The following is a 259,196-nucleotide window of genomic DNA, read 5'->3' on the forward strand; positions in this document are numbered from 1 at the left end:
ACCTAAGAAGGCCGCACACTGTGGGCATCCAACTACTGTAGATGGCGTTCTGGAAAAAGCAGAACGATGGGGACGGTGAGAGACCAGTGGCTACCAGGAGTCGGGGGCGGGGGAAGGAAGGAAGGATCCGTGGGGCGCTGGGGACCGGTAGGGCAGAGGAACCACGCTGTAGGGTACCGTGATGGTGGATATGTGTCGTTACATGTGTGTCAAAACCCAGAGAATGTACGAAGAGTGAACCCTAATGTACGCTGTGGACTTTAATGACTCATGATGTATAACATTTGCTCCTCAAGTGCGACGAATGTCCACACTGACGCATGATGATAGTAACAGGGGTAAACGATGGAGTAGGGGGTGAGGGAGCGTTTGGGAACCCTCCATACTTGCCGCTCATTTGTCCGGAAGCCCAAAGCTGCTCTAAAAAATTGTCACTTTAACACCCACCACAGCAAACCAGTGGGGAGGCAGACATTTTCTCTCTCGGTTTGGGGTGCATAAAACCATCCCTGAGCGGTCTCTATGTCATTTCTTCCTGCCTGATGTGGGTCGCTGCCGTTCTGCCCGACAGCTGGGCAGGACCCCAACTGGCAGGAAAGGAGACTGTGGGATGCGGGGAGGGGCCAGGCTCCCGGGGAGCTGGGGGGTCCCAGCAGGCTCCACACCACCTTCCGGTGTGATCCGACGTGGGTCAGCCGCGGGGTTTATAGCGCAGGGTCACTATCGAACAGAGACTGTGATGGAAGAATGCGGAGAGAACAGGGATGCAAATACTTCGTGCTCCGGTACACTGATTAGGAAATGGCCAAATTGCTAATCCTGGGGGAATGTGAAATATGGCACCAATTCGAAAGAACCAGGGTCTGCGCTCATCTCTGCATCTCCCACTTTCTGGGTAAGTGTGAATTTAATGACACAGAGGATTATAGCCGGATGTGCGACTAATGAGGGAAACGGCCCTTCTGTTGGAAGTCACCTCTGGCCACAACAGGACGTTCCACTCTAGCGTGACAACTCGACCCCATGAAGGAATTCACGTTTTCTGTTGATACAGCAGCTGGAGGCGTCTAGAAATCCCAAGGTTAGGAATGGGGGCGGGGGGGGGGGGGGCTGTGGACAGGGCACCAAGTCCCTGACAACGCAACCATGTGCACCCACACAAAGAGACACAGAACGTGAAGCCGGTGGGTACAAAGCTGGGCTGTCTTTGAGAGTGACCGTCGATTTCGCCTCTCCACACGTCTGGTCGCAAATCCTGCTCCGAAATCATCTCAGGGAAGACAGCAGGCGATGAGTTTGGGAGCAGCGTGGGGCACGGGCAGTCGGACGTGGGACCGTCACCGGCGCTCTGAAGGCTAGGTGCTCTCTGTCGAGCGTTTTCAGACGTGTGCCCACAAGACTATGTGCCGCGAGCTGGTGGCCGTTCGTTCACAGGGGGTGCGAGGTTTTCTTTCCCGCTGGGCTCCCGGGCACCACCTTCTTTGCGGTTGTGGAGTTTGGCTGAATTCTGCTTTTCGTGACGGCCGGCTTCTTCTGTTTCTGGCTGTTGTTTTGAAGTGATGTCAGGCCCAGCATTTTACAATACTTGTTACACTGGTGTAGGGCTTTAAACTGATCGATGAAGGTCATGGAACAGTTGCCTTTAAATCCTTTGTACCTGTGGGTTTGGGTAGAAGGACACATACTTGTTAAAACACGGGACACTTTCACCAGCCTTCGAAGGGGAAACTAATGGGAGACGGAAAACACATTGATTCCGACCCCGGGCAAGGATGGCCAAATGTTCTGCCACAACTATTGACAGGAGAAACAAATCTGTGGGATTAAGTAAAGGCCGAGGCCCACAGGCATGCACATTCCAGACCAAAGGCCTGTGATCGTACAAGTGTTCTGGATGCTTACGGTTCCAATGAAACAGCATACTATTTGCCTTTTTCTTTTAGTCATAGTAACTAGTGCTGGACCATCTTGATAAAAACTAGATCTCTTGGTAGTCTGAAAGCCACCCTATCCCGCCCAGAGGTTCTGAATAAAAAAAAAATTCTATAACGTTGGGGCTGGAAGACATTATTTAGTTTAGAATTTTCTCTTGCTTAAATATTTTTATTTATTTTTGAGAGAGAGAGCGAGAGAGAGAGAGAACCTGAAGCAGGCTCTGCACTGACAGCAGAAAGCCTGATGTGGGGCTTGAACTCATGGGCCGAGTTACTGTCATGACCAATATCATCACAGGCCGTCCCGTGGCAGGGATGTGGAAGCCGACATTGAAGGATGAGGCAGGTAAACAGGGGAGCGGGGGTGAGCCTGGCACACAGAACGTTTGGCATGATTTGTGAGGCCCCCGAACAGAAGGAAACCATGGGCTCCTCGTTCAAAAATGATGGAGGCATCGAGACCACGATGGTGGAGCCCGTGTTCGACAAAGCCCAGGGCCCTTTTCACGGCGGGCCCTGCTGGCTGGGGGACAGTTCTGGCCACGGCTGATGAATAGGACAAACACGAAACCCGGCCTCTTTCATTTGCTGGTAGAAACCACGAAGGTCAAGGAAACCTGGAATGAATGGGGACCGAGACTGTGTGCTTTTTCCCCGTGAAATCCACGCCGGGTTGGAAGCTCTTAGGGGAGTGGAAGGTTCCTTTCATCTCTGGAACCAGAGCAGCTCTGTCTTGACCAGTTTGTTATAAACGCAGCCTGCTCCCTCCTTCTCCTCCTCCTCCTCCTCCCTGTGAGGGAACGCTCTGCCCCCCCTCACCCCTGCAGGAACCTGCAGTCCATTTTTGCTTGTGAGAAATGCCTTGGTTTCTAAAAGCCAAGTTCCCTCCTGGAAGAAAAAGTCCGCTCAAGACAGGGGCTGAATCCAGCAGGGTAGGAAAATTCTCCACTGTTAACCTCATCATCTTTACATCTCTATCTTCCATAGGACATGGTGTGACAGGCGGAAATGTCAGCCCCACTTCGTTTCTCTGGCGCCTGAGCGCCCCTGGCAGGCCGCGAGGCCGCGTGGGCCTGTGCTCATCAGACGTGATGGAAAGCCAAACCCATCCTCCTGCTGGAGGGAGGCCTCCTGCCTCAGACAAACCAGGAAGGTCATGGGCAGGGGCAGCCTCCCTGTTGAAGCACATCCCTGGAAACACATCACAGCCACCCGTCTCAGGCCACCCGGAGGCTTTTAAACACTCAGACAACATCTAGTCTCTGCAGGGAAAAATCACTAACTCACCCTGGGACCTCCCAGAAAATTCGATTGTCGCTTCTTAAGCGTCGTCTGGCGGCCAAGTGTGTAATGCTGGGTACGAAGCAAGCCCTTTTATAATGGTTCCCATGCTCTGGAATGGGAAAGACTGAGTGTGGACGAAGAAGCAGGACTTCAGGCAGCCCAGCAGGGTCTGTCCTCTCCAGTAGCCCCTGAGGGCCCAGACCTCTTCCCGGAAATCTGGCACCTTCCTTTCCTCTATGTCCCTCTTTCTTTCTTTCTTTCTTTTTTTATAAATTTTTTTTTAACGTTTATTTATTTTTGAGACAGAGAGAGACAGAGCATGAATGGGGAAGGGTCAGAGAAAGAGGGAGACACAGAATCTGAAACAGGCTCCAGGCTCTGAGCTGTTAGCACAGAGCCCGACGCGGGGCTCGAACCCACGGACCGCGAGATCATGACCTGAGCCGAAGTCGGCCGCTTAAACGACTGAGCCACCCAGGCGCCCCTGTCCCTCTTTCTTTAGAGTCTTCACGGAAAGCCAGAGTAGGGCAGCAGGGACCGCTGGATGTCACAAGAGCCGCCGTGGGCAATGGTGAGGCTTTACAGGGAAGGTTGCTCTGCTCAGTCGAGGAACCCCGGTCTTTCTCCGCCCCCGGCTCCCCAAAAGCCCTAGCTCAAGTGCATTCTCGTGGAGTCCTCCCTGCTCCCGCCCTCACCGCGAGGAGAAACACCTCCAACCACTTCCCTCCATCTTTAGGAGAACGACATCCACTTCTCAGAATTCAGGGTGTGCCTCACCTCTCCGCACAGAGGTGATCTCTCCCAGAATACTACCTGATTCCCGACATACCTGTCCAGGGGAGGCTTTTCAATAAAGGCCAAGGAAACAGGTGGATAGAAGCCCCGTCCCCAGAGCTACCTCACCTTGGCCCAAGGGGGCCTCCAGATCACATTTCGGGACTTCCCTTTCTCTCTTGGTCCAATTTTGGACAATCAACTTGGCACGTCACACAATAATGAACTCCCATCCCTCGCCTATCACAGCTGTAGACCTTTTCTGGCTACCTAGCATCCACAGAATTAAAAATCTTTCCCCTTTCTCAACCTGGTGATGGTCTCAGTCAGGGATGCTGGGCTTCGGCCATGACTTCTGGTTCTCTCAAACTCACAGCCATCGCTGACGCCTTAAAAGGAAACAAGGCCACATCCTTTGTGTTCCGAGATCAATTAAGCCGGAGCGTTTCAAAGGACACCAAGCTCTCTTTCCGACACCAAGCAATGGGGTGTCCAGGTTCTCCTGCTTGTGGTCCGCCTTCCATGACACACGAGCCACGAGGAATAGAGGGGACCGTGAATATGAAATACCCTGGCCTCTCTCCAGCATTATCCCCACTGCACTCACCGCCGTTGATCTTGTTAGACAGATGCACAAGGCTGGACAGTGTCTCCCCCAAATGGCACGTCCTTCCTAGAACCTCAGAATATGGCGCTTGGGTGGCTCAGTCGATTAAGCATCTGGCTTCAGCTCAGGTCGTGATCTCACAGTTTGTGAGTTCGAGCCCCTGAGTCGGGCTCTCTGCTGTCTGCACAGAGCCCACTTCAGATCCTCTGTCTCCCTCTCTCTCTGCCCCCTCCCCCACCTCAAAAATAAATAAGCCCTAAAAAAAAAAATAGGGTTAGTATAGATGTCATTAAGATGAGGTCACACGGGAGTAGGGTGGGCCCTTAACCCAGTATCATGGGCGTCTATGTAAGAAGGGGAGAGCAGATACAGACGCGCAGGGAGAAGACCGTGCGATGACAGAGGCAGAGACTGGAGAGGCACGTCCACAAGGCTGGGAATGCGAAGGGTTGACCGCCACCTCAGGAAGCCAGGAGAGAGGCGTGGGGTGCATCCTCCCTCACAACCTCCAGAAGGAACCCACTCTTCTGACACTGGGATTGGACTCCTGGCGACCAGAACGCGAGAGAATAAATATCTGTTGTTCTGAGCCACCCAGCTTCTGGTCATTTGTTACGGTGGCCCTGGGAATCCAATGCAACGGGATAAAGCACCTCATAGAACTTCACACGCTTCCATTGTTAGAAAGCTTAGCTCTGTGCAGTTTTACTCACTGGGTCTTTTTATCCGTAACCTCAAGTTAGTGTAATTTTCCAGCCCATCACTTTAAGTTAATCTGCCCGTCCTCCCTCACTGCCTCCAGAAGAAGAACCGTAAATTCCTTCCACTGAACAGCACTCAGTGGGGCCTTTTCTTAAATAACTTCCCCTCGGATGGGGGTGGTGCATATAAATTACCCAGGAATGTTGTTAAAATGCCGGTGTGGGGGACACCTGGGTGGCTCAGTGGGTTGAGCATCCGAGTTCGGCCCGGGTCATGATCTCACAGCTGGCGAGTTCCAGCCCCGCGTCGGGCTCTGGGCCGACAGCTCAGAACCTGGAGCCTGCTTCGGATTCTGTGTCTCCCTCTCTCTCTCTGCCCCTCCCTGGCTGGTACTGTCTCTCTCTCTCTCTCTCAAAAATAAATAAACATCAAAAAAAAATTTTTTTTTAAATGCCAGTTTGGGCTCAGAAGGTCTGGGATGGGTCTGAGCTCCTGCACTTCTAATGAATTCTGAGGGGCTGCTGATGCCACTGGTCCAGGAATCCCAAGGAGTAAGGAGACAAACTAAAGCATGAAGACCTCAAGTCCACCACCCCTTTGGACCTTGGAGACACCTTTTAATTAATTAATTAATTTTTTAAGAGTTTTTTTTTTTATTTTTTATTTTAGAGCGACGTGTGGGAGGGGAAGAGGGGCAAAGGGAGAGACAGAGATTCTTAAGCAGGCTCCACACTCAGGGCAGAGCTGGACGCAGGGCTCGATCCCATGACCCTAGGATCGTGACATGAACTGAAACCAAGAGTCGGACACTCAACTGACTGAGCCACCCAGGAGCCCCGGTGCCTTCATAGTTAAGTCGGGACACAGGTGTATCGTTTGTCCTTGAAACTTGGGTCATACAACATCCCAGAGCCTGCTTCTGGAGGGGCTAGGAAGCTCTCTATTTCTACAATCCTGCCCTGACTCGGCACGGATTTATTCAGTCCTCACTATGTGTTGCCAGCCAGGCTAGTCTGATTGCTTGCTGAGAAACTATTCCTGTCTTCTCTCATCTTGACAAGGGGCTCATGCAAAAATTGTCAACTGACGGCAGGGTCGGCTTCTCTTTCAGCTTATCACAGCTCCCCCGTGCCTCCTATTGCCTCCAAACACACCTGGAGAGGGGGAGCGGGTGGAGCCAAGTGGCAGAAACTTCCAGATCTGGCTGTGTTGAACAAATTAAGGTGGTTTTTTTTTTGGTCTGGCTTAAGAAGGGATCCGTTAAAGAAAACTCGGTGGGACAAGGAAGAGCAATAGAATTGAATTGCCATTCGTTGGTAAGCTTTGTAGAAGCAAGGCAGAGACTCTTTACAACAGAAGTTTTAGTGTGATATCCTTTCTGAAGAAAATTTTAATTTATAGGGAATGACTACAAGGACACAGAATTCAGGCTGAAGACGGGGGTGAGGAATTGAAATAAACCTCTTGTTTCAGGGTGTGTGTGTGTGTGTGTGTGTGTGTATACAGCAAAGCCTGGGCTGGATTTATGAACAGGTGGAACAGATTGCCATCTACATGTAAAAGGAGGGGCCCTGGGAAGCCCCCCACTCTGGAACCATCTAATATTCCTGCACTCCCATCAACACCCTCCATTTCTTTATTTGTTCTTTCGTTTTTTCATTCAGGGGGATTAAAAAGGATTCAGCTTTTCCAGAAGCTGGCCCTCTTGTAGGGAAGACAGACCCATAAACAAATAATTACACTATGCCGTGATAAACAGCTCCAGGGACCTGAGAGATGGGGGTTTTCCCACTGCGTGGTGGGTCCTAAGAAGGATTCACACAGGAAGGACGGCTTGGGGTTTATCTGGCAGAGGGGAGAGCACGGGCATAGGTGCTAAGGCAGAGGATGTCCTCAGCAAGGCAGGTGTTCTGAGGAGAGCTGAGGCCAGAGGACGTTTCTGGAAGGCTCCGTGAGCCATGCTATGTGATTTTTCCCGTGGGTCGGCATTTCCTAAAATATGGAGCAGTAAGTCCCACAAGATGCTTTGAAATAGAAAATAATCCTGTGGCATAAGCGCTGTGATTAATATTACATAATCTTTCTCCCTGCCCCCGCGGGCCTTCCAATCACACGTTGGCTCTTTAAACACCCCTATGAAGCCTCACACCAAAGAAACCTCCTACACTTATTCAACCCAGGGTTTCCCGAGATTATTTAACAGCACATAGATCCCTTTGAAAGTGCTTCTGTCAGAGTCACTGAGCTCTTTGGGGGGTGGGGACGCTGTAATGTAACCAAATCTGTGTTTTCTATACAAATTGCATTCTGAGGTTGCCTTGTACAAGCTGACCTTCCTCCCTTGCTCTTTGCACCCCACCCCCACAAACACCACGGAAACCCTGGTCCGGCCACCACTGCTACGGCTCTAGCCTCCCTGTGGCTGTCCTTGCGCCCCGCCCGTGTCGGGCAGTTTCCCACGCCGCCCCCAGGGTAAGTCAGAGCCGCGGTCACAGGGCTGCTCAAGCGGTCCCACATCCCCGAGAACCCACCCCAGCTCCTCCCCTTGGCTCCCAGCCCCCACTGCTCCCCCCTGCCCACTCTCTGCCCTCACGCCTCCTCTCCGGCCCCTCCCTCAGCCCCCAGTTACAGCAGGGGGCTGCTACCATGGAAACAGGCCCTGGCACTTCTCTGACTTCTGCCCAGGCTGGAAAAAAAAAGGGGAAACGTAAAGACAGGAGGACAAATGCAGCCCACGAGTCTGGTTCTCTGCTTCTGCTGGCAGGGGCATTCCAGAAGCCCTGCACGCTTGCACGGCTCCTGCTGTCTTGCTTCTGAAGGCATGCCCAAACCAGGAGGGGCTCTGGGCTGTGATCCCCGAGGAAGAGGGAGCAGGGCCAGGGCCCTGGGGAGGCGAGGGAGAACTGAGCCTCCGTGATGGTCCGTGCTCCATTCTGGAGACCATAAGTCTCGTCCCCGTGGGTGTGGAGGAAGCATGGAGTCCTCTCCTTAATATCTGAGACACACTGAAGTCGGGACACAGAGGCCAAGGAGGGGACACTGGAGGCAAGACAGCCATGAAATAGGCAGTCCAAGAGTCAGCCACCGTCCTCAGCCCCAGAGCTGGGATTCCCAACGCCCGCCCCCCATTTTAGCTGCGGAGGGGGGAGCCTCTTTAGGGCACGGGGCTGGGCAGTCAAGGCCAAAGGGGATCAGGGTTTCACCATCAGATGCCTGGGGCAGGAGGAGGGGGGAGTGCCGGCCACACTGAGTGTGCTCAGGACCGGCTAGCGCTGACTGAGGGACCTTCTTTATGGGACAAGCCCCAAAATCCTATCAGTCCACAGTGAGCCCCTCGTTCTTTACTTCTCTCTGGGCTACACACACAGACACACACACACACACACACACACCACTCCTTTTTCCAGCTACCTTCTAGAAGCCTTCCTGTCTTCTCTTCTATTAACACACTTGAGTCCGTGGCATCTCTGCACACCCCCCTCTTCGGTTCGGGCAACCTAGCTCCGCTGTGCTCTGCTCGGACCTTCCTGAGAGCGCTGGTGGCTCCTTTCCGGACAGTTCTGGGCTTCCTCCAGCCCTCTGGTGTCAGGCGCTCGTGAACCCTCTCGGCCCTCACTGCGTCCTCATCTTCCATTTCCCTCCTACCGTCTCCCAGGTTTGTCCTGCAGCCGCCGATCTCACATCCAGCAATCTCTCCAGATGGTCTTTTGGTTCAGACGTGCCTCTGAGGCTGGATGACAAAGGACGAGGAGCCTGGCTGTGGGTCCTCGGGTCCTGGGGGTGACTGGGCGGGGCGAGGGGGTGGGTAGTGCCGAGGCATGGGAAGAACCCCCCAACTCCAACCGTACTGTCATCTGAAAGACTTTGGGGCAAAGACCAGGAAGCTGCCACGCTATTCCCACTCCGTGGAACGGGTATGTCCTTGCTGACTCCTGGGTCCAGGAGACTCTGAACTCACACCGAGAACATTGCTAGTAGCAATGCCTTGCCAAAATCGTGGCAGGGAGGGGAAGGTAAATGTTCCCTTCGTGGGCCCCCAGACCTCCTTGATGGCCAAGACTGGCCAAACAAACCAGCCACTGGCCAACCGGCTCCACCGCGAGATGGCTTGATCAGATTGAGATGGGATGCAGACTGCCTTCCAGGGTAGATGACAAGGAGGGCAACGGGGGAAAGCGGACATTTAGGGGGCAAAGCGCCTTTCTCAGGTCCCTCAGACCTGAAAGGCTGTCCTCTGAAGCCCGCCTTGGCCAGTCAGCTAGAACGTGTGGGTTCTACAGCCACAGCCCTGCTGTGAGAAGCACTCACATGATGTCGGGAAATTCTGTTCCCAAGTCCCTTGGTTTCCTCCCTTCCTGGCAGAGTCACGCGCCCGCCTGGAGAGTTAGCTAGCCCGCCTGGAGTCACCACACACACACACACACACACACACACCGTGCACATGTGTGCACACAAGCCTGCCGTAGAGCTGTGTATCTTCAATACAAATCCTATTGAATACAAATCCCAAATTTGCACTGCCCCTTTCTCTCCAGGTACAGTGGGGTCCCAGACTTGTGACGACCGCCCATGGGCACACGAGGCTCACGGTGGGCAGTGAGGGCAGAGCCTTTTTTTTTTTTTTCTGGAACTCAGCCCAACTGAAGGTGGCAGTCCTTTTTTGTCTCTCCTCTTTTTCATGGCTTGTAGGATGAGAGCTGGACACAATGACATCAGTAGAACCTGCTTTCTCCAGGCAACTGTCCTTACCATGCTCCTTACCATGTCGTTTAGGTCCTTACTGGCCTTCCGCAGGGAGCAAGCCATTTGCCATTCTGTCCAGGGTCTCCGGAATTCGGTTTCCATGTCAGGGACACCAGACATCGCCACACATTTCAGGATAGCTAACTGGTGGTCCCCCTGGGGAGTGTCCTTTGTCCTTTGTGGCTACTCATATCAAACCGATTTTGGTTCAATGCTTACCAACTGGGAAGAAATCTGCTCAGGGTACTCTTTGTTTTACTTCAATCTGGCAACATAAAAATGAGTTTGGGGTTTTTTTTTTGAGCCTTCTATAACGGGTTGAAAAACATATTGGCTCTGGCGCCCTCTGGTGGCTAATCCCAATCACGCCATCTCCCCAGAAATTCATCAGCTGCTGGCTGGGGAGGGGGGTGTGTTCGCAGGACAGACTGTGTGACACGTGCAGGTCTGTTCCCCTGCGAGCGTTGGTTGGCACTGGTTTTGCTTTGGTTCCACTTCTAATTTCTCCAGTTACAGAATTAGGCATTGTCCTAATTTTCCCCTTCAAAGAACTCTACATGGCGAAGCAATTTCAAATCGGAAAAATGTTCAACTCTCCCGTCAGTATCCGGGGTCTGCCTAGAAAATGGCTTATTAGGCTGTGACCGTGCTGTTTGCCATGCTGTGTAACTTGAGGTTCTCGCACTCGCCACTGCTGAAAGATGACAGGCACTGAGGTACAGGTGATGCGTTTTCACACATGTTCCCGTCGCTGGCTCCCAGGAGAGATAGGACATACTTCTGCTTTAGGGGCCATACTACCAGGCAAAGCTGAATTAAAACAAGTAAGTCACGGGGCACCTGGGTAGCTCAGTCGGTCGAGCATCTGACTTTGGCTCAGGTCACGATCTTGCAGTTTTTGAGTTCGAGCCCCGCCTCAGGCTCTGTGCTGACGGCTCAGAGCCTAGAACCTGCCTCAGATTCTGTGCCTCCCTCGCTCTCTGCCCTTGCCTCACTCGTGCATACGGTGGAGACTGAGACATAAGGGACTATTTTCTTTAAATGCCACAATGGCTTCTCTTCCCGCAAAAGACCCTGACCACTGCTGGCCAGAAAAAGGCCCTAAATTTGGGAGATCTTCTTCTGTTCTAAACAATACAGTGTATTATTTATTATTTAAAAATAAAATTTTTTAAGTTTGTTTTTAGTAATCTCTACTCCCAGCCTGGGGCTCGAACTCACGACCCTGAGATCAAGACTCACAGGCTCTTCCAACTGGGCCAGCCAGGTGCCCCTGTGCATTATTATTAATTAGTTGTAAAGTAAGTCAGATTGGCCTCTGCAGTCCTCCCACCCATGCCTTGTGCTCTTCCTCACGTGATTAAAGACCGTGTATAAGGCCGCCTACAAGGAACACCGCTTCTTAAGACCGTGCCCATTCCCCAGGCTCTTCTCTTTCCAGCATGGACGAACTAAGCCCGTGGGGGCGCTTGCTGTGAATCAAGAAAAGCATGTCATCGGCCACCGTTCGTCCCTCCTGCTCTCTGGAGGCCCGCTGGCCTCTGCAATGCTCCCCAACTTTCTCCTCCCTGCTTGCTACTGTTTCCCACCTGGAGCCTTCTCAGCCTGTCTTCGAGCTGCCTCAGAATCAGAACCCTTTCCAAGTCTCCCCGCTTTGGGCTCCATTTGGCAGCCCGGGCTTCCACCGGCTTCCACTGGAGCGTTTCTTCAATTGAATCTCGGCTCCAAATGTTGAGGGTCTGCCCCTCTTCCTTGGGGCGCCTTACTTCACACAGTGCTATGCTCCTCACTTGGGAAGTAAGGAGGCGGGATGTGGCTGTCGGTTCTCAATCCAGAGCACAGGGGTTCCGAGGGGCCTCCAAAGAGAACTCCCAACCACTCCTTACACTCTGAGGGTCCCCCTTTGATCAGTTTTTTAAACCGGCTTCTAAGAAACGTTTCTTGTGGGGGGTGGAAATTGCAAACTTAGGAAAAGTTTACAGAAAAGTTTCAGAAAAACAACGGACAAGATGATCTAATATCCCTTCTAAAGCTCTCAGAATTCCCTTCTCTCGCACCTCCTCCTCTGTGACCACTCCTTGGGAGGGAAGGCCGTAAGTGATACTTTATAGACATTTTGCGCTGGGCTCCAGCCATCAGCTCCGGTAATGGGTCTTGGGCAGCTGTCCCGGGCCAGATAAGTCACATTAGAGAACAAAACCAAGGGATTGGATTTCTTTTTAAATTAGGAGAAAAACGTGCAATGAGTTCCCGGAGACTGTTAAGACGCTTTTAAAAGATGTCTTAATCACGCTCTTAAGCTTGTCTTAGTTTTTGAAACTTCTGCTTTGTTTTGGTACAAAGTTGTTCTAAAGAATGGTATGATGTCAGTGTCAGGTCAGCATTGGTGTTAGTGTCAGGCTGAGGCAAGAGGGGGAAAGGACACCAATGTTTATCACCAATGTTTATTGCCTGCATACGAGCTTCAGGGCCTGGATGTCGATTAACGGCGGCGGGGGGGCGGGGGGGCGGGGAGGAGGGGGAATCCTCAAGACACCCTGTGTCCCCATCCTGTAGATCAGTGCTTCCAGAATTTAAAGTCACGTGACCACATAGCTGGTAAGATGAGAACTCAGCATTCAAACCAGGTGAGCATGATGCTGAGTTTACAGTGTCCCCCAGAGAACATGGGGTCTGCCCTACTTAGGAAGTGCTTCTGAGGTCCAGAGAAATCCCTTTACAAATAGCATGCTATAATTTCTTTTCTTTTTAAAAAATTTTTTTTTATATTTTATTTATTTTTGAGAGACAGAGAGATAGCGTGAGTGGGGGAGGGGCAAAGAGACAGGGAGACACAGAATCCAAGGCTCCAGGCTCTGAGCTGTCAGCACAGAGCCCGACGTGGGGCTCAATCCCACAAACCGCGAGATCATGACCTGAGCCGAAACCAGACGCCCAACCCACTGAGCCACCCAGGCACCCGTAATTTATTTTCTAAATGGGGAAATTTGTCCAGGAGAAAATGACTAACTAGATGGATGCTAGGATAGCCAGCATAAAAACTGCACTGTCCCAGGCAAACCAGGATGTAGGTCCCCCATCCCAAGGGCCAGACAAATGCCTATAATACAAGAAGCAATGGGAGAGTCAGAAGCAAATGGCATGAGCAAGATTTGAACCCAAGTCTCTCTCTAAAACCCCTGTTCCCACCACCTCTTCTACTGAGGTCTCATACCTGCCCTATATTAGCACCGGGGCAGGGGCTAGACAACTAGGGCAGCCCCCTCCCCGACCCCAAGCCTACTGAAGCTTTTCAAACCAGCCAATTCCCAGCTTGCCTTCCCTGCCTCGCCCTTTCCTTCCCCGGAAAACCAGCTAAAAGCCGTGGCTCATGTTTTCCCCACACTCCTCCTGCCTCCTGGCTGACCGTGGTGCCTCCCTGTGGGGACCCCAGGGCCTGGCCCTCTTGGGGACCGTGGGCAACAAACCTTTTCAGTGGCCATCGTTTTCTTTTTCAATCTAGAAAAGGACTGGCGTCACCATACCTGAACAGTAACAAAACCCAAGGCATGCGTCCCTTCTAAAGCCACTTGCCGTCTATTCCCTCCTCGAAACAGACAGTCTCCGCGCATGGGAACAGCAGGGGTGGGCCAAAACCGTGGTAGCTCCAACCCAGAACTTTATTTTCACCAAGAACCACAAAGAGCCTGCTTTCTCCTCAATGGCGGTCGCGCAAAGCAGAGAGAAGGCACAGTGGTTCAAGAGATGACCCGGGAAAATGCTGCAGAGCCGACCAGGCATATCCCACACCGGACAGAGCAACACCCCACACTAAACTGGGAAAACAAAGCCATCACCACAACCAAAGTAACTCATCACTGCTCTCCCCCAGCCATGTGCTCCTGAAACCACCACCAGGAAAGCGTGGGAGTTGCCTGAAGGGCTTTTGTGGATAAGAGAGAACGGAAATACATTAAAAATGTGCCAATCGAATTCACTGCGTTCAAGTACAAAAAAAAAAAAAATTTAAGAGGCTTCTAATAGTGAAGCTATCAAAGGTAGAAAAATGGAATATTCATAATTGAAAGAAATCCCAATAATGCTGGCATGGTCCCCCCCACCCCCCCCCACCCCTGCCGGGGCGGTCCTGTTAGTAATTAATCTTGAAGTGCGTTTCCAGAGTTCTTGTTTGTTTCAAAGTTAGGAAACAAATGTGTTTCCCTGCGAGAACAAAGTCCATAAATATTTTATGTAAGTGACAGAAGTGAATTGAATTCACCCCGAGAACATCTATCATCCACAGTTAGGACAAGAAACCTACCTGCCCACATAGCTTCCCAGTATGTGTGCCCGGCAGGTGTTTGGAACCCCGGGGTGGAAGGGAACGTGCTTGGTTTTTTTTCCACTCACCCTTTTGCCAGTGTTGCTATGCCAACGTCAGTTAACTTCATTCCCACACCTGTAGGAAGAGAGAGCGGAGATGGGATTTGTGTTTCACGGGGGTCCTCAGAAAGGACCGGCCACCTCTTCCGGGGCTAGGGGTAGTGACAGCCTCACGGTCAAGTTCTTTCCTACGTAACACACTTTTCCTCCTCATTTCCATCAGCAGAGGCCACTTTCTGCCGAGGCTGACAGCCTTTCAGACATACGTCGGGCTTTGTGGGATGACAAGGGAGGACAGCAGGCCTGTGACGGCAGCTGAGGGGAGTTGTGTCTCGTGGAAACCAATGGTGGGTCTGCTGCCCCAGGCCACCTGAGCCCTTTGTGGCTGGGGGAGTGATGTCCTCTGTCCACCCGGCCCGCGCCCTCTGCTGGAGAAGGGAGGCCGGTAGCGCTCTGAGGGACTCTCGGGCTTGTCACTTGTCCTAGGAGCTCTCTGCCCAGAAATGCTCAGGTCGGGGCTGCGGTCCGCTCCACTTCTAAATCGAAAGTGGAAGCCCGTGCGCAATGGCAGGTGGCGTGGGCGTGGGCCGGGCGGGGGGGGGGGGGGGGGGTGAGGTCGGCAGTGAGAAAGTTCAAGGTGGCATCTGTTCAGTTCAAAGCCCAGCTCCAGATATGGGATTTCCCATCTCCATGAAGATGGTCTCCCCGTTGAGGACAGAAGATTTTCTGGGTTGGCTTTAGGCCTGGGGGAAACACTCCCGAGCTACGTGGAGGCTTTTAACCACTGGTCTGGAGATGCTGACGCGTGTCACCCGTGGCCCAACCCTTTGACGCTTCTCCTAACCTCTCTCCATTCACCCGTTGGCAGGGCCGGCTACCAAAGCCAAACAACCAGAACAGCAGCCTGAGCCTTCCGCTCTGGTTCAGCAAAGAGCCACACTATCCCTGCTGGAATCCAAGCACACGGAAGTGGAGAAGAGGCACGCTCTGGGACAAATCTCCCCAGACAAGAGGCAGTGGGGTGAGCACGCCCGGCTCACTCTATGTCCTCAACCTCTCCCAGATCTGGAGGAAGACGCCCCTTTCCGGTGCCCGGAGTGTGGGTGGCCTCTGGCCTTTCCCGACTCTCCCTGCCACACCAGGAACCAATTCAGCCACTGTCTCTCTAGGCTGATGGCTACGGGCACTTGGTCCGATTTAGCGGACCTCTTCCTCACTCACGCAATCTAGTCACAGGCCTTCTATGGCAGGGCCTGGGGTCCACGGTGCCACCAACCAGTCTGTCTGGCTTGCCTCCTCCTCTCTTGCCCCTAACTCTTATCCTATCCAGGCCTGTGAGTGCTGTATCCCCCACGGCCAGCAGATGCCCTGCCCACTGAGAGGCCCGGCCACACGGAAACCAGTCTGGGCTGTGGCCAAAGGAACAGGCAACCATCTTCTCCGAAGCCAACCCTGAGGTTAGACGTGATGGCAACCTAGCTCCGTGGGTCTCGACTCCCCAAAGCGCCCTTTTCTGGGGCCCGGGAAAGGAAACCTGATGGGTTAATGCTCTGACGCAGTAGCATGTGCCCGGAGCGTGGCAGAAATCCAGGCCATGCTGCTATTCAGGCCGGTTAGGCAGACAGACGCAACGCGCTTTTCTGCAGCGCACCTGTGAGCTGAATCAGACATGGCACTTTGGGAGAGCCAGCAGGCAAGTTCAAAGACTCTTCCGCAGCCAGCGACTACTTCACCTCATTCTTTCAAAGCTGTGAGCAGCTAGAACGTATGCAGAAATGCTGCACATCGCCTTTATTACAGGGACTGTGCTTTTTAATAAATAAATAAATAAATAAATAAATAAATAAAGACACCAAATTGTAAAAACCCTCTTTGGATATCTTGTTTTTGGGGAAAGCCGTATTTAAAAATCACAGCTCCGCGCTGCACGGAGGGCCAATTTTAAGAAGTTATTTGGCACAAGGGTCCTTGAACTTGGGCATTGCCTTTCCTGCCTCTCACGATCACCAGCGGTCACTTACAGTTTAGAAAACCAGAATGTAATTTTGAAAAGGAAACCTCACTCTCTCTCGGTTTAATGATGTGCTAACCCATGTGTCTCCAGGAAAATAATTTGAAGTCCCGTTGGGGATAACAGTCATCTGCAGGTTGTTTCCGGTGGAAGGAAGGAAGTAGGCGGCATCAGAAATTTGTTCTCCAGAACGTGAGTCCTTGGGTCTTTTGGGCGACAGCTTCCTAGGAACCTTAGTGGTTGGTCCCAGCAGCAGGCAGATCCCAAGACCAAATCACAGGCGGGGCTTTGACTCCCAAGCTGGCAGGACCCACGGCGATCCTGTCAACAAGCAAGCCCAACCAGGCAGGGGATAGCTTTTAAGAGTCCAAGAAGGTGGGGTGCCTGGGTGGCTCAGTCGGTTAAGCATCTGACTTCGGCTCAGGTCACGATCTCGCGGTCCATGAGTTCGAGCCCCGTGTCGGGGCTCTGTGCTGACAGCTTGGAGCCTGGAGCCTGGAGCCTGTCTCAGATTCTGTGTCTCCCTCTCTGACCCTCCCCCGTTCATGCTCTGTCTCTCTCTGTCTCAAAAATAAATAAACGTTAAAAAAAAATTAAAAAAAAAAAAAAGAGTCCAAGAAGGTAATAGCTGAGTTCGGGTTTGCTTGGGGTTTTGTTTAGTTTTTCCATCCTAATTCCAGTGTCTCAGTAAAATTATAAAATGCACAGGTTATTTAGAAAATGGATGTGCTACCTTGTGCACAGCAATGATGACTAGAGAGAGATTTTCCTCAGAAGCAGAGAGTAAATAAACATTGTTATGATACACTGTGCCAACACATTAAACCGCACATGTCACTTACAGAGAGACGTAACGTTTCACTACACTTGTTTACAAGTGCCTGGAAGTGAAACTAGCTGTGCATGAAGCTCCAGGGTGTTGCTTTTCGCCAGAAGAACGATATTTATCGCGAAATTAACTCTGAAGGAGAAAAGATGGAGGGGCCATCAAGAATTGCACAGCCAGTGTCTAATGAGAATAGATAGCTGTGTATTAAGACCGTGTGTGTGTGTGTGTGTGTGTGTGTGTGTGTGTGTGTGTGTGCATGTGGCAGTGAAGTCTCTTCAGAAAGTGAGCAGACATGACTGCCTTCAATATGCAGACTGGCCCCATCTGCGAGACTGTAGCATTGCATTTCCCAGCTGGTCTTCAAGAAGTTCCTCGCTGGAAGCTTTAACATCAGGAGACGCTTGCAAATCTCTTGCAAATTGGTAGATTTGTGGTTTAGTGGAAAGAGCTTGGGTTTTGGAGTCAGAAATCACAGGGGTGGAGTCGTGGACCCCTCTGCTTATTAGCGGAGTGACAGCAGGCAATTAAAGCACCGTCTCTGAGCCTCTGTTTTCTCATCTGCAAAATGGGATCATAATGTGCTTTGCAGGGTCATTATGAAGATGGCACAAAAGTCGTCGGAAAAAAGGAAGACTTACAAAAACTGGTGACCTCCAAGCACGGTGCATAGCCTAGTTAATTCTATTGGGCCAGTGCGAGTCCCCTGGTTTTGACACTGAACGAGAGTCACGTAAGACGTTAACAGTAGGTGAAGCTGGGTGAAGGGCACACGGGGAACTCTCCGAACATTTTTGCAACTTCTTGTGTCTCTGGTTATTTCAAAACAAAAAGTTAAAATAAATGGGGAGCACTTATGGTGCGGCAGTGCTGTGCCAAAAGTTTACTATTCTATTTAATGCTCACAACCACCCCACGTGTAAAGCATTGAGGCACAGAGGTAAGTAATCTGCCCAAGGCTAAGAGCTAGTGAGCTGGGGGCGGGCGGGGGGCGGAGGGGACAGAACCCAGACGCACTCTCGCTCTTTAGCACCAGGATCTAGGTAGAGCTTGAGATCCTCGTGTGTGACCACGTCTGACCTACAGCGGGCATGCAATTATAGTTCAGATTTTTCTTCACGGCATGATTATTTGGAAAGGAAGAGGAAGAGGAAACCCCCTGTGGTAGAAGCCGTTCCTGCCCCACCCAGTGCCCTCACCCTGTTTCCGTGCACACTGGCTCCACCTCCACGGGCCACCAGCATTTCTTTGCCTGAGAACTTTCTCTGATCACGGGAGCCTGCTTCGCTCAGCCTGGCTTGTCCCCGTGCAGGTGGCAAGTGCAGAGGAATTAACACCCCCGCCAGGACTACCCTTCCACTGGTAGCTACAGGCAGTGGGTGTGCAAATACCCCCACTCCCTCGCTCCTTGGGTGCGACAGTTTCGAGAAGCGTGCTCTGCACAGGCTCCCAGCGTCTCCCCAGCAGGCATGAGCTTCAGCAACCCACAGAGGGAACTGGTCGTATTCTAAGGGACCTTACTGGCCGCCTTCCCGCGGCCTGTCACATTTCTGCACTCTCCTAGGTGTTTCCTGAGATCCTGTCCCAGATATTAGTATCTGGACATTTGTGGCAGTGAAGGATTCACCTTACCCAAATAAAGGTCCAATCCTTGCCCGACTCCTGAGAGGTAACCTCTAAAAACATGGCACCTCTCTTGGGGGACCCCAAACCGCAACTTGGCTCAGGGCCGTCTCTGTGGGTAACCTGATTATGATAACGCCACTGCATGCGACAAATGCACTCCCATCAGCTTGTATACAAATTCAAGGTGCCGTAAATGAGCTAGGGGAGCTTGAAATCTAAACCGAACTGTGAAAGACCCTCTCACCTACTACCCATGAATTATCAGGCACCTTGCTGGCTTAATCGGTTGGTGTCCAACTCTTGACTTCGGCTCAGGTCATGATCTCACAGTTCATGAGTTCGAGCCCCACAGGGGGCTCTGCGCTGACAGTGCGAAACCTGCTTGGGATTCTGTTTCCCTTCCTCTCTGCCCTCCCCCACTTGCTCTCTCTCTGTCTCAAAATTTAAAAAAAAAATTTTTTTTAAGTTTTTAATTTAAAAAAATTAAAAAACAATTTAATGTGTCTTTTGGAACAGCCAGATTTTCATAAATACTTCTGAATTGCACCTGTTGAGGACATAACAATAAAGCCAATCTTTAGTTGCCTGTGGTAATAGGAAAGCATTATTGGCATGAATTAAAATGTACTTTTTTACTCCATTTGGCTGGTCATTTCAGATTCCTTTGTCAGACCTTGTGTGTGTGTGTGTGTGTGTGTTTTAATGTCTATTTATTTTTGAGAGACAGAGCACAAGTGGGGAGAAGGGCAGAGAGAGGGAGACACAGGATCCAAAGCAGGTTCCAGGCTCTGAGCTGTCAGCATAGAGCCCGATGTGGGGCTTGAACTCACGGACCACGAGATCACGACCTGAGCTGAAGTCGGATGCTGAACCAACTGAGCCACCTAGGCACCCCTGTCAGACCTTGTTTCTGAGGAGATACTAGTAACACCCTCTGCTGGTAAAGACTCTTAAAGACATGCAGCAGACCTCCCCGCCTCCCCCTGGCCACATCCCCAGGAACATTCCAGGTCCACAGCATCCCTGGAGCCCGGGGCAGGCTGCTTTCCTCACCCTGCATGTCCGTGACCAGGAGGCAGCCGCTCGTTCTCTGGTACACCCAGTGCTGGAAGGTGCAACACTTCTGACCAGCCTCCGATTCTCTTCTCAAGAAGTTTATTTCCTTCCCGTCCCGGATGGAATACTTCACAAATTCTCCAATCAGCTCCTCCTCCACTGTGGCATAAGGGATGTTGTTCTCCGGTCGGTGGATAAGAAAAATAGGGATTATCCTGGAAGAAAAGACAGCATGGGCACACGTCACATTCGCAGGTGGTAACAAAGACCAGGGGGGTGTTCTGTCTTCACTTGGATTAGCAGGGAACCAATCCCTGGGTCCCCTTAGATGTAGGCTAACCCCTCACCGCAATGATTGTTCAACAGGTGAAAAGATGTATTTCTGGTTTTCATTTGTTCCTAGAGTTGGTCAGAAACTCCTCCTGGGGGGTGGAGTTTAGTCGCCCACGTACAAACGAATGTTTTCATTACAGTCATATCTCAGTGGCCCGCCAGCCATGTGTCCACCCATCATATCCTTTTCTTCCCTTCCTCCCTTCCATTCAGTCAGCAAATACTTATTCAGTGGTTTCCAGGTCAGTCTTCCAGATGCCGTTCCAGAAAACAGTGAAGAACACAGGGGCTCTGCTTTCAAGGATCTTACATTTAATTTTTTTTTTTAACGTTTATTTATTATTGAGAGACAGAGAGACACAGAGCATGAGCAGGGGAGGGGCCGACAGGTGGAGAGACACAATCTGAAGCAGGCTCCAGGCTCCGAGGCATCAGCACAGAGCCCGACGCGGGGCTTGAACTCACAAACCTCGAGATCGCGACCTGAGCCGAAGTCCGACGCTCAACTGACTGAGCCACCCAGGCACCCCGCAAGGATCTTACATTTATTTTTTATTTATTTATTTTTTTAAATTTTTTTTCAACATTTTTTATTTATTTTTGGGACAGAGAGAGACAGAGCATGAACGGGGGAGGGGCAGAGAGAGAGGGAGACACAGAATCGGAAACAGGCTCCAGGCTCCGAGCCATCAGCCCAGAGCCTGACGCGGGGCTCGAACTCACGGACCGCGAGATCGTGACCTGGCTGAAGTCGGACGCTTAACCGACTGCGCCACCCAGGCGCCCCGGATCTTACATTTAAAAGAAAGAGGCGGGCAACAAATACGTACGTGTGCTACGTGAGAAAACAAAGCAGTGAAAAAGCGCTAGGGAGCTCAGGGGTCAGGGAAGGGCTGCTATTTGACTGAGGGAGATCAGAGAGGCCTTGCTAAGGAAGAACGTTTGAGCAGAGACCTGTAGGAAGGGAGCTAGGGAGCCATGAGGGCATCTATGGGAAGAGCATTCTAAGCAGAAGGAACAATAAAGGGAAAAGGCTGGGGCAGGAGCATTCTGGGTGTGTTCTAAGAACAGCAAGGGCCCAGTGTGTGGCTGCAGTAGACTCAGCAAAGGGGAGATAGGAGTGGCTGCGTGAGGCCAGGGAGGGCATAGGAAGCCAGACCTTGTGGGGTCTGGAAGGCCATTTGAAAAACTCTCCCCTTTACATCCCTTTGGATGAGGAGCTACCGGACGGTTTTGGACAAAGGACTGCCGTTATCACACGTCTGTGTTGCGGACGACCCTGTGGAGACGGGACTGTGCAGGAGTAAGGACAGGAGCAGGGAGGCCGGTGAGGAGGCCGCCCGGTCGTGAAGGCAGCTCCAGTGGAGAAGTGATCAGATCCTGAATGTGGCTGTCAGCACAATCGGTTCGCGGTCACCCCACCCTCCCGCCACCACCATGACTATGTCAAACCTGCTCTTCTCGCCTCCGACTGCCCGCACCTCCTCCCCGACCTCACTTTCAGCTGATGACCTCGCTTCCTGTTTTACTGTGAAGGCTGCAACAGTAAGAAGAGAGCTTCTAAGAGCTGCGCGGTCCCGCCTCCTCGGTCTGTGCCCGTATATTCCCCTCCCCTCCCCCACTGTGGACGAAGCCTCCTGGCTCCCTCCCCCCCCACCCCAAAACCACTTCTTCCGCTGGTGCCCTGGATCTGCCCGACCCCTCTGGTGCCCCAGGATGTGGCTCTAGCAAGCATTCCCCACATTCCTGCATCCCATTTTCCTCTGGGAAACCGACTCACTGCCAGTGGCATAGCCACATGCTGAAATAGCTCCGGGCAGCCCGTGGGGCCCGTAACCCACTCAACTTCTGACTCAGTTTACATCAAAACCCAGGTCAGTTGCAGACTCACCGTCTGCCATCCCTCCCCTCCCTTTGTCTCTTGAACCCACTCAGAGATGCTCTCCCACTAAGGAAGCTTCGGTCAAGGGCACCAGCAGCCTGTGTTGCAGACTCTGTGTTGCAGAGTCTAACGGTCTCTTCTCGGCCCTCGTCTTACTTGCCTTCAGGAGCTCCTGACACGGCTGATCTCTCGGAGTCCCCTTCCCACTGCTTCCAGAAACTCCCTTCCTCTTCGTTTTCTTCCTGCTTCATTGCTTCCTCTTTCCCTGGCTCCTTCACTGGCTTCTCACTTCTCCCCAACCTCTGACACGCCCCGGGACGGCTCTCCTGTCTCTGCCCACACCGGCTAGTGACCTCCTGGCTTGAAATGCGGTCTGTATGTCAACAGTTTCCACCCTGAAATCTCCATCCAGACCTCTCCCCTCTCCCCCACTCACATTCCGGCCTCCTCCTCTCTGTCTCCGATCGATGTCTCCTAGGGATCTCAAATCTAACACAGCCCAAACTGAACCGCTCACGTGTCCCCCAACTCCTAGCTCGGTGGCTGGCGACTTACCCTCCCTTTCCGTTCATCCGACAGCGTCTACTGAACAGCTTGTGCCAGAATCTCAAAAACCTCACCAGGAGAGCGAACATGAAAGAGACACGGTCCCTGCTTTGCAGGGACAACCGCTGGGAAGGGTGCACAGTGGAGAAGCTTCCAGCTCCCTACTCTTAACTAAGGAAGATAGGCAGCAGGCTCTCCAGGAGCAGTGCAGCGGCACGCGAGTGGTAAAGACCGAGTAGAAATAAGCTGGTAGGAGGCGAAGCGGGGGAGCAAAGCGGGGGAGCATCGCCCCTAGCTTCGTGTCCCTCCTGCTCACTCACGCACGCACACAAGCCAACCTGAGCCGCTCCTCCTGGTCCCCGCTTCCCCCCACCGTACCTGAACTGAAGCTTCCTGACGCTTCTCCCTGAGTTCCACCCCAGGGACGCACTGCCGGCCCCTGCCACCCCCCAAACACAGCTACTCTGCACCGAGCAGGATGTGAAGTCACAGCTGGCCATTCCCATTCATCACTGAGCAAGGAAGAAATCGCATCAGAGCTTGTGGAAGGATGTGCCTGAATCTGCCTCGGCTGCTACTCACTGCGGAGAGGCACAGGGTCCGCAAACCATTGCCTGCGGGCCAAATCCGGTCCGATGCCTGTTTACAGCCCACAAGCCAGGAATGGTTTTCACACACGAATATTTGGAACTGATGTGATCAGAGGGGAACACTAACTCTGAACCCCAAGGGTAAGCAAAGTTGCTTTAAAAAGTTAGCAAAATGGGGCGCCTGGGTGGCTCAGTCAGTTGAGCGACCAACTTTGGCTCAGGTCATGAGCTCGCAGTTCATGGGTTCGAGCCCCATGTCAGGCTCTGTGCTGACAGCTCAGAGCCTGGAGCCTGTTTCAGATTCTGTCTCCCTCTCTCTCTGCCCCTCCCCTGCTCACATTCTGTCTCTCAAAATAAATAAACATTAAAAAATTAAAAAAAAAAGAATTCCATTCTTCTCATTAGTAAACTTATATACTAAAGAATTGAATTCAATTATTATTATATTTTGAAACTTATCAACCAAGATTTGTAGACACTGGTTTTCTTTCTTGTTATGCAAGTATCAACATAATAGCTTCTTTTTTTAAATTTTTTTAAAGTTTATTTACTTTTGGGAAAGAGAGACAGAGTGCGAATGGGAGGGGCGCAGACAGAGAGGGAGACACAGAATCCGAAGCAGCTCCAGGCTCTGAGTGGTCAGCACAGAGCCCGACGTGGGGCTTGAACTCACGAACTGCGAGATCATGACCTGAGCCGAAGTCAGACGCTTAACTGACTGAGCCACCCAGGCGCCCCATAATGGCTTCTATTTTGCCTACTGGCCCACAAAGCCTAAAAGAGTAATGATCTGGCCCTTTACAGAGAACATCTGCCAACACCAGGTCTCAAGTTTTGTCTTCTACTGGCCACTATCACCTTGACTCTTCATTTCCTCTCTCTGCCCCAAGGCTACAAACATGGTCACACCTCCTCATTTTAAAAACTACGATCCAATTTGACAATAAATTTCATATACTGAAAAAAAAAAACAATTTGACAATAAATTTCAGATATTGGAAAACAAAAACAAAAAAACTACGATCGTCGATCATCGCCTTCCATTGATGGGTCTCTGCCCTCACATTTCATTCCCCTTCCCTGGCTTCCTTCGCTTCTGTCACCATTTGGACGAGTGAACTCCATTTGTAGCCCTGGCCCTAATTCCAATGTACTCTTTGACCCAGTACCCCTCATTTTACAAAAATCCTGCTTGCTAAGGTCACTCATTCTGATGGCTTTTAGTTTTCTCAGTTAAAAAGCTTGGATTTATACTCAACCTCCTCTCTCTTCTTATTCCCTATATCAAGTTTGTTAATTGCACCTACTTACTGAATGAATATCCCAAGAGCCCTTTCTCTCCTCTCAAACTCCCCATAGCCAGCGGTCACGTTCTACCTCCACTGCCCCTTCCCTGGGCTGTAGCAACACCTCTCCGACTGGTCTCACCACATCCAGCCTCTGGACCTCCTCTTTCATGGACCTCTTCTTCTGGGGGCCAGCCCTGATGCCCCCACCATTGTTCTGTCCCCCATTTTCACCGCCACCCCCAGGTGGAAGCATCTTGGTGGTCCCTGCACACAGAAGCATCTTGAAGCTGAGAAGCATCTGAAATCTCCCACCTCGACACGTACACAATCACACTCAGGTGCTATCTCCTCTAAAATCTGCTTGCGTTCATCTTTTCTAACATGGTCTCAAGTGTAGAGGCCTTGAAGAAGGCAGTGTGTGTGTGTGTGTGTGTGTGTGTGTGTTTCCTGGTGTCGAATCCTCTGATCTTGATTCAATGAACATGGAATTGGGAGCAGAGGCCTCTGTGAGGACCCTTATCCTTCCGTATGTTTGTTATTATTCAGGCACCCACAAAATTCTTCCACTGTATGGAAGGGAAAGGTGTTTACGTATCAAAATGTCCTAATCTATCTTTAGGCCGGTGGCACATTTGTGGGGGCGCTGATGATGCTAATTAGCCCCTGCGTCCCTCACACGCACAGGCCCTTTCCAAGTCCCTTCGCCAATCTTTGTTATTCATAAGTTTGTGCTGTTTTCTTGAGAAAGCCCCCAAACCGTAGGGTCCAGCCACACAAAACCAGAGGGCTCTGTGCATTGTGGACAGCTCACCCGGTTGACCCTCTTCCTCCTGGAGAATGCTTCTAGGGTTAAGGACTATATAAAGGGGGCCGGAGAAGACAGAGAATGCACAAGTTCCTGTAACACAAAACTATAACTCACTCCAGATTGCTGCCTGAGTGGATTGAACAGAAAAGCAATTGTGTACTTTCTCTGCAGCATGTTCATTTTTCTTGAAGTTGCTGAGAAATGTTTGTGTTCTAAGTAAGTATGCTAAGCATCTCTTGGCAAAGAGCAGAAAGCATTAGACTTTATATATAATATGCCCAACACCCCACCTCAGGGAGAGTATTTTCCCCCATTGTGAGTCCACAGGGTCAATGTAAGCAACGATTCCTTCCTTCTTTCCTCTCCCAGTTTCTACTGATACATAAATGACTGTTGTGTCTGAAATTTCCAACATGTCCTGGCTCTTTCTCTTCCCACTTAAACATGATCTCGACCAGATAAACCCACTAGTAACCAGAAGCTCCAGACACCCAAAAATCTGCATGACTCAGTCAATATTTAGCCAATGAGTGGATAAAAGTAATCACTGTAATCTGTCTCTGTAGGGTTCCAGGAAATGGGTACTGTGTTCCTACGCTCCTGATACCCAATTCATTCTTCGTAGACATGACACCATATTTTATTTTCATCATAGGGTAATTGTTTTGTGATATTCTTGTGTTCTCTTTTCTTTGCTTATTGTTTGCCATGAAGTAGATACTCTTTACTTTTTATTTAACGTGCTACATTTATCAAATTCATTTTCTATTTTCTATCGAATTATTTTCTATTTACTGTGATACATTTATCAAATCCATCCATCCATCCATCCATCCATCCATTGATTTACAGAATATTTATCAAGTATCTCTCTATAAGCCTCTGGCAACCTAGAGAGGAACAGGATAGCAGCCCAGTGTGGCCTCATGGCTTCCAGACAGAGAGACCAGGCAAAATGCTTGTCCCACTGGTCCTTCTCACCCTCTCATCCCTCCAAGTCCCCAAGAAACCAGGATGGTAATACAAGAGACAGTAAACACACTCACTCTGGCACTTCTCCAAAGCCTTCCAGAGGCTGTGCTTCGGCAGCATAGATCTTGGCATAGTATCTGGCAGTATTTTGGACATAGCATTCCTACATCACCCAAACACAAGGGAAAGACAAGTGAGTAGAAGAAATTCAGAGTTGCCGGTGAAGCTAATCAGACTTCCCAGTAAGTCAAGCCAATGGATTCCCCAACCCACCCCCTGGTTGCAGGCACAGAAGCAACAATTATTGCAGACTCGAGTCGTCCACTTGCAGAGAACTCTGAGACTCGAAGGAACTATCCAGGTAAAGCTCAAGTGGTCTCTAGGACCAGGCGTCCTGAACTATCAAATTTCTAGAACGCACATGGCTGAAATTCATCCTGGGCTAAGGGGACTGGCCCCATGGCAGGATGTCGGGCACAGCTCGGAGTGTGCTGAGCTCTCCCATCTGAAGCTCTTCTTCAAAGGTGTAATTAGACTTGTGGGTAGCCAACACCTTGGGAACACTGTTGGCTTAGGAAAGGGCAAACTGGATTCTGCTTTCTACTCAGTGGGGTCTTTCAAGAGGGAGTGTGGACGCTGGGGGCTTTCCCTGACTGGCCCAGATGGTACTTGAGATGGAAAAAATATGTAGTGAAAGAAAAGAAAAAAGAAGGGTTGACTTGGAGGAGGAAGGAATACGATTGGCAAAACTCTGTACTCAAAAGAGGGGCTGCCTTCATGAGCCCCAAGTCCCACCGGACCTCACCACACCTAAGACAATCCTGGAGGGCTAGTGCTTGACGGCCCCTGAGAGATTCACTGAAGTATAACCTATTCATTTTATAGGTAATAATTTTAGAAGGGTGCCTAGCTTGCAAAAGAGCTAGACCCAGCTGTCCTGAAAGCTTGGCCACTGCTCTGGGTCAGGCTCTCGATACTCTTGGTGTCAAGAGTGAAATACTCAGACCAAAGTGGGAGGCAGGGAGGGAAGCCCATGTTCTCTTCTTGTCTCAAGGTTCTGTGACTCAATAACACAGGGAGATGGGAGCTTAGCTAGAGCCTTGGATCAGTCTCCCTTCATAGCTTATAGGCTAACATTGACCCAAACTCAGGAAGGCAAGAAACAGGACACATGCTTCCCCCTCTGAATATAGCCAACCCCCTTCCATAAAGTAAACAAGAATCTAGAAACTATGCCCTTGGGGATGCTTGGGAATCCTGGCATCCCTGTAGCTTGGACCCCCCGCCTTCCACATCATCCTGTGTCTGAGTGGACTCAAGGACCTCATGGGGCTTCCTAGAAACAGAAATGATCCCAGCCCAGGTCAGAGCCGGTGAGGGGCCTCCAGACACAGGGTGAGTCCCATCTGGCTGGCATGAGGGCAAGAAATTACCCCGAGAACTCAGACATGGTTCCCAGCATTCGGGCTTGATCCAGGGGCTCCCTTACAGCCATACCCCAAAGGGAGAGAAACACCCTCTTGGAGACACTCCCAACAATTCTGAGTCTGACTTTCATCTCAGGCTCTCGTGGGTCCCCCCCCTCACACCCCCACGTGACTCTGTAGGGCAGGTGGACCCACCTGGGCAGCGAGTTTGTAGTTCCTCTGGATGAGCTCATCGTTGTTTCTGGTCCCGTAGGCAACAGCGTTGTGCACCTTGAGCACGCAGGCGTGGCCGGGCTGGAAGACGGGCATGAGGCCCTGCATCACTTTGCTGCGGAAGGCTTTCCGGTGGACCCCTTCTCCAAAGTGCAGCTCCTCCGTGGCGATCTGACCTCGCAGGTGGTCCCCAAAGTAGCTGTCCCTGAGGAAGTCTTCTCTGAAGATGAGTTGGCTGAATTCAATCTCTTCACATCCTAAAACACACCTCACCTTTAGTTGGGCAGAATATCCCAGCCCCCATCCTGCTTCTTGGCTCATGGTTGTTCCCACACAGGGACGAGGACAAGGCTGGCCTGTAGAACCTGGAGGGGAGACCACACGGAACTCCCAACAGAGAGAGGCACAGCTCAAAGATGAGAAGGGGGGTGGGGGGGACGAGTCCTCCAGGAGGCAGGAAGATCGGTATGAAGCTCCAGTGGACCTCACTGGAGAGGGGAGAAAACTGGTGAGGGCCAAACTGGGGAGACCAGGAAAAGAAGTTTAGACAGATCTGGAAAATACAGACAGGACCACGAAAGGTAACTAAAGGCAAGCTGAAGTGTGGAGCGGGGAGGAGGAACCAACGATAAGACGTGACAGATCAGTTTCTCAGCCCTTTTTCTCATGACTGCCCCCTGAAAGGAGTCTTTTCAGACTTTTTTTTAATTGATCCCCCTCCCCATAAATTTCAATCCCACAGAGGTCCTGTATATCCGTTTATGTGTGTATATCTGTGCTTCACCCACAATCAGAGTAAGTTTTTTTGCCTCCTCAAGAACCAATTTTTGTCTTCTCGGGGGCAATACCGTTTCCCCATGTTGAGAATGTCTGTGGTAGCTGTAAGAAATAGGTAGGCAAGGACAAAACCGTTAACAAGAAGCTCCTCTGAGGAGACACTGAAAAAAAAAAAAGCCTAATTATTTTGGATTTATGTGTAAAAAGAAAAGTAGAATTAATTTTTTCTAGCACCGGGTTTTCTCATAGTGGATTCTCCACGTTTCAGGTGACCACGGATGCAATCGGAAGGTTCCCTTCTAACCTAGAGATGAACAGGTCAGCCTTCTGGTGGGCTGAGAGAAGAGAAGAAGACAGCTTTCAACGAAATCAGTTTGGTTGGAGTTCTTTAGCGCCCTTTAATCCTCGAAGTCGATGAAGACTCACATCTTTCTGAATGTTTAAAAGAAGAAAGAAACCACAGGTCGTGTGAAAATCCCACTTCACGTTTCTATTTAGACTCTTTAGAGAAACATTTTTCTCTGCTTTTAAAAATATTTTCAGGGGCGCCTGGGTGGCGCAGTCGGTTAAGCGTCCGACTTCAGCCAGGTCACGATCTCGCGGTCCGTGAGTTCGAGCCCCGCGTCAGGCTCTGGGCTGATGGCTCGGAGCCTGGAGCCTGTTTCCGATTCTGTGTCTCCCTCTCTCTCTGCCCCTCCCCCGTTCATGCTCTGTCTCTCTCTGTCCCAAAAATAAAAAAAAAAAAAAAAAAAAAAAAAAAATATTTTCAGGTCACGTGTTTGAAGAGCAGCCAGTGACTGAAGCAAGCTACTACAGGTATATACAGAGATGAAAATTATTGTCCAAGAGTATCGATGAACAACTAGGCCTCGTTATTGGCAGAAAGAAAGAAAGGGAGGGGGACTCAAACAGTAAAAGTGCTGGGGGTGCCTGGGTGGCTCAGTGGATTGAATGTCAGACTCCTGATTTCAGCTCAGGTCATGATCCCAGGGTCACGGCATTGAGCCCTGTGTTGGGCTCTGTGCTGAGTGTAGAGCCTGCTTAGGATTCTCTCTCTTTCTCTCTCTCTCTGTCATCTCTGAAAGAAAGAAAAGAAAAGAAAAAGTGCTGAAGATGCCTGTGGAAAGAGCGTGTGTAGGAAGATCCTCCAGGATTTCACGATGGTGAGCAGGAGCCTCAGGCCAAGTAACCTGTCCCAGGTTTCTAGAAAGATCTATGGTGGAGAAGCAGGGGAACAGGCAGGCAATTGGGACACTGTCCCAGACAAATTAAAAAAAAAAATGTCTCTGATGTTTATTTATTTCTGAGAGAGAGAGACAGAGACAGAGACAGAGCATGAGCGGAGGAGGGGCAGAGAGAGAGGGCGAGACACAGAATCCGAAGCGGGCTCCAGGCTCTGAGCTGTCAGCACAGAGCCCAATGTGGGGCTCGAACTCACGAACCGGGAGATCATGACCTGAGCCAAAGTCAGACACTTAACTGACGGAGCCCCCCAGGTGCCCCCCAGGCAAATTTTAAGAGATTATTTATCATAGATTTCATCTTTAGTGACAGAACTAGAAAGAAAATTAATTTACAGAGAAGAGTATAGGTTTCTTTTTAAGTTAAATTCAAAAACTGGATCACTTAGAAAAAGGGATGCTTTTTATATAACCCAAATCTTAATTCTAGTTACACAAATGATTTCATTTTAACAATTTGGCCCCTAATACCACTTAAAGAATATAGGAAGTGTTTTATGTATACAGCCCAATAAATATGAATTATATTTATCCGTTCTATTCTCCTTCAAAATCCCCAAATTCCTAAAACTCAATTATTATTAACAACAACAACTGCACTGAGTACTTAAAAAAATGCATCAGATTTAATACAAAAGTTGTTTCCGACTGTGTGCTTAGAAAGAAGAAGGTAATTTTTTTTCCATAGTACTGTATTGGGTATAATTAACAATCTTGTCTATAATTTCCAACAGAAAGTCTACTTAACAAAGATAAAACAGTGAAAGGAAAAAAATAAATCTTAGGACTTTCCTTTGAAAGCCCCATGTGCGATCATTAAATTGTGCTAGCTTGTGTTTTATTTGAACCATCATTCATTTTTGGGCTTTCCCACGAGCTGGGTTTTATTAGTTTTTAATTAGAGCCCAGCCTGTAAAATGTTATTTGTTCCTCCTCTGGAGAATTCAACTAATAAAATGTTTATCACCAAATAAGAAAGGTGATAAAGAAGTTATTTGAGGCTTCTTCATCCGAAAGATCAAGGGGACCGGGACCAGTGCCAAAATGCCAAAGGAAAGCACCAAAACTCATCTTTCATTTCCAGGAAGATGCGAAGGAATGGGGTTCTCCTAGGACACCTGACTGTCTTTGGAATCTGCTTAGTGAGTCAAACTGAGAAGTAAACCGAAGCAACAAACCAGGCTGTGTCAGTGCCAGACGCTGAAAACCCGCTGCAGAGGGGCTGGACGCAAGCCTGAGGCTTAAAGGAAGGAGTCTGACCCCAAGGCCCCCACCGACACATCCTCGACAACTGCGCGCCCCAGTCTGATCTTTCATAAATACTACACCTCTGCACGTTGGTAGCCTCACGCACTTATTCCAGGCCTCGCCACCAGCTTGAGATAGCTCATGAATTGTCATTCATTTCCCAGTCATTCCTGCGCTCTCCCCTACTTGGTTGGAAGAGTCGATGGGGATATTGTTTCAACCCTTGATTCCAGGAGCGAGCTCTCGCTTTGTGGAGTGGCCCATGTCCTTGGACATCCAACTCGGGTCAGCTTACCTTTAATATCCTGCTGATTCGCAAGTTGTTTCAGAACTAGAAGAAGACAAAGAAGAGAGGGTCTTCAGTGCAAGTGGGCATTCTGGACGGGGGCTGGGGAGGTGGGGGGGTGTCTCGTGGTTTATCGCCTGAAATGGAGAGGCTGAGGCTTACCTTCAGCGGTAAGGTTAAACTCAGCGGTCGCTTTGCCGTAACTGTTCTTGATGCAGCAACGGTAGATGCCCTGGTCCTTCTGACCGGCTTGGACGATGGCCAAGGACACAGCCGAGGTGTCGTCTGCCCTGCAATAGGGGACGTGAATGTTGGAACGCTTCATCGTTCTGAAGCTGCATTTTTCTAACACACTTAAGGAGAAAGGAACAGGTGCTTCCCTGCCCTAACATTTGGGGCTAGTGGGCTGGCTAAAGAACAAGGTCTCGATAAGCTGTTTGCATAATTCATTTTTATCTGTGGGAGATGACTGGTGCAATTTTGCTTTAACATCCTCTCTCCAAATAGGCAATAGGAATCAAAACCATTTGGGAGCCTTGGCTGTAATCTGCAGAGCCAAGAACCGGAAATGTGAATTCTGGGGGCCGTCATTAACGTTTCTGCTCAGAATTCACCTCAGTTACGTTACTGACCCAGGAGACCTGAAGGCTCTAAACCAAATCTAAACACAGACACAATATAGGACAAGCGAAAGGGGGTCTTTGCTGTAAATAAGGACCCATGGCTGAGGGTGTTTTTGAATAGGGTACTCTTCTAGTGAATACTGCCCATCCATCCACCCGCCCCAAATTATTAAGTTCCAGGCACTGTGCCACGAACAGAAAAACCAGTGGTGGTGGTGGTGAGGAAAGAGAAGGAGGAGGAGGGGGGAGGAGGAGAAGAAGAAAAGGCAAATGGGTGCTCCCAGCTCAGTGCTGCCCAGACAAAATGAAGCCAACGTTGGTCAAGTGTAAAGGCCAGGCCACATGTCACCAGTAAATGGCAGGCCTACTAATGTACGCTCCCTACAGGGAGGCTAGGTTTTCTAAAGACATCTCAAATGGAAAATGGACCCAAAAGATTCAAATGCCAAGTCTGAGCTCAGAGCAAGATGGCCAAAAACCCTACTGGTTAATTACCCTTGGCTGACAGCTACAGAAAGTGCTTTAAATGAATGATTAGTGCTTCTTTTTATAAAGCTCTAGGGAGTGGTCTTGGTTGTTTTTGTTTTTGTTTTTGTTTTTTTAAGCCAAGCCACTTATTCTCCATTATCATCCTTCCTAAGCCATACATAAGACAGGCAGGGTAATGGCAACGTTTTAGGCTGCGTGGCCTCATTCCATCTGTCACAATCCAGTTAGGTTTTCTGGAGGGATGTTATAGAAATTACAGCTCGAATCCGGCATCACTATGGCATTTGGAGCATAATTTCCAGACGTATGCTCCAAGCAAACGTATTTGATTTAGTTATACAAAAAAACTCGATTTTCCTTCCTTTTTCAGGCTCCTTGCAACGAGATTAAGGGGACAGGACACCTCCCGTGACTCAGGGAGCTGAACGGGGACTTCCCTCAGCAGAAAGAAGCAGCTGGGGCTTGAGTTATGCCCACTGAGCCAGGTGATCTGTTTTAGAATAAGCCACACTCCCTCAGGTGTGTTGGGTGAAGCCCATGGCCCACGGCTCACGTGAACAAGCATTTATTGCCAGCCAGGCGCTTAGGGAGCCATTCGTCAGCTTTGTTCCACACGGGTACTCTCGGCAATGGTTCCCACTCTCTCTCTCTCTCTCTCTCTCCCCCCTCCCCTCCTCTCCTCTCCTCTTCTAACCTAGGGCCCCAGAAATACACGGCTTTTCCCATCTCAGAAATGGTTACTTATCACCTTCAATACCTGCTACTTTCTATTACTTCATGGATTGTTTTTTTTCCCCTTGGATACTCCTTCTTAGCTTTGAAATTTGGCAGGCTAGTAGGAATTTGTGAAAGAGAAAAAACACAGATTCACAAACAGAAGAGAGCTCTATCATCTTGGGACTGTGGAACCTCAGACTAGAAGATGATTTGGCATGTTCCCCTGATTTAAAGTTATTTTTTTATGTTTTATTTTATATTTGAGCACGAGAGAGCATGAGCAGGGGAGGGGCAGAGAGACAGAAACAGAAGCTAAAGCAGGCTCCAGGCTCCCAGCTGTCAGCACAGAGCCCGATACGGGGCTCAAACTCACGAGCGGTCAGATCATGACCTGAGCCGAAGTCAGAAACCGAAATGACTGAGCCACCCAGGCGCCCCATCATGTTCCCCTGATTTTAAAAGCATCGTGACACATTTCATGATTTTTTGAGGCCACAAGACTCGGGGGTGGCAGAGCCTAAGAACCCTTCCCTGCTTTCCCTGTCTAGACCTCTGTCTTCGTTCCTTACTTGTCTTGGATACTTAAGTGAGTGGGGTTTCAGCTTCAATTTTCCTTTTTACTTCCTATCACTATTTTCTTTTAGAACTACGTTGTGAAACCAGCAACAACCATGAAAAGTAACCAGGCAAATATCGCACCTTCTCTGCACTTGGGCTACTGACTTTGAATCCTTTGTCCACCAGACCGTAGAATCTTCATGAATTTCTGCAAACTGGCAGCTTAATTTTACATTCCCAGAGTGGTCAGGGAACATCTCGGCTTGGATCTTTTTTAGTAATATGGGAGCTGGAAACGAGAGAGTTTCAGGTCAGTGTTCTTACAATAGTGGCAGAGAGTTTCACAGTGGCCAGAAGACTTTCCCATTTTATTGCATTTAATTTTCACAGCAATCCCAAGAATGGGGATAATTATCCCCCTCAATTTATGGACGAGGAAACCAAGTGTCTGAGGGAAGATGTGACTTGCCTAAACATTCAGAAAATGAGCAAATCAATCTAATAGAAAAATCTCATTTTGCATTACTTAAGACTCCCAAAGTGGGGCACCTGAGTGGCTCAGTCATTTAAGCGTCTGACTTTGGCTCAGGTCATGATCTCAACTTGTGAGTTCGAGCCCCGCGTCGGGCTCTGTGCTGACAGCTCGGAGCCTGGAGCCTGCTTCGGATTCTGTGTCTCCCTCTCTCTCTGCCCTTTCCCTGCTCACGCGTGCACTCTCTCTCTCTCTCTCTCTCTCAAAAATAATAAACATTAACAAAAATTAAAGTCCCAAAGTGAGATCTAGAATGCACGAAATGAAGTAGAATGTGAGAGGCTTTTTTTTTTTTTTTTTTTTTTTTAAAGAAGAGGCTTGGGGATTGTGGATACCTAGTCTATAAACCCTGAGCCAAATAGAGCCGTATTTAAATGATCGCCAGGTAATCCAGGTCAAAATCAGAGCTGGGGCTTAGGGAGCAGGACAAAATCCGGGTTATCCAAGTAATTGCGGTTACGCCCCCAGATATAAAAGGCAAAGCAACAATAAGATATTTAGTGAATAATTCTCCCCCATCTTTCCCCTTGATCAGCTATCTTTGCTGAAGATATCCGAGCAGATTGCAGTGATGTCTGATAGCGATTTCATCAGCAAAAGAGACAGACGTGTCTCCTTGAATGAAACACGATCAATCAGGAAACAATTCCCTGGTGTGTGGGGCACGGGGTGGGGGGAGGCTGGGCTGAGCTCCTTGAATATCACCTTTTAAAATCAGGGATCAGGGCACTGCAGGCCGGCTGAGTGTGTCATTCCTCGGGACAGCCACGGGGCAGCAGCACAGACAGCAGAACGAGACGAGACGGCTGGCCCCGCCAGGTGGGCAGAATGACTTGGCTGGGTTCCTGGCAATGAGGTGTCCGTCCTCGTGCAGGCCAAGCTCCACAGCACCGCAGCCGTGGTGACTCAAAACACTGTGTGATCCCCGGCCAAGCCCACGGTCCCCAGTGCCAATGCTTTGTTTCCCCGCTACCTCAGATCCCACTGCTGGGCAGCAGTCGATGGGTTAAATGTGCCTTCTCCTCTCTCTTTGATGCCAACGTATTTAAAAGCTTGTTTTCTTCCCAGGAAGTACTAATGAGCCACTCAGGGGACAGATCCCTCCACTATAGAGTAACTGAAGACACTAACAATATCATGGCAGAGAGAGAAGATACACCAAGTTTAGTGAAGGCAAAACCCATTTCGGATTATTCGGTCCTACGCGGCTGGCTGCGTTAGGTACTGAGGCCCACAGTCTCAAACTCTCGCTCCAGAGTCTTGCCCAAGCCCGCCTCCTCGTCTGGAACTTAAGTCCTCAAGGAGCCTTCCAGCACAATGTGGTGGCAGTCTTCATGGATGGTTTTGTGGAGACCCCAATGTCCCTAAAGCTGCCAACTCTGTCCATTGCCCACTAGAAGTTCTGAACCCAGAAACCTGGGAGGATAGAGGGAAGGGCCAAAAATGGGAAGCAAAGCAAAATGAGGGTCTCTGAGCAAGAGGCCTCAGGGCTTTAGGAAGGACCCCTGTTTGTATCGGATGGAACGGGGAATATGGATAAAGGACAGCCTTCAGTGTGGCTAGGTTCCTCTTCTGTGCACGTTCGGGTCAAGGGTTGATGGGAAAGGATAGAGCAGCCCCCTCCCACCAGGTGAGTACACAGCTGTGAATGTCCCCAAGAAAGGTTACTCAGTTTTATTTCTTTGAGTCCTCTGAGTCACGTGCTTCTGTCCACCACACACACACACACACACACACACACACACACACACACACACACAGACTCCTTCCCCAAGGGGTCTCTGGTGTGACAGTGCTCCCCTCCCAGAATGCAGTGCTCAGGGAAGCCACGCAGTCTCTGAGAGCAAACTCTGCCAGCTTCTGCTTTTCCGGATAGTCTGTGTTCCCATAGTAACTCGGATAACCGCGGACAAGGATTCCAAATAGACATTTCCCTTAGGGTTGAAACCACTTCAGAGATCTTTTAAAATACTGCTCTGTTGTCTTTAAAGCAGTTTCAAAAATTTTTTTTTTCACTTTTGTTTATTTTTGAGAGAGAGAAAGAGAGAGAGAGAGTGTGTGTGAGCGGGGTGGGGGGGGGCAGAGAGAGAGAGAGAGAGAGAGACAGAATCTGAAGCAGGCTCCAGGCTCTGGGTTGTCAGCACACAGCCTGACGCGGGGCTCGAACTCACAGACTGCGAGATCATGACCTGAGCTGAAGTCAGAGGCTTAACCGACTGGGCCACCCAGGCGCCCCTAAATAGGTTTTAAAACCTATATACTAGAAAACTGGTTGGGTGCCCCCCAAAACTCTTCAGAAGGTAGTTTTGTATTTCCTCCTGGCTGCAGGGGGCGCTGAGGGCCTAGGTGATGTGTGCTGGGAATAATGAGCGCCCGTGTGGAGGTCTGAACACTCAGGAAGGAGAAAAGCCCTGCCCCCCCCCTTTGGGGTATAAGGGGGCCCCAGCGTCGGGCTCTGCCACACGCAGCTCCACGACCTCACTGCGGGGTCTTCTCTTTTGACTCTTCCCACCCGTGGGAAGGGAAAAAAGAGCTCTGAAATGAAAGAGGCTAAAATTTGGGTTAAGGGATGGAGCTTGGGGTCATGTGACGCCCCCCTCCTCCCCCCCCGCAGCACAAAAGTGACCGAAATTGCCAGGGCCCTGAGCCTCACGTGGCCTGAAACCTGGAACGGAGGTTTCAGAGGGCGCTTCCGACTCAGATGAAGAGGAGGGTGAGCTGGAAAGAAACGTTACGCTCAAATTCGGAAGGAAACCCGGGATTCAAGTAAGCTGCTGTTAATGACAATCACCAATTAAAAAAGAGGCTCCCAAATTATCCCTGAATGTTTACTTCCGTAAATCCTGCTTGCTGTGTGTGGTCTGTTGAATTATACTAATTAGTGACACTGATGAACGCTTCTGTTTATCTTTTAAAATATTTTTTAAAGGGTAATGAGACAGAAAGTCATCTTAATCCTACTCCCTCGATTTCAACTTACCCACAGGCAGCCTATTCAGTGATTCTCTCTCCGGATCACCTGGGAACTTGTTAGACACGCACTTTCTCGAACCCACACCTTGAACCGGAAACTCTGGAGGGGAAAGCCCAACGATCTGCATTTCAACGAGCCTTGCAGGGGATGTGAGGCCAGTGGAGCTTGAGAACCACGAGCATACAGGCCAGGCCACCATTTGGTCACTGCCAAGCCACCAATGCCTATCCAGTGGACCCTCACCTTAAATGCAGAGGACTCAGAAGGACACCAGACATTTGGTTCACAAACCCAAACGTTACCAACGACAGAAAGCAACAGCACCTCACCTTTCCCTTCTCTTTTGCAAGGTGGCTTTTTTGCGTCTTTTTCCTCCTCTGTGCATGATGCCGGTGTTTCGAGTTTAGGAATCTTTTTAAGAAAGCTTGAGCTCTTTAGGACATTTTCCTTCTCTTCCAATCTCAGCCTCAGGGCGGCCACCCTGGACAGAATTTTCTTCTTTACCCCCTCAGCTAAATGTCCACCCCCTGAGGTTTCTGGCTTCTTGACCTCCTCTGAGCCACTCCCTGCTGGTGGGGCTTTTGGGAATCTGAGGGTCTGGGCTGCCGTGTGACCGAGATTCTCTTCCCTGGTTCTTCTCCCATAGCCCAGGTTGGAGCCCTGTTGACATGGGTGCTGTGATATCTCAGGAGCTTTCTCTGAGGCACATTCACCTGAACCAGATGCCGAGGTCACTGCTGGAGAGCCAGAGGTACTCACATGCTTGGTTTCCCCAGTGCGGGGCTCCTCTCTTTGAGGTTCCCGAATTGTGTGGCTTACTGAAAAGTCTGCAGTGTTTCCTTTGGGAGATGAAGCACAGGGCAACCGAGCGAGACCACTAGAAGAGGGTGAAGGTTTCCCACACTCACTCTCAACAGCTTCCCTTTCCTTCGAGTCAGAACGTGCATATTGGCGGTTTCTGGGCTCAACTAAATCATTCTCGGGGACGTCGTGAACTTGACCTGTGGAGTTGTGACTATCCACGCCAACAGATGCATGAGTCATCACTGCAAGACAGTTAGAAGGAGGTGAAGTGGAGAAAACAGGTTCTGCTTTGTTGTTTTTACTTTGTTCAGCCTCCCCTAAGCTTCTCTTACTGCCTTCTTGTATTTGACTTATTCCACATCCACTTGGAATGGTTTCCCCACCTTCGTCAGGACATGGGACTTGCAAGATGGCGGGTTGGACTTCCAGTCTCTGGCCCATGTTCCCATCGTTCAGTTTGCTCTCCTCTCTGATGATAGCCGGTGTGGATTCAGAAGGCCCTGGTGTCCCAGCCCTGGTGCACACCACCACACCTGCTTCATCCGTGGGGTCTACAGAGGATTCTACGATTTTAGGGCAGGTCAGAAACTGTTTAAAGAAGGCAGCATGATCCTTGATTTGGTTTTCCTCTCGGTTTTGACTCACTTTACTCACGTTTTCCTTCTCTCCGGTTTTGGAAGTCTCTGATGACAAATCTGTGACGGGTAATTCCTTTTCGTCTACAGGATCCACAGATGACTCCAGGAGTCTGGGCTGGCTCAAATACTGGGAAGAAAGGCTACTCCAATATGCACGGCTGGCGCGTTTTTCACTGACATGGGTTTCTCTGTTATTAGCAAGGGCCGGGCCAGACTCAGCCTGAGGACTGTGAGCCTTGAGAACATCAGATAGAGCCCAGACCCTGTCAGGAATTACGGGACCAGCTTCTAACTCCTTGCAATCAGAACCCGTCTGTGGTCTTGGGAGCCAGTCTTCTGCAATGGGAGCCTCCAGAGTTATAATCTTCAGCTTTCTGCCCGCTCTCCAAAGTCCTGGCCCACTCTCTCTGGAGCCTTCCAGGAAGATATCAGAGAGAGGCGGAGTGTGGCTCAGAGCCTGACCATCATCTTCCACGGTGGCGTGGGCCACCTTGCACACAGTAGGCCCCAGGTCTGAGCTCTGCCCGCTGTCCTCCCTGGAGTTTGCCGACAAGTGGTCCAAGGGCACTGGGTGTATTGCCCCTTGTGCAACAGTTGTCATGGGCCACCTTTCTTGGAAACCACCCTCGGAAGCAAAACTCTGTGGGGGTAAGCTCTCGTGCTGGATCCTCTGTGTTCTTTCACTTTCTTTTTCTTGGAAATCCTCTTCGAGGCTCCTATTGTCTGCCCTGTCCACAGTCAGGCTCTTCTTATCTCCAGACTGGTTATCAGTCTGGAGAGGGCGGCTGCTACAGAAGCCCTCTACTTCTGGGAGCCGAGGAACGTGGATGGGGACTCCTGGTCCACGGGGAGCCATGCCAAAGGGCTCCTTTAGAGATTCGGTTTTGGAATCATTTAAAATATGACCCAACTGAGCATGGGAAGTGAGGTGGAGAATATTTTCATCTGGTGCCTGAGGTGAGCTCCCCTTGGGTCCATCTGCAAGACTGTTCTTGGCAATGGAAACAGGGAGGTATTTGGCTGGGTGAACTTTGGGGGCCATGGTAACTGGGGGCCATGTGTCCCCACTCTCCCTGGCCACCTGAAGACCCTTCAGATGAGCAGTGAAAGTCGTTGGCGTCTCACGAGGAAACATTACACCTGAGCCATTCCTGGCTGATGTGTCTGTGGTGTCTGGGCCACCGTTACTGGGGCCCTCGTTGCCGCCTTCTGCCAACTGCACAAAAGAGCTGTTCTCAGAACGTAGAGGCTGTTTTCCCTCAAGGCCTCCTGAGTTGCTGGGGCCGGGCCTCTCCTGGCCAGCCCGTACTGTGGAGACCGACGTGGAGGTGAAATTCTCCACCGCCGCTAAGTTTTTCCCTGTGCCCCCTTCACTGGCTTTTTGTGAAAGGTTCCAGGTGAAAACACTGGTAAAAAGAGGGGGCATGGCGGAGTCTCGCTCCTTGGCGCTCTTGCATGGCGGCTGTGGAGGCTCAGAACCTCGCGTCTGAAAAAGAACGCCCGGCGTCTTGTCATCAGGAGAACATAAATCAGATACTTCGCTTTGACTTTTTGCCAACTCTAAGTCCGCGGAGCAAATTTCGTGAGGCGAGTATTTATCAGGGGAGGCTCCGGCAGGAGAGTCCGTGGTCGGCCATGTTCTTTGGCCACGTGCTTCCAGAAGCTCTAACACACACGCTGCTTCTCTGGCCCTTGGCCCACCCCACGCAGTTTCCAGAGTGGTGATGGTATCTGTGGGTTCAGGGGAAGCAACGGAGAGAGGCTTGGGCTCCCCAGGGTCAGCGCTGCCCTCCTGGGGGAGAAGCGCTGACAGCTCCCGGGGGGACCTGTTTTCATTACTGGCGTCTGGGATGCTCAGCTCACGTCCGAGGTCTTCCCAGGAACTTCCAAGTGCGCGGTCTTTTCTGTCTTGGCTGTCTCCGTGCTGCGGGCATCGAGAGCAGCTTTCCAGCTCCAGGTATCGGGCCAATGATGCGTATTCTTCGTCCATCCCTCCTAAGTTGGGGAAGGAATTTGTTGTGGTCCCAGGAGGGGCAGACGGCTCCCCAGCAGGCTCTGAGAAGGCTGGCATCCGGCTGAGAGTGTCTCTCCCCCTGACCGGTTCCTGAATTTGCACCTAGGAAGATGAAAGAGATATTAATAGAATTGTTCCTAAGAGAGCCCGCAACTGGGCATAACTGCAACCCCAAGACTGTTAATCCTTGATGACTGTAATAACGCACAAGAAGAGTAGCAGGAATGATCGAAATCTAAACACTGGTCCCCTAACTCTCTCTAGCTATTAGAGACTTCCTGGAGACATGCAAATTTAAGCAACTGTACGTTCCAGGGGGCCCTTGGTCAAATTCCCCATTATAAGCAAAAAGCCTTCTGACAGTCCTCATTCAATGATTTCTTTTCTCTCTCGGGGGGTGGGGGGGGGAAGATGGGAATAAATTGCATGTAAACTAGTTTGATCAAGTCGGTCACCAGAACTTGTGGGCGTCTTTCCAGAAAGATACGTTTCACATGATCATAACAAATGAAATATGCAATGCTTGTAAAGTAGCAATGGACAACCTTTGTTCCCCAAATATGACAGCTTGCTGGTTAATAACATTACTAAAGAACGGAGAAAGTCCTGTCCTTTGAACCCGCCTTTCACGAATTAACGAGGTTATGACGGACCATCAACACTGTCAATTATATCTACCTCAAAAAGGTTATAAAATCCTGGAACACCTCTTCCACTTTGTTTTTTTTTTAATGTTTATTTATTTGTTTTGAGAGAGAGAGTACCCACATGAACGGGGAGGGGCAGAGAGAGAGGGAGAGGGAGAATCCCAAGTAGGCTCCACGCTGTTAGTGCGGAGCCCGACGCAGGGCTCAAACTCACAAACCATGAGATCATAACCTGAGCAGAAATCAAGGGTCGGACATTTAACCCACTAAGCCACCCAGGTGTCCCACCTCTTCCATATTAAAACAGATGCCCCGTGGCAGGCAAACCATGTCCAGGAGATGTAAAAAAATTCAGGACTGCTTAGGGTTGGGAGAAGAGAGAGAGAGAAAAAGGGAAGGGAGGGAGGAAGGAAGGAATCAAAGAAGGAAGGAATCTCACATGGTGAGGAGTAGACCCTGCCTGTTCTGTGACATTGGCTATTGTTTAAGGAAGCAACAAGATCTTGGACTAATTTCTTGCCTCTTAAAACTATTAGCTCATCCATTATTTCAATACGTATCAAAATTAGGTCCAGCAAACACAAAGGGAATTTCTGCTCAATTTCAGGAAGAATCTCCATCTTCCTGCCAACCCCTCAGGAGTCCTGCTTTGCAGCAGCCTCATTCAAGTGTGCAGAAACTGATAACTGGGCTTATAGAGGGGAACAGACAGCGTCTCCCAGCGTGTGACAAAGTAGACCTGGAATGTTCCTGTGCACAGTGTGGTTCTGCGTCCTGAGGCTCCTTCCCATAAACCACACGGGAGAATCTTGGTCTTACTGTCCCCCGGTCAATCCCTTCACTTACTGCCAGTGGGAAACAGGACAAGGGCATGACCACACCTCCCTCCAAGGCTGCCTGCTGCCACCAGGGAGCCACCTCTCACTCTCCTTAAAGCTAGCCTGACGTTCATTTATTTCTGATCTTATTGGCACACTAGTGCTAAAGGAACAAGAAGAAATGTAGTATAATTTCCTGTACTATAAACTCCATGAGGGCCGGGACCATTCATCTATCCAGCAAGTATTTATGGAATGCCTCCAATGTACTAGGGAGTATCCCAGGTGATGTGGATACAACTCAGGCAATATGCCCATCTGGAAAGAGCTCCCATCCTATGTTGTATTCAAGGTCTATTACAACAATTAGCACCCAGCAGGTGCACCATAAGCACTTGTTGAAAGAATGAGTAAACGAAAGAACCGTGCCCCAGTTCAGACAGCTCAACCTGACGTCAGCTACTAAGCCTCTAAATCTGAAGGGCTTTGGGCTTTCTGCTGCTCCTGACTTTCTATTTAAAAAAGAAAATAAAAGAGGAGAGGGGAGGGGAGGAGAGGGGAGGGGAGGAGAGGGGAGGGGAGGAGAGGGGAGGGGAGGGGAGGGGACGGGAGGAGAGGAGAGGAGAGGAGAGGAGAGGAGTGGAGAGGAGAAAAAAGAAAAGAGAAAAAAGGAAAGGAAAGGAAAGGAAAGGAAAGGAAAGGAAAGGAAAGGAAAGGAAAGGAAAAGAAAGAAAAGAAAAGAAAAGAAAAGAAAAGAAAAGAAAAGAAAAGAAAAGAAAAGAAAAGAAAAAAGAAAAGAAAAGACAAGACTGAGTCATAAGCAGGGGATCTACTGGTTCACATCCTGGTGTTTCCAAAAAGGAAAATGTATTTACTCTCTTTCTATATCCCCCATCACATTAAAATGGAAAAGGAAAACAAGATAACTTCTGGGAAATAAGCAAGGTTGTGGGTTTTTTTTTCTTTTTTTCTTTTAGTGCCAAGAAGTTTAACATGTGTATGGTTTCACCTCTATAGCACATATAGAGAATGTTCTTTTCATTTACTTTTTTGGTTCCGTTTTTTTTTCATAGTGAGCTGTGGAACAAATATACTGAAATATCAAACGTAGAAAATGTGGATAATTCCCCGGTCATGATTTGAGGAATGAGGGAAGACTGTCCACTTAAAAACACGGTGACCCTCTCTCGAGCCTTCTTCCTTGGCCTGAATTTCTACTACCTATGTCAGTCCTTTATTTTAAGATCTTGTCGTCACTACAGCATCATCAGTGCCAACAGACATTTATGGAGCGGCCGCCTGGTGTAGAATTCTCTGCCAGGCACTGGACAATTCTTCCCAAAGGGCTCCAGTTAAAAAGCCACTCTGTTACTTGCTGGGATGCTCCCCACCCATTATCACTTCCTACCAAACAACAGAGTTCCAGGCTGATGCCCAGCAGACACTGGCCTCTGGAAAGGGTGAGTCACAGGATGAGGAAGTCTTGATCAGGGTGAGTTTGGTCACTGGGATATATCAGCATAGCCACGGTATCATGCCTTGATTTCCAAAGCAGTCATGTGCCTGTTAAGGTGTACTCACTCCTCTCCTTTCTTGCTTTTAAAATAAAATCCCAGGGCACCTGGGTGGCTCAATCGGTTAAGCGTCCGACTCTCGATCTCCACTCAGGTCATGGTCTCGTGATTCATGAGTTCAAGCCCCGTGTCAGTCTCCTTGCTGGCAACACAGAGCCCGCTTGGGATTCTGTCGCTCCCTCTCTCTGCCCCTCCCCTGCTCTCTCTTGCTCTCTTAAGATAAATAAACTTAAAAAAAAAAACTAAACAAAAAATAAAATAAAATCCCACTTTATTTAAAATAGCCTAGCGAAGCCCCACACATGTAAATGTGATGAATCTTTAACCGTGTAAATCCATCCACTTGGCAAACGTTTACTGAGCATATACTACACCCCAAGGTCTATTCTAAGCACTGGGAAAGCAGCGGTGAACATGACAAAGACTGCCGGCCTTTGGAAAATTATGTTCAAGCAACAAACCATACCAACGGTGGGCTGCTGATGTGAAACTCCATAAATTTGATTGGGAACCATGGGATTTTTCTCCAAGTGGAGCCTGTTAACAGCCCAGTAGATACTTGTCAAGGCTAACAGACTGGGTTCGAAGGGCAGGCTCCTTGGGTGTCATTCAGAGGCTGACTCAGAGAGAGGGAAACCACAGACTCACAGCTTTCAAATGAGTCAGATCTTTCTTTTAGGAGGAGATCTCTTCATTAAGTCATTATGAAAGAACTCTAGCAAATGATTCTCCTGCTGCTCAGCTATTCTCATTATGGAGTGAATGCTGAGACTCAGGAGGTTCTGTCAGGTCAGAAAACTGTCCTTTTTGTAGTGAAAAGGAAGGGAGGGTTTGGGGCCCTCCGAGGAAACCCAGTGTGGCGGGTGAAGTGTGGACTCCTAGGCCTGGCCACCTGAGTTCAGCTTCATACAGTATTGGACCCATGACCCCAAGTAACCTCTTTTGGCCTCTCTGACCCTCTGTCCCCTCCTCCGAGGCTAACCACACGTATGTCGGCACCGTCCTGTGGGATCCCTGGCACCCCTTGACATTGGCTTGCCTGGCTCCCCGTGGGCAGAAAGCAGTGGCTAGGACAAAGAGAAAATTCAGCAACACTGATTAGCAGAGAGATGTGCTCTGGGCTTTGTGTAGGCTTTCTCATCTGATTGGTACAGTAAATCTGAGATCCTGATGCTATCGTCTCTTTTTCACTGATGAGATAAATGGCCTGGGTCCCATCAAGAGGCAGCAACCACGCAACAGGTTAAGGGGAGTTGAATGCAAAGAACTGTTAATTGCACAGAAGAAAAACCGTAAGATACAGGGAGACCCCTCCGTCCTCTAAGGTGAGGGAGGTTACCAAGGAAGGACGGCTTGCAAGGGCTCAAACCTAGCTGGAGAAGGTGTAAACAGGGTGCCCGTAACAGAGAGGTTTGCTGGGTTAACCAGGTCTGGAATCGCTGGGAGGGCAACAGCCAACCCTTCCGGACACCAGCGGGGAGAGAGGCAGTCAGCCCTCGGTGAGGCGGGAGTCTAGACGCTGGCAGGGGCAGAGCGTGGGGCCTTCAGAGTGGGTGGGCTACATGCGGCGGGGGTAGGGACAGGGAACGACAGCTCTGTGTATGTGGGGCCCCAGGTGGCTTGTGGAGGCCACACAAGGGGCTTGGGTTGGTACAGACAGGAGGCCTTCGGAGAGGGGGGCCGTGCAGAGCTCTGGTTTCTGGGTCGAGAGGGCTGCAGGAAAGTCATCACTAGGCCAAGGCTACAGGTTTGCAGGTGGGCTCTGTTCTGAGCCTCGTGGCTGAGGCCGACTGTATGGGGTGAACACACACACACACACACACACACACCCTGAAAATGTCACCCTCCTCCCGCAGTGTCCTTCCAGTGCCCTCTGCTGAGAAAGCTTCACGCTGGCCTTACTTGAACAGACAAATGGTTAATTGTGCTCTCAGAAGCACACACGGAAAGCTTCCTTAGGAGCGGAGAGGCAGTAAACTGGGAGCTGATACGTGAGGTCTTGATGTTTCAGGGGTTAGAAATCCCTCCAAGGTCCCACAGTCGATGGCAGAAGCCGGACTTAGAGCCAAGTCCGGCTGGCTTTCCAACTCAAGTTTTCCAACAAGAGACCTTAAGGCAAACGGCACCCAGAGGCTGGGAAGTCCCCTTCGTTTTAAAGCTGGAACTTCTGGGCTCCTGTGACACTTTGGGTACGAAGACTGCAACGGTCCTGATTCCATGCAACGTGATCACCTGTTTGTTTGCCGGCTTCCTCACAAGCTCTACGGGCACGGGCTCTGTTAATTCATTTCTGAATTTCCAGAACCCTGGCCCATACTAGGGGCTCCATGAATTTTGCTGAGCCAATAAACATATGAATGACTACAAGGAGAGGATGTTGCGAGCCGAATTTAGTAACACCGCCAAAGCTGTTTTTGAAAGCGGCGTTCAGCCTGAAAACCTAGCCTCTGCTTGCACAGCATTTTCCAACCCCCTCTCTGTCAACGGGGCCTCCTCGGACTCCACAAACACATTGTTTCATTCGCTGACCTTTCCAGAACTTTGGCCTCCCAAGCACGTCTGTCATGGAGCCGCCAGCGGGGTGTGTTGTCTTTTCGGCCACTCCGGGCTGTGCAGAGGTATATTCCCCTTTGTTAATGAGAGTGTCCCAAAGGCCAACAAAGCACACGACACGAATTGGAGTCGCTAACAATAGAAGGTGGTATGAGACAAGATCCCTCTTCTCGGATAGCTTCTAATCCAGCTGAAGAGACAAGAGGTACATGGAAAGGGTAAATAAGAATCCTTGACAAGTTGAGCGAAGGGCCAAATGGATGGGATTTAGCTATCACTGCTGCTCCAGGAGAGGAAGGGAGGTCACCACCTCTACCCCACGACTGCAATCCCTGCAGCACCCAGACCAGACGCTGCACTCTTTGTTACACGTATCAACTCTTAGATACTTCCTGGACGTGTTCCTGCGGCCTCAGGAATCTTCTCCACTGAGCAGAACGTGGCAGATGTGGCAGGCGCTGTGGTTAACTAACTCAACAGCATCCCCGACCCCCCTTTGCCCTTTCTACCTCCAACCAAAAGAGCCGGGAAACCACATACTCTCCCATAGCTGGATGCGTGGCTAGATGGGGCCAAGGGGTCGGTTCTTGCCCGTAAGACACGAGGGGAATTCTGCTAAGGGACTCCTCAGGAGGCGTTGCTTTCCTTATAGAAGGTACCGATATGGCAGGTGCCTTGCCTACGACCATCCTTCTTTCTGTGGTGAAGAGTGATGCCTGGTACTGAGCTACCACCACCTTCCAGCCAAGAGGCAACCATCGCAAAAATGACCCCCAACCACACTGCGGCTGGTGGGGCAGAATGAGAGAAAAGACCTGGGAGCTGGCAGGTCATTGCATTGAGTCACTGCAGCCACACTGAGAACTTCTACCCTGACTTCCGATGAAGCGCACAGCACAGATCCTTATGTCCGAGGCTGGAATAGCCAAGTGTCCTGCTAACTGCAGCTAAAAGCATTCCTAATGGATAGGAGAGGAAAATATATTGCTGGGGGATAAAGGAAAAGGCATGTGGGGTTTGCCCTGGAGACCTTCTAGAGGCATCGGGTGGCTCTGGTGACTCTGGGTAGAGATTAGCTTAACGGATAATGTCACAAAGGGCAAGGGGTGTGGCTCCTGGAAAGGGGACTCAAGGGGCTGGTCTAAATGCCAAGGGACCAAAAAGGCCTGAGGCAAGGTGAACTTGAAGTTGAGGGAGGGAGGGAGAATGGGGAAACGTGAGAAGACAGGATGATTATCTCTTCATCCAAGGAGAGGCCAAGGTTCTAAAGGCCAAATACAACCACCTGGGGACAGGAGGGTCAAGCCACTTAGTTCCTTGCTTCACCTGGGAACACTGTCATAGGCAGATGTGTGCTCTCATGGGATAATTTTCTTTCTCGAACTCCTGTTTCTTTCTACATGTCTCTGGATGTGCTTTCTTATCTGGACTAGATATAAATAGCACATGTTCTTCAGTGGCTGTCTACACATCATCAATTTCCCCCTGTGGTTCCAGGAACCTTTAAGTGGGACCTTCCCCACTCCTAACCATCCTGGGCTGCCATGGCCTCGCCCACGGCTCACCTTTCCCAAATATCTGCTGAGCCCTCACTACAGGCACAGCGCCACTCAGTCATTCGTCATTCGATAGAGCAAATCCATACCACCTGGGGCGGCAAAACTGAAATAGCCCAGTCCCCAGCCAGAGAAAGCTTCCAGGCAAACGAGAATATTTCAGGAACTTGATCTATTTTTAGGAGTTGCCCGGTTGCCCAGAAAGGAGCATCACTTAAAGGCTTTGAATGTCAAAAGAACACACAATAAACTGCAGGACGCTCATCTAAAAACCTCACTCCGACAACTGATGCTGAGCTCATTTGACCAACTTTTCTTCATTCCATTGCCTCCTAGGAGACCAGAAATCTCCAGGCCGCTGGCCTTACAATCCTGTCCTGATTTCTTGGAAGAGTGGCAGGGTATGTAAAATGTCAGTTTGATCTCTCATTGGGAGATTGGCTTATTGGCTGGGTTCCCGAGACAAACGTCCTTTCCTACGGCTCAGGGCTCTGTACATTCAGTGGAACCTTTGCCTGGGAATATGGCGGGAGCGGAAGACCATTAGCGTGGGAGCCAGGAGCTCCCCGTTTATTGTGCTGCTCAGGTGATGTGAGGCAGGTGCTACCACTATGACCAATCACTAAGCCCTGCGGAGCCCTTAACACGGGGCAGATCCCGTTCTTAAGTGCTGTATGTATGCTAATATAGTCAATGTTCGTAGAATGCCATAGAAACGTACGCCTTAGGGACTCTGGGTTGTGTAAGGTTAAGGGCAAATCTACCAGCTCTCCCAACACACAACAAGACCTGTATATAGTATTCAACTGCCAAGTGCCATGAGTCAGAAAAGCAGCCTTCATCCTTCCCTGTGTGTGTCTGGAACTTTGCTGTGCGATCTGCAGACCTAAGGAAGGCAGAGCTGGGAAGGCCGGTGATCTGTCTCGCATTCCATTTCTGAAGAGTCTCTCTGTTGTTTGCTGTCTTGAAGACACTGGCGCTGGATGAGGAGGTTAATGGAAAGTGGAACGGCATGGACGGAGGAGTGGGCCTCAGGAAACCCAGCTGCGGTCCTGGGTCCACTGAGCCGTGGCAAGCGGCTTTGGAGAAGTCACCAGGTCTTTCCGAGGCTGTTCCTTCCAGAGTAAAGTGAGAGGCTGGAGAGTATCTCTTGGTCCTGACGGCCTTGGTTGGCCCTGACGGCCTATCACCCTGCTGCCACGTAAACAGGACAAACATTGAAATGGGGCTTAAACCTCACCTTCCCCTTGGAACCGGATTTCCCTTGGGCTCAAAAGGCTTCCCGATCTAATCCTCTCTGTGAACTGTGACAGGTGTTAGAGAAGAAGGCACAGCCTATGGTACCGGATCCAGAAGGTACCAGTGGGGACCCCAGAGAGGGCCAGGGAGGAGCCTGTGCTGGTCACTGCAGGGCCCCATGTCCTGATTCTTGTCCTTCATAGCTTCCCCTCCCTCCTCAGTGCAGCCAGTGCCCCGTCTTCCTGGCAGGCTGTACTGAGCCAGCACAGGGGCCCTGAAGGCCACCTGCAGAGTTCTGGAGGCTCACAGATCTAGTCCAAGGCGATGAAAATCTTCACAGCCACAGAGCAGAAGGCCAGGAGCTGTCCGCCCCCAGCTCTGCTCATCCTTTTTGGGGTTGAGAAAAGTCATGGCTTCTTCCCCCCAAGTCTTGTTTTGCCTACACAATTTTGCCTGCAATTTCAGAGGTTTCCAGGCCGCCTTGAGCCCACCGATCTCCTCGTCAGGGCCCACGGGCCACGGACTGAATTCCTGCTGTAGGTGGTGAGCTAGGGGTGAGTTTACAGGGGTTGTTTACTTCCCACAGACTGAAACTTCTATGTAGATTTCAGATGGATAACAGCTGGGGGGGAATTAAGCCTTAGGTTCTAGGAGAGCATTTTCAAATCAATCTCTCTCTTTACAGTTTCTAGAATTTGTGAGCAAAACCAAAACCAACGTAGTTGCAGTTACTGTACTCCACCGACAATAATACACGGTACAAAGCCAGTTCTTGTAAACTTCAGAAACAGGAAATACTTGTCATGGTTACAACTCTACTACTCTGCCTATTCAGCATGGCTTCCCCGTGCACAGCAGTGATGGCACCTGGCACTTGGAAAATCTGAATATAAACATAAATAGAGGCAGGTCGCTTGTGCAGGATGGTCATTACCACAATGGGTAGAAAATGCAGACTCGGGGCTCGAAGAGTCCCTTCTCTGCCGTATGTCTTTCCTAGTAAGTAGCAGGATAGCTCTATGTCCAGGTTGGGCATCTGGTTAAGCAGAAAATGTCCCTCCAGAGAGTTCAGTTCTAGAAGGGTACAGATAACCAGCAGGCTATACAGCTACCTGATTAAATTCAGACACAGCTTTGTTCACAGGAGAAACAAAGCTTCCTAGGTAATCTTATTCGACTTGGAGTAGGGCACACAGCAGGTGCTCAAAAAATAGGTCACATGAGGGCCGGCTGGGAGGCTCAGTCAGTCGAGTGTCCAACTCTTGATTTGGGCTTGGGCCATGACCTCACGGTTCGTGAGATCGAGCCTCACGTCAGACTCTGTGCTGGCAGCGTGGAGCCTGCTTGGGATTCTCTCTCTCCCTCTCTCTCTGCCCCTCCCCCGTGTGTGCACATGCACTTTCTCTCTCAAAAATCAATCAATCAATCAGATGGAAACTCCAGAAAGGAATGCTGGAAAAAAAAATAGGTCAAATGAATGAAATCCATCCAATCTGTTCTTGGTCCAGTGTTGTTTTTTGTTGTCTGGGTTTTGTTTTTTTTTTTTTTTTTTTGCCAACACAGGCAGGAAGGTTTTGCCTCTTCAGAGTATGGTTCTCTTCTTATTCTCTGTTGAGATGTTGATCCACTACCTGAAAAGTGGGCGAAGGGTCCTGTGCCTTGGTTCATATGTATTTTCTGCTAAAATAGAAGTCTTCATCTCTAATAATTTGCTGCTTGGTTGGCCTTGGCCTTCTCTGGATCAAAACTGAAGCCATCTGGTCTTTCTTTCTTCTTTCCTTCCTTTCCTTTTCTTTCTTTCCTTCCTTCTTTCTTTCTTTCCTTCTTTCTTTCTTTCTTCCTTTCCTTCTTTCTTTCCTTCCTTCTTTTCTTTCTTTCTTTCTTTCCTTCCCTTCCTTCTTTCCTTCCTTCTTCTTTCTTTCTTTCCTTCTTTCCTTCCTTCTTCTCTTTCTTTCTCTTCCTTCCTTCCTTCCTTCCTTCCTTCCTTCCTTCCTTCCTTCCTTCCTTCCTTCCTTTCTTTCTTTCTTTCTTTCTTTCTTTCTTTCTTTCTTTCTTTCTTTCTTTCTTTCTTTCTTTCTTTCTTTCTTTCCTTTGGTTCCAGATGCAGACTATCCAGAAGACATCAGCATACTTTCACCCATGAGCACCAGGCACCGAAGGTAGCAAAGTCTGTGTAACCGTGGGCACAGAGTTGTCAAGTTATGATGTGCAGCTGAAGGGTTAAGGTTAAAGCACCCGCACTGTAAAGACGAAGGGAATCAAAGGCAGGCCGGAGAGCAACGATGAATATGGTGATTGGACTAGAAATTCATGGAGCCATCAAGATCAACTCTCCCCTTGTAGATGGGAGGAAAAAGAATGCATCAGAAAGAAGTTTCTGGGAAGCTCAAGTTGTTAGGGACATGCTGTGAGATCCAAGGAAGAAAGGCCATGTCTGGGATTCAATGCAGTGATTTGAGCTGGAAAAGCAGAAAATAGGCTGAGCTGATATTTGCATGGATGGCGGTTTGAAAATTCATGTATATTACTTCCCATATGCATGAGTAAATGCAAGCTCTGTAGTTTTTCCTCTGGCACTGATCTTGTCTTCCTCTTGAGCTCTCACTCACATGGAGGGGTTTGGAGGGCTGAGCGGAGAGCAGGTTTTCTCTCTGACGAGGCCTGCCTCGGATCTGATAACTCGAACGTTCCCTTAGGGAAAGCTCAGGCCCTCGGTTCTGCCTGGTTGTGACCCAGCCCCTTTGGCAGGTGGCATCTGAGTTGCCCACATTGGTAGATGGGTGGTGGGCTATTCCCCCCGTCCCAAAATGGAAGCAGGGGAAGATCTGCTCTCATAGTTTTCCTCAACTTGTGCAACGACCATCCTGATGCCAGGACACGTGGAGTCTGGGTGGACGTGCCCCTCCGGGCCCTGACTTTTCATCACAGCGTCTCCGAGGGCGCGTTCGAGGGCTGCATACCCTAGTCTGAACCCTCACAGGCTCCCACTGATTGTGCAGAGATAAGGCTCCCTCATCTATTAAGAAGAAAGGAATTTAGAAAACTCCTCTCTCAACAAAGGCAGACTAAACATTATGGTCCTGCCTAAAGAAAAAATAAGAACAGACACTTCTTTCTTCTGTTTGTGTTCCTCAGCACAACCCTTACGACCTCACGATCTTCACCTCACCCTTGAGGCAATTCTAAATTTCCTGAGCTACTCTGGAGGTAGGTCCTGGAGGCAGAACTGGAAAAACAACCAAAAACAATTTTTTTCTGGCAAATCCCTGTCCACACCATTGGCGACTGTTACGAGTTTCCTGGAGTTACGGAAACAAAGGATCACCGACCGGGTGGCTTAGAAAGACACGCATTATTCTCTCAGATCTGGAGGCCAGAAGCCTGAAATCAAGATGTCCCGGGGGGCATGGCTCTAGGGAAGAATCCTTCCTATCTTTTGACCTCATCTTAACTAATTATATCTACAAAACCCCTAGTTTCAAATAAGGTCACGTTCTGAGGTTCCAGGTGGACATAAATTTGGGGGGGGACAATTTTTGACACACCATGGCAACCCGTTCCATTCCTGGCCTGGCCTGTTGGCTTTCCCTGCCCACGGTCTCCTGTTTGCTCAGTGGTGAAGCTTTGTCCCTTGACTGGGGCGGGTGTGGATTTGAGACTAGGAAGGTTTGGAATGATGTTCTAGCAGCAGGATAATTAGAGGGAGGCTGGCCCTCTTCTGGAGTTTCTGCTGGCTTCGGCGGTAAGCAGTCTGTCAGGAGGGTGAATTCAGTACAACCGAGGGTCTATCCCTCGTCACTGCCCAGCTTCCGGACCCCACGATCAGTGCCAGCCACTTCAGAATGGCCTTAGAGTGACCAGTCCGGACATTCTCCGATCTGCTGCTGGAGAGGCAGTGATTGGGGAGTTCCTTATGTTTGTTGTCAGAATTAGCCCCTGAGCTAGAAATGTAAAAGACGAAGGAGCAAACAGTTCTCGCCATGGTTATTTTCCCATCCAGCACCATCAGTCTGATGGTAAATGTGATGTACTTGTTTTTCAACCATCAGTTTAAAAAAAAAAAAAAATGCCTGAAATCTCAAGGCAGCATCAAAATACCTGTGCTGACTCAGAAAGATAATTTTTCAAGCATCAGCAGAAAAGGGGAACTTACAGAATTTGCAATTTTACCTCCCACCCGCCCCCACCCCCTCCTAGGCTCTGCAAATGCGGTGGAGGCAGCAAATTGGAGGGGGTGGGGGAATGTGATCTTTCGTGTTTGTCTCGCCTCCCTAATGAGATGGTAATTCAGTTGAACAAATACTGTTGACAGGCACTGTGTTTGTTCTGGGCATTCACAGATGAATCAGACCCAGAGTCTGTCTCCACGTGGCTCACGGAGTCACAGCCCAGCTGAGCAAACACACAGCTGTGCTATAAGGTGAATGCTCGCAGAGGGATGGGACTAAAACGTTTTTAAACGTTTTAAAACGAAATTACTTCTCCTTTCGGGGAGAGGAGAGGAGAGACAAGCACATCAGGGAAAGATCCAGAACCCATTTATTTGCTGCCTCTGCATTTACAGGTATTAATTCTTCCATTCCTTTATTCAACAAACACTTATTGAAAGCTCTCTCTGAGCCGCGACTTGTCGTAGCTGCCGGGGAAAGAACATCACCAGCTGACGACTTTCTCGGAATTTACGGTCTGCGTAAGGAGGCAGACAAGGTCCAGGAGGTCAGCGAATGTTCTGTCGGGAGAGAAGGCCAAGGAAACAGCGTGAACAAAGGCACTGGGGCAGGCAAGTTCCCAGGTGTCCGGAATGACCAGGATGTGGGTAAGGGCAGAGTGAAGGGGGACAGTGGAAAGAGCCGACAGCCTGGTTCTGGAGAGTTCTTCACGTTATGCAAAAGCGTTCAGGTTTAGTCCTCTAGAATGAGCGTCCACCAAGGTTTGGCCGGGGCCGCGAAGGTGTTGTTTTCAACAAGGGAATGATATTCCCAGATTGAGGTTTCAGGAGGATTGTTGCAGGAGAAGAGAATCTTGTGTATATTCCCAGAGGTTGGGAAGGATATGGCTGGAGCCTGAAGAACCCTCACCATCTCATCAGTGATGCTGAAGGCCCAATTTGGAGAAAGACGTCTGACCCCCTTGCCCTGAGAACTGGTCTGAAACTGACCCCATGAACTCAAACCTAAAATGGAAGGAAGAAGCTACGTAGCGTCGTGGTTGGGGCTGAGGGCCCGGTGTCAGGGCAGACTCTGTTCAAAGCCAGGCTGTACCACCTCCTGACCCAGAGCCCCGACAGACACAGGATTTATCTTGTTGGGTTGTTGAGATAATTAAATAAGCTAACCCACTGAAGTCTCGGCACAGTGCCTGGCACGTACTTATACTCAGTAACATCAGCCACTATTAGCTGGTGGGCAGGTGAATGTGCTGGACGAGGGCAGACGGGCAGGGTGGGGCACACCTTCCAGGGAAAGCCTCTGTGGCCCAGAAATGTGGTCACTGGAAATCCCTGGGAACTTACTGGCAATGTAGATCCTAGGCCCCTCCCTAGACGCAGGGAATCAGAAGCAGTTTCCAACAACTTCGCCGGTGATCTGCACGCTACGAACAAGTGTGAGAAGCATTACCCTACACGAGCCCACGAAGCTCGAGGGAATGGGCCAGACACTCCCTGCCCCTGGGGAGATGCCGATGCTGAGTCTGGACCTTCAGACGTTAAGCCCGTAGACACCTTACGAGGGAAACTCACTTTCAAGGGAGAAGCAGTCCTCCCCGCTGCCCTACCCAGCTTCCTACTCCACATCTGATTTCCCAGGCCCAGTAACCTGTGACCTCAGAGACAACTGGAATGTGTCCCCTTTTGTCCTGACAGTAACCTGATAGATGGCTCGCAGGGGTGGGGTGGCATGTTAGTTTCAAAGTGACACAAGAGACGCAGTGGAGCCTGCCCAACAAGCAGGGCTGGCCGCTTGCCAACTGGGACACTAAGGCCCTGGCAGTCGGGGGCTACCTTAGAACTTGGCATTAAAAGTAAAGGCTACGTGGGGTTAGGGCTGGGAGGCTGGAGGGGCTCGTGGGGTGACAAGTGTTGCTGTTTGCCACTTGTTCCAAAAGGATAGACCATGGCTCGGAATATATGGGACACAGGAAGCAGCCCTTTCCTTTAAAAATACAACCACCTAGGGGCACCTGGGTGGCTCAGGTCATGATCTCACCGTTGGTGGGTCTGAGCCCCTCATTGGGCTCTATGCTGACAGCTCGGAGCCTTCAGCCTGCTTTGGATTCTGTGTCTCCCTCTCTCTCTCTGCCTCTCCCCTGCTCATGCTCTCTCTCTCTCTCCCTCAAAAATAAATAAACACTAAAAATTAAAAAAAAAAATAGAACCACATACCGTAATACTGGGTGGATGTCTCGCCACATTTGTCCAAACCCACAGAATGCACTACCCCAAGAGTGAACCCTAATGTAAACCACGGACTCTGGGTGATAATGATGTGTCAATGGAGGGTCATCGACCATAACACATATCCCATGCTGCTGGGGGATGATAGCAGGGGAGGCTGTGCACGTGTGGGGGCAGGAGGCATAAGGGACTCTCTCTATCTCCTGCTCAATTTTGCTAAAAACTACTCTAGGAAAGTCCATTTTTTAAAATAAAAAGAAAATTATAATTTATCATTGAATCAGCTGTAGGAAAGAAGGGAAAAAACAAGGTTGAGGCCTGGGGCAGTATGCTTCTTAAAAAAAATCACAGTTATAGGGGCGACTGGGTGGCTCAGTTGGTTAAACACCCAACTCTTGATTTTGGTTCAAGCCATAATCCCAGGGTCGTGAGATCAAGCTGGATGTCGGGCCTGCTTAAGATTCTTTACCTTCTCTCTCTGTCCCTCCCCTGCTCAAAAAACAAAACAAAACAAAACACACACACACACACACAATTATAATAGAAATAACTTAGAGCCTAGATGTCCAATCCAGAAGACCTTAGCTATTTGTGACTAATGAACATTTGAAGTGTTCCTAGCACAACTAAAGAACTAAATTTTAAATTCTATTTAATTTTAATTAATGTACCTATAAATTAAAAAACTGATGTGTGTGATACAGTTAGTAAAAATCGTAAGTAGGCTTGGAACAATTTGAGGATATGAATCTACTCTTTCAATTGTGAATTTCATGAAATCTACACACAGATCAAGTATTTCCAGTAAATAGCATCCAAATTGAGATACAACATAAGTGTAAAATTTTGAAAACTTAAATAGCGGAAAAAAGAATATAAAATATCTCATTCATTTTTATATGGATTCTTTTTTAGAGAAAGACAGAGTGCAAGCAGGGGACAGGGGCAGAGAGAAAGAGAGAAAGAGAAAAAGAGAGAGAGAATCTTTAAGCAGGCACCACACTCAGTGCAGAGCCCGAAACGGGGCTTGATCCCACGACCCTGGGATCATGACTTAAGCTGAAATCAAGAGTCGGGTGTTCAACCAACTGAGCCACCTAGACGTCCCTTATATGGATTATATATTGAAATAATATTTTGGTTAAATTTTTTAAAATGTTTATTCATTTCTGAGAGAGAGAGCATGAGCAGGGGAGGGACAGAGAGAGGGGGGACAGAGGACGCTGTAAACCTGGAGATGTTCTGGGCAGAGTCCTGAAAGGGCCCAGGAATTACTGCCTGGACTGGCTATGGAGCCCATGGCCTTGCCCTTACTGTCTGAGGCCTCCTGGGTTCCAACATGTTGTACTTTAAATCAAGCTGGCCGCGTTCCAGGTAAGTTGCCATTTTTCTTTATTGTTTTCTCTTCCACATCAGATTTTTTAAGCCAAAAACAATTGGGATTTGCACAATCTGTGTCATGAATGCGTTCCTTCTCTGATGTCTGAAATAAAAACCTGAAGAAGGATATCCGGACTTGCTTTGAGGTACTTTGTGTTTAAATTGCCCTTTCTGGCTCTAGCAGTTTCTTGTGGCTGCTGTAACAAATTACCACAAACTCACTCATTGAAAAGAACACAAAGTTAGGGGTGCCCGGGTTGTGTCTGACTTCAGGGCAGGTCATGATCTCATGGGTTGTGAGTTCAAGCCCTGCATCGGGCTCTGTGCTGACAGCTCAGAGCCTGAAGCCTGCTTTGGATTCTGTGTCTCCCTCTCTCTCTTTCTCTGCCCCACCCCCACCCACCCCTACTCAAAAATAAACAAACATAAAAAAAAAAAAGAATACAAATTTATTATCTTACAGTTCTGCAAGTCAAAAAGTCCAACATGGATCTCACTGGGCTGGAATCAAGGTATCAGCAAAAATGCATTCTTTCTAGAGGCTCCAGAAAAGAATCTCCTTGCCTTTTCCAGCTCCTGGAGGCTGGCTGCATTCCAACAACTCATGGCCTCTTCCTCCAAATAAATTCAAAGCCAGCAGCGTGGGATCTTCAAATCTTTCTCAGACTCTGACCCTCTTCTCACCTTCTCTCTTAGAAGGGCCTTGTGATTACATTTGGATGACCAGATAATCTAGGGTAATCTCCCCACATCGAAATGCTTACCTTACATCTATAAAGTCCCGTTCACTACATAAGGTAATATATTCACCAGCTCTGGGGACCAGGGCAGGGACCCAGTCTTTGCAGGCATTGTCCTGCCCACCACAGCGTAAAGGGCCTAGACAACCTGCTGGGGTGGCCCCTCAGCCAGCACTCAGCTGCCTTAGTTCCAGAAGAAGAAATTGGGCATATTTGCTTTTCCAGAATCGTGGAGTCTCCCAGTCTGAGTTTTGAGATGGTTAAATGCTGATTTTCCAGATATTAAAATTCTTATTGACACATGCCCCAGAATGGTCTGTGAGAGATTTATAGACTACTTGCTATGGGCTAAACTGTGCCCCCTGCCCCGCAATTCCTATGTTGAAGCCCTAAACTCTGCACCTCAGAATGACACTATATTTGGAGATGGGGCCTTTAAAGAGGTAATTAAAGTAAAATGAGGTCATTAGGGTGGGCCCTGATCCAATATGACTGGTGTCACTACAAGAAAGGGAGAATAGGACATAGACACCACACACGTGCAGCAAGAAGGCGGCCATCCACAAGCCATAGAGGGAGGCCTAAGAAGAAACCTACTTGACCAACTAACCCTTTGGCTTTGGACATCCAGCCTCCAGAACTGTGAGAAAACGAATTTCCATTGTTTAAGCCAGCCGGTCTATGGTCTTTCGTTATGGCACCCCTACTAAACTAAAACACTACTTTTCCATATTCGTACCGTTGTAGTGTTGGAAATGAATGATTACAATTCGAATCTTTTCCTATTACTTTGGTTTACAAATTTTCTGAAGTTCTTGGCACACCCGCTGAATTGAAATCCCCTTTTGCAAGTGGGCCCATCAGATCACATCGAGCCGGTGTTCGACTCAACAGTGATTGGGCATTTCCAACTATCGGGTACTGTGTCTGCTCAACAAAGCTCGCCCCTGACCCATAAGGAATCGATGTCTAGTGGAGCGAACAAATCAGTAGACTGTCCATCTAATCCAGCGTAATCGATAGTAGAGGCTCGCAAGTCCGTGACATGAAGAGCTGTAGTACTTTATCGAAGGGAGTGGATCAGGGCAGGATGGCGATGCGGGGACATGAGGATTCCGGAAGTGTTCCAAAATGAGTGACATCTGAACACCGGGCCTTAAGGAATCAGCCAGATGCCGTCAAGGTCAGGCCCTTAAAAGGACTTCCCCCTGTGTTCCAGGGGCGGAAGATTCTACGTTAACTGGAGGCATTAGGTAGGAAGATGTCCTAACTTGAGTCCCCTTGGAAAAACCGACCACGAGACAAGAATGTGGAAGCAGTTAGTTTATCAGGGAGGTGACCTCAGGAAGAGTGTGAGTCCGGGAAGGGAGGACAGCCAGCACATGACTACACATGTTGCAGCTGTGGACACACAGAGCCCCTCTACAGAACGGTGTGGCACATGCCTTAGAATCATCCTATGGGAACAGGAGGTTTTCCTACCTCCAGCTACCTTGTCGTGTGTGGCCAAACCCCGTCCCAGGCCATGAAGAAAGGAGGTGGGGAGCTGTGGGGTGCTGCAAACTGTCTTACCTGCAGCTGCGGGTAAGCCCAGGTGACTGAGGAGGGTTGGGGCCTGAGCATCATCTGCATCTGCCTCGGGGACCACCAGATAATTCCATAAACCATCTGGATGTTGGAGTCAATCAATGGGGTTCTTTAACCCCCGATGATTCTGACGCTCCTCTCCCTCAGCAGCATCAGCCTCGACTTGTTCTGTGCTGACCTGATTTCCTTAGGGAACGTGAATTCCAGGCTTGTCACTTAAAATAGATGTACCATGAGCATGTAAATTAACCGCTTTGAGTTCTGTGGGCCAGCTCACATTTGTATTCCACGGATTAATACCAAATGTAGGGCATTAACATAGTGCCTGGAACACGCAGACCCTGTGAACGGTTGCTATTTTCACCGATGACACCACTTGTTTCTCCGCACAATCTGTGCAAACTTTGGACCAGGTGATGAACTTGAGGTGATGATGTGAGAAAGGGCACCTCCACAAAGTTTCGTCCTCAGGCTCTTTACACAACTTCCTGGAATGCCTTGCTTATTGCTTCGCTGGGGTAAGTGAAAATTCCATTTCAGGAAAAAACGCCTTCCTAAAGTGTCACGTGAGTGTCACGCAACGAGCACCAAAATAGCAAAATCGTCCTTTATAAGAACTTACAGCCTCCCAGTGAATAGACTGAGCTCTGGTTTAAATTAGGTACAAATGGAAGCTATTGTAGACCATACGGATGCTTTTCTTTTTTTTTTTTTTTAACGCTTATTTATTTTTGAGACGGCGCAAGCGGGGGAGGGGCGGAGAGAGGGGGAGAGAGGATCCTAAGCAGGCTGTGCACCGACAGTAGCCCGATGCGGGGCTTGAACTCACCAACCATGAGATCATGACCGAGCCGAAGTCAGACGCTCAACGGACTGAGTCACCCAGGTGCCCCAAAGGGATGCTTTTTAGTAATTTACTGCATTAGTCCACCAAATGGCTCCCAGATCACTTGGGGCTCTGAATTCTGAGGCTGACCTTATGTCTCCGTCTGTTGGGACTGCTATCACAAAATACCACGGACTGGGTAGCTTAAGCAACAGAAACGTATTTCTCATAGTTCTGGAGAACCAATGCAATTCCAGGGGAGGACTCTTTTCCTGGCTTGCATACGGCTGCCTTCTTGCTGTGTCTTTACATGACACAGAGGGAGAGAGAGAAGAGAGAGAGAGAGAGAGGGAGAGAGAAGGAGAAAGACACACACACATACACACACATACACATAACTGGGGGCGGGAGGTAGAAAGAGGGAGGGAGGAAGCAGGGGGGGAAGAGACAGATGGGGAAGGAGGAGGAGACACACACGGTGAGGGGGAGGGGGAGGGAGAGAGAGCCAGCTGTGGTCTCTCTTCCTCTTCCGATGAGGACACTAATCCCATCATGGGGGCTCCAGCCTCATGATTTTGTCCAAACCTAATCACCTCCTAAAGGCTCACCTCTGAATACCAACACTCTGGGAGTTAGGGCTTTAACACTGGATGTGGGAGAGGGGACACAGCGTTCAGTCATGACCCCTTGCTTACCATCACAGAGCAGCTCTCCTTCTGGGGAAATCTGACATCTCACATAATACAGTCTCACAATATATGATTCCAGGAAAACGGTAAGAAAGGGGATTTTGCCCATATTTATTGGTTCTATTTTTTGTTAATGTTTATTTATTTATTTTGAGAGAGAGAGAGAGAGAGAGAGAGAGAGAATCCCAAGCAGGCTCAGCACTGTCAGCTTGGAGCCCAACACGGGGCTCAATCCCACGAACTGCGAGATCATGACCTGAGCCAAAATCAAGAGTCGCAGGCCCAACCGACTGAGCCACCCAGGCGCCCCAGTTCTATTTTTAACAATATTAACTCATGTGTAGGCCCCGTGGATGCTCATGGGACCTTTATTCAGCGTCTAACTTTTAGCTTCCACGTTCACTGATCAAAGAGAAAGGTTCTCCTGCTAGATTTGGGGCAGTCTCTAAAGGGATTTAGAAAAGTTGTATTATTATATACACTATTTTTCAAGAAAAATGGAACGGAGCTTACTTATACTGTAAAGTAGCTAAAAGGAGAGAACAGAGGCTATTTCCACTTAAAAGTCACCAGTTTTTGTCAGTTCCCTTAGGTAAGAGCTGAATGAGTGATTTTGAGACGAGCTCGTTTATGCTAGAACTGCAGTGAGATGTAAAGGTGTTGAACAAAAGATCGACGGGGTGGGGGGGGGGGCGCCTGGGTGGCTCAGTAGGTTAAGCAGCCGACTTCGGCTCAGGTCACGATCTCGCGGTCCATGAGTTCGAGCCCCACGTCGGGCTCTGTGCTGACCGCTCAGAGCCTGGAGCCTGTTTCGGATTCTGTGTCTCCCTCTCTCTCTGCCCCTCCCCTGTTCATGCTCTGTCTCTCTCTGTCTCAAAAATAAATAAATGTTAAAAAAAAAAATTTTTTTTTAAAAATCGACCAGGGGTTTAACTTAGGGTCCATGGGACCACAGGTGAAGAGCTGGATCTTTCTCTCATGAAGCCAAATTTTTCAAGGGAAGAGACTACGGGTATAATGCTTTGTCATTTGTTTATGAGCATTTTCTCATATGAAATGTTTCCGAAGTATGATTTTTTTTTTAATGTTTATTTATTTTTGAGAGACAGAGAACGAGTGGAGGAGGGGCAGAGAAAGAGGGAGACACAGAATCTGAGGCAGTCTCCAAGCTCTGAGGTGTCAGCACAGAGCCTGATGCGGGGCTGGAACTCATGAACCAGGAGATCTTGACCTGAGCCTACGTCAGACCCTTAACCGACTAAGCCACCCAGATGCCTATCAAGGTATGATTTTTAATGGCTGCGTTGTGTTCCAAAGGATTTTGTACTGCAGTATTTAACCAGCCTCCTGCCCCCACCCCCACCACTGTTAAAATATCTAGAGTGTTGCCACAGTTTCATGCTGCAGTGAACCTGTCCGGCTAGCTGTGTTTATAGCTCTGATCACTGGATTATGTTAATGACTGGGCCAAAGTTTGCATTTTAAAGGCATTAGTGGGGTGCCTGGGTAGCTCAGTCAGTTAAGTGTCAGACTCTTGATTTTGGCTCCGGTTATGATTCCAAGGTCATGGGATTGGACCCTGAGGCAGGGTCCATCCTGAGCGTAGAGCCTGCTTAAGATTCTCTCGGGGCGCCTGGGTGACTCAGTCAGTTGAGCTTCCGACTTCGGCTCAGGTCACGATCTCACCGTCTGTGAGTTCGAGCCCCACATCGGGCTCTGTGCTGACAGCTCAGAGCCTGGAGCCTACTTTGGATTCCGTGTCTCCCTCTCTCTCTGACCCTCCCCCGCTCGTGCTCTGTTTCTCTCTGTCTCAAAAATAAAATAAAACCTTAAAAAAAAATTTTAAAAAATAAATAAAGGTATCAGTAAATATGGCCAATTTGCCATCCAGAAAGGTGATACCAATTTTCACTACCACCAGCAGTATAGGAGAAAGTCTGTTTCCTCACAGTCTTATCAGCTGAAGGTATTATCACTTTAAAAACAGTCTGTCAAAACTGACAAAGGAAGGAGGGAAAGAAAGAAGGGGTGAAAGGAGGGAGAAAGTAATTTGATAAGTTTATGAAGCAATTGTACATTTTTCTTTATGGATTGACCATTCAATTCCTTGCCTATTTGGATTAAGCTGTTCATCCTTTCTTACTCGGTTTTCTTTGTCGATACCTCACCAGTACATACTTTTTCTAAGTTTTCATTTGTTTTTAAATTCTGTTTGTGGGGTTTTTAATATGCAAGATTCTTCTATCATCAGATTTATCAATTCTCCCCCTTAGGCTTAGAGAGCCGTTCCTCACCTTGAGATTCACGTTTTCTTCTACCCTATTTGATATTTATTTTGGTAGCTGATGTGGAATTAGGGATTCACAGGACTTTCGTGCCTGGGAAACTTACAGATCCCCATGTTCAACCCCTTCAGTTTAAGGAAAAACTACAGGAAGAGGCCCAGGGAGAAGGAGAAATGACTCAGGGACATACAGCTGGTTAATGACAGAACCAGGACCAAAATTACAGATTCCTTGACTTCAGTTTATTCTCCTTTTAAAAAATATTAGTTTTCTTTTTTTTTAAATTGTTTTCAATGTTTTTATTTATTTTTGAGGAATAGAGAGACAGAGCACAAGCAGGGGAGAGGCAGAGAGAGAGAGGGAGACACAGAATCCGAAGCAGGCTCCAGGCTCTGAGCTGTCAGCATGGAGCCCAAGTGGGGGCTCGAACCCATGAACAGTGAGATCACGACCTGAACCAAAGTCGGACACTTAACCGACTGAGCCACCCAGGGCACCCCCAAAATATTAGTTTTCAATAATGCAAGTACCAAGTGAATATAGTTTCCTTAAAAACTATAACATTACCAATCGCACGTCCGAATGCAAGTTTCCTATTTCCCTTCCTGGAGTGGTCACCGTTGTCATTTTGGCGTGGATCCTTCTACACTTAACAAAAATAATTTTATGTGGATCATTCTGTGATACACCTTCCTTACTCTACCTTACGTTTAGAGATGCCCATCATTTGAACAGACCACACTTTTATTCAGCCATTTCTGCATAAATGTTTCCTTAGACAAACAATTCTGCAGCACATTATGGTACATGTCTCTCTGGGGCCGTGAAACTATCACTTAGTGGGTAATGCCCTAATTTTAAAAGATATCACCAAGTTACACTCTTGCTGGCAACATACCCATTTCTCCATAATCTCAACACCTTGATATTATCTATCATCCTTTAAATGTTTTGCCTGATGGGTGAGAAACATTATATTTTTTAAATTGATATTTTCCTAATTACACAAGAGGTTAAATGTCTCACATGTTTACTGACCATTTTATTTCCTCTTCTATGAAATTCATATGCATTTACTTTTATCTTTCTTTAAAATTCAATTGTTAGGGATATTATTCTTACCCTAATATATATATATATATATGTTATATATATATTTTTTATATACTTATAAAATTTATATATATTATGTTAAATATAAATAAATATAAATATTACAAAAATAAATAAATATAAATATTAAATATATATATAAGTTATATATATTTTTTATATACTTTGGAAACTAATCTCTGTCTGTTATATATGTCCTACATATTTCTTCCAATATGTCACTTCCTTCAATTTTGTTTATGGCATTTTTTTGTTGTTATATGGAAATTAACTTGATGTAACAAAATGATCAATGTTTTTCTTTCTTTCTTCTCTTTATTTTTTCTCCCTCTCTCTCCCTTTCTTTCTCTCTCCCTTTCTTTCTCTCCCTCTCTCCCTTTCTTTCTTTTCTTCCTACCCTCCCTCCCTTCTTCCTTCCTTCCTTCCTTTCTTCTTTCCTTCCTGTCTTATTGTGTCCCAAGATCTTATGGTTTTCAAGTTCTTAAAAATGGTTTCCAATATATTTTCTAGAAACTTATTGTTTAGGTTTTTTTCTTAATATATTTAATAGAGAGATCCATCTGGAGTTCATTTGGGGTCCACTGGAATGAACTAGTCTTATTTTTTTTTTCTCCATATAAATGGCCAACTGTGTCAGCATCGAAGATTTTGTTTCTCTCCTAAAACTTGAGACGCTCTTTCCACCATAAGCCAAATTCCAGTATATTCTTGGGTCTGATTCTGCACTCACTACTCAGTTTGGTTTATCTATTGATCTATCTGGGGCCGCTCCCACCCAGGTTTGACAACCGCAGCTTCGTCATTTGTATTGATAGACAGAAGGTTAGTCCAATGTTTCTCCTGCCCCATCATCAGTGAAGCAAGTTCGTTTTCAGTCACAGCCCCAAATCACCAATAAGGCATGTCTCTGGCCCTCAGCTCCCACCCAAGGCGGTGGGAGGGCTCAAACCCACCCATGCAGCCAAGCGACCCTCCTGTCTCTGGCCTCCACTGCTTCCGCCCAAATTCCTGTCACCGAACTACTCCTTAAAATAAAACTCAGCTGCAGATGGCGCACCTGTTTTGGATTAGTTACAATAAATCAGGATCCGTATTTATTTCGGCTGGCGGACAGGTGAAGAATAAGCTGTTTACAGCTAGTCAGCTAGAAAGCAGACATCCAAATCGCGAGGTTCCCCCCCCCCCCGCCCAGGGCCAAGGGGTTACACTTGACAAGCCCCAAGCTTCCTGTTGCTTCCAAAATCCTGTGATTCTTTACGGGAACACCTCAAGCGGTAGTATTCACGCTAGATCTTGGTCTAATTACGCCCGTGGTTGGAGTTTTACTGCCCACGAGGGCCACCCAGAGCTCTTGTTACAGGGCAGATTCAACAAGCCGGGGGTAAAATGTAGAGATCTGTAATTGTTTTAATGTTTATTCATTTGTTTTGAGAGAGACAGAACGTGACGGGGGGAGGAGTAGAGAGAGAAAGAGAGAGGATCCCAAGCAGGCTCTGCACTAACAGCCCAGATGTGGGGCTTGAGATCCTGACCTGAGCTGAAACCAAGAGTCGGGCGGTTAACCCACTGAGTCCCCCAGGTGCCCCTAGAGATCTGTGTTCTTAAACATGCACCTTAGCGAATGATTCCAGTGCACATAACCCAGGTCCTCACTTTGCACTGCTCTGAGCCCCTGAGAAGGAGGCCTTCAGCCCCTGGGGGGGGGGGGGGGGGGTCCCTGTGCACAGGATCTACAATGAGTTATCTGAGATGGGTTAGTAGGGGAATGAGGTCAGTATAATGCAGATGCATTCATATGCGATTTTCTCCTAGGCCAGGGGGCCCTGAGTAGCTGCAGTAAAGTATAGAATCTTGAGCAGGAAAGGGAAGGGCCTTCAGCTCAATTTTTGCATTGGCAGCAGACTCTCTGAAGGCCTCTTTGCATAAAATAAAAAATGACATGTGTCCTGTAGTTCCTCTCTCCTGAGACATGCACTCTAGACCTGTGTGTCTGAGGGCAGCGTGCACCCCCAGGCCCAGCTCCCCCCACCCCCAGGCCCAGCTCCCCACCCTTCCCCCACCCCCCAGGCCCAGCTCCCCACCCCTCCCCCACCCCAGGCCCAGCTCCCCACCCCTCCCCCACCCCAGGCCCAGCTCCCCACCCCTCCCCCACCCCCCAGGCCCAGCTCCCCACCCCTCCCCCACCCCAGGCCCAGCTCCCCACCCCTCCCCCACCCCGAGGCCCAGCTCTACAGCAGCCATGCTGGCCAGAGACCCAATTCTGTCCCTGCTGCCTCAGCACCCTCTGACTTGCCTAACTAAAGGGCTGCCAGCATTTCCACTCAGTTATCTTGTGTATTTTTAATATGTACCATGGCAACCATTGGCTAACCTGAGCTGCCCCCCTGCGCAGTCCAAGTGAACTTCCTGGTTCAAAAAGCACCTTTTTTTTTTTTTTTTTTTTTTTTTTTTGCTTTTGGTTCTGGCTTTAAAATGACCCGTTTATGAGGAGACCTGTGAGGAATGCTGTTTTTCTCAGGAGCCCCGACAATTTAAAGGGTGTGATTTTGCAGAATATGGGGGGTTTCGGGAATACATATATTGCACCCAGAGCAGTGACATCTGAGACTGTGGAGAATACCCACGGCCTGTTTGAGACGCAGCACTCAATAACCTGGTGCTTTGTTCTTCAGCTAAGATTGGGGGAAGTCAGGGGCAAAGGGCTCCAGAAATCCCTGAGAGAGCACTTTCATGAGGTGTGCAACCTTTAGCTCCCTGTGGCTCTGCTCTGTGGGTCTTCAGCCTGGAACCTCCCGGGGGACCCTTCCACTAAGGCCTCCGAGTCTATAACCCTGAGCCCTACTACCCTAGACTCACTGAGCTCAGGACTTCTGGGGGTCAGGCTTAGGTATCTGTATTTCGAGCAAATAGCAGGGAAGGTCCAAAGCCCAGCCAAGACTCTCAAATGTGGCAGCACAGAAAATCACCTGGGAGCTTTTAAAACCCCCAATGCCCAAGCCACACCTAGACCAAATTACCTCCGAATCTCTGAGACCTGAACTCAGGAAACAGGATGTTTAGGTCCCAGGTGACGTCATGTGTAGCCAGTCAGCCAGACCACTGCTTGAGGGTCTTTTCTTTTCTTTAAGTTTATTTATTTATTTTGAGATAGAGAGCAGGAGCAGGGGAGGGGCATAGAGGGAGAGAAGAGGGAATCCCAAGCAGGCTCTGACGTGGGGCTTGAACTCAGGCACCGTGAGATCATGACCTGAGCAGAAATCAAAAATTGGACGCTTAACCAGCTGAGCCACCCAGGCACCCTGGGTTTTTTCTGAGAAAGAGCTCCTCTCTGTAGACCAGGGCTTCTGGAACTTCTGTGTGTATAGGAATCACCCAGGAATCCGGTTAAAATGCAGATCCTGATTTGGCAAGGCCGGGCAGGGTCTGAGATTCTGCACTTTGACAAACTGGTCTGCAGACTGCACTGTGAGCAACAAGGCTGTAATGAGTTTCCATTGATTATTTAACAATGACTGAGTACGGGCATTAGCTGACCTGCAGGTGCACGGCAGTGATGGTATTTGGCAGAAATGGCACAGTGGACTTTGTGGTGAAAAACAAAACAAATGTTCGGAGCTCCTGGGTGGCTCAGTCGGTTGAGCGTCCGACCTCGGCTCAGGTCATGATCTCCCGGTTGGTGGGTTGGAGCCCCGCGTCGGGCTCTGTACTGATGGCTCAGAGCCTGGAGCCTGCTTCGGATTCTGTGTCTCCCTCTCTCTCTGTCCCTCCTCTGCTCGTGCTCTCTCTCTGTCTCCCAAGAATAAATGAATGTTAAAAACAAAACAAAAAAATAAACGTTTGTGTTATTTGCTGGGTCAGCCATGGAGTCGTGCTGACGAGAGGCCTGCCACGTGCTAAGAGATGAGCAGTTATAAACTTCTGCCTTCCTGTCGTCCGCAGAGAGCTGGCTTTCTGGAGTCTGTTTTAACAGTTGTTATTGGGGGGGACGGGGGAATAAATGCATTTTATTATGCAGATGAATTTAAATTTCGGGTTGCTCTATCCCAGGTATGAAAACTACGTTACAAGGAGGTTGAGATTATCTGCTATTTTCCTATGCTAAAAAAAAAAAAAAAAAAAAATTATTGGAGGGCTATGTGTCCTGTCTATCACTGGATGGCCATGCACATTTCAAGCTGTCATATACTGTGTCATCCCTGCACCGCCTGCTTAGCTACTAGGCTGAACTCAGATGAGCATGAAGTTTCCTAACAGTTATCACACGAGCCCACACCAGTGATAAATTTCAATAGATTTTCATGAATACACTCACACGCAAGTAAAACTGAGAAAATCTGAATAAGATCACTAGATAGTATCAATATCAGTATCTTAGTTATGATATTATGCTACGGTTTTACAAAATGTTACCATCGGGGGGAACCCGGGCAAAGTGAAGTGCACAGCCTTCTCTCCATGTTGTTTCTTACAACCGTGTGTGCACCTACCATTATCTCAAGGAAGATTTCAGTTAAAAAAGGCATAGGGGCACCTGGCTTACCCTGGGCACTTGGGTAAACATCCGATGTCGGCACAGGTCACGATCTCACAGTTTGTGGGTCAGAGCCCTACATCGGGCTCTCTGCTGTCCGCACAGAGCCGGCTTCAGATCCTCTGTCTCCCTCTCTCTCTCTCTCTCTCTCTCTCTCTCTGCGCCCCCTCCCCCACTCACACACTTGCTCTCTCTCTCAAAAATAAGTAAATATTTTTTAAAAAGGTATAAAATCACTTCCAGCCAGCCCTTGATACGCTTTCAATATGGGGGGGAAAGGACAGAAGTATTAAGAAGGTAAATAAAAAGGGCACCTGACTGGTTCGGTCGGTAGAACATGTGACTCTTGATCTTGGGGTTGTGAGTTCAAGCCCCACATTGGATGCAGAGATTACTTAAAAACAAAATGTTTGTAAAAAAAGGCAAAATAATAAACAAAATAAAAACGATAATGCGCATTAAATGCTAACAGCATAATAGGTACTGCGATCCGCGTGTCATGCTCAAGACTTTAATCTTCGTAACACTCTACGAGGCACGATTATTATGATTGTTATTATTATTTCTGTTTTCTGTTTTAGATGAGGAAACTGGGTCTGGGAGAGCTTCGGGAGTTTTTCCCAAGGTCACAGGTCAGAAAGCAAGAGTACAGGATCCAAATGCAGAGTCCACTGCATGACACGGAGGATGAGAACAAGAACGGAAGGAGAAGTCACGGTTAGCGATGAGGACTGGGCTTTGGGGTGGGGGCAGGGAAGGCAACTTGAAGCACTTTGCAGGATGTTGGCCTCGCAAGATGAGAGGAACTGAGCTGGCAACAAGCCGAGCGAGGCTATTTCCAGGCAAGAAGACAGAAGAAAACACTGCATGTCTGGGAGAAGGCTTCATTTACCCGCTGAAGAAAGCGGTGTGTTTGTCCGCTTCGCCACTCAGAGGGGGATGGGAGCAATATGGCAGAGGGTCTTGAATGCTAGGGGGATGTGGTAAGGTCTTCCCGGATCTAATCAGCCATCTGTAAAAGCTAACAAGGCACTGATGAGGCCAAGGTTATATGTGAATCTCCAGCATTCACAAGGGAACCCAAGTGCAAGGTGTTTACGGTTTAGTACAAAGTAATCGATTCCCAGGGCCAAAAAAGCAATGGGAAGCAATGGGAAGTGATTTGGAGAATTGGTATGTGAAGGGAACCAAAGAATGAACACCAAAGGCCGCAAAGTGGTTGAGACCAACGATCTTTATGGAATCAATGGAATTAAATCTAGTTCCGTATGGCTGCTTGTTCTTTCAATTATTGAGTGCCTACTGTGTGGCCAACACCATTCCCAGGACTTGGGATAGATCAGTGAACAAAATACAGTGACCAAACTCCCTGCCATCAAGGAGCTCACCACCTTGTGTGCTTAGTAGTGATTCCCAATCAGGAAGATTCTTAACTCTCAAAACCTAAGATTCCACTTTCATACTGTACTCTTGAGATCCCATCACCCCAAAGAGAAATGCAAATCTCTCTAGCGTGAAGCTGGGCAGCGATGCAGAAAGACAGACACAGCACTTCTGACTCAAGAGCGAGGGCGATCTTACCGCCGGGTGGTTACAAGGAAACTTAAGATGGGCAGGTCGTCAAGACTTGCCTCCGAGCTGGATCATAAAACCAAAAGCAAAACCAAGGTGAAGGATTGGCCGTGTGACCCTTGAAGACGATTCAAGTTAGCCTGGGGTACCCTCTCTACTTTCCACTCCCCAACTGGGATTAACTTTGGAATCTTCCATAACTGTAGAGAAACTGGGGGCTCTCCAATCCTAGCCTGGGTAAACACTACTTCAAGACAAATCGGAATGGCCTTGCACTGTAAAAGCAGGAAAGGCAGATGGGAAATAAGTCCACTCGTTTAGGTAGGAGATATTCTACAATATAGCCTTGTTCTTAGAACACAGCAGAATGAGAGGTCTGGGATTTTCCTCAGAATTGCTAAAAGCAATCTACAGATGAAGAGAAACTGCTAAACGATAAGCTGATGGTCATTGTCTCTCCCCCCACAAAAAAAAAGAAAGAAAGGAAAAAAAAGACACCTCAAGGTAAGTGAATCAGGCAAGAGTCAAGAGTGGGCAGATTTATTAACATTACCCCCAACCAAGGATTTCTAACATTTCAAATTTCAAGTTCCCACAAGCTTCAGTTGTCTGAGAATAAATGTCTAAAATGTCTTTTTGTCTTAGTTATAGAAAGATTCACCAATTTTTTTTTGTGGTATTTTAACAAGTTTGATTTAGCTCCTAGTGACCTTCTCATGCTTTTGCATCACATTTACAGTGATATTTAGGCCTTTGGTGGAAATTTGGCTATATTGTATTTGCATGTAAGAAACATGGGCCTCTTCCACAGTGAGACTACTGACTTTTTGCATGGGTCAAAAAATGGGCACTCACTGTGCCATAGTCCCTGCAGCATTTCCCCACTTTTCTTTTTTTTTTTTTAATTTTTTTAATGTTTATTTAGTCTTTGAGAGCAATAGATGGAGCACGAATGGCAGAGGGGCAGAGGGAGAGGGAGACACAGAATCTGAAGCAGGCTCCAGGCTCTGAGCTGTCAGCACAGAGCCCGATGCGGGGCTCAAACTCACAGACCGGGAGATGGTGACCTGAGCCAAAGTCAGATGTTCACCCGACTGAGCCACCCAGGCGCCCCTCCCCACTTTTTGTTAAGGAAAAAAAAAATGCCACAGATACAGAGGTACTATTTCTTTCTCTCTCTCTTTTTTAAAAGATATTTATCTATGTATTTATGCACTTTAATGTTTATTTTTGAGAGAGAGCGAGCGAGAGAGACAGAGTGCGAGTGGGGGAGGGGCAGAGAGAGAGGGAGGCATGGAATCTGGAGCAGGCTCCAGGCTCTGAGCTGTCAGCACAGAGCCAGATGTGGGGCTCGAACCCACGACTGTGAGATCATGACCTGAGTCAAAGTCAGGCGCTTAACCAACTGAGCCACCCTGGTATCCTTATTTATTTATTTTTAAGGGGAGGGAAGGGGCGGGGGGGGGGGGGCGGGGAGAAAATCCCAAGCAAGCTCCACGCTGTCAGGGCAGAGCCCCATGCAGGACTCGATTCCTTGAACTGTGAGATCGTGACCTGAACGGAACACAAAGAGTCAGACACTTAACCGATGGAGCCCCCCCCCCCCCCCCGCCAGGCACCCCGGTCCTATTTCTAACTTGGGGCTGCACAGAACTACTCTTGAATACACAACTTCCACTCACGCTTCTGGCTGCCCTTGAGTGACAGGCCAGCTCTGCTGCTGGGCACAGCAAAGTGAGAACAGCCCTCCTACCTGCACGGGGCAAGCTTTCTAGAGAGTCACTTAGCCGTGCCACAAAACACAGGACGCACCTCAGACCTCGAGCCGAAAGCAGGAGCGGTTGAGTGCGTGTGAGTGCAGAAGCAAGGGTCCCACAAGAACTCCGATGGCCACAAGGATGTGCATGAGACCGTCGACTGTGGTCCCGGAGATGGCCCGTGTTATTTAGCTGCGTTGGGCTTGCCGTCCCCAAGACTCCGGTCTCAGATTGCAGTTAGGGGCACAAGCCGAAGATGACAAAGGGAGCTCCTTCCTTAGCCTCCTTGTTGGCAGGTGAGGAAGCTAGAACTTGCCTCCCCCAGTGGTGGGTCTAAAACTAACTTTGTCACTCTCCTCTTCCTCTCTACCTGCTCCTCGTTGGCCGCTTTACCCCCTCCCCCCCACCCCGAACTTTTAATAGTCAAGGTAATTTGCCCAATAAAATGCTCCATGTGGATGAACAGTTGTAAAAAGGTACTTATCTGAGCCAGGAAGAGCATCTGATGACTAGAAAAGGAAACGCTATGTTTATTGACATGAAAAAATTAATACTGCAACTTAACTTTGTATTAATATTTTGCTAACCCACGTCCATAAACTTATCCTGGGTATGCATCTGTGCTCATTGGCGTGCGATCACCCCAGCGGTATGCGAAACAACCACATAGAAGGGGCGCCTGGGTGGCTCAGTCGGTTAAGCCTCCGACTTCGGCTCAGGTCATGATCTCACGGTTTGTGGCTTCAACCCCCGCGTCGGGCTCTGTGCTAACATCTCAGAGCCTGGAGCCTGCTTGGGATTCTCTCTCTCTCTCTCTCTCTCTCTCTCTCTCTCTCTCTCTCTCTCTGCCTCTCCCCTGCTCATGCTCTTTCTCCGTCTCAAAAATAAACATTAAAAAAAGTTTTTTTTAACAACCAAATAGTATAAAGCTGGCTCTCCTGCAAAAAGTAAAGTATAAACATGACTTTTATGTGACAGAGTTTGGCCAGTGGGGCAGAATGATTTGCTCAGGAAAAAGCTACCTCAGATCTAGAGATTTTTTGATTGGCTATTTTAGGACGAGGTCTTTAGAAACCGATGTATTCCATGTTTACTATTTCACAGAGTTCAGTAACTGAATGCATTTGGGAATATTTCATTTTCTTTGGAGAATGCCTGATCTATAAAAACAATACTAGGTTCCTAAACTATGAAGTTGGGGGGAGGGAGAACATAGTAAAGTAGGATGGTAAAAATAACTGATTAATAACTTGTCTTAGGTAGTTATTTACGAAAATAAAATCTTGGCCATGGTACAGCATTAGTTCAAAGCCCATTTGGGACCCTTTAAAATTAAAAATACAATAAATTCATATATCATGCACAATGTCTTTTGTGCACTGATTATTGCCATGAATTTAATTCCATCTCTTTCAAATACACCCCCCCCCCCCCACCCAATCAGGAATAGAGTAAAACAAATTTACTTCCAGGCAGTATTTTCTTAGCCTGTTTTGTATTTGTGATCTCAGAAAAACAAAACAAACCTTGGTTCAAAAATCTACTTTGATTTTTCGGCCCAGAAAACCAATTTTGTCTGCTTTTCCCAGCACCACTAAGTGAATTCTACAAATCATTTAGACCACCGAAATCTCTCATTTTACTATGAATTCTGATTCCAGCTAGCACTTAACATTTTTAAAGTGCTCCTGAAAACTGACTCAAGCGAGTTTTTTTTTTTCCTTTTAAAGTCTACACCCAAAACATTTGCTTGCAAAACTTTCTGAATAGGGACATTGCCTGGTGAAACACATGCAGTAGACAAAATATCAAATTTCTTTTTCCAGCTGTCCAGAATCCCATTAGTGCCTCTTGCTTCTATCTGTCTTTTGCTATAATTAGGACGGCTTAGGGTTTATTTGGGCCTTTTTTCAAAACCAGATTTCCTTCTTACCAGCAGCAGCTGTCATTCACAAATACCCTAATGGTGCTGGGAGACTTCTTGTGATTTACATTGTGGTACGGCGATCATAATATGAAATGAAGAGAAACCCACACGCACACACACACACACACACACACACGCACACACGCACACGCATGCACACACAAATACCTTTCATCTAGTAATTTTTAAAAAGAGGAGTCTTACCTGAGGATGAGCACTGCCGTCTGGAACCCCGCTTGTCTCAGATAGGGTACTGACCAACACCCCTTCTCCCTCGAAGTTTGAGTTCCCTCCTTGGGGGGGTGGGCCCAGGGGAATTCGCAGGGTCTCTGTTTCTTGCTGTGCTTGGGCTGGAACGGCACATTCTCCTGCACGGAACTGGGAATTCCAATCAACAGCTTCTGCTTTGGCATGAGGACCGTCTCTTTTATCACTCTGGGCTAATGGGCGCTTAACAGGCTCTTTGGGATAGAGGAGATTAAGGGTGCCTTCTGTCGTGCTTTCTTTCAAGTTGGGGCTCAGCTTCTTGGGTTTTCCTTTGGTTTCTGGCCGCCTCACCCCGGCAGGTATCTCGGAGCCCCTCTTGCTCAATGAAACCTCGTCCCCTACTTTCTTCTCGGCTGCAATCTCCAACCACTGGTCCACCCCTGAGTTTTCTAACTCACCAGACAGACGCTTCATCGCCGTCTCTGTCACCGCTTTATCCATGTTTAGCAGATTGTCACTGGTGAATTCCTCTCCTGCTTGGTGGCTGTCTCTGGTTTCTCTTCGAATTCCTGGATAATCATTTTCAGCAGCCTCAGAAGCAGTGGGTAGTTTACATCTCGCCTGGTCTGTCACTGTAGACGTTACATCCCGGGGAGGCCCCAAGGTCAGAATCATCCCCGTTTGCAGGGATGAGGGACTGTGGGTGGAGGCTTGGCTGCTCCTCACCCCTACTTCTTGGGGTTGTGAGTGATTACCGCAGAAGCCACTGGTGGCATCCATAGGCCCCATGTCATCTGACACCCGAGGCCCACAACCCATTTCACTGAGGAAATGCTCACGCCCACCCGGGCAACACGAACCGAATTCCATCTCTTCGTCATTGCTTTCTAATAAAAAAACCTGCCCAGTCCCCTCCAGGTCCCTTTGCCAAACTGCATTAGAGTAATCCGTCATAACGTCGGAACATTCCAGATACTCTAGGTCATCATCCGAAAACTCCTCGGTGCAGGTTAGGGTTATCTCTGGGCAAAGTTCATAGTCACTGTCAGAGTCTTCGCTGGACACCTGTGGGCTGCCTTGCTGCTGGATCGTGGCCCTGTCACCTGGGCCATCGGATGTGGCCGCCACCGACAGCGGTAGGCTGAAGCTAATGTATTTCTGCACTCTGGCATTCGGATGACCGGACTTTAAGACGTCCTCACGAGGGCCATCACTGTTTAAGGCCCCATCCACTGGCCTTGATCCTTTGGAATGCACTGCCCTGTGGCAATACACATGTTGCTTATCGGGAATATTACTTGATTTAGAAGAAAGCCACCCATCCGCAACTTCCTCCGCGCTATCCGGATCACGAGCCTCTTCGGTTCGCCTTGCTCCTTTAACATCCAAGGGATTTTCAGAACCGGAGGCACCAGTGTCATTATTGGCCAATAACCGGAGCGAGCTTGAACAGCCGAATTTGGAGGACGGGGAGTCAGCTGACACGGGACTACCTGAGGGGACACTTTCTTCGCCCCTACGAGGATGTTCTTTCTCATCAAGCTGGTTTGCTTCTTCCTGCATGCTTGACTCTGCCACATGTTTCCAACCCGTGTCCCCGCCATCTTTGGGGTTAGGGGAGAGCTGTGGGTTCTCTGCCGAGCACTTGACTTCAATGGAAGCAGAACAGCAGATCATTCCAGAACAGTTTTTAGCAGAGATTTGATAAACAGCGGTGTCATCTGGGGTACAGCTAGGATGAAGAAAATACACTTGGTAAGCTGGCCGTGTTTGGACGGGCATGCCAACATTCCTCACATCATGGCACAGAAAATGACCATGGTTTTTTGCTGCACACCCAAGGAGATCTGTGATCTCCCTGGAAAGGGGCTTGTGGTCAGAGTCAGCCAGCTTCTGAGTCCCAGCTGCCCTGGAGCTGAGAATCCAGGAAGCCCGGCATTTTCCGTTAAGACCTTCCCCAGTCTTACCCCAACTTGAAAAATGATGAGAATTATTCAGACGAATGGGGAAACATCTCACACTCTAGTTTCTCCTTCTCTCCTCTTATTTTGAGTCCTTTTTACACTATAGGAATTTGAAAAGGCATTATTTTCTGGAGTGAGACATTGTACACAAGTAACTGAAGTATTCGACCTCAGGCAGTGGACAGCATAAGCAGTAACTTTTTAAGACCATGCTAAGAAGGCATGGTTTTTTTTTTTTTTAATTTTTTTTTTTTAATCCTTATTTATTTCTGAGAGGGAGAAACAGCATGTGAGCAGGGGAGGAGCAGAGAGAGAGGGAGACAGAGAATCCAAAGCAGGCTCCAGGCTCTGAGCTGTCAGCACAGAGCCCGACACGGGGCTCGAACTCACGAACCGCGAGATCATGACACGAGCCCAAGTCGGACACCCACCCGACTAAGCTACCCAGGCGCCCCTAAGAAGGCATTGTTCTTGCCAGGAGGCTATAAAGACGCCACACTGGGATTATGTGTAGGAAGAATGTGCCCTTTCCTCTTCATTTTACATGACTGTGGGGTCTAAACCATGACCCATGAACCCCCTGGCCAGAAACCCATGCCCACATGCCATCCTGACTTACACAGACCAAGCCAGGTGCTTGGCTTTGGCCCAGCAGGGACAAACTTGACTCCTGGATCATGTTGAGCCTGCTCTCCCTGCTCCAGGAGGGACGGTGCTCCTGTGTCCCCTCCCTTTACTGACTGGAGCTCCATGGAACCTTGAACCTAACAGACTTTGCTGACCTCTCCTGCTAGGGCCTTTCTCTGGGCTCTGCAGTCCCAGGAAAAGCCTGTTGCACTGGCTTTATAATTTGCACTCATAGATCTCACTTGATCTCAGTATAGCTGTAACATTGCTGGCCTCACTCTGCATTATCCGGCGCAGAAGTAAATGAGCATTTTCAGAAGGCGGGAGCTGTGGGTTGGCTCAGAATTAGAAGTGATGTTTAGATACTTATTGCCTGATCTGTGTGAAATACGCACACACATCTAACCCAGAAGGATCAGTGTTAGACACCGGATGGCACACCGTCTTCCTTATTCTCCTTCTTCTCGCCGAAGGCACCCCTCTGTCTCCCTGAGCTCATATGTGCTCATAAGCCCTCCACAGTCGCGTGTGCTCACATACGCCTCATTTTCAAAACACCATACGCTAATTCCAATTTTCTTAATATCTTGCCCTTTTTTGTAATCTGGTTCCCAAGTAGAAGCCACACAGGGGTGGCTGAGGGTCACCAAGCTGGACCCACAGCTGATATTCAGATTTGCCCTGGGCAACAACACCGGGAGACTGAAAGTGAGGGTCACTTTCTAGAGGCAACAACACCTGCTGTTCCTGTATACTTCACGAGGTCATTCTGAGGTTCAAATGAGAAAATCAATGTGAAGGGGCTTCGTAAAGCAGAAACTTTATGCTACATATATGCTAAGAATGTAGAAGCTCTGGGGCACCTGGGGGGGGGGGGCTCAGTCGGTTAAGTGTCCAACTCTTTTTTTTTAAATTTTTTGTTTATTTATTTTTGAGAGAGAGAGAGAGAGAGTGAGTGGGGAGGGCCAGAGAGGGAGGAAGACGCAGAATCCAAAGCAGGCTCCAGGCTCTGAGCTGTCAGCACAGAGCCCGACGCGGGGCTCGAACCCACGAACCACGAGATCATGAGCTGAGCCGAAGTCGGACGCTTAACCGACTGAGCCACCCAGGTGCCCCAAGTGTCCGACTCTTGATTGCGGCTCAGGTCATGATCTCACAGGTTCATGCGTTCCAGTTCCATGTGGATGGTGAGGAACCTGCTTGGGATTCTCTCTCGCCCTCTCTCTCTGGCCCTTTTCCTCCCCCTCTCTCTCAAAATAAATAAACTTTAAAAAAGAATATAAAAGTGCTAAAATGATAATCATGTGATGTGATAGAGGTATTAGCTAACTCGACTGTGGCAGTGATATTGCAATATAAATGCATCGAATCAATATGCAGTACACCTTAAAACATACACAACGCTGTATGTCAAATACACCTCAATTAAAAAAAAAGAAAAAGAAAAAGGATGTGAACGTGCTAAGACCAGATTACCTCTGGTCCTCAAGAACTGTGCAGAAGAATCACCAGGAACCTCTATTGAAAATTCTTGAATCAGAATCTGTGGGTAAAAGTCCTGAGGATCTGCTTTTAAAGATCCCAAATGCAGGGGCCTGGGTGGCTCAGTCAGTTGAGCGTCCGACTTCAGCTCAGGTCATGATCTCATGGCTTGTGAGTTTGAGCCCTACATCGGGCTCTGTGCTGACAGCTCAGAGCCTGGAGCCTGCCTTGGATTCTGTGTCTCCCTCTCTCTCTGCCCCGCCTGTGCTCTTTCTCTCTCTCTTTTAAAGTAAATAAGCATTAAAAAAATTTTTTTAAGGTCCCAAATACATTCTGCTACAAATTGTCCTTGGTCTGCCCTTGGAGACATCCTCATCACTTATGCTTGGGTCTCTTCATTTAAGCCAAATTAAGGCTGAACAAAGAGAAAGGGGCCTCTGCCTGAGCTCCACATGGCCTATACCACTGCCTACACGCCTCTTTTCCAGGAGTTCTGGAAGACCTGGCCTCAGCTAGGAACTTACAAGGAGCATCAAACAGTACCATGGGCTACTGGAAAATTCTAAGTAGTTGGGTTGATTTCCTGATTTATCCAGACCAGGATCTCTATGCCAGAGAAACCACCTGCCCTGAAAGTACCAGGACTTGTGTGGAAAAAACAGAAAGGCAGAGAAGAAAGTAAGATAGAGAGATCAAAGGACCAGGTAAGAAAGCAGTAAAGGAGGGAGCACCTGGGCGGCTCAGTCAGTGAAGCATCTGACTCTTGATTTCGGCTCAGGTCACGATCTCAGGGTTCGTGAGATCTAGCCCCGTGTTGGGTTCTATGTTGATCATGGAGCCTGCTTGGGATTCTCTCTCTCTCTCTCTCTCTCTCTCTCTCTCTCTCTCTCTTTCCCTGCCCCACCCCCACCAAAATAAATAAATAAACATTTAAAAAAAAAAAAACAAAACCTACTAGGGGAAACAATCGAATATCTGCGAGAACCTTGTCGGTCACTTCTGGGCTAAGTTGCTCCGTGGCGACTAGAAGAGAAAGAGAAGCTGCAAGGAGGGGACTTCGGTGACAGCAGCTGAAATGGTGTGAGTAGGACTGGGCTTTAGAATCTTTGCAAGATGCTGGCAGAGTGACCTGTGTGCCCCACAGTGATTTGACAGGAATGCAAAAACGTCCCGGAAGAAATTCCCTGAACAATTCATTGCGTTCCCTTCTTGACTGTCTTTCCTTTTGGCTTCCTTTTGGCCGAAGGAAGCAGCAACATTCCTGACTTGCTGTGAAAGTCTTGCCGGAATGACTCTACTTGCTGGAAATTACTCATTTCCATATTTAAAGAAAAAGAGGTACATGTGACCTTAAGTGGGTGGGGCTTCCTCTGGGCTTGAACCCCCTGGGTTGGTCTAGACCAGAGGTTCTTAAATATTATGACGGCAGGACCCCTTTCCACGCTCAAAAATAATTGAGGACTCCCAAGAATGTTTGTTTATGGAGTTATATATCACTATTTACCATATTAAAAGTAAAACTGAGAAAAGTTGAAAACATTTATTCATTTAAAAATAACAAAAATAGGGGTGCCTGGGTGGCTCAGTCAATTGGGCATCTGACTCTTGATTTCAGCTCAGGTCATGATCCCAGGGTCACAGGATCGAGCCCCTCATTAGGCTCTGTGCTGAGTGTGGAACCTGCTTGGGATTCTCTCTCTCTCTCTCTCTCTCTCTCTCTCTGCCTCTGCCCCTCTCCCCCACTTGTACCCTTTCTCTCTAAAATAAAAAGTTTTTTAAATACCAAAAACAAACTCATTACGTGAGCATAAATAACACATATTTTTCTAAAACAAAGTAACATTTCCTAAGAGTGGCATTGCTTTACATTTGTTCACACATCTAATATCTGGCTTAAAAACCAGCTGCTGCTTCCACGTTCGTTGTGATACGATACATTGTTTTGGTTGAAATACATGAAGAAAATCTGGCTTCACGCAGATATATACTTGGAAAAGAAAGGAGTATTTTAATAGTCTTTCCATATGATTGCCAATAATCTTCTTTGAAACTGTACAAAGAAGTGGTCGCAATGTGGAATCTGAAAGCCTATCAACTAGCTACATAAATCCAATCATCTGTATTTTCACATGCGCCTTTACCCACTAGAGAGCTCGAGAGGAGACGTGAGCAGACAGAATAGTCAATGAATTTGAAGGTGATTGAGATGATCCAGTCTTCAGAACAGAAAGAAAAAAGAATGGAGAAAAGTGGGCAGAATCTCAGAGACCTAGGGGACACCACCAAGCTCACAACATGCATGAAGGGAATCCCAGAAAGAGAGGAAAGAGGCAGAAAGCATATCTGAAGAAAGTGGAAGTCCTTAGTTCAGAGAAGGGACTGCAATGATCGCTTAAAAGCTTGGATTTTTTTTTTTTTTAATTGAGGTGTAATTGAAATATAACATTACATTGGCTTCAGATTGACATATAACATTGCATTAGCTTCAGATGTACGTTGGCTTCAGACATATAACATGACATTAGCTTCAGATGTATCAAATAATGATTTGATATTTGCATATGTTAAGAAACGACCACAGTAAGTCTAGTTAACATCAATCGCCACTCAGAGTTACAAATTTCTTTTTCTTGCGATGAGAACTTTTAAGATCTATTCTTAGCAACTTTCAAATATACAATACAGTATTATTAGCTCCAGTCACCATGCTGTATATTATGTTTCCAGGACTTACTTATTTTTTAACCAGAAGTTTGTGCCTTTTAAAAAGGTTTGGGTTCTCATCACAAGCAATAGATACTATTAGGTTTCCTTGAAGTGACAGGCCTACTTTGTTTCTTTTCTTTCCTTTTTTTAAACGATTTTTTTGTGTTTATTTATTTTTGAGAGAGAGAGACAGAAAGACAGAGCGTGAGCGGGGGAGGGTCAGGGAGAGAGGAATCCAAAGAAGGCTGCAGCGAGCCATCAGCACAGAGCCTGATGCGGGGCTCGAACTCACAGACTGCGAGATCATGACCTGAGCCAGTTGGACACTCTACCGACTGAGCCACCCAGGCATCCCTAATGTTTATTTATTTTTGAGAGAGAGAGAGAGAGAGAGAGAGAGAGAGACAGAATCCCAAGCAGGCTCTGCGTTGTCAGCAGAGAGCCTGATGCAGGGCTTGAACTCACAAACCATGAGATTATGACCTGAGCCTAGGTCAGACAATTAACCGACTGAGCCAGCCAGGTACCCTGATACTCTTTGAAATGCCTACATTTCAATCCCCACCGTGACTGCACCCTCGGGTGGTGGCTTTTCCCATGCATTACTTCACATATCTATCCATTCACTATCCCAGTGACACAAACAAAACAGAATGACTTACTCCATGTAGGCTGCAAAGTGGATTTTCCGGCTCAGGTTTCTTCTCTTCTTCCTTTTGTCTCCTGAAGGTCATTCCCCTGCTCCCCAGAAAACTCTCCCCGCAGAATTACAATTCCTGAAACTCAAACCACGCGATCTGACCAGACGCCCCGAAGACGGTTCGCGGGAGACGAGGCTCAAGCTTTTGGCTCGAGGTGAGATGTGGAATCTTCTCTGGATCTCAGGTACTGTTCTAGTTTACTATGTTCTCCACTTCCCAGTGGAGGAAAACAAGTTCTGGGAACAAAATGCCTGCAGTGTTTTCATCGGTGCAGCCAGGAATGCGGAGGTGGGGAGGCCTCCAAAGCCCCCGCCTTCTGTCCCCACCCTGTGGATTTTCTGAGCCTCTCCTGCCCATGCAGCAGGGAGGAGGGAGGGCGCTCTGCTCAGTAAATACTTACACGATGACATCTGTATCCTTGCCAGGTGAAGGTCAAAATATTTTCTTACACTAAGTGTCTGTATTGTATTGCTTCCCTAAGTGCTACTGTCGATTTTATTGATTGGATCATTCAGAATAACTAATGGAGTAAGAAGGGCTTGGGTTTTTTCATGCCCCAAACTTATGTTTGTTATAGAGATGGAAGAATTCTAACATTAGAAACACACAGACCTTCTTGATCACATCTTCTGCAAGCAGCTACGTGTATTTCCAAACTGATGAGGAGTTTCCGCACACATGTACCGATTTACTCATTTATCCAACAGATTTAATGAGCCACCAGTCCGAGGACTGAAAGGGGACTTGGAGCTGTGGCCCTCTGGGGCCTGCCTCCCTCCCTCCCCGCTATGCCCTTCTTTGCTCTGCCCTGTCTCTCTCGGAGCTGACCCTTGAGGCTGTGTCTCCTGGGCTCCCAGCACCGCTGGCTTCTTGCTACCCTGGAGCACAGGGAGGCAGGAGATTGGAGAGGGGGAAGGAGGGGAAAGCCAGCCTCAGGTGGCATTTCTAATAGGCTGCATATACCCCTTCTGCCCTGTGACCCAGAACTAGCAGTCCTGCGGCCTCCCTTCAACGGAGCAGCCTCGGAGACGGCGACTTCCTGCTGACGCGAATCTCTGGGTGACCCCTGTTTGGCTCAGTTACCTACATAACCCCGCATTTCATGCTTGAAAATAGCTTTTGTCTTCTTAGTTAGACCCTGAATGATACAGAGATGATCTAGTTTACTGGAACTGAGGCCCAGAGGAGATGTGACTGCCTTAAGTCACACAGTTAAAAAATGATCAGAAGTGTCTACTGTGTGTAAGGCACTGTGTTGGCCTCCTTGTAGAGGACGGACGTGGTCAATTCCTAGGCCCTTGCTAGGAGCTTCTCATCCAATAAGAGAAATGGCCTATCTATACCAACAGCTACAATGCAGGACAGTGGGTGCAAAAGCTGAAGCAGGCCCAGGAAATACGCAGTAGGACTTTGGCAGGAAAGTTGGTATATGCCTGGGGTTGGGGAGGGGGCTGATCATTCCAGGCAGGAGGGACAGCCACAAGGTGAGCCGCTGGGAGAGTTGTGGGCTCAAAGGTAGAGCCACTGCTTTATTTATCATTTAAACGGGACAGTTTAGAGAATGAAAAGGGACACTACTGATACACCGTGACCACAGGCAGAAACCAGGGCCATCCCAGGGAAACTGAGGCCGACTCAGGTAAATCGGGAGGTACGGTCACCCACCGGGAGTTGAGCAGGGGCCTGGATCATGGGACACTTTCCACCGCAGACTGAGGAGTTTGGACCTCAGGCCCCAAATGGGACTCCCTGGGAATCAGATCAAAGCAGCCATTTAGGGAGGAAGGGAAGCCATTCGGTAAGATGCTCCCCACAAGTGCACGGTGTACCAGAGTGAGAATGGAGGGACCCCGCTCTCCATACGTGATATGGCCTGTGGCCCCCGCTTGAGCAGGGACACCTCATTCTCCCATACGTCCTGTTGGACCTACAACAATATTAAGTCCCAGCCCAGTGTGTGGGACTTGAGAAAGGAGAGAGAAATTGATGGTACAGGACATATTTCCTTCCCCAGGGGACATGCCAATTTTGCAGAGAGAGAAGAAGACTTTCGGGTGTCAAACAGGGAGCGGTATGCAGTTTGCAAACTCTAGCGTCACCGAATCCCCAAAGGCACAATCGAGGCAGGGAGTGCTTCTGGTGCTAGGAGGGGAGAGGTCGGGGTGGCCCAGATCGTCAGACCTCATGCCAGGAGCGTGGAACTTGAGCACAGGGGGAAGGATTACATTTTGGCTGGTGGGAAAGGGGGGAGGGCATTCCTGGCAGACGTACCAGAACTGGACCGAGCAGGTCCTGCGTAAGGGACAGGAAAGAAAGGGCCCTGAAGGACAGGAGCAGTGGGCCGAGAGGCTCAGAGTTCCGCTCAGCAGCATGGCCCACGGGCAGACTGCAGGGGAAATCCTACTTTTCTCCTTCACCCAATTCTGGGCCGATGAGAGAGCAGATTGCAAGGCCAGTATGACACAGGGGTTAAGGGACAGACTTCGCAGCAAGACAGCCTGGGTCCACACGCGGCCCATTCACCGTGTGACGTTGTCAAGCTACCGAAGGACAATACCTGTACCTACACCAGAGGTTGACATGAGGACGACGGTAGATAATTACTAAAAGTGCTTAAAGCAGGGCCCGGCACGTAGTAAACACCGACCCGGTAGTCCTCAGCTCTGGCTGCACATTATAATCACTCGGGATGCATTTTAGAAACAGCAGGGCCAGAGAATTTTTAGGGCAGCGAAGTACTCTGTAGGATACTATAATGGCGAATGCATGTCATGACACATTCATCCAGAAGCATCGAATGCACAACACCAAGAGTGAATCCTAATATAAACCACGGACCCTGGCTGATAATGACGGCTCACGGAGGCTCACCGATAGTTAACAACCGTAACGCTCTGGCGGGGGGATGTTGACAGTAGGGGAGGCTGTGCGTTGGGGGGCAGATATGAAAACTGTACTTTCTTCTCACTTTTGCAATGGACTTAAAACTGCTCTAAAAATGAAGTATTTCAAAGGGGGAAAATACCAGGGTCAGGGCCCTACCAAAAAAAGCAATGAAGCAGCCTCTCGAGGGTGATGGGCTTTGCCATGCGTATTTTTTAAAGCTTCCCAGGTGATTCTAAGGGGGAGGCGGAGCCCAGAAGCACCTAAATGAATCTTAGCTCTCGTATGGTCATGAAGGAGGTAGGGGAATCGGTAAGTTGATGGAAGAGGAAGTATCTTTGCCTGGGTATGTATCAGGCGTGATTTCTTGGCTGTATTTTGGCACAGAAGTGCTAAGCTTTTGACAGGCTTTTGAATCTCTGGGAGCCATGCAGGCTGACCGGATATTCTTTAAACGTTTTTTTCATGTTTGTTTATTGTTGAGACAGAGAGAAACAGGGCATGAGTGGGGGAGGGGCAGAGAGAGAGGGAGACACAGAATCCAAAGCAGGCTCTAGGCTCCGAGCCATCAGCACAGAGCCCGATGCAGGGCTCAAACCCACAAACCGTGAGATCATGACCTGAACCAAATTCGGATGCTTAACTGACTGAGCCACCCAGGCGCCCCAAAATTACCTGACTTTTTAAAACATTTTTTAATGTTTATTTATTATTGAGAGACAGAGAGAGACAGAGCGTGAGCATGGGAGGGGCAGAGAGAGGGGGAGACACAGAACCCAAAGCAGGCTCCAGGCTCTGAGCTGTCAGCACAGAGCCCGACGCCGGGCTCAAACCCACAAACCACAAGATCGTGACCTGAGTCGCCTGACCAGATATTCTTTAAATAAGAAATGAGCAAATGGACTTCCGAAGGGAAAAAAGCCTACAGCATTATTACCATCAGGGTTAGTTAACAGCCAACCAAACCCTCTTGGCAAAAGAAAACTCAAGCATAGCCGGAAATAGTCCCTACCCACCACCCAGGCTAGCACAATGCCCAGAATGTGTCCAGAAATCTCAAGGTACATTGGGACAGTAGGAAAGCTCCTACATTCAGTTGTAAATCCGTCTATGACAGACAAGGCAGCTTGAGAGCAGGACCGAGGACAACATACCAGCAAACACTGGAGCACCCAGAGCTCTTTTATAAAAGCAAGTCAGCTTAGAATTTCTGAAAGACCAGCACTGCTAACTCATCAAACACCCGGCATGCCCCAGACCAAACTCTGGATTTTCCCACCCAAACCTGTTTCTTGTCTCAAAAATATTTCGTTCTACCCATCGCTCAGGGGGCACGCCTCAGACTCCATTTCTCACCCCCGCTTCTGCATCCAATCCAGTGGCAACTCCTGGCAAATGGGTCCAGAACCTGGCAGCTTCTTGCCACCTGCTCCAGGACCACCCTGGATTGGGCCACTTCATCTCTGGTCTGGATTATGGCATTGCTGCTGCTGGGGGGTCTTCCCCGCCCTGCCCGGCCTCCTCTGCGGCCACGGTGACCTGGCACGCTCCCATCTCCGGCTTCCTGCTGCCCCTGCTGGTCCCTCTGAGAACACTCTTCCCCAGCACAACCCCACCCCTCTCCCTCTCTTACCCTTCACACCTCTGCTCATAGCACCTCAGCAGAGCCACCTCCTGTCCTGAGACTCTTTCCCTCCCCTTTCCTCTTTGTCACCTGACACTACTGATTTTTCTGGCATCGTTAATGCGCGACTCTTCCTCTCTCCCTGTCCCATGAGACCAGGGTTCACTGTGCTCTCTACCGGGTCCCCAGGGTCTTGATCAGCCCTGGCATACAGTAGGCCCTCCATTAATCCTTATTTTTGAAGGCAGTCCTCACGATCACTTCTTTTTGAGTTATACTCCAGCAACATGTTAGTAGATTCTGTTTTAGAGGACAGCTGGGGTGCAGGGAAATGCAGGGAGAGAGGGAGACACAGAATCCGAAGCAGGCTCCAGGCTCTGAGCTGTCAGCCCCGAGCCCGATGCAGGGCTCGAACCCACAAGCAGCGAGATCGTGACCTGAGCCAAAGTCAGACGCTTCACGGACTGAACCACCCAGGCGCCCCTAGAATGTCTGGCTTCTAATCCTGGCTTTGTTCCTAACCAGTGGTTAAGAACCTGGATGAGTCCCGTGATCTCTCTGGGCCTTGGATGATCTATAAAGTAAAAACCAATTGGGTCTGACCAATTAAATCAGACCTTCTGAGGGGTAGGACCTGAGTATCAGCATTTTTTAAACGTAACAGAGAGCCAGGAGCGGGATGGTCTGCAGAGCCGGGCTCCCCGTGTGTTACTGGGTACGGGAATCGCCGGGGATCTTGTTAAAACGCAGAATCCGATGAGGGCCGGGACGCAGGCAGTCTACCAAGCTCCGGGGCTGTGGCGGCTGCGGCTGCCGCTGCTCTAAAATCAAGTTTGAAGGCAAGCTCTGCGAGTCACTTCCAGCCAGAGGACTCCAATATCTCTAGAGGGTGAAAGTCCCCTTATTAAATTCTCAGAAAAACATAGCAGCTGTCACTTGACTTGCTGCTCAATTTGAGCTGAGTTCCAACTAAACAAATGCCTGGCAAGCTGCCCCCGCAGGCAGGAATGTGGGTGTTAGAGCTGGTTTTGCATATATATATATATATATATATATATATATATATATATATATATATATATTTTTTTTTTTTTTTTTTTTTTTTTTTTTTAAACCAACTGCTGGACCCAGGCAGGAAGAATGCACGAAATCAGACCCGAGACATTCTCTCTCAAAAGCATCCTGGGAGACCTGCGGTCAGGGAAGAGGCCATCACCATGTGACTGTGTCTCTTTGTCTGCCATTCTGCCGGAGGCTTGGTGCTTGCTAGGTCCCGCTCTGTCATTTGGGCCATCTCACCACGCCTCTGCAGCTCTCCCATCGCCTGGGACCTGGGCATGAGCAGGTGGAGCCCCTGGCAGCTGGGAGGAAATTATTTTACAATTTTACTATTATTTCCTGGCTTCGCAATCCTCTTCAACAGCGTGGCCTCTAGAGTTAACAGCTGGCCGACCACCAAGAAGCCACAGTAATTCAAATCGCGTCCTCCCCGTTCACATGGCTGCCCATGGAATGGTTCTGCAAGGAAGGACACAGTTTCCTCGACCCTGGGAGGGTCCCTGGATGGGTCTGAAAATTAAACTGACAAGGACGGATTCACATCTGCCTTTCATTTTTGAGTTATACTCCAGCACACACGTTAGTAGATTCTGTTTTGGAGGACAGCTGTGGTACAGAGAAAGGCATACACTGAATTTTTACACGGACGGGGGAGCCTTCCCAAGAGAATGGAGACCCAAAGAAGTGACGCGAGCAGGAACCTTTTATACCTTTTAGACAAAGAACCAGTAAGTTTGTGAAGAATCGATAAGACAAAAGGGTTTGGGCTAGAGGTAGCAAATGGTGAAGAAGTAACTAGGAAGGTAAGAATGAGTTTGACAAGGTTTGTATGGATTTCTTGGCCCCCAATTCCCTGTCTCTACTGATAAAAATGTCTTCCCTCGCCCTGGCACCAGAAATATACCCTTCACACAGAAGTTTTATGACCTGTTACAGGGAAGAAAGGAGAGGAGGGTTGAGATGTGGGGCTCAGACCTTCAATAGAATAAAAATTCTGGTGGATCCTAACAATGAAACACTAAAAAAAAAAAACAAAAACTGGTCGGCAATAAAAGGAATGAACTATCGACACACCAGAGGACACAGATGCTTCTCAAGATAATTATGTGTAGTGAAAGAAGCCAGATACAAAAGAGTACGTGCTCTGTGATCTCATTTATATAAAACTCTAGAAACGATGAGCTAGTCTCCGGTGATAGAAGGCTGTTGGGTTGCCGTGTGAGGATGAGTGGGCAGAGAGAGGCAGGAAGGCTGGGCTGCAAAGGGGACACGGAGAAATTGTTTGAGGGTGATAGATACGTTCATCTTGATAATGGTGATGGCTTCACGGGTGTGTGTATGCATCAAAGCAAACCAAATTGGACACTTTACATGTAGAGTTCACTGTGTCAGTTACACCAACGCAAAGCTGTTAAATGTACATATATATGCACACACACAAACACACACACATTATGTGAAAAATAAAGCGAGATAAGAAAGGTAGGACATCCTGGGGGCAGACAGCGCTATTGGTGGCTGGGTCAGAGAAGGTCTTAGTGATCAGGGGAGTTGGAGCAGACATGAGAACTAACCATGGGGCCGTGTGGGAAGAGAACATTCCACGTAGAAGGAAGACAAAGTGCAAGGCCATGTGCGAGCAAGCTGCTAGACCTGACTCATGTCTCTGAGTTCGGAAATGGCTCAGAAATGAGTTAAGGCATCAAGATCTAGACAAAAGAATTGTCCCAAGGTTCACATACAGTTTTGCACCTGCCCTGACCACCCAGGTAGAGTCCATGCCTTTAGCCTGAGCCTGGCTTCTTCTTCTTCTTCGTTTTTTTTAATTTGAGAGAGAGAGAGAGAGAGAACGTGACTGTACAAGTAGGGAGAGGAGTAGAGGGAGGGAGGGAGAGAGAGAGAGAGAGAAAGGGAGAGAGAGAGTCTTAAGCAGAGTCCATGTTCAGCAGGGATCGCAACACGGGGCTCAAACCCACGATCCTGGGACCATGACCTGAGCCAAAATCAAGGGTCAGATGCTCAACCAACTGAGCCACCCAGGCCTCCCAAGCCTGGCTTCTTAACATCAGCTCAGGAATCTGCACAAAGATTCTCATTCAAGAACTCAGAGATCTGTTTGACCCCATCTTCTCTGAAATGGGCAGGCAGCCTGATTCTACTTTCAAATTCATGACCAAGAATGACTTGTGTCTGACAAAGTACGGACCTCAGAGTGGAAAGAATAAACACTTGATAAGCATCTGCTAAGTTCCAGGCACTGTTCTAAAAGCCTAATGTGTATTATCTCATTTAATCTTGACCCAACCCAGCAAGGTAGATACTATTAGTATTCCTATTTCACACGTCTAGCAACTGAGGCAGACAGAAGATAAGCAACATGCCCAATTAAGAGGCAGGGCCAAGACTTGACCCCAGGCAGTAACCCTTGAGCCATCCCTCATAAATACCCACACGTGGCCTCACAGAGTGTTGCAAATCCCTGACTCTTACTCAGTAGCCCCATATCTGCCTCCACTGGCCTGGTCTAGGCCTGTCCCCATACATGGCTACGATGACTTCCACATTTAGGGAAATCTATGGACTGAGCTGTGTCCCCCTAACATGTCTATGTCGAAGCCCTAACTCCCAATGTGATGGTATTTGCAGATGTGGCCTTTGGGACGCAATCAGGGTTAGATGAGGCCATGAGAATAGGACCCTCATGATGGGATTAGTGCCCTTATGAGAAGACACAGCAGAAAGCTTGCTCACCATATGTAGAGACACAGCAAAATGGCAGCTGTATGCCAGCCTGGAAGAGGGTTCTCATCAGAACCCCCCATGCTGGTATCTTTATCTCAGACTCCAGCCTCCGGAACTGCGAGAAATGAATTTCTGTTGGGTAAGCCCTGTAGCGTGTGGAATCTCTGAGCTGACTAACACAGGCAGGGTCAGGTGGACCAGGCCAGGTCCAACCCCCTCTCATGGGTCCAGCTCATTCTTGGGTTCATCTGGGGCTCAGGTGTGGCCTAGAGGAGGCACTCAGGTTGGCCTTCCCCACCCATATGAGGGGGACTCGGGCTGAGGTCTGGGCTGAGAGTTTGAGATGCTGGGACTGCACCAACCTTGCAGGACTCAGAAGAAGGGAGAGGGCAATCCAGGCAGTTCAGAAGCGATTAGAATCTGGAGGCAGGCAGAGAGGAGGTTCGGGGTCCAAGTAGCCCAGAGAACTAAGAGCCAGGTGAGGAGGATGGGTGGAGGCAGAGGCAAGAGAAGCCCCCAGTGTGATGGGGCAAAGGTGGAAGTAAGTTTCATGGAAGCCCTTGGCTAAGTGCACGAGAGGTGGAAAATAGGGCTGTGCTGGCCAAGACAAAGACACATGTTCCCAAACCAAACTTTGTTCTTAGTGCCTCCCCCACCCCCACTCCCAACCCCCTGCCCTGCGCCTCTCCCTTCAGAGGTGGAGCAAAGCCCATGCCAGGACTCACAGGGCCTGACTGGTTCCCCCTTTTCCCTCAAGGAGCTGTCTGCCCTTGCCAAGTACCTTCCTTACGATGTCCCCCTTTATTTTTTTTTTTTATTTTTTTAACGTTTTATTTATTTTTGAGATAGGGAGAGACAGAGCATGAACAGGGGAGGGTCAGAGAGAGGGAGACACAGAATCTGAAACAGGCTCCAGGCTCCGAGCTGTCAGCACAGAGCCCGACGCGGGGCTCGAACTCACGGACCGCGAGATCATGACCTGAGCCGAAGTCGGCCGCTTAACCCACTGAGCCACCCAGGCGCCCCACGATGTCCCCCTTTAAAGAGGGAGTCGGTCAAATGATTGCTAATACTAACGCCGTGATTTTTCCATCAGCGAGACTCCCCATCACGTCGATCATCAGAAGCGTTGGGTCACGACTCTATAATTACAAATTAAGACGGAACCCCAGTTGGCCCAAAACTCCCCTAGTGTTACTGGTCTGCTCTAAATCCTCAGAAGGTGTTGATGGAGTGGCATTTACAAAGATATTTAGCACATGTCCAATTTCCAGTGATGAGTGCACCTTTCACTGCCCTGATGTCTTGGGAGGGGCTCTTGGATCAATCTGTCACCTGCTCCCAAGCTAGCATTGATTTGCCCCGGGAGCCAGCACCGTGGGGGGAAGCAATGGCCCAAATCCAGCCCCCAGGAAAAGATGAGCGTCCCACAGTGTGGCTCCCATACCCATGCACACACTTACCTGACCAAAGTCAAAACCAGAATGTCAGGACAAGCTGTGGATTCTCAGCACGGAACTATCACCCTGGGGACTAAATGGGAGTTTCTCATCAGACCCTTAGGACTCATTCAAGAAATGCTCCAGGCGAGGTCTGAGGAATGAGTGGAATGCTGAATTCATTCAAGAAGAATGCCATCTATCTGGGCTCCGTGCTGGGAACACAGAGGCCTTCGCGGTGCCGAAAGTTCTCCCAGTCACCCTTAAGACTTACTACACCTACTTAAGCTCAAGGGAACACGAAGTTCACAAAATGCTTTCCTACCTTGGATAAAATGCCTTTTCTGTCTTAGCCAAGACATAACAAGATTCAGTCATCTTTATTTCTACCCCATGGTTCCTTGATGAAACACGTTAATTATATTTTATCCTCCGAGAGGGAAATAGCAGGGGGGGAATGTTGCCAAACTCCGCTATCCTTCTCACCTCACCTTATTTTTTTTTTAAATCAGTTCCAAAATTAAGTTCATTGTGGGGCTATGTTCAAATTGCATAAAATAACTATTATTTACAGAGTATTCTAAATTCTTTGCACATGTTGGTTTCCTCCCCATACCAATCCTATAAAGCAGGTTTATCATTATCCCCATTTTGCAGATGAGAAAACTGAGGCTCAGAGAGGCTAAGTAACTTGCCCCAGATGGTACAGTTTGTAAGATCTGGGATTTAAATCCAGACGACTTGGCTTCAGATCCTTGCTCTCCATGGTGCAAATAACCTCCTGTCCTTTATGAGCAAGGTTGATGGTGACAATTCTACTGTTAACAGGATATGTGCCTTGAAGCGTTTCTTTCGGGAATAGAGATATTCTTAACTGATTTTCCTATTCTTATTTGCCCAGACTCTTTCTCGACCAACAACGCATGTGTTTTAGATGTTTGGCAAGGAGCTTGGTTTTCCCTGGGTGATCGTGTATAGAAAGAGGGTTGATGACCTCCAGGAACCAAAGTCTTTGGCTCAGACAACAAGCACGTATTGACAACTCTTTGCTACACACCAGAGACGCTTCAGGAATATAACACAGTGTCCCAGCACTCCTGGGGGCTGTCCACCTAGACGTGAGGAATAACTAAAAAGGCTAAGACATCATTAAAGTCACAGATTCCACCATCTAAAAAAACCATCCAAACAGAGTTTCTCATAAACATGTATGAGAAAAACAGCTTCAACTTCCCCGTGTGGGTCGCTGCTCACCTGTTAAATGTCCACATCTTTCCTATCTTTGAAAATCCACCACTGATTCGAACACTTTTCAAAACCATTCATACAAAACGATCCCGGCTCTAAATACAGCTACCACAAGCTAGGGCAGAGTGATTCTTTCAGAGTAATTCTGGAACCATGCTGCTTTCAGGGAGCGGGCAGTAAAATGATATTAATTACTAACTAGTTAGCATTTGTTACAAGCCTAACGCGCACGTTGCTGACCATTCTGCGTGAAGAATCTCACCTAAACCGTCCCCCGAAATCATTTTATGAAGACACCACAGCACAGAGAAGTTCACGGACTCGCTCAAGGCCACACAGCTAATAAGTCGCAGGGCACGACAACAGCAGAAATGTGGGCCTGGAAGAAGAACCTGGAGAACTGTGTCGTCATTGACAAGCACATGAGGCTGTGGGGATCAGAAATAACAGAAATCCCAGTCCCTGCTGCCCCTACGAGCTGACCTGCTAACGAAGAAGGGAGGACAGAAGCGAGGCAGAAGGCACTAGCTTCACACAGCCAATATCGACCAGGCGGTGAGCAAAGAGTCCCGTCTTCATGGAGCTTTGTCCAGTCAGGACACAGACAGAAGCCAAATGAAAGCATAATGGACAGGGAAACAACATTGCGTTAGTGCTGACCGCGGCCTCAAAGAAGGCCTCTGGGAAAGTTCCTCTGGGGTGGAAACAGCAGGGAGAGAGTGACCTACTCCAGAAAAGAGCAGCTGTTTTCAGGAGTCAGGGCTTTGTCCCCGAAGCTCCCGGGCATCTGAGTGCTGTGCTGTCCCCTGCAGGGAAGGGGCCAGTGGGCCTGGAGAACCACAGTGGGAGAGGGGCCGAGTCCTTTGTGGTGGGGAGGGCAACGTTTAGCAACGTAGCAATGTCCAACGTTTAGCAGCATCCTTAACCTCTACTCAGTAGCACCCCTTCCAGCTGTGACAGTCAAAAATAGCTCCACACATTGCCAAATGTCCCCTGGGGGTAAAACACAAGTGACCCGGGAAACCTTCATATCGATTTTTCCATCAAAATCTCGAATAATCGATATCCAGTTTGAGGCATAATTGGAAAAATCTTCCTTGCCTCCTTGCCCCCTTGCCTCCCAGGCCGCCCAGGTGAACTCAGCTGGTATTTTGGGAGCCAGGGCTACATTATCACAGAAGTCAAGGTCGGCAAATGGCAGCACTTTTTTTTTTTTTAAGAATGCTCAGATAACTATGTATTCGCTTCCCAGAGCTGTCATAACATATTACCACGGAGAGGTAGCAAAAAAAAAAAAAAAAAAAAAAAAGAAAGAAAGAAAGAAAAAAGAAAAACAACAAAAATTTATTGTTTCACAGTTCTGGAGCCTGGAAGTCCAAAATCAAGGTGCGGGCAAGGCCATGCTCTCTCTGAAGGCTCTAAGGAAGATTCTCCTCGCCCCCTCCTAAGCTTCTGGTGGCCGTGGCAGTGGCGGTGGGCAGTCCTCACATTTCCTGGCTCGCGGCCGAATCACTGTGGTCTCTGCCTGTCTTCCCACAGCTATTTCCCCTCTGTCTGTGTCTGTTTTCTCCTTTTTATAAGAATACCAGTCATGGAATTAAACCCCACGTTAATCCATGGTGATCTCACCTTAATTCCAATGACTACAGCTAAAGACATCTTATTTCCAAATAAGGTCACATTCTGACGTTCCAGGTGAACATGAATTTGCGGGGGGGGGGGGGTGGGGACGAGGGGGGGACGCTATTGAACCCATACACATCATGAGCAGATTGGCTCATGGTGACTGTGCAGTTCTCCTGGCCATCGTCCCCACCACCAGGTCATCTGTAGGGGTGAGCTGAGGAGGGCAGCCCCCCCCCCATCCACGCTTTCCTGCCCAGTCCACCCACCCTCCCTCCTGCCTCTCTGGTAATCTGTGCTCTCTCAGCACAGCGGGACGTGATCATGACCATGGAGAGGCCTCCTTGCTGTGGAGAGGAGTGTCTCGCCCTAGGTGTGGGTTCCTGGACAGATTTTTATCTGTTGTTCACCTGTCTTTCTTTGAACCGTGCTCCTGAGAGACCACAATTCCTCTTTTGTATACGCGCTCCTTCCAACTTGCCTTCTCTGAGGTAGAAAACATCCATTTGCATTTCCTCCCCACCCCCACGTCTTTTGGAAAGACAAAAAAACCAAAAAACGTTTTCATGGTACAGTGCCAATCATGCTGTTATTGATGTCTCTGTGCCCTGGAGTGCTTTCCCCCGCTTTCCATTCCCCTGCCTGCCAAGCACACTTGACCTGTGGTACATAGAGGTCACAACGGCACTGATCAATCTCCTCCAAGCGTTCTCACTTGTCCAAAGTACACGGTGTTACAAGATTAGAGGGGTATGAGAGGAGAACACGGGAGGAACCAGAGGCACTCTTGCCCGGTTGAGGAAAGGGGGAAGATCAGGAGGCCGATTAATTAGCTCCTGGCCACAAAGCAGAAATGCAGATCGGGTTTACCATCCCAGAAAACAAACAAAAACAAAAACGTGGGAAACACAGGAACAAGAGCTTTTCAGTACCTAAGAGTGCAGATTTAATGACCCAAAGACTAAACTCAGGTAGGTGTTTAAAAAGTACTTTCCTTTGGGGAACTATGAGTTAATCTGGTGGCTTCTGGTGACCTCATAATGGCAAGCAAATTTGACACCGGTATTATAACTAACAAGCCACTTTAAATCTTTGAAGGGCATTTGCACAAAATAACATTCATTTTCCTAACCCGCATTTAACATACTGATAGAAGTCAAACTGCTTTGCAGGTGAATGTTTTAGGATGTAAGGAATTTTTCATCCTGGGCAATTACATTGGAATCATCTGGGGTCCAGACTGTGTTAGTCAAAGTTGAAGGCCAAGCATTAGGGGGTTTTAAAAATTCCCTAGGTCAGGTTAATGGGCAGCTATGGCCCCGAACTGCTGTAAAAAGTTAGAACGTTCAAAGCCCATTTACTACTAAACACAAAAATGCAACCACATCTGTTAGTGCATGGCCCCACTAAAATTCCTTATACCAGGACCGAATGCTTCTCCCAGTTGGTGGGTTACTTTTCCAAATGGCAGAATACGAGTTTGGAAAGAATACATTCCGTCATCTCAAGTCTTGATTTGTTCCAGCCCCGCTGGACTTCTGCGAAGAGAATGAGGACTCCCTGCCCCGTCCACGGCTCAAGTTCTCTTCCTAAATTTCTCTTCCCATTTTAACCAGCCCGCCTGCCCCGGGGTGTCATCTTGGCCTTCTCATCCCTCCATCCCTTAACTCCCTTACCCTACAAACACTGGTTTTCCCTACATTCCTGGTCCTGTAGAAATAGCAAATAACAAACCACAATTCTTAAATGGCATTCCATAAGTAAAAGAATACTCATTAAGCCTCTCTTCTGGCTAAAAAAGTGGGTATAATATTTTAGCTTAGTGCGAGACTAAAATTAATCAATCAAGAAATACGGCTTGAATGTTCAGGGGGACAAAGGCAAGAGTGGAAAACATACAAAGAAGTAGGTAGCATGTACATACTCAAGGATCTTACCATTTAGAGCAGGGATTGGCAAACTATGGCCCACAGACCAAATCTGGCCCCCTACTTGTTCCTGTAATTAAAGTTTTATTGGAACACAGCCATGCCCCTCCCCCCACCCCGCAAAAAAAACCCCATATTGTCTGTGGCTGCTTTTATACTATGATGGCAGAGCTGAGTATCTGTGAGAGAGACCATCTGGCCTTCAAAGCCTACAATATTTACTACCTGGCCCTTTATAGAAAAAGTTTGCCGGGCGCCTGGGTGGCTCAGTCAGTTAAGCATCCAACTTCAGCTTAGGTCATGATCTTGCAGTCTGTGAGTTCAAGCCCCGCATCGGGCTCTGTGCTGACAGCTCGGAGCCCGGAGCCTGTTTCGGATTCTGTGTCTCCCTCTCTCTGACCCTCCCCCGTTCATGCTCTGTCTCAAAAATAAATAAACGTTAAAAAAAAATTAAAAAAAAAAGAATTACATGGTAGATGAATAAACGAGCATCTTGAATACCAGTTTAGCTATTCTGTAAGACAGCTGAGTCAAGGATTTCCAACGTGATAAAGTGATCTCTGGGAATACTTTGAAACAAAAGAGTGGATACGAAGATAAGGAGGCGAGTGTTTATTGAATAACTACTACACAGCAAGAACTTGACGAGCATAAAATCATTTAATTGTCTCAGCACTCCTTTCATTTTGCAGATCAACAAATTTTAGTTTGGGAGAGGTTAAATAACTGGCTAAGGTCACACGGACGGAAAACAGTAGAGTCAGAATTCAAACCCAAGTCTATCAGCACATGCGCATGCCTCCCAGTCATGTTCATACCACACTCTGCAGACCTTGGACTCTTCACAGTCCCCATAAGGAACACTGTGACCAATTCAGCAACAACTGGGGACCAAGAGCAAAGACTCTCCACCCACCCTCAACCAAAGCAGTTCTCATTTTCTCTGCCTCACACATGGGGCTTCCCGATTTCATCCGAATAGTTCTTGGGGAAACAAAAAAGAATGGAAACCACTATGCTAGACCATACGACTTCCTACAATAAAGCCAGAAGGCATGGTTTTCAGCCTTCCGTCCATCACCAATGGGCTATGGGTTCATGGCCAGCCCCTCCTTCTTCCTTCCATTGCTACGCAAGAGAGACTGAATGACTGCCAAAACCATGTTGCGTTTCTTGACTTTCCAGAGGGAATAAGATTAAATGAAAAGCTCTTTCAGTGAATGAAAATGGCTGGACCACCTCGAATAAAGTTCTAGGTAAAGTTGTAATTCCATCAAAGAAGCCAATTAGAGGAGCTCAGCTGGACGCCTTGCCTGATGCCTGCTCGTGGCATCTAATGTTAGGATGCAAAAAAGCAAAGGGGAGCCAATCTTTTGACATTACCCGGTACAACCAGCACATGACCCAATGCAGGGACCTTTGTAAACAGTCCACAGAGGCACGTCTACTTACCGATAGAGATGTAACAGGTGAATATACTGATTCTGGAAGAATTCATAACTGGAAACAATGCCACACTCCTCTATGGCTCGGCCATTCTTATACCAAGTCACCTCTGGCTTGGGCTGACCTGATAATGACAACAGAAGAATATTCCTCTTGCAGTAAGCATTTTGAGAAAAGAAAATCATAAAGCAATGAACAGGAGTGAGTAATGAGCCACAGGGATGGACATGCTGAACTATGTCAGTTGGGGAACTGGAAAATCTCTCTCATTGATTCAAATGCATCGTCCGATAAGCACTATTGAGCAAGCTATGTACCTGAGATGATCCTGTGCAGGGGTGTGGATGAGGCCTACAAAATGAAATGCTGTCCCTAACCCTAAGGAGCTATTAAGAAAAATCATCTAGGGGCGCCTGGGTAGCTCAGTCGGTTAAGTGTCCAACTCTTCGATTTCAGTTCAGGTCATGATCTCCCGGTTTGTGAGTTCGAGCCCCGAGTCGGGCTCTGTGCTGGCAGCGTGCAACCTGCGTGGGATTCCCTCTCTCCCTCTCTATCTGCCCCTCCCCCATTGTCTCTCTCTCTCTCTCTCTCTCTCTCTCTCTCTCAAAATGAATAAACATTTTTTTAAAAAGAAAAACTATCTAAAACTTGGATATGAGGAAAAAATGTGGATAATATCTTCTTTCCGTGTCCTATGGGGACAAAGGTCCACCTAAGAATCACCTAGGGGAATATACATCGTTCAATTTGATGATTACTACTGATTAAAATTCCCAGTTTGGGGCACCTGGGTGGCTCAGTCGGTTAAGCATCTGACTCTCAGTTTCTGCTCAGGTCATGATCTCCCGGTTTTGTGGGTTCGAGCCCCGCGTCAGGCTCTGCACTGACAGGGCGCAGCCTGCTTGGGATTCTCTCTCTCTCCCTCTCTCTCTGCCCTTCCCCTGCTCACACCGTCTCTGCCTCCCTCAAAATAAATAAATAAACTTAAAAGATGGTTACACTCCCAGATTCAGTGAAGTTGCCTACAAACTTGTAGATTTTTATCCAACAGAGACGTAAATAATCCCTGCCTGGCAGAAAAGATAACCCCGTAAGTCTTGGTTTACCGCCCTACAGGACATTAACCGGTGTTTTACCTAGTCCAGCAATCTTATCCTAACATTCCCTTATTAAACTGCCTATAAATACCTAATTCCTCTAATGTTCCTACTTTCTGGTTCCCTCTTTACTCGAAGAATTGAATAAAACCGTTGAAATGTTCATGTCCTATTTGCACGGAAGTCACTGTACCTGTGGAGAATTATCCTTAAACGGCGCTCGGAGCTGAGCGTATGCCATGGCACAGAAGAGGGAAGAACAAAGTGAATTAGCACATTAGTGGATTAGTCCCCTCATGAGGCGTGTATGATTTCCGGGCCGCTCCTGTGCATACCTGACTGGTGTCGTCACAGAAACTGCCCTATGCTTTCTCCCTCAGGAGGGCTTCCTCCTGCCCTTGTGATCGGTAACCAGATCTGATGGACTAATCTGGTGAAACCCCCAGGAATTCCATTCACCCCTTGGGATTTTTTACCCCTGTGACCGCGAAGGAAGCTTTCCAGTGTGTCCCAATGAGCTTCCCCCCTAGCCTCCGTAACACTGAAAACGTACCCAAATGTGCCCTGTCTACAGGAGGAAAGCCCAGTATTGGGAAACAAAACACTGTTCTAGATCCGTCCTTCTTGTGTCTCTGTCTGACATACCACAGGATTTTTGGTGAGCAGCCCCAGACACCACGAAGAGAAGAACCCCACGTGTTTCTGGGCCCTGCACCATGGACCCGTCCTGACGGTGCTCAGAGCCCCTGCCTCCCTCCCTGTGTCTTGTCTGATGGGGCGTCTCCCAGCTAGGCTACCTCTGTGCCAGCGCCACGAATGTGGGTGATCCTCCTGGCCTCCCCCTTCAGGTAGCGCCCGCCTGACTACTTGGTCCCCGGAACTAGGAGCGGACAGACCTACGTGCAAGGATACACCCTTCTTCCCCAGTGGTTTGGCTGAGTCCCTTCCAGGCAAGTGACTAAAGCACCAAAAATGAGCTTCCCTGAGAAACCACCAAGGAGGTTGGGGATTACAATTCATTTCTGCCTGTTCTTAGCCTTTTGTCCCCCTCTCAGTCGGCGTTCTCAGGAATCCTCTCCTTCCTCCTTTTTTGTATATCCTGGACTCCTTTTTTTTTTTAAAGAAGGTACATAAAGTGTGCATGAGCTGGGCCCGGGACACTCATTCGAATCTCTTGGACTCCAATTTTTTTCATTCAGACCGATCAGGGCTGGTTGATGCCCCCAGTTTCTTAGCGGCTGACTGGTTTTTTCCTCTTGTGCAGTATAGATCTGAATAATCAGCCAGAAATGAGACTCACACAGGGAAGTGGTGTCTTGTACCTTTGTGGGTGGTTCTCTTTTCTCCCTCCACTTGCTGGAAACCTCGCCCAAAAATCCTACCCTTGTTTTTTTAAGCCTACCTACAGGTCACACATGGAGAGCCACCTCCAGAATGTCTCGCCATTGTGTGTGGGGACCGGTAGCCAAGTTTAGGGTACGTCCAAACGCTGGGGCTTCCTGAGGACACATGGGGGCCACGGCATGGAGGTTCAGTGGTGGACGTGCGTGCGTCCCTCTATTTGAATGGCTGTGGACAAATGCCAAGAAAGATGGGGGCTTGGCTCTGGCCTCGAAGAGGCTGAACTCACTCACAGGTGGACACCCCAGCACCCAGACCAGAGATGAGATTTTGTTATGACTTCAGCTAAGGAAGCACGGCCATTTCAGAAGCTGGCTCTTTTCCTCTCCCCATCTAGAAAAAGGGATCTCAGGGGAGAAGAGTTTTCTGTGCGCCCTCCGGAAAGACCACTGGTGCCTCTATGTTTCCGAAGGTAGAGACACAGTCCAAAAAAGGAAACAATCCACAAGGTACAAGGTACCACTTCCTGACCCAATTATTTTGCTTCTATTATTTTCGTTTAATAAGAAATCCTTCTTACCACCGGGGGCACCAATGTGGGGTCAGGTCTGGGTTGTTTATTCTCCAGGCCAGGGAGAATCCCAGCCCCCTGCTCCTCCTCCGTTGGGCACCCCCTGCCTTGGTTTTTACCTCTTCACTGCTGACCAGCATGCCCGACGAAGGCGGGCAGTGGGAGATGTATGTAGCTGGTTTGGGGGATATCAAGGAAAGAGTGATCAAGAAGGTTCCAATAAATCGACTGAAGGAAAGTTACTCACGACATTCCTATGTACACAGGAAATTAAGAATGGATTCTCTGAAAAAATAACCAGGGCGGGAGTCGCCTAACCCAGAACCACAATGCGAAGTGAAAAAGATCACTAGGCTATATCCAGGAAGTCACTCAAAGAAATCCTTCGGGGGGGGGGGGGGGGCAGGGAATCATAGAGGATTTAGTTGTTCAACTGGTTACTCAGAACAGACTTCCCAGGCCATTTTCACAAATGATTTTTAATAATGCCTCTGTGAGCCACAAACCCGGGCCCGCAGGGAGATCTCAGAGGAGAATGAGCCACTGGTGGTTACCAGATATCATGCAGCGAAGCACGGCGTCTGACTTCTCAGGAACTTTCTGGGAAAGCAACGTAGATAGAAAACAAAGGGTGTGCCTCTGGGGCCCTCCTGAGTCTGTCATCCTTAGGAGCCTCGTGAATCTGAAAAACACAAATCCCTGACATCAACATTTGTTCTGGGGCTCCTCTGACTGTCCTGGGAGTTTCGTTAGTGGCCCTTAGGGACAGAAGGAGCACGCCCTGGCTCGTCGGAGGCGGGGCACTGGCACTTGGGCTGGTGGGCAGATGGGAAGTCCTCGGGCGGGCTTTGTCACCTGCGGCGCTGCTGGCCCTTGGACCGGATGTCTGGTTGTGGGGTCCGCCCTGTGCATCGTAGCATCGGCACCCCTGGCTTCGACCCACCGGGTGCCACCAGCACCCCTCCCCCGAGTCACGACAATCCAGAGTGTCCGCAGACATTTCCAGCGTCCCTGGGGAGGGCAGCCCCAGCGGAGAACCACTAATCCTGGTGGATTGCAAGGCAGCGGGAGCCCACCCCGAGCGAGAGCTGCTTGAGCCCACAGCCAGTGTCACGTCTCTCTCATCTTTCTTTCTGTCCTCAAAGTCTCTTCATGGGACTCAAAAAGTGCGTAGGCACACTCGCCTCCGAAAAAGAGGCCTTAGTTAAATGCAAATGAATCTCCTGGGGGGAGGTCTTTTGAAATTGGGCAAGCAGTGCTCCTTGGAGCACCGGAGGAGCGCCCCCAGGAGGGCAGTGAGTGAGCTAGCATGTATGTATTCATTGATACAAGCAGGCATTTAACACTTGACTGGTCACCACGTATGCAATCTCATTTCACCTCTTCTAAATTGCCTGAGTGGTTATTAACACCTCCTGCATCTTAAGGATGAGAAAGCTGACGCTCAGAGAGATTCAACAACTTGCTCAGGATCACACAGCTCAAGTGGCTGCTGCCCTGGGGCGCCCTTCATGGCTGTGCAGGCTGATACCGTCCCCGGAGCTGTGCAGTGCACAACCCACACAGATGCACGGCAGCCTTAAGAACACAGGTCTGTCTGAACCCAGAGGGCCCTTTCCACTCTACCCTCCATGTACCGTGCTGGCACCACTCTGTCAAAAGCACTCTTTGGAGAGCCCCATGCTTGGAAATAGTAACATTTCGCTCTATCCAAACAGGAAGCTCCCACTTCCCCTTCGCTTGGTGAGCTGTTCTCACATGCCAGGAAGCTCAGGAGGAGGAAGGCTCCTACCACCATCCGATACATTTAGCACGGACAGGGAGGAGGCACTTAGACCTGCAAATGGTGATTCTGGGGATGCTGAGGGTCCTATAGCAGACGCGAGCTAAGCTCTTGGCGGAAAAGGCTGGATCTAAATGGCCACAACTGTCTCGTAGAAGGGGAAACCCTTCTCGATATGGGTGGAACAGCTTCTTAACCGTTTGGAACCAATTCTCCGATTTGGTAGGACCTGGTTCAAACTGAAAATGAGTTGCTTGTGCAAAAAGGATTCAGATATTCGAGATGGGAACAACAGAGCGCCACCCTGAGCGCTGGGAGCCTTCTGGGCATGGGGCCCCGTGTGGGGCACACATCGTGGAACCTCAAGGCCGGCCCTGCCTGGTAGACGCGGCCCTTGGAACATTCTGCCAGCCCTTCCTTCCCTTTGAGGCCTTTCCTGCAACCCCTGATGTTCCCACAGCATTTCCTTAATCTCAAGGTGTTCTGTCTAGAATAAGTGTAGTTCTTGGAAACAAAAAAGCATTCCCAAATTGCCCCTATGTGACGCACCCAAGCTTTCTGAATAGCAGGGTAGAAATAATTGATTTAGGAGAACACACCTCCTTCCTTTCCTCACGAGGAGTGCACAGGAAGCAACTCTCCTCTACCTGAGGGTCCGCTGATGCATGTAACGGGCAGAAAGAGCGGTAAAGCTGAAGAAGAAGTATCTTTGCATCAACAAGGAAGACAACCGCTTGGGTCTGCAACACAGCACAAGGGCTGGGAGAGAAGTCTGAAAAGCCGCGGGGTTATGCGGGGGAGATTGAGCCACAGAGACCGAGAAAGAGACGCTATGGTTGTTAATTGGATCCTCTCGACATTTTTGGTTTTTTCTTAGTCTTTATTTATTTTTGAGAGAGAGAGACAGAGCATGAGCAGGGGAGGAACAGAGAGAGAGGGAGACACAGAATCCAAAGCAGGCTCTGAGCTATCAGCACAGGGCCCCACGCGGGACTCGAACTCACAAATCACGAGTTCATGACCTGAGCTCAAGTCGGACGCTCAACCGACTGAGCCACCCAGGCTCCCCTAATCCTCTCGACATTCTTTAATAAAGACTTGAATCGCAGGGCACCTGGGTGGCTCAGTCGGTTGAGCGCCCGACTTCAGCTCAGGTGGTGATCTCACGGTTTGTGGGTTCAAGCCCCGCGTGGGGCTCCGTGCTGACAGCTCAGAGCCTGGAGCTGTTTTGGATTCTTTGTCTCCCTCTCTCTCTCTCTCTGCCCCTCTCCCACTTGTTCTCTCTCTCTCTCTCTCTCTCTCCCAAAACTAAATAAGCATTTAAAAAAAAAAGTCTTGGATTGCATTTCCAGCGCTTTTTGGTTATAGGACGTTTTAAACACAGTTGTGCAGTTTGGACCCCATCGGGTCCCTGGTTAACAGGTGTCCCATAAAACCATCCTAAGTCCCTCTTGGTCTAGATGGTAAGTTAGTCGCACAGAACAGAAAGAAACTTCATCTGCAAGATGGCAAATAGACACAGATTACATGATACGTACATTTAGACGTTACGTGATTGCTCCAACAGGTATAAAAAGGCCAGAGCTGACATGCGTTATTATTTACTTAGAAGTCACAGAAATGCCTAATGGAAAAACTGCTCTCAGCAAGGCTGAAAGAAATATCAAAAGCAAATAACTCCAGGGGACAACTTCCACGGCAGCCACCTTGCACAAGGATGGCAATGTTTACAGAAGACTTGGCGAGCGCCGCTGAATCCCCGTAGGAAGAGATGACTAAGCCAGACGAGGGCACGGTGCTCAGAAAACCAAGGAAATGAATGGCAACTTGCGGTCCTTTCACTGCTGAGGAAATGCTGCCCCTCCCCCCGCTCTGCAAACACACGGAAAGAAGCAGCGTTTCGGTCAAAGCCAGTGTATTTGCTCGTCCCTTTCAGACGTCTGAGCAGGTGATGGGAGCTAGAGCTGTGGATTTGACTTGAGATAAAAAGTTGATGCTTCTCAGGATTATTGAACAATTTTAGGGCTAAAACATAGGCATGGGCAAAAAGAACAGAATCTAAATCCAATTTAAATTTTTTATGGTTATTTCACAACTGGAAATGCAAGTTGTATTTGTGACCTCATCTACTGGTTGTTTTTTTTTTTTTTAAGTTTATGTATTTGTTTTGAGAGAGCGTGTCCGCGTTTGCACACATGTGTGAGCGGGAGAGAGGCAGAAAGAATCCCAAGCAGACTCCGCACTGTCAGCGCAGAGCCCAACGCAGGGCTCGATCTCACAAACGTGAGATCAGGACCTGAGATGAAATCAAGAGTTGGACGCTTAACCGACTAAGCCACCCAGGCCCCCACCCCCACCCCACTTATCATTTTTGAGTGGCAACACGGCATCCGGCGTTAAGGGCTCTAGAGTCAGGTACCTGGGTTTACATTCTGGCTGCACTCCTTACTAGCATCGTCAGCAAGTGTGTCCCAGCCTCTCTGTGCCTCAGTTTCCTCATCTGTAAAACGGAGGCAAAACAGTTTTGTATACTTCATAGGTTGTTATAAAGATGAAATGAGTTACTACTGCCTGTAAAGTACTTAGAACAGCACCTGGCACAAAATGTAGTGCTTGCTAATTTTTTCAAAAAAAAAAAAAAAAAAAAAATGTGGCCTCAGTGGAACCCACTAGCTCAACTGACCGGCAGCGAGGCTGATGGCTCTGCAACGCTTTGTTTTCAAACAGCTTTAATGAAGTGTAATTCACACGCCGTAGAATCCACCCACTCACGGCGTGCAGTCCAACGGCTTTCAGCGTGTTCAGAGTTGTGCGACCATCACCACAATCAATGTTAGAACATTCTCATTTCCCCAGAAAGAATCCCATTCTCCTTGGCTTTCAAGTCCTTATCTTCCCATCCCTCCCCACCCCCCCGCCCAAACACACACAGAGCCCCAAGCAACCACCACTAATCTACTTTCCGTCCCTGTGGATCTGCCTATCCTGGACATTTCCCAATAAACAGGATCAAATGCTATGTGGTCCCTTGTGGCTGGCTTCTTTCTCTTAGCACACGTTTCCAACACATCCGTGTTGTGGAGTGGGTCGGGATTCAGTCCTCCTTACGTCATTCTGCAGCCCTTCTTAGGAGCAGCTGTCGGGGCAGAAGGAGGACTCCCTGGGCTCTCCACATTCCCAGGACGCTTACTCAGACAATTGGGAGGGTAGCAAGAGAAGGGCTCTGGGGGCTGGAGAATTCTCCTGACCGGGAAGCATCACAGGACTGAGGATCAAATGCAGGCTTTGTCACTTGCCAGGGACGAATCTACATCTAGCTCTGCCACTTACCTGGTCAAAGTTCTTCATCTGTAAAAGCAGAGAACTACGTAAATGGCATAGGGAGAATGTGCTACATAACTCGTTTTCAAGGTGGTAATCAGTAGGCTTTAAGGAAAGACGTCACTTGGTTTCCTCAGTTTCCTTTTCTGCTGTGGGTTACCACAGTAATTTTTTTTTAAAGCGATATACCAGGGGCGCCTGGGTGGCTCAGTCGGTTGAGCCGCCGACTTCGGCTCAGGTCATGATCTCGCAGTCCGTGAGTTCAAGCCCCGCGTCGGGCTCTGTGCTGACAGCTCAGAGCCTGGAGCCTGTTTCAGATTCTGTGTCTCCCTCTCTCTGACCCTCCCCCATTCATGCTCTGTCTCTCTCTGTCTCAAAAGTAAATAAACGTTTAAAAAAAAAAAAAAAAGCGATATACCAATTAATGTCTAAAAATTTCTCCTGGTAGACCATTCACCTGTGAGAGCAATTTACATGGCCCCTCCCCTTCCCAGGGTCCTCTGCCACGGACAGAAAGGGAAGAAAGGACAAAACTGCTCCACAAGAATTGGGGTGACACCGGGGACCTTATGTGTCATCTGCGACGCCTCTCCAGGTGACTGCTTCCTGACGGTGAAGTCCCACAGGTGACAACACTGACAACCGTGCTATGTGACCCACAGAGACGGTTCAGCCGCCACGGTGTCCCAGCCAGGGCTGTGCTGACGACAAGGGAGAGGACAGTTAAGTCAGGCCGTGGTTCAGGTTTCATGGCTCCTCTGAAGGTTAGAACACTTGAGGACCGATTTCTCATTCTCAGCTAGACGTGGGCAACCAATATCGAATTACTGATATTAGTGGGGGGTGGGGGGGCTGCAGTGGCATTCACAGACACCTTGGGGAGGTAACATGTTAACTGGAAAGAACACAAGATGTGCATGACTTTATTTTGTTTTTCAGCTGTGGTCGCCTCCTTTTTTAAAAGAAATCGGTTTACCTTTAATTACACACATTCTAAATGCATTCGTCCCTATTTGCAAAAATACATATAAAAGCAAAGTCTCCCCACTTGCACTGGCCCTCATCTCAGTACTTTCTCAGGAGGAAGTGTTTGCTAGGCTTTCAGGCATCTTTCTGTCCAGGTCTGTGTGTAGTCATCTGAATGTATATATAGGGGTGTCAGGGTGGCTCAGTCGGTTGAGCGTCCAACTCTTGATCTTGACTCAGGTCACCATCTCACGGTTCATGGGGTTGAGCCCCACATCCGGCTTCGTGCTCATGGCACGGAGCCTGCTTGGGATTCTCTCTCTCCCTCTCTCTCTGCCCTCCCTCTCCCTCTCTCTCAAAATAAATACATAAACTTTAAATAGATCTTTATATCTCTATTATCTTTATATACAAATATATTTTAATAATATATATAACACTTACATATATAAATATATATAATTTCTATCCACGTACGTATATAGTCATCTAAATATATACACCATTTTGTTGCATGCGTGGCATTGAATTGGGTGTATTCCCAGGCAGCTGGCTTATCTTAGTGATAAGCTTTGGCAATCTTCCAATGTCAGTCCAATCCATAAAGGGCTGCATCATTTTTTAAAAACTGCTCAGTGACATCAGTATTGCACAGCGCGGCAATAAGTGTGCTTCATCTGTGTGTTCTTGTACTGATGACACATAGCTAGGCTAGAGTTTTTTAGACTTACAAGTGTGTCCCAAAGAATCTGCACCCTGCTAAATGCTTCCTTGGGCACCTCAGCGGTTGTCGAGACTATATACCAAGAAATGGAATTGCTGGATAAAAGAACATGCACATATTACGTTTTGATAGATACTCCAAAATGGGCAGGGCCCCTCACAGAACAGTAGAAGGATGTGGCGATGAAGGACCGGGTTCCCGGGTTCAAATCTGAGCCCTGCCGCTTACTAGCTTACTTCTGCTCTAAGTTCCTTCATCCGTAAAACTAGGATGAGAGCAGTCTCTACTTCATTTCGTTGGTAGGAAAATTAAGGGACTATGGATAAAGCTCCTCTAAATGGCATAGTAAGAACTCTACAAGTGTTAGCTGCTATCACTAACATCAGTAAAATTACCGAAATACCTTCCTCTCAAAGTAGAGAACCAGGCAAGAGGTTACGGGAGAGTGCTTTGAGTGTTTAAAGCCCTTGACTGACGCCAAGTTTTATTTTGGCTAATCTGCCCCGTACAGATAGCCGGTGGTGTGGCTGCTGTCCACAGAAAGGCTGTTGCCAAGGGGTCAGGGAGGCGCTCTCAGCCCACACGCAGATAATGGGTAACCGGTTCCTTGGGAGCCAGCAGGAAAGCCAGCTGTCACAGTGAGTTCTCACTGGGGACAGGAGGGATTAGTTCCGATCACCCAGCCTAATCCAATGGCAACTGGGTTCCCGCATTTGCCGTCTGAGTTACTACAGATCTGGGTGCCACGCCTACTGGCCCGTGGTAGTTAGGGCAGAGTACGCAGCCCAAAGATGGATTCTGGAAATTTGGGGGAGGTGGGTGGGGAGGGGGCAAGCCAGGCAGGGAGAAAGACAATGAATATGTTTTGGGTACTTTCTGTGTATCAGCCCCCAGGCTGGACACTTCAGAGACATTGTCACATTTAATCCTTACAGCAAAGCTACCAACGCTGGTGTTCTTTCCCATTTCACAGATAATGACCCGAAACTTAAGGTAACTTTAAAGCGTTGATGTAACATACTTAATTCCTCACTGCCTGCAAGTGACATGGCTGTTGGAACTCAAGCACCGTGTTCTTACTTGGGTGTGATTTTAGGGTTATATGTGAGAAACAGGGGCAAAAAATAAGCCCGTGAAAAGATGCTCAATATCCTTAGTCATTATGGAAATTCAGATTAAAACCATAATGAGATAGCCTTTCACAGCCACTGGAATGACTATAATAAAACAGGCAGCCAAGTGTGGGCCCGGATATGGAGAAAACCGTCAAGCATGGCTGGTGGGAATGTGAAACAGTACGGACACTTTGGAAGACAGTTTGGCAGTTTCTGGAAAAGTTAAACAGGAATTTACCAAGAGCCCCGGAAGGTCCATTCCCGGGTGTCTCCCCAAGAGAAACGAAAACACATATCTGCACAAAGACTTGCACACAAATGTTCTTAACAGGATTATTCATAATAACCTAAAGTTGGAAATAACCTAAATGTCCATTGGAAATAACCTAAATGTCCAACTAGTGCCTACATAGGCAATGTGGTATAGCCATACCGTAGAATACAGTGGAACAATACAAAGAAGCGTGGATCCGTGGTACGATATAGATGAACCTCAGAAACATTCCAGTGAAAGAAGACAGACACGTGAGACCACACATTGTATGGTTCCAGTTATACGAGATGTCCCAAAGAAGCTATAGAGACCAAAAGTAGGTGGTTGCTGGAGACGGAGGCAGTGGGGAAAATGTGAATCAACCATAAATGCGCACAAGGGATCTTTTTGGGGTGACGAAAACGTTCTAAAACTGATCTATGGCGATCGTTGTACAACTTGATACATTTATTAAAAAATCACTGAATCGAACACTCAGAAAAGGTGAATTATACAACATGCATTACGTGCCTCCATAAAGTTAATATTTAATTTTTTTTTCTTCAACATTTATTTATTATTGAGAGACAGAGAGACATAGAGCGTGAGCAGAGGAGGGACAGAGAGAGAGGGAGACACAGAATCTGAAGCAGGCTCCAGGCTCTGAGCTGTCAGTACAGAGCCCGACGCGGGGCTCGAACTCACAAACTGCGAGATCATGACCTGAGCTGAAGTCGGACGCCTAACCAACTGAGCCACCCAGGCGCCCCCATAAAGTTAATTTTTTAAAGAGAGGCATGGAGGAGACAAACATTTCATAAGCACATACTGTGTTCACTGCAGCATTCGTTGCTTGTGCCAGCAAGAGATTGGAAGTAACCAAAACGGCCATCAGTAAGAATATGGTTACAGTTTAGAATGGAATTTTCTCTTTTGAACAGCAGTGGGCATGAAAAATAAACAAGGCAGTTCTGTATGCATTGATACGAAATAATCTTCAAGATACGTTAAGTAAAATAAAATCTAGAAGAGGGCATAGAGTATGCTATCACTTGTATAAGCAAGAAGAATATTCTAATATGCTTATTTATACACATAATAATTCTAAAAACACACAGGAAACTGGTAACTTGGTTGCGGCCAGGAGACCCCAGTATCTAAGGAAGTGTGGGTGGGGGCTGTTAAGGACAGTGATTGTCTCTACATAGCCTTTTGGATATTTTAAATTTATATAAGTTACCTAATAAACAAACACAGCTTAACTTTTAAGCGAGTAACTCTTACTTGTTACAGAGTTACTTGTGAGTAACTCCGTGTGCCTGAGAGTGTGCCTGGCACCTATCTATTGTGAACGCAGGGCTGTGGCTGCTTCTGGCTCTGTTCTCAGGAGTTGCTTGAAGGTTTTTTGTTTGTTTGTTTTTTCCTGTTTTTGTTTTTTTAACGTAGAATAGAGTCTTTCCACTGGTAGTCCTCTCCTCCACTATTTAAAATCCGTGACAGTTTTGAGGCAGCTGGGTCGCCCAGTTGGTTAAGCATGGAACTCTTGACTTCTGCTCAGGTCATGATCTCACAGCTCATGAGCTCAAGCCCCATGTCAGGCTCTGCACTGTCAGCACTTGGGATTCTCTGTCTCCCTCTCTCAGCCCCTCCCCTGCTCTCTCTCTCTCTCTCAAAATAAATAAACATTTAGAAATAAATAAGTAAAATAAAATCTGTGACGGTTTCCAATTCTTTAAGGAAGGGTGGGGGGAAAAAAAAAGGGCTCAAGGTTAAATGAAACATGTGAGAGAGTTGAGTACCTCCCTGATTTTACAGTTGAAAAGTGCCCCTGAAACAGGCAGCTTAAGCGACTTTTCCAAGGTCACCCAGCTTGTTAGTGCCAGAGTCCATGGTTCTTGACTCTGATTTTCAGTTTACTATGTTGAAAGGATACATCCCTCTGCCAGGTTCATCCTTGTCCTCCCTCAAGGGAAAGACAGAGAAGAAAGCAAAGATCATGATGCTATCAACATACAGAGCACGATAGTGGAGTTAATGAGACTGACTGCCAGGGATTAGCCTTGGATTAACTGGTTAACATCACTTTGGTTTGAAGTTAAATGCGGTGGGCTGAAGGCTGTGTCCCATCCAGGCATGTGTCATCAGAGTTCTCACTGTGTGCTGAAGAAACTCTCTCTCTGGGCCCTCCTCCTCTTGTCCCCTGCTTTCTCCCAGGCCCTCCATGCCTCTCTTTGGAAAGAATGTCTATTTCAAATTGGACCAAGGGCTGTGGAATTTCAGGCAGATAGGGGAGCACTTGGGAAAAGTTTTCTTCCCTTCCGTGTCCTCCCTGCCTGGGACAGGGAAAGGGTGCTGGGCCGAGTGCCAGGGTCACCTCGGCCACCATCATCCACCAGCCTTCCCCCAGCCGGTCAGAAGGTCTTAGGAGAAAACTTTGTGGGTTCGCCTCCACTTGCCTTGATTTCTGAAGAATATTTTTTATCATCCATTATCTAATTGTGTTTAGTAAAGTGCGCCTTGGAGGGAAGGAGTACCGCCCCCAACTGGCCATTTGCCTTGTCCTCTTAGATGCATTCCCCCATGCCTCTTCCATCACTCAACCCTGGGGATGAGGTGCTCTCGCCCTTCCTGCTTTCCTGGGCTCTGACTGGTCCAAAGCCATCAAGCGCTCTTGCTCGTGATTGGTCTGTTAACCTAAGTCTAAGCCAATCAGCACGCAGCTCCCTCTAGAAAGTCGCTCAGGGCTGATCCAATCAGTGCAAAGCTTAGGTCCCTCGCTGTCCTGTAAACAGGAAAAAGAACACCGACGCCAGGGGAGGCTAAGTACCATTTGAGACTGTGGGGAAGGCAGCCTGAGGTTGAAACCAAAGCACAGAGAAGAGCAGAGCGTCCAGAAATGCAGAGAACCGGCACCAAGGTCCTGACCAGACTCTGGACTTTTCAGTTGTGTGAGCAGTAAGTCCCCGCCGTTGCTATTGTTTAAGTGAGTTTGAGCTGATTTTTGATTGCTCCTTCTAGAAAGCCTACCGAAGCATCCATACCTTCCCCTCCCTGGCCCATGGTGCCTGAAATCCCTACCACGGGCCCTCCATTCCAGATCTCTGTGTCATACAGGCAGAAGGGAAGGATTTAAGATTAGACGGCTTCACCAAAGAATGCTTCGCCAAGAAAGTTCCGGGGACGCCTAGCATAACCAAATGAATTTCTGAGCTCCGTTCCCTCCTGTCTCTTTCTGCCCTTCATGTTTTGTTTTGCTTTTTGTTGTTGTTTACACAGAAAGACCACCTTCCCTCTGGTTCATGTGCTCACCGCCCACCAGATTTCAAACCCCAGCTCAAGTGCTAGCTTGTCCTTGAAGACTGCCCTGAGAGCCTCCGCTGGAAAAAAAACCAGCACCCACCCAAATGATGGGCCACGCAGGTCCGTGTGTCCTGCCCACACTCAGTATCCCCCACAGACACACTGCACCCTGAGATGTCTGCCTGCAAGACAACTCATGGGTTTATCTTTTGTGTTCTCCCCAGCTCTAGCATGTTGTGGCTGGGCCTCCCACACCTCTTGAGAAGTAGGCAAGTTTAGCGATTGAAAAGAACGGTGCAAACAGGTTCTCCTTAGGAGTTACAGGCCAAGGAAATGCCTAAAACAACAGTGTATCAGCATCACCTGTCAGAATGCAAATTGTCAGAAATGCAAATTCTTGGCAACCTTCTGCACCAGAAACTCTGGGGGTGGGACCCAGTAGCCTGCGTTTTAACAAGCTCTCTCAATTCTGTTGCACTTTAAAGTTTGAGAAGCACTGGACTAGAGGAAAAATCTGAAACTACTGACTGAGGAGCGAAAGAGCCTGGTGATCCAAGAGCAGGACTGAAGTCCAAGTGAAGATGAAGGTGAATCGTGCATCCCAGATGTGCTGGGAGCGGCCATAGAAGCGATGGCCGTGGAAGGGGTAGAGTGCTATGGATTCAGCAACGAACTCTCCAGGGGCGCCTGGGTGGCGCAGTCGGTTAAGCGTCTGACTTCAGCCAGGTCACGATCTCGCGGTCCGTGAGTTCGAGCCCCGCGTCAGGCTCTGGGCTGATGGCTCGGAGCCTGGAGCCTGTTTCCGATTCTGTGTCTCCCTCTCTCTCTGCCCCTCCCCCATTCATGCTCTGTCTCTCTCTGTCCCAAAAATAAATAAAAAACGTTGGAAAAAAAAAAAAAACAAAAAAAACAAAAAACGAACTCTCCAGAACTGACATCTCCTTCAACCGGTGTCCGTCTGTTCAACCTGATGTCCCTAGTCTCCTGGTCCGTGCCAGCAGGGTGCATTTCGGCTGCAACCTCATTGAGGGCTCTAAACATTTTTAAATGCCCTCTTCTCTCACGGAAGTTGGGTATTTATTCTTTCCTGTTGCCAACCCTAACATGTCATGCTTACTTTCTCTCAAGTTTCTTTATATTTCTGAATTTCTAGATTTCCTTTTTGGCAGAATTTAACCCAGAATAACAGGGTTCCTTGTGAGCCTGTGAGTAACCCAAGCAAAGAATTTATCAAGCCTCTCTGATATGCCCGGGCAAAAGCTGTGGCGTAGCTCAGGAAAGACAGGTGCAATAATAAAGATGTTGATAAAATTCTTTGGAACTGTCCCACGAGGCCTGCTTCTGATTCTGGAATGCTCCGTCCCTCTGTGCTTGACTCACCCTCACTTCAGAACAAGGAAGCACCCTGGTCATTATGAACTTTCACCACTGACCACGAAATTCCAGCCATGGCTCCTGAGATGCCTACCCAGCTACTGTCTCTGCTCAGCCCCCCAAGGCTAGTCCGTTTCAGAATGTTCTCACATCCCCTCGCTCCACAATGGCTCTGTCCAAGCAGAAAGGGAATTGATGCAAGGCCCCACTAGAATCTTTGAGGAAAACTGGACTTGCGCCTTTATTTTCATAATTAGCACCGACACCACTTTGTGTGCCTCGATTTACCTCTACGTCCCATTCCTATGGGATATGAAAACTCACATTTAAATATGGTACTGGTATACACTGACAAGTATCAGATGACGTTAATAAATCTCTACCTCTCCTTTCAGATGCTAAATACATCATCAACTATTTTCAGACAAAAGTAGGGGTGCCTGGATGGCTCAGTCGTTTGAGTGTCTGACTTCGGCGCAGGTCATGATCTCGCGGTGTGTGAGTTCGAGCCCCGCGTCCGGCTCTGTGCTGACAGCTCAGAGCCTGGAGCCGGCTTCGGATTTTGGGTCTCCGTCTCTCTCTGCCCCTCCCCCGCTCATTCTCTCTCTCTCTCTCTCTCTCTCAAAAATAAACATTAAAAAATTTTCTAAAAATAATCATTGGACTGATGTCAAAAATATGTAGCTTCCACTACTTTAATAGTTTATATAATGAAAGCATTCAGAAGTTTTAGCGAGAGAGAGAGAGAGAGAGAGAGAGGGAGGGAGGGGGAGCTTTTTAATTAACCAAGGAGAAGAACTGGCCTTTGGGGAGAAGCGAGGATAGGACAGATACCGTAGGTGTATTTACATGTGATCCCCATCATTCCTGTCAAAGTGGATGTTGGTACCTTCGTCTTACAGATGAGAACCTTGGAGCTCAGACGGGCTGAAAAACTGTGCTAAAGTCAGGATTTGATTGGAAATCTGACTCCTCCGCCCAGATTAGCAGTTTGGCTGCGCCCTTCTAACGCAGGCTGATGTCCATGCTGTAGGTGTGCATGGGGTGCTAAAACATGAATTAGATTGGGGCGGGGGGAAGGGGGCAGCTTGCAGCTGACAAAAGCATGAATTCCACCCTACCTAAGAGTCTCCCCCAAATTGCGATTGAGTGTTTTGCAGAAACTTCAAGAGGCCAGTGTCAATTGGCAGCAGACTTGCTTCGGTTTGTTTGAAATCCTGACTTCCAAGATCTGAACGTGGTTATTGACCATCGGTGCTTGTTGATACAGGGTTTGTCAACCTGTCGATTCAGGAGGTCACTCACAACATCCTGGATTTGGGCTCCAAAGCCTCACGGCAGTGAAGCTCATGCAGTTTACCCTTAGCTGGGATGCTATTTAAAAAATAAACCTCTCTTACCATTCCTGGTTAGTTAAGCTTCAAAAATGAAGGATACCTTCACATCAGGAAAAGGTTGGGGCAGGGAAATAGCAGAGCAGAAGTAGCACTAAATGCTGTTCTTGCTTTTATCTATTTTTAAATGAGTGCCAGATGTCTGTAACTGACACCCTTAATCAGTGGTTTTAAAGTTTAGATGTGTTCACCAAAATGTAACGTAACAGTGGTTCCATTTTATTGATGGCTTTTTTTTTTTTGATTGACTTTTGCCTTACATTTTTAAGGAATCTATTTAACAAGTACAACATCATGCCGATAGTTAAAAATACGGTACTCTACACTTTAAAATTCATTGAGCACTGGGTGTTGTATGGAAACCAATCTGACGATAACTTATAGATATATGTGTATACACATATACATATGTATATACACATATATCTGTACATATATATGTATACACATATACATATGTATATACACATATATATGTACATATATATGTATACACATATACATATGTATATACACATATATATATGTACATATATATATATATATATATATATATAAAATAAAATTCATTGAGAGGGTAGATCTCATGTTAGGTGTTTTTACCACAATTTTGAAAAAGAAAAGGGAAAGGAAAGCAGATCTCTTGAATGATTCGGTGAATGTCTGCATCAGCCATTTTGAAATGCCTGATAGCTTTTCAGCCATTTGCCAGACGAGATACTGCTGTGTCTACCCAGAAGGTAGGGATTTTCAATCATTCATACCGTCCAAGCAAAACAAATAACTTCTGACTAAAATGCTCAAATATTTCAGGCCGAAGGATCTGGGGCCTGAGTCATCTGGGTAATTACCTCAGGTTTTCATGTTACTTTGCACAGCCTTGGCGGACCACTCCTTTGAATCATCCTGTGTGTCTGATTTTTCTAATTGTGGAGATAGCCAGGATGTGAAAGAATCTACTTCAGTTGCTATCGGGCCACAATAAACGGGCATAAAAAATAATCATTTCTACAAAAGGGTTTGAATGGATCTAAACTACGGACGATAATTTGGCCACTTTAAAACCCTGGCTAGCCAAATATGCCATACAGCCCCGACGTGTTTCCTCCTGTTGTATTTCGTAAGGAAAACACCTGCTTTGTTCCGTATTGCAGAAAATGCCAACGACTACTTATTTAAAGCACAGCCATTCTTCATGTAAAATCCAAAGTCCAGATACTTACTTTTCAATACTTTTTGTCCAAGAGACGTGATAGGAGGGCTGGCTCGGCTGTGGGCTCCCCAGGCTGTGTGGGAGGCATTGATTGGGTGTCCCTGCTCCTGGGACTGGGGAGATTCGGAGGAGTTACGGGGTTCAGGGTCTTTTCGATGTTCGGGTCAAAGCACAGTTGGGTCTGTTTCCAGGAAAGCTCCTATCTTCCTAAGAGGGAAAATTCCGTGCCCAGGGAAGTTCTGGAAGAAGACGTTTTTTTTTCCCCCTGCCCTTGAATGAACTAGGTCATTGCTGAAGCTGGAGAATATTTTTTAGCATCACTGTGATGAAACTTGAGGGCTGTTTCTGCAGGAGGTGTGACCCTTGTTGACGCCACCGGGGAGGCCCTGGCAAAGGGGCCTGGTGAAATGCAGCCCCAGTGAGCTGATGAAACCCAGACGAGCTGTCCCAGAGGCTCGGGACACCAAGCGGCGTTCTGCAAGATTGTGCAGGACCTCAGGGTTAGTGGCTTGCCTCTTAAAAAGGCAGGATCTTGCTGCCGGATAAAGTCTTTTGAGAGTAACACCGGCAGCTCTCATGGCAAGATTAGCAGGCATTTGAAGTACACATAGGAAACCCGTGGACGGACGGGGCGGAGGGGGTGGAGCCAAGGTGAAAAGAAGAGGCATTGTGTTGTTTGTTTAGAACGAGTACTGCAGTCGTCTGAAGTTCTCTGAAAAACGCAGAAGCCACAGGCAGGATCCACCCTCCTCCCCCTCCTCCCATAGCAGTCCTCCCCCGCCTCTCTCTCTCTCTCTCTCTCTCTCTCTCTCTGTCTCTCTCTCTCTCTCTCACACACACACACACACACACACACTCTCACTCTCTCTCTCTCTCTCTCTCTCTCTCCCTTCCTATTTTGATTATAGTAGTAAGAAGAGAATTAGAGGAACACCAGAAGAAAACCGTAGAAGAGATACCATAAATCCTTCCAAACTGTTGAGAATCATTCCTGTTACATACCAAAGTAGAATCTGTAGTGTGGCCATTCCTTTTCCTGAATTTTGTCCAAATCCAAGAGGGAAGATTTAAAAAAATCCAGAAGCATTATTCTGTCACTGCTTTGCCTCTCTGGGAAAGTATTTTCATGTGCCACACCTGGAAACTGACAGCTTGGAAAGAAACTTCTTAGGGACGCTCACTGAGGCGGCTAAAATTAGCAGCGCCGAGTGGGTGACCTTGAAAGGGACATACCTAGACATATTCCCTCTGTAGTGGGCAGTATAACCGTCAAAAGCAAACTGTGCATCATTCCACCTGGATGGAATGAAATGTTTCACAAGATTCATCATCTAAAATTATTAAACATCAAGAAGCATACGGTTGATGTGTTCTGTTTCTCAGTATTATCTTCATACGAGAAGAAAAATATTGAAAGCTGAGAGACTCTAAAATAATGACGTGCAACCAAATGCAGAAATTACCAACCCTTGGTGACTGTAGGTTTGGTTGGTTTTCTTTGAAGCTGGATTCGCTTCACAGAGGATCTTTCCAAATAAAGGGAGAGAACGTGAAGTTGAGAGAGCAGATAGAGGAAGGCGTGATGATCAAAAATAAATAAAAGTTCCCATACAGCAGCAGCATAGGATAAAGACGAAAGGGAACCAAATCCCAGTGCAGCAGACAGACACAGATGGTCATGAGCTTTTAAATGGAAAAGTTGACACTCATTATGAAATTTAATCTTGTTCCTGGCAAACAGTCTGAAAGGTGGACTCCTCAATGCCTACCATTCATCTCCTAGGAAAATAAACTCAAGGAACAGAGGATGAAAATATAAATAACATATTTTATATAATGTATAATAAATATATATATATTTTAATATATAATGGATTTGCCTATATGTGTCCTACTGTTCATCTTATTTGCCTGCAGCCACAGAATTTCTGTTTTAATCTTAGGTTCGGGGATCGAGAATGGAAGACAATCAGAAACAGACCTTGGGATTAAACTCAATTAGGCCAGGACACTGTTCTGAATTTTCGGTGATTATTCAAAGGAGAGGATGGAAGGTTTAAGGTGTTGAAGAGAAAAAGAAACAGGAGGGCATATATTTGGGCCCCTTCAATAGCATCAAAAAGTACATGACTTTGTGATTAAAAATGAAGACCTAAGAATATTTAGCGTTATTCCAGGTAAAGTAGCACGGCACATAAGAAAATATGTGTAAACCATCTCTTTTTCTGAAGCTATAGGAAGAAAAACAGAAACTTCCCTTCGTAAGGGGATTTTCCAACCAAAGAGCAGAGTTGAAAACGTATTTTTTATCAGATGTCTTTTAACTGCTTCTCCTAAAGGCCTTCAGGGCTTTGTTATTTTCCTGGCTTCTCAAACGAATGGATGCCTCACAATTCACCGGCCACTCTAGGCTTGCTGGGGACTGGGATCTAGTCAGTTCCCAAAGAATCTGCATATTTAAAGCCAATTCATTAGGTCCTCGAGCTACTCTACACTCCCATCAATCGGGCTTGGATTGGTACGTGAGGAGTTTATCTGTTCATTTTATCCCTCCTGGCACAGAAGGCCCTCAAATGTTCAAGTCTAATGGGAGGAGTGATGAATGCCCTTTCCGGGAGAGCACATTCTTGGCCGAGGCTTGGTACCCATCACATGTCAGGTCAGATCAGATTTTCTGCCAGGGTCCTCGGGCCAAGCTGGAGCTGAGGCAGCCACTCAGGCTTCAGGGCACAGTCAGCGTTTGGGGAGAGTGCCCCACTACTGAGAGCATCAGCTCGGGTTCCCTCTCTCTCAACAGTCCACCCCTGCCCTGGGCTCAGGGGTTCCCATACTTTGCACACTGGGTGCGGTATCTTGCTTGGGGGACACGACCCGAATCCAACCTTGCAGCCTTCATCCAGTTCCCCGAGCTGCCAGGCAGGTAGGCGAACTCAACAGGCGTTTTGATCCCTCGGTACAGTGGCAACAGCTATCAATGCAAATAGGACTGTGTTCTCTCACGGCGTTTTTCATCCCAGGTTAGCAGATTTCTATAAAATTCTTCATGAGATTTGAAGTTCAAAAATATGTACAAAATAATTTTTAAAATGCAGTTTTATCAGGGCACCTGGGTGGCTCAGTTGGTTCAGCCTCCGACTCTTGATTTCAGCTCAGGTCATGATCTCATGGTTGGTGAGTTTGAGCCCCACGTCTGACAGAGAAGAGCCTACTTAGGATTCTCTGTTCCTCCCTCTCTCTCTGTCCCTCCCCTGCACATGCTCTCTCTCTCTCTCTCTCTCAAAATGAATAAATAAACATTTAAATAAAATGCAATTTTATCAGAATTCATATATCCAAGAGGGTTTTTTCCAAACATATGAATGTTGTTTGCAAGTTCCAGTTCATTTTCCCCTGGCGTATCAAATTCTAAATGGGGATTAGGTTCACGGAACACCTTACAGAAGTATTTAATCCATCAAATTCCTAAAGTACCAGATTTCAGGGGTGCCTGGATGGCTCAGTCTGAGTGTCACTCACTCAGTTGAGTGTCCGACTCTTGATTTCACCTAAGGTCATGATCCCAGGGTCGTGGGATAGAACCCCGCGCCAGGCTCTGTGCTGAGTATGGAGCCGGCTTAAGATTCTCTCTCTCTCTCTCTCTCTCTCCCCCTCTGCCACTCTCCCCCAGTCCCTACTCTCTCTAAGTAAAATAACAACAACAACAACAACAACAACAACAACAAAATACCATATTTCAGCTTCCTAAAACCACAAGTATCAAAACTAGGTTAAAATTCAATTTAACTAAATATGAAAGTCTAAGTATCTGCAAAAAAATATATGTATGTATATATACACTATATATATAATATATATATAACATATATAATGTATATATAATATATATATTATATACATATATATCTCCAGACTTTGACTTCCAAGATAATTCTGGCACAGTTTATTTTAGTTTCATTTTTAAAATAGCTATTAAAAAAGCATTACAACTCTGAGAATAGGGGCAAAATTCTAATTTTCATAAATTTGTATGCTAAGCCCAAGGCCCAATTTCACAAATAATTACTTAGTAAAATTAATTAGTTGAACAGTGTATGGAAATTTAAATTTAAAAAATATTTGTGTGTGCTATTTGTACTAAGTATTTTACGCACGTTTCCTTTTTAAGGCTTTTTACCTCTAATCATAAGAGCAATACAAACTCATGACTGAAAATTACACACTCGTTACTGAAAATCTTTAATATCTTGATTTTGAAATCGCCCACTACCCAGAGAGAGCCACCATTCTGGCATATTTCCTTCTATCTGTTTTATTTTTCCTTTCTGCATACTTACACATTCAGAAAGCGACATTAGTGGGTGAAAAGTTATGAATATTGTAAGGTTTTGAAACATATCACCAAAAAAAAGTATTGCATTTTCCCTGGCCGGTATGAGTCCACCCACCTCCCTGAGGGAGAACTCGCGACACTAAGCACATCACTGAAAATGTCTGGCCAATCTAAGACGCGAAACTGATATTTTAATGTACATTTCCTTGATTGCTAATGAGGCTAGATATGATTTCATAAGTTCACTGGCCCTTTTTCTTTCATGAATTGTCTCTTCAATTGTTTTTGGTCAACGTTGCTATTTGAGTATTTTCCTCTGGCACACGTAAAAGCATTTCATATGTAATTTGCTGCAAACAGGCTCTGCCTTCCAATTTGTGATTTGCCCTTTTCTGTGGGAAGTTCTGACACACAGAAGTTATGAATGTTTACTTGCTAAAAACCATCTCCAGGCGAGGAGGAAAGGAGGAATTGTTGTTTAATGAGTTCTGAGTTTCAGTTTTGCAAGATGCAAAAGTTCTGGAGTTCTGTTTCACAACAACGTGAATATACTCAACACTACTGAACTGCATGCTTAGAAATGACAAGTTTTGTTATTTTTCAAGCCATAACAAAAAAGAAAACTATCTTTCTCCTATGGTTTCTTCCTTGGCTTGCAAAGCCTCCATACCTCCGTGCACTTACCCACTATCCCATGCTGCTATGAGTAAAGCTGGGTTTGAATCAAGCCCTTGTCCCTTTTTCATATCACTTCATCTGTCCTGGATCAGTTTGTGTCTTTTTCCTTAACCCAGATCTCTGAGATTCTCAGTTTCCTTGACGCTTTAGGAGCTTCCACCCTTTGGAACTAAGAGATTGATACAGAGACGATTTGGGTTTGAAGATTCTAGATCCACTCCCCATCCCCCACCCCCCGCCCCACCCCCCACTAAAAATAGAATGAAATGGGAGTTAAGACTTTTTTAAGTTTATTTATTTTGAGAGCGCGCCCACCCATGAGCAGGGGAGGAGCAGAGAGACAAGGTGAGAGAGAATCCCAGGCAGCCTCTATCTGTTAGCTCAGAGCCCAATCCAGGGCTTGATCTCACGAACCATGAGATCACGACCTGAGCCGAGAATGAGAGTTGGACGCTTAACTGACTGAGTCACCCAGGTGCCCCAGGAGTTTAGACTTTTAACTGTGACTGAATAAAGAGGCTAGAAAATCTTCTTTCCTGAAAGCAACTATAAATATGGATGAAGAAAGGAAGAAAGAAAGGAGGGAAGTAAGGGAGGGAGGGAGAAAGGAAGGGAAAGGAAAGGAAGAGAAGGGAAAGGAAGGGAAGGGAGGGGGATAATACAGACAAGCAGCCATTTTAGTACTCTAGATGTCAACCAAAGGCATGCAACAATTTAAAAAGCATTTATGATTGAAAAACTTCTGAATTTGGGGTGCTAACAATGAGTCTTTAAGGCATTCTTGCCTGAACTGGCTCCCATTCCCCCATCCAGCTCCAACGTCATGGAGGTTATGCTAAGGCAGGCTGTGAGCACTGGCATTGTCTCCGCCAGGGTCAAAGGGGACTCCCTGGACTTAGAGCAGTGGAAAACACCCGTGCCGAGCAGCATTAGCAATGCTCTTGGTAGAGGATGAGTGAAGAAGACCAACAGCTCTACCAGTTCGAGAATGGGATTGGGGTTAGGGCAAGCATCTGTCTGGTTGAGGTAGCAGGCATGTGCAATGGAGACCAGAGAGGACCCAACTACTCACTCACACATTCCCAGATTGCACAGAGGAGACACAGAAGGACCCAGCAGAAAGTAAGCATCAGGGTGGACTCAAACATGGCCAAAACTTGAATGTGTTCCCCTACCGACACACAGATACATTGATAGAGGATGGAAGTTTTATTGGCTCAAGGTGTTTGAGTACACGTCTGTCTAATCATTAGCCGACTTGAGGCTCTGCAGACACAGGAGTGACCCCTAGGAAGCCAAGCTTTACAAAAATTTAAAGAGGGGTGCCTGGAGAGCTCAGTTAGTCAAGCGTCCAACTTTGGCTCAGGTCATGGTCTCAAGGTTCATGGGTTCAAGCCCCACATTGGGCACATCGTCCGCACGTAGCCTGCTTCGGATTCTCTGTCCCCTTCTCTCTGCCCCTCCCCTGCTTGTGCTCTCTCAACATTTGTTTTTTTAATCTAAAGAAAAGTGAGTAGAAATATCTGTGTCCACATACTTTGGAGGAGACAGATTTCACAGATTTATCTCAGGCAGGTTACTAACCTAACAAACAAATAACCAAGCAGCAGCAACAACTTGTGTGGGGGAGAATGGTTAGAATTCAGTCACCACAATATATTACCTAAAGTTTCAAGTTTTTAACCAAAAAATATGAAACATGCAAAGAAATAGGACAGTGTATTCTTACACAAGGAAAAAAGCAGCCAGTAGAAACTCTCTGAGTGTCCCCAGTATTACCCTGATACCAAAAACAGACAAAGATATCACAAGAAAATAAAACCAAAGACCAACATCTTTCAAAAACATAAATGCAAAAACCCTTGACAAAATACTACCAACTGAAATGAGCAACATGTGAAAAGGATTATATACCATGACCAACAGGGATTTATCCTACTAATGCAAGGATGGTTTCACATCTGAAAGTGAGTCAATGTAAAACACTGTTAATAGTATAAAAGACCAAACCACATGATTATCTCAATAGAAGCAGGAAAAAAAATCTGATAAAATATAATATCCATTCGTGATAAAAACTCTCAGAAGTTAGGAATAAAGGGCATCTACAAAACAAAACAAATAACCCACAGTTTTACTTAATGGTGACAGAATTGCTATCATCATTATTATTATTATTTCCCTAATATCAGGCGGAAGCAAGGACATGACTCTTGCTATATCTATTCAACAATGTACAAGAGGTTCTAGGCAGGGCAATAAAGAAATAGCATTAAAGCATCCGTATTGGAAAAAAAGAAGTAAAACTACCTTCATTCATAGATGACAAGATCCTGTATGTAGTAAATCCCAAGGATTCAACAGACAAACCACTGCAACTAATAACATGGGTAGTGCCAGCTAATCTTTCACAAAGCAGGAAAGAATATCCAATGGAATCAAGACAGTCTCTTCAGCAAGTGGTGCTGGGAACACTGGACAGCGACATGCAGAAGAATGAACCTGGACCACTTGCTTACACCAGACACAAAAATAAACTCAAAGTGGGGGAAAGACCTCAATGTAAGACAGGAAGCCATCAACATCCTGAAGGAGAAAGCAGGCAAAAACCTCTTTGATCTTGCCCACAGCAATTTCTTACTCAACACGTCTCCAGAGGCAAGGGAAACAAAAGCAAAAATGAACTATTGGGACCTCATCAAAATAAAAAGCTTCTGCACAGCGAAGGAAACAATCAGCAAAACTAAAAGGCAACCAACAGAATGGGAGAAGAGATTTGCAAATGACATATCAGATAAAGGGTTAGTATCCAAAATCTATAAAGAGCTTATCAAACTCAACACCCAAAAAACAAACTATCCAGTGAATAAATGGGCAGAAGACATGAATAGACACTTCTCCAAAGAAGACTTCCAGATGGCCAACCGACACATGAAAAAATGCTCAACATCACTCATCATCAGGGAAACAGAAATCAACACCACAATGAGATACCACCTCACACCTGTCAGAATGGCTAACATTAACAACTCAGGCAACAACAGACGTTGGCGAGGATGCGGAGAAAGAGGATCTCTTTTGCATTGTTGGTGGGAAGGCAAGCTGGTGCAGCCACTCTGGAAAAGAGTATGGAGGTTCCTCAAAAAACTAAAAATAGAACTACCCGACGACCCAGCAATTGCACTACTAGGCATTTATCTACGGGATACAGGTGTGCTGTTTTGAAGGGACACATGCATCCCCATGTTTATAGCAGCACTATTGACAATAGCCAAAGTATGGAAAGAGCCCGAATGTCCATCGATGGGTGAATGGATAAAGAAGATGTGGTATATATATACAATGGAGTATTACTCGGCAATCAAAAAGAATGAAATCTTGCCATTTGCAACTACGTGGGTAGAACTGGAGGGGATTATGCTAAGTGAAATTAGTCAGAGAAAGACAAATATCATATGACTTCACTCATATGAGGACTTTAAGAGACAAAACAGATGAACATAAGGGAAGAGAAACAAAAAGAATATAAAAACAGGGAGGGGGACAAAACAGAAGAGACTCATAAATATGGAGAACAAACTGAGGGTTACTGGAGGGGTTGTGGGAGGGGGGATGGGCTAAATGGGGAAGGGGCACTAAGGAATCTGCTCCTGAAATCATTGTTGCACTCGATGCTAACTAATTTGGATGTAAATTTAAAAAAATAAAAAAGTAAAATAAAGGTGAAAAAATAAAAATAAAAAAATAAAACGGGTGGCAAAGTCACAAGATATAAATCAGTACACAAACATCGGTTGTATTTCTGTATACTAACGACAATTCAGAAATAAAATTAAGAAAACGATTCCATCCACAATAGTATCAATGAGAACAAGATACTTAGAAATAAAAAGATTTCTATACTGAAAACCGTAAAACACTTGAAAAATTAAAGACTAAATAAATGGAGAGATATTCCACATTTACGGATTGGAAGACTCAGTATTGTCAAAGTTGCAATTCTCCCCAAATTGATCTGTGTGTTCAACACAAGCCCTATTAAAATCCCAGAAGGATTTTTGTGGAAATTGACAAACTGATCCTAAAATTTATATGGACATTCAACGGAATTCGAACAGCCAAAATAATTTTCAAAAAGAGCAACGGTTGGAGAACTTCTACTCTCTGATTTTAGAACTTCCTAAGAAGCTACGATAATCAAAACAGTGTAATGCTGGCACACTGTCACATAGACGGATTATCAATGTAGATGTAGCAGAAATGAGAAGCCAGAAAGAAACCTTACATTTATGTCTACGGATTTTTGGCAAAGGTACCAAGACGGTTCAACAAAGGAAAGAATGGTGTTTTCGATAAATGGTGCTGGGACCATTGGGTATCCATATGCAAAAAATCTGAACTTTGAAACTTACGTCATACCATACACAAAAATTTAACTCAAAATGGATCACGGACCTAAATGTAAATAAGTGCTACGATCATAGACTTCTGGAAGAAAACACAGAGGAAAATTGTGACTTTGGGTTATGCAAAGAGTTCTTAGATCAGTTGTCCTTTCCATTAAGCATGATCCATAAAAGTAAAAATTAGCAAAGTGAATTCCATCAAAATTAAAAACTCTTTTGCTTTAAAAGACTTCATTACATATCACATACTAGGAGAAAGTATTTGCAAACCATATATCTCATAAGGGACTCATATCCAGGGGGGGTGGAGAGGAATATATATTTCTCTTAAAATTCAACAATAGAACAACAAATGACCCAATTAAATAGCAAAAGACTTGAATAGACATTTCACCAAAGAAAAAATACAAATGGCTCATAAGCACATGAAAGGATGTTCAACAGCATTAGTCATTAAGGAAATACAAATAAAGACCACAACAAGATACCATTATGCACCCAGGATGATGGCTATAATAAAAGGCACAGACGATACCAAGTGTCCATGAGGATGGGAAAAAACTGGAACCCTCGTTCAGTGTTGATGGGAATGTAAAATGGCACAGCCAGTTTAGGGTACACTTTGGTAATCTCTTAAAACATTAAGCATATCTTTACCATACAACCCAGTAATTTCACACCTGGGAATCTACCTGTAAGAAATAAAAACACACATGCCAACAAAATCCTGTATTCTAAAAACTAGAAACAATCCAAGTGGCCGTCAACCAGTGAATGGATACGACAAATTATGGTATATCCATTCATACAGTAGAATACTATTCAACAATAAAAAAGAAAGGACAACTGAGAGATGCTACAACTTAGGAGAAACTCACCATTATGCTAAGTAAAAGAAGCGAAACACAAAGGACTACATATTGAATTATTCCATTTATATGAAATGTAAAAAAAAAAAAAGCAAATCTATAGACACAGAAAATATATCAGTGGTTTTCTAAGTCTGGGGGTGGGAGGAGGCTTTAGCGCAAATTGACATGAGGGGACTTTTTGGAATACGGAAATCTCTAGCATGGGATTGTGGTAATGGTTGCACATGTATAAATATACTAAAAATTACTGAACTGTACATTAACAATGAAATAATTTTATTTTCTGTAAATTATACTTCAGTAAAGCTGCTTAAAAAATGGAACAAAACAGGGGCACTTGGGTGTCGCAGTCAGTTAAATGTCCGACTTTGGCTTAGGTCATGATCTCTTGGTTCCTGAGTTCAAGCCCCGTGTCAGGCTCTGTGCTGACAGCTCGGAGCCTGGAGTCTGCTTCGGATTCTGTGTCTCCCTCTCTCTGCTCCTCTTCCACTCGTTCTCTCTCTTTCTCTCAAAATAAATAAACTTTTCAAAATCTTTTAAAAATAGAATAAAACTGTTAATGGATCCCTTACTTATCCTTTTGAAACAATTTTTATTTGTACTTTATTATTTTTATTTTTTCTCCAGCTTTATTGTGGTATAATTTACATATAGCTTGCAAATATTTTCTTTTCTACATAGTACCAGCTGTCTTTTCTCTCTGTTGATTATCTCCCTGGTTGAACAGAAGCTTTTTATTTTGATGTAGTCTCACTAGTGTCTTTTTGCTTTGGTTGCCTGTGCTTTTGGTGTCACATCCACAAAATCATTGCCAAGGTCAATGTCAAGAAGTTTTTCCTCTATGTTTTCCTCTAGGAGTTCGGTTTCATATCTTACATTCAAATCTTTAATCCATTTTTTGCTACTTTTTGTGTATGGTGAAAGATAAGCAGCCAATTTCATTCATTTGCATGGAGAGATCGTTTTCCCAACACTGTCCTTTCTCCATTGTATGTTCTGGTCAAATATTAGTTGGCTATACATGCATGGGTTTCTTTCTGGGCTTTCTATTCTGTTCCATCGGTCTGTGTGTCTGTTTTCATGCCAATACCATACTGTTTTGATTACTATAGCTTTGTAATATAGTTTGAAATCAAGACATGTGATGCCTCCAGCTTTATTCTTCTTTCTCAAAATTGCTTTGGCTATGTAGGGTCTTTTGTGGTTCCATATGAGTTTTAGGATTATTTTATCTGTTTCTGTAAAAAAAAAAAAAAAAAAAAGTATCCTTGCGACTGTTATAAAGATTGCATTGAGGGGTGCCTGGCTGGCTCAGTCAGAAGGGCATATGACTCTGTGGGGCACCTGGGTGGCTCAGTCAGTTGAGTGTCCAACTCTTGATTTTAGCTCAGGTCATGATCCCAGCCAGGGTTGTGGGATCAAGCCTGGGATATATTCTCTCTCTCTCTCTGTCTCTCAACTAAAAAAAAGAAGAAGAAGAAGAGCATATGACTCTTGATCTCAGAGTCGTGAGTTTAAGCCCCACGTTGGATGCAGAGGTAACTTAAAAATAAAATCTTTATAAAAAAAGATTGCATTGAACCTATAGTTGCTTTGGGTAGTATGGACATTTTGACAATACTAATTCTTCTCATCTGTGAACACAAAGTGTCTTTCCATTTGTTTATGTCTGCTTTAATTGCTTCCTCGGCGTTTTATAGTTTTCAGTGCAGAAGTCTTTCACCTCCTTGATGAAATTTACTCATTAAGTGTTTTATTCTCTTCGGTGCTATTGTAAATGGAGTTGTTTCTTAATTTCCTTTTCAGATAGTTTGTTATTGGCATATAGAAATTCACTGATATTTGTCTGTTGATTTTGTATCCTGCAGCTTTACAGAATTCGTTTATTAGTTCTAACAGTTGTGGTGGTTTTTTTTTTTTCTTTTTTTTGAGGTATCTAGGGTTTTCTACATGTAAGATCACATTATCTGCAAACAGAGATAATTTTACTTCCTCTTTTCCAGTTTGGATGCCTTTTACCTGACCTTTATTCTTGAGTCATGTCAAAAAGCATAGGACCTACTGGATAAACCTGTGACTTTGAATGATTATTTCGGATCTCAATTCCTATGAGCCCAAGAAACAGATACCTCGTGAATAAATCCTCCTGAACATGATAGCCCTCGTGACAGATACCCAGAGAGCCAGAAGTCTAACACAAGAATTATCACCAGCCACCTCGTGTGACACTTGCTCCTTTGACAGTGTCGTTATGCTACCCTCTTATGTAACAAGGCAGCACATGAGCCTGCCCTCCTGCAACGTCAAGGTAGCCAGGGAAATGCTGTGCTCTAAGGAGCTCAGCAAAGCTCAGGAGAAAGAGCTCCTGTGCTAGGCAGGTAGCTTGAAGACCTCAACGCCCAAGATTCTGCATTAGTAACAATAATTTTAAAAGCACAGTAAAAGTCATGTGATCTTAAACCCGGGTTTTTGGCAAACTATTATGTTTCCTGTTCCTACCGATAGTTTTGTGGTCAGTGAAGGGACCAATCAATTCTACCGAATTGATAAATGAGCAGGAAAAGTGGAAGTTCCTTACCTGGAGCAAATTTCACAAAGGCGGTTCCCTCCAAATCGCGGCTTTCTGAAGCGTTGTCCTCTCTCCCTTTCTTGAACTCCGGAGTCCTGTCCAAGCTTCATGCACTGAGGTCCTGTCCTTTGTGTGAAAGATTCACGTGGCTCTGTTCGGGGCTCAGTTTTGCCAGACCAGCAAAGTCCTGCCTTTGCTGCCCCCATCAGAGGGATTGTGACCACAGCCCTGAAAACATGGCCCTTCTTTTCCGTTTCACAGATACTTTTCTCCTAAGTTGCCCAAACGTGTCTTCCCAAGGACAGAAAGAGAAGCTTATTCTGGGGTGAAAAACCGGCACCTCTGTCCTGCAAAATGTGACTGCGTGTGGCAGTAATGATGTACCCGCCGGTTACCATCTGGGTGTGTTACACAAGAACTTCTCCATATGCATTTATTTATGAGGGTTAGTTTGAGACCATTTTTTTCCCCTAACTCCCACCCCCACCCCTAAGTGATGGGACCATAGCAGTAGCCCACCAACCTCCTCTATCCAACTCTGCCGCTGTCGCCACCACAGACAGCCATCAGACCAGTCTTCTAGAAACGCTCTGGTTGTTTCTCATATTTTTCCCTTGCTGATTAATCTTCAATGATTCCCCATTGTTAATGGAGTGAAGCCAAATATCTCGACCCAACACTCCCAAGTCCTCCATTGTCCTGGGATGAGAGCTGACCCGGAAGTAAACTCTGAGGGAACTTCAGGTCATGCTTCTGGATGACTCTGCTCTTCTACAGGGAGGGTGCAGGCCTTGTCTTCAAACATTCACCCTTCCCTGGGTTCCTCAGCTTTCTTCTCCATGTCCGCCATACCCTCACCCCGGTCGATGGGTAACGATCAGAGCCTCATCAGTGACACAGACTGTCAGTGGCACATGTCACTGGCACCTCAGAGACTTCTCAAAGAGGATTTTATCTCACGCTAGCATTAAGCTGGACTATCGCGGACCGTAATACCTTGACCAGTGGGTAGAAATGCTTTCACTGAACTCTGCTGCCCCCGGTAGGTGCTCTGCCCCCACCAGGCCCTTCTCTTCATCCCCCCACCCCAGCCCTGAACGCCCCATGTAAATCTCACCTGTGGTATCTTTGCTGACCGGTCCGTCCACCTCCTTCATGGCTCAACCTAAGGGGCACCCTCCCACTGGCAGGCTCCTAATCCAACATTCCTGCACCTCCCTTCTCTGAGCTGATGTGTTGCAGCACTTTGAGTTCCTTGGATTCTTCAAAACCAGTGTGGTGATGGCGGGCGGGAAGACTGTGCGTGGACGTGCTCACCTCCTCCCTGGAGATTTTCTCTGGCCAAGAGGCGGAGGAGGAAGCAGCCTCTGACTACTTGCTCTGTGCAGTTTTCTCAATGACCTTGTGAAGTCCTGGAGGCCCGAGGCCGTGGTTTCCTGTCTTTGGGATTCCTGTCCAGGGTGGCAAGACATGCCTGTAATGGGCTGTGCCGTGGCTGTGCCTGATGCAGGTGCATCTGTCCAGACTTAGCTGAGACACGTCTGATACTTCTTTCCGGGTCCATTTCCATTTCCAGTCTAAAGAAGGTGGAGGATCCCGCTTTTCTAGAAGAGCAAAAGCAACTGCAAAGGCCTTCATGATGACCTAATCCAACTTCCTCATTTGACCCCAATTACAGATTCTGACATGGCAAGATTCAGACATAGTCAAAGACTGGGGAGGGGCGTGGAGTGGAGAATAACTCTGCTATCTTCTGACAACGGTGCCATTAAAAGAAATCAATTCCAGGGGCGCCTGGGTGGCTCAGTCAGTTAAGCGTCCAACTTCAGCTCAGGTCATGATCTCACAGTCCGTGGGTTCAAGCCCCACATCAGGCTCTGAGCTGTCAGCACAGCCTGCTTCAGATGCTGTGTCTCCCTCTCTCTCTGCCCCTCTCCCACTCGCACTCTGTCTCTCTCTCTCTCAAAAATAAATAAAAACATCAGAAAAAGTTTTTTAAACAAATCAGTTCCTGATGACGAGCAAATCATTTGTATCGCTGATGAAATAATCCTTACTTGTGCCACAATTCCGGACTGCCCATTGTTCGGCCAGGCCTTTCACGGCAAATAAAATGTCTCAAACCCTAAAAGCACTAGGGATTCCCTCATTTTAATGTTCCCCCAGACGGGAAAGCTGAAACACTACAACAAAACAAAACAGCTCTACATTTTTAGCATTAACGTAACAACTTACTCCTTTACTTCACTCAAGTTTTGAAAACAAGTATCAGTATCAACCCCTTAGTTTCCTCATGTGCTAACTCGCTCTCCAACCAGTCTGTAAGGTGTATGAGAAACACACGCTCACCCAACGTCTCCAGTAGTGAGCACCGCGCCCAGCTGGCAATGGCTCAAACCAATGTCTTTGAACGAACGGGCAAGTGGTAGATATTACCGTCTTCTCATGTGTGTTGCTCATGCTCTTTTCAAAGGACTAACTTACCCAAAGGCGTGTAAAATCCACTGCAGTTTACTCTGAGAAGGCGTAGCAGGTCCAACACCAGCCCCAGGAAAGTTTGAAAGTTTTGAGATGTCATTCCCTAGAGCTGTTCTTCCGATTCCATTTTCTCCCCCATTTGGGTATTCCCTCTGCCCTTACCACACAGTGTTGTGGGATTTTTCCCCATAATTTTCATACCAATATAGAAGTAGTGATGAGAACAAAACATACAGTGCAGGAGAGTTTCAGCTCATTCTATCCGGAGTTTACACTGACCTTTAAAGCAGTTGGTTTCGTTTTGTTTTTCTTTCTTTCTTTTTCTTTCTTTCTTTCTTTCTTTCTTTCTTTCTTTCTTTCTTTCTTTCTCTTTCTTTTTTTCTTTTTTCTTTTTCTTTTTTAAGATTCTTTATTTATTTTGAGAGAGAGAGAGGAGAGACAGAATCCCAAGCAGGCTCTGCACTAATAGCATAGAGCACGGCTTGGGGCTCGAACTGATGAACTGTGAGATCATGACCTGAGCCGAGATCAAGAATTGGATGCTTAACCAACTGAGCCATGCAGGTGCCCCTAAAGCAGTTAGTTTTGAATTTCACCATGCATCTGAATCTCCTGGGGCTCTGTTCAAATGCAGGATTTAGGGACCCATTCTCAGAGATTCGGACTAAGTGGGTCTGAGTTCAAGGCCATATAACTTCATTTTTAACGACAACCCCCTACCCTCACCCCATGCAAGTAGCCAGTGAACCACATGACAAAAATCACGAAGACACCGAAGGACAATCAGCGACCTGTTCACCATGTCATGTAATTAGATTTAGCCCCATATTTCTCTATTCTAGTTCAGACTGGAGTAGGAAAGTCTGTGATAAACATACTCATTATAGAGTTAGGTACTGCATGACTTAACTTTGGAGAATATTTGCATTTTAAAGAGAATGCAAAGAGGGGCAAGTGCTTACGTAAAAGACATCAAACTCCATTTTGAGACATCCCCTTTAATAAGAGGACATCCTCTTATTTTGTAAGAGGACATCCCCTTTAATATTCAAGGTGCTCTTGTACTTTGTAAGTAAGGGATTACTGGTTACTTGATTAGAGAGTCTCTATTTCCTTAGGTTTGTTTATTCAAAGCTATTTCAAGTGTGGGCTTCCCAATCTATTGTGATGGCTTAGGCCACTGGTAAGAATTACTTATGCACTAACTTGTGAAACTCCACCCACTTTCATGAGCATATCTGCCCTAAATGTGTGGCCCTGGACACATTTTATCTCTCTGAAACTCCTTGGGTAAATGAGAATAATTATAGCTCCTTTCTTGGGTTGATGTGGGGGTGAGTTACTCATGGACAAGGAAATATGGGTAATTTTTGGAGGGTAATTCGTGTAAAAATTAACGTTGGTCCCAGAAGAAATCTTGAGTATATCTCTCTCCAGCCTTAGAACTCAGCAAGCAATAGTTTTTGCTGTAGATAAATCTTTTCAACCATCCATACGTACATACATGTACTGTATCAGACATTGGCTGATGGTGGAGAATTTCTTCTATCTTGGCTAAGAAAGTGTCAGATGTTTTACTCTTCCACTGATGACTCCTTCCTGAAAGTCTTTTGTGTACCCTCCCCTGTCAGAAGAAATAACTTGTTCTAGAATGTTCTCATGGCATCCGTGTGAGTCTCATATTTTTCAGATAAATTTCTAGAAATGGAATAGTTAGATCAAACAGTAAGTGCGTTTTTCATTTCGATAGATACTGTTAAATTGTCCTTCAAATAATTATGCAAATTTATATTCTTCCCAGCAATATATGAGATACCAGATTTTTTTTTATTATATGAAATTTATTGTCAAATTAGTTTCCATTCAACACCCAGTGCTCATCCCAAAAGATGCCCTCTTCAATGCCCATCACCTACCCTCCCCTCCCTCCCACCCCCCATCAACCCTTAGTTTGTTCTCAGTTTTTAAGAGTCTCTTATGCTTTGGCTCTCTCTCCCACTGTAACCTCTTTTTTTTCCTTCCCCTCCCCCATGGGTTTCTGTTAAGTTTCTCAGGATCCACATAAGAGTGAAAACTTATGGGAGATACCAGATTTGAAACACAATATAGTAGCAGAATTTTTTATTTGCTAATCTAATAGTTGGATTAGTATTTATTATTTAAGTGCATTTCTGTCATTCAAAAAGAAGTGTCCCATTTGAATGATTTTTGTCTGTGAATTATCCATATTCTTTGCCCATCTTTCTGTTGATAATTCATCTTTTTAAATTATGAGTACTTTATATGTGAATAGTACCCCTTGTCCTAATATATTTACCAGTTTGTCACTTGCACCTTGCACCACGCTATTTCTCCACGAACAAAATCTTCATTGGTGTGTACATAAATTCACCAATCTTTTCTTTCAAATCTTCTGAGATTTTTCATATTCAGAAGGCCCTTTCTACTCTCAATGTAAAGACATTCTCCTGAATTCTTTTCCTATATTTTTATGGTTTCACTTTTTAAAATATTCTCAGGGCTCTGGAGTGGCTCAGTCGGTTGAGCATCATCTCTTGATTTCGGCTCAGGTCGGGCTCGCAGGGTTGGTGGGATCGGGTCGCCCGGGTCGCCGGGCTCTGTGCTACCAGCATGGAGCCTATTTGGAATTCTCTCTCTGCCCCTCCCCCGCTCACGCACATGCTCACACATACACACGTGCCCACACTCTCTCCTCAAAATAAAAATAAACTTTAAAACAATACATAAAAATAAAATAAAATAGTATCTAAAATTTTGATACAGTTGGGACTTCCTTTAGTGTGATGCATGACTTAAGGAAACAATTTTTTTTTCCCCATTTGTCTCAACACCCAACTAGTCAAAATCAAATTTCTCCCACTGATTCAAAATGCCATCTTCATTATAACTTAAGTTCTCATCTATTTTGGGTTTCTTTTACAGTCCTGTATTCTGTTCCATTGACCTGCTTACCCATGTGTGATGTGAAACCACGTGAGTACTTATGGCTTCTTAAATCTGTTTTGATATTTGAAAAGGGCTGGTCTCTTCTCATTACTCTTGTTTTTCAAAAACGTCCTGGTTGTTTCCTATTTACTTCTCCACATGAACTCTATAATCATCCTGTCTCGTCCCCTCTGCCAAAACCCTGTTGGTGATATGATCAGACCAGAACTTCAGAAAGATCATTCTGGCTACAGTGCAAAGAAGCGTGCACGGGGGACGACCAGCATGATGCTGTCGTAGGAGTTCACGAGAGAGATGAGGGTACCTTGGCCCGGGATGGTGGCAGCAGAGATAGAAACGGAAGAGGATCGAGTGCCATGGGGGAATAAAAAGTGGTTGGTGATGAATATGTTTAGGAAGAGGGGGGTGGTTTCCTAGCCTTGCCTGAAGCAACCCTGAGATTTAGTCCGGTTCTATATAGGCCCCAATCTGGATCAATCCAAGGATGCAGGGTTAGTTGGAGAGTTGTCCTGAAAATCAGGGTCCTCTCGGGAAAAGACACAGATAGAGCTCCTCATAAGGAAGTATCGTGGGTTCAGACAGGACACCCCAAAGTGAACTGCCTCCCCCTATCGTCAGGAATTAGGCACCAGGAATACCAGACCGGCTTCTAGAGCATCCCACAGGCTGTGGGGTGCACCCGAGTGGCATTAGTGTAATCTTAGACATTCTGTCATATCACGTTTGAGGCCTGCAGATCCAACTTGTGGTTAGTGAAGAAAAAAAAGATGATGGTTCAAAAGTTTTCCTTTCTTCAGCTCCTCAAAAAGTTAAACATAATTCCTCCTAGGTAAATACCCACAAGAGTTGGAAGTTGGGACTCAGTGAGATCCTTGTACAATAAGGTTCACAGCAGCACGGCTCCCAATATCCAAAAGGTGGAAACAGCCCAAGTATCCACCATCAGATGCATAAATAAAATGTGGCATATACATACAATGGAGTATCGTTCAGCTTTCAAAAAGTAGAACGTTCTGAAACATGCTACAACATGGATGAACCTAGAGAGTATCATGTCAAATTAAACAAGCCAGAAATAGACAGACAGATATTGTATGATTCAACTTACATCAGGAATCTAGAATAGGCAAATTCATAGAAACAGGAAGCTGCAAGGAGCTTACCAGGGATAGGGGGAAAGGGAGAAATGGAGAGTTACTCTGCAGCAGATACAGAGCTTCTGTTTGGGATGATGCGAAAGTTCTGGGACTAGATTGTGGCTACGGTCGCCCAAAACCGAGAACTTAATGCCACTGAATTGTACACTTACAAGTGGTCACAATGGTAAATTTTTGTATTATGTATATTTTACCAAATTTGAAAAGAATGTGTTTTTTTTAAAGCTTTCTTTTCTGATGAAAGAACGTGTCACCACCAAGGCACATTACACTCATATGATTATGGTTATATGTTGTTTTTTTTTTTAATTTTTTTTAATGTTTATTTATTTTTGAGACAGAGACAGAGCGTGAGCAGGGGAGGGGCAGAGAGAGAGGGAGACACAGAATCGGAAGCAGGCTCCAGGCTCTGAGCCGTCAGCACAGAGCCCGACGCGGGGCTCGAACCCACGAACCGTGAGATCATGACCTGAGCTGAAGTCGGATGCCCAACCGACGGAGCCACCCAGGCGCCCCTATGGTTATATATTGTATTAGCTGTCTGAGATCTAGGTACTATAGTGTAGGCCATACACCTTCTCACCCCAAACAATGCAAAATATTTTGGGAAACAAACTACATAGCCCACATCTCCGGAAATCCCCTCCCAAGCAGCTAACCACAAAGGGAGGAAACATAACAGGGTGAAACCAAAAGTTTGCAGTCAAAACTCAGAGTCCATGTTATTTCATTCGCTGCTAGATAGACGCGATGCAACTGGGCACTCAGGAATGATACGATTCGAGCCTTTAAGCTTTCTCTGCCTCGATCTCTCTTTACTCCATATTTTAGGGATACGCCTGTTCCCAAACATCTTGTGAAGCAAGTAGGTCTAAAGCATTCAATTAAACAGAAGATGTTTAAAACTCACTTGACCAATGACCTAAATATTAAGTCACCAGAGTTAGGAGGCCACTGCTGAATTCTGAAGACCACTGCGGATGAAGCTGAGTTACGGTCGGTCCAACCGATGTTACAAATGACCTCAGGCTCAAGGCTGTAGAGCTGCCAATACTATTTCCAGGCAAAAACAAAAAACAAAACAATTTCTTCCAGAGACACCCTTAATGGAATATGTCATAAAACGTCAGAACATCTAAATGGAATAATAAGCAACCCATAGAGTGAATAGTAACATGCTATCCAGAAAAAGAACATTGGTTAATATTGGTTAATATTGTACAAATAAGTGGATATGAGCTACTTACAGTGATAAAATCCTCTGGCAAAAAATTTCTAGAAGCAAAGTCCAACATTGTCAAAACTTAGAAGCAACCAAGCTGTCCTTCCATAGGTGGGTGGAAAAATAAACTGTGGTACATCCAGACAGTGGAATATTATTCAGCACTAAAAAGAAATCAGCTATCAAACCATGAAAAGGCATGGAAGGGCCTTAAAGGCATATTATCAAGTGAAAGAAGCCAACGTGAAAAGGCTACATACTGTATGATTCCAATGATATGACATTCTGGAAAAGGCAAAACCATGGAGATAATAAAAAAAAAAAAATCAGTAGTGGGGCACCTGGGTGACTCAGTCGGCTGAGCGTCTGACTTCGGCTCAGGTTGTGATCTCGTGGTCCGTGAGTTCGAGCCCTGCGTCGGGCTCTGTGCTGACAGCTCAGAGCCTGGAGCCTCCTTCAGATTCTGTGTCTCCCTCTCTCTCTGACCCTCCCCTGTTCATGCTCTGTCTCTCTCTGTCTCAAAAATAAATAAACGTTAAAAAAAATTTTTTTTAAAAATCAGTAGTTGCCAAAGATGAATAGGAACACGGATTTTTTAGGGCAGTGAAAATACTCTGCATTATAATGCTGGGTATATGTCATTATACATTTGTCTAAACCCATGGAATATACAACACCAAGAGTGAATTTTAAAGTAAACTATGGAATTTTTTTAATGTTTATTTATTTATTTTGAGAGAGAGAGCAAAGGAGGGAAAGAGAGAGAGTTAGAAAGAGAATCCCAAGCAGGCTCCTTGCTGCCAGCTCAGAGCCTGAGGCAGGGCTCGATCTCACCAACCATGAGATCATGACCTGATCTGAGCTGAAATCAAGAGTAGGATGCTCAACCGACTGAGCCACTCAAGCACCCCTAAACTATGGACTTTTGGTGCTTATGATACAACACAGTAGATTCATCAGTTCTAACAAATGCATCATTCTGGTGAGTGATGTTGATAATGGGGAAGCTATATCGGTGTGGGGACAAGGGGTATGCAGGAAATCTCTGTATCTGCCTCTGTTTTGTTGTAAACCTAAAACTGCTCTTTAACAAATGAAGTTAAGGGGCGCCTGGGTGGCTCAGTCGGTTACGCATCTGACTTCGGCCCAGGTCATGAACTCATGGTTCATGAGTTCGAGCCCCACATCAGGCCCTCTGCTGTCAGCTTGGAGCCTACTTTAGGTCTTCTGTTTCCCTCTCTCTGCCCTTCCCCCGCTTGTGCTCTCTATCTCTCTCTCAAATAAATAAACTAAAAAAAAAAAAAAAAAAAAAAAAAGGAATACGCCGCACCAAAATACGCCACTTGGGCATACTGATTATTTTAAGCTGAAGACATTTGAGACTCGGCAGATGTTCTAAGAACTTCCCCTATCAGACTAAAAGCAGGAACTTCTGGGAAGTAAGGATGCCATAAATTCCTCTTCGGGGCCCATCTACTCCCAGAAGGGAGAACATGAATTAAACTTACTCCAAATCCCTTCTCCAGGACAGTTCTATGACCCTGAAGATGGAAAGACCACTCATACCTATACAGACACACTTTATCACACACTTTCTTTTCCTCATCTTGTTTCCTAAAACCCGTCTGCCTTTCCTAAAGAAACCTATTTGCCAAGTTACAAATCTTTTCTAAGAGTGACTTACTTACCATTTTTGACGCTACCTTTTTCTCCCATTTTCATAATGTTTCTACTGTAAATTTCAAAAGGGATCTTAAGGGTGGGTGGCTTAGTCGGCTAAGCACCAGACTCGATCTAGGCTCAGGTCACGATCTCACGGTTTGTGAGATCGAGTCCCAAGACAGGTTCTGCACTGATAACTCAGAACCTGCTGGGGATACTCTGTCTCTCCCTCTCTCCCTGCCCCTTCCTCCCTCACATACTCTCCTCTCCCTCTCTCTCTCTCTTTCTCAGAATAAATACTTTAAAAAAAAAAAAAAGGATACTAAAAAAAAAAAAGAAAACCTATTTGTTTTTCCCATAAGAAGCCTTTTCTCCCCCCTCCCTTTCTTCTACTAAGTTCAGTATATGAATCCTTTAACCATTTAATAAACCAGCTCCTTTCTTTGATGGTTCTCCTGTGCATGCAAAATAAACCTTTTCTACTGTTCATTTGTCTTTTGTCGGTGTCGTTTGCTGGTCCCAAGTACTGAACCTAGGAGGGTAGAAGACAGTTTCCCCCCTCCCCTACTGCAAAAAAGGGAATTTGTTGGCTCAGCCGACTGAACTGCAGGAAAGGCAGATGTGAGCCGGGCTCAGGCACGACCACAGCCAGAGACTGGGGCACCAGTGATCCTTTCTTCTCAGTGTACCAGTCACTTTTTTCCACCACATTACTGCCTGCTTCCACACAGCTGTTGGGGACATGGCCACCAAACAGCTCAGATTTACACCTCACAGCATTGCCACATGACACAGCCTGGAACCCTCTTCATCTGGTCGAAGGTCAGAAACTCCAGCGACTGGCCAAGTTTGGGGAAGCTGCCTTTCCAGACAATCACTGAGTTAAAGAAACAGATTGGTAAGAGTCTGGGGGCTCCCACTGAACCACACATTGAGAAGCAGTATTTCTGAGACAGGAGTTCTAGTCTAGGCAGACGGAACAATGACCACCCGCTACACAGTCCTTCCAGACAGCATTGCGAAGACCTCAGAAACAGTGGCCTCACGTGGCTCCCTTGGCATAGGAATCCCCCATTTCTTGGGCATCTTGAATCCCTGGATTTCTCTGCTAACTGAGTTGGCAGGCGTGGGTGGGGAGCAGCAGAATCAAGCCATGAATCACAGCCAGTCCACATGGAGCCTTTTTTTTTTTTTAGCTTGTCAACAACGCTCAACTCCCAGAGGGTCGGACCCTTCCCGATTCTGTCTTGCTTTTACTCAGACAATTTCTGGAGCCACGTCGGCTGGTATTCTAGGCTCCCATCTTCTCTACTACGTATGTCCTAAGTTTCCGCCCCCCCCGCCTCCGTACTCCCTCGATTCCGTGTTATTTGTCTTAGAAACTCAGACCCCAAACTAAACTGTGCTGTGCTCCTCCTCTCTGGAGTGGCTCTTGGATTACCAAATTATCAAATTAACGGGAATGAGGACGGAGGGAAGATCAGTCCTCGTTTCCCCACACCGTGCCCACTGCCAGCTGCCTTCATCTCGTCTCTCGGCTGGCTCGCTTCCCCTTCTGCTGAGACCCATCCTGCACTGCTACCCATAAAAGAACGTAAGAGAAGTGTCTCTACATTGTGAAGACTGTGTGACACGCCCTTCAAAGCTTTAGGGAGATAAATTTAGACATAAAACAGGAAGTAATTCTCTGTGTGGCTGAGAGTGATCTAAGGGAAGTTATTGCCCCAAGATATTTTAAAGCCAAGGTGTGGGGGAGTAGTTCTTAAAGACTCAGGTGGATCGGAATCACCGGGGAGGCTGTTAAACTGCACATTGTTGGTCCCATCCCAGAGTTTCTAGTCTGTAGGTTTGGAGTGGGGCCTGAGAATTTGCATTTCTAAAAACCCGACGCTGTTGGTCCAAGGACCACAGACTGAGAACTACTACTACGTAGAGGTTCAAGAGGGGCAGAAAACCTCTCTAGGCCACAGGGCTCTCCTCTGAAACTGAAGGTGTTGGGCTAGGTCAGCCAAAGTTCTCTTTAGCGCTGACATTCCATGCGTACAGCGTTAAGCGGGAGACTACGTGTGTACTTGCGTGAAGCTATTCTCATTAGCACGAAATAACCGTTGATTGCCTATATTAAGATATCATAAAAATTTCCAGGAGAGGGGAGCCTGGGTGGCTCAGTCAGTTAAGCGGCCGACTCCTGGTTTCGGCTCAGGTGATGATCTTCCGATTTCGTGAGTTCGAGCCCCTCGTCTAGCGCTGTGCTGGCAGCGTGGAACCAGCTTGGGATTCCCTTTCTCTCCCTCTCTCTCTCTGCCCCTCCCCAAGCCGTGCTGTCTCTGTCTCTCTTAAATAAATAAATAAATAAATAAATAAATAAATAAATAAACTTTACAAAATTTCCAGGAGCTTAAGAGCTCTTCTCTATATACAGCAAAACCCCACGAAATAAAATTCATTACGGTCACTGACGAAAAATTTAAATTATAGAGTATTTGGGGCGCCTGGGTGGCGCAGTCGGTTAAGCGTCCGACTTCAGCCAGGTCACGATCTCGCGGTCCGTGAGTTCGAGCCCCGCGTCAGGCTCTGGGCTGATGGCTCGGAGCCTGGAGCCTGTTTCCGATTCTGTGTCTCCCTCTCTCTCTGCCCCTCCCCCGTTCATGCTCTGTCTCTCTCTGTCCCAAAAATAAATAAAAAACGTTGAAAAAAAAAAATTTAAATTATAGAGTATTTTAAATAAATGCCCTTATTCATATCCATAGTCCTAATTCACTGTGAATTATTCATAGGGTCAACTAGCCTCCTACAAAAATGTTTCAGAGAAAAGTTTTCACCGACAAGGCTTTACAGAACAAATGAATAATGAGCATACAAGGCTTAGCATGTAACTAATGTTTCAAAGGCCTTAAATATGATTCAAGCTATTGGTCAACTAAACAGGTACTTCTTCTCACCTTTCCTCTAACAAATAAATATTACTTGCATGTTAATTTAATACTATGTCCATTCAGCTGAAATAGCCATGCTTGTTCCCAAAATCTGATTTTAGCAAATAACGAATATGGTACAACTTGATCCGTCAGTCATTTAAACGTCGCCCCTCTGCCTCACACTAATGAATTGCATTTACATGTTAAGTGGCTTAACTTGATCCTGGAGCAGCTGCAGTTACCCTCCCTGGCTGGTCTTTGATCACATGTTCTCCTCCCTCTGGGACCTAGTGCCTTTCTACTCAAAACCTCACGACGGAAGGGGACTTAGGGTCTAGTCCCCTCCCCCAGTCCGACCCACCAAATATGTGTTCAGGATACTATCCCAAGGAATTCCCAAACTCAAAGCCATCAGGAACTTTGAATCCGTCACTCATCTTTGGGAAAGTCTGCTAAGGTCCTCCATCGGTCACCCCAGAAGACAGAACAGGTCACCTCTGGAGGCAAATGCAGTTAACCTCCTTTCTGCCTAAGTGGGTTCACATGCAGGGGTTAATGTCATTAACTAGGTAGGAGTGGTCGTGGCTGCCACATTTTTAGAAATGTATCAATTATACCATTAGTATCCAGGAAATAATCATGCCTCCATTGCTCAGATCCCTTTAACTCTCTGGGCCCACCATTCCTAATCCTAGTTTATTTCTCTTTCTTCCTGGCCCATCTCTAGGCCTTTGATAAGTCCCTGGAAAACTATTTAGCTATAATACGCTGACAATACAGAAATCCTAAGATCCAAAACCTTTCTTTGAGGACACCTGGGTGGCTCAGTCAGTTGAGCGTCCAACACTTGACTTCAGCTCAGGTCATGATCCCAGGGTCGTGGGAACAAGCCCTGCACTGGGCTCTGCACTGAGCCTGGAGCTTGCTTGGGATTCTCTTTCTCCTTTTCTCTCTCTGCCCCTCTCCCTCACTCATGCTCTCTCTCTCTCTCTCTCTCTCTCTCAGAAACAAAAACTTTGCCTTGCTACTTTCTCGTGTTTATATAATTTATCTCTTCAACAAGACCGTAAGTTCCTAGGAAACACAGATTCTGTTTTATATTTTGTTTCCCTTGACAGCTGTGTCTGAAGGGATAGCCAGGATCTGAAACTCCAGGTCCCCTTGCCAGTCAATGTCTGGTTGGTTCCCAAGGGCCACATAAATGGAAGAGGGGAATGTTACACATGGGACATTAAAGGCACTTACCACCACTGAGTGAGGGACGCCAAAATCCTTATGGCGGGATTCTATGTTGATGAAATGACACAGACTAATAGGGAACCACTACTTTGCTGTGAGGCCTAGAGCAGATTGGCCCCGTCTGCTCTCTCCATACTTCCTGTCTTTAGATGCCACCCTCATCGCACATTGCCTTTCAGCTTCATGACTAAATCCCCATCCCACCCCTGGTCTAGTTGGCCTTGGTTCCAAGGACCAAGGGTCGGAGTCAGGCATTCACAAACAAAATAACAGGATACAACAGGACCTAATAAGCAGAGTGAGCCAGCATTTGTATAGGACAGAAATACAAATAGTAAAGGAGAGAAAAGTGACAGAAGATTGGCTGAGGGTTAAGTCAGGATCACTCAGAGGACAGTGTGTGCCTACCATCTCGATGTTCTTTTAGGGTAAGCTGGCCAATTTTTCCTGCACCAGCAGTATGGTCCCTTGATTGAGGTACTCTCAACGGCCCTGGTTCTTTGGGACCCTGGCTGAGCAGGTCAGCTCTGAGCCCCTCCTGGGGAGGAAGGGGAACTCAAAGGGGGACTGGGGACAGGGCAGGGAGCACTGCCCAGAGTGGGAGCCAGACGCCTACAGGAAGAATAAAGAGCCTTTCTCTTGTAAGAGTGAGCCTACTGGATGGACCCCTTTTTCCTGGGCCCTCTACTGGTCTTTGCTTCTCCCGCTTTTAATATTCTGACTCTGTGGAAGTAGAGAGGAGGAATCCAAGTGGCCTTTGGCTCCTTGACTGTCATCAGAAGTCCATCCTGCACCATGCCCTTGATTGCATCACTGACATACAGAAATACTTGTTCTCTAAAGGTGGAACGAAAGGCAGAGATTGTGGGGTGTGCCCAGAGCAAAGATTCTCACCTTAGCGTGCATATTAGAATCAGAGGCAGAATTCAGAAAAAATCTCGGGGACCAGGCAGCATCCCCAAGCCAATTAAATAAGAATCCTGGGTGTTAAGACCCAGACATCAGAGTACTGTAAAACTCCCCAAATAGTTCTAATGTGTAGTCAAGGCTGAGCCTCACTGTCCTGGAGATTAAGCCTCCCTTCTTAAGCCTGACTGTACATTAAAATAACTTGAGGGATATGAAAACCTACTGCTGCCCCACCTGAGACCAATTAAAATTAGAGTCTCTGAGGACTATAGCCGGGTGTCAGCGTGTCTCTAAGGTTCCTCGGGTGACTCTTCTTGTGTGTACGTAGTAAACCATATACAACAGAAAATTTACTATTTTCGCCATTTTTAAGCATACAACTCAGCGGCATTAAGTCCTTTGACAATGTTGCGCAACTGTTGTCATTGTCTATTTCCGGAACCTTCTCATTACCCCAAACAAAAAAGCGTATCCATCAAACAATGACTCCCCATTCCCTTCTCCCCCGCAAGCCCTAGTGACCTCTATTCTACCCTCTGTCTCTGTGAATTTGTCTCTTTTAGGTACCTCGCATAATTAGAATCACGCAGTATTTATCCTTTTGTGACTGGTTTATTTCGCTTACGCGTCATGCTTTCTAACCTCATCCATGTTGTAACGTGTGTTAGAATTTCCTACCTTTTCAAGGCTGAATAATATTGTACTGCCTGTATATACCACATTTTGTTTATCAGTGCATTTGTTAATGGACATTGGGACTGTCCGCCTTTTGGCTACTGTGAATAATGAGCCTATGAATCTGTTTGAGTCCTGCTTTCCATTCTTTTGGCTAGAGACCCAGAAGTGGGTGTGCTGGATCATGAGGTAATGGTAGGTCTAACTTTTTTCCGATTTCATGTTGATACAATGGATGCACAGCACTGTATAAGTTTAGGGTGTACAGCATGATGCTCTGACATATATCAAATGATTATCACGAGAAGTTTAGTCAACATTCATCATCTCACACGGATGCAAAAGAAAAATACAAAACGCTTCCCAAATCTGCGGCAATCCTTGCTCAGGGGCCATGTTCATTTTCTCTGTATTGGCCCGATTTTAGTGTAGGTTTATGCTTTTTGATGAACTGCCATGCCCTCGTGTGATTCTTAAGTATAGCCAACGATGAGAAACACCAGTGTTCCTCCCACATCCTTAGGAGAGTGCGGATTGGCAGTTGGTAAATATTATCGAATGACTTCCTTCATAAATTGCATCGTAGCCCCAGGCAGTTGTTTTTGTCACAAAGTCAAAAGACTACTGGGTGGATTAATGGTACTCTTTTTGAAAACCCCAACCCCGACAGTCTCATGGCCGTGAGACCTAGCACCTCAGCTGCTGTTCCCACCTTCAGCTGAACTGCGTCCCCCGTAATTTGTTGGTAATGACCATTTGAATACAAGAGTTTCTGAATGATCTGCTTCGGAGGTCATGAATTAGAACTGCTTCGAGACTTTTCATATCACAATGCCATATCTATTATGACACGTGAAATTATTTCCATCATCATACCAGCGCTCAGATACGTTTTCTCGAATAGAAAGGAAAGGTGGTGATGTCAGCATGACATGTTGTATTCAGAAAGCACTGCTAAACTATCTGTTGATAGGTGAACTCATCGGGGTTCAAAAGCAGCGGGATGAATGAATGGGGGCACAGAGGATTTTTAGGGCAGTGAAAACACTCTGTATGACACCATAATGGCGGATACATGTTATTATACGTTTGTCTAAATCCACAGAATGTACCACACCAAGAGTGAACTCTGATCTAAACTGTGGACTAAGGGTGATTATGTGTCAGGGAAGGTCCATCAGTTGTAACAAATGTACCACTCTGCTGCAGGATGATGATAAGGGGGGAGGTTGTGCACGTGTGGGAGCAGAGCGTATATGGGAAATCTCTTTTTCTTCCCCTCAGTTTTGCTGTGAATCTAAAACTGCCCCCTCCCCCTCCCCCCAAAAACAAGCCTTAATTAAAACTACCCTTTAACGGTATTTGGCACAGAGCCTGGCACAAGGTAGGCATCCAGTAAATATCCGTTAATGATTGAACGAATGAATGGATGAATCAAACCATCAATCAATCGATTCAGACAAGTACATGTTGTCTTTACCATGGATGATTCATCATGATGGAAAGGTATGGAATACTATTACAACACCTAGGCACTATTTCAAAGTTGACATCAGAACGGGAAAATTCCCCTAACCCTTTGGGAGATGGCAACAAGAAGGGTCTGCGGTGGATGTAGAGAGCCTTATGTCTGACGGTGCACCGGGTGGGCTCAACACAGAGCTGAGTCAGAGGTCATGAGGGTTGCTGGTATGGAATAAGGGCGAAAGAGAAGGGATGCCATTTAAGTCACAAGACTCCTGTTTCCTTCCCCTCTGCTATATACCAATCCCAACACCTGCAGGGCTTCTCCTACCCTGGGCCCTTGAAAACCTGTCCAGATATGAAATAACGTGTTGTTCCGGCATTTTTTAAAGTACCATCTAGACTCAAATTGTGTAAAGGAAAGGAAATCTATGAGTCAGTTTCCAGATTTGTATTTGCAAGATTACATCAATGAATTTCCATAGAAAGAAACCACAAGTTTCTTGCAGATTGCCTGGATTCACAAAGATGTACGTCACTTTCAACAAATGAGGAAGAACTCCTAAGCAGATCCTCTGAAGATGTGCATGAACTTTTAAGGTGCGTTTAAAAGCCAGATCTCCACTCTCAATTTTTCTCTTACCTGTGTAAAATTGTGATGGCTGGTCTAGGAAAAGAAGCTGAATTGCTCTTTGTTAGTTTGTTCCCAAAATTACTGTGGCAATTTTGAGAGTACTAATACACCCTGCATCTACTTCTCCCAGACACTCCTTGTATGTATATACCAGCATCTCTAATTTAATTCTCGTAACATCATTTGAAGCAGGTGCTATTATCTGCCGCTCCTTACAGATGTAGAAATTGAAGCTGAAAGGTTAAGGAACTTGCCTAAAGTCACATCACCAAGTGGCAGCATCAAGATTCAAATTCGGGGTTAATTCTGGGGCGCCTGGGTGGCTCAGTCGGTTGAGCACCCGACTTCGGCTCAGGTCCATGAGTTCGAGCCCCGCGTCGGGCTCTGTGCTGACAGCTCAGAGCCTGGAGCCTGCTTCGGATTCTGTGTCTCCCTCTCTCTCTGACCCTCCCCCGTTCATGCTCTGTCTCTCTCTGTCTCAAAAACAAATAAACGTTAAAAAAAAATTTAAGGGGCGCCTGGGTGGCTCAGTCGGTTAAGCACCGACTTCGGCTCAGGTCATGATCTCACGGTTTGTGGGTTCGAGCCCCGCTTCGGGCTCTGTGCTGACAGCTCAGACCCTGGAGCCTGCTTTGGATTCTGTGTCTCCCTCTCTCTTCCCCTCCCCCACTTGCGCTCTGTCTCTGTCTCTCAAAAATAAATAAACGTGAAAAAATTTAAAAAAAATTTTTTTTAAATTCGGGGTTAATTCTAAAGGCTCTGTTTTTCCTATTAGACCACTATGCTCCTTAAGAGAACCACAGGGGGTGAAATTACATATAAAAATATTAATGTTTGATCGGGAGGAGAAAAAGACCAATCATAAAATGTAATGTCAGTTCAAAGTAGAGGCTGAAGGGTGGCGGCTGAAATGACTGCATAGGTTATAAAACTGCAAGGCAGGAGGCCCCCTGGCTGGCTCAGTCCATACAGCACACAATTCCTGATCTCAGGATCAAGAGTTCAAGCCCCACATTGGGGGGGGGGCCTACTTTAAGAAAATAAAGTTTCCGCGTGTAAAACAGGACCCAGTCTGGAGTGACATGAGGTAGGCAGTCCTCCTGGCGGGAGACGAGAAACTGAGGAAGAGACAGGAGGGATTGACACCAGTCAGTATCTAGCTGAGCTGTATTGGGTGAAGAAGCACCTGACCAAACTGGGAAGGAGTCTCACTGGGTAAATACGATACATGTGCATTTCACCCCTACGCACCTATGAGAAGCTGCATAAGCCACATCTTGCACACAGCAGACTTAGAAACAAGAAGTCTGTTGAGTCTCAACTAATAAAGACTAGACAGATAAAACCTCAAAGACTTGATTTCCCTAATTGGCACATGCAGCTAATAGACGCTCATAAGATATACGTTCAGTGTCTAAAAACAAAACAGGACAGCACTAGAAGTGATTGGGAGACTGACCAAGTCAAACTGAATGTGAAAGAAGCCTTTGCATTTGTAAGGATAATAGCTAGCATTTATGACCTACTCTGTGACAAGCCGAGTTAAGTGCTTTACATAGTAATCAACTCCTTGACTCTGGTAACAACTCCATAATATACCACGACATTTTCAGTCCCATTTTCACAGATGAGGCAGAGAATTATTAAGATGACGCAGAGAATTAAGTAACTTGTTCACGGTCATAAAAATTAGAATCGAGCAGATCTTTCTGGATCTAAAACTGTCGTGCACTTAGCCATTATACTGCATTCTGAACTCCGAATTCACACTGGATGAAAAAGTATAGTGACTGCTTGTGCTCAAATGTGCTGGAGACTGTATGGAACAACTACGTAGCCAGAAGAAAGGGAGAATTTGGGTGCCCAAATTGCTATAAAACATCCTGGTGTCCTGTGTGATGAAAACATTAATGGCACCAGAAATCGGGCCAGGAAACCTTGTGTACCTGTCGGGTTTCGTAAGTAGTTTGCTTGCTTTTGCCCCAAACTATCCCGTAGTTGTCTGTGGGTGGCAGTCTGACTCGGAGGAAACCAGGCAATTCGTGCTAAAAACATTCATCTCCAAGATCTGCAGCCCAGTTTACAAAAAAAAAGTCTGGGCACAGATTTCGAGCAAATTTCCTTTAGGTATCTGGACGTCTAGGAACCACTGCCCTTAGCCATGCCATACACATCAAAGCCTAAAACGGGGTCGCCAAGCGCGGGTGCCGGTAGCGCCGCCGGACACACGCAAGTCACCGAGTCAGCTGAGCGCGACCGGGGGTGGGGGGATGGGGGGCCGGCGATGGAGAGCCGCGTGCTTCCCTCTTCGGCGTGAGGCAATCCTCCTCCCACGGTCTCGGGAAGCCCCGACGTAGCAGGCTTCCTCGCCGGAGCGCAGCCGCCCGGGCGTAGCTCCTCCACCGCTTCCTCCCCCGGCTGCAACTACCCGACCCTCCCGGCTCAGGCCCGACTCCACCTCTCCGGCCTCGGTGCGCGCGCCGCCGCGAGCGGGCGGCGGCGGCGAGGGCAAAGGAGACGCGCGGGCGCGCGTACGCGCGCAGGAGGGCGGGCCCGCCCGAAGCCCCGCCCCCTCGGCACGGCCGGCGCGCCCCGCCGGCCCGGCTCCCCGAGGCAAACCTGTCTCGGCCGGGCGGGGAGCAGAGCTTCCTCCTCTGAGCGCGGTGCGTCGTCGCCCGATTTGTCCTTCCGCCCCTGCCTCCGCGGCGCCGGGGCCCGCGAGGGGGCGAGCGGAAGGTGCGCTGGAGCCGAGGCCCGCGATGCGGCCGGCGGGAGCCGCGGCCGTCGCGGGCTCGTCGGCGCGGGACGCGTCGCTGTGCGGGGAGCTGCTGCAGGCCCCGCCGCCCCCGGCCTCGCAGCCGCCTCCGGCCGCGCCCTCGGGCCCGCCGCTCCCCGCTGCGAGCGCGACCCTCAACCGTCTTCCGGAGCCGCTGCTGCGGAGGCTCAGCGGGAGCCTGGACCGAGCGCCCGAAGGCCGGGGCTGGAGGAGGCTGGCCGAGGTGGCGGGGAGTCGGGGGCGCCTCCGGCTCAGGTGAGGGACGAGGGCGCGGGGGGCGTGGGGACAGGGGCGGGGTCACGCGGGGCGGGCTGGGGCCGGGGGCGCGCGGGGGAGCGAGCGGGCACGCGAGTTGGAGGGGGTGGGGGCCGCCGCTCCGGGCGCTGGGGTGCGGCAGGGGTCGCCCGCGTGGAAGGGGCGCAGAGGGGAGATCTCTCGGTCGGGAAAGTCGTGGGAATGCCAGAGACTGGAGGTTGGACCCTCCTCCCCTTGAGCTGAAAGGGAGAAGTGGAGATCGACCCGGCGGGGGGGGGGGGGGGTTGGAGAGGAGGAAATCTGTCTGGAAACCACTAGGATAGGGCAGTCATTCCAGAGGACTTAACAGACAAAAGAACGGGATACGGGCACAGACCTGGAAGACCTAAGGAAGGTTAGGAAGGAGAAGTGCAGGTCAAGAGATAATGAGAGCCAGGCGCTCGGGTGCAGGATTTGGAAGTTTTTATAATAGGGAGAGAGTGATGGTGGGAAAGACTGAAACTAAACTCCCCACCTTCCTCCAAACCAACTTAACCGGGTTCTCTTCTTCACTTCGCCATGAACACTGAGCTAGAAGTAAAAACTATTTTCCTCTCACCCAGGCTTGAAACTGCGAACTCTTGGTCTCAGGACTTCTTTACACTCTCAAGAATGATTGAGGACCCCAGGGAGTTTTTAATGTGGGTTCTATCCGTTATATACATGTGCTGTGCACTGATATTTACCGTATCAAAAAGTAAAAGTAAGAAACGTTAAAAAAATATTTGAACTTATTTGAAAAGGATAGCCCATTCTACATGGTAGCAGAAATTACATGTTTCTGGGGGTGCCTGGGTGGCTCTTAATATCGGCTCAGGTCGTGATCTCACCTGGGATCGAGCCCCCCCCCCCCCACCCCCCCCCACCCCCCGTTGGGCACTGTGCTGATAGTGCAGAGCCTGCTTGGACTTCTCTCTCTCTCTCCCTCTCTCTCTGTCTCTCTCCAAAATTAATAAATAAGCATTTTTTTAAATTACATGTTTTTGTGAAAAAACAGAGTTTTCAAAACCAAAAAAAAAAAAAAAAAAGAAAAGTGGCATTGTTTTACATTTTGAAGATCTGTGCCTTAACTGCAGAGAACTGGCTTTTCTGTGCTTCTGCATTGGGTCTGTTGCACTGTCGCAGGTCACGTTACACCGGGTACTCCAATGTACGCTTTCTCAGAGAGTGAGCGAAAATGCTAAGTCTCATCTTAGTGTCGCTGTGAAAAACCGTTTTGATCGTGTGGACCCTGTGACTGCACTAGGAACTACACTAGGGATGCCCAGACCATACTTAGAACCGCCCCTCTCTACCATCGTTAGGATTTTGGTCTGCCTTTGAACCCCTTAGAAGTTTTGTTTTGTTTTTACCTTGTCGTATAACTGAACTTTGTCTGGTACGGTTATTTGCACCATTTCTTATGAACTCCTTGAGAACAGGAGGCATCACTTAAGATTCTGTGTGTTATGCATACAACCTGTCTTAGACACGACAAATGCTTTTGAATTGAGAGGGGAATCATTCATTCAGAATTATGCTTATCGAGTGCCTATTATTTGCTGGAAGTTCCAGAAGATAAAAAGATGGCAAATATTTAGTTCCTATTCACAAAGACTTCTATAGCAGTGGACTGTTACTCTGGGACATTCACAAATAACACGTTAAGTGCTGTGTTGGGTGTGGATAATAATAACTGGGCTTTTATCATTTATTGATCACTTAGTGTATACCAATGCACGAAGTATTTACATACATTATCTACTTTAACTCTCACAACGACCTTGAGTTTCAGAGTTTGGGGTTAAACCAGAGTCATGAGGGTTTAGGATTCTTTGGCCACAGAGTGGAGTAGTGATGTGAGGTTGGAATTAAGAAGTGGTAGACTTGTGGGGCGCCTGGTGGCTCAGTCAGTTAAGCGTCCGGCTTCAGGTCAGGTCACGATCTCGCAGTTCATGAGTTCGAGCCCCGCATCAGGCTCTGTGTTGAAAGTTCAGAGCCTGGAGCCTGCTTCGGGTTCTGTGTCTCCCTCTCTCTCTCTCTGCCCCTCCCCTGCTCATTCTCCCTCTCTCTCCCTCTCTCTCTGTCTCTCTCAAAAATAAACATTGAAAGTTAAAAAAAAAAAAAAGTGGTAAACTTGCAAAATTGAGACAGATGGCACAATTTTTTTCTGTTCTAGGGAAAAAGCAAACATGCTTCTTTTAGGGAGAGGGAACTATGCAAAGAAAATCCAAAATACTGTTATGCTAGGTCCATAGATTGCTGAATTTCTAGACTTAACAATGCAAAAAGTTGTCTTCCTTGGGGGTCAGATCATCAGATCTATGATTGGTTAGTTTGTGATTAGTACTCTCGTTAGGGAAGGCTCTGGGTTTTCCTGAGGACCTGGGAGTGAGGACTCCTAATTTGGCAGTGGAGGAAAGAAAAGGAAGGAAGAAGGCCCTGCCACCGCCGAGGAAGTGTGGATGCCCGACTTCAGGTGCCCAGTGTACCCCCCCCCCACCCTGAGCCCCAAGCCTTCAGTCAGGTTTTGCTGATGACTCCAGAGTGGTTTGCTTGACAAAGTAACAGGAAAGTTTGAGGCCACATCTCTGGTGAGGGTGGTGTAGACAGAAGGGCCGTAGCCTCACAAGATGTGACAAGCAACAAAGGGCGTGCGTTCGTGGAATCTGACGGTTCTGGGGTGCGAAGTCTGAAACGAAATTGGTGGGGTTTCACCAGCCTTCCTGGAGGGTGAAGATTAGCTCAGAGTAGGTGACTGGTGGTCGGAGGTGGGGGCGGCCCTGCAGGTTAGAAAACTGGGGAACACTGGGGGCCCCCGGGTGGCTCAGTTGGGTAAGCATCCGACTGCCGCTCAGGTCATGATCTCACAGCTCGTGAGCTCGAGCCCTGCCCCAGGCTGGCTGATGTCAGCGCAGGGCCCGCTTCAGATTCTCTGCCCCCCTCTCTCTCCGCCCCTTCCCTGCTCATGCTCTCTCTATCAAAAATAGATGAATATTAAAAAAAAAAGAAAGAAAGAAAACTGGGGAACATTGACGTCGTATACCTACTAAAATTTGAACCACATTGACATAACAGAAAGTTAGCACGGGGAGCTTCGGGGGCTGGAGAGGAGCAGAGGAGGGGGCCAGGTAAGCTGGTAATGTTCACTCTGTGGAAGACAAGTTATTTCAGAGTAATTTCATGCTGTTGATCGAAGAGCACCTAGATTGCACACAGTCCCCGAGGTATTTTCCTCCAGTGTTAGAGGGAGGAATTGAAGCGTGAGGGTGGGTGCAAGTGAATAACAGTTCCCGTGAGGGTGTGGGCCTTTCCCTGGAATCTTCAAAGGCCGCCTGTTGTTTGTTTTCACTCTTTTCTCACTCTATACGTGTCTCCTGAAACCAGCTGAGCATTTAATAAGTAAACCACAAGAGTCCGTTCTGAACTGTCCATCGGGGATCAGGATTCATTGTAAGTGTTTTCATTTGATTGTGGGTGACCCAGAATCAGTCTTGGCCTATAATTCAGGTCCCCACAACCGTGTGCGTATGGGAATCCCCTGAACACAAACCCGGCCCTAATGCCCTTCCCAACCCGCCTGGTACTGGACAGCCTTTGCTGTCGGCGGAGACAGGTGCGGGTTCTGAGTGTCCAGCCCAGGCTACATAAATTGTGTGGTGGCCCGGAACATCGAGGCGCCAGAGGTGACACAGCTCCCAGGAGGCTCCAACGCTGCGCGCGTGCTGTGCAGGAGGGAGCTTAGGACGGGGGCGGTGGGACGGGGACCAAGGAAAACCAACACAGAAGGTGCTCCTTAGCCCCAGACCTCTGTCCTCATTCCGTTCACGAGAGGCCTGAGAACACGTGTGAGAAGCCGAAAGCAGAGATCTCCTCCCGTTTCTGTCTCTTCGGCCTGTCTCTTCGGTGTCTGAAATTCGGAGTGCTTTAGGAGTCAGGCTTCGTGTCTCTTTACCTACACGTCTTCACCCAATCCCCTTCTTGGTTTGTCCTTAAGTCTCATGACGATACAGATTTAGGTGGATGACTCTTCGTTCGCATCTTCAGTCCATGTCTTTGCTTTGAACCCCCCGGATTCCTACGTGTACGTGCCTATTTTCCGCCTCCTCTTGAATGACTAACAGATATCTTATCTGAAACGTAACATGTCCAAAACTCAGCGTGTCTTCCCCAACAAAACTCTCTCTCGTGCAGGTTTCTTCATCTCAGTAAATGGCAGCCACAGCCCTCCCATTACTCAGGCCCCATACTTCACAGTTATTCTTTTTTTTTTTTTTAGATGTCTATTTTTAAGAGCGAGAGAGAGCATATGTAGGGGAGGGGCAGAGGGAGAGGGAGACACAGAATCTGAAGCAGGCTCCAGGCTCTGAGCTGTCAGCACAGAGTCCAATGCGGGGCTTGAACCCACAGACCGTGAGATCATGACCTGAGCCGAAGTCAGCTCAACCGACGGAGCCACCCAGGCGCCCCACGTCACGGTTATTCTTGACTCCACTTTCACACCACATCCATTTTGGCAGCAGCCCTCAGCCAGTGCACCTTGAGTGTGCATCTAGAATCCAGCCTCCGCGGCTCCGGCACTGGGCCAAGCCACCGTCATCTCTCCGCCGGTTCATTCCAATAGCTGCCTACCTTCCACTCTGCCCCCACCCCCGAGTGATTCTCAGCATAGCAGTAAGAATTATTCTTTTAAGACATTCGGTCGGGTCTTACCCTTCCTCTGCTCAAAACCCTTCCATTGCTTTTCTAGTTCGGTGTAAAAACACCATTTGTTTACCAGTTAGCTCTTAGACCTTGTTGTCTTCCTCCCTTTCTCCACTGTCGGTGCACCTGCTTTCTTGCTTTTTGCTTGAACGCAGTAGGATCTTTGCACTTGCTCTTTACTCAGCATGAGATGGTCTCCACGGGTGAAATGTGTGACTTGCTCTTTACGTCTTCACGTGTTTGCTTACGAGTTACCTCCTTCAGTGAGATCTTCTCTGATCACGTTATTTAAAATTACCCTGTGCATCTGCTTTGCTTTGTTTTTCTCCAGAGCACCTATGACCTTTGGATGGACACACACACACACACACACACACACACACACCCCTCCGTTTGTCTGCCTTTGCGGGTATACATGTATATCTCCTCCTGTAGAAAAACCCAAGACGTTAAGGGAATTTTGTCTTGTTTGCTACCATATCCTCAATACCTAGGAAAAATGGCTGGCCTATTTTAGGTGATTAATAAGTAGTTGTTGAATTAATGAATAAAGATTCCAAACAGTAAATGTTCCAAGAAGAGAAGCAAAAGAACATAAAAGCAATGCACGGTTCGTACCCTAAGGGATGTAAAATGTGTTTTGTTTGACTATATATTTTTTGAAGTGAAGGTAAATATAAATATTTTTAAAAGCAAAACCCTTGGGGCACCTGGGTGGCTCAGTCGGTTGGGCGTCCGACTTCAGCTCAGGTCATGATCTCACAGCTCGTGGGTTCGAGCCCCGCGTCGGGCTCTGTGCCAACAGCTCAGAGCCTGGAGCCTGCTTCAGATTCTGTGTCTCCCTCTCTCTCTGCCCCTCCCCTGCTCATGCTCTGTCTCTCTCTGTCTCAAAAATAAAAAAAAACAAACAAACAAAAAAGCAAAACCCATTTGTTTCAGTAATAGTCTTTTTTTTTTAAAATATTTATTTATTTTGCAAGGGAGAGTGAGAGCCCGCTGTCGATGCAGAGCCTAACATGGGGCTCGAACTCACGAACTGTGAAATGAACTGAGCCAAAATCAAGAGTCACCACGCTTAACTGACTGAACCACCCAGGCACCCCTAAAAACAGCCCATTTGTTTCAGTAATAGTCTTTTAACTTAAATGAGAAATTCCAAATTAGGGTTGGCAGAAACCACTACAAAGCACAGTCTTTACGGGAATGTAACTAAAAAAGGAAAGATGTAAAGGCTGGATGTGTATAAGCATCCTCTCTGCTGAAAGCCAGTGCCCATGCGGAAAATCAGTAAAAAAGGAAAGGAGATACAGAATCTTGTTTTTCTCCTGTGCCTCTTGTATTGGAAATTTTTGTCTACTTCAGTTTTACCTTTCTTCATTTGGAAGAAAGACGTCAAACTGTTTCTCATTTTTTTCTATATCAGCATAAATATTAAAGCATCACCTGGTTACATTTGGTGAGATATACCAGATTCTGATAACCTCTCTGAATCATAAAAAAAAAAAAATTATATTTAGCTTGCAGCATCCTTGTTTTTATAAATCTCATATTCTAATTATCTCAAAAAAAATTGGTGATCCTTAAGCTATCTCTAATACTGGTTCCTCGACTTGGACATTACAGGGACTAACAAAAGAAAATTTCCTAAAATGGAGGACCAGTGGGTATCTGCAGCTTTTGTTGTTTCTATTGTTATAGTCACCATTCTTCCATAAAAGAAAAGACACTTGAACACTGAAAAATAGGAAAGACCATCTTAAAGACAAAAAGACAGTCTTAGCGTCCTTTTTTTTTTATTTAAAAAAAATTTTTTTTAACGTTTATTTATTTTTGAGACAGAGAGAGACAGAGCATGAACGGGGGAGTGTCAGAGAGAGGGAGACACAGAATCGGAAGCAGGCTCCAGGCTCCGAGCTGTCAGCACAGAGCCCGACGCGGGGCTCGAACTCACGGACCGCGAGATCATGACCTGAGCCGAAGTCGGCCGCTTAACTGACTGAGCCACCCAGGCGGCCCTTAGCGTCCTTATTTTTATCATTTTACCATGGGCTTCAGATTGGGCTGCCACTGGTCTATGGTCCAGAATTTGGGAACAGTTAACCTATATTATGATGAGTCACATTTAACAAAAATCGAGTATTGAATGTATTCATTTAACTGAGACACTTGGAAAAGAATGGTGAGTATAGAGACAGGAGGCCTTGAAGGACATGATCAGGTTACCAAACTAGGAACTACTCAAAAAGATTTTTTTAAAATTTCTCTTCATGTTTATTTATTTTTGAGACAGAGAGAGACAGAGCATGAACGGGGGAGGGTCAGAGAGAGGGGGAGACACAGAATCCGAAGCAGGCTCCAGGCTCTGAGCTGTCGGCACAGAGCCTGACGTGGCCTCGAACTCACAAACCGTGAGATCATGACCTGAGCCGAAGTCGAACACTTAACTGACTGAGCCACCCAGGCACCCCTCGAAAACATTTTTAAGGAAAAGCTAAAACAGTTTCAGAAATTAGCATGATTAGGAAATTGATATTCTTTTAATATCCCCGTATTTTTATTGCATAAGAAAAGCTCACTTTTATTGTGTTATTTGCCACACACTAAGCGCTTGGGGCATGGATTATCTAACAATCCTATGAGGTGGATGATACTGCCAGTGAAATTATTTTGGTTGGATACATTTTTTTTTTCTAAATTTGTGAGATTACCAATTTCACTGCAGAATTATAAATCTTGAGTGACCATTACACAAATGCTCTGGTGACCTTTTAATAAAAGCGATCAAAATGAATATGGAATAAGGTTATTCCAAGTCATATGAAAACTTGCGGACCTGGCACCTGCCACAGCTTTAATACTGTTACCCCTTCCATCTCTCTAGCTTCCAGCCTTTTTAGTTACGATTCAAATTCACTCAGTAATCATTCAGTTATGAGCGACTAATACGGGCACGACAGGTTTTAGGTATCGAGGGGTTAAAAATATAGGGTTTCTGTTGTCAAGGAGTTCGGTGACCCAGTTAGATACAGAAGACATGGATATGAAAGAAAAGCTCGTGGGTTTAAGGCAAAATGGTGCCAACTGAGACGTAGAGAATCGGGGTCTGCAAACAATGACCTGAGAGCCAGATTTGCACCACTACCGGTTTATGAGCTAAGAATGGTTTTTATATTTGAAAAATTGCAAAGCAAAAGACAAGGAAGAAGAAGAACACGCAGTGGACCGTATGGCCCATAAAGCCTAAAATATTTACTCTCTGCCACGTGACACAAGTTTGCGAACCTTTGGTATACGAGAAGAGCACCCTCAGGAGACCGTGTCTAAAGTGTATTTGGAGGACTTGTGTGGTCTGGGCAACCTCACAGAGAAGCGAGAGGTATTGGACTTTCATTTAAACTGGTAGGGAAGAGAAAGGTCTCTCTGAAGGTGTGTGAAGTGCGAATTCTACAGACTATCATGGAGATTACCCAAAGGCTTTGGTTGGCCTTTGTTGTCGGTCACGTCTCTTTGGGAAGATTATTGGGGGGGTTTTGTTGTTTTGTTTGGTTTTACTTTATTGTTTTTCTTCTCTTGCATGTTTCATACTTGTGCTTTCCCTTCCTATGAAATGGTTGAAGTCCGTACTCCTTGTCCCATTATTTCTGGCCTTGTACAGTCTGGTCTTAAGCTTTCTAACCTTGTATACACCTACTGAATACAATGACATTGAAAAAGAAATGGCATGTGTACGTTAAATGGTGATACTAAAAAGAAATCGTTTTAACAAAAGGACGAGACCTAAAGATTCTTTAGAGTAGAGGTCAGCAAACTTTTTGTATAAGGAGCTAAATATAAATAGCACATGTGTTCAGCTTTGCAGACCAGCTACTCACGTCTGCTGTTGTAACAGGAAAGCAGCCATCCATGTTTGTAAAGGTATGTGTGAGGGAGCATAACTGTATTCCAACAAAACTGTTTACAAAATCAAGTGGCTGGGTGGGTTTGGCCCTTAGACCAGAGTTTGTCTTCCTCCTGCGATAGGGTATTTCTAGGTGCTTAGAAGTACTGTACTTTGAACGTCAGTAGCACTGATAGTCTTTTAAAAATTGTTGATAAAATGAGCACACATAGTGAAAATTCGACGATACAAAAGGTTCATAGTGAAAAGCGAATCGTCCAGCTTTGAGCTCTGCTGCACTGGCTCCCCTCTGTAGGACAATCCCAACTACGAGTTTCTTGCCCATCTTTTCAAAGTTAGCTCTACATATAAGAAAAACACGTATTAATAAAAAATGGTATCATGCAGAAAATACATTGTTCTGTATCTTTATTCGCATGATCACACACACAAGGACACTACTTTGCTAATATAAAATACCATATGTTAAGTTTTTTCCATTTTTCAAGATGTCTCAAAGATCTGTGCCTCTTTCTTGGGTCATATTACACTTTATAAAAAGTGCAAGAAAGAGTAGAGAAGTGTATCTGATCTTTTTATTCCCTGTTCCCAAATTAAAGTAAAAGTTTTGGTCAGTATCAAAGCTAATTTCTCTCACTTCCTGTTTAAAGAGTTCTCTCATCTTCTTTTTTTTTTTTTTAATCTTTTTTTTTTTTAATTTTTTTTGAATGTTTATTTATTTTTGAGAGAGAGAGAGACAGAGCATGAGCAGGGGAGGGGCAGAGAGAGAGGGAGACACAGAATCCGAAGTAGGCTCCAGGCTCCGAGCTGTCAGTACAGAGCCCGAAGCGGGGCTCGAACCCACAGATCGTGAGATCATGACCTGAGCCAAAGTCGGACGCTTAACTGACTGAGCTACCCAGGTGCCCCTGATCTTCTGATTTAGTAGTCATGGGAGCTGATCTGGAAAAGAGCATAAAGAGGAATCCCCTATGAAGGCAGAAGGAGGAGGAAAGGACAGTAGCATTCCTAATGTAAATAACTTTTCACTACTCAGCGACTCGCAGCTTATTCCCTATAACACCTGCAGTCATGCCAAACATATAGCAGGCATATCACGTTGGAGAAAGTTGTTGACTTGAATTAAATCTGTCGTTTGCAGCTGTCTGGACTTGGAGCAGTGTTCTCTTAAGGTCTTGGAGCCTGAAGGAAGCCCAAGCCTATGTTTACTGAAGCTAATGGGTGAGAAAGGTTGTACGGTCACAGAACTGAGTGACTTCCTGCAGGCTATGGAGCACACCGAAGTTCTTCTGCTTCTCAGCCCCCCAGGTAGGTTCTTCTCCTAGCGTATTCTCCAGGAGTTTGTGGAGGCAGACTGAGAGGAAAATATCTCATTTGACAATGAATTGTGTTAAATGGTTTTGGAAAATGTAAACGTTTGGAGCCTCATTTTCTCCCCCAGGTTGAGACTAAAGAACACACAAAAAGCAAATATAACACAGAAACACCGGTTTGATTGTGGTTCAAAAACATCAACTAGATAGAAGACATTTTGGGGACAAGTAAAACAATTTGGATTTAACATGCATGTTAGATATTAGGGAATCATCATGTGATAGTGGCGGTGTAGTTCTGTAGAAGAATGTCTTTATTCCAAGGAGATGCATGCTAACGTATTTAGAGGATGGGGTGCCTGGCTGGCTTAGTTGGTAGAGATGAGACTCTTGATCTCAGGGTTCAAGCCCCACGTTGGGTGTGGAGCCTACTTAAAAAAAATTGTGACGTATTTAGGGGTAAGATTTCTGTAATTTATGTTGAAATAGTGCAGCCAAGGGTAAGTCAGTAGAGGCTGTGACTCTTGATTTTGGAATCACAAGTTCAAGCCCCACATTGGAGGTAGAGATTATTTAAAAAAAAACAAAACAAAACAAGAAAGAGCTAGTGCAGCCAAAAAAATAAATAAATACGTATTTATTGATATGCGTGTATGTATATGAGGGAGATAAAGCAAATATGACAGATGTTTAGTGTTTAAGTATTTTGCTAACATGATGCGTTTGAATTGTTGATCGACTCATCCATGGTTTTTTTTTTCCTGAATATACCAATATTGAGTGAGACTGCTTCCTTCCAGGGTCAGGTGTGAGGAATAGGAAAAGCCCCCCCTCCCCTACAACTACACACGGAGTCGGTCCTGGGCAGGCAAGTCAGGCAGGAGAGACCACGTGATCTAAGTCACCTGATGGCAGCGGCACCGCAGACCTTCCTTCCCAGGGGTCCAGTTTGCCATTACGGTCCCACTAGAAGCAGAGAAGCCGGTAGAAGATTAGTAGGGCCATGGGTTAAGGACTTGTGCTCTCTGTTTACGTGGTCTTGACATGTGCAGTTTTTACTACGTAGCCAGGTTACTTGTGAAAATATTTTTAACTTAACACAATTCAGATCTTACTGTTTACTCAGTTCTGAGGTTCGGGAATTGGGGACACACGGCAGTGGTAGTTCTGTTTACCAGAAACCCCAACTCAGCTCGGCGTAATGAAGGGAATAAATTCTCACTGAAAAGTCTTGAAGCAGGTTGGGCTTCAAGAGAGGCCAGAGACAGTGTTTTCAAGGAATCGGTTTGTTTTCATCTTTGCCCTTCCTTTCTTGTTATTGGCTTCCTTCCAAGAGTGACTTTCTGCATAGTTGCAGGGTGCCTACTGATTGTTCCTTGCACTCATCTGTGTCCCGGCAGCAATCACAAGATTGATTCTAGTTAACTCCTTTTGATGACATGCCTGTTCCTCCCAGGAGGGACGGGGCGGAAATAACCCCTGCTAATGCAGCCCGCATCTCAGTGACATTGTCTGTCACCAGTGGGTGAACTTCTTCGTGAGGCGACATTTGTTAACTTTTATATCCCCTGTGCCTTGACTAGGACTCAGACGTTGTGACGATTGAAATCTGCCAGTCTGGGGCACTCAGTTAGCTTCTAAGTTCTCGTACTTGATACAATACCATAGCGGGGCCTCCGAAAACGCAAGAAACCTCTCCAGGAAGTAAATACAACTTTTAGATCTCGTTATCTTTTTCAATAATCACACTTAATTTCTCTGACTCTTGGTTGCCAAGTCTGTAAAATGAGAGTAAGTGTTCTCTCCCTGGCGGACCTGCAAGAGTGGTGTGGAATAATGTCACCTCGAGCTGCCTCCCCACCACCGCAGAGGCCTCCCATCTCGTGACTTCTGCTGGATCACTGGCCTGAGATCTCGGGTTTCCGAGTTTTTGAAGTTTCCATGCGTGAAGCTGGGCTTTACTGAACTTGAGTCACATATTTATTTATGTGTAACGATCTGCCCGAAATTTTTGACTATTTTAGATTTTGACTTTTGACAACCCAGCAGGGAATGCAGAGCCAACCTGACAAGCATCAGTTGTCTCCCCTGCTTTTGACAGGTCCGTTTCTGCTCTCTGTGTTTTTCTCCAAATGGTAGGATTAGCACATTACTGGGGGTGTTCCTCTGTGCAGATCATTCTGATATTTGGCCTACAAGCTTTTTGAGAGTTATCCCCTGGGACTTTCTTGCATTTGAGGGGAGAACAGGCAAAGGAAAGCAGTTTCTATGTTAACATTTTTATGTTAACACTTACGCACTGTTTCTGTGAAGTTTTATGTCATATTAGCCGTATAGTATCCTTTGGGAATCAGCTGTTACTTGAATATTAAGTATTGATTTAAGAGGACATATTTTAGGATCTGAATAATGCTCAGTAACTTCAGGAAGAAATAATTTATTGTTAGCTTTCTATGTACATTTTACGTGAATAATCTAAAACTATATTTGCAGGGGTGCCTGGGTAGCTCAGTCGGTTAAGCGTCCGACTTCGGCTCAGGTCATGATCTCACAGCTCGTGAGTTCGAGCCCCGTGTCGGGCTGTGCTGACAGCTCGGAGCCTGCAGCCTGCTTCAGATTCTGTGCCTCCCTGTCTCTCTGCCCCAACCCACTCGCATTCTGTCTCTGTCTCTCTCAAAAATAAATAAACATTAAAAAAATTTTTTTTAAATAAATAAGTAGAAAATAAAACTATATTTGCAGATACCAGAATAAAGAAATGTAAGAATTACAGAGAGGGGCGCCTGGGTGGTTCAGTTAGTTGAGCGTCCAGCTCTTGGTTTTAGCTCAGGTCATGATCTCACAGCTTATGAGATCGAGCTCCGCATCAGGCTCCACGCTGACAGCACGGAGCCTGCTTGGGATTCTCTCTCTCCCTCTCTCTCTCCCTCTTCTCCCCACCCCCAAATAAATAAATTTTTAAAAAAATTATAGAGACAGTTTTAGTGTTTTAATAAGGATATTGAAAATAAAAAATATTGTAATTAAGAAGGAAAGCTTTGATACAATCCACTTAATTGGGGATTTTACTCATTCGTTCAGTAAACAGTGTATCGTATAATACTGTGCACCAGTACCTTTACCATTCCAGGCGTTGTACTTGGTGCTGTGATTCACAGATAATTAAAACCAAAGTTCTTGCCTAGGAAAGGTTCATAGTCTAACAGGAAAAACAAAGCTGTCAATGATCACGTCCTCCACAGTTGTAAAAACAAGTGCGTATAGAGCAAGTCTTATCTGATCTTCAGTTTTTCCTTTTCAGTGTATTCCTGTATCTTGGTGAAAAAACAAAATAAATAGATCCTCGTATTTTCTCTCTTTTCTGTGGTAAGGTAGTTTCTTACTACCACAGAAAGTCCAATGACTTGTCTCCATAGAGAAGTCTGCTTTTGGTGAGTAGGGTGACTTCTGTCCAAGATGCTTTGAACCTCTGAACAGACCTTTCAGACCTAAATGCAGAAATAAGAGGAAACTTTAGGTTCCTTTGAGTCTTATTTTGCCACATTCCGTTCCAGTTTGTGAACCGACAGCCAGAGATAGCCATAGGAGAGGGCTGTAATAAGGAGTTTCTCTCTTTTTCTGAGAAGCTGGGTTTCTTTTACATATTTGTTTTGGTAGCCAAGAAGTAGCTGGGGCAGACGTCCCCCTGCCTCTAACTGGAACGATCCCTTGACTAGGAGCCAAGCTCAATGGCCCCTCACTGAGCATGGGGTAGAAGCCAAGGGTAACTCACCCCTAACTTCGTGCTCTCCATGGGCTCTGACACCTAGTACATTTTCTGAAGGAGCCCCATAGGATTGAGGTTTACCCTCTTCTGCTTTGTTTCTAATTGGGCTTTTTTTTTTTTTTTTTCTCTCTCTAACTGGGCTTTTTCACAGCACGTGGATTGGCTAGCTGCTCCCCACTCCCAGTTTACCTGGCCTGTCCCTTATGTTAGAAAAATTGCATACGGTTTTTATGTGTGGATGGTGCCCGTCCCCATTTCCCAGCACTCATTGCTTCCCTATTTTATTCCCTTGCTCATCTCACTGGGAACTGGAGGGGAGTGGGAGCGTTGAGTGGGTGCTGACATTGTTTGAACCATAGCTCCCATAATGGTTTTTTAGACCATTTTTTTAGACCTTTATTTTCTCATTAAAGGACCCAAAACCCTGACTCCAAGGGACCAGTATTGGCATCTGTATCCTTTGCAAATACTGAACCTAGATGTGCAGTTGAAGATGTGTGTGTCTTCTGTTGTAAGCGAAAACATGTTGAGTAGATTTATAGGCCCCATCAGTTATGCAGTTCTGTAGATCACAAAATGGCTGCCAAGGAAGTGATGCCCTGACCCAGAATTTGTTAAGCAGAGCCTCGACGATGGGGGATGGTTAGAGAGAACGAACGTTGTCTACATGGGTTTCATCAGATGAATCCCAGATTTCACTCTCTGTACGTATCGGACAGCTCTGGCTGAGATCTCTTCAGTGGCGTCTTTTCCATTTGGCCCACACCTTTTTTAGTTCACATCACTTCACTTTTTTTTTTTTTTAATGCCTTTTAGCACACTTAACTGTTACGTTTCTGATATCAAAATTTTATGTTTTATTATTCTTACTGTCTTTAAGACAGGAGCCAAGGTGGTTGACTGTTATTCACTCATTTGCAAAATACCTTTAGTTCAGAATCATCTTCTCTTTATAGTTCTGTGAAGGAACAGAACTGTGCTGTTACGAACATTTAAATTTTAAATGTGAGCACGTATTTATGTGGGAAGTAAGATTTCCAGTGCTTATCACTTAGCCCGAGTCACAGTTATTGACAAAAGTAGATTAAAGCCCAGGTCTGCTGACCTCAACCTGGACTCAGTGTCATTTCTCTCATGGCTAGGAAATTTCTGTGCTCTTTGAGAAGCTTGGTGATGAATTATTACCCCAGTTGCCACTTTGACCCATGGATGGCAATTTTCTGTCCTTGCCAAAGTAAAAAACACTGCTACTACATCTCATAAGGGACTTTCCGTGTTTCGGGAGTGACCGAAGTTTCTGAAAGGAAAATACCAAGAAGCAAAAAGAGGCGACAGCGGTATGGATGGGAATAAAGATAAGGGAGAAGGGTAGAAAGGTAGAAAGGCAGTGGTGAGGTCTGAAAGAATGTGTGTCTGTGCCGAGGTTTCCAGGGTCAATGGCCGATGTGGGAGAAGAAGGGGTATGATGAGGGGACGAGGTTTAGCCAGCGTAGGTGCAAATGTACCCTGACTTGTAAGGGGGACATATATGGACTTGCTGTGGTTGTGTTGGGGGGAGGTCAGTGGAGGAAGAGAAATGGGATTTATTCTGGGATAATACGAGGAGGCACTTTTCAATGATAGCTTAGAAATCCTTAGAATAACTTGGAGGAAGAGTTTTGGATAGAAGCTGATGGAAAGAAATTTTTGGTTCATGGTCTCTGAAAACAGACGGATTGTAGTGTATACAGTACTTGTAGAAGTTTCCGGAACAGCTGTTTGTAAATTGCATCAGTATTTAAATGCATCTCAAGAGACACTAGCCTAAAGGAAAGCTATTGTGAATCTTCCTGTCACCATAGGGAATCACCCTAATTGATGTTTTGCAATTCCAGCAGGGTTTTGAGTTTTCTTGGTCAGTATCACGAATCTGTGATCTACCCAGGTTTGTGTTGAATGCACGATCCCCGTGTTCCATCGTACCTGGTTCAGACTCTTCCCGGCTTACAGGAAATCAAGTAACCTCTTTGACTTCTTTGCAGATGTTATCTGAAAATAGACTTGTTTGCCAGGAAGCTGTGTATTCGCGCTTTCAAATAGAACTTTCATTTGTTTGCCGTGGTACACCCTGCGTAGCCCTATGCCATCTTCCCTCCTTACCTTTGTTCAGCACCTTCTGACTAGTGGGCGCTGCGCGAGGGTGGTTACAGGTTGACCATGGTTCCCTGCCGCACAACACTACGTGGGAGGAAGGAAATTTGTGTGGTTAAGGCATGGGAGGTATTGTGACTTCTTGTCTTTACTACTCACCAAGGGCAGTTTCCAGATCACGTGGTGCCTTTCAGTTCTCAGTCTTTGAAGCATGAAGTAATAAATACATGTCTTTATTTGCTTTGCTTGTTGAAGACTAGACTACTGAAATTGGTGGGACAGGACAGATGTATAAGCTGAGTTTGAGTGTACATTAAAAATCATTTAGTCTTATCTCCCACACGAAGGAAGGATACCCTTTTAGGACATCCTGACCCTGTGGGCCCTTTGTCCATTTAGAGTCATTCATTTCTTTGTAAGACACTATAGGGAGAAAGCCCTTTAATTTACATCACTCTTCTCTCTTTGTATAATAGGAGAGAATATTTGCCGTGGTAGATTTATGAGCACTGCCTGGCACTCTCACGAGGCAGACGATTAACACGGGAGGTGCGCTAAGGAGGGGCGCCTGGCTGGCTCAGCCGGTGCGGCATGCGACTCGATCCCAGGGTCGTGAGTTCAAGCCCCACTTTGGGTGTGGAGATGACCTAAAAATAAAATCTTAAAAAAAAACCAAAGTTGGGGGGATACCTGGGTGGCTCAGTCAGTTAAGCATCCGGCTCTTGATTTCAGCTCAGGCATGATCTCACGGTTCATGGGATTGGACCTGTGTTGGGCTCTGCGTGACAGCACAGGACCTGCTTGGGATTCTCTCTCCCCCTCGCTCTCTGCTCCTCCCCTGCTTTGGCACATGCTTGCTCTCTCTCTCTCTCTCTCTCTTTCTCAAAATAAACAAAATGTTAAAAGTGAAAAAGAACCACTGGAAAATAACTATGGATGTGTTAATTAAGTCAGTGTGGTAATCACTTCACAATGTGTATGTGTATTAAATTATCACATCGTACACCCTAAGCTTATACACATTTCATACGTCAGGTGTACCTTCATAAAGGCGAAAAAAAAAAAAAAAAAGAATCACCGGGTTAACAAAAGCATGGGGATTTTAAAGCCCAAGAAAACCTAGGTTGCATTCTGGTTCTGCCATTTTACAATGGAAAAACAATTAGTCTAAGAGGTTAAATACTATACTCAAGGTAATTTGGATGACTTTGCAAATAACTCCATTTTCTTCATTGTAACGTAGGTGTAATCAATATCTAACTCATATGGTTCCTGTGAGGGTTAGAGATCAAAACGCCTGGCACGTATAAAGCAGTCAGTAGTTTTTATTGTGACAGTGATACGTGTTCATTCAACAAATACGTGTTGAACACTCAACTGTTCTCACCATATGCCAGGCACTATTCCAGATGTTGGGTAAACTGGTGACGAAGACAAACGAGATCCTTATTGTCCTGAAGCTTCTGTTTCAGTAGGTGAGACAACGAAACAGGGATTTCAGTTGGTTCGTGCAGTGAAGCCCACGAAGTGGGGTGAGTATAATAGAGAAGGTGGGGGTGGGGGATAGCTAGTTTAGAGACATTTCCCAGCGAAGCCAGAGACCCAGCAGGTGATGAGAAAGAAAGCGCCTGCCGTGAAGCAACAGGGGGCTGGAGGGGAAATCCAGCAGAGGACTAGTAAGTGGAAAGGTAGAAAATAGCTGGCTTCTGAAAAGAGGGGCTGGTGTGGCTGGAACCAGGAGAGTAGGAGGGGACGAGGTTAGAGGCATCGGTTTATGTAGGACCTTGAGACCATGATGAGGGGTTTGAATTTTATTCTAAGTACAGTATGAGGTCAGTTGAGGGTTTTAATCAGAGGAATGATATGGATTGATTTATGTTTTAAAAAGGCATTTTGGGGGCGCCCGGGTGGCTTAGCTGCCTAAGCGTCCGACTCTTGATTTTGGCTCGGGTCATGGCCTCGTTGTTTGTGGGTTCAAACCCTGCACCGGGCTCTGCGCTGATGGCACAGAACCTGCTTGGGATTCTGTGTCTCCCTCTCTCTGCTCCTCCCCTGCTCGTGCTCTCTCTCTCTCTCTCTCTCTCTCTCAAAATAAATAAAAATAAAAAATTTAAAAAAATAAATAAAAAATAAAATTGGGGGCGCCTGGGTGGCTCAGTCAGTTAGACGTCCGACTTCAGCCCAGGTCACGATCTCACGGTCCGTGAGTTCGAGCCCCGCGTCGGGCTCTGGGCTGATGGCTCGGAGCCTGGAGCCTGTTTCCGATTCTGTGTCTCCCTCTCTCTCTGCCCCTCCCCCGTTCATGCTCTGTCTCTCTCTGTCTCAAAAATAAATAAACGTTAAAAAAAAAATTAAAAAAAAAGACATTTGGGCTGCTGGTTGGAAGCAAGGAAACCAGTCTACGGGCTCTAATAGGATTCCATCAGCATCTGATGGTGGCTTGGGTTACGATCATGGCGTTGAAGATGAGGAGACGTGGAAAAGCGCGACCGACAGGACTTGCAGAGAAATTACTTGCGAAGAATGAGGGGTTCGGGAGGACTGCTCTAAGTTTTCGCCCTGAGGAACCGGATGGAAGGGTCGGCTGGGATGGAAGACGGCAGGGCCTCATGCAGGAGTAGACCTTGTTCAAAAAGGATTTGGGACTCGTCAAGTTGGAGGTGGCTAGAAGACCCACATTTTAAAGCCCGTTTGGCCACAAGCCCTGTGTTTTTCCGATTTATATTTGTTCCCTTCTTTTGTTGTTACAACTTTTTTTTCTTTCTTATCACATATAAACCTTGAAAATCAGAATCTTTGTATCTTGAAGTTGTGACATAAGCCTTTCCTGGCTAAAGACTCGCATCGGGAGTGTTAAATGCAGTGCTGTGAGTTGGCCGCCGAAGTGAGTGCATTCATCCCATTTTCTGTCTTCAACATGTGTTTTCCAACCAACACATGAGACAGATTTCAGAAGAACTCTGTTCCTTCTTCCGTACGGTGCTAACATAAAGAATTAACGAATGGGAAAGTTCTCCCTTGGCAAAGGTTTCAAATTCTTTTTTGAGAGGATGTGCTCTCTTTACTAAAGATTTTCCAGGGTTTCTCCAGACCCTCAATTGTAATAATTGTGCGATCAATATTTATTTTGGATTTTGGTTTTATTTGGTATCTTTCTGGAATGCTTTTCACTTACCCATTTTACCTTATTTACTATTTTTGTTCTGGAAAGTTTAGTATCTTTGATGTATTAAGACTGCTTTTATTTGGACTCACTCCTCTTCAGTTGTAATCTTGTTTTGTTCCTTTGGATTGGTGGGTTACAGAGGAAAAACCTGTTATCAGATCATATGCAGGATAGATGAGGAAAGAAAATAAAACTAGGTACAGAGAATTACATTTTACAGGTTTTTTTTTTTTGATTTAAACCCAAATTAGTTAACATATTTACAAGTTTTAATGACCTTTCCTTCTTCCTTCCTAAAAGCCAGCTAACCCACTTTTCCGTATTATAACCTTGGCAAATGTAAAATTTCCTAGCTTTGGTTTCTTTTGTATTGGTCATGTGTTGCTGCATAACAAATTACCCCCAAGTCCCAAGCTTAATACAAGCAGCATTTATTACTTCACACAGTTTCTGAGAATAGGAACCTGGAAATGGCTTGGCTGGGTGGCCTTGGCTTCAGCTTCGGCCTCTGCCGAGGTGGGAGTCCAGCTGTTAGGCAGGGCTGCAGCCGTCTGGTTTGACTGGGGTTGGATAGTTCTCAGGTCGTTCACTTACAGGGCCTTCGGCAGGAGTCCCAGCTGTCTTTCCTTATCACTCGGGCCTCCCAACCGGGCTGCCTGAGCATCCCCATGTCAGGGCAGCTGGCTTTCCCAGAAAGAGTAACTGAGAGGGAGGCGGGATGGAGGGCATAACATTATTGACTTAGGATCGTCTTTAAAGCTTTCCAAGTGTCGATGCTGAAAGTCCTTTCTCAGATAAGAAATGCCCGTATCCCATATTTCAGATTTATATCCTGCTGTTCTGTTTCCGTGCCTTTGTGTGTGCAGAATAGTTTCACTTTAATGCCAAGTCATAACATTAAATTCAGATGTCTTTTGGAGACGTTCTCAATGGCCAACACTCGTCTTATCGTAACAGTGCCCCTAACTCAGTTGAAGTGCCAGCCGTATGAGCGTTTCTGACCAGGTGTTTGACAAGCCAGCACTGAGAACTGCATCATGAGTGCTGTCTAGCAGACATCTGTTTAGAAGGTGCATCCTGATTCCAGAGGTGTTAGAATGCAGAAAAAAGTTTTCTAAGAATTGAAGAAACAGGGCAAACAGTTTTCTCCTCCAGTCATGGGAAGTACAGTAGATCAAAGTCTTCTGGGGATGAGTTTCTTTCCTCTTGGTTTTACAAAGCCTGGAGCTCACAGATGCCTAGTCTGATGGGGAAGGACACACGGACGGGCAGTTTGCAACTGGAATGAATGTGCAAGTTATTTCCACGATACTTTTTTCTTTTAATTTGGTTTCAGAAACATAAACAAGGAAAACCTCTCTACCGTAACTTAGTTAACTTTTTTTTTCTTTCCGTCTTCCTTTCTTTCTTTTCTTTCTTCCTTTCTTTCTTTCTTCCTTCCTTCCTTTCTTTTTTTTTTTTTTTAAGGAATAAAGATCACCGTAAACCCAGAATCAAAGGCAGTCTTGGCTGACAGTTTGTGAAACTGTGTTGCCGGGCAACTGGACATCCCTTTGTACAATATCAGTGGTTCAAAATGAATAAAGAGGTAACTTTTTAAATGTACTTTACTTTCTCAGTCATAAGAGAGAATGACAGTAAATTAATTAGCATCATTATCCTCAGCGTATGTTTTAGAATTTTGATCTGATAGACAAGGCTGTGTTATTACTGAAGTAGCGAAAAATCATCATTTTGCTAAGACAGTCCCAAAAATTGTCATGTTAAAAAAAGGTGAGCAATAATAAAATCAATTCTTTAGTCACTAAAAATTGTGGAAATTAGGAATCAGAGCAACGTTAACAGACGGTAAATATTGCCAGTACATTCTAACATATCCATACAGAACTCCTTACAACGAATTGTATTCCAGCCAAAGTCTCGCTTTTTTTCTTTTTCTTTCTTTCTTTTTTTTTTTTTTTTTTTTGGAAAATAACTTTATTTTCTTTGAGGGTGTGGACAGATGTCTAGTCTCAGGACTTCGGGAATCGCTTCTTGCTGCCAGCAGCCTTCGCGACTTTGAGCACATTGAAGCACGGTCTTGCTCGAGGGCCGGCGCTGGCCCACTGTGACCGTGCTGCCCATCCGGATCCCCGAAGCAGGGGGACAGGTGCACGGGCGTGTTCTTGTGGCGTTTCTCGAAGCGCTCGTCCTTTCCCCTGCAGCGGAGGAGGTCTCGGTGGATGACAGCGGTCTTCGGCGTCTTCATCCCGGTCACCACACCAGGCAGAATCCACCCTCGGATGGAGACATCGGCACTCAAGGGGCATTTCTTGTCAATACAGGGGCCCTCAGTGGCCTCCTTGGGCATCTTGAAACCCAGGCCGATGTTTTTATAGTTTCGTGGGAGCTTCTCCTTGCCAGTGTCTCCCATCAAGACCCGCTTCTTCTTTTGAAAGATGGTTGGCTGCTTCGGGTGGGCACACTCAGCCTGAGGGTCCGCCATCTTCCCAGCTGCCCGAAGAAAGGCAGCCGAAATCTTTAATTAAGATCTTTCAAAGGTGACATGGAAGGTTAATGGAATATTATTTTAAACATTCCATGTAACCATTACATCAAAAGATATAGGCTATTGTGGTAGATTCTGAAGTAAAATTCAGGCTGGTGGAGGGGAGCGTTTATTCCTCTTGTGGAAATATTGTCTCCCTGCACCACCCAATAAGGAATTTAAAATCACGTATTGGAATCCTTTTTTTCTTAAAAGTTCTTTGAGCTCTCTGCCACTGGGCTTTTCCCACCAGTCTGTCCGGCCCGTGCTGTGTCTCACTTTAGTGGGCCTCTCTCCTCTCTTTCCACCTCCCCTCACTCCCTTTCCTCCTAGATTGTACCTTGAAACTCCATATTCTTTTCACCCTGCTAGTCAAATAACTAAGCTTTCTTCCGAATTCAGTGCGAAGTCTACATTTGCAAACCCGAAACTAAGTTAAAGAGCCATTCTGAGATTATCATCTTTCCTTTAATGGGATCATTCTGTGCCTTAGAAGAAATCTGTGGTTTTGTGCCATTTTTAATTTCCATCCCTTACGCACAAGTAAGGTTAGAGCAGCCAGACTGTAGTGAGAGATCGCGTGTAGCCTCTGCTGTTAGGCCTCTGTTGGAACCCTGACTAGTTATTAGTCATGTGAATTGCTGTCATCCGCGGTTACGAGGATTTAATGGACAGGATGTTTCGTACACTAGGCTTTCCAGAAATGGTAACTACAGTTATTTTTAACAGGGCACCTGGTTGGCTCAGTCAGTTGAGCATCCAGCTTCAACCCTGGTCACGATCTCGCTGTTTCTGGGTTTGAGCCCCAAGTCAGGCTCCGTGCTGACAGCTCAGAGCCTGGAGCCTGCTTCAGATTCTATGTCTCCCTCTCTCTCTGCCCCTCCCCTGCTCACGCTCTGTTTCTCTCTCCCTGAGAAATAAATATTTTTTAAAAATTTTTAATAAAAATAAAGTGATTTTTAACATTTTCTCAATTGCAAAGTTGCTTTTATTTTAATAAATGCCTTCTGAAAGAGAAACGACATAAAACTTACAACATTAAGAATATCATTTGTAGGGGCGCCTGGGTAGCTCAGTCGGTTAAGCGTCTGACTTCGGCTCGGGTCATGATCTCATGATTCGTGAGTTCGAACCCCTCATTGGGCTCTCTGCTGTCGGCGCAAAGCCTGCTTGGGATCCTCTCCCTCTCTCTCTCTCTCTGTCCCTTCCCTGTTCTCTGTAAAATAAATAAACATTAAAAAATATATATATATCATTTGTAAAATATGCCCTGGTTTGAGAAAGGTAAAAATGTAGGGGGTGGGGGCGCCTGGGTGGCTCGGTCGGTTAAGCGTCCGACTTCGGCTCAGGTCATGATCTCACGGTTTGTGAGTTCGAGCCCCGCGTCGGGCTCTGTGCTGACAGCTCAGAACCTGGAGCCTGTTTCGGATTCTGTGTCTCCCTCTCTCTCTGCTCCTCCCCTGTTCATGCTCTGTCTCTCTCTGTCTCAAAAATAAATAAACGTTAAAAAAAATTAAAAAAAAAAATGTAGGGGGTGGGGAGTACTTCTTAGATTTGAAGAGTTATAATAGATTCTAAAGCCCTCACAAGTCGAGTTGTATTGAACCATTCTTTTTTAAATATCTTTTTTTAAAAAACGTTTATTCATTTTTGAGAGACAGAGACAGACAGAGCATGAGCGGGAGAGGGGCACAGAGAAAGAGGGAGACACAGACTCTGAAGCAGGCTCCAGGCTCCGAGCTGTCAGCCCAGAGCCGGACAGACGCGGGGCCGAACCCAGGAACCGTGAGATCATGACCTGAGCCGAAGTCAGCCGCTTAACCAACCGAGCCTCCTGGGCACCCCTTGTTGAACCATTCTTATGTTCATGAGGCTATTTTAAGAGCTATTCCTTTTTATTTTTATTCTTTTGAGCTTTTTTATTCTGAGAGAGAAAGAGAGCATGCTCACACAAGCAGGGAGAGCGGGAGAGAGAGAATCCCAAGCAGGCTCCATCCACACTGTCAGTTTAGAAACCGATGCAGGGCTTGAACCCACAAACAGCGAGATCATGACCTGAGCCGAAATTAAGAGACACTTAACTGACCCAGCCACCCAGGAGCCCCTTACGAGCTGTTCATTTAACAGATACCTGATGAGCACCTGTTTCGTGCCAGGCCAGGATCTCAGGCCATGATGATGAAGCACTGACACGCAGGGTCCTGTCCCCCCCCCCGCCCCCCCAGTGGAGAGAGACAGTAAACAAATAAGAGAGTTCTTTGAGCTCAGAACCGTGAGGAAAATAAACAGGGTGATATAAAGTGAGATGCACTGAAAGTCTTAAGCAGGAGAAATAACATGATGGGATTTGCGTTTTTAAAACACAAGGCCCCTGCTTGGAGAGGAGCAAGAGGCCCAGTTAGCCGGCGCCCGAGCTGGCCTGGGCATGGTGGCAGCGTGGCTAGAGTGAGGCCGTGCAGCGGGAGCAAAGCGCCCAGGCCAGGTTACTTTAGAGGCAGAGTTTAACCAGCCCCGATGGAAGAAAAAGGAAGGGAGATCAAGGATCACCCCTGGATTGGTGACTGAAGCATCTGGGGACGTGTTCTCTACTGAGGTATTGAAGGTTGGAAGAGAACTAGACTTAGGGAGAAAAAGCAAGGGTGTGGTTTTAGATGTGTTAAGTTCGAAATGCCTGTTAGACATCTGCATGAATCAGCTGGGCAGTTTGGACATCTGGAGACACATTGGAAGTTTATGTTACGGAAGAGGACCCAGTAAAGGGACTAAGAAGAAATCTGCAAGAGGGAAGGGAGGACATCCAGCAGAGAGGGATACAAAGCCTCAAGGGGAAAGTATTGTAGGAAGAAAGGGGCAGTTTGCATTCTCGGTGCTGCTGAGAGGAGGGGATGTGGGTTAAGGGAGGTTTGTTGGGGGTGTTTTTATTTATTTAAGATACAAAGTACTAGAGTAGGTTTTTGAGAGTGATGCGATAAAAGAAACAGATGCTAAAGCAGGGAGAAAATCGCCAGGAGCAAGGGAAGAGGCTGGGATTGGCAGAAGAGGAAGAGGTTTTCCTCTACCCTCTTAGGTTCAGCCTCTGGGTGCCTGTGAATTAACTGATGAAGTACAGATTAACAAGAGAAAAAGGGTTTTTTTCCTATGGGAACTTACAAAGGAAGTAGCTCTGTGAATAAGCCAGCAGCTTACATGCTTACTTAACAGGGAAAAGGGAGGAGGGAGAAAGACGCGTATGGGAAGAATGAGTGGGTTTCTCTAGGAAATGCGAAGAGGTTTCTAGAAGAAGAAACAGATAAGAAAGTTTGTGATAATATTTCCTCATGCGGGTGCAAGTGGTCTTTCATCATCACGGCCATAAAACTCTTCCTGGAGAGGGGATTTATGGTAGGTTTACTCTTAGTCTCCCTCCCGGATAAAGTCACCCTGAAGGAGGAATTTCCGGTAGCCTCATTTCCCGGAAGTTTTTGCTTTTAGTCAGATAGGGGAGTCGCTGGGAAAGCCGCTTTCTGCAGTCTGTTCATCCCGGACGTCTTCAGCTTGAGCCAGTCTGCCTACCAAGCCTCGCCACGGTGCCAAGTGCAGCCCGCCATCCCAGCTGTCAAATCTTCAGCAAAATGCCCTGGGCCTGGTGCAGGTTCTGAGGGGGTGAGAGTTGAATTCAGTTGGTTGGGGTTTGGAGAGAGAGAGAGATGAACTTACTAAACTACGCTTGCAAGCAATCTAACGTAATGGAATGAGGTACACGACTCAGCTCCTTGGCAACGTGCCGGAGGTGGGTGGCCCTTACAGATTAATGAGTAGAGGGGAAAGAAACCCTAATGTGGTGACCAAAGGCCTGAGGGGAGAGCTTGGGAGACCCTTGGACGGCCATCCTTCTCATCACCGACATGCTTTCCGTAGCCCTTCTCTGCCCAGACCCTGAAAGAAGTGTAGTAGTTAAGGAGTCTGTCCTCTTACGGAATTTTGCAGATGAAAAAATAGGGTCTCAAGGTAAAAAAAAAAACAAAAACAAAAACTTGCTTATGTGTATTCGCAGCTAATTTGGCCATAACTGAAATTAATAGCCAGGCCTAACTTTCTGTGTTACTTATACATTTCCCATTGTAGATTCTTTGAATACTGATGATTTGAACAGTTTTAAATGAAAAAATAGACGATTTTCTGTTTGGGGAAGAACTATGGGAGAGAGCGTAACTCTCTGGTTAATGCACTTGTAAAAGAGTGTGGATTTCTAAGACTTTAATCTTAAATTACTCAACATGTTGCTTGGTTGTTGTTGTTTTTTTTTAAGTAAAAAATATTTCAGGACTTGAGAAAAGATACGCTTTTCAAAGCTCCAAGGAAATCAACACATTTTTTGCCCAGCACACTTTATAAGGCGTGTTTTCATGAGTCATTCATTTACATTCTCTTACTGATTCTTTCACAGATTCCGAACGGAAATGCATCCGAACTAATTTTTAACACCGTGCACGTAAAAGATGCAGGCTTTTACGTCTGTCGAGTTAATAACAATTTCACCTTTGAATTCAGCCAGTGGTCACAGCTGGATGTTTGTGATGTCACAGAAGTAACAGGAAACCTCCAGGGTAAGTGACAAATTAAATTGAATACTGGAATGGGAATCGCCTTACTTTATTTCAGATGTTTAATTTCATAGCATCAAAAACAGTACCGGAAGCTCGCATGTGTACTTATCACCAATAGAAGATCACCAGTTGCTAAGATTTTATCTCCTGTGCTTTGATTCCTTCTCAGTGAAGGTTGACATGTATACGCATATATACGTATATGTAGATGCCTTAAGGTGACCTGGAACCTCAGACTGGCCCTGGTGCTGACCTCTGGGAACTTCCTTCTTTTTCTTTCTCCACTGTATATTTTTCTCCCAAACACTCGTATTACTCTGAACATACTGTGTTGTGGAATAAAAGCTCTAGAGTCAATGTTGACATGAAAGGGCGCGTATCGTTCACTGCAGTGAAGTGTTTCAATCAGACTGTTTTTCTAGTCCTTGTCATCTATCTACTTAGTCCAGTAACTGGTATTGATTTAAAAACTCAGTCTGTTCTAAAGAGTCGCCCGTCAGATGTTATTTTTCTTATTCACACTCACAGTCAAGAGCCATATTCTTTGTCATTTTGCCAGACCAAAAGAATAGGTGGGAAACAGACTTTGTTACCAGTCTGTCTTCCATTCTTCTGTCTCAGTGTAGCTTTTCCTATACCTGAATAAACAATGTCTAAAAATAGTCATGATGAAGACAACTATTTTTGTCTTTCTTGAATATTTCTGTGCATGTAATGAACTTTAATATGTTTATAAGTGAAATCCTCTGCATGCAGAGGACATTTGAGTCTAGCATGAAGCATGTATGTATGATTTACATGGTGGGATTTTACATTCTTACGTAAGCATGAGACAAAGGCAGTGTGATGGAAAGCCAGACGCTGGCCATGCTGTCTGTTACACTGTGTGTGTTGTGTAGAACAAAAAGCATTGAACAGAGTAAAAGGTGATGTGTGTATATGAGAAAATTAATTATATGATATCATCCCAGTACATTCTTTTGTACATTTTAGTCCTGTTTACTTTCTCTTTGTTTATAAGAGGATGTGAACTGTAGAGTTTCCAGCCAGTTCCCCATATTAGAGAAGAACTAAAAAGAGAGTATAAAAGAAAATAAGAGAAAGAACACTGGTGAATTAAGGTGTCAAAAAAATAAAATAGCCTCGCTGGCCTTATTTGTGAAGCCTAATTGCTTTTAGCATATAGAGGTATTTTTTCCCATTTTCTTTGTATCAAATTTGTATTAAACCTAAATATCTTTCTCGATGGCGGTGTTTGTGACCGAGCCAGTAGACTCCCACGGTGTGCTTTTTTGGGTTCCGCCCCTCCCCCAGATTTTGTCAGAGTCTTCACCTTTTTTGAATTAAACTGTTTTAGAAAAATGAAAAAAAAATAAAGTTAAGTACATGAAATCCTATTCGTTCAGCAAAGACATCACCTGCCGTGTGTGAGACACCAACTTTCAGGACAGAGACTTGGGGCTGTGTTAACACTGGTAAGACCTCCTTCCTCGAGGACCTTAGAGCAACATGAGCATTCAATAAATAACGCTCTCTAGTGCCTACCTCAGGAAGAAATGCTAGTGATAGTCCATTCATATTTATTCCATGCTGATAACAAAACCCCTCCTTTTAATAAGCTAAACAGTAGAATGTAGCACTTCCTGTTTGAAATATGAATATCACTCAAGGTGTTAATAAGTCATTTGCCCCCACCAAAAAGATTCTGTGGCCAAACACATGTGAAAACCACTTGAACGATTTTCCCTTCTTGAATACACAAAGCATACTAATGACTAAAGCTCTGAGAAGTCCTGCAATAAAAAAATCTGTGTAACTGTATTTAACCCAGAATTTTCCAAACTTACTTGTCTACAGCATCCTGTTCTTTCTAGTTTTTTAAAAAGTTTTTATTTATTTTTGAGAGGGAGACCGAGAGAGAGCAGGGGAGGGGCAGAGAGAGAGAGGAACAGAGAGAGAATCCCAAGCAGGCTTCGCAGTGTCAGTACAGAGCCCGATGCGGGACTCAAACTCATAGACTGTGAGGTCATGACCTGAGCCGAAACCAAGAGTTGGGTGCTTAACCCGCTGAGCCACCCCAGCACCCCTCTACAGCATCCTTTTATCCACAGAACATCTCTTAGTATTTCTAGAAGTGCCACAGTTTTATGAAACAGAGTTTGGGGAGAGGCTAGTAAGGGTTACAAAAAAATTAACTTGAAAACACTTTTTTTTTTTCCAGTTAAAGGGAAAAAAGTATTGTTAACCTGGAGATTTTATTTATGTTCAGTGATATTTTTCTTTTAATTTCAGGGAGTTTGGATGGCATCTCTGAATCCAAGTTGCAAATCTGCGTTGAACCAAGGTCCCAAAAGCTGATGCCTGGCAGCACGTTGCTTTTACAGTGTGTGGCTGTTGGAAGCCCTATTCCTCACTACCAGTGGTTCAAAAATGAGTCACCATTAATACATGAGACAAAAAAACTATACATGGTAGGAAGTTGGTTATTTGTGTATTTTGTGTGTTGATATAGAAAATAAATAGTATAATTAAAAATTAAGACAGACATTAAAATTCATATCCTTTGCGGAGTTTTCACGTTTTCCTTGTTTTCTTTTCAAGTCCCTTGTTGTTCAATATTAACTGATTCTTCTATTTTTAAAAGTACGGGAACATAACACTAGCCCACATCTAAGGGCTTATACTAAAATGTCAGATAGTATTGTGCCTAACTCACCATTATTAGAGTCACTAATATTTGCCTGCTAATCTTTAACCTCATAAATGGAAATGATGTAAGACTATCTAAAGTCCTCTGAGATGTTACAGGTTTTTTTTCCTGACTTCAAAATAACTTTTTCTCCAAGCCGATTTAGATTAAAATTGAAAAGGAAATGTGTGTGTGTTCTGATATTGAAAATAGGTGCCTTATGTGGATCTGGAACACCAAGGGACCTACTGGTGTCACGTATATAACGATCGAGACAGTCAAGATAGCAAGAAGGTAGAAGTCATCATAGGTAAGCAGTCTTACTCAGTGTTCTCACGAATGGAGTACAAAACAAATTATTTAAAATGAAACATGTAAGCCCCGGAAATTCTACTTTCTACCTCATTCTATTTAATGGTGTGTTAAGTCTCAGGAGTTACGTTGTTTATACAGAAATGCGAGAGAATACTTACTTCACAATCATAAACGTTTGCGGGGAAAAAAGTATTCTTTAACAACTTTAGTTATCAAAATCTTGATTTAAGTGGGCAGAGAGTCTCAATAGCACGTCTTTTTAAAACGGAGCGCTACAGACCTAGAAAGGAAAGAATGATTACCAACCAACAATCCACATTATGAAGTTCGTAATTTGGGAGTTGTTCTGTTCAGGCTTACTGCATTTATAGTGAGGTCGTCCACAGTAGGCGATGTCGATGCACATGTTGGTTTCCCAACATATTTGTATGATATTTATTTCTCTGTTTACCTGATGGCTGCCCTTCCTGAGAGCATGAATTACACTGTATTCACATTTGTTTTCTCTGGAACAAGGAAGAACAGATGCAGTGGAGTGCACTGAAGGTAGCGTAATCCTTTGGTTTGAACCCGAATACCCTGCATGCTGGTTCCTCTGGGGAGCGGTGGAGTGCTCTGTCTAGCCTGCTGAGTGCAGCGATGGAAAAAATACTAGCTATAAGAAAGAGATTTCGCTGAACGATACTGTATCTCAGTGTTAAGGTTCGTAAATTGCCAGCGACACTGTCAAGTGGACACACGTAACTAATTTCCAGTTGACCTTCTACCGTAGCGTTACTGCACATCTTCTGAATAGGAAATACTTGCAGTCAATTTTTAATGTTAAGTTTTACCTATAGAGTCTGTTAAAGAGACGGATGGCTGTACTATCATGGATAACCATTTGGATGATCGCAGCCATCCTTTTAGCCACGGCCGCGTGCTGCTCTGATGCGGACGTGCTTTCCGCGAGAGTTTCCCGCGAGAGTCTCAGGACAGGCAGTTTCTTGTGGAGCACATGTTTTGTCCGGGATCTGATATTTGTTTCAATGTAAACAATTTTACGAATGAAGATCCATTTTTAAAGCTACAAGTCTATAGATGAATCCACTGTGTCCTCTTTGTCATAGTGTATAAAGAGAACCGGACGAGAATTCAACATAAGCTTTTAAGTTGTTTTAATTCTGTGAACCATTGCGTATAAGTTCTAATGAGTAAATTGGAATACTTAAGTTTCCTCCTTCCCTTAGTATATCACATTGTTTCACGAAATTCGATTTGTAGATAGCAAAGTATTTTTTCAATTCCTGCTTTACACTTTTACTTAACCTTGGGCTCCACGCGGGTAAAGTAAAAAAAAAAAAAAAAAAAATGATGTTAAATCTTCTGGTTCCTGGATTTTCCTGTCTTTCATTTCTCTGTGGTGTCACATTGAAGTGCCGTAATTACTGGTCTTGTCCTAAAGCATCCTTTTGACCAAGAACTCTCTAGCACAAAGGGATCCCAGTCCTGTTGTCCACAGGGGCCTTACATGAGAGAAGTTCTGTGAAGAAATCCTAACAAACTCGTCCTCCTCCTCTTACTCCTTTTTTGCCTGGTTGCATGATTTTCTCCACCTTCCTAACGTTGGATATCTCTGAGAACTAACATACACACTAGCACTGCTGTTTGGCTTTAGGGCAATGCATGGAAATCACCGTCCTGCTGGGGTGCTGCTATGGGGTGCCTGTATGATTCTCTGTGGTTTTCACAATGGCAAACATTATTAAATTATGATTTTCACACAAATCCTCTCAGCACGCTTGGAGATGAAGATCCAACTATGCAACTACTTCAGGAATTTCCAATGGAAAAATTAGACCCAACTTTTCTTTCTCAAAGAGCGTAAAAGTTGAGATGTTTTCTAATTGGCAGATTGACACATACCATTAACAGTGTCCCACTTCGTATCTTTTTTGTTTTTTTTAGCCTGCAGAATATGATGTTACCTATTTCATTTTATGTATTTTGTTAAAGATACTTCATCAGGACAAAAGTGGGGATTGAATAGGTGAAGCTTGGGATTTTTTTTTTTTTTTGTCAACATTTATTTTTGAGAGACAGAGAGAGACAGAGCATGAGTCCGGGGCAGAGAGAGAGGGAGACGCAGAATCCAAAGCAGGCTCCAGGCTCCGAGCTGTCAGCACAGAGCCCGACCCGGGGCTTGGACTCACAAAACATGAGATCATGATCTGAGCCAAAGTCGGACACTTAATCGACTGAGCCACCCAGGCGCCCCAAAGCTCAGGATTTTCTCTAGGGCCGTGAGACTATTGTGTATGCCCATCGTAACGGTGAATACTTGCATGCGAGTTTTTAAAACCGTTTAGTAGGAGGCCAGAGGAGGGGGAATCCCTGGATGGAATGCAGAATGTAACCAAAGAATCTAAATGTATTACAAACGTAAAGCGAAGAGGGGATGGAAGAACAAGATGCTGACCCAAGTAACTAGAAATGAATGACGTCTGTAAGAGAAGAAGCAAGAGAAATTGTAGAGAGCTCTGTACAATTGATGCAGTGATTATTGATGATACTCTTTAGTTGGTTTTACACCACAGAGAAGAATAAGTTCCTTCATGACATGAACAATGTAACATTTACAGTTTATTGTTCGTGTTAATTGGCATCTTCATAAGATTTACAAAGGAGAAACGGATGGCTGTAATGTCATGGGTATTTGCTTAGATGATTTTATCTGTCCTTTAGGCAGAGAGTGCAGGTCAATAATTCTGAAACTACTGTACCTCCAAAACACATTACATTGGTCTAACCATGAGAAAAGCATCAACTAATTCAAACTGAGACAGGTGCTACAAAGCACCTCACCAGTAATCTTCACAACTGTCAAGGCCGTCGAATCAAGGAAAGGCTCAGGAACTGCCACAACAAAGAACCCAGAGGGGCATCAGAAAATGTAATGTGGTGTCCTGAATGGGGTCCTGGAAAAAAAAAAGAGAGAGAGAGAGAGAGAGAGAGAGAGAGAGAGAGAATATTAGTGGTTCGTTAGTTGTGACAGATACACCTTACTAAACACAAGACGTTAAAATAGGGAAACTCGTGTTTACAGGAACTCTCTTTACTCTCTTCACATTCGTTCTGTAAACCTCAAACTGTTGGACAAGTCAGAGTTTTTTAAAAAAGAAAAAAATCATTTGAGATTGTTTCTTAGTTTCAGGAAGTTTACAGTTGAGGCCACAGACCTATCCCTTGACTCTTTTTTGTCCCAAAGGCCAGAATAGCTAAGCTAAAACTCTGAACCCATCATGAAGGAGTCTGTTCAGCTTTTTGCCATTCAGGGAGCACAGTCATGACTTTGAAGTCCTCGCTGACCCCAGCAGCCTTTCTCTGTGTTCACTGCTTGCGCGCCTCCTCTTGGAAGGTGTTTGGAAAGTTCTAAACTGAACATGCCTGAATAGCTTGAAGCCTACCTCTTTGATTGGTCTGACTGTTTGTGCCACGTGGGCAGTTTGGTTATTTAAAACTAATCTATTTTCTCTTACTTCATTTTAGATGAATTAAATAATCTCGGATGCCCTGGTGAGTAATATAAATGTAAAATGTTAACTTGAACGTAACAACTTAAAGGTACTGTAGATATTCTTTGGCCACAGTGGTACTACTAAACTTTTTTCTTTACTAAAGTAATACAGTGGAGGATTGAAATTGGTACTTCTATGAAGTATAATTTCATGCAAGCGAAAGTATTGAAAATATTCTAGATTACAAGACCGTAGAGACAGAAGCGTGCTGCAGCCTCAGAAAATATCAATGTATATTTTTATCATTGTGTACATGACTCTGTGGCCTAAAAAGGCAGTTATAGGGGGAAGCGTGTGATCTTTAATTTGAAAGGCAAGAAACGGTCTGTGAAAGAATGACGGGGGTAACGTTTCCGAACTTGCCAGACTCCTGGGACCTAGTTAAGAGTTGCTCAATTCATAGAACACACCTGAGCTCGTCGGGTGGCTTGTCTTTCTCGGAAGCAAAAGCCGTGTGCGTGAGGATCACTGGTGCCGTACAGAGATACAGGCGGTCGTTGACCATGAAGAGACTGACAGCAGAAGTTTCCGTCACCCTGGCCACTTCTGACCAGATCAGATGTCTGAACAAGCGAAGCTGACGGGAAAGCCTTAGCTGTGGTGACACACATAGTAATGCTGAGGACCACGTCAAGACGGGACGTCAGCATGGGCCTGAAATCCTGAAAGGCAGTGATGGAGCCTGTGAAAGTATCTGGAAATGAAACCTTACACAAACAGCTGAAGGAGGCAACTACATCATTGAATATTTACAGCGATCCCTCTTACTTCTCGGCAGGTCATTTCTCATTATTTTAGCACCATAACTAGCCTGCTTAGTTTCGTGCCCATATTTGACTAGTCAGCGTCTGCCATTGTGAGCAGTGACGGGGCTGTGCCCCCTAGGCAGATGCAAATTAGACAGACCGGGTCGCCTCCCTTACGGGGGTGCTGTCCTGCTGAGGAGTCTCGTGGGACTGTGCTTCAGACTCCAGACCCACACCGAATGAGGCCTTTTCCTAAATTGGCCTCTTATTTCTTGCCGTTCAGTGAACATCGTGAAAAGTTACTTCGGGAAAACTTTTATGAGAAACCGCCGCTAAGCCTCGGAGATTTTCCTGGCCCCCTCTTTCATTGTATCCTGATTCCTCAAGAATCAAAAGATGCCCCCCAAAGTGAGGTTTTGAAAAAGAGAACGTTTAAAAACTTGTAACAGGCTCCGGTGTTTTATATATGCTGTTAAAAACTCAAACAGAGGGGCGCCTGGGTGGCTCAGTCGGTTAAGCGTCCGACTTCAGCTCGGGTCATGATCTCGCGGTCCGTGAGTTCGAGCCCCGCGTCAGGCTCTGTGCTGACGGCTCAGAGCCTGGAGCCTGTTTCAGATTCTGTGTCTCCCTCTCTCTGACCCTCCCCCGTTCATGCTCTGTCTCTCTCTGTCTCAAAAATAAATAAAAACGTTAAAAAAAAATTTTTTTTTAATAAATAAATAAATAAACGCAAACAGAGTTACCCTGTGTTGCGGTAGACACATCGCTGACTCCACCCCATCTTTCCCTGTGGCTTCTCCCGTGTGGTCCTGGGCGTGGGAGGTATTTGGCTCTAGGTATACAGATGGCGGAAAGCGCGGACTATGGAACGAGGCTGACTGGCTCAGTTCCTTTGAGCCAGCTGCTTCATCTCCCTGTGCTCGGATTCCTTATTTATGTGACGGTGGAAAGATACACCTCCGAGACGAGTTGAGGTTTATTTGAATCCGTTACATTTAAAGCACGCAGAACAGGACCCGGCAGACGTTCAGAAACCGTTCGGCGCTTCTGCCGGTGCCTGGTGCCGCCACCCGCCGTCTTCAGACTGGTTTCTACGCGGCCGGTTAAAGATCACGACCCCCAGCCGTGGTGCTGAATTTCCGAAAATAGTCCCCTGTCCCGAGTCTAACTCTGCCCATCCAGGTATGTTTATCAAGAGTCTGAAAATCTTAAAATTACTGGTTAGCCGTTAGGAACCACATTCTGTCCTTTGCTGCTGCCGATCCTGCTGCTCATTGGTTCCGTGTATCTTTAACCCTGCAGATATTTGTATCACCGACAATAACATCCTATCTTTCTTGCATTTTTATCTTTTTGTAGACCATGAAGAGCAAACGGGTGATCAGCCTTTGGGTGAGTAGAGCTTTAAAATGCTTGGCCAAAGTACGACTTTGCGGCGCTTTTATGGCGATCACGAAGGGATCCGAGACATTTTAATTTGGCAGCTGTTCCAAATACTTAAATGACGTCGAGACCAGACGTTTTATTTTGGATATTGCTAAAAGAAATTACAGCACATGGGGCTTAAAGAGATTATGAATCCAGTTTCTGGGGCCTAGCCAGCTCCTCTGGGGGGATTTCTTTGTTTTGGCAACACGCAGACAAACAAGTAGGTAAACAAGAAACTTGTACGCGTTACAGAGAAGTGATGAATACTAATACGATCGCTTGGTGGGGTTGGAGGTTGGAGAAGCAGCGGAGAGGTTGCGATAGCAGCTTTACGTTTTAAAGGAGAGAAGGACCCGCCAGACGGAACAGAGTTTCGTAAGCACACAGTTGTAGACAGTGAACCAGTGTGTTGTATTCTGGGGACAGCCAACAACACACAGTCCCCTAGAGCACAAAGAGAAAGCGGGGGAGAGGTCGGAAGACACCAGACCTTGAGGAGCCCCGTTTGTCTCGCGAGCCATTGGAAGGAGACTTGTTGGTAGAGGGCTGAGAGTTGTCTCTCTTAAAGGCCAGTCTTGTACGGGCATAGAAAGTAAACTGGAGGGCAGTGATGTTCTTGGGGGTTTTTTTTCTTTTCTTTCTTTTTTTTTTTTTTTTCTTTTTTTGGTTAAGAGGAAAGTTAAGAGACCGTTGCAATAGTCAGTAGTCTAGATAAGAAATCACGAGAATCTGAACTAAGATAGTACCAGTGAGAACGCAGGAGACAAAGCAGACTCAAAAGATCTTGAGGCGATAGAATCAGTAAGCTGTTCTTATCACCTTGCTGTAGGGCATAAAAAGTAGACAGGCGTCACCATGCTTGCTCGGATTCCTGCTTGGACCACTAGGTGGGCAGCGATACAACCCACTGAGTTAGAGGACACAGAATGAAAAGCAAGATTCAGGGGATAGGTGACTATCCGTTTGAGACCTAACCCGTCTGAGGCATTTGCATCACATTAGGTGAAGACACACGGCAGCCAGCCGGCGGCAGCCCGTTGTATGTATGGATCTGGAGCTGTAAGGGAAGGCCAGGATTAGAGACACAGGAGCATCATCAGCGTAGAGGTGGAAATTCAAACCGAGGGGTAGCCCGCAACAGATTGCCAAAGGCCACAGAGAAAACGGCACAAACTGGGTAACCTTTGGAGGGAGCAGGGGGCCCATAGAGTATTTTTTAACCATTAGAATCATTTGTCGCTAATCAGATACTATATAAAAATCTAGATTTCTAGGTTCTTTTGAAAAGTGGTAGCTTTTGACTGGTAGCTAATGACTGAATAGTGGCTGCCCCTCGGCAGAGTGCTTGTGCCCCCCGTTTTCCTGTTGTACAGCCTCGGGCCTGCTTCACTGTCTCCCCCTTTCTCTGTCCTCCTCCCCTCCTTCCCCATTTGGTCTTGCCATGTTGCTAAATTTCTTTACATTGTGGCTGGGTCTCAAAAGCGGGAGTCGTCCGGACTCCCTAAGGCTTAGACCCAGAACTGGCGATCGTCTCGCCAAATTATGTTGTTCAAAGAGAATCACAGGGCAGCCCAGATTCGGGGGTCGGAGCCTTGCTGAGGGCAAGGATGGGGTGGCTGCTCGGAGGTTCTCTTCTACCACATCTGTAAAGGTAGGCATGGACTAAGGAACTTGGACTTTATTTTGAGGGACATGGAGATGAAAAGATTCTGTCAGATTTGGGGCTAGTACTCCATTTTTGGTAGCCAAAGGTTTGTGTTTTGTGTTTTTTTTGTTTTTTTTTTTTTTAATAGCACTTAATCTATGTCAAGTTTCTTTCCAGGGGCTCCTGAATATTATTTATTTTGGATGAGATGAGTAACACACTATTAGAATAATTAGATGTGGAACGAATGCTATAACATTGTGTCGCTTTTTAAAGAATATATTGCGTTAAGCTTTGGAAGATGCCTGGGATCATGTAGTTAAAATACCTTTCTGAAGTGGTTTTATTATTCTATTGTTTAATCAACTGGCATTTATGTTTCCTTTTTCCAATAAATGGTTTGTGTTCAAGAAATTGTGGGTGGCTCTTACAGTAAATGTTTTTCTTCAGAAGATTTCTTCCATTTATTTTTATCACTTGAAAACCATCATGAATTGCTTATGTAGTTGCTATTTTGAAATTGTCTTTGATTCCTCACTCTTCTCTCCCCAGCTTTGCATCTTACCGCTTCTTTGCTCTGTCATATCTCTGAAGTCTGGCTTTTCCTTTTCCTTCCTACGACCAATTCCCGGAATGGGTCTTTGTCATCTCTGTGTTGACCACTGCGGTCTGCTTCTCATCCCAAATACCCCCCAGTTCACCTGTCATTCACAAGTAGATTGGGCAAGGTAAGATTTACTTACCCATCCTCTTTATTACCACTAAACTCGAGAAAATGCCCTGCGACATTTTAGGAATTGGCTATTAAAAACTTATCATTGGGGAAAATTGTTGAAAGAGCTGTGGTCAACTATTGATACATAGATTTTAAGCCACAGAGTTCTCAAGTTGTTGAACCCTGGCCCTCTGAAAACTGTACCAAGTGTTCTTTCTAAGTAACAAAACCAATGAATAAGGAATTGACATTGGCAAACACATGCTCAGTTTGACAACTGGTCTTTTTCCCCCCAGACTCTAGTGATTTTTTCTGTTACATCCCTTATACTTGTGTTTTGCCAATAAAACGTAGCCTAAAACATGTATTAGAATTAAATTATCATAATATTCCATCAGAATCACCTCTGTGATTTACAAACACTTTACTACCTGAATAACTTTGGGAACCCATGATTTGGGCTGGACCATGTAAGTCAGACATTCTCTTATTTCCCCTCACTTAGAGGTAGATTGCACTGAGACTGTCACTGTATCGATGGGTCCAAATTCTGATAGGGTTGCTGGGCTCCCGGAAAAAGCACTGAAAATTTTCTTTCTGTGGATTAGTCAGGTAACAGTCTTGCTCTAGAGTGGGTACTTTGGTGTAAGGGTACATACCTAGTTTATTTAAGAAGAAATCTTAAAAAAAAAAAAAAAAAGACCCAAGAAAGGTTAAGTTTTATACTGCCTCCTGTTGGAATCTATCCTGAGTGTTCTCTGCTTTTTCAATGATTTTTAGAACTAAAGGCAGTTCAATAGAAACTTTGTCTGAAGTCTTTGTATATGAAGTAGTCTTGATAATTGGCCTTTTTCTTTTGAATAAAAGAAGAGATTATCATTTGTATAGGACTTGAAGCGCCTTTTTACTGAATTAGAAATGTTTAAGGGGTGTCTGGATGGCTCAGTCGGTTAAGCGTCCGACTCTTGATTTTGGCGCAGGTCACAATCTGATTTTGGCTCAGGTCACAGTCTCATGGTCCGTGAGACGGAGCACCGTGTCGGGCTCCGTGCTGACCATGCCGAGCCTGCTTGGGATTCTCTCTCTCTGCCCTTTCCCCACTTTCTCTCTGTCTCAAAATAAATAAGCATTACAAATTTTTTTAATGTTTATCATTTTTTTTTCTAAAATATGTGTATTCATGAGAATAAGCAATTTGCAAGAAATCTCTAAGAATGTAAATACAGAATACAGATACCATGACCTAAAAGTATTGGGGCTTTTCACAAAGTAGGGTTTTCTTTCACTGTAAGAGAGTCCCATTCTTGGAGTTTGTGCTAGTTTTTCTCCAGACCTCACTTAACATTAGATTTAAATGTTCTATGTAAAGAAAAGAAATTTCACCAAAGAGTTTTGATCAATTTAATGATTTGAAACATCTGAAATTCTATTCCGTATGGCAGACATCACGTCAGCAATGTGATTATTTGTGCCTGTTTCAGTTTCATCGAAGTCGTATTCATAATTTATAAATAAACTACTTAGTAGCACTTAGTGACAGAGGTTGGTCACCTAAGTCCTGGCCTGTGTCGGGAGGTGGCTCAAGGTCCTACCCAGTGTGGCTCTTCAGCCAAGTGCTCTTGTTACACCTTCCTCACTGCCCCCTGGTGTCTCCGTCACATTTCTGCCATGACCTGTGCTGCACATACGAGCCCTCCAGAAAAACATTGTAATAGGTTACTGCTGTCATGGCGCAGCCTCAACTCTTTAACCGCTAACCCCGCCCCCGACTAGCAAACGTATAGTTTTGAAGACCAGCCTTCTACAGCCATTTTTGGACAAGCAACACACGTGATAAAGCTAGGTGGTACTTTTTAAGGCATCGGTGTGGATCATTTTGCCCCTCGAAAATAGGAAAATTCTTTGTCTAAGAGTACACCTTTGAGCAGAGTCTCTGCACTGAGGTCAGAAAAGAAACTGTTAAGATATTCATACTAAAAGTTTTCACATATCCCTAAGGTCACCCAAATGACCTTTTTAAGAAACCAAAAGGAAACAATACATCAGCTGAGAAAATTCAGATACAGTTCTTGTTAAGTCCCTGCCTTTCTCTCCTCTTTGGTTTTCCCCTTGCTTGCTCTGATGAGAATTTGTCCTGTTCCTCTTTTTGGTATTTATTTTTGCTTTTTTTTTTTTTAAGCCTTTTCCGCTGTCAGCAAAACAGAACCTAATTTGATGGGAACCCAGTTACTAACATTGCTTGTTTAAATTTGCTCTAAAAGCTAGTTGAATATACTCTTTACTTTTGTTGTAACTCAGTACAAGTATGTGGCTTCCTATGCAGTTCATCAATAGCCTTGGCCCGAGTGAGCACGAATAAGTCTACTCTCTGTTGTCTATCAGCCTGTGCTCCTCACTGGAGTTTTCCACATAAAGTAGTACCTCTAAAATGAAATTAAATTAGAACGAGATCTTAATTCGTAAAGCATACAATTTGTTATAATTCTACCATTTCCATAGGTCTTACTTTAATCTTAATCTTTATGTCCTCCCTTTAAATCCCCTCTCTCTCTCTCTTTTTTTTTAACAGCAAAGGACAAGGTTGCTCTTTTGATAGGAAATATGAATTACTGGGAACACCCCAAGCTCAAAGCTCCTTTGGTGGATGTGTACGAGTTGACCAACTTATTAAGACAACTAGATTTCAAAGTTGTTTCACTGTTGGATCTCACTGAGTATGAGATGCGAAATGCCGTGGATGAATTTTTACTCCTTTTAGACAAAGGAGTTTATGGTAAGATACTTACAGTCTTGTTTTTATAATTAGCCACTCTTCGTTGCACAAGTTAGGTTAAGCGGTAAAAATCAGAAAATGGTCCGATTTGATCATTGTTGAAGTGAACATGTTGTTGAAGTGAAGGAAGAGTTTTGTTCTTGTAAAGACGATGGATTTGATCTTCGTTCTGTAGCTCCATGTGAATAACTAATTAACTCAGTGTCTTTACTTTAATGTCTCTTGTGAAAACATTTTTGTTCTTATTAGAATAATTCTTTCCTGTCTTCGGTGATTTTGGTTTTTATTGATGAGAGCTGAAGTACAGTAAAGCTTAATGACCAAATGGCAAATTGTATACTCATATATGTACAGTATTGCTGTGTGTGTGTGTGTGTGTGTGTGTGTGTGTGTGTGTGTAGTACGAAAGGTAACCAAATGTACGTTATGTTTGTTTCCTTTTTCTAACTATTTCATGGCATTTTCTAATCCTTTAATGGGAACTGGAATTTAGCAAGGATTTGTTAGTTAGTGAAACATATGAAAACAGTTTGTAAACTAAAGCTCTGTACAAACATAGTTAAAGGTGGACCTCCACAAAAATTCTAACAGTAAATTTGTAATCATTTTATTCATTCCATCATTTAAATATGTTAAGAACACCACATATATGGTAAAGATTTTTTAAAGAGACAGAGTATGTTGTCAGGAGTAAGTAATCTCTTTGGTAACTTACTTTTTTTAATGAGTATAGCCACAAAAGGCAGGCCAGCCGGCGGGCTCATTTGGGCTGTATTTCACAGGGGGTGGGACTGTGATGCAGTGCGATCACATTTGATTGCCAGGGAAGTGGCATTTCCAGGCCTGTTATTAGGCATGCTGGTGATAAATAAAAAGTATCCGTTTAGGGGCGCCTGGGTGGCTCAGTCGGTTAAGCGTCCGACTTCAGCTCAGGTCACGATCTCGCGGTCCGTGAGTTCGAGCCCCGCGTCGGGCTCTGGGCTGATGGCTCAGAGCCTGGAGCCTGCTTCTGATTCTGTGTTTCCCTCTCTCTCTGCCCCTCCCCCGTTCATGCTCTGTCTCTCTCTGTCTCAAAAATAAATAAACGTTAAAAAAAAAAAATTAAAAAAAAAAAGTACCCGTTTGAAAGCTTTTATATCTTTCAAATTATTTTACTTCAGTAATTTCTAAATAGATTAATTTCTAAATTCAGCCTTTTATTTGTAATGAGACTGATATGATGAGGTAAGCTCGGTGGAATTGCTAATGAGGCTCAAAAGATTTTTTAATTTTGTTTTTAGTGTTCATTTATTTTTGAGAGAGAGACAGAGTGCAACTGGGGGAGGGGCAGAGAGAGAGGGAGACACAGAATCTGAAACAGGCTCCCGGCTCCGAGCTGTCAGCACAGAGCCCAACGCGGGGCTCGAACTCCCGAACCGTGAGATCGTGACCTGAGCTGAAGTCGGACGTTCAACCGACTGAGCCACCCAGGCGCCCCTCATTCTCATTTCTTACTGAAATTGTCACCTTAGCTTTAAGTCCTTTGTCTAGCTTAAACCAAAACTTTTAATTGCGCCTGTAAAGTAGAAAACCAGAAATATTAAAAAGTTGTGGGAAGAAGAGCTCAGCTTGTGCTGAGGCTTTGCCCCGATACAAAAACACCGTCGGGGCGTGTGGGCGGCTCCATCGGTTGAGTGGCCCACTCTCGATTTCAGCTCAGGTCATGGTCTCACGGTTCGTGAGTTCGTGCCCCCCATCAGTCTCTGCACTGACAGCACAGAGCCTGCGTGGAATTCCCTCTCTCCTCTCTGCCCCTCCCCTGCTCGCTTGCTCTCGGCTCTCTAAATAAATAAATAAATGTTAAAGTTTTCTGTTTTGAAGCGTTGTGCGTACCCCAGGCATCAGGCACATCTGATGCAGACGTAAGTGTGGCAGAGGCTTCGCGTCACAGGGCCTTCCTCCTGCACTGCGCCTTCACCTCCAGTTGACGGCCTGTGGGGTGGGGGAGGCCAAGGCAGAGCCGTGGGAGAATTTCAGCATGAACGACTTCAGATACGGAAAGCATACGCATCCAGGCTCATGCCCTTTTATATCACGTCGCCCATGGGTTTGTGGAAGAAGCAAAAGTTGCCCCAAAACAGAAAGTAGGTAACTCACTTTGAAAACATACATAAACCTAAAAAACACCCTCTGAGAACAGAAATAACTGATCTCTACTACACGTCCTTGAAGACAGGTGAAGGTAAAGATCTCTAGTTGTCACACGTAGATGGCTATGAGAGAGAGTAACTGAAATCCCCCCCCCCCCCCCACACTGTGCCTTCCTGCATTCTCCACCTGCTGCGGTTCAGCTGTGCTTTGGTGGAGAAGGATATTGGAGTCTGGTCAGAATATGGCCAAGTCTCGTTTACCCTGGAGGAGTCGTTCAGTTCAGAGCTGCGTGGTGAGGCGGGGGCCTTAAGTCGGCTCGCTCGTGCTCAGCGCTCCGGCTTTTCTGCTGAGTAGTGTGGAACCGTAACTAAGCTATTTAACTTTTATAAGCAGAAAAGGATTTATGAAATGGATAGACTAACTTAACGAAGTGATTGCAGAATAAATAAAGGTAAAATAATTATCCCCGTGCCTGGCACAGTAAAAGTATTATCGGTATCATTTCCTGAATTCCAGTTTGTCTGCATCTTTAGATGCGAGGTTCGAACCAGATAGCATTCCACTCGAGGCCTCAGTTAGAGAACCCCAGCTTTCATATGTTTTTATGTATTAAGGTTCAGCCTAAGGTTTCATTTGGAAGAAAAAAAAAAGGAGTTTTTTAAATGATAGTGTAGCGAAGCCATGGAAAACCAGCTCACTGACATTTTATATTTTCTGAGGGTAAAGTTAACTAGAAAGCCAGCAGCAGCTTATAAAGAGACCGTGGAGTATAGCACAGTGGTTGGCCTGGCCAGCATCCAGACTCCGGTTCCGTCACTTATTAGTCATGTGGATTTACATGAACCATTAAACCTCTCAGTGTGTCAGTATTTCCATCTGTAAAAGGTGGGTGATAATATAACCGCCTGGTTACGAGAAATACGAGGATTATAGGAGGTGATAACTATACAACTAAAGCACTTTATTCAGACAGCGTCTGGCACACAGGAAGAGCTATGTAGGCTGACGGTGACAGTGCTGGTGGCAGTGACTGTCCTCGTCAGAGCACCGTGCTAGGTGCACTGCAGCTCAACTCCGGTGGGACCGTCCTCCGTTTCGGCAATTCTCTTCTCTGTAGGCAAGAATAAACATCTGTAATAAACTATGTCCTTGGAAATCATGTTCCCAAGAAACAGGATTCCCTAAAGGTCTAATGGACAGGATTATATTTGTAACCACATTAAATTTCCTGTCATTTGGGGCGCCTCGGCTGGCGACTCTTGGTCCCAGGGTCGTGAGTTCAAGCCGCATGTTGAGTGTAGAGATTACTTGAATAAGTAAATAAACTTAAAAAAAAAATACTTTTGTCATTTTATAAAGATGCCTATTTATAAAGATGTCATTTTATAAAGATGCCTACCCTTGAGTAATGCGATAATTGATTAAATTAATTGGCAGTAATAGAGATGGAATTCTGAAAATACAATGATTTGGCCTAGTTTGTTGTACATAAAAATGTTTACTCTCCTGCGATACTATTTGGTTGTAGACTTTGATACAAAATGCTTCCACTTTCCAGAAGTCATTTTGGGGCGGAGAAAGGTTTTTTGTTCCTGTAAGTGCCTTAATTTCAATGATTCCCTAGTGGGACGTATGGCATTGAAATAACGGGCCATGCTTAGGTCACCCTGGTTGACGGAGCTTAAACCTTCCCTTGAACTTGCTGCTTCTCCTGAGTTACGTCTCGCTAGAGGCAGATGTGTCAAATGATAACAGTGGGGACAATACTCAAGCTGCCTGGTTGGCTGTCTTAAGTAACATCAGTTGTAGAAATGGTACCGTTTCTACTGAAAATCAGGCCCTTTCTAGAAAGTTCTCTGGATCCAGCTCTCTCCTGATTGGCTTGCATTGTTAATTAATGCATTCGAAAGTATTTACCGAATTCCTTAATATATCCGTAGCACAGATAAAGGAGTATGCTAGGTGTCGAAGGAGATCTGGAAAATAAAGAGCATGATTTATACTCTCAAAACTCTAAGTCCCTTAATATAATGAGGACAAAATTAAAAATGCGTTTTTTGGAGTTGGAACACCTATCAGCTGTATGATTGTAAGCAAATCACTTATCTTTTTCATTTTCTCACCTATAAAATATGAATATAAATCATTTAAAGATTGTTACGTGGATTAAAATCAGTTCATGTATATGAACGTATTTCCAGAACCGTGAGAAAGCTATACAAACGTATAAGATTAATGTCTCTTATGAGCATTTTTACCAAAGAAATTAAATACGCATAGAACTGTAAGGTGTCCCTAAAAGCCAGCGTGTGATTATGTGTCAGAGAGTGCTGCCACACGGCTTCCCAGCAGGGAGAGACCGAAGTGTCAGAAAGCTGGAAACCAGGTGATAACCTGCTGAGGGTCCTGAGCGTGAGATAACCCTTGAGGAATTGCCATGATGTGGGTAGATGGGAAGGAGGGAGAGTAACTGAAGTAGAGTCGTGAAGGTTAGAAATGAGCATACCTTGCTTTTAGAAGCGGTGAACAGACTGATGGGGAAGAGAGTCCCGTTTTGGACGCAGGTTTCCCGCTATGTGAGCGTTCCCAGGCCCAGACAGCCTTTTCTGGTACCTCCGGACACATCTTGCTGACGGATGCACAAGATACATTGAGATACAACCCAGATGCTCACAGACACAGCTCAGAGGTCTGGCGGTTTGCTGCCGGGATGCTGAGTGTGGATCCCGGGAAAGGAGCCGGCGGTGCCTCTCTCTCTCTGCTTGGCTGTGTTCTGCCTCCAAATGACTCACTGCAAACAAACGCTAAATGCCATTTCTGCTTTTTGCCTTTTTTTCATAAAAGCAAAACGTCTCAGGGCTCCTGGGTGGCTCCGTTAAGCGTCCGACTTTGGCTCAGGTCATGATCTCATGGTCCGTGGGTTCGAGACCTGCATCTGGCTCTGTGCTGACAGCTCAGGGCCGGGAGCCTGCTTCAGATTCTGTCTCTCTCTCTGCCCCTCCCCCGCTCATTCTCTCTTTTGCTCTCTCCCTTCCTCTGTCTCTCTCAAAAATAATCATTAAAAAAAGTCCTCTTTAGATTCCTTTGGTTTGCAAAACCAGACACTATAATGTGGGTCTCTCTTAAAGGCAGAGTGGCGTGGCACAAACTTTAAAAAAGGGAGGGGTGGGGCGCCTGGGTGGCTCAGTCAGTTGAGCGTCCGACTTCGGCTCAGGTCATGATCTCGCGGTTCGTGAGTTCGAGCCCCGCGTCGGGCTCTGTGCTGACAGCTCAGAGCCTGGAGCCTGTTTCAGATTCTGTGTCTCCCTCTTTCTCTGACCCCTCCCCTGTTCATGCTCTCTCTCTGTCTCAAAAATAAATGTTAAAAAAAAAAAAGGGGTGCCTGTACTTGATAAAGAAGTATATAAATTCTACTGTTTTGAAACGTACAGTTCGGTGGCCTTAGCGTATTCACAGTTTTGCATCAGTCACCTAATTCCAGAACATTTTCATCACCCCAGAAAGAATCTCCACGTCCGTTAGCCGTCACTCTTCATTCCTCTTTGTCCCAAACCCCTGGTAACAGCAGCTTTTCTTTCTATCTTTATGGATTCACCTTTTGGAGTCATTTTGTAGAATGGAATCTTTCCGTGCCTGGCTTTTTTCTCTCAGCATAATGTTTTCAAGGTTCGTCCGTGTCATTGCGTTACTTTTATGGCTGGATAATCATGGTATAGGATGTACCACATTTCCATCCATCAGCCGGTGGGCACGTAGGTTGTTGCCTCTGGGTGATATTCTGAATCACACCGCTGTGAACACTCGTGTGCACATTCTTGTGTGGACATAGGTTTTCAGTTCTCTCGGCTGTATACACCTTGGACTGCGATTGCTTAATCATACGGGAATTCTGCGTTTAACTTTTTGAGGAACTGCTTAAACTCTTTCCTGACTGCTTGCTTGCACCAATGCATGTTCCCACCGGAAGTAAATGAGGCTTCCAGTTTCTCTCCATCCTTGCCAACACATGTTCACGCCTGTGTGTTTATTGTAGCTGTCCTGGTAAGCGTGATGTGGGATCTCGTTCTGTTTTGCGTTTCGTGTGTTTATTTGTTTGCTATCCTCTTTGGAGAAATGTTTGTTCAGATCCTTTGCCCATTTTTTACTTGGCTATTTGTCTTTTTATGGTCGAATTGAAGAGTTCTTTATGTATTCTAGATACAAGTTGTCCTTATAGATCTACTGTTTGCAAGTATTTGCTCTCATTCTTCGGGCTGGCTTTTCACTCACTCAGTCTTCATTCCTTAGTGAATTACATCCACTCCCTGTGTCACGATTTTCAAGATGCTCGTGTCAGTGCCCCTCTTCTTTCCGGGGATAATTTAATTCCTTGCCAGGCTGGTCTCCTTTCTCTTGGCTGCCATTCCAGGCCCACGCCTGGTTTGTTTCCGTTCCATAACGTCCCTTGCTCTTCCTCTGGTTTTCCGAATTGTACCCAGTCTCCCAAGACCACCTGTGGTTGCTTCCGTTCACACCGATTCCTCCGTGCACCTTACTCAGATCATACAAGGTTTCCTTAATCACATAATTTATGATATTTCATTGTGTGCTGACTTTCTGTGTTCTTTAACAACATGAGCAGGTCTGAATGAGTTGCAAGATCCTTGGGGCAGGAACCTCGTCTTCCTTTTCTCTTTCATTTCTTTCATGCAGGACACAGATGAGATAGAATAAACCCACACTGAATACATGAATGTACCCATTTTGTCATTAGTTTAAATGTTTATTTTCGAGAGAGAGAGAGAGAGAGAGAGAGAGAGAGATTGAGAATTCAAAGCAGGCTCTGTGGATGCGGGGCCCGAACTCAGTGAATCACAAGATCATGACCCGAGGCGAAGTTGGACGCTTAACTCTCTGAGCCACCCAGGTGCCCCCCATTTTGTCATTTTTTTTTACCTGAAATGTTACATATGAAAGAACCGTTTTTCTCATTTTAGTCAGAGTTCAAGAAAAACAGACCTGGGTTCTGCCCTGGAGGACCAAATGGAGCAGGTTGTTCGAAGCTACATTCTTTGCTCGGAATTGGAGCTGTGGGTGCAGGGAGCAGCTTCTCTGTTGTTCCCCAGCTTGGCGCCTTTTTACTATTAATGTCAGAAAGCCGTAGAAAGAAGTCGTCATATCCAGGACGCTGACAGAGCAAAATCAGTGGGCCTTAGAGATTGCGTGCCTAGGGGGAATGTATCTTCACAAATATTTCTATCAAATATTTTTATAAGGAAGCCCATACTGATATTTGGGGGTTTTTTTGTTTTTTGTTTTTTGTTTTTTACAGCCAAAACAAACATCTTTTCAAGAAAATGTTCAGAGTCGTTTGGTGCAGTTTTTATAGTATCGTTTCTCAGTAAAGAAATGACTCATCTATGGACTACTAAAATGAATGTAAATTTGAGATTATTAATTCAAGAGACTCTAGATGGAAAATTAATGATATTTATATCTCGTAACGAAAAGAAAAAGTAGTAATGGGGCTCCTGGGTGGCTCAGTCAGTTAAGCATCTGACCCTTGATTTCAGCACAGGTCATGATCTCACGGTTCATGGGCTTGAGCCCCACGTTGGACTCTGTGCTGACAGCTCAGAGCCTGCTTGGGATTCCCTCCCTCCTTCTCTCTCTGCCTCTCCTCTGCTCTCTCTTACTCTCTCTTAAAATAAACTTAAATCTTTAAAAAAAAAAAAAAGTAGTAATCCATGAAATCAGATTTTCCTTCCCTTCTTAGAAAAAGCTACATTTAAGGACACCTGGGTGGCTCAGTCAGTCGAGTGTCCAACTCTTGATTTCAGCTCAGGTCACGATCTCGAGGTTTATGAGATCAAGCGTCACGTGGAACTTTGTGCTGACAGCATGTGGAGCCTGCTTGGGATTCTCCCTCCCTCTCTCTCTGCCCTACCCCCCCCCCAAAAATAAATAAATAATCATTTTTTTTAAAGACTACGTTTTTATTTTTATAGCTCTTACTAATTATGTATATAAATGCCTGTGGGATTTGTTTTTCCTTTTTTTGCCTATAGAATTTCCTATACTGGATTTAGTAGTTACTAGTCATCTAAATAAGTTTATTTGTTCATCCATTAAAAACTTACTAAGCTCCTGCTGTGTGCCAGGAATCCACAGATAGAGATAATACCGTCCCTGCCCTGGGGGAACTCCTGGTCTCATGGAGAAGACAAACGACTCAACAAAGAAGTCCTTAGCCTTTTTCTTTTTTATATAACATAAGATAAATCTGCATTCCATATTATACCACTGGTTACAAATATACCATTTTTATGAACTAAAACATACTTCAGGACAGCATCTTGATGTCAGTTTAAAATACAGTATTTGGGGCGCCTGGGTGGCTCAGTCGGTTAAACGTCCGACTTCAGTTCAGGTCACGATCTCACGGTCCGTGGGTTCGAGCCCCGCGTTGGGCTCTGGGCTGATGATGGCCCAGAGCCTGAAGCCTGCTTCCGATTCTGTGTCTCCCTCTCTCTCTGACCCTCCCCCGTTCATGCTCTGTCTCTCTCTGTCTCAAAAATAAATAAACGTTAAAAAAAAAAAAATTTAAAATACAGTATTTAAAGACTGTTGTCGAAATAATTTTCAGTGCAAACTTAGTTAACATTGACTGTGTTTATAGTTGGGTATCTCTTAAATAAGCTTGCATTAACTTGAAGAAAATAAAAGACTGCACAAGAGTGCTGCATGCGTATTCAGAGTGCAATTTAGAGTTAATTTTTACCCCTTTTTTCTCTTTTCCAGGATTATTATATTATGCAGGACATGGTTACGAAAACTTTGGGAACAGCTTTATGGTCCCTGTTGATGCTCCAAATCCATATAGGTCTGAAAACTGTCTCTGTGTACAAAATATACTGAAATTGATGCAAGAAAAGGAAACCGGACTCAACGTGTTCTTGTTGGACATGTGTAGGAAAAGGTAAGCTGTCTGTGTTAAATGAAGCTCATTGGATTGAGGTAAATATCAGCCTTGACAAGTAAATCTAAGGCAAACCTGGGAATTCTAAGAACCACCTAAGCTTGCAAATTGTTTTTTTTTTTTTTTAACGTTAATTTTTTAGAGAGAGAGAGACAGAGCATGAGCTGGGGAGGGGCAGAGAGAGAGGGAGACACAGAATCAAAGCAGGCTCCGGGCTCCGAGCTGTCAGCACAGAGCCCGACGCGGGGCTCGAACTCAGGAACCACAAGATCATGACCTGAGCCGACGTTGGAAGCTTAACCGGCTGAGCCACCCAGGCGCCCCAAACTTGAGAATTTGTAATTACAGATTGAAACTGACCAAGAAGGACACTAGAGGAAAATATATTTTCTCCATGTGTATTTAATGATTTTAACTTTTTTCTTATTTGCTATAGAACAAAAGTGAGGTACTAAAGGGCGTGGGTATTTTTTCTTTTTCTTAATGGTTATCTTTTTAAAAACTCTTTTTTTAATGTTTGTTTATTTTTTGAGAGAGAGACAGACAGACAGACAGTGTGAATGGGGGAGGGGCAGAGAGAGAGGGAGACACAGAATCTGAAACGGGCTCCAGGCTCTGAGCCGTCAGCCCAGAGCCCGCCCGACTCGGGGCTCAAACTCATAAACCGTGAAATCATGACCTGAGCCGAAGTCAGACATTTAACTCTGAGCCACCCAGGCGCCCCAAGGGCATGGGTATTTATTCACACTCCAGAAGGTTCAGCTCTTCAGAATGCCTGTAGGTGTCTCCAGTCGTCTCTCAGTTATTCCTCCAGGAACTGACGGAAAGAACACCCGTGGTCAGGTGGGGCTTCTGTCAGCCCTGGTCTCGCAGATACAGAAAGCGTAGCCGGACCTCATGTTTGAAGCTTCAGATCCCAGTTGTTGGCCACTGTGTTACTAAGGAATAGAACCAGTGATTAATTCCTCTCAGAAATAGAGTTTGTGCTTGCTCAGCGTTTACCAATCAAAAACCAATGCCAGAGTTCAGATGTTGGTCCTGTTTAAAGCTAAGCAGAGAAAGGATGTGGCCATCTGCCCTCTCGGCAGCATAGGAGGCCTGGATTATTTTGGGTAAATATGTGGCTGATTTGATAAAGGAATTTTGAATCTATAATTTTAAATCATATGTAATACAATAGTGTTATATTTTCCATTATATTATTAAAGCTCTCCAAAATGCTGTTTAACTTTTTTCACATTTGTATCTGTCCTCCTCCCTCCTCCCTTTTATGTAGAAATGACTATGATGACACCATCCCGATCTTGGATGCACTAAAAGTCACCGCCAACATTGTGTTTGGATACGCCACGTAAGGAAATTTTATATTTATGTTCAAGATGCCTTCGTTTTTCGTGACTTCTTTTTGATTATAGATTAGAAGCCTAGACAGATCCATAGAATTGTAGGCATAAATTTTCCTCTTTGATATCCTCGATAAGAAGTTTTAAAGAATTGACTTTAGCACCTCCTATCCTGACATCTTCTTTTCACTAAGCACCAGAGCATGTAGTTCCTGCTTAAAGATTAACTGTTTAATTAAGATGTCATGCAGGAGGCTGAGAAGCAAATGAAGCTCATCCGTATTTATGCAAGCCCGTGTGGCAAGTGTTTCCTTTCTTTTTGTTTTAATTTGTCTTTTTGCTGTTTTTTAAGGTGTCAAGGGGCAGAAGCTTTTGAAATCCAGCATTCTGGGTTGGCAAATGGAATTTTCATGAAATTTTTAAAAGATAGATTATTAGAAGACAAGAAAATTACTGTGTTACTGGATGAAGTTGCAGAAGGTAAAATAAATAAAGAGAAAGCTACTCAGGGTCTTCTGGTAATTATTTTCTTCCTACTATTACTGTGCAGGTTTGGAATTAGTATTTATTTTATAAAAAACAAAAATTTAGGCAGTGTTCAGCAACACTCCATTTAATTCCCCCCCCCCCCGCCCCCTTCCTCATTCCCTGTTGACTTGGCTTTATGCCCTCTGCTCAGCATGACTTGAGCCGCGGCGCTGATCGCAGGCAAGACTGTGAAATCGGTGAAGTTTCATTCTCCGAGTTGTGTGCCTCGTTTCTGTGCCTCGTGCCTGGTGCTGCCCCGTCTGCTTGTTTGCAGAAACCTGGTCCAGAGAGCATCCTCTCTGAGGATTAGAGATACAGCCTTACAGAAATTTTGAGGCCCGGTGGAAGAGTCTGGGTTCATTTTTTTCTTGATGTACTCAATGTTTTTAAATTCTGCTTTCGGGGCACTGGGTGGCTCAGTCAGTTAAGCATCTGACCTTGGCTCAGGTCACGATCTTGCAGTTCCGTGAGTTGGAGCCCCACATCGGGCTCTGTGCTGACAACTCAGAGCCTGGAGCCTGCTTCGGATTCTGTGTCTCCCTCTCTCCCTCCCTCCCTCCCTCCTTCCCTCCTTCCCTCTCTCTCTCTCTCTCTCTCAGAAATAAAGAAAAAAATTTTTTTAATAAAATAATAAAAGTCATACCAAAAAACAGTTCTTTTGCAAACCAGCCCATGAGATTTGGAGTTTCTTGGGTGTTCCAAAGATGGCAGCTTGAGTATCAGGTATGTGAGAGTTACCCTAAGAGCCATGAGTCACCTTTATTTTCATGTTTTTATCGGTGCAGATCTTGTAGCTGGGTCACCTGACTTCGCCATTTTCCCATGTAACATAGACAGCCAGAGCTTTGGACCTCCTCCTGCCATCCTGCTTCAGCCAGAAAAGTCTGCCTTTATCTGCTTTATATATGAGGCTTCTATTTCAGAATAGATTCTTCTATTTAAGAATCTTAGTTTTGGGGCACCTGGGTGGTTAAGCGTCGCGCTTCAGCTCAGGTCGTGATCTCACTCTACGTTCGAGCCCTGCATTGGGCTCTGTGCAGACAGCTCAGAGCCTGGAGCCTGCTTCAGATTCTGTGTCTCCCTCTCTCTCTGCCCCTCCCCCCCAAAAAAAAACAAATAAATATTTTTAAAAATTTACTTTAAGAATCTTAGTTTTACCTCTTTTTTTCCAGATAAATAACTACTTTCCCAAGACCAGATACTATTAGTTTATAACTTTATTAATAATAATATATATAGAAGTAGGAGAAGTAATTTGTTCATATTAAATAATATATAGCTTTGTAAGTTTAAATTGAGATTTATCAATAATCATAAGTCTTTGTCTAAAATAGGTTGGATGAAAACACATTATGGCATAACTTTTTTGTTAAGTTCAAAACCTAAAACATTGGCATATACTACTTACCAATGCCTGTGTTTGAGTGAAAATTAAAATATGCAAGGTAGGGGCTCCTGGGTGGCTCAGTCAGTGAAGTGTCTGACTTGATTTTGGCTCAGATCATGATCTCATGGTTCTTGGGATCAAGCCCCATGTCGGGTGTGGAGCCTGCTTGGAATTCATTCCCTCTCTCTCTCTCTCTCTCTCTCTCTCTCTCTCTGTCTCAAAATAAAGATATCTGAGGTGTAGATGGCACGGGATCTTAACTTTCTCGTAGATAAATAGTCATTTGTTTACTAACTGCATGTATTTCCCAACGGAGTGCAGACATAAAATGAGGACTACTCTTTCAGTAAACAAATATACTTTCAGTTCTTTGTGAATTTTAAGGTTTAAAGTATTAGGGATTTGGTAATAGAATTATAGAAGATAAAAGTTAAAAGGGCCTTTAGAAGTGGGCTGGTCCATGGGGCGCCTGGGTGTCTCAGTCGGTTAAGCCGCCGACTTCGGCTCAGGTCATGATCTCGCGGTCCGTGAGTTCGAGCCCCGCGTCGGGCTCTGTGCTGACAGCTCAGAGCCTGGAGCCTGTTTCCGATTCTGTGTCTCCCTCTCTCTGACCCTCCCCCGTTCATGCTCTGTCTCTCTCTGTCTCAAAAATAAATAAACGTTAAAAAAAAAAAAAAAAATTAAAAAAAAAAAAAGAAGTGGGCTGGTCCAACATTTAAAAAAAATTTTTGACGGGGGCGCCTGGGTGGCTCATTCGGTTAAGTGTCTGACTTCGGCTCAGGTCATGATCTCACAGTTCATGGGTTTGAGCCCCACGTCCAGCTCTATGCTGACAGCTCAGAGCCTGGACCCCACTTCGGATTCTGTGTCTCCCTCTCGCTCTCTGCCCTTCCCCCACTCATGTTCTCTTTCTGTCTCCCTCTCGCTCTCTCTCTCTCACATGTGTTTGCTCATTACTTTGACCCGTTCCTGGCACATAGTAGGTGTTCAGTAAATACTTGTTGAGTGAATAAGTGATAGATACTAAGAATATAACCTGATTTTCAGGGGAGTTCTTGGCCTAAGTATTTAAAACATAATGAAAAGATTGTGGTCTTAATACTTATTTCTTATCTTTTAGACATGGGTAAGTGTCACCTTACCAAAGGCAAACAGGCTCTGGAGATTCGGAGCAGCTTGTCTGAAAAGAGAGCACTTACTGACCCAATACAGGGAACAGGATATTCTGCGGAATCTCTGGTGCGGAATCTGCAGTGGGCCAAGGCACACGGTACGGTGATGGCTGCTTTTTGTGACGTTGTTCTATAATGTGCTTGTATTACATCATGAAGGACGTTTTTTCCTCCTGGATAAATCGTTTTCTTCTCAACTTTGTAGTGAAAACATTTTAGCGTAGTGGGCAAACCCAAGACTAAACAGTCTACCTAATATACAGTCCCTTAGACTTGATCATATTCTGAGCTGCTGGAAGTGTGCTGTTTGAAAAATCAGACAGGCCTGGGTTCTGATTCTGTCTCTGCCCCTTGGTAAGCATGTTGTCTATCAATGGGGACAAGAAATAACACTTGCTACGGTTGTTGATGTTGAATGAGGTCGCACGTGTAAGGAGACAAGCATGCTAGTCAGCAAATACTATGTGCTCATAAATATCACTGGGCATTTGCTCTCTCTGACTCTGGAAGCAGCGAGTTGGTGAGCAGGAGAAAGAGGGAGTGGAAATCTTATCTACAACATAATGAATTACTACTGGTAATTCTGTGTGTTTAGTGAAAAAGTAAGTTTAAATCATTGACAAGTGAAGATTTTGGATTTGCTACGAGTCTTTTCCTCTAAAAAAGACCTAGGAGCATCTGGATGACTCAGTCGGTTAAGTGTCCGACTTGGGCTCGGGTCATGATCTCACAGTTTGTGAGTTCGAGCCCTGCATCCGGCCTTCTGCTGTCAGCACGGAGCCTGCTTGGGATCCTCTGTCCCCCTCCCCTCTCTACTCACGCTTGCTCGCTTTCTCAAAAAAATAAATAAACAAACATTAAAAAATAATAATAAAGATTAAAAACTCTAAACAACAACAATAGCAAAATCACGGTGGTAAAGATCAACAGTGAAAAGAGAAAAAACAAAACAAAACAAAAAACCCTTTTATAAAATGAAACTAAGGAAGCATCTCTTTACTTGGTAGATGAGATGCTGCCCAATTCATAAATCGCCTAATGAGGCCAATTAGATTTTCTTTTTTTTTTTTTTTAATTTTTTTTTTTTAATGTTTATTTATTTTTGAGACAGAGAGAGACAGAACATGAATGGGGGAGGGGCAGAGAGAGAAGAAGACACAGAATCGGAAGCAGGCTCCAGGCTCTGAGCCATCAGCCCAGAGCCTGACGCGGGGCTCGAACTCACGAACCGTGAGATCGTGACCTGAGATGAAGTCGGACGCCCAACCGACTGAGCCACCCAGGCGCCCCTAGATTTTCAAATTAAAAAAAAACGAAAAAAAGTTTAGAAGTGTCTGGTCCATTATTTTCCTGTTTGCTCATTACTTATACCACACCTGGCACATAGTAGATGTTCAGTAAAATAGTTATTGAGTGAGTCTGTGTTACTGAGTCTATAACCTGATTTGCAGGAAGTTTTTGGCCCAAATATTTTAAAACATCATGAAAAGATTGTGGTCTTAAAATAATACTTATTTCTTATCTTTTACACACGGATATATGTCATCTTACCAAAGGCAAACAGGCTCTAGAGGGTCAGAGTAGCTTGTGTGAAAAGAGAACACTGTTTTTGGTAACAGGTTTGGTATTTTTTACGTTAAAGAGTTCATGCAAGGGCCGCCTGGGTGGCTCAGTCGGTTAAGTGTCCGACTCCAGCTCAGGTCATGATCTCACAGTTCATGAGTTCGAGTCCCGCATCGGGCTCCATGCTGACAGCTCAGAGCCTGGAGCCTGCTTCGGATTCTGTGTCTCCCTCTCTCTCTCTCTCTGCCCCTCCCCTGCTTGCACTCTGTCTCTTTGTCTCTCTGTCTCTCTCTCTCTCTCTCAAAAATAAAACATTTAAAAATAATTTAAAAAGTTCTTACAAAATGGTAAAAGGAAAAACATTAAGACTCCCTTAATCACTCACCGAAGGATGCAAATTCAACAACATACACAGTTGTGAATATATTAATAATTAAGAAACAAATATAAAAATGGTAAACTTAAGTCGTAATGAGAGAAAACAAAATTAAAACTATGATAGTGTAGTTTTTCCTTTTTAATCTCATCAACTAGGTAAACATTTTGAAAATTAATATTCATTTTGGAAATTGTATGGTCAAATCTATTTACAGTCTACGTGAGTGGAGAATGTCACATGTGTGAGGAACTGTCCAGCAGCTGTGTCTAAAGTATTAAGTACATGTATATAAGAAATATTAACTATGGTAGAAAAATAATAAAATCCAGAAATACTATAGATATTCAAGAATAGTGGAGTTGTTCAAAGTAGCAAACTATTCGGCAACATAATGCTTATTGAAAACTATTTTCATGAAGATCGAGGCAGCAGTGAAAATTCACAAGTTGTATGGATACTTTTGGTTACCACTGTAAAAATTATATATGCAGAGGGACAAGAATTGTCAGGAAATAGTAAATGAAAGGCTTTTATTTGCGTGACCAACCAGCAGAATATGGGGCTTTTTTTCCTCTTTCTATAAGTGTATGCATGTGTGTTTATGTGTCTTTGAACAATGTGTTAGTTACAGAACCTTTCTGAGTGAAAACAAAAGCCCTGTTTCGCCCTTAAAGAATATTTATCTGTCGCTCATCATCCGAAAACTTACCGAGCACTCCTCAAATGATTATTTACAAGTTGTTCTTTTTGTTCTTTTTCAGAACTCCCAGAAAGTATGTGCCTTAAATTTCAGTGCGGTGTCCAGATTCAGTTAGGGTTCGCCGCAGAGTTCTCCAACGTCATGATAATCTACACAAGCATAGTCCACAAGCCGCCCGACGTAGTAATGTGCGATGCCTATGTCACAGATTTTCCTCTCGTAAGTCCCCCGTTTCTTCTTTGGTTCAAAATATACCGATACAGCCTCACTTACTAATAACTAAACATTTGGAAACTTCATGGTAAAGTTAAAGGAAATATAAATACCTATATATTCCATTTATGTAAATACTTATTTGTGTTTTAGTGACAGTAGTCATAATATTTAAAAACTAATCACCAAAAATACCCTAAATGTCAAATTTCACCCAGGAAAGAAGCCTTTAATTTCCCTTACCCTAAGTAGAATATCAAATTTGTTATTCTTATGTCAAAAATAATTTCCTTTTAAAAACTACTGTTGTTAATTAAAGTCTTATGGTAGTATATTGGAAGCACAGAAATTTGTTTTTCCATAAATTAAGATACAGTATGTATTTTGTGTCAGCCTAAAGAAGCCAATAAATAGTATCCCTCTTTCCTACATGAGTTTAGTAAATTGAGAAGTAAGCAAGGCGCAAGACAAATCCAGAGCATCACCTCTGGTATTGATAAAAGCTTCATGGAGGACATTGCTTAGTGTGAGAGCAGATGTTCCAGCACTGAAGCCCAGAATTAGATAGGTCTCTCTACCAGCCCCGGCAGCTTTCTGGGCATGGGTCAGGGCAGAACCTGAGGCCTTCTCCCTGGAGTTCCAGAACAGATCTCCCGCCCTCGGCCAGGAGTTGTCTCTTAGAGAAGAAAAGGGAAGGGCTGTCTGTGTCTTGTCCGTTTATTGTTTCTAGATAACCCGCTGCACCTGCCCAAAAGTGATGAATAGAAGGACGAGAATCCAGGAGTCACACACTAATGGGGCTTGGATGTGAAAGGAAGCTTGGAGTGGGTGAAGAAGTGTCTCTAGGGATAGTTTGGAAGTAATTGTCCTTGCACAGCTAACTTTTTAAGCATGTGTGTGCAGAATTTAGAATTCCTATTGTACTCTAGAGTGTTGTCTTTATTGTTTGTTTAGTCCTAGATGAGAGTTTACCTACTCAGCCAAAATTCGTAAGAGAGAAATACCTGTTCAGATATTTTATTGTCATGCACAGTGTTGTGAGTCTCATTGATTTCATTAATAACTCCTGCTACTTTTCACAGGACTTAGACATTGATCCAAAAGCTGCAAACAAAGGGACGCCTGAGGAAACTGGCAGCTATTTGGTATCAAAGGATCTCCCCAAGCAGTGCCTCTATACTCGGCTCAGTTCACTGCAAAAATTAAAGGTTATTACTTTTCCTGTTTGTAACTGCTAATCTTATGAAAGTGAAAACTCATTTTGGCGTGTGACAGTTGTATCGCTTTATAGATTGCTGCTTCATTGAGTGTTAAATTGAAGTAGAGATACGTGATACACAGTCGTATCAGTGACCCCCCTTCCGCGTGGTGTTCTGTCCCTGCTAATGGCCTGAAGATGTTCACGTGAGAGTGTATGTGATGGAAAAGAGGGGTGCCTGGGTCTCAGTTGGTTAAGCATCCAACTCTTGATTTTGGCTCAGGTCGTGATCTCACAGTTTGTGAGATCTGTTCAAGTCCCCGTGCTGACAGCATGGAACCTGCTTGGGATTCTTCCTCTCTCTTTGTCTGTCTGTCTGTCTGTCTGTCTCTCTGTCTCTCTCTCTGCCCCTCTTCTACATGTGTGCACTCTCTCTCTCTCTCTCTCTCAGATAAACATTTAAAACAAAAAAGTTAGAGATACAGAGCATAATCTGCTTTTAAATATCTTTGCATCTTTGAATAATCATTTTCTAGTTGGAACAACAGATACAAACTATCGTCACCCTGTTCATAGCTAATCTTCTTCAGTCTCCTTTGTCTGTGAAATAAGCCTGTGATCTGATGCAGTTAATGCTTTCCCACCTGTGACCATGGATTATTATCTCACAATACTTTTTAAAACAGCTAAACTTTTGGCCTGGGTGTAAAGTCAGGTTTTCTCCTTAAAGGACCATTCTCCCATCTCCACCAGTTGGGTAAGTTTCCCAAGCCCCACTGCTTGCAAAACACCTTTAAACTATTCCTCCAGAATACAGTAGAAGGTCTCTGTGATTCTGACCACCGTCAGTAGTAAGTACTAGAATTCTACCAATTCAAAGTATCGAATGAAGGAAAGGGAACATGATTATAGCCGGCGTCGCTTAGTATAGGGAAGGTGTAAACGGGCCTTGAGGATTGGAAGCTGGGAAAGGGGAGTGACCGTGGATTTTGTTGTGTGGTCCTGTGCGTATTTGTAGATGTCAGTGATACTCTGAGACCGATGTGCTCTCACAGTTGATAAAAATAACTTTATCCCTGTTCCTTTTCAGGAACATCTAATCTTCACAGTGTGTGTGTCGTATCAGTACTCAGGACTGGAAGATACTGTAGAGGAGAAGCAGGAAGTGAACGTTGGGAAACCCCTCATTGCCAAACTGGACATTCACCGGGGTTTGGGAAGGAAGACTTGCTTCCAGACGTGTGTCATGTGTAACGGCCCTTACCAGAGCCCTGCGTCCACCTCGACGGGGGCTGGACAGTATCACTCGTCTCAAGACTCCTTCCACGCTCTTTACCATTCGCATCTTGGTAACTCAAGCAGCGTTTTGCCATCAGATAGTTGTCATTGCAGCCGGACCGCGGATGCATTTATCTCGAGTCCCCATTCCCACCGCGACTCGTGTCGCTTTGGGAGAAGTAATGTGCCAGTAGAGACAACGGATGAGATGCCGTTCAGTCTCTCTGACGGGCTCCGAATTTCAGACAAGTGACCTCCTTGTGTTTGAAAGCGACCATAATGACTTGACTACACGCCTCCTGTGCTACGGGACCGACAGGAAGTGAGGTGTGACGAAAAAACAAATACATTTTTGTAGAGAGAGAGGATTAATAGTGGCTATTTCATGGCAAACCCAGGACCTTGAGATGTTGGAATTATATTATTTAGCCACAGACTTCCTCTTCCTCTTCTTGTAAGATTTGGTGAATTGGTTGGCTTGTTCCGTAAGAATGCAGTGTGGATGTGCTTAGAACAAAAGTATTTTCATTTCGAGCACTCAGAAGTGACAACAGTGGGAATGACATTATTGTTGAAGAAGTCCTTGTATTTTTAGAATGAGGAAAAAAAACCTTGGTGATCATCAGGCTTAACCTCGTTTTATCGGTGGGAGAAACAGATTGTGGCATCTTGTTGAAGTGAGGGCTGACACCAGAACTGAGATCTCCAGATTTCTATTCCAGTGTTTATTCCACTACATACTGCCTTCCTGACAGGTTCTGAGACAGGTATTATTTTTGTAGATAGATTTAAAGATAATATGTAAATACGCATGTCTGTATATAATCTAGTAATGTGCAAACTTTAATTTGTGATTATATGACTTTACTACAAATGTCTGTTAACAGGTTTGTATCTAAATCTTCTGTAAACGGGCTGAAAGTTCTTGTTCCTAAGGTCGTGAAAGCACGAGAGATGATGAAATGTTTGTCTCTGTTAGAGCAAGACAGCAGGACAGTTCTACCACTGGATAATCCTGGCCAGCTGCTTATCTGAATCCTACAGACACTGGATATGTCTTCCTCGATAACGTCAATTTTCTTAGTGAATTGTACTGGCCTTGAGAGATCATCTTACCACTGTTGGTTCTACCGAAAGCAAGTGAAAAAGACAACCGCCAATAACAAAGATACTGAATTAGTAACTTTAAAACGTGCCACAAAGAAAATACCACGCCCAGATGGCTTCACTGCTGTATTCTACCAAACATTTAAAGAATTAGCACCAATCCTTTGCAAATTCTCCCCAAAAAATGGAAGTGAGAACACTTCCCAAGTCATCTTATGAGGCCAGTATTCCCCTGATACAAAACCAGTGAAGTCATCACAAGAAAACTACAGATCAGTATCTGTTCTGAATATAGACTCAAAAGTCATCAACAAAATACTAGCAAAGTGAATCTAGCAACATATAAAAAGGATTTTCCACCATGACTAAGTAAGATCTATCCCAGGAATACAAGGTTGGTTTAACATCCAAAATTCAATGTCATATGCAGATGCTTCTCGTTAGTCACAGCATTCACCTTATTCACCTTATTTACATTCCATGAAGTCACTGTGGATACTGAATTAGTGAATACAGAGCCATTGCTCCTAGGGGAAGTGTGTGTGTGTATACATACCTCAAATAGATTACAATCTTAAATCCTGAAGACAATTTATCCTGGTATAAATGGTTTTATTTTCAAAAGAGAAAACGAAGTTTAGAAATATTAAGTGACTTGCCTGAAGCCACCCCACTAATAATTGCCAGAGTTGGGATTCATACTAGCCCCAGAACCAGAACTTTTTTGCACTGCACTGCACTCCCCCTGCCCCCTCATCTTCTGGTCACGTCTGGGGGGACCTGGAACAGGAAGGCAGAGCATTGCCTTGTTCAGCTCCACGGAGAACACGCACATCAGGAAGCTCTAAATTTCGTGTGTCTGCAGATGCCTGTGAATGATCATAGAAGTGCTAACAGTTTTGAGGTGGGGATTACAAACAAGCTGAGATACAAATTGGTAAATTCATAAATATAGAATCGAAAATAATGAGGATCAATGCTACCATGTTCATAAAGGACTAACTTACCACATTGACTTAATTGTCTTCATAGTTGCAGGAAGAGCTTTGAAAAACTCAGCACCCTTTCATGATAAAAATAGTCAACAAACCAGGAATAAAAGGGAAACTTCTCAACATGATATAAAGAACATCTACAAAAACCCCACACCTAACATCATTAATGGCAACAGACTAAATGCTGAATGTTCTCTCCCCAAAATCAGGACTAAGACAAGGATGTTTTTTCTCACCCCTTCTATTCAACATTGTACTTGAGTTTCTAGCCAGGGAAATTAGTCAAGAAAAAGAAATAAAAGTCAACCATATTGGAAAAGAAGTAAAACTATGTATTCACAGATTATATAAACTTGTTTTGTAGAAAATTCTAAGAAATTCATTTAAAAACTAAATGAGCTCAAAAAATTTTAAAAGTTAAAAAAAAAATACACAACTTATGCTCAGTAAAAAAACATCATTGTAAGAAAATAAAATAAAAACTACATGAGCTCACCAGACCACAGGATAGATACAAGATCAATATACAAAGATCAGTTTTGTTTCCATATCAGCAGTGAATGTTCTGAAATTGAGATTTTTTTAAATTCTATTTACAATAGCATCAAGGTTTACAAAAACTACACAACATTGTTGAAATTAAAGAAGACCTAAATAAATGGAAATTCATTTTTGTTCATGGATTGGAAGACTTCACATTGTTAAGATAAAAATGCTCCCAGAATGCTCCAGAGTCCGTGCAATTCCCATTAAAACCCCTGCTGGCTTATTTGCAGAAACTGACAAACTGATAAAATTCATATGGAAAATTACAAAAGCCAAAACAATCTTGAAGAAGAGCAAGGTTGGAAGACTCACACTTAACCAATTTCAAAACTTACTACAAAGCTACAGTAACCAAGGCAATGTGGTACTGGCATAAGGATAAACATGGGTTTCGGGAACATAAAATATAACTGAGGATCCAGAAATCAATAACGTTTATGAACAATTGATTTTTCACAAGTGTGCCAGTAGCATTCAATAAGGAAGAGTAATCTTTTCAACAAAAAGTCCTGGGTCAGCCCCAGATGGATCGTATACCTAAATCTAAGTGGATCATATACCTAAACTATAAAATTGACAAGAAAACATACCAGTAAATCTTCCATTTCTTATACACAGCACCAAATGCACAAGCAACAAGGGAAAAAAATCGGGACTTCCTCAAAATGAACTTCAATGTTTTAAAGGTTTAAGGGACACCATCAAGTGAAAGTCTAACCCACAGAATGGCAGCAAATTTTTGAAATTATGTCTGATAAGGTACTTACATCCAGAATATATAAAGAACTTTTGTAATAATGTACTAATGCTTAATTATGGTTACTGTAGAGCAGAAACCGATGAATTGCCCAATGGGCTTTCTGTGATGATGGAAGCCGTCTATGTGTAAGCTCCTGACGTCATAGCTTCTAGGCCCGTGTGGTAATTGAGCAAATGAAATACAGCTGGGGGCTCCTGTATTCAGCTGTGCAGGTGTTCTGTATATTTGAATTTTTGAAAGCATGTATTTATACTTTTAAAACATTTTTTAAAGTAACAGAGCTGTGTAGTTTTTGTCTTTTCTATCGGCCATACTTTTATTTTCCTTGACCCCTTATACGCCAGTCGCTCTGTAACCTTAGCGTAGGATTTTATACGTCCGTAGCATTTAGGAGGGGTAACCCATTGATGCCATTGCAACGTGAGCGAGAGATTAGGAAGGCAAGGCTCACCTAAATCCAAAGCTAATATTTGATTCTGGGGAAGGGGAGATTTTCTGGAAAGTAACTTAAAAATTACAAAGTAGCAATTATAAGTTACATGTTTTTAAAAAATTTTTTTAATGTTTATTTTTTGAGAGAGAGAGGGAGCACGAACGGGGAAGGGGCAGAGAGAGAGGGAGACACAGTATCCCAAGCAGGCTCCAGGCTCTGAGCTGTCAGCACAGAGCCAGATGTGGGACTCAAACCCACAAACCGCGAGATCATGACCTGAGTCGAAGTCGGCCACTTAACCGACTGATCCACCCAGGCGCCCCTAAGTTACATATGTTTTCTAGTTAAAAAACAAAACAAAACAAAAAAAAAAACACCTGGATCGTTGAATATAAAACATTAAAGTATTATTCATCTAAAGGTGAACAGACCAAATAGGCAGAGCCTCGAGAAAGAAAATCTTTAAAGCATACTGACAGAGAAAAGGGAGTAGACCTTTCCTTTTCCCCCACTGTTGCTACTTTGCAGACCTCTTACTTGCACACAAAGCAACGATGAGGTGGTCTCTTCAGTTGTCACAATTGTTGAGGACTTGTCAGACTCCGGAGATTCGAGATTCGATCATGTAGCCACAGCTGAGATAATTGATAGATTGACACATAGATCGGCACAAGTTTATTATCGGAAGGAGATCTGATTTTTTATACTTTTATTTATGTATTTTTTAGAGCGAGAGAGAGAGCACAAGCAGGGGAGAGGGGCAGAAGGAGAGAGACTCTTAGGCCCCACACCAAGCACGGAGCCCCACGCAAGGCTCATGACCTGAGTCAAAATCAAGGGTCAGACATTCAACTGACTGAGCCACCCAGGCGCTCCAAGATCTGATTTTTTTTTTTAAACAAAATGCCTAATAAATTTTAAATTGTTTCCTGTTACTTGAATGCTCGCCTACTAATAGAGTATATATCATCACTGCTTTTAACTGTTAACTAATGCCAAACACACAAAACTTACAAATTACTCTTGTGCAATTTGAACCTCTTTTTCTGTTTTGACATTGTGAGTTTGATCCAGGCCTGACCAAAATCTGTATATTTTTAGGATTTTCCCTTAGCTCCTATGACCTATGTCTTATACTTTTAAAATATTAATTAGCAAAGAAAAATATACCCAGAATAGGAGACTGTTTGTATAAATGCATTTAATTTTTTTGCAATTTGACAGCGTTAAAAAATATTTTCGCATCACTGACACCAAGTCACTTTACAAAGAAGGAGTCTGCTCATTTCACCACCCAATAGTAGTTTGGTTTGAAGTGCGCCCTTGCAGCTTGTCTGTGCTTTTGTTTCCTTGCAGCTTGTCTGTGCTTTTGTGTATGGGGACAAGGATATAACATGCGAGGGCTTCTAATACTCTCCAGGGCTGGCAGTAGTGAGACAAGGGTCATCATTCTTCAAATCTGGCTTTCCCAAAGCCATACCGGTCAGTATGCTCACGGTTCGGCGTGTATTATTTGTTTTCAGGATGCTTCCTACACAGCACTCTAACATTGGCAATGTAGTATTGCCTTCTAAAATAAGTTGCAATGGGGGCGGCTGACTGGTTCAGTTGGTAGACCGTGCAATTCTTGATACTTGGGGTCTTGAGTTCGAGCCTCACTTTGGGTGTAGAGCTTACCTTTTAAAAAACTAAAAGTTAAAACATTTTAAAAAATAAGTTGCAACTGGGGCTCCTGGGTGGCTCATTTGGTTAAGCGTACAACTCTTGGTTCCTACCCAGGTCATGATCTCATGGTTCACGTTTCAAGCCCCGCATCGGACTCCGTGCTGATAGTGTGGAGCCTGCTTGGAATTCTATCTTTCCCACTCTCTCTGCCCCTCCCCTGCTCACTTTCTCTGTCTCTCAAAAAAACAAAAACAAAACAAAAAATAAAAACAAAACTGAATTTTGTTCGCTCCAAAATCACCTTTCAAAAAAGCATGGAAATTGAACATCACCAGTTATTTAGTATAAAGTACAGTGTGTCGGGGCGCCTGGGTGGCTCAGTCGGTTGAGCGTCCGACTTCAGCTCAGGTCACCATCTTGCGGTCCGTGAGTTCGAGCCCCGCGTCAGGCTCTGGGCTGATGGCCCGGAGCCTGGAGCCTGCTTCGGATTCTGTGTCTCCCTCTCTCTCTGCCCCTCCCCCGTTCATGCTCTGTCTCTCTCTGTCTCAAAAATAAATAAATGTTAAAAAAAAAAAAATTAGGGGCGCCTGGGTGGCTCAGTCGGTTAAGCGTCTGACTTCGGCTCAGGTCATGATCTCACAGTTCGTGAGTTCAGGCCCTCACAGTTCGTGAGTTCAGGCCCCGAGTCAGGCTCTGTGCTGATGGCTCAGAGCCTGGAGCCTGTTTCGGATTCTGTGTCTCCCTCTCTCTCTGCCCCTCCCCCGTTCATGCTCTGTCTCTCTCTGTCTCAAAAATAAATAAATGTTAAAAAAAAAAAAAATTAAAAATAAATAAATAAATAAAATACAGTGTGTCTGCACCTGAAAACAATTGATTAGCAGTGTTTCTCTGCTGGCATTATTTGTCTTTGCTTACCTGGATTTTTCAGTTTTTATAAAGGAACAGATACTATATAATTTTCAAATATAGACATACACATTGACTAATATAAATATGCTGACTCAATAAATTTGTATTTAGAACACATTTTTAATTTTCATAAATGCTATCAAGTTTAAAAATGCACAAAACTTCATGCATTTTTTAAAAGAGATTTTTTTTTTTAAGTTTATTTTGAGAGAGCAAGCTGGGGCAGGGGTGGGGGTGTGTAGAGAGAGAGAGAATCCCAAGCAGGCTCTGCACTGTCAGTGTGGAGCCTGATGCGGGGCTCAGACTCACAAACCGTGAGATCATGACCTTAGCTGAAACCAAGAGTCAGATGCTTAACCAGTTGAGCCACCCAGGTGCCCCATGCATTTTTTAATGTCATGAGTGATGCATACATAGGTACTTTTTATTCTACCTGTTATAAAATAGCTAAGCCTAAAGTAATTACCACAAATCTAAAGTAATTCCCAATTCTTGCATCATGTTGGAGATTTGTTGAACAGCATTTTTAATTTTGTAATGTTTATTTTTTAATGTTTATTTTATTTTTTTAATTTACATCCATGTTAGTTAGCATATAGTGCAACAATGATCAGGAGTAGATTCCTTAATGCCCCTTACCCATTTAGCCCATCCCCCCTCCCACAACCCCTCCAGTAACCCCTCTGTTTGTTCTCCATATTTAAGAGTTTTTGTCCCCCTCCCTGTTTCTATGTTATTTTTGCTTCCCTTCCCTTATGTTCATCTGTTTTGTACCTTAAAGTCCTCATATGAGTGAAGTCACATGATATTTGTCTTTTTCTGACTAATTTCGCTTAGCATAATACCCTCTAGTTCCATCCACGTAGTTGCGAATGGCAAGATTTCATTCTTTTTGATTGCCGAGTAATACTCCATTGTGTGTGTGTGTGTGTGTGTGTGTGTGTGTGTATACACCACATCTTTATCCATTCATCCATCAATGGACATTTGGGCTCTTTCCATACTTTGGCTATTGTTGATAGTCCTGCTATAAACATCAGGGTGCATGTGCCCCTTCGAAACAGCACACCTGTACCCCTTGGATAAATACCTAGTGTTGTTGCTGGGTCGTAGGGTAGTTCTATTTTTAATTTTTTGAGGAACCTCCATACTCTTTTCCAGAGTGGCTGCACCAGCTTGCATTCCCACCAACAATGCAAAAGAGATCCTCTTTCTCCGCATCCTCGCCAACATCTGTTGTTGCCTGAGTTGTTAATGTTAGCCATTCTGACAGGTGTGAGGTGGTATCTCATTGTGGTGTTGATTTCTATTTCCCTGAGGATGAGTGACGTTGAGCATTTTTTCATGTGTCGGTTGGCCACCTGGATGTCTCTTTGGAGAAGTGTCTATTCATGTCTTTTGCCCATTTCTTCACTGGATTGTTTTTTTGGGTATTGAGTTTCATCGGTTCTTTATAGATTTTGGACACTAACCCTTTATCTGATATGTCATTTGCAAATATCTTCTCCTATTCCGTTGGTTGCTTTTTAGTTTTGCTGATTGCTGATTGTTTCCTTCACCGTGCAGAAGCTTTTTATTTTGATGAGGTCCCAATAGTTCATTTTTGCTTTTGTTTCCCTTGCCTCTGAAGACATGTTGAGTAAGAAGTTGCTGTGGGCAAGGTCAAAGAGGTTTTTGCCTGCTTTCTCCTCGAGGATTTTGATGGCTTCCTGTGTTACATTGAGGTCTTTCATCCATTTTGAGTTTATTTTTGTGTATGGTGTAAGGAAGTGGTCCAGGTTCATTCTTCTGCATGTCGCTGTCCAGTGTTCCCAGCACCACTTGCTGAAGAGACTGTCTTGATTCCATTGGCTATTCTTTCCTGCTTTGTCGAAGATTAGTTGGCCATACGTTTGTGGGTCCAATTCTGGGTTCTCTATTCTGTTCCATTGATCTGAGTGTCTGTTCTTGTGCCAGTACCATACTGTCTTGATGATTACAGCTTTGTAATACAGCTTGAAGTCCACTGTTGAACAGCATTTTAAGTAAATGGTTGGCTGATTATTCCTACATTAATAAGTTGCTAGCACCAGGCCTTGACTATCTGTCTATCTTTATTTGAGAGAGAATCCCAAGCAGTCTCCACACTGTGGAGCGCAGAGCCCAGCACGGGGCTTGAACCCACAGTCTCTAAAGATGAAAGTCACAGGTCACATTCCAAGCATTTCTAAAGGTGTTGACCTAAAAGTCAGTAATGTTGCTGTATTATGCTCAACAGAGTTCTGACAGGGAGAGGTGTTAAAATATATATTTTTAAGCCTTTTCATAATCTTTAGTCCTACCACTTCATCTTTGTGTAGAACATTCATGACTCTGTTACAAAGATTTCTTGTCTTCCCTGAAGACTGATGATACACTATGTACCTGATTTATACTCTGTACACATGTATGTATATACATGCGTCCCCTTGCTGCCAGACTTGGGTTTTGACACTTTTATCTGACCTCGCCGTCCTCTGTCCTGTGCCCCAGCTTGGGTAAGTGGCCCTGTCCCCCTCCCAATTTCCCTTCCTCACACCTGAGTCTGGTGGTTTCCAAACTGTTCAGAATAGCTTGTCCCTGGTAGGTGGGACGGGGGTCCCCCCCTTTCTGTTTCATCCAGAGCATCTGTACTTTTATCCGTTTACACCCCACCTTTCCAAGTTACCTTTGGCTTGTGTAAAAAGTTTCTCAGTAGGGGCGCCTGGGTGGCTCAGCGGTTAAGTGTCCGACTCCTGGTTTCGGCTCAGGTCATGATCTCACAGTAGTTGGGATCGAGCCCCACGTCGGACTCTGCATTGAGCACAGAGCCTGCTTGGGATTCTCTCTCTGTCCTCCTCTGATGGCACATTCACTCACTCTCTCTCTCTCTCTCTCTCTCTCTCTCTCTCTCTCAAAATAAATAGACATAAAATGCCTGTTTTTCTTGGTAGAAATCAGTGGATCTCATCTCCTCTCACTAGACCCCACCATTGCTTGGGGACCTTCTCACACACAGCTGGTTCGCATACCAGCTGGGTGACAAGGCTGAGAAAGTAGGGAAAGAAAAAAATTCCCACTGAGCTGTGAGGGTGTCTCACCTCCCCGTTCAAGGGAGGCGTTCAGGAGGCCACCGAACAGATACAGGCAGACTTGTTTCACTGTGCTCCACACATACTGGGTTTTGTTGGTTTGTTGTTTTTTTTTTACAAATTAAAGGTTTGTGGAGCAAGTCTGTAGGGATCATTTTTCTAACAGCATTTGCTCATTTTGTGTCTCTGTGTCATATTTTGGTAACTTGTGCTCTTTCAAACTTCTTCCTTCTTATATTTGTCACGGTGATCCGTGGCTGACCACAGATTACTGATTATGATCTGCTGGAAGCTCGAGTGACGTTTAACATTTTTTTTTTCAACGTTTTTTATTTATTTTTGGGACAGAGAGAGACAAAGCATGAACGGGGGAGGGGCAGAGAGAGAGGGAGACACAGAATCGGAAACAGGCTCCAGGCTCCGAGCCATCAGCCCAGAGCCTGACGCGGGGCTCGAACTCACAGACCGCGAGATCGTGACCTGGCTGAAGTCGGACGCTTAACCGACTGCGCCACCCAGGCGCCCCCGTTTAACATTTTTTAACAAAGTATTTTTTTAGTAAAGGCATGCACGTTAATTTAGACATCATGCTATCGCATGCTTAATAGACCACAGTTAAACGTAACTTTCATCTGCACTGGGAAACCAGAATGTTCATTTGACTCACGTTATTGCAACTTTTGCCTGATGGCAGTCATCTGGAGCCAGACCACACTATGGCTGAGGTGTGCCGATACTGACTAGGAGTTTTGGCAAATAGCACAAAACCTGGCCCTCAGACCGACTTCGTCATTCAAGACGTGGCTTCCTGGTAGTTGTTATGAGCAAGGCAAGATGCCATCCGACCCGTCCCTGTTTGCATCAGTTACTGCTAAATACGGATTGAGTTTCTTAAAACCTGATGCAACACGTTGGCGTCACCTGACCTCCTTGCGGCCCAGGGACACATATGACTTTGAAGGGCACAGTGACATTCCCATCGGCTCGGCAAAGCGCGCTTGTTGCGGGAGACCACGTGGTGGCCCTCGGGGGTCGGCACGCTGATACCCACCCTCCCTCGCGGCACCCGCAGGCAGAAGGAATCTAGTCCTGAAATCCTTGTTGCGCTATATGCTAACCTGGATGCGAATTTAAAAAATAAATAAAAATAAACATAAAGGGAGAAAAAGGCCAATTCACCATGGAAGGCATTCAGGTCAGTACGATAGGAACATGGGGAGGCAGTCCCACGAATCCGGTAAGGACACCAGGCCAAGATGCCCCAAACATCCATGTCATCGGCCACCCCTGCCAGGGACCCCGGGGGCCTCCAGGCCAAGGCCGCCTCTGCCCCCGACAGCACCGCAGGGCACCGCGGCCGGCTGCTGCCCGTGCCTCTTCTGACAGGTTTCTCTTTAGCAGCAGAAATACAGTTGGTCGGCTTGCAGACCACCCCCCACCCCTGCCCTCCCCCACCCCACCCCTGCGTGGTACACCTGGGGGCCGCAGGCGTGCCCACGGTGCACATGCGCTCGCCGGCACCTGCAGGTCTGCTGGGCGGCCTTCTCGCAAGCATCGTCCCCCTGCGGGCACCCCCCAACCTGAGGTCCGGGACCCCCCCCCCCCCCCCCGGCGCCCCGTAGCAGGCAGTTGGGTTCGCCACTAAGATAAGCTGGTTCCGACGCTGGCCTTCCCCTCCGTTCTCCGTAACCTGCTGGTGACGCTTCGTGCTCCCAGGGTCACAGTGTTTACGCTCCGCATTTCCAGCCCCCTCTTTCCCCCTCTGCACGAGACTTTGGACGTCTCGAGCTACTCGAATCCTTCTAACTGCGAGAATCTTCTTGGTAGAAGGGAGATCCCACCCAGAGAGAGGAGGCAGCGTGGGACTGAGAGGGCAGCGTCCCCGGGTTGGATGCCTGGTCTGCAGCTCACCCACTGAAGCCTCCACTTTCTCGAGGGCGGACAGCACTGTGTGCCCCCGGGGGTACCTGTGAGCAGTAAACAAGGGGCCCCGGTAAAGACCTTAGCTCGGGCAGGATATAGTAAAAACTCGGTAACTGTTACCAACATTTTCACCCAAATAAAGTGGGTCACCCATTGGGTTATTTAACTAGAGAGAAAAGAAAGGTGTGGTGGGTTGAATGGTGGCCCCCCAAAAGATAGCTTGACCTTCTAACCCCCAGACCCTGTGACCCATGACCCTGTTTGCAAACAGGGTCTTAGCAGATGTACTTAAGTTAAGGATCTGGACAGATCATCCTGGATCAGGGTGGGTAGGATGAGATCTCTAGGAGAGATGGCAGAGGGAAGACGGGGTGTGGCTCGAGGCGGGGGTGGGGTGCGGCAACCACGAGCCAGCGATCCCTGCAGCTCTCAGGTGAACCAACCCTCAGGTGGCCCCAGCCCCTACCTGCCTTCGGAGGGACACAGATGGAGAGGAGGCCCAGCGGTTCCTGAGCTCCATCCACTTTGTGGTCCAGAGCCTTCCCTCCAGTCACTCTTTGGCTGCAATCTCTTGCGCCCCCTCCTGGCCCACGGAGAGAAGTGCGGCTCCTCCGGCACCCGCCCCCCTCCCCGCCCCCACCCCGAGCTATTGGAGATAATCGGATGAAATGAGAGAAGCAGGGAACCTCAAAACTGAAGACAGAAAGATGTTTGTAAGAAACAAAATTTTTAATGTTTATTTTTGAGAGAGAGAGAGAGAGAGAGAGCGCGCGCGAGTGGGGTAGGGGCAGGGAGAGAGGGAGACACAGAATTTGAAGCAGGCTCCAGGTTCTATCAGCACAGAGCAGGATACAGGGCTCAAACCCACGAGCCGTGAGAGCATGACCCCAGCCGAAGTCCCACACTCAGCCAACTGAGCCACCCAGGCGCCCCTGTAAGAGAACATTTTCAAATAGTGCATTCTTGGCCTCCATCTTGAAAAACAGTGTGAAACCTTCAGCACTTGTCCCAAAGCCTCCTGCTCTGCCCTGTGCCCTGTCATCTTTCTTGGTAAATTCAGCTGGGTGTTGCTGGCCTTCCCAGCCTTCCTCATCAACAGAGACCATTTCCTGCAACCGAACCCACACCTCCCTGGAGCTATCCTGGGCCTTGTCACCCCAGAAATTCGTTTAAACCTTCTGCTGTCTGATCCAAACTTCTGTGCTCAACTCACCTCCTGGGGTGTCCCTTCAACAGTAATTTTTCAACCTAATCCAGATTGCTCATGCTGGGGGTGTCTCTAACTTCATTCCCAGCCTCTCTTGACTTAACCTTCTTCCTTCCTTCCTTCCTTCCTTCCTTCCTTCCTTCCTTCCTTCCTTCCCTTTCCTGTCTTACTCTGACTCTTGACAACCCCCTCTATTTGCTCGCCCTCCATTTTTTTAACTGGCAAAACTCAACCCCAACCATCTTCCACACGCACTTGCTTTCCATGAAGACCCTTGTTCCTCCTGCCACCCTCTCCCTCTTGGCTGGTAGCTTGGCCTCAGCCATCACTGAGACAATGGAAGCCACCCCAGCCATCACTAGCATACTTCCATATACCCCCGCATTTGTCTTTCTCGCTGTTATGACAGAGGCCATGGCCCCCTCCTGTCTAATCCCTCCACACAGACTCAGGGTCCTGCCATCTTGTTTTCTCCCCCAGATGTCATGCCTTGAGGTATTTCTTCTTTCCTACATTATCAGCATCTTTCTTTTACGCAAATTATTCTCAAAAACAAAAGGAAATAAATAAATAAACAGATTATTCTCGTTGGCATACAAACTCGCCATCAGAGCCAGCTTCGTGGGCAGAGACTTCCCGGCCACTCGGGGCCCCACGCTTGATTCAGTGGTTTACTGTCTGCTGCCTCCATCTTGAGATCCTTAAAAACTTTTGAAGGAGACGCCAAGGCTGTCTGTGGTTCTATCTCCAATTTCCCTCCCCGTCCCCTCCCTACATACAAAGAATAGCCTGGGGGAACTGTCTCTCCTTCGCTCTCCTGAACTCCTCAAGTGTCCAAATCCCACCACTTTTCTCCTGGAACTGCCCTTGTTGGAGTCACCATTTGGTCAAGTTCACTGACAGCTTTTCTGTTGTCATCCCTGAAGACCATTTCCAATAGGTCTTTCTCTTTATTCTCCATTCTACTACTCTATTGATTCTTTTCCTGGCACTTTCCTCCATTCGTAAGTGCAGCATTTGTAAGGACGGAACTCATGTATTTCTTTTGTCTCTTTCCACTAGACCCTAAGCTTTGAGGGCAAGGATGGTGTGAGCCTGAGGCCTGATGTAATGCCTAACACACAGAGGGCTTTCACAGATGTTCACCAACTCAACGAATGAGTGAATGAATGAATAGCAAGAGAATTAAAGATCTTGATAAGAAAATTCAAGTGATCAGTAATACATAAACTCAGCAGGGAAACATTTAAAAGCTGAGAAGATCTGGGGCGCCTGAGTGGCTCAGACGATTAAGCGTCTGACTTCGGTTCAGGTCATGATCTCACGGGGTGAGTTCGAGCCCCGCATAGGCATGGAGCCTGCTTTGGATCCTCTGTCCCCCCTCTCTCTCTGGTGATCCCCCTCTTGCACTCTCTCTGTCTCTCTCAAAATAAATAAATAAACTTTATTTTTTTTTAAAGTTTTTATTTATTTTTGAGACAGAGAGAGACAGAGCATGAATGGGGAAGGGTCAGAGAGAGAGAGGGAGACACAGAATCAGAAGCAGGCTCCAGGCTCCGAGCCATCAGCCCAGAGCCCGACGCGGGGCTCGAACTCACGGACCGCGAGATCGTGACCTGGGCCGAAGTCAGACGCTTAACCGACTGAGCCACCCAGGCACCCCTAAATAAACTTTAAAAAGCTGGGAAGATCTGACGGGCTGACAGAAGAAGAGAGGCCACATACCTGGGTCACCTGGGAAGGAAGCCAGCCGGCTTAAAAGCAGTGCTCACTGAGAGAGCTGGAAGGAGGGTGGATGCTCCCAGAAGGTGAATGCTGGCAGGTAAGATTTCAGAGGCAGTTCTGAGTCCAGACTAGTTGGGGGGGGGGGGGGGGGACGGGGGGGGGGGCGGCAGGAGCATGGGTGGTTTAGCTAAGCTGGCAGTGAAAGTCACCAGAGTCAGGACATCGGAGGCTGCTGGGTAAGTGGCTTGCATGAATATTCAAGCAACCAGATTGCTAACAGAGGTTGGGGTCAAAGGAACGACTTTGCCAAGATTTTCGACAAATAACGGCCGGCACTTATAAGGTGCCTACTATGTGCCGTGTGCTCTTACAAGTGCTTTCCATATGTCCTGTCGTTTTCATGTTAACAACAACCCTACACAGCACGCTCTTCCTATTACCCCTGTTTTGTATTTATTATCCCCAGTGTATCATTGAGACAAGAAAGGTAACAACCAGATCAAACCGCTAGCCAATGGAGCTGACCCGGGAACCCCAGCTGCCTGGCTTGTTTGCAGGACAAGAAGATGCCAGACACAAGAGGAGGTGATGTCGATGGCGAGCACGGAAAGGAAAGGAAGGCAGAACCAGATGGTGAAGGGCTTTGTATTTCGTGCCCTTCTGTACTCGCCCTCTAGACAGCTGGCGGACTTTGCGGGAGGTCAGACGGGCGGCCCGGCAGGATCACATATTAATTCAGACTGGCTGCGGGGTCGGGCGGGAACGGCCTGAAGGCCTTCTTGCCAGATGGGGTCCGACAGCACTTAGAACTCTGTTTGGGAAGGAGAATAGGAGCCTGTGGCAATGGTGGAAAGACAAGCAGGTGACAGGGCACATCCTGAAGGAACAAGCAGAGTGAGGCCGCACCCCCCCCCCCCCCCGGGGAAGCTGGGAGCCACAGCCCACCCCAGGGGGACAGCTGAAGCTCCCTGAGCCCGAAGGGGAGAGACCTCACGGCTGGAAATGGCTTGCGATGAATAATGCCAGTCTGCATCCCCACCGGGTGAGTCGGACCAGTGAGGGATGCTGGGCCCCAAACCGAGGAGGGAAGGACCAGCGAAGAACCTGCATGAGGGACCCACGGGGTCCCTTTTGGGTCTGCAGCTCCCCACAGGCCTCCTGGCCCTGGTCCTGTGTCCTTCCGGCTGAGTCCTCGGAAGGCCGTGGGCCGGGACGCCCAGCAGAGGGCAGCACAGGCCTGAGTTTGTCCTGGGCTCTCCCACCTGGAAGGCGATTTGGACCTTCCCAGTGGGGATGCGGGAAGACGCAGGAGGAAGCAGTTTTGCATTTTTACTTGAATGACGGGAAGCAGGGGGGCGGCTAGAGGCCAGAGAGCCCGAGGAATGCAGGAGGAGAGGCTGCCAGTCCAGGCCTCAACCGCCAGGCTCAGCAAGTGGTGGGTCCTTCTCCCGTCCCGTCCCGTTGCTCCCACGACCCTTGAGCCAAAAGGGGCAAAGATGCTCAAAGGTTTCCCTTCTGGGCGCGGGCCACCTGCCTCTGGACCCCCCTCCTGCCTTGAGGAACAGTCAACATATGCCCACGGGCAACCCCTGTCCAGAGGGGTCAGGACCCAGAAGCCGCAGTCCCAGCCGGGCTCCGAACCCCCGCCCCGCCCCCGCCCACGCAGCGAGGAAAACACAGAAATGCTCCCGGAAGGTGCCCTGGAACGCGTGACTCTGGACTTGCATGAACCTCCTAAAATTGGATGTCAAATCACCAATGAAGGCCCTTACGTCCCTCCCACTCCACTTTTTAGGGGTGTGTGTGTGTGTGTGTGTGATCGCGTATATTTTTTTAATTGTAGTAAAATATACCTAACATAAAATTTACCATCGTAACCATTTTAAATGTGAACAGTTCGGGAGTGTTAATGCACTCACGTTGTCCCCACTCTCCGTTTTTATTGGGACTTTTCATATACAGAGCCTGAGGCACAGAGAGCGATCCTCAAAGAAAAAAGGCAGAGATCTGGAGAAAGATTTTGCTGAGACAAATATGGAAGGAATCCAAGGTGGGTAGGAGAGGCCTCTCAGGCTCTTACGCCTGCCTGTACGAACTTTCTGGGACACATCGGCCCTGGGGCTGGGGGTGCCACATCTGATACATCTCGGTGTAAGTTCTCCCCACCCCACGCCTTCCCGGAGGGATCCCTGCCCACGTCCAGAAACGGGACCAAAGGCCATTCAAAACCCTCTCAAAAATCACTTTGAAAATAATCTGTGCTGTACGTGAGAAGCCATTATGACAAAAACAATTCTAAGCAGTCAAATGCCTTAGATATTTGGCCTTCCGTGAGCTACAAAGCTGAACACGACAGAACCTAAACCCCTAATGCTAACGGCTAATATTTAGGCCGCGCCTACGGTGAGCCTGGCACCAGGCTGTTTCTCAGTCAGGCCTTTGCCATTAGCATTCCCATTTCATGGACAAGAAAACTGAAGCCCGAGGGTCGCCTTGCTCAAAGTCACAGAGGAAGTAAATGGATCCTGGATTTGGACCCCACACCCTGGCTCCAACGACACAGCCTAAGGACCCCGCCTTTGACCAACGCCGACGCTGGGGGCTGGAAGACAGCCAGGAGGGGGGCTGGGGGCGTTCCTGTCCTGGGGGAGCTCAGTAATGGGAAGAAGGGTGAGTCCCCCGTCTTGGAAAGACATCAGAGTCGCCAGTCCTCATGAGCCAGCATTGTCCTAAATCTGTCCATTTTTCCATGGACAGGATTTCCATGGATTGGTAGGGATCCACATAAAAACTTTAACAAGAGGAATCAGTGCCACCACAGGGCTCACCAGTCACCTCTTTCCATTACATGCCTTAGTGAGAGGAAAAGAAGAAAAAAAAAAAAATGTCGCCAAAGGACCAGACAAAACCCAGAATGTTTCAACACTCCACCATGTCTCGAAAAGTGCTGCCTGGGGAAGACCTTCCTCAGCCTGTCCCTTCTTCTTCATTCTTTTTTACTTTTTCTTTTTAAGTTTATTTATTTTGAGAGAGAGAGAGAGAGGCAGAGAGAAAAGGACACAGAGCATCCCAAACAGGTTCCACGCTGTCGGCTCAGAGCCCGACGTGGGGCTCCGTCCTACGAACCGTGAGATCATGACCTGAGCCCAGGTCAAAAGCCGGATGCCTGACCCACGGAGCCACCCAGGCGCCCCCCTTCTGCTTCCTTCTTGAACTTTTCTGCCCGCTCGTTAAGAACTTGAAGCTGAGAGCACCTGGCAGGGGGCCAGTCCAGGGAGGTTGTGTTATCCCTCGATCCAAAAGGGCAGAGAGAGCAGAACAGGAAATAGGGACGCGATGACGGTCTATTTTCCTGTGCTTGGCTTTTTAAAATGCATCTTGGCTCCTCTCTTTCAAGCTAATGATGGGTGGAAAAGAAAGCGGTTGGAAAACGGTGTTATTTCAGGGGCACCAGGCAGCTGAGCCCACTGTGATTTTAATTAACCTCCCCTTTCTTTGGCTCCGCGAGTAGCTGACCTTCTCCCCCCGCAACCTGCACCCACAGCATTGTCACTGGGGTGGGGTCTTGGGGAGGGACCCAGCAGCTACTCGAGCTGTGACAACCCACGTCTGTTGGTTTCTCATCACCCGGCTGTACTTAACAGAACAAAAACTACAGCCTTCAGTGGCCCTGGGGTGGACCGATTCGTAGCTGATACACGCACTTCCCTTTTCCCCTTTGTTACCGATCTGTTCGCTGTTTTTTGTAGATGGGGCCTGATGTCATTTGTGTGTACGAGTGGATAATATTTGAATGTACTTTGAGATAGAAGTATTTCAACAGATATGGGGTGCGAAAAAGACAAAAAACAAACCCAAATCAACGAAACGTACCGAGAGTGTGAAGACAGCCATGCCTGCTGTTCAGATGGCCGGGCTGTGCACCGATCTTTCCAGTACTGGTTTTTCAGGGTGTCGCCTGGGCTCAGACTGCCACAGGCAGCAGGTGCTAACTCTCTCCAGTGCCTCCCCAGCCACCCCTAAAGCGAAGTATGTGTTGGGGCACCTGGCTGGCTCAGAGCACGTGACTCTTGATCTCGGGTTGTGAATTTGAGCCCCACGTTGGGTGTAGAGATTACGTGAAGAATTTTAAAAATTTCTTTTAAAAAAGGGTGTGCCCTGTCTCCTGCACATGCCCCCCTGAGCCTCCCTCCAGGAAGTGTCTCCAGCGAGCATCCTTGTCCCAATAATTATCAGCTAAACTGAACAGATGTCGTCTGGGGGGCGAAATTGCCCCGTCAGGAATAGCTGATCTAGTGGTCGGAAGCCGAACATGTCGCAAAATACTCTACCGTGTACAGACCAGCCTCTACAACAAAGTTATCTGTCCCCAAATGTCACTAATGTCGCTAGTGCTGAGAGCCCTGCCCGGTCTCACCCGGCATAGAAACTCAAGTTTCTATGTTTTGCATCTTAACGGATCCCTATTTGACACACCCCTCAGTAAGATTTTTCTTCCCGATCAAGGGATTGAAAGAGCTGTATGGAAGGTAAGAGCTTTGAAGAGGGAACGTGTGTTTATCTCTTCCGGGGGGGAAGGGTGGCAGGGAATCAAGCCTGTGGGCGACCTGACCAACGGGTCCAAGGAAGTGTTGGCCGTTGTAACCTCAATGCTGATCCACGGACCATGGTTTGTAAAGAGTGTCCCGCTAGGGTGCCGCCCGGGTGGCTCCATCGGTTAAGCGTCCAACTCTTGGTTTCGGCTCGGGTCTTGAGACGGGATGGACAGCGCGGAGTCGGCTTGGGATTCTCTCTCTCTCTGCCCCTTCCCCGCTCGTGCGCAGGTGCGTGCGTGCACACTCTCTCTCTCAGAATAAATAAATAAACGTTAAGAAGACAAAAGAGTGTCGTGGTGGGGACTTCCAAGCCACAGGACCAGGAGACAAGGACAGCAGGAAGTCGTAAGCGCTCATGGCCAGTGTGGCCTGCTACAACGCAGGGGAGTCCGAGGCGTCCGTGTGCTCAGATCAGATCTTAGAATCCGCTACAAGATCTGCCAACGGGACAGGTTTGTGGCCAGGACCATCTTGGAGGTTCTAGGATACGTGAACCAGCTTTCTCTGCTGCGAACTCTTACTTTGAACGTGGTTCTCTGGCAGAGCAGAAGGAAATGCTCACACTTGGCGTATGGGGTTCCCATCAGGGTTCCTCTTACTAACTCGAAGCCAGAAACGGTCTCATCAGAGACGGGCCAAAAGAACTTGATGTGCTCTGGTTGTTACAAAACCTGTTTTCCATTCCCCACGACTGCGCCGGCCAAGGGCAACACCTCGTCAACCCGAGTGGCCGGGCCAGTGGGTAGCTGAGCTTCCGACGGCTTTCTCTCCTTTCTGGAGGAAGAAGCTTCTGCTGTGCCAAGGTCTCACCTCCCTTGGCTCAGGAGGGTCCCAGGAGTGACCTCTCGCAGCCAAGGTGGCAGACAGGTCACACTGGCACACTTCAGAGCTCCAAAGGGCGACTCATGGGTGAAAAATCCTGGAGCCCTGGGACTTAAGAAGTTGATGTTATGGAAAGATTTCCATATTACAGGAATCCTTCCTTGCAATGTCATTCGGTCTCTCCTCCCTGACTTCCCAGTGTGGGAGGCAGAATAGCAGCCCAAGAATTGTCCACAGCCTCATCCCCGGAACCTGGGAATGTGCTCGTACATGGCAAAAGGGATTTGGCAGATGTGACTAACGATGGAGAGATTGTTCTGCCTTATCTGGGCGGGCCGGTGTCATCCCAAGGACTCTTACAAGGGGAGCACTAGACATGAAAGGAGAAGGCAATGTGTGACGGAGCAGAGATTGGGAAGGATGCTTTTTAAAGATGGCGGAAGGAACACGGGCAGCCAGTAGGAGCTCAAAAGGCAAGGAAGCGGGTTCTCCTCCCACCGCCCCCTGCAGGTGGTGGCGTCCCTATCATCACTCCTATCTGTGTCCCCCCCTTGACGTTCTCTTGACACTCATTGTAGCCTGATTCCACCTGTCTTCACTCGTTGGGACAGAGAAGGGATGAGGTGAGCCCTCCAGGTCTCCTCTCTGTGGTCCTGCTTACAGACTAACCCAGAATTATTTTTCAGAGCTTGATTCCTTCCCTGCGTTCGGGGCGAATGAGGAGTCTCCCCTACCTAGCACTCACAGTGCAAAGCCAGGTTGTGTCCCAGGGAGTTTTACTGCTCCAGACTTTGGAGGGAGGGCACTTGAAGAACTTTCCAGCCTTTGGAGGTAGGGGGTGGGCATTTGACTCCACTGCCACGGTGCTCAGATTAATGATAAGCCTGTGTTCCGTTCCCTGGCCAGTCACTTCCAGGGGATTTTGCAAGGATCCACGAGCTAGGATTTGGAAAGAGCTCCTTGGACTCCTACATAAATAAAAAGGCTCACAGGTAGTGATCGTGATGCCTTGTAGGGAGTCCTCTTAAAATCCCAAAGCACTGAAAAACCTGCGTTGCTCCCGAGTCATCGATACCTGGCACACGCGTGCATGTGGCTCTGTTTCTACCTGGTACGTTCATAGCTGCAGTTACAGGACACTCACGATGTACCAGGCAGTGAGTTCTGCTCATGGTGTTCACTGTCTCGTGGACGTAGGGAGATAACGATCAGCTGTGACCTGTGTGTCGCATTCCTGGGAGGAAAACAAAGCCGCCCCCCCCACCTGCTTACATCTACCCCGAAGTCGCCAGCAGCGGTAAGAGCCCCCCTGGCTGTGCAGTGCCGGGCACAGGGTGGGAACACAGGGCGTTGCACGCGGATGGCGTTTCGTACAAGTGTAGCAAAGTGAGAGGAGCCATTAGCGGACAGACCACGCTCGAGTCAGAGAAGCAGAAAGGGAGGATATTGACAATAAAGGGCTCGTGGCTCTTCTGGTAATTTACAGATTTTTTTTTTTCAACGCGCAGTAGCGGACAGTGGCTGGAATCAATTCCTGCAATCGAGCCTTTGCTTCGCATATCTCTGCTCCTTGAGGCTGTTGCCTCCTTCCCCCAATAAGCACCATGCCAGGGTCTTAAGACGCCGGGAACTCGGAGTTCTGTTGGGAGGCTGTTTTCCTGACTGTGGTCTCCCTGGCCTACAGCCCCTCCCGGAACGCTCTAAAGCACTTCTCAGAAGCACATTCGTGGTTTGGCTCACTTTCTGAGAAACAGATAGGAGGGTGAAGAGGGACTTTCAACTGTGGAAAACCAGAGTGAATACGCACAGAATGGTACAACTTGTGTTATGTGTTCTCCCGCTAAGGTTTCGAGGAGGCTTTGCACGTAAACAGCCACCAGGTGGCACTGTTATTCTCTAAAAATGCTTCAGAGGGTGTGCGTGTGTGTGTGTGTGTGTGTGTGTGTGTGTGTGTACACGTACGTGTGTTGGGTGAGAGACAACCTCCCTCCCTGCCACCCTTCACCCCCACCCCCTCCTCTGTCATCCGTCTTTTCCATTCTTGGTCAAAAAGTAGCCGAGAGGAGCCAGAAAACCCAGCACAGACCACAAAACAGATATCACATCAAAGACACTTCCCCGGATGCCTTGGGAAGAACACTGAGGCCCTTGTGCCCCTCCTTTGTGCCCCTGGCCCTCCCCGGGGGCCCAGACAGGATGATGGGCCTGCACTCCCGCGGGGTCCTTCTAGCGGTCGTATTTGTTTGCAAAGAGCACTCTAAACGGAATGAGGGCCTCAGAAGAATAATTCCATGTCGGCTCTCCAGGCACATTTCCTATCAGACAATCTGGATCTAAACGACACATCTGTAGGGAACGGTCCCCTTCCCCTAAAATCCCACCAGCCTGGGAAAACCCACCTCCTCTGTCTTTGTGTGAAGCAGTTCTCCCGAGAGGCCTTAGAACTGCGGCCTTGCCCGAGAACCTGGGGGAGCAGGCAGGGCCACGGGGCCCCGCGCGGGAGCCTCGGGAACATCGCATTCACCGCATTGATCTTGTTCTTTCTCCATCTGCTTAATAGGCACTAAAAGCCGCCACCGAAGGACTACCTAGCGGACCGCCAGTGCATCGACATAATGGACTCATCTCCGTGGAACAAACCGCTGAGGACTCAGGTAAGGCAAACCATTTATAAAACTGTCACGATGCAGGGGAGGCGGTGGCTGCTTTGGAAAGGGCTCACGGGTTGCTGAGCGGTTTTTTTTTGTTTTTTTTTTTTTTTAAGTTTATTTATTTATTGGGACGCCTGGGTGGCTCAGTGGTTCAGCATCTGACTTCGGCTCAGGTCATGATCTCACGGTTCATGGGTTCGAGCCTCGCATCGGACTCTGTGCTGACAGTGTGGAGCCTGCTTTGGGTCCTCTGTTCCTCCCCCTCTCTCTGCACCTGCCCCTTTCTTGCTCTCTCTCTCTCTCTCATTGAGGGAGAGCAAGAAAGGGGGAGGTGCAGAGAGAGGGGGAGACAGAGAAGCCCAAGCAGACTTCATATTATCAGTGCAGAGCCCGATGCAGGGCTCGATCTCACGAACTGTGAGATCATGACCGGAGCCAAAATTAAGAGCCAGACGCTTAACCCACTGAGCCACCCTGGTGCCCCAGGTTGCTGAGTGTTTGAGTTCAAATCCACACTGCACCGTCTAACTGGCTGGGTGACCCTGGGTGACCAAGTTACAGAACCTGCCTGAGCTTCTAGCCTTACGTCTGTGAACTGTAATAATAACGATCTGTGCACTGTTGTATTGTGAGCTGCGGTGATAACCCAGGCACATTCCCAAGGCCAGAACATCAACGACCGTATTCCTGTGCTTGCTGTGTCCCGGGCACGGTGCTCCCTGTTCTACACAGGTGAGTTTTCTTCATGGTGCAAACAGCCGCCCGTGCAGAAGTCGAAAGCGGAGCCCAAGCGCGTCGGTGCTGTGCAGGCTGGTGAACTGTCTGAGCACAGCCAGTCACAGGCAAGACGCTGGCCCAGGGCTCCGGGTCCCTCTGGGAGAAATGAACTGGGTTCGGTTCATTGGCTCCAGGTTGAAACAATGGTCCCTGAGGAAACAGCATCAGGGGAATTACTGAAAACAGCAAGGTATCCCTCTGAAAAACACATTTCTTTTTTTTTCTTCAATGTTTTTTAAATTTATTTTTGAGAGAGAAAGAGAGAGAGTGAGATCAGGGCAGAGGCAGAGAGAGAGGGAGACACAGAATCTGAAGCAGGCTCCAGGCTCCGAGCTGTCCGCACAGAGCCCGACGCGGGGCTCGAACTCACAGGCTGTGAGATCACGACCTGAGTCGAAGTCGGACGCCCAACCAACTGAGCCACCCGGGCGCCCCAAAAGATACTTATTTCTACGGGACTTAATTAAATCACATTGTCACATTTTTATTCCTTGGGTATGGTCTGGAAGCTTTTAGAAGGGTTGTGTTGTGTTTTTTTTTTTTTAATGTTGATTTTTGAGAGGGAGAGAGAGAGAGAGAGCACGAGAGATTGGGGGGGGACGGTAGAGAGAGAGAAGGGGACAGAGGACCCGAAGCAGTCTCTGCACTGAGAGCAGTGACCCAGACGCCAGGCTCGAACTCATAAACCCTGAGATCATGATCTGAGCCGAAGTCAGACGCTTAACCAACTGAGCCACCCAGGCGCCCCTGGAGTGGCTGTGTTTTTAGATCTGGAAGCTCACGTGTTTAAGTACCGAGACATCTAAAACTCACTAGTGACAGAACCCGTCCAACGTCTGTCTCGTGCCTAGTTCCCGAAGTGTGCTAATGTCTTTAGGCCTGGATGGCTTTCCTGACCCCCTCGAGGCCAGCAGAGCCTTTATTGTCCTGACGGAAGATTGCACCTGGAAAGAGAAGGGGAGATTTTCATTTGTTTTTGCAGCGTGTGTGGTGTGCGTGTGAAGGAAATAAAAGACAAATGGGAAGAAGGAAATAAAAGACAAATGGGAAGAAGGAATGTGGGAGAGGTGGACACACCGTGGCAGAGTTGGGAAAGGCTTGAGGAGAGGGGGACACGATCACAACACAACAGAGGCGAAGGGCCGCTTGGGTGGCTCAGTCGGTTGAGCCTCCGACTATTGGTTTCCGCTCAGGGCACGATCTCACGGTTCGTGGGTTCGAGCCCCGCATCTCGCTCTGAGCTGACAGGGCGGATGGAGCCTGCTTGGGATTCTCCGTGTCCTCCTCTCTCTCTGCCCCTCCCCTGCTCTCTCTCTAAATAAATAGACTTAAAAAGAAATGCTAAGAAGAATGCTTCGCTTGGTCAGGAAATGCCGGGTGTGGGGACTGGGGGCTGAAGGCCAGGCCCCGCCACCAGGCAGGGTTGTCAGGGACTGGCCTGCCCCTCCTCGTCATCGTCATCGAAGGGAAAGATGTGCACCCTAGAACTCTTTCTAACGCCTCTTCTCCTAGCTTGCAGCCCAGCCTGACTCTGCCCTGGTTTTCAGCACCCAAACAATGAGCTCTGTTATGCCCACAGGCTCCCCTCTGGCCTTCTCCGCCCTGGGAGGGGCTGGGGACCCTGAAGAGTTGCCCTCCCCTTCTGGAACCGCGGGCTCTAGGGTGTCTACAGCTTCCACGAGCTCTGAGAAGGGAAGGCCCTAGAAAGACCCGGCGCCTCCCTTCCTTCCCCCACGGCTTGCTTTTCCCAGCCGAGGCCCTCCTCACAATGGAGCCCGGCCAGGCCCTGTTGCTGAGGGAACCGGCGGCAGGCCCAGCCCCCTTCCCCACAGAAATAACCAGACGAGAGGAGCGCGGGATTGAATTGCCCTAATCTCCAGGCTTCAGAGGAGGCTGGGAGCCTGGCCAGCCTGGGGCGGCAGCTCCCCACTGGCCTTGAGGATGCCGGAGTGCAGGGGCCTGGCCCTTACCTCTCCCTCCTACCCCACCTTCACTTCTCTCTCCCCAACACAACCCCAGCACCCCCCCAAGGGAGAGGCTACCAGTTTTGCTTCCCCGACACAGGAAGGGAGGGCCAAAGCCAACCACTGCCCGGCTCTCCCCTCCCCACCCCGTCTGATCTCCCCGGCGCTAGGAATGAGGGAGGCGCCAGCGTCCCTAATGAGAGATGCAATTTTGTTTGGTTCTGACTCATTGTCTGCAGACGTCGGATAAGAATCAGACCACCCTCTACGGGCAGCCGAGACGTTGCAGACACAGGTAAAGGTGTGTTCCATCACACCCGGCCGGGAGGACGCCTTCGGCGTGGCCTTCGAGGCCTCCCTTCGATCCTTCGGTTCAGGGGCATTTGCCCCGTAGTCAATGGACATGGGTCACTTTAAAAAAATACCCACACCTCGGCCCCCTCCCACCTGAAAATGCAGACTTGCTGAGTCTGAGGTGGAACTCAGGAGAAGGGTTTGGGGTTTTTTTTCCTAAATTTTTTTTAAGTTTATTTATTCATTTCGAGAGAGACAGAGAGAGACAAAGAGAGTGGGGGGGAGGGGCAGAGAGAGAGAAAATCCTAAGCAGGCTCCACGCGGTCAGCGCGGAGCCCGATGCGGGGCTCGAACCCAAGAAACGCGAGATCGTGACCGGAGCTGAAACCAAGAGTCGGTCACTCGACCAACTGAGCCACCCAGAGGAAGGGCTTTTAAGTGGCCAGATGATTGAAGGACACCCTCCGAGGCCCCCTACCTGCTGTTTCACACATGCTGTTGTCAGCAGGAGTCCTGGGACAGCACGGTTTTCCTGACATATCACTTAAACTGCTTTACAAAAAAATGTTTTAAGGAATACACAAGCTACTTAGGACATTTATATAATACAGAAAAGTTTAAAGAAGAAAATTCATCTCCTCTAAACCCCCAACATCCAGAGTCAGACATGGTTAACATTTTGGTTTATCTTTTTTTTTTTTTAATTTTTTTAATGTTTATTCATTTTTGAGAGACAGAGCGTGAGTAGGGGAGGGACAGAGAGAGAGGGAGACACAGAATCCGAAGCGGGCTCCAGGCTCCGAGCGGTCAGCACAGAGCCCGATGCGGGGCTCGAACCCACAAACCGTGAGATCACGACCTGAGCTGAAGTCAGACGCTTAACCGACTGAGCACCCGGGCCCCCCTCGGGTTATCTTTAAACAAGTGTCATTTTAAAACAATGTACAGCGGATGCCGCTGTATGCCCTGCTTTCATTCCATGGCAAGCTGACTGGCGGGAAGGGCCTTTTACATGCCGCTGGACAACGTGTTGAATGGCAATGCTTTCAGCAGGCTATTTGGCATGAGTATCAAGAATATTTTCAAATCATCACCCTTCAGCCCACTAACTCCGTTTCTAGGAATCTGTCTTCAAAGAAAAATCAGATGCATGCAAAAATTTATTTACAGAGACTTTCGTTTCGGTGTCGTTTACCAGAGCCAAAATTATCAACCTCGTAAGTGTACAAAATGTATGGGGAGTGTTGTTTAATAAACCGTGGTTATTTGTGAGACGGAATACCCCGTGATCGTCAAAAATCACGTTTTCGAAGAATGTGTGCTGGCAGTGAAAATGTTCCTTTTGACAGTCCCTCCGCGCCCCGGGACGCTTGTCTTATAGCAACATCCTTCTTCTGATTCTACTGTAAGCCTTTGGGATTCTGTGGGACCAGTGGTCTTTCCTCTCTACATCCCCCGCAGCATTCATTCTCTGTACCAAATATTTTGACAGTTTGCTCTTTTTTTTTTAATGTTTATTTATTTTTGAGAGAGAGAGAGAGAGAGAGAGAGAGAGAGAGAGAGAGACAGAGCATGAGCGGGGGAGGGGCAGAGAGAGGGAGATAGAACCGGAAGCAGGCTCCAGGCTCTGAGCTGTCAGCACAGAGCCTGACGTGGGGCTCGAACCCACAGACCGCGAGATCGTGACCAGAGCCGAAGTCGGATGCCTAACTGACTGAGCCACCCAGGCGCCCCGACAGTTTGCTCTTTTTATGACTATTTATCACGTATTACTTCCACTTGCTGTCTGGCGTGGGTGTGTGTTAGGAACGCATGTCACGGGTCCATGTGTGCATGGATGTGCACGTACATGCATGTGTAAGACGGACAGAGAACTCAGGACAGTAAACCCACTGAGGGCATGGGCCACGAGCTCCACATCTCTGTCAGTTCTTCAGTTTCGGCTTGTCTAAATCCCTCTAAACTCCTCTTCCTCGATTCTGTTCCAATTCCACAAATCGGTGTTTGAGGATATATAGTAAAGCGTTGGATGGCGAGGAACTCGTTCTGGGAGTGTTCTGCAAGACGAGCAAACATTTCTAATGACTTGATAAACGAGCGATGTCTTGCAACACGAGTAGTATGTGAGGCCGAGGGTCACATGATCACAACTGAGCCGATGATTCTTGAAATTCACTTCGATATACAAGTGCTTAGGATTACCAGCGTGTTTCTGGAACGGATTATGCTCGCAAACCAAGATTTTCCTTGTACTTCCCTCCCCACATAGGCTCCCCTTCCTGCGTTCCCAATTGCTATGGTGGTATCTCCTTTGGGCAGTCAGATTCAAATTTCCGGAGCCACTGGCCATCTCATCCTGACACCGTTGGGTTTTTTGTTTTTTTAAGTCTTTGCATGTGGCTTTCCATTCCCAAGGTTGGCATGCCAGACAGTGAACCTATCACTTCCCTCCAGAACAGCTAACTCTCTTCGCTGGGCCATCCACGTACAGCCTCTCGTCCCTTCAAACTACCCTGTGCCCAACCACTCATCTAAGTTATTTTTATCCTGTCACCTCCACCCAGAAGCTTTCAGTGGCCACTTTTAAATGGCCATTATTAAAGTAAGGGCTAATTTATCCTGGCACATAGGTCCCTGTTTAATTCGATCCCAACCCATCCACCTTGTTTTTTAAATATGAAACAACTTCTTACTCGATATCCCTGCCTCCTGTCAAAGGAGGCACCAATCCCCGGATGCATCCTGTGCACCAATCCCCGGATGCATCCTCTATTCTCAGAACTTCTCCTCTTGCCAGCTGGGCCATTTGGGGTAATTTGCACAACCTCTTTAATCTCGGCCCCTCATCTACAAAGTGGGGATAATACTAACAATGTCTTCTTTAAAGGACTGTGGTGAGAACAAAGCAGATGAATGAATGCGACAACGGTCATTGATGTGTTCAGTTTCCAGTTTCGCCAACCGGGGACAGAGGCCGGCAGGACAGCCCCCAGCTGCATCGGGGAGCATCAGCTGAGGTGGGTCCATATGGCTGGACGATCTGTTTCCAAGATGGCTCCCTCACGGGGCTGGCCAGGTGGTGTTACTGGCAGAAACCCGACCGGGGCTATAGTCCTGGAGCCCAAATGATCCTCCACGTGGACTTTCCATGTGGTTTCTTGTCAACTGGGTTCTAAGAGAGAGGCGGAAATTGGCAGTCTTCTTAAAAGGTAGGCATGGAACTAACTAGCACAGCGTAGCCTCCATCATATGTTAAAGCAGTCACGGGCCAGCCCAGACCCACGGTGGTGAAGGCATAGACGCCACCTCTCCAGGAGGGTGAGGTGCGTGCCTACGGGGAAGGCAAGAAGCCGTGGAAGCCGTCTCTTGAGAGAAGATACCGCCATCCGGTCTTTGCGATCCCGTCTCGTCTAGTAGCGACACTCAACAAATATTAAACAATTCCTCAACTCTTATCTTAATTCCAGTGTTCTTACCATAGGTTATATTAGTTTCAGGTGTATAATACAGCCGTTCAACAATTCCGTGTCTCCGTGCTCATCACGACAGGTGCACTCTCGATCACGTTCACCGGTTGCACCCATTCCCCGCCCCCGTCCGCCCCCTGGTGACCAGCTGTTTGTTGTCTAGAGTTAAGAGTCTGTTTTTGGGGTCGTCTCTCTCTTTTTTTCTCTTCCCGCGCTCGTTTGTTTTGTGTCTTAAATTCCACGTGGGAGTGAGATCACGGGGCTTGTCTTCACGATTGCCGAACCCTGAAGGCCTGTACCTTGCGTCTGTCTGTCAAACAATCGCTTGGATTGCTGTCTGGAATTGTGAGTTGCCTTTTCCCCTGTGTTCCGGTCAGTGATGACATCGCAGCTACACAGGAAGCCCTTTGAGGGCCAGGCTCCCGGCTACAAGACACATTTTTGCATTCCGCCCACCAGAGATGTCCGCGGAGTTAAGTGCCATAAACGTGCAACACTTGATTTATTTTCTTCTGACAGCCGCAGCGCGGAGAAGGGAACCTAAGAGCCGCTTTTACTGAATTTTTGTACAACACCAGACTCCCTAGGCTCCAGGGAAAATTCAGAGAAACAGTCCCTTTGTTCTCCAGCCCAGGGCAGAGCCCGGCCCAGAACCTTCCACAGGGGGAAGTTCGGGGAGGAGGCTGCAGACTGGAGGGCGTGTGGAGGAAATTCCATTCTAGACCCTCATTTCCGAAACTGCTCTGTGATTAGCCCGGCTTTGTGCTGGCCCAGTCCAGAGGCCGGGGCCCCTAGGTCATAAAAGCACCAGGAAAATACAAATGCAGCCTCTTTACAGCCTCAAACAGGAGGTTAAAGGATTTGCTTTGTTGTTTGTTTATCTCTCAGACTGAAGCCAATTATTCCTGTTACTTTTTTTTTTTAACTTCACTACAGAAACTTAAGTTCATTTTAAGTATTTTTAAGTTCATTTCTTCTCAAAAAAAGGGCTTCTGCAACACATTTTTTTTCCTTTGGTTCCAAGGCCTCAAGCCAGGTCTCGGTGACAGGGAGGGCAGGCCTGGGGTCACATGTCAGAGGTCAGGGGCCCCCTGATTGTTCCCAAATGTGCTTCCGAGTAACCATAGATTTGAACTTTGCATTGTTGTGGGGGCCCTGGGGAGAGAGAGGCCCTGGGGGAGGAGAGAGGCCCTGGGGGAGGCCATCTCTGCAGTTCAAAGGCGGCCAGCTCCGGTTTCACTTGGCCCACTGTTTCCATCCCTGAATCCTCCCGAACCCAATCCCGGTGGGGCTGCCGTGGGTGGGGGTGGGGTGGGACTCGGGACGGACATTCCGCGTAACCCAAAGCCGCACATCTCACAGATTGATGGTGCCTTCAGAGCCGGAAACACTCAGGATTAGCGTCAGAGGCTGAAAATTCCCCTGACTGCTTCCTAAAGTCCCAGAACACTTGCCCCAAAGCCGGTAAAGGTTGCTCCTCTGCCCAGAACCAACCCCTCGGTCCCCACTTCCCGGCCCAGGCAGGGTTCTTTGTAAAGCGTAGCTAAACGCAGGGCACTGAGGTTCAGAAGATGAACCCCAATGCTGGCTTTACCCAAGGGTAGTGGGTGTTTGCTAGATCACACAAGCTGAAAAGGAGGTAAAAGATCCCAGACCATCCCCCCCCAAGACAAGTGTCTCCACTGATACCTGAAAATCTACCATAACCAGGACGTAAATTTATATCTGTTGATATGGAAGAGTGTATAAGAGATATTGTTAAGTGCCAAATACAAGCCACAGCGTAATATATCTACTGTACGGCCCCAACTATGTAGGAGATACACATGGGAGGAAAGTGAAAAATGACACGTCAAAATGTTGGTAGTCTTACCCCTGACGGGTGGGACTTCGAGTGATTTTTTTTTTTCCATTTTTCTGCATTTTAGAATTACACCACCCGTGTATAGACGAGGAAACCGAATGTTCGTGAATCATTTCTTTAGTTCAGTGTTTTTTCAAATTGTGGTTGGAAGGAACCAGCGTCAGACTCGGGAAGCTCGCTGAACAGGAAGGTCTCTACGTGTCAGTCAGACCTACTGAGTCCGAATCTGGAGAGGCGGCCTGACCGACAGCATTGGAAGCACCCTCCTCCAGGCCATTGTCAGGGAACGTGGTCCACCCAGGCGGATGTTTGTTTTGCCCAAAGGGTTCTGGCTCCGGCTAGTGAAGCATAGTGACCACTCAACCCCACGCCCGGCCTGCTTTCCTTGCCCCCTTTCCCCCTCTCCGCCTCCTTTCTCTCCGTCCTCAGGAGCCAGAAAGAGCCTATCAGCCCAAACGGAGCTAGACCAAACCCTGGCTCCTCCCCTTGCCCTTGACCAACAAGAGCGCACAGACCGAGCCTCTCGGTATCATCCTCCCCTCCTTCCCTTGATGTGGTCTTCTCTTGGCCTCACTTCCCTTTTTTTTTGACCTCAAGGACTGACGGCACAAGCTGATTTGCATAAGTGCCAAAGTCAAGTAAAACTGAAGCTGTAAACCAACCGAAGTAATTATGCCGGCGGGCCGTGTGGAGCACGGAAGCATCTCGGTGAGCCTGACCCTCCTCCCTGATAGACATGTGATCGTAGCTTCGTTACTGACCCTCTCTAGTCTTAGTTTCCTCCACTGTAACATGGGGAGAGTCAAACCTACCTCACAGAGGGGTCGTTCCAGGGTTTAAGGAATAAGGTCATGTGTATATGCAGAGGGCCCGGTGCATGGCAACAGGTACCCAACAGAAGTTGCTATTACGGGGCGCCTGGGTGGCTCAGTCGGTTAAGCGTCCGACTTCGGCTCAGGTCATGGTCTCACAGTTGGCAGGTTCGAGCCCTGGGTCGGGCTCCGTGCTCATAGCTCAGAGCCTGGAGCCTGCTTTGGATTCTGTGTCTCCCCCTCTCTCTCTCTGCCCCTCCCCAACTCATGCTCGCTCTCTCTCTCTCTCTCTCTCTCTCAAAAATAAATAAACATGTAAAAAATTAAAAAAAAAAAAGTTGCCATTGCCAACCTACCCTAAAGAACTCTCGTAGAAAGTCTGAGACAGGCTTCCCAAACTCCCCGGGGAATTGAGAAATTAAAGCACAGTATTATAGTCTTCCCTCCCAGATATTTCAAATTCATCCCTCCAAGTGAGGCCCCAAAACTGACACTTAGCAATTACACCCGGTGATTTTGATCGCACCTTGCATGCAGGTGGTCTCCGATCACATGTGGAGGAACACGAGTCTAGGGTTTTCATCAGCAAAACACAGACAACGCCCATTACCAGCTCCCTTGCTTAGGCAGTTCACGCTTAAGTAGTCAGCCATCCACACTGCACAGGACACGGGTTGGCTGAGCTTTGGCGGATCGAAGCTGGGCCCAGCCGGCCATGGTTCCAGGCTGGGGTCTGGGTCCAGGTCTGATCCACACATCTTTCATTTTTCTTGGACCAGCAGGTGCCCCAGGCATGTTCTCCCGATGCCATACTTCTAACATTCCACCAGCCAAACAAGCACATGGCTCCCAAAGTCAGTGGGGAGAGGGGCAGGTTATTATTTCCTGCCTCAGAGATGTGAATGAAAAATAAAGCCTTGCTTCTATAAGCCGGGAATCCACAAATCGGCCCCCAGTCTGTTTTCGTTTGCTCCACAAGCTAAGAGTGACTTTTACGTTTTTTAGGAGTTGTAAAGAACAACAAAATGCTTAGGAACAGAAACCGTATGTGGTCCACACAGTCTGTTTACTATCTGGCCCTTTAAGGGAAAAGTTGGTTGATTTGTACCGTAAGCCATCAAAATGTCAAGTGTTCTTTTGTTACACAGCGTTACTGCATAAATATAGGTGAACAATGTCATATTTTTGTTTGTTTTTTTGTTTTTTTTTTTTTTTAATTTTTTTTTTTCAACGTTTTTATTTTATTTTTATTTTTGGGACAGAGAGAGACAGAGCACGAACGGGGTAGGGACAGAGAGAGGGAGACACAGAATCGGAAACAGGCTCCAGGCTCCGAGCCATCAGCCCAGAGCCTGTCGCGGGGCTCGAACTCACGGACCGTGAGATCGTGACCTGGCTGAAGTCGGACACTTAACCGACTGCGCCACCCAGGCGCCCCTGTTTGTTTTTAAATTAAGAGGGATTTCGTCTGACTCTTGACCTCAGGGTTGTGAGTTCGAGCCCCATGTTGGATGTAGAGATTACATAAAAACATACAAAAACAAAAAAACACTACAACTATAAATTAAGAGGTATTTAAAATGTTTCTAAGCCAGGGGGCAGGAGGGATGGAGAAGAAGGAGGGGAATCATTGAAAATACAGAAGAGGAGTGCCTGGGTTCCTCAGTTGAGCATCCAACTCTTGATTTCACCGCAGGTCAGGATCTCACAGTTGTGGGATGGAGTCCTGGGATTCTCTCTCTCTCTCTCCCCCTCTCAAAAATAAATAAAGATTTAAAACCAAGAAAGAGGGGCGCCTGGATGGCTCAGTCAGTTAAGCATCCAACTTCGGCTCAGGTCAGGACCTCCTAATTCGTGGGTTCGAGCCCTGTGCTGACAGCTCAGAGCCTGGAGCCTGCCTCGGATTCTGTCTCCCTCTCTCTCTGCCCACCCCCCCACCCCGTTCGTGCTCTATCTGTGTCAAAAATGAATAAACGTTGAAAAAACACTTTTTTTAATTAAGAAAAAAAGAAAACCGAAAAAGAAAACACAGAAGAAAGGAAAATTAAAGAAAGGAGAATGGGTCTTGGAAGAGAAGGTTCCTTAAGGAGGAAGGACAATGGTGAAAATGGGTTGGAATCTGGTCAAGTGGAGAGGGTCGGGTGGGAGGGGTAGGATCGAGGCATGAAGTGACGGTCAAAGAGGAAGAGGACAAGACAGGCTTATCCAAGGGTAGGAATACCCAGCTACTGGGTGTCAGAGCAAATCTGCTGAAGAGAATCCTGTTGTCCTTGTAATAGAGTGCCGAGGGCTTTCCAGTGGACCTTCCAGGAATTATCAGACTGTGGGGATGTGCACCTTGGATTCTTTCTGACTGCCTAAGCTATGTAACAAATCCATAGGGAAAGAAGTTAAGTTGTGGAAAACTGACACGACAATTTTCCCGTCCGTAGGGATGCGCGGAATCCCATTCATGGCAGCGCGGAGGAATCGTGTGCTGTGGAGAACAAACATCTCTGTGAAGAACAAACATCTCTGTGAGTCAAATCCCCATCTGAATCGGTTTCAACATCTTACTGACGTCCACACTGACAGTGGATGAGTTAAATGGAATCTTTGACGCACATCTATTTCATAGCTATGAAAGTCATTATTTTACCATTTAAGACGATTCTCTTTTAGCAAATATCTAACGTATCTCACTTGACAGTCTCTATGGCCCTGTGAGGCCATTACCGCTGTCATTGTCATACCCCCATTTTAAGGATGACACCACTGAGAAACTAAGAGCTCAAGGTCACGCTAGCAGAGAGTGGCAGAGCAAGGCAGGAATTTCGGGGTCTTCTGATTCTGATTTGGAGTCTTCTGATCTCCTATTCTTTCCACTGTTGAGTTAAACCAAAAAAAAAGTGGCACCCCATCACATTATTCATTTGCTCGTCATCGATGAGCACAGGAGCTGTGACTTAGCAAGCAAACGGTCCTTGCATTCTGGGTCGTGATGGTTCGCTTGCCGATGCGGGGAAAGAAGCCCCAACCGTGTAACTGCTTGCCCTGCCTGAAGGGGGCAGCACTTGAACTCAATGGGACTGCAGGTGAGTGATTACCAGCGCCGAGAGGCAACTGGTCTCTACTGACTCTTTTCGTCCCTAACAGATCATCGAGTCAAAATTCTCAATAGCTGAGTGTCTCACAAGGACTTTCCAAAGTCCTACTGTTTTATTTCGGCCGCAAATAAATGCATAAACCCGCAGGTATGTTAGCATTTCGGGGGTGACTTCGCTCCGAAGCCTTCTGCGTTTTTCTCAGCAGGACCCCTTGCTTTCCAACATTCCGTGAACACCTAGGGTGGATGGGCTAGTTACAAATGTCACCTGCGTCACAGTCCCTAAGCCCTGTAGTCAGTCCACGCTTGTTTCCCAGAGAAGGATAATAACGTACGTTAGCGATACAAATATGAAAACAAACAAAACGGGATCTCCCCCTGGGGTAGTTGAGTCTGAGGGAGAGACTTTCAGGCAAACCGGCAATTACGACCCAACACGGCCATCAAGAGTTGGTGAGAGCGTGGAGAAACCAGCCCCAGTGTGTTTGAGAGGATCATGGAAAGTTTAATGGTGCTAGGGTTCGCACTGACTCTTGGAGAATTAGCAGGAATTTGCCTGGAAGAGGGAGGAGGAGGTGCCCAGAAGCTTCTAGACAGAAGTGCAGGTACAGGGTGTCTAGGAGGCAGAAAACAGTCCGGAGTGGCTTACAGGAGGCAGTACGTAGGGAAGAATTCCAAATATGAAACCAAACAGATGGTCAGGGACAAGTCATGGCAGACCGCGACGAGGAAACTTGCCTGCAGGCAACAACAGAGAGTCAGGGCAGCAAACAAGGGCTGAGTATAATATACATCCTGCACAAAGTACCCACGGGATACTTTCAAGGGAAGGCAAGGGCTCCTGTAAGAAGATAGTCGTCCCCCCCCGCCCCATGACTGAATCAACACCAGGTCTGTCTGAATTTCCCGCCTGTGTCCAAATCCCCAAATAGCTTCTGTGGCACCTGTCTTTTGGGTCTATTATTTGGGCTATTAGAGTCGGCTAGTCTATTGGGCTTTGGGGCTACCATAGCAAAATAGCCCAAGGGTGACTTATGATCGGCAGAAATTCATTTCTCACAGTTTTGGAGGCCGGGAACCCTAAGGTCAAGGCACTGGCCAACTCGATGTCTGGTGAGAGCCCCTTTGGTCACAGCCAGTCATCTCTCTGTGTGTCCTCGTGTAGTAGGAGAGGCAAGGAAACTCTTTCAGGCCCTTCTTTGGAAGACCGCCAATCCCATTCCTGAGGGTTCCGCCCTCGTGACCTAATCGCTCCCAAAGGCCCTACCTCCTAATACCGTCACCTTGGGGGTTAGGATTTCAACATGTAAATCTGGGGTGGGGGACACAACCATTCAGACCAGAGCGGTACTCAAGGTGGACACTCAAGCGAATGCCAAGACGTTGGTTTGTGCGGTTGCAAATATTTTCCGTCACTGGATTATTTCTTCGTGGTCCGAGGTCTCCGGTCCTTTACCATGATCTCTTAGATTGGGAAGGAAGAGGGCGAATGTCCCGCGACTCTGAAGGAGATGTACACCGTCATGGTAAAAGCAAAGTGTTAACGCGGCAAATTACCCGGCAGAAGCCAGTAGGTGCCTTTGCCCGCCTTTTATCGAGGTCTTTGGAGAAGCTGACTGGAAGGACGCAAATGACTCCCTTGGAAAGTGATGCTTCTGGGGACCTCTCAGGGCCACACTTAATCGCGAAGTCCCCTTCCCTCTCCCCACGTGCCACTGCCCAACCCCCCACCCATCTCTGCCCTCCCCACCTCTCGCCCTTCAGAGAAGGCAGAAGTCTGCAGTCGGTGTATTTCCCCTCGCTGACATCCCCATCCACCAAGGGTGCTGGGGAAGAGTCTGCAGAGACAAAAAGAAAAAACAAGAGGAATTCTTCTGTTCCCAAGAGAGAGCCTGCCTCAGCTGGCTGGAAGTTTCATCTCCCCTGGGTTCCCAAACATGCCTTTGATTTTTAACGCGCTGCCTTTTTGTTAATTACTGTGGGAAAGAAACAGAATTTCGGATAACTGGGCAGTAGCCGCATTTTTTACAGCAAAACAGATAGAGTCTACGAGTAGCACCTATGATAAACACCGGAGGGGACAGCCCATTAATTTTCAGCAGCAAGGGGGCATGATAGCCGCATCTCTTCTCCTTAAGGAAATTTTCACTTCTTGATTCCTTTTCTGTTGATTCAGATGTCAAAAAGCGAGGCGGCTGTGCATACCTGTCCCTCCAGAGAGCGCCTGGGGGCCCCAGGATCATCTAGATGGTGGGGTTTGTTACAGCTGGAGCCGCCCAGCTCATTCCTGACTCGATGTAGCATCACTGCCCTCACACACCGCCCTCTTCTCGGACCATCTCCGTAGTGAATCTTGGGTAACAAATGTTACAGATGTAGCCAATTAAAACCACGCCTTATTTATTAACTCAATTCGGTAGCTTAGGCTTAGCTGAGTTCTCTGCTCTAGGTCTCACAAGACTGAAAACAAGATGTGGGTTGGGCTGGGCTGGGCTCTGAGGAAGGAAAGATTTCCAAGTTCGTTGAGGTTGTTGGCAACATTCAGCTCTGTGCAGCCTGAAAGCTAAAGTTCCCATTACCTTGCTGGCTGTCCGTTAGGGGTCACTCTGAGCGCCTAGACTCTACTCTGGTCCTTGCACATGATCCCCTCCATCTTCCAGCTTGCAAAGGTTCATCAAACCCTTCTTATGGTTTCTGTTTCTCTGACTTCCCCTTTTGCTATCAGCCAGATAAAACTCTCTGCTTTTAAGGGGCTTGGCCCATCCAGATTGTCTCCCTTTTGATTAACTCTAAATCAACTGATTAGTAACCTTAATGACACCTGCAAAATCCCTTCCCATCCCCTCCCACCCCCCCCCCCCCCATAATCAGGGCATGGAATCTTGTCTTATTCCCAGACCCTGGAATAAGGACAGGAAGTGGTGGTGGGGGGGACTTTTACAATTCTTCTTACCACAAGGGTCTCAGAATACATACAAAGAGGAGGTAGAAGGATCTCACCTGTGCAACTCTGGCCACCATCCCCCCTCCCCACCTTGGCCGGACAAACCCTGACCTGGCCTCCTGACCTGCTGATGGCTGTGGACCTAGCTGGGCACCATGATCCTGGTTTGGGCATCTCACATACACAGTGACAGGAGCTGAATATGTCCCAGACCACAGATGATCACTTCTACAAATCCAGAGTTTACCTTACCCACACACCCATCAGACACACTCGGACATTTCTCTCTCTTAAATTGAGACAGGCTGGTCAATGGTCTTTCAGCTTTCAGGGATGCCCATCTCAGGGCCGCCTGGCTGGCTCAGTCAGTAGAGCCCATGACTCTTCATCTCAGGGTTGTGAGTTCGAGCACCACATTGGGCATGAAGGTCACTTGAAAAAAAAAATTTTTTTTTAATTTTTAAATGTCCATTTCTCCTCCCCAGCCACATACCCTTGGGTGTGCGCTTGGACCTGACCTGGAATGGGGCCCCTGCTTAATAGTAAAACTTTTCCTAGGTTTTTTGGCTTGTGTGTTTCTGAGCAGAGGTCTCCATGCATCCCGACCTGATACCCTTTTTCCCGTGTCATGTTTTCTATCCTGCACCAGGGTTCCATCCCTTCTCCTCTCTTCTGCACCTCTGCAAAGTCTTTTCTCCCCCTCCATTTGAAGGTGAGGGCATCTCCCACTAGCCCCCCCTCCAGACGCCTCTATTTCTTTTTCTCACCACAGGCCTCGCTCGCTCTATCCCAGGCACCTGGCGGGAGCTGTGTGTTCATGGAAGAAATGAGTGAGTGAATGAATGAATTGGCAGATGCTTTTCTAATCTTCTACTATCCGTAGTGTGGGGCTGCTGTTCGGTTATCGGATCATTCATTTTTTTCATCGCTCGTCCCTGGGAATACAAAGATGAATAGATAAGCATCTGCTCCTGGGCTACTGACGAACTCGTGCTCAGGGGAGTCTCTGGAACATTCCCCTTAGGGACAGCTCTGGCAGCCCAAAGGCGTCTATAAATTCAACATCTAGGAGTACAGGCTACTGTCAAATGTAATCGTTAAGCCGCCAGGTCTGCCATTCCAAGAGCGATAGGATTCCTTTCTTTTGTGAAATACAGCATTCTCATTGTTTTTCACTAAAAGAGACACTTTAAATTTGCTTCCCACCAGGTTTGAAGCTGGTGCCTAATGTGGCTGAAAATGTTATTGAGCCCAGGGAGGAAATCCAATGCCCGGGGGCTGCCCGGCTGAATGGCAGTCTTGTTTCCAAGGGCATTCTCCTTTGTCTGCCTAGGCTCTCGAATGACATGTTTGGACACAAAGCCTCTTAGGTAGAAATGACTACATTTGCAGGCGTTCTAATTTGGAGTGAGGTTTATTTTTCCAAAGTCTTGTTTCAAGATTAAGCGTCAGCGACATTTTACAGCTGAGTGGCAATTCTCATTTGGAAATAGGTTTTATTATGATATTTATTAGCGTTCTTGTTTTTTTTTTTTTTTTTGCTTTTTTTGTTTGTTTGTTTTTGTGTTTTTTTTTTTGAAGTTTCCTTTTTGAAAGACAAGCATCCTGCCTTGAAATTTTCCAGGGAGGCTTTCACTTTCTTTCCGTTGAGGTCATTTTCTTAACCTCTCAGAGATATTTATCTTTAGTTAAAACCTTTCTGGGCAAGGCAAGCAGAGAGGAGACAGTTGATAGGGCCTAGGAAAGTCAGAATCCTTGGGGAATTGGGGCAAAGAGAGGCTATTTTCCTAATGACTATTATTCTCAGCCCCATAGATTAAGTGGTTCCTTGGCCATAAAGGCAGGTTTGGGCCAAAGGTCCCGGGAGCATAGGAATCACGCCTTTTGTATTTGAGAGCCAGTGTGTGTCCCCCCCCACTCACCAACTGCATTACAGTATACGTTCTCATTTTCCATATTCTTGATGTTCTAGCATCGGGGGACTTGCTCACTGGGGAGAGACTGTCCTCCCAGGTCTAGCCAATCCTGAAGGAGAGCAAACTACCCTCCAGGGAGCACTCCTTTCACATGCAAACTAACCAAACCAGAGTCTGGATTCCAAAGCACCCCTCTGTATGGTGCTTGCGCTCCAGAAGACGACGCCCAAGTGTCCCAGGGCCCGGGCACCAAACCGCTGGCGACAACCTCTGTGCTCCAGAGCCCGTGGAAGTGCCCAAACTCGCCAATCCTAAACCTGTCCACACTGCGTACACCGCCTGGCTCACTCCTTCCAGAAAAACCCCAGTAAAGGCTCTCCTCCATGCTTTCACCTTGCCCTTCACGCCTCCTGCCCGGTCCTGGTGGTGCAGCGTCCCTCCTGTTTCTGGGGAATTTGCAAGTGGCTGTCTCTTTAATGCCAGTTGTCTCCTCATCTTTTGGCCCCGTCGCCCCTGAATAGTAGCACCATCTACGTTTTTAAAACACGAGCAATGCTCTCCGCCACACCCCCACAAAGTGAGAAAGAAAGAGAAGGCCAAGACCCGTAATCACTACTTCAATCCAGAAGAATCTATGAAGAAGGGGGGGTAGGTGACCAGTATTTTCTGACTCCGGACATTGTCTAGGTCAGCTTCATCAAGAGCTTGTAAAGTGACACTATATTAATCTCATTTTCATGAGGGGCAACTAAGACTCAGAGAAGTTAAATAATTTGTCCAAGGCCACGAAGCTACTCTAGTAGGCAAGAAGGCCAAGTTTAACTCATTTTTGTTTCATTAATCCTCAATGCCAATGCCAACCCAACCCCGAGCTTTTGGTCTCACCCCCTGCCATTTATACCCCCACCTTCTGTGGGGATTCCTTCTGGGTTCTATTCCAAAGTAGCTTTGCTGTTTACCAAATCCCCCAAAACCCGAGGATGGAGATTTATGGCACTGTGCTTCCATCTAAAGGTACTTCAAACAATCAGTCACTGATTTTTCCAGAGTATCTGCCATACCCTCTTCTCTGGGTTATCTGCAATGAGGAATGAGAACAATCCTGGGCAAGACATGATCTGCACGTGGGGAACTCACAATCCAATCTGGGCTAAACAACGACCACAGGGAGAGCGAGACCAGGGGACCACAGGGGACAAATTAATGAGCTGCCAAATCGTGTGGCCCACAATATGCAAGGAGAAAGAGGGCAGGAGAAATTGAGGACTTCCTGGAATAGGTAAAGTTCGACTAGGACCTTAAAGGATGGGGAGAAGTTGAGTAAAGAAAAAAAGAATTATTTTTAGAGGGTGTGGCGGTTTCTAAAAACTAAAAATATCGGGGCGCGCACCTGGGTGGCTCAGTCGGTTAGGCTCAGGTCACGATCTCACAGTGACTTCGAGCCCCGCATGGGGCTCTGTGCTGACAGCTCAGAGCCTGGAGGCTGCTTTGGATTCTGTGTCTCCCCCTCTTTCTGCCCCTCCCCTGCTCATACTCTGTCTCTGTCTCTCGATAAATAAACGTTAAAAAAAATTCCAAAAAACCCCTAAAAACAGCATAATCACGTAGCCAGCAATCCCGCTTCTGGGTATGCACCCGCAAAAATTGAAAGTAGAGACGCAGAGAGATATTTGTTTATAGCAGCATTATTCACAAGACCCAACAGGTAAAAGCAACCCAGGTGTCCACGGATGGACAAATGGACAAATGGGGTGTCTATTATCATTCGACCTCCACAAGGAAGGCAACTCGGACACCTGAGCAAACCTCCACGACATTGTGCTAAGTGAAACCGGCCAGTCACAAAAGGACAAATACATTAGATTCCATTTACATAAAATAGATTCATAGAGACAGAACGTGGAATGCTGGATGCCAGATGCTGACGAGAGACGAAAACGGAAAGGTGCAGACTTCCTGTTCGGGACGACCAAAGGGTTCTGGAAATATAACGGCGATGGTCACGCACCGTTGCGAACGTACCTGAGGCCGCTGGACTATATACACTTGGAAGGGTGAAAATGGTAAATGTTACGTTTATTCTACCACAAGAAAAAAGTTTTTAATTTTTTTTTTTCTCTATCCCTTTACGTGTCAAAGCTTGGAAATATTTGTTCACAAGGGAGATTTTCTGAAACATGATGCGTGCTCCTGCTCTCTTAAACAGAGCATAGCGATCATGACCTAAACATCTCCTGGGGGTCAGCATGGTCGGCTGGGCTGAAATACACGCGGTTCTGAAAGTCGGTTCGATGTGTTACCAAAGGCACCCACACCGCCTGCCTGTCCACTTCTTTGTCCGGTGGCCGGTCTTCCTCTGTCTCCTCCCTAGTTTCCTGCATCTAGCAAAGTCAGCATTTCCTTTCACATCTGTTGTTTTATGTTCTAAATCTACAGCGAGTGGAGAAAGCAGCGAGGCAAGCGTGCTCCAGTGGGGTGTGGTGTTAAGAATTTACAGGCCCCTAGGGGCGTCTGGGTGGCTCAGTCAGTTAAGCGTCCAACTTTGGCTCGGGTCATGATCTCACGGTTCATGGGTTCGAACCCCGCGTCGGGCTCTGTGCCGACAGCTCAGAGCCTGAGGTCTGCTTCGGATTCTGTGTCTCCCTGTCTCTCTGTCCCTCCCCGTCTTGTGCTCTGTCTTTCTCTCTCTCAAAAATAAATATTAAAAACAAAAACAAAACATAAAAGAATTAACAGGCTCCTTACAAAGCAGGTGGGGCCTCCGCACCAGCCCTGTACCAACCATTGTTGTGCAGGCACCGTGGCCTCAAACCCAAGTCCCATGACTCCCAAGCATTGGTGAGCCCTCACTGCAGTGGAACAAGTCCAAATTCACCTCGCCATCTGACCCCAACCTATTCTCCCAGCTCATTGCATGTATATCCCCCACACCCCCTTCATGTGATATTCATGGTTCTTTTCATAACCCGATACTCCAGGGACTGGCATAGCCCCAAATTCTCCCAAAAGCTTCTCATTCTCTCTCATTCTCACCCAAGTCCAAATTCAAATACCACCTTGGTTGGCTCCATTCCAGCCTGTCCCCAGGCTCTCTCCCAGCCCTGAATTGATCACTCCCTCCTCAGGACCCCCAATGTATTTATTCCTGTCTTGGGCAGTCTTCGCATTAAGAACTGGCTGCTTGCTCAGAAGGAGGCTGTGGGCAGAGCAGGCACGGAGACATGTACAGGGTCATATGCGACACACCAGATCCCGGTGAACGGCCTGACTTTCCCGCTATAAGACAGTGTCTTTGTATCCCAACGTCTTGAATGGGGAGGCATTCAGGAACTGTTTATTAAATTGAAATGAATTATTGAGAATACAATACAGATTAAGCATCTAAATTTAGATTACCTGAAAAAATAGGTAAGAGGAAATTGTATTGGAACCACTGATTAACCAAACTTAATCAAATTCATGTTTACGAACCTAGAGATGCTGTCAGCGTGTGAAAGTCTAATTAATGAGTTGGAAAGACATTTTGAGGCAGAAGGAACACCCATGCCCCTTCCCACATGTACCAAGCCCCTTTGTACCTGTCCCAGGTAGGAAAAGACGTGGTGTCAGTAAACTTGAAACTCCCTTCCCATGAGTTTTTCCACTTCTCCGTCTTCACAAGGTGCAGGGGATCCCAAGTGTTTCAAAAGCAAAATATTCTGCCTGTATCTCTACCATAGACAGCATCACTTTGGATTATTACTATTCTTCTTGGTTAAAATTTCTTTTTCCCCAGCCCGACTAAACTCCTTAAGAGCAGGGGCACTGTGCCTGCCACATGATAAGTGCTCAACATATTACTGAAGAAGTGGATGGATGGATGGATGGATGGATGGATGGATGGATAGGTGGATGGATGAATGGATAGGTGGATGGATGGATGGATGGATGGATGGATGGATGGATAGATGGATGGATGGATGGATGGATGGATAGATGGATGGATGGATGGATGGATGGATGGATGGATGGATGGATAGGTGGATGGATGAATGGATAGGTGGATGGATGGATGGATGGATGGATGGATGGATGGATGGATAGGTGGATGGATGAATGGATAGGTGGATGGATGGATGGATGGATGGATGGATGGATGGATGTATAGGTGGATGGATGGATGGATGGATGGATGGATAGGTGGATGGATGAATGGATAGGTGGATGGATGGATGGATGGATGGATGGATGGATGGATAGATGGATGGATGGATGGATGGATGGATGGATGGATGGATGGATAGGTGGATGGATGAATGGATAGGTGGATGGATGGATGGATGGATGGATGGATGGATGGATGGATGGATAGGTGGATGGATGAATGGATAGGTGGATGGATGGATGGATGGATGGATGGATGGATGGATGGATAGGTGGATGGATGGATGGATGGATGGATGGATAGGTGGATGGATGGATGGATGGATGGATGGATGGATGGATAGGTGGATGGATGGATGGATGGATGGATGGATGGATGGATAGGTGGATGGATGGATGGATGGATGGATGGATGGATGGATAGATGGATGGATGGATGGATGGATGGATAGGTGGATGGATGAATGGATAGGTGGATGGATGGATGGATGGATGGATGGATGGATGGATAGGTGGATGGATGAATGGATAGGTGGATGGATGGATGGATGGATAGGTGGATGGATGGATGGATGGATGGATGGATGGATGGATGGATAGGTGGATGGATGAATGGATAGGTGGATGGATGGATGCATGACAGACGGACACATATTTTACTTTCAACAATTGATATGAACTCTTGCCTTTCTTACCTCCCCCACAGGCAGAATGACAGCTCCATTTCTGGGCTAAGCAGAAAGGATGGGCCAGCCTGAAAACTAATGTTTTGATCCTTTTCACAGTTGCCTCCTTAGTACATCTTCCTCTTAAACAACATTGGCCCTTGGGTGTAAGAAAAAGGAGAAGAGGAGATCATTTTGCTCAGTGTTCCCACCTGTTCTTTCCAAAGTAGTTTTTATGAGGAGTATTTGGGGTTTTTTTTAAGTGTATTCATTTTTGAGAGAGAGAGAGAGAGCGTGAGCAGGGGAGGGGCAGAGAGAGGGAGAGAGAGAGAGAGAGACGCAGAATCCAAAGCAGGCTCCAGGCTCTGAGCTGTCAGCACAGAGCCCGACGTGGGGCTCGAACTCACGAACTGTGGGATCATGACCTGAGCCGAAGTTGGACGCTTAACTGACTGAGCCACCCCGGTGCCCCTATGAAGAGTATTTCTAAAGTTTGATTTCATTTATATGTTTTTAAATAGGTAATGTGCTCACAAGATGTAAAATTCAAATGGTTGAAAGGGATACAAATGAAAAGCTCTATCCGGTTCCCATCCTCAGTATAAACATTGACTATTCTCTTGGGTTTCCTGCTACAGATCATCTTAGCTTATAAAGGGAAATCCATACTTTCTTCTTTTTTAAGCAAACGGAAGCACACCACATCCCAGCTTTTCTCAACCTTGGCTGTACATTCAAGTCATTTAGGGGGAAAAATCATCTGGGGAAGCTTTTCAGAAAGCTTTAAATCAGAATCTCTAGGGGAGGGACCGAGCCATCAGTATTTTTAAAAACTCCCCAGGTGTGCATCCCGAGTCAAGAAACACTGCATACACTTTATTCTGCAGCAGACTTTTTTGTCTAACAATATGTCTTCTAGATCTTTCCACACTAGTCTGTAGGAATTCCCTTTTTCATTTTTTTATATTTACAATTTTCTAAATATTTATTTATTTATTTTTGAGAGAGACAGCATGAACAGGGGAGGGGCAGAGAGAGAGGGAGGCACAGAATCCAAAGCAGGCTCCAGGCTCTGAGCTGTCAGCACAGAGCCTGACACGGGCCTGGAACCCACAAACCATGAGATCATGACCTGAGCCAAAGTCGGACACTTAACTGACTGAACCACCCAGGCGCCCCTATTTTATTTTTTAAGTTTGTTTATTTACTTTGGGAGAGAGACACAGAGCGAGTGGAGAGGTAGGGGCAGAGAGAGAGAAGGAGAGAGAGAATTCCAAGCAGGCTCAACACTGTCAGCACAGAGCCCGATGAGGGGCTCGAACTCACAAACTGTGAGAACTCATGAACCCTGAGATCGTGACCTGAGCCGAAGCCAAGAGTCGGACGCTTAACCGACTGAGCCACCCAGGTGCCCCTTGAATGCTCTTTCTTGAAAGGGCATTCCGCTGGATAGCTGGAATACGAGGGCATTTATGAGTATCAGGTTGTTTCCAATATTTTGCTCTTACAACAGTGCTGTAACGAACAACATTTTACACCTATCATTTTGTGCAGATGCATATATATCACAAAAATTGCAAATGACATATACCTTATATATGCAGGATAAAGCCCTACAAGTGACACTGCTGAGTCAAAACACAAGGATATTCACAATTTTGCTACATATTGGTGATTTTGCTGTGCACGATTTTACTGAATACTTCATCCTAAATATTTGGTAGGTATCTCTAGCTAGCTGCCCTGTGAGGATTAATTATTAAACCAGGTTCACAAAGAGTTTTTAAAGTGGAAAAGTGTGATTGCATTTTAGAGCCACATACACCAGGGCGTAACTACTATACTCAGGCTTAAATTTCAAAAAGTGAGTACAGATTGGGGGTGCAGATCTCTTCCGTAGTTAGGGTTACCAGTGCCTTTCCTGATAGGGATGGTTGGCGGCTCGGTTTCTTGTTCTTTCTTGCCATTAAAGAGTTTTGTTCTCAGAAAGGAAACAATATGTGCTCTTTGATGTGGCTCGGGAAAAAAGAGGCCAACACCACATTTTAAAATGCTTTGTGAAACGGCTCTTTAGAAGAAAGGGCTCACAGAGAGCTACGGCTCAAACAAGAGAAGGTTTTTAGAGCACTTGAAGAAGTTCTGACTCTAGAGGAATTCTCGTATTTAAAAAAAAAAAACACACAAAAGCAAATCATGGAAAATGCAGACACAATTATTCTCTCTCTGATGGGAATCACTCTCCAGCCCCAGTGGATCTTCTCTTTGAGGAGATGACAGAAGACAGTAAGTGAAGCCCTGAAACAGAAACACCCTTGTGCAAAGGCTTGTGTTCCTAGGAGCAAAGAACGGGAGCCCTTTGGGAAGCTTCCACGTTTTTCTTTTTATTATTTTTTTAAATCTTGATTTATTTTTGAGAGAGAGAGAGCCTGAGCAGGGGAGGAACAGAGAGAGAGGGAGACACAGAATCCAAAGCAGGCCCCAGGCTCTGAGCCGTCAACACAGAGCCCGTCGTGGGGCTTGAACTCACGAACCGAGTGATCACGACCTGAGCTGAACTTGGACGCTTAGACGACTGAGCCACCCAGGCGTCCCGAAAGTTTCCACATTTTTAGATGGTTGAAGATTCTCGCCTGTAACATTCGTCTCTCCTCCTTTCTCCTCCTCCTTTGAGAGACAGACAGACAGATGGACACAGAGAGAGCCAGAGACAAACACCAAGAAAGAGATGTGCAGATAGATACAGGGGGAAACAGAGAAAGATTTTTCTTTGGTTATGACATGTTTTTAAAATAGCTGTCAAGACAATGCTGAAAGAAATGGACCGTAATAAAACAGGTCATGTCCATGTCAGATTGAGTTTTATGGTATTCCTCTATTTCCTGAAGAAATTCAAGCATCAGTAGTCTTTGAATAGTTCATCAGTCGAGGTTGTTTGATAGAAAGCACTAGAAATTGACTCATGAACTGAAGGCCAAAAGGGGGGGGGGGTTGTTTCAGTGACACCGAACTGCTCGCAGAGTTGAAAGCAGGAGCCACGACCGATCTGGGGAACACCGTGCCAAAGGCTCATAAGGAGTTTCTATTGGAGATCTTGCCATCACGTGATTTTTTTCAGCCTTCTAGAAACATAATCTGGTTGGCTTGGCTTCATCCTCGGCCCACCTCCTGCGGTCAGGGGCAGCTGGGGCTCGCACCAGGGAGGGTGTGGGAAGTTGGGAAACAACCCCCAAGCCCCCAGCCACTAATGCCCACGGATATTGGATCTGGGGGAAATAGCGATTCAATACTGAAATGCTATCACAGCTTAGGACTTTGCTCCTCCTGAAAATGCTTGGGAGTCTGATTAGGATTCGGCCTGGACGAAGCAGTGCCAGAAGTCCCTTGCGAGACGGAGGGCGTACTGAACGCGCCTCAATCTCCTGGGCCATGCCGATCGTTTTTTAAAAGTGGGCACGTAAAAAGCAGGGTGCAGATAGTTGCACGCCCGTGCTCACAGCAGCATTATTCGCAGCAGCTGCAAGGTGGAAACAACCCGAGTGCCCACGGACAGATGGAAGGATAAACAAAATATGGCACACGCACACAGTGGAATATTATTCAGCCTTAAACAGGAGGGAAATTCTGACAGACGCTGCAGCTTTGTGAGATAAGCCACTTACTAAAGGACATTGTATAATTCCACTTACATGAAGTCCCTAAAACAGTCAGATTTTTTAAAAAAATTTTATAAATTTTTTTTAATGTGTATTTATTTTTGACAGAGAGAGAGTCAGAGCATGAGCTGGAGAGGGGCAGAGAGGGAGAGGGAGACACAGAACCCAAAGCAGGCTCCAGGCTCTGAGCTGTCAGCACAGAGCCCGATGCGGGGCTTGAACTCACAGACCGTGAGATCGTGGCCTGAGCCGAAGTCATTTGCTCAACCGACTGAGCCACCCAGGCGCCCCTAAAATGGTCAGATTTATAGAGACAGCGGGTAGAAGGGTGGTTGCCACGGGCTGGGGGTGGGAGGAGAGAACGGGTGGGGGGCATGGTTTAACAGGTGGAGAGTGTCAGCTGTACAAGATAAAGAGGGCTCTGGGGGCACCTGGGTGGCTCAGTCGGTTGAGCGCCCGACGTGGGCTCGGGTCATGATCGCACAGTTTATGAGTTCAAGCCCCACATCAGGTTTGCTGCTGTCCGCGCTGAACCCGCTTCAGATCTTCTGTTCTCCTCTCTGTCTCTCCCCAGCACACACTCTCACACTCAAAAATAAATAAAACATTTTTTTTTCTTAAAACAAAAAAGTTCTGCAGATGGACGGCGGTGACAGTTTGCACAAGGATGCGAATGCCACGTGTGTGCTTAACGCCACTAAGCGTGCACTTAAAAAGGGGTGAAACAGAAAAAGGTAATGTCCTGTATCGTTCACTACAGTACGAAGAAAGAAGCAGTGTCTGAAAGCCGAGATGCCAGCAGCATGAATAAGGAGTGTATAAAGGACGTGAAATTAAAGTCTGTATTTCCAAACAGGGCTCCCTTTTCCGTGGCGTTCTTTCTGCAAGGGGTTGCCTTGGCTGCTTCCAAGCGTTGTACTTGATCATTCTTTAATTTACAGAATAAAAAATTCATGAGTTTTAAAGAAAGACGTCAAAGGCAGAAAGTGACTTCTTTTTTGTATGCGTTACAAGTCCAGCTAATAATCCGAACCCCCCTGCACCCACACAGGCTTTTCATACTGGATTGCTCTGCAGAGCCCAGAGTGGGGGGTGGGGGGGATTAAAACTTTATGACCGAGAGCACTATTTCGTTTCCTTTCTAAACTAACCCCAGGAAAGGCCACCCACGCAGGCTTGTGCAGACAGAGCAGGACTTAACTATGAACTGAAACAACCATACTGCTGCTTCCTCTATGGTGAAAAAACAAGAGAAGAAAAATGCGAAACCAGACCGAACACAATTGAAATACATAACGACTGCTGGTTTTCGTCTTAATAATTTACAGTGGGTGAAATGGTGAGGTTATCGATAGTCTTTCATGAGGTTACTTCAAAATGATATTTATTACCCCTCTTTCTGGTTTGTTCCTTCGCCACTTATTGGCCCTGCCTCACAGAGGACCTCCCAGCCCTCAAGTGCCCTCCCCGTCCTGAAACAATTCACATCCAGCAAGATCTTCTCAAAAGTCTTTCTATAAAAAGTCTTTGCTATAAAGTCCTTTTGGCTCTCCTCAGATCTCTTCCTCCAGTGAACAGCTAGGACGCTAATTACTTTCTTTTCCATGGCGCAGAGGACTCGGGGCTATCAGAGTATAATTTTCAAAAAGCTAAAAACCCGACTCTCAGACAAATATAGAACGAACACGTGTCAATTATTTATGTAGCTAATTCACGAGGGTGCTAGGAGGCTGGTAAAAAGCTCGTTCAAAGGAGAATTCGATGAACAGATGTCTGTGTAGTCTGTCAGGAAAGACACCCTAAAATAAATGTTCAAAGCTACAGACTAAACTGGTTAGTGGCCTATGGGCCAAGAAAGCTATAACCTCTGGAGTTATCCTCCCTCGTCTTGGAAATCTGCAAGTTAACGTGCAGCTTCGGAGAACTTGGGCATTCGTTATTAGCAAATAGCACCACAAACAACAGTACATCTCCTAAAGAATTAGATAAAATTTGGGAGGACCTTGGGCTGGACACTGCTCCCCTATGCTATTGAAAGGATGTGCAGTCATCCTTTTACCTTATATCAAAGATTTTGAATCCATTTTCTTGGCCAGGTCAATCACTCCGTTTTATAAGAAGAGACGGAAGTTTGGAGAGATTAGCTAACTTGCCCAAGATCGCACAACTCGTGAGGAGCTGAGCTGGAGCTTAAAACTAAGTCTGGACAGCCACAGCACAGGACTTCTCCAAAAGCAGACTAAAGAGCCACGGGCGGGTGACCCATAGCGGGCGGTGTCAGCAGAGGACACGCCTCACCGGTGTGTGGCACACGGGGATCCAAGGGATACAAATGCTTACTAATCGTCAAGAAAGTCCGTGAGCTACACAGAGCACCTCTGATCCCACTGGTGATATACAAACAGCTAAGAAGCATAGAGCTAGTAGATCTTAGGTGTCATTAAGCCAAAGAGTTCTATGATTCTGTGTCTTATTTCGTCAGTTGGATTATAACTTTGAGACCACGTATTTAGCACTCAGAGATTTACTCAGTAAGCATTTGCATCTATGGCAGATTATATTTTCCAGAGATAGCCACACCTGCATATTTATCCCATCTCATATGCTCTTCCTACAATGGGACTGTCTCTCCTTCTACCAGAGGAAGCAAAGTTTCCCCCAACACCTTGTATCTGGGCGGTCCGAGATGCTTGTCCTTGGAACCCAACCACCATTTTGCGAGGAAGCCCAAGCTACATACAGAGACCAAGTGTGGATGTTCTGACCAACATCCTTTCCCCCTCACCGCCACCCACCAACAGCCATCCTCATGGGCGTGAGGCCTCAGACATGAGAACGAACAGACAGTCAGATGATTTCGACCCACAGGCTTTCCAGTCTTCCACCTGAGACACAGGAGCAGAGGCCGATTATCCCTGCTGCGTGCCTTGTCTGAATTCCCAAC

General features: G+C 46.5%; 2 protein-coding genes, 1 long non-coding RNA gene, 2 other non-coding genes and 1 pseudogene across 10 annotated transcripts; 2 read left to right on the plus strand and 4 right to left on the minus strand.

Moving 5' to 3' along the window:
* Positions 1-235: 235 nt before the first annotated feature.
* On the minus strand, positions 236-117,302 carry ALPK2 (alpha kinase 2). Of its 6 annotated transcripts, none has more exons than XM_019463912.2 (14): positions 116,216-116,975; positions 104,965-105,045; positions 101,317-101,444; positions 97,760-97,877; positions 74,279-76,013; positions 37,760-40,988; positions 34,066-34,213; positions 31,700-31,827; positions 31,547-31,582; positions 27,968-28,242; positions 26,420-26,508; positions 19,923-20,140; positions 14,434-14,482; positions 236-1,657 (listed from the first exon to the last, which is right to left on the minus strand). In XM_019463912.2, exons 3-14 carry the CDS (start codon positions 101,423-101,425, stop codon positions 1,429-1,431), a joined length of 6,363 nt encoding a protein of 2,120 aa, XP_019319457.2. In that variant the 5' UTR covers positions 101,426-101,444; positions 104,965-105,045; positions 116,216-116,975; the 3' UTR covers positions 236-1,428. The 6 variants fall into 6 exon arrangements, with proteins under 6 accessions (XP_019319457.2, XP_053758747.1, XP_053758748.1 ...); XM_053902772.1 differs by lacking the exon at positions 116,216-116,975 and adding an exon at positions 105,876-106,018; XM_053902773.1 differs by lacking the exons at positions 104,965-105,045; positions 116,216-116,975 and adding an exon at positions 117,208-117,302.
* LOC109275668 (uncharacterized) lies at positions 70,507-92,799 on the plus strand. The gene is made up of 3 exons (XR_002084302.2): positions 70,507-70,894; positions 81,790-81,945; positions 92,410-92,799. It is a non-coding gene; the product is annotated as an uncharacterized LOC109275668 (long non-coding RNA).
* TRNAQ-UUG (transfer RNA glutamine (anticodon UUG)) lies at positions 71,727-71,810 on the minus strand. The gene has a single exon. It is a non-coding gene; the product is annotated as a tRNA-Gln (tRNA).
* Positions 117,303-144,632: 27,330 nt separating the features above from the next.
* Positions 144,633-144,739, minus strand: LOC128777129 (U6 spliceosomal RNA). Its single transcript, XR_008422329.1, has one exon. It is a non-coding gene; the product is annotated as a U6 spliceosomal RNA (small nuclear RNA).
* A 4,216-nt stretch (positions 144,740-148,955) lies between these two features.
* On the plus strand, positions 148,956-211,925 carry MALT1 (MALT1 paracaspase). The gene is given in 18 exon segments (XM_019463899.2): positions 148,956-149,416; positions 159,178-159,344; positions 169,879-169,920; positions 169,923-169,999; positions 175,365-175,524; positions 177,817-177,995; positions 178,427-178,523; positions 179,045-179,074; positions 182,057-182,083; positions 184,191-184,223; positions 189,189-189,392; positions 198,303-198,480; positions 199,757-199,831; positions 200,176-200,303; positions 202,859-203,008; positions 205,614-205,771; positions 206,848-206,973; positions 208,054-211,925. Coding segments are annotated over 18 exon segments (2,544 nt in total). The 5' UTR covers positions 148,956-149,144; the 3' UTR covers positions 208,495-211,925.
* Positions 170,234-170,917, minus strand: LOC109275665 (40S ribosomal protein S11-like; annotated as a pseudogene).
* Positions 211,926-259,196: the final 47,271 nt, after the last annotated feature.

This window comes from Panthera pardus, unplaced genomic scaffold (genome assembly GCF_024362965.1).
Source record: "Panthera pardus isolate Hobbes unplaced genomic scaffold, ASM2436296v1 HiC_scaffold_15, whole genome shotgun sequence".
Taxonomy (NCBI): domain Eukaryota; kingdom Metazoa; phylum Chordata; class Mammalia; order Carnivora; family Felidae; genus Panthera; species Panthera pardus.

Bases quoted from the DNA above. Each gene is read 5' to 3' on its own strand.
- ALPK2 (XM_053902773.1), bottom strand. From the start codon at position 101,425: ATGACAGACTCAGGAGGGCCCCAGAGGCACACCCTTTGTTTTCTATCT. The intron at 76,014-97,759 runs GTAAGTAGACGT...TCTTCATCCTAG, and splicing joins CACCTGTTACATCTCTATCG to CTGTACCCCAGATGACACCG. The intron at 28,243-31,546 runs GTAAGCTGACCC...GGTGTGTTTTAG, and splicing joins GAATCAGCAGGATATTAAAG to GATGTGAAGAGATTGAATTC.